The sequence below is a fragment of the Lontra canadensis genome, unplaced genomic scaffold (genome assembly GCF_010015895.1).
Source record: "Lontra canadensis isolate GAN:19392208 unplaced genomic scaffold, GSC_riverotter_1.0 scaffold9, whole genome shotgun sequence".
Classification (NCBI taxonomy): domain Eukaryota; kingdom Metazoa; phylum Chordata; class Mammalia; order Carnivora; family Mustelidae; genus Lontra; species Lontra canadensis.
This window is the reverse complement of record NW_022631003.1, coordinates 35,911,657-36,160,122: the sequence shown is the minus strand read 5'-3', so window position 1 is coordinate 36,160,122 and position 248,466 is coordinate 35,911,657. Positions and strand designations below refer to the sequence as shown.

General features: G+C 38.9%; 5 protein-coding genes and 2 pseudogenes across 5 annotated transcripts; 3 read left to right on the top strand and 4 right to left on the bottom strand.

Annotated features, from left to right (window-relative positions):
* Positions 1-6,050: 6,050 nt before the first annotated feature.
* On the top strand, positions 6,051-24,135 carry LOC116866048 (annotated as a pseudogene).
* A 645-nt stretch (positions 24,136-24,780) lies between these two features.
* RECQL (RecQ like helicase) lies at positions 24,781-79,401 on the bottom strand. Its single transcript, XM_032855311.1, has 15 exons — positions 79,318-79,401; positions 72,842-72,889; positions 57,816-58,013; positions 56,561-56,740; positions 54,382-54,488; positions 46,719-46,917; positions 38,970-39,136; positions 38,050-38,131; positions 36,951-37,099; positions 36,744-36,861; positions 36,056-36,194; positions 34,393-34,484; positions 26,118-26,337; positions 25,676-25,805; positions 24,781-25,185 (listed from the first exon to the last, which is right to left on the bottom strand). The coding sequence occupies exons 2-15, from the start codon at positions 72,855-72,857 to the stop codon at positions 25,039-25,041; spliced, it is 1,944 nt and encodes a 647-aa protein (XP_032711202.1). The 5' UTR covers positions 72,858-72,889; positions 79,318-79,401; the 3' UTR covers positions 24,781-25,038.
* Positions 79,192-91,477, top strand: GOLT1B (golgi transport 1B). Its single transcript, XM_032854655.1, has 6 exons — positions 79,192-79,396; positions 79,517-79,702; positions 85,408-85,499; positions 87,427-87,605; positions 88,529-88,610; positions 90,745-91,477. The coding sequence occupies exons 1-6, from the start codon at positions 79,192-79,194 to the stop codon at positions 90,781-90,783; spliced, it is 783 nt and encodes a 260-aa protein (XP_032710546.1). The 3' UTR covers positions 90,784-91,477.
* Positions 91,478-98,642: 7,165 nt separating this feature from the next.
* On the top strand, positions 98,643-106,812 carry SPX (spexin hormone). The gene is made up of 6 exons (XM_032855310.1): positions 98,643-98,871; positions 99,263-99,343; positions 99,530-99,587; positions 100,184-100,246; positions 101,425-101,508; positions 106,375-106,812. Exons 1-6 carry the CDS (start codon positions 98,866-98,868, stop codon positions 106,431-106,433), a joined length of 351 nt encoding a protein of 116 aa, XP_032711201.1. The 5' UTR covers positions 98,643-98,865; the 3' UTR covers positions 106,434-106,812.
* A 3,538-nt stretch (positions 106,813-110,350) lies between these two features.
* Positions 110,351-160,219, bottom strand: GYS2 (glycogen synthase 2). Its single transcript, XM_032855309.1, has 16 exons — positions 160,014-160,219; positions 150,069-150,250; positions 146,110-146,301; positions 143,680-143,862; positions 137,406-137,550; positions 133,976-134,093; positions 133,690-133,810; positions 131,255-131,361; positions 130,093-130,152; positions 128,912-128,990; positions 127,989-128,102; positions 119,091-119,217; positions 116,240-116,335; positions 115,281-115,444; positions 113,810-113,890; positions 110,351-111,679 (listed from the first exon to the last, which is right to left on the bottom strand). Exons 1-16 carry the CDS (start codon positions 160,132-160,134, stop codon positions 111,458-111,460), a joined length of 2,112 nt encoding a protein of 703 aa, XP_032711200.1. The 5' UTR covers positions 160,135-160,219; the 3' UTR covers positions 110,351-111,457.
* Positions 160,220-192,689: 32,470 nt separating this feature from the next.
* Positions 192,690-214,656, bottom strand: LDHB (lactate dehydrogenase B). The gene is made up of 8 exons (XM_032855308.1): positions 214,577-214,656; positions 211,636-211,770; positions 203,908-204,025; positions 202,511-202,684; positions 200,734-200,907; positions 197,096-197,213; positions 194,612-194,735; positions 192,690-192,857 (listed from the first exon to the last, which is right to left on the bottom strand). Exons 2-8 carry the CDS (start codon positions 211,762-211,764, stop codon positions 192,690-192,692), a joined length of 1,005 nt encoding a protein of 334 aa, XP_032711199.1. The 5' UTR covers positions 211,765-211,770; positions 214,577-214,656.
* Positions 214,657-247,545: 32,889 nt separating this feature from the next.
* Positions 247,546-247,925, bottom strand: LOC116866046 (annotated as a pseudogene).
* Between the last annotated feature and the right edge of the window lie 541 nt (positions 247,926-248,466).

Sequence of the window (248,466 nt, the reverse complement as noted above, 5' to 3'; positions counted from 1 at the left end):
GGATTGGGATCATTCCCTGCATATTTTCAGACCACAGTGCTCTGAAGCTAGAACTCAATCACAAGAGGAAATTTGGAAAGAACCCAAATACATGGAGACTAAACGAAGATTAGTCTTCGTTCTAAAGAATGAATGGGTCAACCAGGAAACTAAAGAAGAATTGAAAAAATTCATGGAAACAAATGATAATGAAAACACAAAGGTTCAAAATCTGTGGGACACAACAAAGGCAGTCCTGAGAGGAAAATATATAGCGGTACAAGCCTTTCTCAAGAAACAAGAAAGGTCTCAGGTACACAACCTAACCCTACACCTAAAGGAGCTGGAGAAAGAACAAGAAGGAAACCCTAAACCCAGCAGGAGAAGAGAACTCATAAAGATCAGAGCAGAAATCAATGAAATAGAAACCAAAAAAAGCAGTAGAACAAATCAATGAAACTAGGAGCTTGTTCTTTGAAAGAATTAATAAGATTGATAAACCCCTGGCCAGATTTATCAAAAAGAAAAGAGAAAGGACCCAAATAAATAAAATCATGAATGAAAGAGGACAGATCACAACCAACATCAAAGAAACACAATTATAAGAACATATTATGCGTAACTATATGCCAGCAAATTTGACAATCTGGAAGAAATGGATGCATTCCTAGAGAGAAGCAAACTACAACAACTGAACCAGGAAGAAATAGAAAACGTGAACAGATGCATAACCAGTAAGGAGATTGAAGCAGTTATCAAAAATCTCCCAACAAACAAGAGCCCAGGGCCAAACGGCTTCCCAGGGAAATTTTACCAAATAATTAAAGAAGAATTAATTCCTATTCTCCTGAAACTGTTCCAAAAAATAGAAATGGAAGGAAAACTTCCAAACGCATTATAAGGCCAGCATTACCTTGATCCCAAAACCAGACAAGGATCCCATCAAAAAAGAGAATTACAGACCAATATCCTTGATGAACACAGATGCAAAAATTCTCTCCAAAATATTAGCTAATAGGATCCAACAGTACATTAAAAGGATTATTCACCACGATCAAGTGGGATTTATTCCAGGGCTGCAAGGTTGGTTCAACATCTGCAAATGAATCAATGTGATACAATACATTAATAAAAGAAAGAATAAGAACCACGTGATACTCTCAATAGATGCTGAAAAAGCATTAGACAAAGTAAAGCATTCCTTCCTGATCAAAACTCTTCAAAGTGTAAGAATAGAGAGTACATACCTCAATATTATCAAAGCCATCTATGAAAAACCCACCGTGAATATCATTCTCAATGGAGAAAAACTGACAGCTTTTCCACTAAGGTCAGGAACATGGCAGGGATGTCCATTATCACCACTGCTATTCAACATAGTACTAGAAGTCCTAACCTCAGCAATCAGACAACAAAAAGAAATCAAAGGCATCTAAATTGGCAAAGAAGAAGTCAAACTATCACTCTTTGCAGAGGATATGATACTATATGTGGAAAACCCAAACAACTCCACTCCAAATCTGCTAGAATGCATACAGGGATTCAGTAAAATGTCAGGATATAAAATCAATGCAGAGAAATCAGATGCATTTCTTTACACCAAAAACAAGACAGAAGAAAGAGAAATTAAGGAGTCAATCCCACTTACAATTGCACGCAAAACCATCAGATACCTAGCAATAAACCTAACCAAAGAGGCAAAGAATCTATACTCAGAAAACTATAAAGTACCCATGAAAGAAATTGAGAAAGACACAAAGAAATGGAAAAATGTTCCATGCTCATGGATTGGAAGAATAAATATTGTGAAAATGTCTATGCTACCTAAAGCAGTCTACACATTTAATGCAATCTCTATTAAAATCCCATCCATTTTTTTCAAAGAAATGGAACAAAGAATTCTAAAATTTATATGGAACCAGAAAAGACCCCAAATAGCCAGAAGAATATTGAAAAAGAAAGCCAAAGTTGGTGGCATCACAATTCCAGGCTTCAAGCTCTATTACAAAGCTGTCATCAATCAAGACAGTATGGTACTGGCACAAAAACAGACACATAGACAATGGAACAGAATACAGAGCCCAGAAATAGATCCTCAACACTATGGTCAACTAATCTTTGACAAAGAAGGAAAGAATGTCCAATGGAAAAAAGACAGTCTCTTCAACAAATGGTGTGGGGAAAATTGGACAGCCACATGCAGAAGAATAAAACTTGTTCATTTCCTTATACCACACACATAAATGACTCAAAATGGATGAAGGACCTCAATGTGAGAGAGGAATCCATCAAAATCCTTGAGGAGAACACAGGCAACAACCTCTTCTACCTCAGCCACAGCAACTTCTTCCTAGGAACATCGCCAAAGGCAAGGGAAGCAAGCGCAAAAATGAACTATCAGGAGTTCATCTAGATCAAAAGCTTTTGCACAGCAAAGGAAACAGTTAACAAAACCAAAAGACAACTGACAGAAGGGGAGAGGATATTTGAAAATGACATATCAGATAAAGGGCTTATATCCAAAATCTATAAAGGATTTGTCAAACTCAACACCCAAAGAATAAATAATCCAGTCAAGACATGGGCAGAGGACATGAACAGACATTTCTGCAAAGAAGACATCCAGATGGCCAAAAGACACATGAAAAAATGCTCCACATCACTCAGCATCAGGGAAATACAAATCAAAACCACAATGAGATACCACTTCATACCAGTCAGAGTGGCTAAAATTTACAAGTCAGGAAATGACAGATGCTGGCGAGGATGTGGAGAAAGGGGAACCCTTCTACACTGTTGGTGGGAATGCAAGCTGGTGCAACCACTCTGGAGAACAGCACGGAGGTTCCTCAAAAAGTTGAAAATAGAGCTACCCTACGACCCAGCAATTGCACTACTGGGTATTTACCCTAAAGATACAAATGTAGTGACGGGGGTTGCCGGGGCGGGGGGGTGTAGGGAGAGGGTGGTGGGGTTATGGACACTGGTTAAGTTATGTGTTATGCTGAGTGCTGTGAGGTGAGTATACCTGGGGCTAATAATACATTATAAGTTAATAAAAAAAATAAGTCCTTGGAAGAAATCAGTAGACGGAAGTTGATTTGTCTGTCCACCTCATTTTCCAAACTACAACTACAATGTATGTCAGCAGTGCTCCATAGTCATTTTTTCCAAGGAGACTTACTACACACCTTTGGTCCACTCCTTCCCCACCCACCCACCCTGCTGCACCACACCAAATCCTTCCTTTCCTTGTAACCACAGAACTTAGAAATCCATCCAGTGGTCCCATTTATCACCATACTCTGTTTCCACTTTTAGACTAACAGTTGTGAGTGGTCAGAGCCCACGGCTCCTCCTTCCATGTGCTTCCTCCCAATACACACCCTTAGTAATACACTGCACACAATGTGCCTTAGGAAAGGCCAACTATCTCTCTGGTTATCTTCCTTCATATCCTTAAATGTATCTTTCTATTCTCCTTTGTATGTACTTGACTGTCTCTCTCCAACCTATCTCACCAGGCTTGGCTTGGTTCCTCAAATAGCCCTAGGTGGCTGCTCCACATTGCCACCATCTTCCTTGAAGTTAATTGATTTGCTTTGGATTTTTGTTTTCAAAAAGACACCAGATCCTTTGAGTCATATGAAAGTTGTATCATGCCTCAAAGTCCTGAGCTCTTCTCCAGCTATACATACATACAACTTCTCCACCAAGACCCACCTGCCTCACCCAAGCTCAGACAACATAATCTACAACAACCAGTCTCTGACACCACTTTTTTAACCCACTGAGCCACCCAGGCACCCCTGACACCACTTTTTAAGGGACACTGTGTATCCCTCTTCCTAGTTCTTTCTCATCACCACTCTGCTTTGTGATTTCTGTGATAATCAAAGAAAAAAGGGACAAGGATGAGCCAAATGAATATTATCAAAAATCATATTTATCAGTCTGGAATATAGTTGGTGAAGAAATTAGCCTTTCTACATTATTTTGCTTTAACTAAGGTTAAGATGAATCTGCCTTCTGGAAGCACATATCACGAATTAATGATGATGGAGAGAAGTAGCCCAAGAACTGTTAGAGGGCAAGAGAAAGAAATCAGTATTTGCCACATACAATCCAAAAACTGGGTGTCATGCATGAAAAAATGTTGTCTGGACTTCTGGTGTTGGGGTGTCATCCATGACATACTTGGCTGTAGGGAGGCTGGAAAGGTGAACAGTTTAAGGTTCAAAGGGCCTTCATAATTAAAGAGTCGCAAATATGTTTTATGATAACAGCAAACTGCCCCTCAGTGACTCACTCTTTTAATGAGCCACACACCATGAGACCTTCGTAATCTTTCCTCCTACAGCCTGAGCTGGCCTATAATCCATCCCCACCATAGCTTTTTTAAATTAGGTAAGAAAGGCAGGGAGATACATTTAGTAGCTATAAAATAGATATCTATTTCTAGCTTCCTGAGCTTGGAGGAAGAAGAACCCAAATCCTCTCTGGTGATGGGGAACCCTTTATCACACTGGACCTGCTATTCTGCAAAGTGTACACCAATATTGTCCCACAGTGACTTTCAGACTCTCCACTGAGAAATGAGGCAAAACATGAAGAAAGCAGGAGAGCTAAATGGAAAATTCTTCATTCATTCAAAGAACATGTGTAAGCATATTGTGTGCTGTGCCCTATGGAAGGGAGAAAGGTGAATAAGGCAAGCTCTGTAGTAGGCCAGAAAGGAAAGGCATCTAAAGAGGGCAGGGGAAATAAGTGGGAAGGACGCTGGAGGAGAAGCACCAAAAATAACCTCCCTGATTCATATTTTGCTCATGAGAGCTGAGAACATTTTTGATGCAGAGAAGAGTGTAGGCTTCCAAATCCTTCTAACCCCAACAACACTACCTGCCCTTCTAAAACTCACAAGGTACTGGTCTACACCTCCCAAACCAAACTCTAGCTCTGGGGCCATGAAATATCCTCTGCTCCAACCCCACACGGCTTCTATAGCCAGTGGTATTCCAAGCCCAGCCATCTCCTGCCCTGGCTCTGCCTCAGTTTTTCTGACAACTCTATAAACAGGAGAAATAACTTACCACGGACTTTTTTCTGCCTCAGAGGAGAAACACTTAGGAAGAAAGTGCAAGACAAACCCAGGGACGTGGAAGGAGCTCAGCCAAGCAGGGTCAGGACTTGGAGGAGAGCTCAAAGTGTGCCCTCAGAGAATTGAGGCCCTGGGGAGGCAAGGTCCTCATGGAGGAGGGGCCTCAGGAGTGTGAGCACTAACAAGGCTGGGCTTCAGGGAGTTGGGGCCAAAGTGCAGAAGGGGCCTGGGAAGGATGTGAAAGTAGGAAGGAGGTGGTTTAGCTGGAATCCTGGAGCAAGGATAAAGGTTGGCAATAGAAGACCAGTGGGGCCCTGCATGGGTGAGGTGGTGGACTGAGGGCTTAAATGGGACTTTGCTGGAGACTTTGTTGGCATCGAGATGTGAACTTAGAAGTAAACAAGTTCTACAGGGATCTGGGTATGGAGGAGTTGGCAAGAGAAAATTGTGGGTACCTGGTGGAGCCCAACCTGTGGTGATTTGGAGGCCAATCCCTGATCCAGCTAAAGAGCCCATTCAGCAGTCCTATAATCAAGCATAGAAGCACTTCCCCCCACCCAGCTGCCTCTCCCAGAATCTCCTACAGATTCCTCTACCACCACCATCCATCCTGGCTCCTCAGCCACATTTCCAAACACTCCAGGAGTAAAACTAAAAGAGAACTATCTTAAGCTTTCCCCCAAGGGATTTCCTGAGACAGTCACTCAGTGTTCACAGCATATTCTGACTGAATGTGCATTGAGCCTTGTGCTGGAGGAAGTATAGAAAAAGACACAGTCCTTGCCTACAGAGCTTCCTGCCCTAGACAATCCTAACATAGCACTTCCAAGACCCTGAAACAACGACCAAAGGAAAGTGTGTCCTCCTTCCAAGGACATTAATATTCAAACAGAAGCAGGACTTCTCAGAGCTGGAAAAGGTAGGCCTACTTAAAGACCCAGGGCTGAGTGCACAAGTGATGGGTCCACAAACCATGGGTCTCGAGGAGAAGGGAGCACCACTGCCTCTCTTTGATAATGCTGACATGCCTCTAAACCCTAAATTATGTACCTCAAAGACTGAGGTAGAGGTGGAGGGATGGGAAAGATGGATAGCAGCAGGTCCCTAAAGGACCAGAGTCTATACTAACTATACTAAACCAGAGCATTGAACTTGGAGCAGAATGTTCCTGATCTCAGCAACAACCTCCAGCTGAGGAGAACCTACAAATCACACTGACCCTGCCCTAACACATCACCTGGAGGCATGGACCAAGGGCACTAACTGAGCACCTTCTGTGTTCCAGGTGTTATGCGAGGTAGGGGATGAGTGGCGCAGCCAAGACCACAGAACCAGAATTCTAAGAGGCAAAGGAGACAGGCAGGACTGGAAGGATGGCTGTCATGACAGAACAGTAGGGGAGGGGCATCTGGGTGTTTGATCTGTGTCTGTTCCAACAGTCCTGGGCTGTGTCCCCTGCCTCAGCTGGGATTTCCCCAGATGTGCACCTGCTTGAGGGCAAGAAGGGCACCTACAGGAGGAGGGTCTGTCTATCCGTACATCTGGTCCCCAGAGCAATCCCTTCTCCTTTCTCCCTGTGCCTTTTGCTGCCAGCTAGGCAGAGGGCAGGAGGCTGGGGGGAAGGCCAGGGCCCCCAGTCACCAGGTAATGAAAAGAACTGGCCCAGGCCCTTCTTTCTATATCTCCCACTGGCCACCTGCTGTGGGCTGGCAGCCTGGAGGCCCTAGTGCCTTGCATTAGGCATGGCCCAGCCCAGCGGTTCAGCAGTGGTGCCTTGAGCCTTGGCAGTACAGGTCACATGCCTCCTGCCCCCGCTGAGCCTCAGATGTCCCCCTGTAATGCAGGCCCTGTTCCCAGTGTTCCCTTGCATGCTACTGCCCACTCTACCTGCCCCAAGGAATGGGCAGCCTCCTAAACTCCTTCTAGCAATTTCAGTGTCAGGCCTAGAACCCCGGTAAGTCTGGGCTGAGCTCCAGACCCCCTTCTTTGCCTCCCAGGGCTGTTCCCAGAGTCCATTCCAGGCAGCGCCAGTGCCTGAAGCCACGTCCCGAGGCCCTTCCCCTCCAGATCCACTTGCTCCTCATTCTCTCTGCTGCCCAGGAGTCCACCGCCACCTCTGCTGCCCTTCCTACTGCACCCCCAGCCCAGCCACCTCCACAGTGGACACAGCAGCTCTGAAATGCCTCCTGCTGTCTCTACCAGTGTCCTCCACTTCTGTATAAGCTGAGTCCTGTCTCTGCAACCACCATCGCTGCAACCACCGCTGGTGACTTCGTAGCCACAACTTCAGTGGTGGCTATGGCCCAGGTCACAACTGCCTGAGAGAAGAAGACAAAGAATAAGAGGCTCTCCACGTGTGCATACCTGTGAGAGATGCAGCAAGGCCTTCTATGATGTCTCCCATCGGAAACCACAGGAGCTGTGGCACTGGGACTAGGAGCCCTGCCGTTCCGTGCCATACCGTGTCCAGTGTGCCTGCGACACCATAAACAGGAGGACACCGTGAGCTACTGTGTGTGCGCACAGTCCAGGAGGTGCAGGGCACAAGCCCTAAAGCACAGCAGACAGACAGGAGGAGATACGGGGGAGACACTGATAGGCTCACAGGGTGAGACTCAGACACTTGTGATGGGAAGAGAGACCCTCAGGCACTGAGGGAGGGTCACAAGGAGAGGGACAGCCAGAAGGGAGAACTGAGGGCAGACCCAGTCCTGGGACATCTCAGACCACAGAATATGTGTCAGAGAGACAGAAGGCCCACAGACGGACAGACGTGTTGACAGAGATGAAGGTGAAGGAGGCCAAGGTGGAAGGAAGCAGACAGGGCTGCAGGGAGGAAGGGCAGGAGCAGAGAGAGAAGGAGGCAGAGGTGCTGCAGAAGGGGGGAGCTAGGCAGGGAGGAAGCTGCATATTTGCTCCAAGGGCCTCTTCCCTCTCACCTGGTTCCTGCTGAGTCCAGGCTCCTCTCAGGAGCTGCTACAGGTGCTGCTGGATGGACCCAGAAAGCTGAGAGGGCGGGGCTGCCTCCCAGTACCCACCTGAGGGTCCCAGAGGCCCTGCATGGATATGAACACTGCCTCCCCTCCCCCCACAATGCTGCCATGCAAAGAGGCCTGAGCTCAGCCCTCACTTCTGAGGGTTTGTTCAGCCTGACATGCCCAGTGCAGGGAAGTGGGGGCCAAGGAGAAAGAGAAACTGAGGCAGGCAGACAAGGGAGGCCAACAAGCTTGGGAGAAGGTGCTGGGACAGACTGGTTAGGGATCGCATGGAGGAGAGGGAGGAGATGTGGAGGCCTGGGACTGGGTCTGCATGGAGAGTTGAAGAAGCACCACACACAGTATGAACAAATAACCTATTAGTGATTATCCGTTAATTTGGGGTCAACAGTGTCTTCTGAGCAGTCATCATCCATGACTACAAGGAGCTCCTCACTAAAGGGCCCCCACAAATACACATATGAACCCACAAAAGGAGAAACTGAGGCAGAGAATTGTAACCTTGAGATCAGTGTATATGCTGAAACCTAGGTTTTAAGGAACCAGTGATGAAGCAATCAGCCAAGTGTGAAGACATAAGACTTAGCATGTCAAGCTGGACCCTGCCTCTTTCCCCAGGCTTTCTTGGTGCTCTGCGAAGACTAGCTCCCCCAGCTTCTCTCAAGGCTACAGAGACCCTAAGAACATTAACTCAAGGGGCGTTTGGGTGACTCAGTTGGTTAAGCATCTGCATTTGGCTCAGGTCATGATCCTGGAGTCCCTTTGGCTCAGGTCACGATCCTGAGGTCCTGGGATTGAGCCCCATGTCAGGCTCCCTGCTTCCTTTCCCCACCTGCTCATGTTCTCTCGCTATCATTCTCTCTCTCAAATAAATAAATAAAATCTTGGAAAAAAAAAAAAAAAGAACATTAACTCAGGCAGTCTAAAGGGAAGTTGTTCTCCCAGCCCACTGCTCTGGCAACTACTTTTGAAGGTCCCAGATGCCAGATTTGTGGTTACAACTAGAATCCAGGGAGTCTCTTTAGCAGCAGGAGGGAGGGAGGATATAGAGAGAACCTTCTGGAGAAGTCCGGCAGAGAAGACCAGGGAGCAAAATCTACCATGTCCATTCCACTCCCATGGACACTTAGAAGTTTAATAAAATTCAAAATATCTAGGGCTTCCATGTTATTAAAAGCAGGAGCCGGATTTTCTTATCCAAGTTCTTTTCTTCTCCAAGTTTTACCATTTAGCCTCCTCCTCCCCATGAACACATTTCCTTTATGAAATACACTGCACCAGAATCTGGACTTTAGAAACTACCTCCACTAAGGATTTCTGCAAAAGATATTTTGAATACTTTAGAATGAATTTCCTTAGAGCTGGGGTTGGTAAATGTTAGAACCAGAGAAACACACACACACACACACACACACACGTTATAAAGATCGTAAATGTTGCTTGTGTCAGTAGGGTACAGATGGCTGACAAGAGAAAATAGGGGAAAAAGCAAGACAATGGAATCCATTTGTTTCTCTGAAGCTTCCTCTGGCTTCCTCAGACACTATCGGATCCTTGGGAACATTTTTGTCCAGAGTCCACCACCTACAGAACTAGCCCTGGAAAGAGGCTCTGAAACAGAACCAAAATATTTGAGTATTTTCACATTCAAAGTCAGCTTCTGGAGCTTTCTTTGAGTTTGAGTTTATAATTAGTATCTATCTATACCCAGGAGATAGTGTCAATGTGTTCAACATCCATAATAGAAAAGTAAAATCAAACATTTCAAGGATGTCCTGCTGTCATGGTGAAGAGAAACAAACCAATAGGACATTGGAACCACAGGAAGGCTGCTGGAGTAGTGGGAAGCATGAGGTTTTGAATCAGGCTGATTTTTGTTAGGATCCAGGCTTTTTTCAAAACTTTATATACATTTCTTAATTTCTTTTAGCTGCAATTCCTTCATTTACATACAAAAAATGTTATCAAAAGATAGATATAATGCTACAAAAGCACTTAGTATATAATTATACCTGACTATGTTACTTTGAGCAATCTTTAGCTATGATTATCATTTTATAATTGTGCTATGTTAGTCACCATAAAATACATCATTAGTTTTTGATGCAGTGTTCCAAGTTTCATTGTTTAAGTACAACACCCAGTGCTCCATGCAATACGTGCCCTCCTTAATACTCACCCATTCCCCCACCCCCCCTCCCTTCTAAAACCCCTCAGTTTGTTTCTGAGTCTGCAGTCTTTCATGGTTCATCTCCTCTTCTGTTTTCCCCAATTCGCTTTCCCTTTCCTTCTCCTAATATCCTCCATGTTATTCCTTAAGTTCCACAAGTAAATGAAACCATATGATAATTGACTCTCTCTGCTTGACTTATTTCACTAACTGTAATCTTCTCCTGTCCCATCTGTGTTGATGTTAAAGTTGGGTATTCATCTTTTCTGATAGAGGCAAAATATTCCATTGTATATATGGACCATATCTTCTTTATCCATTCGTCTGTTGAAGGGCATCTTGGCTCTTTCCACAGTTTGGTTATTGTGGACATTGCTGCTATGAACATTGGGGTATCGAGGACCCTTCTTTTCACTGCATCTGTATCTTTGGGGTAAATACCCAATAGTGCAATTGCAGGGTCATAGGGTAGCTCTATTTTTAATTTCTTAAGGAATCTCCACACTGTTTTCCAAAGTGGCTGTACCAATTTGCATTCCCACCAACAGTGTAAGAAGGTTCCCCCTTTCTCCACATCCCCTCCAACACATGTTGTTACTATCTTGTTGATTTGGGCCCTTTGAACTCGCATAAGGTGGTATCTCAATGTGGGTTTGATTTGAATCTCCCTGATGGCTAATGATGATGAACATTTTTTCATGTGTCTGTTAGCCATTTGTATGTCTTCTTTGGAGAAGTGTCTGTTCATGTCTTCTGCCCAGTTTTTCACATGATTATCTGTTCTGTGTGTGTTGAGTTTGAGGAGTTCTTTATAGATCTTGGATATCAGCCCTTTGTCTGTACTATCATTTGCAAATATTTTCTCCCATTCCATGGGTTGCCTCTTAGTTTTGTTGACTGTTTCCTTTGCTGTGCAAAAGCTTTTGATCTTGATGAAGTCCCAAAAGTTCATTTTTGCTTTTGTTTCCTTTTCTTCTTGAGGCATGTCTTGAAAGAAGTTGCTGTGGCTGATATCGAAGAGGTTACTGCCTATGTTCTCTTCTAGGATTTTGTTGGATTCCTGCCTCACATTGAGGTCTTTTATCCATTTTGAGTTTATCTTTGTATATGGTATAAGAGAATGGTCGAGTTTCATTCTTCTGTATATAGCTGTCCAATTCTCCCAGCACCATTTATTGAAGAGACTATCGTTTTTCCACTGGATATTTTTTTCTGCTTTATCAAAGATGATTTGACCATAGAGTTGAGGGTCCATACCTGGCCTCTGTACTCTGTTCCATTGGTCTATGTGTTTGTTTTTGTGCCAGTACCATGCTGACTTGGTGATCACAGCTTTGTAATGAAGCTTGAAATCAGGCAACGTGATGCCCCCCCATTTTGTTTTTTTCTTTTTCAACATTTCCTTAGCAATTCAGGGTCTTTTCTGGTTCTGTACAAATTTTAGGATTGTTTGTTCCAGCACTTTGAAAAATGCTTCTGATATTTTGATCAGGATCGTATTGAAAGTATAGATTGCTCTGGGAAGCATATACATTTTAACAATGTTTATTCTTCTGATCCATTGGCATGCGATGTCTTTCCATCTTTTTGTGTCTTCTTCAATTCTTTCATGAGTATTCTGTAGTTCCTCAAGTACAGATCCTTTACCTCTTTGGTTAGGTTTATTCCTATGGTTTTTTAGTGCTATTGTAAATGGAATCAATTCTCTAATTGACCTTTCTACAGTTTCATTTTTAGTCTATAAGAAAGCAACTGATTTCTTTGCATTGATTTTGTATCCTGCCACATTATTGAATTGTTGTATGAGTTCTAGTAGTTTGGGGGTGAAGTCTTTTGGGTTTCCATATAAAGTATCATGTCATATGCAAAGAAAGAGAGTTTGACTTCTTTGCTAACTTGAATAACTTGTATTTCTTTTTGTTGTCTGGTTGCTGTTGCTAGGACTTCTAGTATTATGTTGAACAACAGTGGTGAGAGTGAGCATCCTTGTCCTGATCTCAATGGGAAGGCTGTCACTTTTTCCTATTGAGAATGATATTCACTGTGAGTTTTTCATAGATAAATTTTATGAGTTTGAGGAATGTTCCCTCTATCCATATACTTTGAAGAGTTTAAATCAGGAATGGATTCCGTATTTTGTTAAATGCTTTTTCTGCATCAATTGAGAGGACCATGTGGTTCTTCTCTCTTCTGTTATTGATTTGTTCTATCACATTGATTGACTTCTGAATGTTGAACGACCCTTGAATCCCAGGGTTAAATCCCACCTGGTCATGGTGGATAATCTTTTTAATGTACTGTTGGATCCTATTAACTAGGATCTTGTTGAGAATCTTGGCATCCATATTCATCAGAAATATTCGTCTGAAATTCTCCCTTTTGATGGGGTCTTTGCCTGATTTGCCTGCTCGCTTCATAGAAAGAGTCTGGAAGTTTTCCTTCTGTTTCTATTTTTTGAAACAGCTTCAGGAGAATAGGTATTATTTCTTTGAATGTTTGGCAGAATTCCTCAGGGAATCCATCAGGTCCTGGGCTCTTGGGAGGTTTTTGATCACTACTTCAGTCTCGTTACTAGATATTGGTGTATTTAGGTCGTCAATTTCTTCTTGTTTCAGTATTGGAAGCTTATAGTTTTCCAGGAATGCATCCATTTCTTCTAGGTTGCTTAACTTATTGGTATATAGCTGTTGGTAATAATTTCTGATGATTGTTTCTATTTCCTTTATGTTAGTCATGATCTCTCCCCTTTCATTCAAAATTTTATTAATTCAGGTCCTTTCTCTTTCTTTTGGATTAGTTTGGATAATGATTTATTGATCTTATTAATTCTTTCAAAGAACCAGCTCCTAGTTTTGTTGATGCACTCTACTATATCTCTAGTTTCTAACTCATTGGTGTCTGCTCTAATCTTATTTCCGTTCCTGTGCAGGGAGTTGACTTAATTTGTTGTTGATTCTCCCGTTCTTTAAGGTGTAAAGAGAGTTGGTGTATTCTGGATTTTTCAATTTTTTTGAGTGAAGCTTTTATTTCCCCCTTAGCACCACCTTTGCCATATCCCGTAAGTTTTGGACCAATGTGTCTTCATTCTCATTGGTTTTCATGAATTGTTTAAGTTCTTCTTTAATTTCTGGTTGATCCAAACATTCTTGAGCAAGATAGTCTTTAGCTTCCAAGTGTTTGTATTCCTTCCAAAATTTTTCTTGCGGTTGAGTTCCAGTTTCAAAGCATTGTGGTCTGAGAATATGCAGGGAATAATCTCACTGTTTTGGTATAAGTTGAGCCCTGATTTGTGACCCAATATGTGGTCTATTCTGAAGAAAGTTCCATATGCGCTCAAGAAGAATGAGTATTCTGTTGTTTTAGGGTGGAATGTTCTTTATATATCTATGAGGTCCATCTGGTCCAATGTGTCTTTCAAAGCTCTTGTTTCTTTATTGATTTTCTGCTTAGATGATCTGTCTGTTGCTGAGAGTGGTGCATTAAGATCCCCTACAATTAATGTATTCATATCAGTATGACTCTTTATTTTGATTGACAGTTGGCTAATGTAGTTGGCTGTTTCCATATTGGGGGCATAAATATTTACAGTTGTTAGATCTTCTTGATGGATAGACCCTTTAAGAATGATGTAGTGTCCTTCTGTATCTCTGACTACAGTCTTTAGCTTGAAATCTAATTTATCTGATATGAGAATCACTACCCCAGCTTTCTTTTGAGGCCTGATGGCATGAAAGATGGTTCTCCATCCCTTCACTTACAGTCTGAATGTATCTTTAGGTTCCAAATGTGTCCCTTGTAAACAGCATATGGATGGGTCCTGTCATTTTATCCAGTCTGCAACCCTTGCTCTTTTTTGGGAGCATTTTGGCCATTCACATTGAGAGTGATTATTGAAAGATAAGTTTTTATTGACATCATGTTACCTGTGAAGTCCTTGTTTCTATATATTGTCTCTGTAAATTTCTGTTCTGTATCACTCTTGGGTTCTTTTTCTTTTATAGAACCCCCCTTAATATTTCTTATAGTGTCAGCTTGGTGGTCACAAACTCTTTTAAACCTTGCCGGTCTTGGACGGTTTTTATCTCTCCATCTATTTTTAATGTCAGCCTTGTTGGATAAAGTATTCTTGGCTGCATGTTCTTCTCATTTAGTGCTCTGAATGACTTGCCAGGTTTCTGTGGACAGGTCTGACATTATTCTCATGGTCCTTCCTCTGCACCTAAGGAATCTCTTCCCCATAGCTGCTCTTGGGACCTCTTATCTAAAGTTATGATTCATGAATTTCAGAATTAAGTGTCTGGAGGTCTTTCTAGATTAGTTGACATTAGAGGATATACTTTCTGCCTCTAGGACACAAACACTATTCCCCAGACTAGGAAAATTTTCATCCAGAATTCATTCAGCTATATTTTCTAGTATTCTCTCTTTCTCCACTCCCTTGGGGATCCCAATATCTCTGATGTTTGACTGTTTCATGGTGTCATTTATTTCCCTAATTCTGTTTTCATGACTTCTAAGCTGTTTGTTTCAGGCCTCCTGCCAATCCTCCTTTTCTGTCAGTTTATCTTCTAGACCACTAATTCAATCTTCTGCCTTGGTTACCCTAGCTGTTAGAGTATTTAGATTAGATTGGACCTCACTGATACCATTTTTATCCTTCTGACAGATCAGCCCTCACTTTCACCCTTCAAATTTCTATGTTGCCACTAATTGTCTTCTCCAACCTAGCCATTGCCTGGATAATTGTTACCCTGAATTCCCTTTCTGACACACTATTTATATTTATATCCAATAGTTCTGTGGAAGAGGGCACAGTCTCTGAATTTTTCCTCTATTGGGTGTTCCTCCTCCTCATCATTTTGGTGAGAGGTGGCTGGAGACTGTCCTGGGTCTGTGGGCTTGGGCCCATGCCCATGACTACCCAGTTCCTTGACTTGCCCCTAAACATCTTTTGCTCTGTTTGAGTGCTTTTAACTAGTCTCCAAGTTAATGCTGGTCCCTAATCACGGGGCACTTTCATATTGGGGTATTACTTTCCAATGGGTCGCTTCTGGTGGCTCTTTCCCCTTCTGTTAATCCTCAGATTATCAATCTGAGCATTCCTACTCCACGTTACCTCTCCACTGATGTTCTTCACCCCTGTAGAAATCCAGATGTGTATAATCTTACATCTCAGGCTGATTTCATGAGTGTTCAGAGTGTTCTGGTAGATATTTAGCTCACTTTAGAGGACCAGTTGAAACAGGGTCTCCTGCTTCTCCAACATCTTGCCCCTCCTCCTATGGGTTTGTTTGTTTGTTTGTTTTTTTCCCCCTTTGGGTAAAATACTCCTTAGTGGAGTCATTCATTGGTAATATGGTAATTCTAATAATTTTTTGAAGAATCTCCATATTGTTTTTCACAGTGGCTGTACCAATTTATATTTTTACCAACAGTGCACAAGGGATCTTATTTCTCCACACTCTTACCAACACTGTTATTTCTTGCTTTTTTTATTCTAGACATTCTCACTGGTGTTAAGGTAATACCTCATTGTGGATTTGATTTGCACTTCTCTGATGATTATTGATGTTAAGCATCTTTTCATATGTCTGTTACCAGCTATATGTCTTTGGGAAAATGTCAGTCAGGACCTCTGCCCATTTTTATTTTGGTTGGTGTTTTTGTGGGTTTTTTTTGTTTGGTTGGTTTTTTGGTTACTGAGTTGTATGAGTATATATTTTGGATATCAACCCTTTATTGGATACATTGTGCCTTTCAGATTAACCATGTATATAGCATTCAAAAACATATTGTATATACATTTAACACTTGATTGAAAGATCCATTTTATAACTCTATATCACAAAATGTTAAAGTAATGAATAAGATGATCAAAACACATAACTTAGTGTAGTCCTGCTGTATAAACATATGAGAATCATAACATTGCCTAAAACCTTGGGAACACAAGTACTCTCTGCCTGGCAGTTTTTAGATCATTTGAATTTAGAATTGAATTTATCTCTTCAGGAAGGAAAAAGGAAACACAAACCAAAGCTGGTGTTGACAATATGGGCAGTGCCTTGAGACATGACTGACATGAAGGCTTGAATCCTAAAGGTACAAAAGAGCTATGTGCTCATATACTAGTTAAATCTAAGAAGCAATTTTAAATTCTTAAACCATTCATTAAAGACTGGTCACAAATAAGTCAAACAACTGTGAGGTCACTTTACTTAAAATTCAAAGTGCTAAGACAGAGAGGACCAATGGCACTTGGCCCAATTCCTTACCAAAGTTAAGTGAGTGAATATTTCATTCATCTAAAACTGATTTGTGCCCTTCTTTTTAGTGCCCCAGGCAGAGATATTTCCAGACCTGGACCAGAGTGAATAAAACTGTCCTGTTTTAAATTAATCTTTTCTCAAAGGTCACTTCACATGCATTGTAATATGTCAAAGGTTATTAGATGAATTCTAAATAAAATACATATTTAACACCATAATTAGAAAACAGATGACTTGCTTTTATTTATTAGATATTTGTTTTTAAATAGTTAAAAGGCTGTGATATTTAAATACTATAAGAAGCATATATGGAGTCCTCATCACTGTGTATGATTTCTTTACAGCCTTGGGTAGTTTGGAGGGGAGCTGGCTTCATGGCATATCTAATTTTTGTGATAGAAATTATACAAAATCATTTCTTCCTGCATCTTCAGATCCAAAGATTAATAGTATTTTTAACCTGAGTACTTTAGTTTGGTTCAGTAAACATTATCTCTATGTACTTGGCACTTTACTGAGGTTCCGGATATAACAGTAATTCAACATGGACCTACCCTCAGGAGGCTTCTATTTTATTTTATTTATTTATTTATTTATTTTTAAGATACCTTTTTTTTAAAGATTGTATTTATTTATTTGACAGACAGAGATCACAAGTAGGCAGAGAGGCAGGCAGAGAGGGAGACAAGGGGAAGCAGGCTCCCTGCTGAGCAGAGAGCCCTATGCAGGGCTCCATCCCCAGGACCCTGGGATCATGAACTGAGCTGAAGGCAGAGGCTTTAACCCACTGAGCCACCCAGGCATCCCACAGGAGGCTTTTATAGTCTCTAGCAGTTGCAATTTTTAAAAACTGTATTTGAAATTATAAATGAGTATGCCCTTGGTGTTACCCGCCAATGCAACCATTTGTCCTCTTAAGTTCTGAGTGGATCTCTGCTCATTCCTTTCATGCACATAAATTGAGAGGCTTATTTTGGGCTCATTTAGTGTGTTTCTATTTTGTAAGAAATTGTAAGAAATATTTTTATTGTATATTTGCATATTGTATGTTTGTATATTGAATTGTATATATAATGTATTGTAATTTGGGGGACATGTGTTGTGGTGACCAATATTTTCTTTTAGTTTTTTCATAAGGTACACATTAAAACTGTGTGTGAAAGTAAAGAAAATCTACCTTCAGGAAGAATTTAGAATTTCTAATAAAAAGTCCTTGCCTTTTCCCAGAGACAATTCTAATCAGTCAGTCACAACTGATAAAGGTAAGTAATGTAATAAGAAAAAAATACAATAACCACTAATTTAAAAGGAAGAAAACTTATTCTTCTCATATTAAAGAACAACTTTAGATTTCCATATGAAATTTAAACATAAAAATTAAAGATGAAACCATTACTTAATAATGTAAGTAATTTCATTTTCATTACTTAGTCCCCAAGTTTCCTAATAATTTTACATGGGGTTTATAGTGCTGTAACCACAACTCTGAGCAGTCAAAGTATCTTACAGATCAAAACGTAAACTAAAAAGCCTTTACGCTCTCAGAGGTGAAGTGACTTCCCCCAAATCAAACAGAGGAAATCTATAAATTTGGGATTAAGAAACAGATCTAATCCCTACTCCACACTTCCTATGAGAACTACTACCATTTGAAGAAATACACTCAGCCAAACTGGTGTATGAGATACTCCACTGTTTTTGAATTCTTTGAATTTTTCCATGGGAAAAGGTAGTGTTAATTTAAGGGGAAAGCATTGAAAAGTGAGTAATCTTGTCAGACTAAACTCTCAGTGGAGTATGATGTATTAGTACCTTTAAAAAAATAATTTACAAAGTGATTATCAATTCAAATTTACTTTGTTAGAAGTTGTATGCCTAAATTTAAAGGAAAAATGTTTAGAATGCCATAATTTAGGGGGTAACAGGGTGATGGGAGTTGAGGAAGGCACGTGCTGTGATGACACTGGGTGCTATACTTATCTAATGAATCATTGAACATTACATCAAAAACTATGTACTATATAGTGGCTAACAGAACATAAAAAAATGCTATAATTTTGTAATCCTACTAAAAACAAGGAGATTATAATGGTGATTGTATCATAATTATTTTAGCAAAGGTGCCTTATAAAAATTAAGGATTTTTTTAACGTTCAATTAGCAAACATATAGTACATCATTAGTTTTTGAGGTAGTGTTCAATGATTCATTAGTTGCATATTAATACCCAGTGCACATCACAGCACGTGCCCTCAATACCCATCACCCAGCTACCCCATCCCTCCCCACCCCGCTTTCTGTAACCTTCAGTTTGTTTCCCAGAGTCCAGTTTGTCTGGGTTTTTTGTTTTGTTTTGTTTTTGTTTTTTTAAGTAAACTCGACATCCAACCCGGGGCTAGAACTCACAAGGAGATCAAGAGTCACACGCTGTTAACTGAGCCCCTTAAGGAGTGTTGTTTTAAAGTCCTGTCCTGCCTTCTTTCTTTGTTCTAGGCATTTATCACATAATTCTACCAACAACTGGTGATTACATTTGAGAATAAAGGTTTTTTGTTGTTTTTGTTCTGTGTTGGTTTTTTTTTTAAGTGGTATATATATATGGAATTGACTAATGAAAAACGGCTGTGATTTCATTGTCAGCGCTGCAGCAATTAACACCAAATATAGACCCTTTTCTCTACGGCAACAACGTAAGGTGAAATTTTTTTGTCTTGCTATGATTATTTTTAACAGTTTATTGTCTTAGTGTAAAACTATAACTTCTAAGAAAGCTGAAAATGGGCCCCTGGGTGGCTCAGTCATTAAGTATCTGCCTTCAGCTCAGGTCATGACCCCAGGGACCTGGGATCAAGCCCCGCATCAGGTCCCCTGCTCAGCAGGGAGCCTGCTTCTCCCTCTCCCATTTCCTCTGCTTGTGTTCCCTCTCTTGCTGTGTCTCTCTTTGTCAAATAAATAAATAAAATCTTATAAAATTAAAAAAAAAAACCTGAAAAGTTTAGTTTACCGTCATGTTTTATTTGCAGTATTTCATATTGTCTAAACTCCTTAAGCAGTAAACATCGCAGCATCAGTGTCCTCATAAATGGGACATAATGCAAAGTTCATTTGTCTAAAGGTTGACGAGATGGACACCTATGAAATCTTAGAAATGATTCTTTTAGAGAAACTATCTTGTATTTTCTGTCTTTTAGCATTTGAAGCTCAGAAAACTGAGAAATATTGTAATTACAAGTTACTGGTCTAAAGTGTAATCATATGGTTATTGAGTGTTCTCAATGTTGAAAGTCTTAAGAATTTTTCAGTCGGACGGTCCTAGTAGGATTTTGATTCCCTGGAAATTCAGCTGAGTTGTCTAAACTTTGCAGCTGGTGTTTTTTTTTTTTGGCTCTCACTGAAGATCAGCATACCAAGGTGTAAAAATTTGACATGTTCTTTTACTTTAGACCAAAAAAGGCATCTTTTGTTTTTCTTCCCACAAATGCTTATCAGGAACATTGTTTAGTTTGCTCTGGGAGAAGACGGTGGCCTGAAAGTGGATGCTTCCATGCACACACATCTCTCTGATGTCTGCGCCGCGGATGACTTCTGCACTGCATCCTGGAGGCCCAGCTCGGTGTGACAGCAAGAAAGCCGGCATCCAGCATCACACCTTTGTATCTGATTTTTCAGATTCCATCTGATGGTAAAGGAGTGGCTACCAGCAAATTCAAGTCTCTGGTCTTCCCACTTAAGTAGGAAGCTGCCCTAGAGTTTTTTTGTGACATTTAAAAAAAAAAATAATGTTTCCCTTTTGGTAAGTTATTATATAGTGATGGAACACTCTGGGATGTCATATTCTCAAACACTTAGCACCGTCCAGTGGAACTCTGTGACGACAGAAATGTTCTGTATGTTTGCAGTGTCCAGTCAGGTAGTTGTTTGTCTCTGTTGAGCCCTTAAAATGTGCTGAATGTGACGGAGGAACTGAATATAATTTTATTTACATTTAACTTTAAATAGCTGCATGTGTCTAGTGGTTACCAAACTGGATGGCACACTTTTAGATGAATAAGCAACATACTGAAGTATAAACCGTGTAGATGATGACCCTGTGGGAACTGACGACCTCAGTTCCATGCTTGTGGGAATTATGACTGAAAAACTTCCCCGTAGTGAACAGCCTTCCTCAGCTGAACAACTCCGTCCAATTGGATGTCCACGTCCTGCTGCCCTCACAGTGCTGCCTGCCTCCTCAGAATGGAGCAGAAATCCTCAAGGAAGATACTCAGACTGCAGCCTTAGGGGAGGTGGTCTTAGGAGGAGTAGAGACACACGTAGATGTTACAGTTAAAAGAACCAGGCAACACTCAGTGAAAGACCAGATCCGCAGGTAGATTTTACTCCTTCAGATTAACTGTGGAGTGTGAAGTAGCAGAAAGGCTAGGTGTAGTCTGACAGGGACCTTCAACACTGTGTGTTTTGACAAACAGCAGAGATAACAGTAATAGGAAGGGTGTTTTCGGCCTGTTTCTAAAGTGCTGGCTTGTTTTCAATTTTCTCCCTTAGTCATTCTCTGTCAATTCTGTGGTCTGTCATCAACCCTCAATTAGAAATTGGGTATTTGTGGATTTGTTTTTTGTTTTTTTTTAACATTTTTAAACCTTGTAGGATAAATTATATCTTTAATAGGGGCAGACTCTTCTGTAAGCAATATTCAAAGTAAACAGGTATTTCTTGTTTTGAATGAATCTAATAGACCTGTGTCTTAATTTGTAGAAGCAATTAATAAGTACACTAATTAGTTTTATGTGATCCAAGACCCAAACTGGAGGGACTCTGAGGCTGTAGACCAGTAACGGAGCAGCAGTGTAACACTGCTGGCCACCCCGGTGAGCTGTTCTCTAGTGTTGTGCTGTTGGCTCTACTCCCTTCCCACAGACTCCCTTTCACTTCATCAAACTGATCTTGTTTATACACAAGAGACTGACTTAAAAATAAAAAAATTATCAGGGCACCTGACTGACTAAGTCAGTTAAGCATCTGACGCTTGTTTCACAGCACAGGTCATGATTTCAGGGTTGGGGGATCTGGCTCCAAGTCCGCCTCTGCGCTGGGCGTTGAACCTGCTTAGGATTCTCTCCCTCAGCCCCTCCCTGCTTGCACTCTGTCTCTCAAAAAAATATATCACTTCTAACCATAAATACTTGAAAATCACATCCTTGATTGTGGTGGTATTTTTGCACACAAAGGACATAGTTACACAAAGAGGTGTAGGTTAGCTTATTTAATTCTCTCAATAGCCATGGAATAGTGTACATTCATGTTTCAGGTGAAGAAATCAAGTCTCAGTTAGTTAACTGAAAATAAAAATTTAAATATGTACAAGAGTTGGTATTTGAATCTCTTGGCTCCCAAGGCAAGTGTTCTATCAGGGATCCCCAAAGCTTTGTAGAAATACAATAAAAGTAGAGGAGAAATTAGTAATGTTGTAAGGCAAAAATTTAAAATGAATTCCTAGGGACGCCTGGGTGGCTCAGTTGGTTAAGCGTCTGCCTTCAGCTCGTGATTCCAGGGTTCTGGGATCAAGCCCCACTTTGGGCTCCCTGGTCAGTGGGGAGCCTGCTTCGCCTTCTCCCTCTGCCTGCCACTCCCCCTGCTTGTGCGCCTTCTCTCTCAAATAAAATTTTTAAAAAATAGTTTAAAAAAAGAATTTCCAGCATCAGTTGCTGAAATCAGATAAGATTTCCCAAGGCTGGACATCACGTATTACATTGATCAGCCTGACCATTGAGGTTTAACTGCATGGGAGGCCTTAGCTATGTAGCATAAAAAACTAAGGATTAGGAAAAGGAATGAATTTTTCAATGATACTTTGTCATCTCTACTTATGCTGATGATGAACTTACTCTGAAGAAAAGACTGGTTAATAAGCAGTATTCTTGGGGCGCCTGGGTGGCTTAGTGGGTTAAGCCTCTGCCTTCGGCTCAGGTCATGATCCCACGGTCCTGGGATCAAGCCCCGCATCAGGCTCTCTGCTCAGCGAGGAGCCTGCTTCCTCCTCTCTCTCTCTGCCTACTTGTGATCTGTCAAATAAATAAATAAAATCTTTTGAAAAAAAATCTGACTTATAAAAAAAAAAGTATTCTTACCTTAGTGTAGCCTGAAATATTTTAATTATTTTTAATGGCGAGTTTATTGAAACATACAGAGTTGGTATCCTCCTTTAATTTTAAAGGCAGTAATTTGGAAAGAATTATCAGATACCAAAATCGGTTTGGTTAGTGTGGATTGGTGACTGCTTCTATGGCAGAGACAATCAACTAGTCCTCTATCTCACTAGATGTAGCCAATCCCAAGGGCTGTCAGCATTGAAGCCCTTTAAGGAATTTTGTAAGGCATCTTTAAAGTAAGAACAATGAAAAATTTTCTCACGTTTTTTTCTTTCAGATGAGGCTGTGGACCCAGGCTAGACAGATGGGATGGTATGCAGTGAAGTGCATGGCTGCAGCTAGTTTACAAGAATCTATTGACAATGGACTTCAGCTTTGAACTGTTTGCTCATGTAGCAAAATTTTTTACCTATAAGGTAAGATTCTAAAAAAGCAAATCAGTGCCTTTTTCTGCTTGTTAGTCTTGTAACTAATTGTCTGATTTTCTCATGGATAAGACTTTACATGGCTTTCATTTTAGAAAATATCACCCATTTCCTAGTTCTTGTAAATCAAGCCTGCTATTATTGCTGGCCTTAATTCCTAATCATTACCTACCTTCCTGGTTTACTATTTTATAATTAAAGGGGAAAAAAATCTCTTTCAGATTTGTTCCCTGTTGTGCATTTCTGCACTTACTTGAGATTCATTCTTGCTTTCTGAGGGGAACTCACAGCTGTTGTACTCAAGAATGAACCAGGTGCTTTGCCATGCATATTATTTACTCCTCTTTACATTACTGAGGCAAGTCTTTTCTTCATAATTTACTGATGAGTAACACACGTACATAAGGTTTAAGGAGATTAATTTGCTTGTGAAAGGTCTAACTCAGTTCCTTATTATATCTTTAAGTCAGGACTCTAGGCCAATATAGTCCAAATCCTACATCTTTAATTCACTAGGTACTTCTAATGATCATAGAGATTGTGTGGTAGTGTCATCTGTACAATAAATGCAATGTCATTCAGATGTTTTCATTGTGATTCTCTCCACTGACACTTTTAGCTGTAAAATTTTGTGAAGAGATTTTTTTGTACTGGCCATTCTAGAATAACACAAAGTAACTGCACATCATTCCTTTTTTGGCACTCACTAGAATAACTTTATCATCTCTGTATACAGGTCATATTGCTGGAAAAATAAAACCCAGAGAGGTTAGGTTCAGATCATAAATTAATGCTGGATGTACCAAAGGACAAGAATTCAGCAAAGTCGTCAAGCAATTGGACAAATTATGGGAGCTGTCTTAGTTGGTGAAACTGATTTAGGAGAAACATGAAAACTTAATTTTAAATCAGATGGATCTTTCATCATATGGAGAAGATCTGCTACATCCAAATATTGATTTAGAAGATTATATAATTCTTAAAATGCATCTTTTTAATGAAAATGAAGTTCCATCCAACACACGGAAGTCTCAATAAGGTAAATGCACTGATTTAATGAAGAATACAAAAGTGATAATGATTTCAGTGGGAAAGTATTAAAATATAAATAAAATTGCAAAGATCACATAATTTACAGTTACTTTTTCCAACACAAAATTGACTACTTTATATGTAAGGATATAAGTTACTTCTGATTTAGCCTTGGAGCAGATTTAGCTAGGTTATTATGTACTTAGCCAACATCTTGGTCTGATATGCCCGCCTCATTCTTTAGTTATGACAGAAAGGGTTATATGGTTTCAAGAGGCTTGTTGTTTTGTTTTACTTAAGAGATATAGCAATAGCTTCCTTGCTAATATCACTTGTATTGATAACTTATTCCTTTTACATTTGGATTCTACAGCTGTTAGGAGCTGAAATCACTCCCTTTCTGTGATAGGCCTATGTAAAATATTCCATATAACACTGCTATCAGAAGGTATGTCAAGGGATAAAGGATTTAAGATATGTGAACTCATTCTTTTTTTGAGAGGGAGAATCTAATTTTATTTTTTTAATTTAATTTTTTTTCAGTGTTCCAAAATTCATTGTTTATGCACCACATCCAATGCTCCATGCAATACGTGCCCTCCTTAATACCCACCACCAGGCCCTCCCAACTCCCCACTCTCCTCCCCTCCAAAACCCAGTTTGTTTCTTAGAGTCCACAGTCTCTCATGGTTTGTGCCCCCTCCAATTTCCCCCAACTCACTTCTTAAATATTTTGCATTAAAATTATTTTTCTCCATACTGTAAATTTACATAATTCATGATCTTGAATTTCCAGGTCTTTAATACTTTGGATATAAGTTCCATATGTATAAAATATTAATAAAATTGTCTTAAACTTTTAACTACAAAATACTGTTGTATGCATGCATAAACCGTTTTCTTGGAAAATTTAGAAACATTCATGCATCATCAATTTTTCTCTTTTTAGTCCCTGTATGCTTAGACTGCTGAAGCATGTTTGCAGACTTCTGGAAGTTACTTGAATTTTTTTCTTCCCTTTTTTTATCAGCTCCTTCAAAAGAATGACAAGTTTGAGGTGATTCCATCTACAAATAAAAACGAAGAAAACACTCTGGTCAAAACTCAGCTGTTCCATTTTCTTTCCAGATTAATAAACCCATTCACTGGTCCTTCATACGAGCCCTATCCTGAAGGGATATGCTGTCAGAGACACAGTGGTACGTGGCATGCTTTTGCAGGCTTGAGAGTTATTTAATATGTGAGTCATCGGTTCTCGACCTCTGCTGCATAGGCCAACTTCTCAACCAGCATTGATCAACCAGGGTAGAGTATATTGCAAATTAGACAACACTAAAATGGATTTTTCACATTCTAAAGGGTTGAAAAGTCTAGACTATATTAAAAGGTAGACTAGTTTAAATTATTAATAGCTCTACAGAAAGCAAAGGTATGTTTTCTCTCTTCCATGCTAAGAAGAAAACTGCCTCTCTCTTCTTGTGTTCCACTGGACCCAGAACTGTATCCCTTAAGCTCTGCTGTGTTTTTTTCAGTATGTAGAAATTAACAGGCAGTTACCCTGAAACAGCATTCTGTGGGCTTCTTTACTTGCATGGTTATGACATGTGCCTCATTGTTCAGAAGATTAGCTTTAGGTCCTATTTTCAAATATGAAATGGTAGCATATGCTGTAAAACTGTAGTCTTCTCTGTGGAAAATAAAGGCCAAAAATCAGAAAAAAGTTTTCAGAAATTATAAAAAAAACAAATTAAAAAAAACCATAAATGGAATGATTTTAATACACTGATAGGGAATGAAACTTGCACAAAACAAATACTTTCTATAAACTGCCTTTTTTTTTACTTGGCAGTGATCAGTTAAAGTTGGATTTTATTAAGTAAATTTTATATGGCATTTAACAGTTTTACATGAAACAACCGGAAAACTACTTATTCTGTTGCAGTTATGAGAAACAATCATAAAGACAACATCAAAGGACAAGAAATGGATTTGTATATACTTAAGATACTGCTGTAGAAGAAAGTGTGCAATAATTTTCTCCAGGTCTTCACGAGGAAGTTTGGGAGGAACAACACCTGCCACTCTCAATTTTGCTGCACCCTTTCCCATCCAAGAATCAATCAGTTTCAATGGTGTGAGCTTTTCATTCAGGTCCTCTGCCTGCTTCAGGATCTTGATTAGATCTCTGCAGTGTGCTGTGACATTCTTCCTTTCACATGCTATAATGAGACCAGCAACTGGGATTTAGAAATTAGAGCAAGCACAGGCTAGTCGAAGCGGTTTAAAATGAGTCATCAGCATCAGCCACCCTAACTGTTTCATTGTGCATTAGAACTAGGCTAATCCTTAAGTCTGTCACCAAACTAAGTTATAGTCTCTGTAAGACATTATTGAATTTGCAGTGATCTAAAGGAAATAAGCTGGTCACCAGAAGGCCTTGGGTATGCTCTATGAACCAGAGTGTGTGCCAGACATGACAGATTTGTAAGAAAATCAGTCTTTTTTTTGTATTTACTCAGTTTGTGCTCATTAAGCAATATTTTGAAAACTATGGCTTCCTCTGTACTCTGATTTAGAGACAGAATGTCCTGGTCAGATTCCTAATTATTGATTCTAGTACTTTGTTTTATTTTATATATATATATATAAAATAATCAACTCTCATACAAGTTTCTCTAAAAATTACATTGACCTTCACCCAAGACATCAAAACCATGAGGGAACTGGTTAGTCCAACTCTTCAGACACAACACAGGATGAAAAAAGTTAAAATACAGCACCAAAACACTGCTAAATTAGTGTCTGAATGGTTAGCCATTATCTAGATCAGAAATGATTGACCATAATCTCTCCTTTGTATTAAATTTCTCTTCCCAATCAGTGAGTAGCCTTTTCTTATAATAGCATTATACCACTCAGAATTTAAATCTTCCTTCACTTCTTAATAATTTAACATGCCTATAATATAACAATGTAAGATATGTATATCCACACAGCACTTTTCCTTTTATTTACCTTTGCTTTAAAACTTTTATTACTTTTAAATCTAGAAAATGCTATTCACAGCTTACTTAATCCATTTTGGGGCCTACTATTGCCCTCCTGTAGTCCTAGCTATATATATTAGCCTGTTAAGTTTAAAGAACAATGAACTAGGGAGTATTCTAGTCCAAGATGGTGACACAGGAAGATCCTGAACTCTCCTCAACCAGCACACCAAATCTATTTATAGGCAATTCCTCCTGAAAAACAACAGGGCTGACTGAACAGCTTCCATACAAGACAGACCACCCAGAGAACAGCAAGAGAGATTGAGACGTGGTAACAAAGTCTCACCTCTGATGCTGCAGGCTGCAGTGCAGAGAATAGTTTAATGAGGTACCAGGAGTAAGATATGTCTACTGTGGGCCACAGAAAATAAAAGCCATGGCTTAAAAGAGCAACCAGAATATAAAGGAACTAGCCATTGAACCCTGCTAACTGGCAAGGGAGCTGTTGCAATGGTCTCTGGGTGGGAGTGAATGCCACAGTTTACGTTCCCTCATCACCCTGACAGCATAGATGGGAGCAGGGTCCAGGTGTCCTAACCAGCCTACCACCTCAGTGAGTCCTGGGCCCCCAACCCACACCAACCCCAGCTGTCCCACAAGGACAGCTCCGGGCCTGTACCACTTTGGCTTCAGACAGCTTTCTAGGGAAATCCCTAGCTGCCCTGCCAGGACAACCTGGCTTGAACTCACTTCAGCTGTCCTTCCAGGGCACCATCTGTGCAGAGAGCCTTATGAATGCCCCAGCCCACACCCTTACAGCTACAGCTGACCTGCCAGGTCATCCACTGGACAAAGCACCCAGGGACCTCCCCAGCCAACAACACAACACAGCTCTACCTGCCCTCACCAGGGCACCTTCTGTGCATGCAAGAATAACCTAATTTACACCCACTTTAGTTTCAGCCACGCCGCCAGGGCACCCTATGCATAGAGACTCAGGAATGCTCCAGCCCACACCCACTTAAATTCCAACCATCCCACCAAGGCGACCCCACTACAGAGTCCCCTGCAACCTCCAGCCCATGCCAGCCACAGCTGTAGTCCATCAACAAAACTCACCAGGCCTATACTATCTACATACACAGGACAACTACAAACCAAGACCATTCCTTCAAATTTGGGATAAGTAGCAATTACTGGCTAATTTATGGAAACAAATACAAAGTCATGCAAAAATGGGGAAACAAGGGAATATGCTCCAAATTGAAAAAGACAAAATCTCAAAAAAAGAACTTAATGAAATGGAAATAATATGCCTGACAAAGACTTAATGATCTTAAAAATGCTTCCTGGACTGAAGAATAAAAAAACTCTAAAAACTTCAACAAAGAGCTGGAAAATACAAAGAACCAGAGCTGAATAGTACAACAACTGAAATAAAAAATACATTAGAGGGACTCAACAGTTGATTAATGGATGCAGAAGAACAGATCAATGATCTGGAAGATGGATTAATGGATAGCATCCAGGCTGACCAGGAATAATAATTTTTCAAAATGAGGATGTTAAGGGATTTGTCAGATAATATCAAGTGAACATTCATATTATAAGGGTCCCAGAAAGAGAATAAAGGGGCAGAAATTTGAAGAAATAACTGAAAACTTCCCTAAGGAAGAAAACAGACATCCAGATTCAGGAAGCACATAGAGCCCCTTAACAAAATGAACTCAAGAAGGTCCACACCACAAAATTAAAATGTCAGAGGTTAAAGAGAAAATTGTAAAAGTAAAAAACAAAAAATTACCTACAAGAACAACCACATAAGACTACTGGCTGATTTTTTGGCAGAAACTTTGCAGGACAAAAAAGTGTGGCATGATACATTCATAGTGCTGACAGGGAAAAAACCTACAATCAAGAATACCTAGCGGGGCACCTGTATGGCTCAGTGCTTAAGCCTCTGCCTTCAGCTCAGGTCATGATCTCAGGGTCCTGGGATCGAGTCCCGCATCGGGCTCTCTGCTCTGCAGGGAGCCTGCTTCCTCCAATCTCTCTCTCTCTCTGCCTGCCTCTCTGCCCACTTGTGATCGCTCTCTGTCAAATAAATAAAGTCTTTAAAAAAAGAAAAAAAAAAGAATAAAAAAGAATACCTAGCAAGACTATCATTCAGAATTGAAGAAGAGAGAGAGTTCACAAACAAAACATCAAGGAGTTCACCATCACTAAACTGGCCTTATGAGAAATGCTAAAGGGACTACTTTAAGTGGAAAAGAAAAAGCCACAATTAGATTTAAGGAAATTACCATTAAAAAGATAGGGGCGCCTGGGTGGCTCAGTGGGTTAAAACCTCTGCCTTTGGCTCAGGTCATGGTCCCAGGATCCTGTGATTGAGCCCCACATGGGGCTCTCTGCTTGGTGGGAAGCTTGCCTCTCCGCCCCCCACCCCCCATCTGCCTCTCTGCCTACTTGTGATCTCTGTCAAATAAATAAATAAAATCTTTAAAAAAATAAATAAATAAAACATGGCAGCATATACATAAACCATGGAGGGGGTGTGAAAAAGAATTTCTTTCAAAATGCGTTCAAGTTTAAATGACCATCATCTAATATACACTGCTTTGTACTTAGAATGTTATATATGAAGCTCATAGTAACCATAAACCCAACACATGTAATAGGTAAAATAAAGGGGAAAAAATACAGTATACAGAATATAATCAGTGGTACTGTAACAGTGTTGCATGGTGACAGATGGTAGCTACACTTGCGATGGGCAGAGCATAACTTACAGAGTTGCTGAATCACTATGTTGTACATCTGAAACCAATATAACGTTGCATTAACTCAAATAAATGAAAAGAAATAAGACATTTTAAAAAACAGGGGCTACGGTTGGCTTGTCAGTGGAGGATGCAACTTTCGATCTCAGGATTGTGAGTCTGAGCCCCAAACTGGGCATAAAGATTACTTTTTAAAAATTTTTTAAAAATAAAAAGGCAAACTTAAATGTGGGGAAAAAAAGTAACGACAGAAAGCCAAACATAACACCACAGAAAGTCATCAATCACAAAGAAAGCAAGAAAACTACAAAAACAACCAGAAAACAATCAACAAAGTGGCAATAAACGCACAGCTATCAATAATTACTTTAAATGTAAATGGTTTAAATGTTCCACTCAAAAAATATAGGATGCTGGAATTAATTAAAAAAATAAGACTCAGGGTGCCTGGGTGGCTCAGTTGATTAAGAATCTGCCTTCCACCTAGGTCTTGATCCCAGGGTCCCGAGACTGAGCCCCACATCCAGCTCCCTGCTCAGTGGGGAGTCTGCTTCTCCCTCTCCATCTGCTGCTGCTCTCTCTCACTCTCTTTCAAATATATAAATAAAATCTTAAAAAAAAAAGACTCATCTATGTGCTGCCTATAAGAGACTTACTTCAGACCTAGACACATACAGATTAAAAGTGAAGGGATGGAAAAACATAGGCAAAATGGAAGCAAAAAGAAAAGCCAAGTAGCAGTACATCAATCAGACAAAACAGACCTTAAAAAAACAAGGACTGTAACAGAAAGGAATCAATCCAACAAGAAGATATAAGAAATGCAAATATTTATGCACCCAACATAGGAGCATGTAAATACATAAATATAACCAAAGAGAGAAACTGACAATAATACAATAACAAAAAGGAACATTAACACACCACTTATATCAATGGATAGATCATCCAGGCAGGTCAACAAGGAAACTGTCTTTGAATGACACATTAGATTAGCTGGACATAATACATATAGAACATTCTATCCAAAAAGAGCAGATTACACATTATTTTCAAGTGTACATGGAGCATTCTCTGGGACCTAACACATTAAAGAACAAAGTAAGTCCCAATAAATTTAAGACCATGGAAATCCTCATTCAACTTTTCCAACTATAACACTATGAAACTAGAAATCAATCACAGGAAAAATCTAGGAAACACACAAATAAGTGGAGGCTAAATGCTGCTATGCAATGAATGTGTCAACAGATAAGGACTTTAAAAAAATACATGGGGACAATAAAAATGCAAACACAACTGTCTAAAATCTCTGGGGATGTCTGTAAACTAGAAGTCAAAATAAATTTGAAATAAAAAAATCATCTTTGGGACACAGCAAAAGCCGCTGTTTGTTTTGTTTTGTTTTAAGAGGGAAATTTATTATTGATACCAGACTAACTCAAGAAAAATCTTCAATAAACAATCTAACCTTATACCTAAAGGAGCTAGAAAAAGAACAAAACCCAAGGTAAGTAGAGGAAGGAAATAATGAAAATCAAAGCAGAAAGAAATGAAATAGACACTAAAAAAAAGAAAAGACTGAGGAAACTAAAAGCTGGATCTCTGAAATGGTAAATGAAATTGATAAACCTTTACCCACACATTTTCAAGAAAAAGCAAGAGGACCCATATAAAATCAGAAATGAAAGCAAAGTAAAAACTGACACCACAGAAATACAAAGGACTGTCAGAGAATATTATGAAAAATCAGATGCTAACAAACTGGACAACCTAGAAGAAATGGGTAAATTGCTAGAGACATGATTTTCTGAAACTGAATCAGGAAAAAACAAAGTATGAATAGACAAAGTACCAGTAACAATATGCAAAAGTGATAATCAAAAAACTACCAACGAACAAAGATCCAAGACCAGATGGGTTCACAGATGAATTCTACCAAACATGTATCTCCACAAACTGTACCAAAAAACAGAAAAAGGAAAGCTTCCAAATACATTTCATGAGACCGTAATTACACTGATACCAAACCAAAGACAACACACAAAAAGAAAGTTACAGGCCAATATAACCTATGCATATAGATGCAAAATTTCTCAAAAAAGTATTAGCAAATCACATTCAACAACACATTAAAAGGATCATTCACCAGAATGAAGTGGTATTTATTCCCAGGATACACCAATGTTTCAATATTTGCAAATCAATCAATGTGATACTCATTTCCAAGAGGTAGAATAAAAGCCATGTATCATCTGAATAGATGCAGGAAAAGCATCTGACAAAATTCAACATCTGTTCATGATAAAAACTCCATAGGTGTAGAAAGAATGTACTTCAACATAATAAAGGCCATACATGAAGAATCTAGAGCTCACATTACACTCAGTGGTGAAAAACAGCTTTTTCTCCAGAGTCAGGAGCAAGACAAGGATGTCCACTTTTACTCAACATAATACTGGAAGTCCTAGCCACAGCAAGAAAAAGAAATAAACACATATTGGTAAGGAAGAAGTTAAAATATCACTATTTGTAGGTGACATGATACTATATATGGAAAAACTTAAAAGACTCCACTAAACTATTAGAATAAATGAATTCAGTAAGATGCAGGATACAAAATTAATACATAGAAATCAGTTACATTTTTATACACTAATAACGAAGTAGCAGAAAGATAGAGACCATTCCATTTATAATTGCAACAAACATAATAAAATACCCAGGAATAAACTTAACCAAGGAAGCAAGAGAACCTATACTCTGAAAACTGTAAAACCCTGATGAAAGAAACTGAAGATTACACAGATGAAAAGATATTCAATGCTCATGGACTAGAAGAATACTGGTAAAATGCCTACTACGCAATCTACAAATTCAATATAATCTCTATCAAAATACCAACACCACTTTTCACAGTAGTAGAACAAATAATCTCAAAATTTGTATGGGACCACAAAAGACCTCAAAGAAATCATGAGGAAAAAACAAAGCTAGTTTAAATCCCAGATTTCAAGATATACTACAAACCAGTAATAAAACAATATGGTACTGGCACAAAAATAAACACAGATCAATGGAAAAAAGAATAGCCCAGAAATAAACCCACACTTAGTATCTGGTCAATCTATGACAAAGGATGGAAGAATATACAGAAAAAGATACTCTCTTCATTAAATGGTGTCGGGAAACCTGGACCACTTTCTTCCCATATACAAAAACAAATTCAAAATGGATTAGATACCTAAATGTAAGACCTGTAACCATAAAATGTAAGGTCTATAATCATAAAAGAGAACATAGGCAGTAATTTCTCTGACATCGGCCATAGCAACATTTTTCTGACTCTATCTCCCCATGCAAGGGAAACAAAAGCAGAAATAAATTACTGGGATCAGAGGAAACCATAAAGCTTTTGCACAGTGAAGAAAACCAACAACAAAACTAAAAGACAATCTACTGAATGAGAGAAGACATTTGCAAATGACATATCTGATAAAGGGTTAGTATCCAAGATATATAAAGAACTTATACAACTCAAAACCAAATAATAATAATAATAATAATATTACAATTAAAAATAGGCAGAAGACCTGAAGAGATATTTTCCCAAATAAAACCTACCAACAGCCAAGAAACACATGAAAAGATGCTCACCATCACTAATCATTAGGGAAATGCAAATCAAAACCACAGTGAGATTATTGCCTCACACCTGTAACAACGGCTAGAATCAAAAACACACAAGAAACAAGTGTCGGTGAGGATGTGGACAAAATGGAACCCTTGCACACTGTTGGCGGCAATACAAACTGATGCAGCCACTGTGGAAGACAGTAAGGAGGTTCCTCAAAAAATTAAAAACAACTACCACATGATCCAGCAATTCCCCTACCAAGTACTTACCCCCCAAAAAACAGAAACACTAATTTGAAAAGATACATGTATCACTATGTTTATAGCCAAGATATGGTAGCATCCCAAGTGTCCGCTAACAGGTCTTTGTGGTGTATATATATACACAATGCAGTATTACTCAGTCACAAAAAAGAATGAGATCTTGTCAACAATATGAATGGACAGAAGGTATTATGCTAAGGGGAATAAGTCAGACAAAGACAATACCTTAGGATTTCACTTATATGTAGAATTTAAGAAACTAAACAAAGGAATAAACAGAAAGGAGAACTGACCCACAAATACAGAAAACAAACCAATGTCTGCTAGGAGGAAAGGGAGGTGAAGGAGATGGGTAAAATGGATGAAGGGGAGTGGGAGCACAGGCACAGGCTTACAGTTATGGAAAGAATAAGTCATGGAGTGAAGGTACAGCACAAGGAATATATAGTCAATGGTACTGTAACAGCATTGCACGGTGACAGTAGCTACACTTCTAGTGGGCAGCACAGTACAAAAACTTACGGAATCACTGTGTACTTGTACACTTGAAACTAATGTAACACTGTAAGTCAAATCTACTTCATTAGAAAAACTGTGAACTCACAAATGTTTTTACAACAATTATCACACATTTTGTTGCATGCTTCTGAATTCCACACTTCATCAAAATGTTGAGCTATCAAAACACGGCGACACCTGCAAACACATTTGGAGATACAAATTAATTAAATGCCTAGTAAGTAAATGCCTAGTAAATCCCTATTTCAAAACACAAGAGTTATTAACTTATATTAGTTTCCTAATGCTGTCATAACATCACCACAAGCTTAGTGGCTTAAAAGAACACAAATTATCTTATATTTCTAGAGAAGTCTGACATGGGTCTCTCTGGCTTAAAATGAAGGTGTCAGCAGGGATGGACTTCTTCTGGAGGCTCTAAGGGAGAACCTGTTCCCTTGTGCTTTCCAGTTTCTAGAGAATGCATGAATTCCTTGGCTCATGCCTCTCTTTCCTCCATCTTCAAGGCCAACAAGTATCATTCTGACCTTCCTTGGTTCCTTCCACATTTAAAGACACTTGTGATTATACCAGACCCATCCAAACAACCCAGGGTTATACCCTATTCTCTGGGGGACTATTCTTCTGCCTACCATATATAGTTTTTTCCATATGTATTTGATAAATACTTCTTTTAAAAGTTGTCTAAGATTCCCTTTAAGATTCAATACTGTGCAAAAATTAAGAGAATTTTCCTGATAGCAAAGCAGTTTCTTGTATTTTAATAGTTTCTTGTATGTGACACTAAAACCCAAAAGATGCTTCTTGGGAGTCTACTGGATATCTAAGGAAATTTTCACATTCATATTTCTTTAACTAGATTGTTGCACCACCTATAGGAAAGAAACGACATTTTCTGTCACAGTCCAATAACTGCTTATCGGTTCAAAACTTTTGAGTCCTTATTAGGTTGAGCAATAATAGTATAAAAATGACTAAAACTGAAAAAAAGCCATGAGGGAACTATATGGTCTAACTAAAACCGCCCTATATAGATTTAAATGTATTTCTTAAGGAGAAACTTAACCCTGCTCTCAGCTATCTCATCAGCCCATCAGCTGGTGAGATGGTACCTGTTTCCAAGCTCAGCTCTCAAAATGCCTACTGTGTATACCTTTTCAAAATTAGTAAAGCATGTAACTATATTCCAGAGCCAGACAGAAAAGGCTTGGGCTTGTTTATATCAAAACTTTCAGTAAAAGGGGGATAGATGAAATAAGGTAAAGGGGATTAATAGGTACAGTCTTCCAGTTATAAAATAAAGATGACCAGGGGATGTAATATACAGCAGAGGGAATATAGTCCTTAATATTGTAACATCTCTGTAGGTTGACAGAGGGTCACTAGACTCACTGTGGTGACCATTTAATAATGTATATGAATACTGATTCAATATGTTATACACCTGATACTAATATAATATTGTATGTTAATTATTCTTTAATTAAAATCAGCATCTCAATATGCTTGTTCTACTTTAAAATTAAAAAAACTCCAATAAAATATAGTTTTGGAGGATTTTCAGGGAGAGAGAATCTCTCGTCTTGAATTAAGGCAGATCCTGTGGGTTCATGTACTGACATTTGCTTTTATAGGTTTGTACTTGATATTCTTTCTAGCAGTGTATTTACTTACTGAGCAAGTAACTCAAGTAATTTCATATAGTGCTTATGTTGAAATGACAAGTTATAAAAAGGTATGTGGCTTACTTGCTTATGTTTTGACAGTATGACACCATTTCATAAAGCTTCTGTTGTCCCACATTTTCCATCACCACCATTGAACTTATTCTAAATATATCTCCAAAGCCATAATACAAAATACAGTCTGCTTTCAAGTCATCTCGACCTGTAGTGTAAGAAATCCTGAGATTGCATAATTACTTGAAAATATCAAAATATGCAAAAATAATAAGTATAAAATCACCTGCAATGCTTCACGATCTACATATATCACGTCTAGAAGTTTCAGAAAAATGAAAGTTAATTTTTAACAGTGGCCCTCAAATTATAAAAAGATAAAAATGACTAAAGAGACCTACCAACAATCAGCTTTATAACAAAAAAAAACACGCATAATCTAGTTACTGAAGTTATAAACTTAGTGAAACCACTAATTAAAACTTCAGAAGGCAAAGATGGGCCTCAAATTATCTTAGCAAACATAGCAAACAATTCATAATGCTCCCATACAAGCAAGATAAGCATTTAGGTACATAAGTACAAATAAGTATAAAACTGCAAAAAATTTTTAATTTTAAAAAAGCAAAAATGACTTCATTTTTGTAAAATACTAGCTAATAAAGAAGATTAAAAACAGAATCATTAAACCTCATCTATAGTGTGTTTTTTAGAAATGCTTTATTAAAATTTATTTCTGGATAGGAGTTGTACATACCTGCACGTCCACTCTCTTGGTAATAATTTTCAATAGATTTACTCATTGAATGATGGATAACAAACCTCACATCTGGTTTATCAATTCCCATACCAAATGCAACTGTGGCCACTACTACCTAAAAAGTTTTAACATTTTATGTTAACTAAATCAAGTTAAAATATTTTTAAATGTTAACGAGGCTTCTATTGAAGATATATACTTAACCTGAATTTCATTGGCTGACCATCTCCGATGAACGTCGGTCTTATCTTCTGGTTCCATATTGGCATGGTACGCACCTGCCTGAATTCCCAGTTTCTGTAAACTAACCGTAACTTGCTCAGAATCCTTCTGAGAAAAGCAATATATGATTCCTGTAGTAAAATATGTTCAAATGTTAGATATAATTTTTAACACACATTTAAGATACTGATTAACATAATGCATGGAAGAAAAAGATTTAGGAAAAATTCCAAGGTTCCGAACACATAATGGTTTTCTCATATAATTCAAGATTTGATCAGCAGCTTGCTCTAAAGCACAGATAAGCCCTGGGCCACCAGTGTTGTTGCTCCCATTACCTCTTTTTTCTCTCAAGTATGATGTAAAAAGTTTCAAGTACAAGTGACTGGGGCTCTGCACTGAACACAGGTAACAGATTTCTCTATTTGCAGGGCTGACCAGAAAGTCTTATGTGCTGACTGATACACTCTGGGAAGCTCTAGGAGGGATACAGAGTTACAGCCTTTCTCAAATTTGACCCTGGAGCTCCTTTCACCCAGGGCACCATTAATATCTCCTAAAAATCTGTAGAACAGCTTTGAAATGCTACTTTTCACAAACTCTGTGCTGCAGTAACACCTGTCTATGCATTAATCCTGGAACAGGTAGACAAATACTCTCAACTCCATCTACCATTAACTCATTCAATACGTACTATTTATTCCTTAATGTGCCCTTTACTATAAAGGACTGTATATTACATCCCTTCAGAAAATCACTTTTTAACCTTCTCTCTTCTACACAGTGGATAGTTACTAAGTATGTACTATTGATAATTAGCATTATATCATTAGGTCCACTATTTAAAGCAATTAGGTGCAAATAAACAAAAATAAACAGTTTTATGACCCTTATAATCTGTCCCATGAGCAAATGACACACCCAATTTCTAAGATCATCAAGCAAATTAATTTATCCTATCAAGTATCCTTTTGCCATGCACTAATATTTTTGGTTGCAAATAATTTATCAATAGATCAATGTAATATTAATTACTTTTCAAAAGTTCTCAATCTTCAAAGATGGTTTGTTTTTATATTACCTGATTGCCCTTTGTATCTCCCATTAATAAGCTTTACAATATCCTCAATAAAATCTTCCGTGTTGGAGGGCTTCTGCCGAATCTAAGAAAAAACTAACTTATTACAAAGTAAATGAATGAGCACCATCCATGTAGCTATTTACTTAACAATTTTCAGGGTGCCATACTTTTATGGGCACAGTGCTTTTTCTCTTATTCTTATATTAACCTGCCTGACTCTTCTTGATTCTTGGTTTTGAATTTACCAGGGAAGAAGAGGCACTCGTAAAAGATGAAGACCTTTATATTTTCTGGGGTTTTTTTGTTTGTTTGTTTTTTTGTTTTAAATAAGCTCCATGCCCAGTGTGGAGTCCAATGCGGTTTGAACTCACAACCGAGATCAAGGCCTAAGGTCAGATCAAGAGTTGGATATTTAACTGACTGACCCACCCAGGGACCCCTATTTCTGATGCTACTTTTATAAAAACATAAACCATGACATAAATAACTTTGGTGAAAACTCAGAAAAATATTATCTATTCTTTTAAAAGGATTAGAAGGAAAGGAAAAAAAATAGCTGTTAAGCTATATAATCTAAATTGAGTATTGACAAATCTTTAATGGCATATTAATGTTGTATTATTTTCTAAGTAACTTTAAGATGTCATTAGGGTCCTTGGTATCAGTCTATGCCTTCCCTCCACCCCTGCACAAGAATGTGCATCAATTTCACAAGGTGATGTCTTTTATTTAACCCAGCAAAGGATTATGCAGCAACAGAGATACACAAAGGAAGCATTAATTACTGATCTGCTCATAATGACTTCCTGATTTTAAAAACTTTTAAGAGTTACTATTACTCATGTAAGTAAACACAATGAAAAGGTCACTTCTGCGGCAATCCTTCATGAAAGTAATAAATTGACATAGGAGTTACACACCTCATAATAAAGATTCGGTCGATTAAAAGAAGCTGTGAAAGTAAAACACTTTTCTACACAGAGTATTTTCTGGGCATCCTTCAGAACATGACTTGTCGCGGTTGCAGTCAACCCCATTAGTGCTGTGTTAGGGAATTGCCGCTTCAAGATACCAAGTGCCTTGTAATCTGGAAGAGAGAAAACACCGAGTAGCCCACTTTCTACCCTTAAGGAGTAAATGACACCTTACCAGTATGCAGTTAAGCAATGGTTGCTGGATTTTCTTTCCCTGGTTCCCAAAATCTAATCTGCAGTTGCTACCTGGCCTTTTTAAGTAAGCAGGCTATTTCTAACTGGTCCTTCAGAAACACTGTTCTGGCATGCAGAACTCGCTGCTAAAGAGAGGGAATACTAAAATATTTCTAGTCAGTTGTGTGTTGGTCCACAACCTCTGACCAGTGGCTTCAAGAGGCAGCGGGACAGGCCATAGTGTGTGAATCTCTTACAACTAACAAAAGAGGCCATCAGCCAAGCCCTTTCTCCCACCACGATCCTCCAAGTGTGGCAAATTCAGATCAGAAAACTTTTGGTGAAGGCACTAGTTTTTATAGGATTTATTTTTGGGAAACCATTCTGGGCTCATATTTGTCATGAACGTTTCCATCACTAGAAGAGTTGTCCTCAAGTACTTGAACTACTTGGAGAAAGTGGAAAGAACTATGGTCGAAACTACTAAATGTAAAGCTAGAGGACTACTATGAAAACAGAGAAGGTTGCTGTTGGGAAAGTCATGAAGGTTTCAAGGAAGTAACATTTGAGTTGGGTCCTAAAGGACAAGCAGAAGCTCACTAGGAAGGGCAGAAGAAACCACCAGGCAGAGACACAACACATACACTGCAAAGACACCAGCATGAAATGACATGGCACAGTCAGACAACAGCTAGCAGGTCTTTTGGGATAACCCACAGTGTCAAGCTGGGTGCATCTACTGTCAACTCCAGGAAGCTGGGAACCACATTCCCTGTTTGGCTCCAAGTGAGAGCTGGCCCAAAAGAGGACCTTGTGCAAGGTGGGGCAGGTAGAAGTGAACCAGCTGCCATGACTCTCTGAAGATCTCTCCAGGCAGATAGGATAAGGGATAGATGCAGAGGTGCTCAGCCAGTTCTAGCCTGTCCTACTTTTTTTTCCAGTCTTCTTTCAGTTCTTCTTCCCAAATGTAAGCTTTGCCCATCAACGGGCCCCACAAGATGCTTGGCAGCAGACCCACAGTGCTGACAGATACCCAGAGCTTTACCAGAGACCTCTCATGAGCTTTCCCTTTGTGGCTCCCTCTGGCACAAGCCAGGCCAGTTGAACTCCCCTATAAGCTCCACTGTTCTCCCACACCAGTGCTTCAGGAAACCAGGGATTTTTCTCTGCTTCTCCATCCTTTACAACCCCTACTCCTCACACCATTGTACAGGGTCTACTTCCCAAAATAAATCCCTGGTCACCTGCCATTCACAGTAGCTCTGCCTCCCTGCCTACCCCTCGACTGATACCATTACACTAAAGAGCACAGAAAGTCAGGCTTAAGTACTACTGGGAACAACATGGTTCACTGATTCTGAGGAGCTAGGAAATGAGTTACTATGTAATTTTTAAAGCACATAAGGGATATAAATAGACTCATCTTTTGGTGGCAGTGCAAGGTAGGGGCTGGAAGAGACAAACGACTAAAGAAAGGGAAATCAGTTCAAAGATGGCAGCAGCAGACCAGAAACCCAGTAAGAATAGGAAACAAGGCATGACAATGAGAAGAGAGCAGAAAGAAAAGGCTGAAGAGAAACCCAAGAACTAGAACCCCTCAAGTTCTGGTGACTACCGGGATATGGGCCCCAGGGAAGGTAGAGCAAGGAGCATAAGGGAAAGGGAGGAAAGAGTCCAAGATTCATTAATTCGTGCCAAGCACGCCTCCAGGCACTGAAGATTAAGTGGTGAACAAAACAAGGATGCTATGCAAATGGAAGAACAATTCAAGCAAAGAAACCAGACAAAACACAGTAAACCAATAAGTATGTTATTATCAGAGAGTGAGAAGGGCTCCTAGTGGTAAGCCCAGGGCAGCAGGAATATAAGGAGGGAGTAAGGAAGAATAGGAAATTGGACAGAGACAAAGGGCACAGACACATACTGCCTTATGGACCCCAGTTAAGAATATGGAATTTATTCTAAGTATAAAGACAATCTGCCAGGTAGTTTAGGAGGGGAAGTACAGGGTTTGATTTATATGTAGAAAAGACCACTTTGGTTGCTATGTGGGGAATGAACTACAAAAGGGTTAAGACTAGAATCACAGACTAGTGAAGGAGCCATTATAGTAGACCAGTGGAAAGGAGCCCAAGTGGATCTAAGAGACAGCAGTAGACAAAGAGAAGTGGACAAACTTGACATTTGGTTCAGAGGAAGAGTGGACAGGACTTGGTGATGGTCTGGTTCTTGCAGAAGCAGGACAAACCAAGCAGGATGTGCCACTATTAGGTTATTTGTCCTCAGCTCCAACTCCACCCTTCTATACCCTGCTCTGCAGCACTGGAGCAGGGAATCTGCACACTCCATTTCTGCTTTGCCAGCTGGCAGTGGAAGGACAGAGTATGAGGCTGGGGGGAGGAAGAAAGGTTTTGCTTCTTCCTTTTTGCTTCCTGTGGGCTTGCTTGTATTCTCAAGAACCTCGCCCCAGAAGGCTTCTTCATCCCTACAGCAGCACTGTGTCTTCAAAGGAGCAGCTGAATACAGTCGGCTGTTTTTCCAAGCTTTGGGGAGCCTGCTTCATCACAGGTTCCCCCCAACCTCTGCCTCCACTAATAGACACCAGCACCAGGGAGCTGTGTCTCCTCTGAGGTCGGAGTGTCAGCTCCACAAAGACCCTTCTCTCAAGCTTATTACTTCCAACCTTATCTTCCCATTCAGGAACAAGACAAGAATGTCCACTTTTACTCCTTTTATTGAACATTTCTCCTAGCCAGAGAAATTAGGCAAGAAAAATAAAAGGCATCCAAATTGAAACAGAGTAAGTAAAACTGTCACTATTTGCAGATGACATGCAATTACACATAGAAATTTGCAGAACAAAAAATGAATACAAAAAAAATCAGTTTTTTTAAAATTATATTTTATTTGACAGAGAGAGAGAAAAAGAGTATTAAGCAGAGGGAGCAACAGAGGGGGAGGGAGAAGCAGGCTCCCAGCTGAGCAGAGAGGAAAATGTGGGGCTCAATCCCAGGACCCTAGAATCATGACCTGACCTGAAGGCAGGTGCTTAATTGACTGAGCCACCCAGGCACCTTTGTTGTATTTCTATATACTAATAACAGACTATTAGAAAATTTAGGAAAACAATTCCATTTACAATTGCATCAAGAAGAATAAAATGCTAAGGAATAAATTCAACCAAGGAAGTAAAAGACCTATACACTTGCAAACTGTAGGACACTGATAAAAGAAACTGAAAATAACACAAATAATGGAAAGATATTCTGTGTCTATGAACTGGAAGACTTAACACTGTTAAAATATCCACATACCCAGAGCAATCAACAGATTCAATGCTATTCCTATCAAGAGTCCAATGGCATTTTTCACAGAACTAGAAACACAAACCTAAAATTTATACAGAACCACAAAAGGACCCCAATAGCCAAAGCAATCTTAAGAAAGAACAAAGCTAAAAGCATCTAACTTCCTAATTTCAAAACCATATTACAAAGCTATAGTAATCAAAACGGTATGGTATTAGTGTTAAAATACAAACATGGATCAACAAAACAGAATTAAAAACCCAGAAATAAACCCACCCATATACGTCAATTAATTTATGACAAAGGCATCAAGAATATAAAATGGAGATAAGCAACAGACTCCTCAATAAATGGTATTGGGAAAATTAGACAGCCACATGGCAAAAGAATGAAACTAGAAGCTTATATCATACACAAATCAACTCAAAATGGGTTAGTCTTGAACATAACACCTGGAACCATAACACTACCAGAGAAAACATAGGGAATAAGCTCCAGACACTGATCTTGGCAATGATTTACTGGATTTGACATCAAAAGCAAAGGCAACAAAAGCAAAAATGTGTTAAGTGGGACTACATGAAACTATAAAACACTTGTACGGCAAAGGAAACCATCAACATAATGAAAAAGAAACCTATGGACTAGGAGCAAATATTTACAACTATCTGATTAAAGGTTAACATAAAAACTACACAAAGAACTTGCTTGACTCAATAGCAAAAAACCCAAAAAATCCGATTGAAAAACAGGCAAAGGATCTGGATAGACATTTTTCTAGAGAAGACATACAAATAGCCAACAGGTACCTGAAAAGGTTTTCAGCATCACTAATCATCAGTGAAATGCAAATCAAAACCACAACAAAATATCACTTCACACTTGTAAGAATGGCTGTTATCAAAAATATAAGAAATAAGTGTGGAGAAAAGAGAACCCCGGTACACTGTTGGTAGCAAAGTAAATTGGTATGGCCACTACGGAAGACAGTACCGTTGGACACGTGGGTGGCTCAGTCAGTGAAGCATCCAACTCATGATTTCAGCCCAGGTCATAATCTTAAGAGTCATGAGATCAAGCCCTGAGACAGGCTCCGTGTGGGGAGCCTGCTTCTTCTCTCTGTCCCTCCCTCCAATAGTCCAAGTGTGTGCACTCTTTCTCTAAAATTAGTAAATAAATCTTTTAAAAAAGAGAAAAAACAAAATGAAACAGTACGGAGGTTCCTCAAAATTTTAAAATGAAACTACCAGATGACCCAACAATTCTGCTTCTGGGTATTTATCCAAAGGAAAGCAAACCCATTATCTACACCTCTATGTTCACTGGAGCATTATTTATAATAGCCAACACATGGAAACAATCTAAATGTGCACTGATACACGGATAAGGAAAATATGGTGTGTGTGTATATATATATATATATATATATATATATATACACACACATACACATAGATGCACAATACAATACTATTTGGCCTTAAAAATAAGGAAATTCTGCTACTCGCAACAACATAGATGAACCCTGAGAGCATTACGCTAAGTGATGTAAGTCAGAGAAAGACAAACACTAATATATCACTTATATGTGGAATCTCTAAAAACAAAAACAAAAACAAAAAACCTCAAAGATACAGAGAACACCCTGGTGATTGCCAGAGGTGAGGGATGGGGGAGGGCAAAATGGGTGAAGGGAGTGTCAAAAAGTACAAACTTTTAGTTATACAACTAAGACTCATACAAGGTTGTATGTCAATTATGTCTCAACTAAACATTTTTTTTTAAATGGTACACATTTCCAATAAACAATTAGGAATATAAATTGCAGCTAAAGAGGAAGAAGACTAGATATAGGAACAACTGATGAAAGCTGGCAACTAGTCTACGGCCATACCACCCTGAACGCGCCCGATCTCGTCTGATGTCGGAAGCTAAGCAGGGTCGGGCCTGGTTAGTACTTGGATGGGAAAGCTGGCAACTAATCTGAAGAGGCAAGGCAAGTGATGGTAACACACAAGCAACGGATCTCATCCTAAGTGATCAGACCACTGAGGTTGGAAATAGAGGGCAAAGGTGAGAAACCTGGTATTTTCAGAAGCTACAGATAACAACTCTTTGGAGTAGTCTGATTAATATGGTGGGGTCTCTAGTAGAAAGGGCAGTATATATACTGCTTAAAGTATTTAAATCAAAATTAAAAAAATAACTGTGCCCCAAATAATTCTGAAGGTAGAGAACTGTGTCTTCAGTCCACGAGTCCACGATGTTTGGGGAAGTATAAGAAAAGGTGAAAACAGATCAGAACCATCGGGAACACTAACATTTAGGGTGGCAGTAAAGGAAGGAGAACAATGGCAGTAAGAATGGAAAGGAACCACATCAAAGCCTCCCTCACAGTAACCACAGGAAGGACAAGTGTTGAGGAGAGAGGTGAACACAGGAAATGGAAGAGGAATGCAGATAAGCCTCACAGATTAAGCCAGTGAAGAGTGAGGGGGCCACAGTCACCTGTGAGCAGAATGGTGGAGGCAGAAGTGATTCAGTGAATTCAGAAGGGAAGGAAGGTAAGAAACAGATGGTGAGTTTAGAGGATGAAGTGAAAGGAAGAGCAGAAATAGGACAACATCTAAAGGGTGGGAAAGGTCGAAGGCTATTTCAGTTTCTATCTTTGTTTTTAGGGAGTCTCACGATTCAGGAGTGGCACCTGGGGGCTTTGTTGAGTGTTCGACTCTTGATTTCAGCTCAGGTCATGATCTCAGGATTGTGCTATCCAGCCCAGTGATCCACTCTGGGCTCAGGGCAAAGTCTGCTTATCCCTCTCCCTCTGCTCCTCCCCTTCCTACTTACTTGCTCACTCACTCTCTCCCTCTTTCAATTTAAATAAATACATAAAAATCTTAAGGAAAAAAAAAAAAAAAGCTCAGGTCATGATCCCAGGGTCCTGGGACTGAGTCCCCCCATCAGGATCCCTGTTCAGCGAAGAGCCTGCTTCTCCCTCTGCCCCCACCCCTTGCTCATACTCTCTCTCTCTCACTCACTCACTCTCTTAAATAAATCTTTTTTAAAAATTTAAAAAATTTTTTAAAAGATGCAGGATCGAAGACTTTGGCAGAGCGCGATCTTAAGAAGTCAGGAAAGGATGAAGTGGGAGGAGTCATGGTAACCATTACAAGAAATGATCTCTTTTACCCTAAGAAGAAAAAACAAGATTACTAATGTTTGGAAGGAGAAAGAGGAGACCTCCAGACAAGTCGGCATCTATTTCCTGGGGACCAGTAGGAGGTTGGACCTAAAGGGAAGTTTAAGGCAGGGAAAGCTTGCTGGGAGAAATGCTTACAGGAGGCACATCAGGAATAAGTAAAAGCACAGTGGAATCTGATGACAGCTGACCTGAGGTGGAAATGAATGTAGCCATGCAATTTTTTTCCGGCCAGCGTTTAGTACTGTAACAGCAGGAATGGGGGAAGCAGAAGCCAGGAGGGGTCCAGTAGCTCAGTCTGGCAGAGAGTCTGAGGCAGGTAAAATGCCAAGCAATCCACAAGAAACCGAAGTGGCAACAGCAGAGTCTGGAAGGAGGAGAGAGGGACCATCAGGTGGCATCTGGAGTCGTGGACAAATATGAGGAGGAATTAAAGGGGATATCAGGGGGCTATATGCATGTGAAAGCAAGTTCAGAAAGAAATGACATTGATATCATGAGCTGGATTTCTTAAAATTTAAGGTTATTTTGCACAAGAACAAGTCTGGGTGATCTGCTTCCGGCTAGGACTGTAGGAATAGGTAGGAGGAATAAAGACAGGGTTACTAAAATATCCCACAGCACTGTAATTCCATAGTGGTAGTTGGGTACAGACCTGGAAGTGGATGCTGGAGACTCTGATGGTTAAAGAACACTGCTCTGAAGCAGATATGGATTCCTCAATGGATGCAAGAGAGAACTTGGGTGTAACTAAACATTTATGGCTAACCATGGGAGAGAATCATGTTGCTAAGAAACATGCATTTCACGGGATAAAGGCAATCAGACTAAGCGCTACCATGGGGGTAGTAAAGACTGAAGACTGCCTCTCGACTCCCCTTATATTAAGGCGAGAGAAAATGAGTAATAACTGGCTGAGGAAATAAGTTTAATGAAACCAGGGATTTCTTTCATGTGAGTGAGTAAGAGAATAATCCCTAATTTCAAGGAGTGTTCTAGATACATCATACATACCAGGTCTGAAATCATGTCCCCAGTGGCTACAGCAGTGAACTTCATCCACAGCAATCCGGGTAAATCTCCTCGCTTCATAGGCTTTCTCTAGTCTCGACATGAACATTTTGCTTTTTGCGATTTTCTCTGGAGTCACATAAATTAGCTTCAGCTTGGAGTTTTTATTTACCATTTCAGCATGAACCCATTTCACATGCTCCTGTTGAAAGCAAAAACAGACACAATGATGGAACTAAACTTGTAGACTGGCATACTAACCAGTAAATGAAGATGCTTGTTACTCAAAGCAAGAGCTTTGGACTGTTTTAGCAGATGCGGAGTTCATTAAAACTGAGACTATGTCCCAGTACTAAACTTCAAGTCAACTGTAAAAAGCATTTTAGATGTTTACTTGTATCCAAATGTCGACAAAAGACTAATTTCATTTTGGGGGGTGTGTGTCTTTTTTTAAAAGATTTATTTATCTGAGAGAGAGAGAGAGAGAGAATGAGAAAGAGAGCATGAGAGGAGAGAGGTCAGCGGGAGAAAAAGACTCGCTGCTGAGCAGGGAGACTGATGTGGGACTCGATCCCAGGACTCCAGGATCATGACCTGAGCTGAAGGAGCCACCCAGGTGCTCAGAATAATTTCATCTGACAAAAAAAAGAACAAAAAATAAAAATGAAAACACTCTGGGGCACTTGGGTAGCTCAGTCGGTTGGGTGCCTGACTCTTGGGTCATGATCTCAGGGTCATGTGATCAAACCCCCATCAGCTATGCGCTCAGTGCTGAGTCTGCTTGTCCCTCTCTGTCTGCTCCTCCCCCACCACTCCCGCTCTTTCGCTATCAAATAAATAAATCAATCAATAAAATCTTTAACCAAAAAAAAAAAAAAAAAAGGCCCTGACTCTCCAGAACTTCTGGCAGAGTAAATGGAGAAGCAAGGTTGAGAAAAGAAGCTATATTCACAGCTTATAAACTGCTAGTGGAAGCAAACAGAAATCTGGACTTAACCTATCCTTCCCCTTTTTTCCTCCCCAGTTTTTCAAACAGAAGTGATGTGGCATGAACCTCTACTTATCTGCAATTTACAGCTATTTTCTATTATTATTACTCTATTTTTCAGGGTTAAGGAAGTACAGTGGTAGAAAGCAATGTTCTCCACATTCACGCTATTGAATGAGACAGCAGCTTGGACATGAGAGTTTAAATACAGAAACAGATGAGAAAACTAAAGGAACCATGGCTACCTGGATATATGGCTGACACCAGGTCTGGAAGGAAATATGCAAAATGAGCATGGAGTAACTTCTCATAAAAGCAAGCAAGGAGTCAGAAACTATGGGGTGAAGAAAAAAGATTCAGGGGCCAACATGAAGAGGTGCTCACTGCCTAAGGACAGGGCTACTTCAGCATAATAAAGAATAATATGGAGGGGTGCCTGGGTGGCTCAGTGGGTTAAGCCGCTGCCTTCGGCTCAGGTCATGATCTCGGAGTCCTGGGATCGAGCCCCGCATCGGGCTCTCTGCTCAGCAGGGAGCCTGCTTCCTCCTGTCTCTCTGCCTGCCTCTCTGCCTGCTTGTGATCTCTCTGTCAAATAAATAAATAAAATCTTTAAAAAAAAAAAGAATAATATGGATTAAGATCTATTAAATATGTTAAATGTCCATAAGTTTATGATACTGAAAAAAAAAAATCTTACAGACCACCTTTGGAGAATGCTAGGAAAGCAACTTTTTCTGAGAAATGTTAAAGGGAAAGAATTTATAATCTGCAAGCGTTAATAAAGAAAAAGTTCTTTACAGAAAAAGTCTAGCTGATATAAGAGTGACAGAATGAGAAATCATCACTCTGTAACCCCCTAATTAGAGGTATTTAAGGCAGGCAATAATCATTCACAGCTCTAAAGCCATTAGATGAAAAGGGAACAGAGAACTTCTGTAACAGGCAGATATCACCGAACCCACTGACCGAGCTTAACATCATACAAAATAACCAGGTTATGATGTACCTCCTGAGTCATGCCATGGGAAATATACTGTTGAAAAAGAAAAGAAAAAGGCCAACTACAGTCAAGCTTTTAAAACTAAAAAGAACAAACTGAACAATATTACAAGGAGGTTATCAGAAAATCAAAACCAAAACAAAGACCCTAATTTCTTCAACAAATAACTTAAATTTGCATGGGAAACAAATAAGAAAAAGGGGAACCTACAGAAAAATCAACAAAACACAACATAATCCACCAATCTATTCTGGAACACAATTCAAAAAAAGAGTAAGCTTTGATGAGAATATTTTTATTTGATGATGTTAATGAATCAACGCTAAATTTTTTAGGTGTGATGATGTCATTGTAATTATATCTTTCTCATTCATACTGAAGGAGTTACAACTAAAATAACCTCTGGGAACTGTTTCAAATAAATAAAGCAAGAGGGAAGAGGGTGGGTATACAAATGAAAAAAGATTGGTCCTATGTTGGTAACTGTTAAAGGTGGCTAATGGGTAACTGGCAGTTGCATTATGATTCTATTTCTCTATCTTTTCAAAAGTTCAGTAACATCCTTTTTAAAAAAGAATAGGTGAAAAAGGCTATTCAACAGATGAAGGTAAGAGTCCATTCCCAAACAGATGAAATTCCACAGGGAAAGCATACCTTGCTAGTAATGCACCATTTGTATTTAATTATATTCCATAATTAGTAATTCTTGCTTACCATTTTCTAATAGAAAATATAAAACAGGTCAGCTAATGTTTACTGTAAAGTGCCAGATAGTAAATATTGGGTTTTGTGGGCCATATAATATCCATCATAACTACTCTGCCATTATTCTGTGAAACAGTGTTAGACAACATGTAAATGAACAAGCAAGGTTGTATTCCAATAAAACTTTATGGACACTGAAATCTAAATTTGATATAATTTTCACACTTCACAAAGTACTTTCATTCTTTTAATTATTTTTAAACATTCAAAAATATAATAATCAAGGGGTGCCTAGGTGGCTCAGCTGTTTGAGTGTCTGACTATTAGTTTCAGCTCAGATTGTGATCTCAGGGTTGTGTGAGTGAGCCCATGTCAGGTTCCACACTGGGGAGTGTGCTCCCCATCTCCCTCTCCCTCTGCTTCTCTGCCCGTGCACGCATACTCTTTCTTTCTCTCTCAAATAAATAGATAAATCTTTAAATTGTGTGTATTTATTTATTTATTTATATACATACACACCAAGCAGGAAAGACTAGAAAGGAACAAAGAATACCACCAGAACCACCAAGTTTACAGGTAACACAATGGCACTAAATTCTTATCTTTCAATGATCACTCTGAATGTAAATAGACTACATGCTCCAATCAAAAGACACAGGGTATCAGAATGGATAAAACAACAAGACCCATCTACAAAAGACTCATTTTAGACCTAAAGACACCTGCTTCTTTAAAGAGAGGGGATAGAGAACCACCTAACACACTAATGGACGTCAAAAGAAAGCCAGAGTAGCCATTCTTATACCAGACAAACTAGATTTTAGACCAAAGACTGTACCAAGAGATGAAGAAGGGCGCTGATTATCATAAATTAAGGGGTCTATCCATCAAGAAGATCTAACAGTTATAAATATTTATGCCTCCAACTTGGGAGCACCCAAATATATGAATCAATTAACAAACATAAAGAAATTCATTGACAATAATACAGTAACAGTAGAGGGCATTAACAGCAATGGACAGATCATTTAAGCAGAAAATCAACAAGGAAACAATGGCTTTGAATGACACACTGGACCAGATGGACTTATCAGATATATTCAGAACACTTCATCCTAAAGCAGCAGAATACACATTCTTTTAGAGTGCACATGGAGCATTCTCCAGAACAGACCACATACAGAGTCAAAATCAGCCCTCAACAAGTACAAAAAGACTGAGATTTTCAGCTCACAACACTATGAAACTTGGAGTCAACAAGAAAATATTTGGAAAGATCACAAATACATGAAGTTAAAGAACATCCTACTAGAGAATGAATCGCTCAACCAGGAAATTTAAGATGAAATTAAAAAGTACACAAAAGCAAATGAAAATGAAAACATGACAAAGAGATCAACAAAAAACCAGGAGTTAGTTCTTTGAAAGAATTAATAAAATTGATAAACCCCTAGACAGACTTATCAAAAAGAGAAAGGACCCAAAAACAAAATCACAAATGAAAGAGGTCACAGGCAACACTACAGAAATACAATTAAATGAGCATTTATGAAAATTTATAAGCCAACAAACTAGGCAATCTGGAAGAAATGGACAAATTCCTAGAAACATACAAACTACAAAAGCTGAAACAGGAAGAAACAGAAAATTTAAACAGACCCATAACCAGCAAAGACATTTAATCAGTAATCCACTATTTCCCAAGAAACAAAAGTCCAAGGCCAGATGGTTTCCCAAGAGAATTCTACCAGACCTTTTTTCTTTTTTTTTTTTTAGAGAGAGAGATCACAAGTAGGCAGAGAGAGAGGAGGAAGCAGGTTCCCCACCGAGCAAAGAGCCCGATGTGGGGCCCAATCCCAGGACCCCAAGATCATGACCTGAGCTGAAGGCAGAGGCCCAACCCACTGAGCCACCCAGGCACCCGCTACTAGACATTTAGAAGAAAAGTTAATACCTATTCTTCTCATATTATTCCTAAAACAGAAATGGAAGGAAAACTTCCAAACTCATTCTACAAGGCCAGTATGACCTTGATTCCAAAACCAAAGACCCCACTAAAAAGAAAATTACAGACCAATATCCCTGAACAAGGATCCAAAAATTCTCAATAAGATACTAGCAAATTGAATCCAATAGTGCATTAAAAGAGTTATTCACCATGATCAAGTGGGATTTATTCCCAGGTTGCAGGGCTGGTTCAATATTCATAAATCAATCAATGTGATATGCCACATTAACATAAGAAAGCATAAGAACCATATGATCCTCTCAACAGATGTAAAAAAGGCATTTGACAAAATATAGCATCCATTCTTGATAAAAACCCTCAATGAAGTAGGGGTAGATGGAACATAACTCACTATCATAAAGACCATGTAAGAAAGACCCACAGCTAATACCATCCTTAATGGGGAAAAGCTGAGAGTTTTCCCCTATGGTCAGAATCAAGATAGAGATATTCACTTTTAAGCATTACTATTTAGCATAGTAAGGGAAGTCCTAGCCTCAGCAATCAGACAAGAAAAAGAAATAAAAGACATCCAAATCGGTAAGAAAGAGGTCAATCTTTCAGTATGTGCAAACGACATGATACTCTATGTAGAAAACCCAAAAGACTCCACAAAAAATTGCTAGAACTAATACATCAATTCAGCAAAGTCACAGGATATAAAAGCAATGTAGGGAAATTCATTCCATTTCCATACACCAATCATGAAACAACAGAAAAAGAAATCAAGGAATCAATCCCATTTACAATTGTACCAAAAACCATAAGATACCTAGGAATAAACATAACCAAAGAAGTAAAGGATCTGTACTCTGAAAACTATAAAGACTTAAAAAGAAATTGAAGAGGACACAAAGAAATGGAAAAACATTCCATGCTCATGGACTGGAAGAAAATTGTTAAAAAATGTTTATACAATCCAATGCAATCTACATATTTAATGTAATCCTTACCAAAATACCACTAGCATTTTTCCCAGAGCTAGAACAAACAATCTTAAAGTTTGTATGGAACCACAAAAAAAAACCCCAAATAGCTAACCAACCCTGAAAAAGAAAACCAAAACTGGAGGTATCGTGATTCCAGATTTCAAGTTATATTACAAAGCTGTAGTCATCAAGACAGTATGGTACTAGCACAAAAAAAGACACATAGATCAATGAAATGGAACAGAAAACCCAGAAATGGACCCACAAATCTATGTTCAACTAATCTCTGACAAAGCAGGAAAAAGTATCCAATGGAGAAAAGACATGGGAAAACTGGATGGCAACATGCAGAAGAATGAAACTGGACCACTTCATTACACCATACACAAAAATAAATTAAAAAGGGATGAAGGACCTAAATGTAAGTAAGAAACCATTCAAATCCTAAAGGAAAACACAGTCAGCAAAGTTTTTGACATCAGCCATAGCCACTTCTTCCTAGACACAACACCAGAGGCAAGGGAAACAAAGGAAAAATGAACCACTGGGACTTCATCACGATAAAAAGCTTCTGCACACCAAAGGCAACAATCAACAAAACTAAAAGGCAGCTTATGGAATGGGAGATGATATCTGCAAATGATATATCTGATAAAGGGTAAGTATTCAAAATTTATAAAGAACTTATCAAGCTCAACACCCAAAAATCTGATTAAGAAATGAGTAGTAGGCATGAACAGACTTTTTCAAAGAAGACATCCAGATGGCTAACAGACACATGGAAAGACGCTCAATGTCACTCATCATCGGGGAAATACAAATCAAAACCATGATGAAATACCGCCTCACACCTGTCAGAATGGTTACAATTAACAACATAAGAAACAACAGGTATTGGTGAGGATGGGAGAAAGGGGAGTCCTCTTGCACTGTTGGTAGGGCTGCAAACTGGTATAGCCACTGTAAAAAACAGTATGGAGGTTTCTCAAAAAGTTAAAAATAGAATGACCCTATGATCCAGCAACAGTGCTGCTAGGTATTTACCCAAAGGATAATACAGATTCAAAGGGGTACATGAACCCTGATATGTACACCAGCATTATCAACAATAGCCAAACTATGGAAAGAGACCAAACATCCATCAACTGATGAACGGATAAAGATGATGTGTGTGGGTGTGTGTCTCTGTATGTACATATATGTACAATGGGATTTACTCAGCCATCAAAAAGAATGAAATCTTGCCATTTTCAAGGATGTGGATGGAGCTAGAGTGTCCTATGCTAAATAAGTCAGTCAGAGAAAGACAAATACCATATGGTTTTACTCATATGTGGAATTTAAGAAACAAAACAGGGGTGAGTGACTGGGTGGCTCAGTTGGTTGAGCATCTGACTCTTGGTTTCCACTCAGGTCATGATCTCTGGGTCGTGGAATCGAGTCCAGTCCGTGGCATCAAGCTCTGTGCTAAGCAGGGTGTCTGTTGAAGCATGCTCTCTCTCTCTCTCTCTCTCTCTCTGTCCCTGTGCCCCTCCCCGTGCTTGCACTCATTCTCTAAAACAAACAAATCTTATAAAAAAAAAAAAAAAAAAAAGAAACAACAGATGAACATGTGGGGGGAGGGGGAAGAGAGGGAAACAAACCATAAGAGACTCTTAACCACAGAGACAAAATGAGGGCTGACAGAGGGAGGTGGGTAGGGGATGGGCTAGATGGGTGATAGCCATTAAGAAGAGCATTTCTTATGATGAGGACTGGGTGTTGTATATAAGTGATAAACCACTGAATTCTACTCCTGAAACCAATATTGCACTATATGTTAACTAGAACATAAATAAAAACCTGAATACACACACACCATTCTTAGCTCACAGACCATATAAAAATAGGCAGTGGGCTAACACTGGCCCATCAATAGTAGTTTGCAACTTCCAGATATAGTTATTTTATAATTTTATAACTAACTCAGTAGAAACCAAGGCTCCTACATCAGTGAAGAGTTAAAAAAAAAAAAAAAAAGAGCCACAGAAGCATACCTTAGAACTAGAAGCATTTAACATGGTAGCTGAAATTCCTAATTGTTTTAAAACCATTAACTGGTCTTCCATAAGAGAGATCAATGGGCAAATCACAAGGGTAAAACCTAAAAGAGAAAGTATGTACTTTAAATTTTACACTACCTCGAGAATAAGTTTCAACCACTCACCTGAGAGCATCACAACATCAATATACTACCTACTTCTCATCCTCATTAACAGAAGAGATAGATATAAATAAATGACCATTAGCCAAATAAGCAAATATAAGATTAGACAGAAATCTCTTCCCTATTCAATATTATAAAAATAAAAACATATCATTCTGAATTTTTACTTATCATTATTGGATGTATTAGCAAAATATTGTAAATCTAGTCAAATACTGTCCAGTTATATGAGGAAAAAGTTATTCTAAGGCTTTCCAAAGAAAACACAGCAACCTGTATAATTACAATTGATAGTGACTTGAGTATTCTTCTACTTACTGTACCAGATTAATACATGCTGAGTAGAAATCAGTGATCAGTTTACTGACTGAATGAAATGCTGATAGTATATCCCCTTTCTCTTATTACTGAAATTGTGCACAGCTGTTAAGAGTTATTCTACATTAACTTATGTCTCCATAGATTGTTCTTAAAATAACCTGAGACAGAGAGCAGACCAATTAAAAAACAGACTCAGATTCAGATTTTAACAGGGATTTGCCATCTCAAATACTCTCTCTGCTGTATTTTCACATTCTCCTTCAACAGTGGTACCTTCTCATTATATTTAAACACGGGCAAGCCCTCTCATCTTTAAAACACCCTGGATATCTAATTTAGGGCTAACAATTCTTTGCAAAGACTGTCCCATTCACTAGTTCTACTTCCTCAACTCATCTTCCCTCTCTCTCCATTCCCACAGAAGTTCTTTCTCCAAATGTATCCTATTTCAATGAGCAACTTTGCCATTTATCCTAGCCTAGAATTTGGACATCATTCTAGACTATCCCTTCTCCTACCACCCCCACTACCATACATACAATGAAAACAAGTCCTACTGAATCTACCTCCTAATTATTTCTAGAATTCCTCTATCTTCTAAAGCACAATCCTAACTAGTCTCTTACCTACATAAAACCTTTCAATGGTTTCCCACTAATCTAAGTTTTTATAATACCTTTCAAGATTCTTTCCACAAGTCTTGTCCCTCACTGCCTGCCACAATGAAATTCTTCCAGGTTACTAAATACCCTCTACCATTAATGTTCTTAGTTCTGGGCTCAGAAATACTGCTCCCCTGCACGAACACTCTTCCTTACTCCCCTGTTCTAGCTTTGCCTACTGATCCTTCAACTTTTAACTTAAATGCCACACTGGCAGGACAGCTTTCTCTAACAGCCCCTAGGCCAGATCTTTGTACTAACTTAATTCCCTACTAAAATCTCTATCACAAAACCTTTATTGCAATTGCTTACAATAACCTATTCTCTAAACTGGGGTCAATACACTAAGGACTAGCTGCTTGTCTGGGTAATTCAAGTTTTAATGGAACACAGGCACTTCCATTAGTTTACATGCCGTCCAAGGCTACTTTCATGCTATAATGGCAGAGTTCGGTAGCTGCCACAGAGATCATATGGACCACATCTATCCCATTTACTGACTGGCTCTCTAAAGGAAAGTCTTCTGACCCCTGCTCTATACCCTTGCTAGTCCCCAAACAGCAGCATCAGTATCACCTGGAAGCCTGTTAGACATGCAAGATTGTGGGTCCCACACAAACTCAGAATTTGCATGTTAATCACATCACCAGTGATTCTTACACGTTACAGTTTGAGAAAGCACTACTTTATACCACGAACTCTATGAAAACTAGAACTTTGCCTGTTTTGCTCACTAGTCTTACCTCCCGTGCTTAACACCAGAGCCGACACTCAATAAAGATCTGGTACTAGAATCCATGCCCATGGATTTTTAATTATGTTTTAAGAACAAGATAAAAGAACTAATTCCACTCAAAGTCTTTAACAGTCTCTCTTTAAATGAACCCTTCAAAATGTCTATTAACATAAAGATAAAATAACAATGCACTTAGTTTTTACACAGGTATGATTAGAAATTCTTTTTTTTAAAGAATTAAAAGAGAAATGGCATTTCTTCAACTTAAATGAATCTTTATTAATACATACCGTCCGAACATAATGCTGGTAATTGGTAGCATAAGCTCTTTCCACCTCCCGTAGGCATAACAAGAAATACCTCCTTTCCAGACATTGTTACATTAATAGTTTCAAGCTGAAGCAGTCTGAACTTCTGCAGTTTAAAGACATTCTGCAGAACATCTTTAACTTTACCAGACCAGGGAAAATCTAGACAGAGAAAAGTAAGTTACATATATTAGAACTATTTAGGATTATAAATGAGATAAAAACATGAATGGCCGCTTTTATAATAGAGAAAAACAGGTTAGAATTTATGTAAGACTTTAAATACTATTAACAATTTAATTTTTATACTGACAATTTTGAGATTAGTTTAGCTCACAAAGCTAAGCAAAAACACATTTAATGATATATAAGAAACAGTACATCAGAAAAAAATGAAAACATTTGCCAGCTGAGAATTAACCTACAAATAAGAGGAAAGTACTTGACAGGTATTCAAAAAACAATCTGAATGTTGGGGGACCTGGGTTGCTCAGTACCCTCGGCTCAGGTCATGATCCCAGGGTCCTGGGATCGAGCCTCACATCAGGCTCTCTGCTTATTTGGGAGCCTGCGTCCTCCTCTCTCTCTCTCTCTCTGCCTGCCTCTCTGCCTACCTATGATCTCTGTCTGTCAAATAAATAAATAAAATCTTTAAAAAAAAAAAAATCTGAATGTTGATCAGGGAATTCATAGTATCATAAAAATCTCAAATATCAAGTTAACAATTATATGGAATTTATGTAAATATCTTGTTTAGAAGTGAATCCCTGGAAATCAAGGCCCATAAAAGCATTGCAATTCTAGAGTCAGTATTCCATTTGAATGTGATAGCTAATGATAAACATGATGGTTGGCAAGATCTTGAATCAAGAAAGGTGTGTTCACTAGGGCAGGAAAATAAACTAGACTTTGGCAAGAAGTCTGAATCCATTTTTTTTTTCTTAATGGTTTAATTTTCTTCTAGTTAAAATTTTACAAATTTAGTTAAAAATATTTTCCAAGCATTGACTGATGCTGTTAGAACTATATTTGGAAAAAAATAATGAAGTCTGAAAAATAAAGTTTCATTCAAAAAGAACATGAGTAAGAATGGTTTGCCTACTGGCTTCCCATGCCCCTTAAAGAGTGGCCAGTTTCCCTCTGAGCCAATGGAAAGCACTGATCCAGGAACGATGATTTAACTCCTACATAAAGAAAGAAATTAGAAACAAAACTAGCAAAGAAAAACAGAGTAGACCTTCTTTATTCCAAGCAGCAGGTGAAGAATCCCATTCACTGCTTTCCCCAGCATCAGGAGCCTCTAAATGCTGCTTTATTCGGTTTGTTAGGATGTTCTTTTTCTGAATAAGCTCTTGTTGCCTTTCCAAAAGCTCCTGAATTTGAATGTCTACTGCATGTAGCTCGTTGGTTATAGAATCCAATTCTTCAGTTAGACCTGTAAGGAAGGGAAAAAAAAAGATACAATGACTAAATAATTAGTTTGAGGTTTCCCTACTGATTTTTGGATATTCCTCACCATTGAAATTACAGACACTTATAGTAGTAGAGCAGGGTAGTTAAGGGCATGTGTGTTGGGAGTCACACAGACCTGAGTTAAATCTTAGATCCCCTTTTTAGCTCAAGCTAAGTACTTAAGTGAGCCTCAATTTCCCCATCTGGAAAATGGGGATAATATCTAGCTTTCATAGTATTGTTTTAAAGAATTAAGTGAGGTAACATATGGAAAGTTCTTAACATAGTATCTGGCACACAGCTGTGCATTTAATTAAAGATCACTGTTACTTTTACTGTGTTGTGGGACAGTGGTCCAACAATCTTCGAAGTCATTTAAGTAAAGTGATCAGACTTTGAAACAAAAAGAAGGCATTTTAAAGTAATCCCCTAGGGGCGCCTGGGTGGCTCAGTGGGTTAAGCCTCTGCCTTCAGCTCAGGTCATGATCGCAGGGTCCTGGGATCGAGCCCCAAGTCGGGCTCTCTGCTGGGCAGGGAGCCTGTTTCCTCCTCTCTCTCTGCCTGCCTCTCTGCCTACTTGCGATCTCTGTCAAATAAATAAATAAAAATCTTTTTTTCAAAAATAAATAAATAAAAAATAAAGTTATCCCCTAACTACTTAGATAATATCTCACAAAAACACTCATATCTGGGTTTGTATGTTAGCATGATAAAGAGTCGGGATTAGAAACAAGCTGATGTAACAATTAAAGGAGATATCAAGTGTGCTACTGTAAATGACATTATAATTCTATCGTAACTAATTTGTAAAGCAACCTTCTAAGCAATCCGAGTATTAAAGCCAAAGTGAGATTATGTTTGACACAATAGAAACTAAAAATTTTTTAAAGATGTCCTTGGTGCTTTCTAAAACATCAATCTGCATTGATCCAGTTTGAAGGCTGGAAATTTTCATAAGATGAAACCTCATGGTTATGATTTAAAATAGGATGCTATGGTGGCTTTGTATTATACCAACTACCTGAACTGCCTTCCCTGAAATATTCTGGGTTAGGAGTGGCCACAAGTGAACTCTTGGAGCTGGAAGGTAGAAATGAAAGAGAAGCCACCTTTTACATTACATTCAGATGGTTGGCATAATGTCAGGTGCTGCTGGGGCTCATTCATTCTTGGCAGGTGGCAGAAGTCAGTTCCTCCATCTCCTGCTGAATCTCTTTGGGGCAGCAGGATGGCCCACAGCTTCTTCAGCTTCCCTGAATCATTGGCCACGTTCCTGTACAATTTTCTATGGCAAATGCGCCAGCTCTTCTGCAGGGCACCAGCATCTTGGCAATCAGAGCCTTGGAGGCAACGACACACCAACACGAGTGCAAGCAAGAGCCAGACAGGCTCCATTTTCTGCTCACTGGCTTCAGCTCTTTTTTACCCTGCCACACTTGCGCTCCATCTTCGTCTCTACTGCTAGCACTGCTAACTTCAGGACCAGTAATGGACTGCTTAACCACATGCCATGATCATGTAGGAACTGATTCCTATAAATCCTTTATATCACTCACAATGATTCAGCTTCTCTAAATGAACCCTAACCAACACCAAATGTTGTTCCTGAGGAAAAGAAAGTTAAAAGTAGGTTCTTCAAATTGCTTCTATGCCACCTATTAAAGGCATTAATGACCCCTTCAGTGGTAAAAGGGAGAGTGGTATTCCATGACACACAGTAGACGAAGTTATGTGAATTACAATCTAGACACCAGTAATTAAGTTATTTAGAGAGCGAAAGGCTCTGGGTGACCAAGTGTTTGCTGTCACAGAACATTTTTTGAGAATAATGGGGTTGACTGCCCCCTCCTAAATATACTGAAGAACCTGAGAGAAATGCAGGATCTGCATAAAGGGACCTCAAAGACTCTATGACTGTCCTAAAAGAACCCCTTATCTCCTTTGGCTACCGCGCCAAGATTACCAAATACCAACATTTTGCAGGGGCTGAATTACAATGCAAACTGAACTCCCAACCTTGCACAGGCTCTTAAGTTAAAGTTAGGGCACTGATTAGGAAGAAGTGAGACTCTGCAATTGGGAAGGGAACATCTGGGCAGATTCCAATGGGGCAGGCAGGGGACCTTAAAACACTAAATTCTCCCAAGTCTCTCTTGCCCTTCCTCTTCTTTCTCAGTCTCCTCCTGTCCGAATGCCTATGATAGTTTTTTGTTTTGGTTTGGTTTGGTCTTTTTAACAGTGGCCTTGTAAGGAAGGGACTGCTAAGGCCTACTAAGAATCTGCCCTGCCACCTCTCAGTGCTTCAAAACCTAGGAAGCCCCAGACAATAATGTACAAATGACTGACACATGAAAAGACATGAAACACACCAAGAGTTGCACTTGCCAATATATATAAGCAGTCCTCATTTTACTGTGCTTCACTCTACTGCATTTTGCAGATACCGAGCTTTTTAAGAAATTGAAAGTTTGTGACAACTTACGTTAAGCTAGTCTACGGGCGCCATTTTTCTAACACTCTTTGCTCACTTCATGTCACATTTTGGTAACTTCTGCAATTTTTGAAACTTTTTCACTATTAGTACAATTGTCATGGTAATCTGTGATCAGTACTCTTTGATACTACTACTGTAATTGCTTCGGGGAACCACAAACTACACCCATATAGGACAGCAAACTTAATAATAGGGGTAATTTTTTACTTTCAAGACTTATTTTTTATAATATAGGTTTCGTAAGGCTATAACTGCCTCAGATAGTGCTTGCTCTGATGGATCTGGGCAAAATCAATTGAAAACCTCTGGAAAGGATTGTCACTCTAGATGCCATTCAGAAAATTCATGATTCATGGAAAAAGGTTAAAATATCAACATTAACAGAAGTTTGGAAGAAGTTGATTCCACCCTCATGGATGACTTAGAGGTTTCAAGATTTCACTGGTGGAAACAGCAAGAGAACTGGAATTAGAAGTGCGGCCTGAAGATGTGACTGAATTGCTGCATTCTCATGACAAAACTTTAAATGAGCAAAGAAAATAGTTCCTTTTTTTTTTTAATGTGTATTCCAATTAACTTTTTCTGTCATTGATTTTTTTAAAAATCAACATATAATGTATTATTTGCCCCAGGGGTACAGGTCAGTGAATCATAAGGCTTACACATTTCAAAGCACTCACCATAGCACATACCCTCCCCAATGTCCATAACCCAGCCACCCCATCCCTACCTCCCCAACCCCTCCAAGCAACCCTCAGTTTGTTTTGTGAGATTAAGCATCTCTCATGGTTTGTCTCCCTCCCAAGAAAGTAGTTTCTTGAGATGAAATCTAGTCCTAGTGAAAATTCTGTGAAGACTGTTGAAATGACAACAAAGGATTTAGAATATTACATAAACTTAAATGATAAAGTAGCAATAGCAGGTTTTGAGAGGATGGACTCCAATTTTGATAGTTCTACTGTGGCAAAAATGCTATCACATGTACAGAGAAATCATTCATGGAAGGAAAAAAAATCTATCAATGTGGTAAACTTCACTGTTGTATTATTTTAAGAAATTGCAACCGCCACCTTGATCAGTCAGCAGCCATCAACATCAAGGAAAGACTCTCCACTAGCAAAAACATAAGACTCACCGGAAACTCTGATGATAGCTAGCATTTTTCAGCAATAAAACATTTTTTAAAGTTTTTTTTTTTAATCATTTGAGAGAGAGAGAACACAAGCAAGGGGGAGAAGCGGAGGGAGAGGGAGAAGCAGACTCTCCACTGAGCAGGGAGCCCAATGTGGGGCTTGATCCTAGGACCCAGGGATCATGACCTGAGCCAAAGGCAGATGCTTAACCAACTGAGCCATCAAGGCGCCCCAGCAATAAAGTATTTTTAATTAAGTTATGAACATTGTTGCTTGAGATACTCTACTGCACACTTAACAGACCACAGGATAGTGTAAACATAATTTTTACATGTACCGGGAGATCAAAAAATTATTTGACTTGTTTTACTGTGAAACTGACTTTACTGCAATGGTTGGAAACAAACCCATAATATCACTGAGGTATCCCTGTATCAACAGAAAAGCAGGGAATATGTGTGAGAATAGATTCCTAAGGTACAAAATAAGATATTAAATGAAGCTAAATTTACAGATATGTACTCAATATGAAATTGTGGTTTAGGGGTGCTGGATGGCTCGGTCAGTTAAGCATCTGCCTTTGGCTCAGGTCATGATCCCAGAGTCCTGAGATCGAGCCCCACATTGGGCTCTCTGCCCAGCAGAGAGCCTGCTTCTCCCTTTCCCTCTGCCTGCTGCTCCCCTGTCTTGTGCACTCGCTCGCACGCTCTCTCTCTCTCTCTCTCTCTCTCTGTGCCAAATAAATAAAATCTTTAAAAAAAAAAAAAAATCCACTGTGGTTTAGTGCATTAAATACAGTGGCCAGGAGTGGCTCTAATAATTTACTTAGTTGGTTGGCAGAAACCTGGCTGAAAGATGAATATCAGAAAGTTGGGATGGAATACCACAGGTGTAGATTCCAATGATACTGAAGGGCTAGAACTTCCTGGGTGTACACTAAAGGACGGGATCCAGAGGCTTCAGGAGATGGGAATGCTAGAGGAGATTATCAGGCAGACTGACCATCCACTCTCCTGCTGTCCCCCAGGATGATCCAGAGGACATTCCTTTCACCAAGGCTGAGAAATATATTCATATATTCATATATTCATGAGGGCCTCCCCACCCTGGCATCCCTCAAGAGCTCTTCAAGGCTGTTCTCTGTAAGTTAGGAATGACAGCAGGGGAAGTACTGCCTTTGAACTAGACTAAATGAGTCAATGAGAATGATGGATTCCAAGGTATGGTAGTTAATGGTAGCAATTCAGTTCGCAACCAGAGAAAAGGTACATGTGGTTGCTATAATAGGCAACATAGCAGAAGCAGTAAACAGAATAGTCTGAACCACAGACAACTCAGAATTGCTTAGCTGACCACGATGTCCTTGAAACAGATTGATATAAAAATGCAGAATACAAAGCCCTGATTCCAGTACACATAAGTTTGACTCGAATCACTACAAGAGTCACGGTCTTCAACCAGTTCCCAGAAATGAGTCAAGATATAGACCCAGAGTCCCTTTAATAAAGTGGAGGTTGGACCCCTTTGAGAAAGGCCTCTATTATACAACTAAAAATTTATGTGGTAAATCTTCACACCACTGTTCTCCAGAGCAACTTATCAGGGTAACTGTGTAGTGGGGAAGGAAAATAACTTCTCAGAAATTACTGGACTTAACTCTTAACTGATAGTTCCTGGACAACTAAAATGTCATGGTGATCGACCAGTGAGAACAGGGACTGGACTTATCCAAGTCACATGATCAGTGCTGTTTTCCTCAGGTCCATCACACAGCAGGCTCAGGAGATTCTTTAACCCACTCTGTGGTTATTTCCACAGTTCCAGATTGTATAGCTCTCAGCTTCCGATTCAAGATGGCAACATAGGAAGAGCCTGAACTCATCTCCTCCAGAGACACAACAAATTAAGAGAGCAATTCCTCCTAAAGAAGAACGGGGTATGGACTGCACACCCTAACAAAGGAAACCCCCCCCCACCCTCCTCGAATGTTGTGGAACTGCAGTGGGAGGGATAGCACTGAGGGGCTGTAAGCAGATTCATCTGCCCTGGGACACAGAAAAAAAGCCACAGTTTGAGAGGGAAACTAGAAAATAAAGGAACCAGCCTTAGGACCCTACTAAATGGCGGGGCAGCTCTTAGAACTCTCTCCAGATCTGAGGGGCTGGCAAGTGCCATGGTTTAGGTTCCCAGTTCACCTTGACAGCACAGACAGGAGCAGGTTTCAGATGCCATTGCTGGTCTGCTGCCTCAATGAGCCCCGGGCCACACCAGCCCTGGATCTCCTGGGACACAGGAAAAAGGGCCACAGTTTAAAAGAACAACTAGAATATAAAGGATCCAAGCCCTAGAATTCCACCAAATGGCAGAAAAGCTGCTGCTGGAAATCTCTCTGGATTGGAGGAGTTGGTGAGTGCCAGAGTTTACATTCCCCTCGACCTTGATTATGTGAATGGCAGCACAGTCCAGGCACCCTAGCTGACCTACTGCCTCAGTGAGCCCTGGGCCCCTAGCCCACATCATTCCGTGACATCCTACCAAGGCAGCCATAGTTCAATGTATGCTAGGATACTTCTGGTCAGCACTCACTACAGCTAAAGCCATCTTGCCAAAGTGACACAGGCACAAAGCACCCTGAACAATCCAGACCTGCACCATATTGGCTCCATACGACTTGCTGGAATAACATGGTGTACACCACCCCATGACTTCCTGGCTCATGCTCTCTTCCACTCCAGCCACCCTACAAGAGCACCACTTACACCGAGTGCCACAGGAACACTAGCTTGCTCTCACCCTCGCTACTGCTGCCCTGCCAGGGCACACCCTAATGGAATGTCCTGGGACCCCACCAACACACACACTCTGCCTCTGTTCCAGGAGCCCTGCCAAGATGCCACATGTGCATGTGCCTCAGTATAACCAGCTCATGTCCACTTCAGGTCCAGCCACACCATCCAGGCACCACCTATACTAAATACCCCAATATAAATATAAATACCCTGGCTTGTACCCACTTCAGTTTCAGCTCTCCTGCCAGGGCACCATCTGTACAGAGAGGCCTGGGGATGTCCAGCCAATGTCCAGTTCAGCTCTGGCTATCCAAAGGCAGCACCAGCACAGGCTGCCCCAGAACCCCTGGCCCACACCAAAGCTCAGCCAGCCGATGAAAGTCACCAGACACACAGTCTGCACAGCAGACAACCATACATACACAAGACCATTCCCTCAAGTTCAGGAGAAGTAGCTATTCTACCTCATTCATAGAAACAAACAAAAAGTCAAAAACATGAGACAGAGGCATATGGTCCAAATAGAATAAGACAAAACCTCAGAAAAAGGACTAAATGAAATGGAAATACCAAATCTACCTAATAAAGAGTTCAAAGTAATGTCATAAAGACGCTCACTGGACTGGAAAGAAGAGTGGATGAATTCAATGAGAACCTCAAGAAATACAAAATACAAAAAGAAACCAATTAGAGGTGAAGAACAGAATAACTGAAATAAAAAGATATAGTAGAAGAAATCAAGAGATCACAGGATAGGTTAAGGGACCTCTAAAATAACCTCAAGCATAATAACATTTGCATGTATAGGGGGTCTCAAAAGCAGAGGAGAAAGAAAAGGGGCAGAAAATTTATTTAAAGGAGTAATAGCTGAAAACTTCCCTAACCTAGGGAAGGAAACAGACATCCAAGTTCAAGAAGCAAAGAGAGCCCTTAACAAGATGAACACAAGGAGGACCACATCAAGACATATAATAATTAAAATGGCAAACACTAAAGATAAAGAGAGAGTTTTTAAAGGAGCAAGAGAGAAGCAAAAAGTTATATAGAAGGGAAACCCCATAAGACTATCAGCTGATTTTTCAGCAGAAATTTTGCAAGCCAAAAGAGAGTGGCATGATACATTCAAAGTGTTGAAAGGAAAAAAAAACCCTAAAACCAAGAATAGTCTACCCAGCAAAGCCATCATTCAGAAGTGAAGAAGAAATAGAGTTTGCAGACAAACAAAGGTAAAAAAAAGTTCATCACTACTAAGCTGGCCTTATTAGAAATGTTAAACAGAATTCTTCAAGTGGGAAAGAGCAAGCCATAATTACAAGTAAAAAATTATGAAAGGAAAAAATGTTATGAGTGAAACTGAACATACAGTAAGATAATAGAGAAATCACTTATAAAGTTGGTATAGTTAAAAGACAAAAGTAGTGGGGTGCCTGGGTGGCTCAGTGGGTTAAAGCCTCTGCCTTCGGCTCAGGTCATGATCCCAGGGTCCTGGAATCGAACCCCACATCAGGCTCTCTGCTCCAAGGGGAGCCTGCTTTCTTCCTTGAGGTGAAAGACACTGCAAGAGTTGGGTGCCTGCCATTTTAAGCACAAGGCAGTCAAGTAAAGCTAGATGAGTTGTTTGCGTGCTCACAGCAAAAGTCAGGGAACTCAGTACTGGAGCAATGCAGTGGTGGGAGTAGTATGGGAAGTCTACAAGCCACCATGACCCAGGGCAGTCCCAGGAACCACTGACATCCAGATGGCCAAAAGACACGCGAAAAAGTGCTCCACATCACTCGGCATCAGGGAAATACAAATCAAAACCACAATGAGATACCACCTCACACCAGTCAGAATGGCTAAAATTAACAAGTCAGGAAATGACACATGCTGGTGAGGATGCGGAGAAAGGGGAACCCTCCTACACTGTTGGTGGGAATGCAAACTGGTGCAACCACTCTGGAAAACAGCATGGAGGTTCCTCAAAAAGTTGAAAATAGAGCTACCCTAAGACCCAGCAACTGCACTACTGGGTATCTACTCTAAAGATACAAATGTAGTGGTCTGAAGGGGCACGTGCACTCAAATGTTTATAGCAGCAATGTCTACAATAGCCAAACTACAGAAAGAACCTAGATGTCCATCAACAGATAAATGGATAAAGAAGATGTGGTATATATATACAATGGAATACTATGGAGCCATCAAAAGAAATGAAATCTTGTCATTTGCGATGACATGGACGGAACTCGAGGGTATTATGCTTAGCAAAATAAGTTAATCAGAGAAAGACAACTGTCATATGATCTCCTTGATATGAGGAACTGGAGATGTAACGTGGGGGGTTTGGGGGTTGGAAAAGAATAAATGAAACAAGATGTTATCGGGAGGGAGACAAACCATAAGAGACTCTTAAACTCACAAAACAAACTGAGGGTTGCCGGGCAGTGGCGGGGGGGGGTGGGTAGGAAGAGGGTGGTGGAGTTAGGGACACTGGGGAGGGTATGTGCTATGGTGAGTGCTGTGAAGTGTGTAAACCTGGCAATTCACAGACCTGTACCCCTGGGGCTAATAATATATGTTTATTAAAAAATAAAAAAGTTATTAAAAGAATTTTTAAAAAAGAATCCCAATTATTACCCGAGAAAAATTAAAAAATAAAAAAAAAATTAAGGGAAACTCACAAAATAAAGAGATGTAAAATATAACAACACACACATAAAATGTGAGGAAGGATAGTAAAATTGAAGTTCTTTTAGAATGTGTTCAAACCTAAGTGACCATCAACTTAATAAAAATTGCTATACACATAAGATGTTATATATGAATCTCTGGGTAACCACAAAACAAAAACTTCTAGTAGATACATTAATAATAATAATAATAAAAAGAGAGAGCTAAGTATAACACTAAAGAAAATCATCAATCACAGGAAAGAGAGCAAAAGAACAGAGAACAAAGAACCACAACAACCAGAAAACAAATAATGAAAAGGCAGTAAATATATCTCTATTAATAATTACTTTAATTGTGACTGGTCTAATTGTTCTCATATCAAAATGTATACCAAAAAAAAAAAAAAAAGACCCATCTATATGCCTATATGCTGCCTACAAGAGACTTACTTGAACCTAAAAAGACTAAATGACTGTGAGTAAAGAGATGGAACAAGATATTCCATGCAAACAGAATCAAACAAACTGGAATAATTTTATCATACATAATTTTATCAAACAAAATAGACTTTAAAACAAAGAGTATATTATAAAATGAAGAACGGGGACACCTGGGTGGCTCAGTTGGTTAAGCAGCAGCTCTTGATTTCAGCTCAGGTGATGATCTCGTGGTCCTGTGATTGAGCCCTGAGTCAGCTCTGTGCTCAGCCAGAATCTGCTTGAGTCCTCTCTCCCCCTCTGTCCTTTCCCCTGATCACACATGCATATGTGTGTGTGTGTGGGTGTGTGTGTGTGTACACTGTCTCTCGTTCTCAAATAAATAAATCTTAAAAACAAACAAAAAGAACAGAATTACATGACGATAAAGGGATCAATCCGACAAAGGGTATATAGCAATTGTAAATAACTAGGTACCCAAAACTGGAGCACCGAAACACATAAAGCAAATACTGAGACATAAAGAAAGAAACTGATGGCAATGCAATCATAGTAGCAGAATATAACACCCCACTGACATCAACAGACAAAGCATCGAGACAAAAAATCAGTAAGGGTACAGTATCTTTGAATTACACATTAGAGCAATGGAGCTAGCATACATACAGAACATTCCATCCCAAAACATAATACACATTCTTTTCAAGTGCACATGGAACGTTTTTCAGGATAATTCAACATGTAAGGTCACAAAAAAGCCTCAATAAATTTAAGATTAAAATCTTATTATGCATCTTTTTGACTACAACAGTATGAACCCATAGATCAATTATAAGAAAAAAGGAGGGTGGGAGAATAGGGGAAAAAACCCACAAACACATGGAGCCTGAAAAACATGCTACTAAACAACTAACAGTTCAACAAGGAAACAAAAGAGAAAAACAAAAGCTACATGGAGACCATCAAAAATAAAAACACAAAGGTCCAAAATCTTTGGGACATAGCAAAAGAAGTTCTAAGAGCAAAATTTATAGTGCTAGAAGCCTGCCTCAAAAACCACGATAAATCTCAATCTACCCTTAATCTAAAGGAACTAGAAAAAGAAAAATGAAGTCCAAAGTTAGTAAAAAGAAATAATTAAAGCCATAAGAGCAATAAAAGAAATAGAGACTGCCTTCCCCCCAAAAAGGAAAGAAAGGTTAAAAAAAAAAATCCATAAAACTAGTGGTTTCAAAGAGCTGGTTCTTTGAAAAGACAAAGAGTTAATAAACCTTTAGCCAGACTCATCAAAAAAAAAAAAGGCAAGAGAGAGGGGGGCAGGGGAGAGAACCAAATAAAATAGAACAAACTAGGAGAAATGGATAAATTCCTAGACTTAAAACCTTCTGAACTGATCAGAAAGAAATAGAAACTGACCAATTACAGGTAACACATTTAAATCAGTAATCAAAACACTACCAAAAAAGGAAAATCTAAGACCAGAATTCACAAGTGATTTCTACAAAGTATTTTTTTTTTTTTATTAAGCATTTAAAGTAGAGTCAATACCTGGTCTCCTCAAATATTCCAAAAAATAGACGAGAAAGTAAAGCTTCCAAATACATTCTACAGGGCTGGCATTATCCTCATACCAAAGCTACACAGACACTACAAAAAAAAAAAAAAAAAAAAAAAAAGAGAAAGAAAACAAACTATAGACCAAATCCCCAATAAATACAGATGTAGAAGTCTTGAATAAAGTATCAGTAAAGCACATTTAACAATACCTTACAAGTTTTTCACCATAATCAAGTGGGACTTATTCCAGGGATGCAAGAAGGGTTCAATATTCACAAATCAACCAACGTGATATATCACATTAAAAAAATGAAGAATAAAAATCATACGATTATCTCAACAGATGCAGAAAAAGCATTTGACAAAATTCAACATCCATTCAACGATAAAAATTCTCAACAAAGTGGATTTATAGGGAATATACCTCAATATAATAAAGGTCATATAATATAAAGCCACACTAACATTATACTCAAATGGTGAAAAACTGAGAGATTTTCCTCTATTTCCAGAAAAGGAAGGGTGCCTGGGTGGCTCAGTGGGTTAAGCGCCTGCCTTTGGCTCAGGTCATGATCTTGGGGTCCTGGGATGATCAGGATCCCTGCTCAGTGAGGAGTCTGCTTGTCCCTCTCCTTTTGCCCCTCCCCTTGCTCTCGCACTCTTCTGTCTCAAATAAATAACATCTTTAAAAAAAGAAAAGGCAAGGAAGGATGTCCACTCTCACCACTTTCATTCAACGTAGTACTAAAAGTCCTAGACACAGCAATCAGACAATTTAAAAAGAAAAAAAAAAAGGATAAAAAGGCACTCAAATTGGTAAAGAATATGTATAACTGTCACTATTTGCAGGTGACAAGATACCACTAGAAAACCCTAAGACTCAACCAAAACACTATTAGAAGTGACAAGTGAACTCAGGAAAGCTGCATAATACAAAATCAATATATAGAAATCTGTTGCATTTCTGTATGCTAATAATAATGTAGCAGAAAGAGAAATTAAGAAAACAGTCCCATTTACAGCTACACCAACAATAAAATACTCAGGAATAAATTTAACCATAAAGGGAAAGACTTATATACTGAATATTAGAGAACACTTAAAAGAAATCAAAGAAAACACAAATAAATGGAAAGATATGTTCTGCTCAAAAACTGGAAGAGTATTATCCAAATGTTCATAATATCCAAAGCAACCTACAGATGCAATGCAATTTCTACTAAAATCCCATCAGTATTTTTCACAGAACCAAAACAAATAATTCCAAAATTATGGAACCACAAAAGACCCTGAATAGCCAAACCAATCTTCAGAAAGAAGGACAAAGCTGGACAATCCCAGATTTCAAGATATACAACTGAAGTAATCAAAACAGTATGCTACTGTCACACAAACAGACACAAATTAATAGAACAGACAAGAGACCCCAGAAATAAAACCACACTTACTCATTCGATTAATCTATGACAACGGAGGCAAGCATATACAATGGGGAAAAGACAGTATCTTCAATAAATGGTGTTCAAAACACTGGGTAGCTACATGCAAACGAATGAAACTGGACCACTTTCTTACACAATACACAAACTCAAAATGGACTAACGACCTAAATGTGAGACATGATACCACACAACTCCCAAAAGAAAACAGAGACATCAATCTCTTAGACACTACCCTTGGCAACGTATCTAAGGATAGGTCTTCTCAGGCAAGGAAAACAAATGCTAAAATAAACTACTGGGACTACCTCAAAATAAAATGTTTTTGCACAGCAAAGGAAACCATCAATAAAACAAAATGGCAACCAAGTAAATGATAGAATATATGTGCCAATTATATATTTCATAAGGGATGAATATCCAAAATTCATAAAGAACTTACACAAGTTAACACCCAAAAAATCCAATAAAAAATAGAATGCCTGAAAACACATTTTTCCAAAGATGGAGATGGCAAAAAGACACATGAAAAGATGTTCAATATTACTAATCATCAGGGAAATGCAAATCAAAACCACAAAAAAACAAAATCACCTCACACCAGTTCAAACGGCTAGTATCAAAAACAAAGAAGTAACAAGTGTTGACAAGAATGTGAAGAAAAAAGAGCCTTCACACTCCGCAGTGGAAATGTAAACTGGTATAGTTACTATGAAAAATAGTATGGAGATTCCTCAAAAAATTAAAAATAGAAATATCATATAATCTAGCAATTACACTTCTGGGTATTTACCCAAAGAAAATGAGAATACTAATTCAAAAAGATGTAATATACATTCATTGCAGTGTTATTTAAAATAGCTAAAATATGGAACGAATCCAGTGTCCTCAACTGACAAATGGATAAATTAAGAGTCGTGTGTGTGTGTGTGTGTGTGTGTGTGTGTGTGTGATGGAATATTACTCAGCCATGAAAAAGAATGAGATCTTGCTCTTTGAAACAAGATGGATGGACCTAAGAAGTACAAGGGTAAATAAAATTAGCTGAGAGAAAGACAAACGGGCACCTGGGTGACTCAGTTGGTAAAGCATCTGCTTTCAGCTCAGGTCATGATCTCATGATCTTGGGACCAAGCCCCACATTTGGCTCCCTGCTCAACAGGGAGTCTGCTTCTTCATTTCCTTCTGCCCCTCCCCCCAGCTTATATGCCCACACATGCACATTCTCTCTCTCTCTCTCTCTCTCAAATAAATAAATAAAATCGTCAAACAAACGAACAAAAAACTCTTAAATACAGAGAATAAACTGGTAGTTGCTAGATGGGAGGCAGGTAGAGAGAATGGTAAAATAAGTAAAGGGGATTAGGAGGTACAAACTTCCAGTTATAAAATAAGTAAGTCACACAGATGAAATGTACAGTTTTGGAATGAAGTCATTAATATTATAACCATGTTGTATGGTGACAGATAGTGACTACACTTACCATGCTAAGCCCTGATTAATGGACAGAATTGGGTAATATGTTGTACTCTAAAACTAATATAACATATTAATTGTACTTCATTAAAAAAATAAAAAATCTTTGCAAACTAAAATATTTGTTGAAAATAATGCATCTATGTTCATTTGAATAGAGGGATTTGGAGTGATTTATATTTTCTACTTTGTGATTTCTTAGGCTCCTTTAATTCTGTCAAAAAACATCATGCCTTGGACCCCTTTTGCATTGCAGGTGGGAATGTAAAATGGAACAGTGAGTATAGAAAATAATACGGCAGTTCCTGAAAAATTAAAAACAAAAATACCATGGGATTCAGCAATTCTACTTCTAGGTATATACCCAAAAGAACGGAAAACAGAATCAAACACATTTGTACTCCAATGCTCATAGCAGCATTATTCACAATTGCCAAAGATGAAACAACCCACATGTCCACTGACAGACAAACTGTAAACAAAAGGTGATACATACATACACTGTAATATTATTCAGCCTTAAAAAGAAAAATGTTACAAATGGATGAAGCTAAAAGATATTATGCTGAGGGAAATAAGCCAGACACAAAAGGACAAATACTGTGTGAGGCAACTTACATGAGGTAGTCAAATCAGTGGAGTAGTCAAATTCATACAAACAAACGTTTTTATGATTTATGTTTCTTTATTTTTGTTAAGACTTTCCTGTTAGAGTACAGGTTCACAGCAAAACTGAGAGGAAAGTACAGAGAAAAACAATTTTTTTCAAAGAATATGCACTTAAAAACAAAACCAAATGTACTATATAAAATGTAATCATGTCCACTAACCTGAAATGGATGCCATTCTAAAACTCAATTGGAGATCCAAATGTCTTTCTAAAAATGAAAGAAAAATCATAGAAAAAATTTTAAACCATACTATATTGATAATGCCTAACCAACAATAATTTTTCACTACTAAGCATGAAAAATACTACAAAGTAAATTATATATTGTAGTGACTTTTATGCTTTTCTTTTTTTAATGCAGGCTCCACATCCAGTGGGAGCCCAAGTTCAAGGGGGCTTGAACTTCAGACCCTCAGACCCTCAGATCAAGACTTGAGCTGAGATCAAGTCACATGCTCAACCAACTGGGCTACCCAGGCACCCCTACTGTAGTGACTTTTAAAAGAAGGTTTACATGATTATTCCCACACTGATTTTTATGACGAATTCTCTAGATTTCAGAGAAGTGTCCAAAAATCACATTAACAAGTGATAACATCAGTAACACTTAAATACCACATAGAAAGTGATTAGCAAAAAAAAAGCAAAGAGGCTAAACAGTGTTAGCACTAAATTACCATATGATCTTAGAAAAGTTATACAATCTGTTCCTCTTAGCCTCTTTCCTTACCTGTAAAATTGGGATGATAAAACCTATCTTACAAATAAGAGATTCAAATCTCCCACATTAGGCAAAATCCATCCACATAATTACTCCAATTAATCATTCAACATTTTATTGAATACTTGCTTAAAGAGTTACAATTTCGGTTAATCTTAAAAGAGGAACTGGTATTTTATAGAGGGATTAGATTTCAGGAGAGAACATGAAAAGGTCAGACATAGGGAAAACACAGGATATGCAATTAAGAAACTCTAAATACCTCTAAATGGCTAAAATTTAAGAGCACACATGAGCAAATGGGAGGAGAGGAGGCTTGAGGGTAGGAACTTCTTACTATATAAGTTGCTTTATAACAATATACCTCTGAGTTTCCATGTTTTGGTTTGAATGCTCCTAGTTTGCAAACTGTCTTTTTGGTGAGTGCACAATAAACTTTTACTGATTACTACTTCAATGATTCATTGGTTTTACTTCTGTTATTTCCAAACATTTGACAATTTATGGTGTAAAAATGGGATTCAAACAAGACACCCCCTTCCATCGTCCCCCTCAATTCTGAGGCTATGGTGATGGAACCCATAGAGTCCACTGAGTTCACTGCTTTCTCAGTGACCCTAGAGTCTGGAGGTCTCTCCTATATCTGAGCTCTGTTCTTTCCATTTTGAGCTGACTTTAACTTGCATACCTACATTTTGTTTGTTGAAATTTCTTGGTAAATCATCCTATTCTGTTCCAAAGGGAGGAGGGAAGGGAAGCACATAGTTGGTTCCCTGTGTTTTGGAACAGCTTTTAGAAAACAGGGTCCCTCATAGTTAAGAACTCTTAGGGAATCTATAAAGACAAAGATGGGTTCCACCTAGTCTATGGACCAGGATTTTGTGCCTTTTTGGAAAATGGGTGAACTTGTGGAATTGTAGTGGCCACCATAAGGCAACTTTAACTTAGAGAAGTGGATCTTGTGCTGTGTCTTTGACAAGAAAGGATTTCAAATCTCTCAGTGACAACAGAATGCATTCTTTGATTGATAAGCAGACAAAATGACTGCAAAAATAGCTTTAAAAGATCCTTATAGGAGTGCATGGGTGGCCCAGTCAGCTAAGCATCAGCCTTCAGCTCAGGTTCTAGCCCCACATTAGGCTCTCTGATCAGCAGGGAGCCCACTTCTCCCTCTCCCTCTGCTGCTCCCCCGTTTGTGCCAGCAAATAAATAAAATACTTTAAAAAATTAAAAATTTAAAAAAAAAAATCCTTACATCATTTAAACAAAAGAAACTTCACTGGAAAAAAATCCACTCTGCTATACAAGCAATAACCTCAACTTAGTCCCTCTGCCAGAAATACAATTGGGATCCAACTGTTCTTTTATGAACTAGAGAGTTTTGCATTATGATGGCTATCAGCTCATGACTAAATTTCTCTAAACAAAAGCTATAAGATCCATTTGCATCTATCTGTATGTTTCTGTATGTCTATGTATACACATTATAGATGTGTGATATTTTTCTAAGTCCAGATGGTATCGCCAAAACTAATGTGTAAGGAGCTCTATATAACTGTCTTAAAGGAAAATAAGCACTCATAAAGTATTCTTGAAACCCTCAGAAACAAAAACTAACCCAAACGTTTTTCAAGTTCACAGGACTTGACATAACCTGTGGAAAGTAAAATTTAGTTTAAGTTTGTTGGCTTAATAAAAGCAAGCATGTCTTCAAAATCTGTCAATATAAAAAATAATTTAGGATGATGGTTATCTGCTTAATATCTAATCCAAGCATAATTGTTAAAAAAAATAATTTAAATAAATGTAAATAAGAAAAGTTTGTACCAAGTTAAATAATGAATATTCCTTGACTATCTAAATCACTTCCAAATGAGATAATATACTAAATCGTAAAATACCAAACATAAGTTTACCTACTTCGGGCTTTTTTTTTTTCTATGCAGTATTGTAGTACTACTAATATTTAAAGAACTAACTTTAAACTTATACTGAAATAAACTATACATTACTACCAAAAATGGAAAAAAAAAACAACCTATCACTTGCTAGGAGTAAAACATAACCACACCTATAACTATAATAAATATAAACCAATGATATTTTTGCCTGCTGGAGTTTGGAGATTACGGTAATGCTCTTTTTGTTAAAATGAATCATTAGCAGGTATAAGAGAATTACTAAAGACAACTAATAATTTTTCCCTAAAACTAGTAAGGATTAAAAAAAAGTTAAAAAGGAAGTAATTATTGCTATGTGATCCAATATACTTTTTATCATGTCTGGGTGCCAACTAAAATTGACCTCAGTAAATCAGTGTTTTGGAAATGCCATTTAAACCCATTTAAGTTTGCTCTCTGAATTGGTTCCTGTCATGATTATCTATCAGCACTACCACCCTGACGCAAATCTACCTTAGAATGAATGGTTTTTATTAAGCACCTCCCTTGTGCTAGTATGCAAGGTTCTTATTTATGTTTAATTTCTACTTTCATTTGCATCATCTGCTACAAGGTAACCTAAATCTAGTTCTTCATCTTCTAGCAAAATAAATTCTGAATAAATTCAAGCTATGGCAACTACCCCTTCATTTATAAGAAATCACTATATTCTACTGGCACCTGCCAACACTTTTACCCTACCCTGGCTTGCTCATACAGTCTTGAAAGAGTCACTCGTGCTTTAGTAGCCTACGATTCATCAGAACACGCCAACTTTTGATTTTTTAATATTTGCAGAGAGAAAAAAGATACTTGGGTCTATTAATAACCATGTCCTTTGCCACATTAAAAACTATACTATTAAAAAAATGTATGTCTCTAAAAAGTTTTTATAACTGTGTATTTATAAATTTGCCAGTCCACAATTGCCTACTTCTTGGTTTTTACTAGCAACTAAAGATTTTAAGAGTTAAGAATTCTAAATAATATATGTAATTAAAGCTCCTAGAAATAATAAGGATGAAAGAAAACAATAGTATATGGAAAGCAGTTGAAGAAAATATAACGTGTTTTTTGGACAAAGAAATACATGAAAAACATGGGTTTTGCTGTTGTTTTGGTAAGGGAAAAAGGAAAGTAATTTTGTCTGAAAGTAAAATGGTAATTCCAGAATGAGAAAGGGAAAAAAATGAAATAAAAACTGGATGGATATAAAAAATTGTAGAGGGTGCCTAGGTGGCTCAGTCAGTTAAGTATCTGCCTTTGACTCAGGTCCTGATCCCAGAGTCCTGGCATCTAGTCACATGTCTTTAGGCTCCCTGCTCAGTGGGGAGTATTTTTCTCCTCCCTCTGCCCCTCCCTCCTGCTCTGCATGCTCTTGCTCTCTCTCTCTCTCTCTCTCAAATAAATAAAATCTTTTTTTTTTAAGATTTTATTTACTTATTTGAGAGAGAGTGAGAGAATGAGAGAAAGCATGAGAGGGGAGAAGGTCAGAGGGAGAAGCAGACTCTCTGTGGGGCTAGGAGCCCGATGGGGGACTTAATCCAGGGACTCCAGGATCATGACCTGACCCGAAGGCAGTTGCCTAACCAAGTGAGCCACCCAGGCGCCCCAAACAAAATCTTTTTTAAAAAAAAGTTGTAGAAGTTTTATGGAAAAGGAATTGAAAAAGGAATTTTATGTGTGGTCTAGCTAAGATTCAAATGGACTTAAGTTTTTGCAAAACTGTTCCCACAAAAGTGCTTTATCTCCAGAGACTCATGGAAAAGACTCTGACAAGTAGAGGTTTCTGTTAATTTTACTATCATGACACTGAACTGAGTAAGAATTTCTAAAAGTCTAGTGGAAAACTGATTCATAAAATTATTAATCCAAGATGAAGCAAAACAAGAATTACAGGAGACTCAGTGAACTAATGAAGATGATTATAATTTTTTATGACTTCATTTAAAACAATGATGGTTCTTCAGTGTTTTGTTTTCCAGATTTCAGTCTTTCTTTTCTCTTTTAGGCTATCGATAGCTCATAATGATGATTCAGTAAAACCTACTTCTGTCATCAACAGTTGAAACATTTATCTTTTTCTCCCTACCTGATACCGCCAGAATTTAGAAACTCTTATTAAATATTCTTATTTTTCATGACAACACATATATTTACATAAACTCAATCTGATTTCCTTGTAATAGGACAATATTAGACAAGTTCTTAGCTTGGCTGCTTTAGCCCAAAAAGCCTTGAAAAATTCAATCTAATTTTTTTTTTCTTTTGAAGATTCTTTATGGAAAGTTCCAGCAAAGTAGATTTAAAAGAGCTTATATCATCACCATTTCTGCTACACTTAATATAAATAATCAGGCCAAATTTATTGAAACTAGACTCAGTTTAAAAACAAATTAGTCTAACTGTAGTTATCTTGATAGAAATGGGATGATTATAGAGAAAAACTGTGTTTCAATAATACACTTCTGTGGCTATCAGATTCTACTGCTGGTAACTGCCCTTCAGGTTTTATTTTCTACTTATAAACTGGGCTGGATCCTAAATTCTAGTTTCCTCCAAAATCTGGCTAGAACTCTACAAACTAACATTTCCAATTTCCTCCCACTCTTCTGACTTGGAATCACTATAAAAATAAAATGGCCCTTTTCCCAAAGCCATGCAAACTAAAGCTGGACAACTGGATATAAACTTCAGAGAAAGGACCCAAAAAAGTGCATGTGAGGAGGACAATGTGCCTATGCTATCTGGTCACTCAGTGTAATCACCTCTGGGGAATCTCCTCTGGGAATTTCTCCTTAAATCATATTTACCTCTCTAATGTGCTGCATACTCTCAAGGGTTTTAAAGACGGGTCAGCAGCCATTCCCATGCCAAACGGTATCCATCAGATCAGACAACTGGATGAAATCAACAATAACCCCATAAATGATGAAGATGGTGACATGATGCCTGAGCCTAATGACTCAACTAATGGCAACAGCAAAAATGTGACTCTTCAGCCTGAATACATCAACAGAGGAACCTGAAAATTACACTATACTGGTTGATCAGAATAACCAAAAAGGGGGAGTTGTTAAAATAAAAAGCAAACCAGTCTTGAAAATTCCCTGAGCAGACAAAACCAGTTTGGTCATACAAAGCTCAGTTGAGCTTATTTTCTAAGACTAACTTCAGCTAGACAATTACTTGTTTATACCGGTGGAAAATACAAGCAAAAACCGTTTCCCAAGGTTGATATGAGTAACCACTAACCAATTCCCTGTCACCTCGGGAAATGTTCTTATTCTAATCACCGCGGAGACTGCTTACTCTCTAAGCTGCTTTGCAACAACATACCCCTGATCCTCATTCCCGTTTTGGCTTGAGCGCTCCCGGTTCCCCAGCTGTTCTGTGGTGGGTGCACAACAGACGTTTACTAATGACTACTTCAGGGACCCACTGGTGTTCCGTTTGCTACTTCCGAACTCCCGACAGCACCAGAGTAAATACTTCACGGAGTCAGAGCCCGTCATTGGGCCTGGAGCAAACACCGCTGAGGAACCACGGGCTAGAGCAGACCCCTCGCCCCCCTCTCCCCAGCACCAGCCTTTAAATAAAAAACAACACCTCCCCTACGCTCGTGCGTCCCCCGGTGGTGCTGCCCATATACAGACTCCGGTAACCTAGCTTCCTGCGTGGACAAGGCTAGAGATGGGGGCGGCGGGGGAGGCAGTCCGACGAGCCCCTCAAGGACCAAGTTCCATCGGAGACCGGCCAAGTCCTCGCCCGTCTCTCTCCTACCGACCTATCAGAGAACGGAAGTGACCCGCGACACACCGGCCTCACCCTCAGGGAGAGAAAGGCAAAATGAGCCCTCTCCGAGCAGATTTACCCCGAACTTTTCCCCAGGGTTTAAAGGACCCCTTCACCCCACCCAGCCCAGCCGCCTCGCTCTCCGACTTCAAAGTGCCGGCCCTCCGCACCACTACTTACCGATTTCAGCCGCTCTCGCATGAAAACTTCCCGCCACCAGCCTTTCCTTTTCCTCCAGCTGAGAGCACCCGCCCTTCCGGTTAGGTTTCCTCAACCAATAACAAGTGACACCCTTCTCTAATTGGTGAAGAAGGGCAACCACTATGTGCGTCATCGAACAAGACTACAGATGATTGGTTCATATTGGGGGCGGGATTAGCCAATGGGAAGCGGTCTTGGAGCTGGGGTGGGGGAGGCTGCGTGTTTCCGGAAGACGTGGCGGCTCTCCCCTGGGCTGTTTCCCGGCTTCTCTTCTCCCGACTTTGCTTCACGCCTTGGGCATCCGGAGGTCCGGTAGTCGCTGCCCTCATTGCCGCAGCCATGATCTCCTTAACCGACACCCAGAGTAAGGACTTGCCCCGGATCCTCTTACACCCGTTCCTTGAGCTCGTCTCCACCCGCCCCTCTCTCCGGGTCAATGAATGAAGCTCGGCGTTGGGGGCGGCGGCCTGCGGGACTGAGCAAGGGATGCGGGACCAGGAGGACTGCCTTGAGGGGACGGGAGCTAGATTTGCAGTGGCCGACGTGGGAGGAGGGTCAGTGGGATCTGGGGAGGGGGAAGTCTTTGCTGAGCCTAAGGGCACAAGGGTCCCGCTGTTCTCACTCACAGTGAGATGGGGGCTTTGTTCCTGCAGGTGGTCACAAGAGAAAGTTTGATGCGCGGTGCCCGTGGTTCACACTTGGGAATATTTGTGTACATGACAGGCTGGGGGTCCTCTACTGGCCGGTTGTTCGGGAGGCGGTATTTTAAGGGTCACCTAGTATGGGTTTGGGTCTTTTAAATACATACAAATATATGTATATATTTAAATATTTCGAGTATTTCGCCTTTTGCCACCTCTGGAAACGGCCTTCCAAAGATTCCTTGAAACGACTTCACTCTTCTACCACCCAATATTTCCACAGTAGTGAAAAAGCCACCTTGTGTTCAGTGAAACGATTTATTTCCTTAATATTGTGTATTGTGCTTTGTAGCTTGTTTTATTATTTTAGCATCTCTTTCTGCCTACACAGAGTTCTCAAGGCCTAGCTTATGTCTAAGGTTAGCGTTGTTTCTGTTTCCGTTTCTTTCGTTATAACACTCTTATTTCTACCCTTTTGTCAACCTTGATCATTTTCGTATTTACATATCTGCCCAACCGTGTGGGTCCTATCTTTCAATGATCGTGATAGTCTTTTTGTCTCACATTGCTTTATCTGCTATGATCATCATTTCTTATTCTGCTTAACTTAGTTTGATTTTCAAGATTTTAAGAACTAAATAGTCTGTTAAAAATAGAATTTCAGGGGCGCCTGGGTGGCTCAGTGGGTTAAAGCCTCTGCCTTTGGCTCAGGTCATGATCCCAGGGTCCTGGGATCAAGCCCCGTATTGGGCTCTCTGCTCCCCGGGAGCCTGCTTCCTTCTGTTTCTCTGCCTGCCTCTCTGCCTACTTGTGATCTCTGTCTGTCAAGTAAATAAGTAAAATCTTTTATAACATAGATAGATAGATAGATAGATAGATAGATAGATAGAATTTCATTGTAAATGCCCTACTTTAAAGTGGAGTCTTAAGGTTTGGATGGAAGTCATGGCTGACTTGAACTTGACAGAACTTCTCAGGTCTCATATACACTACCAACCCAGTCAGGCTCTTCTCATTCCTGTGGTCGGATGGGTCTGCACTTTGGAGTGGCCAAATGCACTGGCCCAGGAACGGTACCCGTTTTGGTCTGTTGGCCTGTTCTGATCAGAAAACACATAAAGTCTCTTTCTTTCTTTCTCTTACTGTTATAATAGGAACTAGCAATTGTATGAAGGCATCTTTTTTCATTTTACCAAGTGCTTTCAATATAAACCATTACTTTTTTATAAGAGCCCTATAAGGCAGGGAGAAGTATAGCTCTTTTATAAATTAAAAGAGGCTCAAAAGAAATTCATTGTATGATCATAAGGAAAATGACAGAAAGAAAACTTGATCCCAGGTCTGCTGGCTCAGAAACCTCTGTGTCTACTGTACCCTACTAGCGTCTAAGAAAACTGGGTATAAACTTTATTTGAGATCTGTCTTAGAATACTGTGGGTCTTTCACAGCAAAAATAGATACAACATTAGGTATTTATCTATAAAATTATGCATTGATTTTTTTGATAGATTGTGTAGGATTATTCAGAGTCTGTTGTCTTTGTGATAGCATCCTATTTCTCTTGATTAAAACCCAAATTTAAAATTAGGTTGTCCAAGAAAATTAAAATTGTATACATAAATTGCTAAAACTTATTTCTAATTCTATTAACTAGAGAAAGTACTTAATCTTTACACAGCTTATCTATCTGTGAAGTATTATTACTTCTCCTGTCTGAGTCTGATTATTACATAGATTAAAAATATGAACTATGTATCCTTTGCATAGAGATTTTCTTCTATTGAAGACTTCTTATAGGGACAAGTGCCTGATTTACATTCTTCCAAAATCCAGAACAAAGGGATTGGATTGGAATGTGGGCAGAATAGTGAGCATCCTCCTTCATTAACTTGATGAAGAAGATGAAATTATATTTTTTGTTGCTCATTTGCCAAATGTTTTGGTAGGACCGTGGATTAGAACACAAAATGGTTAGTGAACCAAAAGCTCTTTGGATTTCAAATGGTGTTCATGTGTGTGTGTGTGTCTGTTTAACTGCAGAAATTGACCATCATTCAAGTGATTTACCAAGATTATTCTGGGATTCTGATTCTGAAAGAGCATGACCAAGCACTGAACAGAAAAAAAAAGCAATTCATAATTGTTTTAAGGGTTTCTGTAATAACACTCTCCCACCCCCCTCCATAAAAACACAAGATTTATTGAGGGGGACAGAGTAGGCTAGTTCCCATGCTTCCTCTAGATCTTTACTTCATTATGTCACGTTGCTTGAAATTCTACCATGATGTTCAGTTGAGTTGTTCAGCTTGGTTGATATTCAGTCCAGTTGTTTATTATGAAATTTTCTATTTTTTAAAACACATGGTAGGAAAGAAAAAGCTAATATTAAAATTTTCAACTAAGATATCAAAATGCTAACAGTCATTGCTATTGGATTAAGCATCTTTCCTTGTAAAATTTCCACAAAAACGTTTTTTTTTTTCATTTTAGATAAATTGTATTAAACTGCTTTTAGCAAATTGTTCTTTTAAGAAAAATGTTCTCATAAATAGACAAAAGGAATGCAGGTTTGATAATTGCACCAGAGAAAAATAAATTTATTTTACTGGGTATGATTCTGGTGGTGAGCAGGCAACTCTGTGTAGAGCTTTGCTTATGAATGCATAGACAGGGAAAATGGGAATTCGGGAGATGAGAAAGGGCACAGTGAGTCCAGTTAGAGACTTTTGGCCCCCTTAGGCCAGGAAATACTTGGCAACATCATGCCAGTGCGAGTTCTGGCAAATATGTTACAGGCAACTGTCTCCTCCTGGGCTTACACTGGATGAAATAAAACAAATGTTTTGGTGCCCATGTTACAGTTGTAAGCTGTGCAGTCCAAAAACTGAGCTTGAATTCTAGCCTGACTCCCCACAACCACCACTCTTCCTGCCCAGCAGCTGTGCAGTCCCCCACCATGCATACACCTACATATATTTGCTGATTTTATGAGCAAGGATAAGTTACAAATCTCTGAGTCTGTGAAATATGGGGCTGGTGCTACTTTTCACCTCACAGCTTTGTTAAAGGAATTGCAACATATTTGTATAAACATTTCAGTGAATGTGAAACCATATCCAGATACTGTTTTTTTCACTCCAGTCAATTTTTTTTTCCAGTCAATTTTTAATACTTCTACTAATACCTACTTAGTTGTTAGGTAACAACTAATCCTATTAAACTTGAATCACCTAAGGGTGCTTCCCCCAGATGTCCAGTATGCTCCAGTGCCCTTGAGTGCCCTGAAAAAAAAAAAAAAAATCCTGTAGGAATATGATGTAATAGTTCAGCATAGGGACTGAGTTCAAATCCTCAACCAGAAGTGTGACTCTGGGCAAAAAAAGTTGTTTCTCCAAATCTCAATTTTCTCCATTTCTAAAAGGATGTAATTTCACCCACCTTGCAGTAGTATGGGAAGGATTAAGTAATATAAGGTATGTAAAGTGCCCCATCATGGATAATTCATGGCAAATCCTCAGTACATAGCAGGTGTACTTCCATATAATTTCCTGTCTGATAACAAATATCTCAAAAATTTGGGGGTGCCTACGTGGTCCAGTCCCTTAAGCATCCAACTCTTGATTTCAGCTCACGTCATGATCTCAGGGTCATGAGATTGAGCCCTTCGTCAGGCTCCCCACTCAGCACAGAGCCTGTGTGAGATTCTTTGCCTCTCCCTCTGCCCCTCCTCCCATCCAAGCTATCTCCCTCCCTCTCTCTCTAAAATAAACTCTTAAAAAAAAAAAAAAAACCTCAAAATTTTTATGTAATCATTAGGATAATTTATGAAAAGTTAGAAATTAGTCCTATTTAAATCACTCAACTGCCAGTGACTAAATCCTAATACTAAATAGTTATACAATGGAATTTTACTTGTTCTTTTGTCCATATTTTCTTCCAGGAAATTATGACACCTCAACAGCTCAACAGTCATTTTGGTCAATTCTCTTAAGGGATTTAAGCATGAAAGCATTAGCCTCACATTTTCATAGGATTTTGTCTGTTGAATACATTTATAATATTTATATTTATTTATAAATATATATTTATATACCAGTACCTGAATTCTTTTAGGCTAACTTTGGGAGAAAATGTTGTTAGAATGGAAGGCAGTAGTTAACTGTAAATTGAGGAGTTCGGGGATGTAGAAAAATAAATGACAGAAGTGTTCAACTCTGTTATTTTACAAGGACATTTTACATGGCTTAAAAATTTTTTTGAGTAGCTGTGACCTAGATTTTGGCTTTCTGGAGCCAAGGCCAAAAAGTTAAGTAACAGATCAGAAATCGTAAATAGTGTATTTAAAATTGGGTTTCTAAAAATATGGTGGTTTCTGCTCTGTTTCATTACTTCATGTAGATAGTATGTATCTGGGTAAAATAAGATTTGGTAAGTATTTCCTGAAAGCAAAACTAAAATGATCAAAGAGGTGACTTAGTGGCTTAGGCTTTTAGCATTAACAGAAAAGGACAACTATAATCTTAGAAAGTTAAGAATCCTCAGAATAAAAAGATAAGACCAAGAGAATGTAAAGGTAATAAAATCATTGGTTTTATATAAGGATGAACATAAACTTCAATGCTTATACTTCGATCACCGCTATATGCTCCATACCTAGAAGAGATGCTGGCATCTAGGAGTTGATTCTTTGTTTTTGAATGAAAAGATTAAAACCCCAGCACATTAATATTAAGTAAAACTGTTCTTTGAAACGTTTGGAGAGCTGATATTAGTACTTAGACACTAATTGTGTGAACGGATTCATGGGTTAGATAATTTATAGATGATAAAAACATATCATCAAGAAGTTAAAATTGATGCCTAACCTCCTGAAAATTAACTTTTGAGGAGACAACGATGTGCTTCTCAAAATACTGCCCTTGTGAGAAGCAGTGTGTCATGAAGTATATTGTGCTGACTTATGATAGCATTTCTACTAGGTTAAAGAAGGTATTCATTTAAGAGGGGAAGGAGGTAACTGTAGATATTGTGCATATAAATAATAGTCCTAGAATATGAAAGGAGATAAATAGTAAAAGAAAACCCATATTGTTATGTTTGATGCCAGAGGGGTCCTTGGGAGGGAGAAAGTATATAATCAGAGGTTTAGAATCCTGATGATCTTTCTCTGTCATGCATATGTTTATGAGAAGTGCTATCTGTCATGTAAGGATTAGAGATTTCCATTTATATCTTAAATTTTGAGGTTATTTGCTGCTATTAGTTTAATCTATTATAGATCTTAATGGATGTCATAAAGTTAACCTGCAATGCTGAGACCTACTTTCTTATATCAGCCAAAAGAAAAACTGAAAAATTTTCTTAGTTTACAGGATCTTAACGTAACTTATATTTTTCTCTGCCCTTAACTATATAACTTATATTGCAGAAATTGGAATGGGATTAACAGGATTTGGAGTGTTTTTCCTGTTCTTTGGAATGATTCTCTTTTTTGACAAAGCTCTACTGGCTATTGGAAATGTGAGTTTTTCAACATATATTTTAACTGAAGTCATAAGGAAACTTGAATTACAAATGAATTATTGCCTGCTATTAAATTTTGGGGGAAGTAATTTACTGTTACTCATAAAGATTCCTATTGTCTTCTCTGTTTACATTAGTAATAAAAACCTGTTTCGGCCTGGGTGGCTAAGTTGATTAAGCACCTGCCTTTGGCTCAGGTCATTATCTCAGGTTCCTGGAATGGAGCCCACATCAGGGGCTCCCTGCTCAGTGGGAAGCGTGCTTCTCCCTCTCACTCTGCCTGTTCCTCCCCCTGCTTGTGTTCTCTCTCTCTCTGTCACAGAAATAAAATCTGTAAAAACAAAACAAACAAACAAACAAAACCTGTTTAAATAAAAGGTAAACACTTAAAAGAGATTTTTTTTTCTCATTTATTTTTTTATAAACATATAATGTATTATTAGCCCCAGGGGTACAGGAACCCTCCCCAATGTCCATAACCCCACCACCCTCTCCCTACCTCCCTCCCCTGGCAACCCTCATTTTGTTTTGTGAGATTAAGAGTCTCTCATGGTTTGTCTCCCTCCCTTCCTACCCCCCAAACCCCCCACATTGCATCTCCACTTTCTCATATCAGGGAGATCATATGATAGTTATCTTTCTCCGATTGACTTATTTCGCTAAGCATAATACCCTCTAGTTCCATCCACGTTGTTGCAAATGGCAAGATTTCATTTTTAAAGAGGTTTTTGAATGACTACCCTGTTGAGTGTTTGATATGTAATATACAATAGATTAAATCAAGGCTGCCTTTAGATAAGAGTTCAAAGTAGATGACTTGGGAGCCCCCATGTCTTGGTAAATTTATTAATATGTCTAACTTAGAACATCCGACTTGAAACATTTGGTTCAGTAACATAAAATAAATAGATTTTTAAAAACCATTTAAACCTCTTATATATCTGTATATTAAGAGTCGATTTGCTGAGAAAAGTATGTTTATTGTTTATTTGGAATATGTACTTTGTTGTCCATTGTGAAGGTTGTGCAGGAGTTCTAGAAATAAATCATAACCCTTTTAAGAAGACAACAAAGTTACTGAATAGTGTTAAATATCTTCGAAGTATACATTATCATAGAGCTTTTAATTGGAAATTAGGAAATATAAGGTTAACAAAACTATTCCAAATTGATGTTTTAGTTAATAATATAAATGCCATTGCTCTCTGAGAATATGAAGCTTAACTGTTTAGAATATGAAGCTTAACTGTTTAGGCTCAAACATTAAAGATAGTTACAAAGGCAAGTATTAGGATTAAAACCTGGGGAAAAAGCAAGCTTTTAATAGATGACCATTTTTGCTCGCTATCTGAAAACATACAAAATATGTGTATATTTGAGAACATAACAGCTTTATTTTTATTTCTGCTGCCACCATAGATTCTGAGATAAGTAAGACTAAAATCTTCTTCCTGGCTTTGCATGGTTTCCTCTATCAGCTTGGCCATGTCAGTATTTCTCCCATCCATAGGAACTCCTGTAGCCATGGTGAAGTGTATTTCCGGGTGACATGTTTATGGGCTGCCTTCCTCTTTCGCTCTGCCACTCCTCAGCTTAACTAAAACCCTCTCCATCTCGCTTACCTGGGAAAACACTGCATATGCACCTGCCTTTTGGTAACATCTGATCTTTCTTTGATACTCTTTTTCTCCATTTAATCAAGATAGAAGAGGACTGTGAAGAGTGGAATCCAACTTCAGCTTTCCTGTGCTTAGCCCACTCCTTGATTCTGCCTCTTGGCGTGCATCATAGTTTCCTCCAGCCAGTTGCCCCCACTGAGAGCCAGATGTGCTGCTTTTAATTATATTTAGCTTTGAACTTGCTTTTCAAATTTATGCAGTGTGTTTGACTACTTTTTCTATCTTGCATCTTCTTTCTCTTCTAGGTTTTATTTGTAGCTGGCTTGGCTTTTGTCATTGGTTTAGAAAGAACATTCAGATTCTTCTTCCAAAAACATAAAATGAAAGCTACAGGATTTTTCCTGGGTGGAGTATTTGTAGTCCTTATTGGTTGGCCTTTGATAGGCATGATCTTTGAAATCTATGGATTCTTTCTCTTGTTCAGGTAAGGCAATTATTTTACTCTTTCTCTTTCAATAAACTAGTATGCCAAATAATTATTACAAAAACCTAGACATTTGCATCAGCATGAGTACAAAGACCATAATTTCCTCAAATGGATTTTTTTTACATTGAATCTTTTATTGAATCTCTTATTAGATAATTCAGTCAACTATAAAAATGTTTATTAAATGTAGATGATTGCCAGTAGGGTCACTGTCTTGTATTTTCAACATGATAAAATTGGTTTTTATTGAGAATTTAAAGCATTATCTTTCTATTGAAAGCACTTTGCATTTAAGGCACTTTGTTATTTTTAGCAACGAAACACTGATACATACATACATACAGTATTTTAATTCATAGAACCTGATACTGCATAGTTACTGCCACTGGATGACAATTCTTTTAGTACAAACACACATTAGAAAATTTTGTACCAGACACAGTATGGTAGATTTTGATCAGTGTTTTACAAATGCTAGTTACTAAGTGAATAAATAAGTATTCTATGTGAGAAAATACCTTTTAAATAAGGTTGGTTTAATTATTTATTCAAGATACGTATATCCTTTGTCTTCTATCTGCCAAATACTGTGTCATTCATGGGAGACATAAAACCAAAGTAAGTATCATATCTGCTTTAGAGAATGTCTCATTTCTGATAATGGGAAATAGACTATAAAGAGACCAGCAGGGTATAGTAGTAATGTGTTATAGATGTATAAGCACAATACTCTAGAAGTATAATAAAGAGATGAAATCAGGGGAGAGGTAAGAAACATTACCACTAAAGGTAACATTTGAAATTTGAAATCTCCAGAACGTTCAAAAGTTTAACTAGATCTTTTCTTTTTATTTGGTTAGCAGTTGATTTTGGTAATAAGAATCTGTAAGTTCTGAGAACCATTTTTTCCTTCTTCCTAGGGGCTTTTTTCCTGTGGTCATTGGCTTTATTAGAAGAGTGCCAGTCCTTGGATCCCTCTTGAATTTACCTGGAATTAGATCAGTAAGTTATCATGTATTAGAAATAAAATTTTTAAACCATCAAAATAATACTCTTTGATGCTCCTCAAGGAATACAATAATCAATACCTGATTGATAAGTTTTTTATTATGATATAAATTGTTACATCACCGTAGATCATGGTTACCATGAATACCAGAGAAAATAATCATTGCTAACTGTAAAAAACCTGAAATTTTGTTTCACTATATCCATTTTTAATATTCTTGATTTTTTAAAATGTAACTCAGACTGATATGCTATGTCACCTTTCTCTTTGAGAGTTCAAGGTACTTTACAATTAACTTTTATATGATTTCTAATCTTAGAAGTCATTATGTAAAAAGGACATCATTATTTCTTTTTTCTTTTTTCTTTTTTTTTAAGATTTTATTTATTTGACAGACAGAGATCACAAGTAGGCAGAGAGGCAGGCAGAGAGAGAGAGAGGGAAACAGGCTCCCTGCTCAGCAGAGAGCCAGATGCAGGGCTCGATCCTAGGACCCTGAAATCATGACCTGAGCTGATGGCAGAGGCTTAACCCACTGAACCACCCAGGCACCCCAGGATGTCATTATTTCAAATAAGATTTTCTTTCTTAGACTGTATCACCAAATAGCGTGCACTAAGACAATTAAATCAATCACAATTATACTGGAAGTCAGATGATAAAATTCTGTTTCCAGCTCTCTCCACAGTTTGAATGATCTCACAAATCTGTTCCTTCAAGATGGGCCATCAACTTCCTAAAGTTGTTTATAGACGTTTGTAGATGTTTGTAGAGACATAATCTGTAGCATTAACTGGTTTCTCAGAGAGCTAAAGGATGTCTTACCCACTGAAGAATGGGTTTTGCTGTAAGACAAAGTCTCATTTCCAACCTCAAGTCAATTTTACAGTCAGAATCTTATAGCCTAGACAACCTAGATATTTGAAGTTACCTTTGGGGAGAGAATGTTGTGCTTTCTCTCCTCCTAAATTTGCTTTAAAATCCTAATGAATCCATGGTACTTTCAAAGCAGCTTTTAGTTTTGACGTGCCAATCACCTATTTATAATGATATAAAATGTTGGAATTTAGGCTGTTAGGGGGTTATGTCCAGATCTCATTTACATTAATCTCCAAACTCATACTGTAGTCAGTGTTGTTTTTACTTATGAATTTTACTTATGAATTTCTACAATGGCTTTTGAATTTACCAAAACTTCTAGTTATACAGTTGTAAACATTATTCACATCCTTAATTTAAGGATTCTTCGCTATCTGTGTAAATGGATAGCCAGTACTATAAATTATGTTTCCTATTATTATTACTTCATGATAATAAATGGTTCAGTAAAAGTGTGAATCGTGAAATGAAGGGCAAAATGATTGCTAAATTTTGATAGTATTTTGACCACTTGGGTTACATAACTTTTAATATGTCTCCACTAATTATTTTGTTTTAATATTTGCATCACCATCTGGAATGCTGAAGAAGGCCCAGTTGCTTTACATTTGGGGTGGAGTAGCCAAAGTAAATAACCACTTACATTAACGTGTGTTAAAATTTATATTCAGTAACTATAAATTTATGCTTGCCTCATTACATCTATTTTTAATGTCATTGCCACTTTCAGTCTGAAGTCCAGAACACAAATTTAAAGTATTTTTAGTCAATAGATGTTGTTAATTACTGAACTTAATGGAGTTAAATCTGTTTGTTCAAAGACTACATAGGCCCAGAAGAGATCCTCAGTAATGGTCAGTTGAAATATCTTATTGGGTTCATTAATGCATGAATGGCTGACATTTCAGCTTTTTATTTATTTTTTTTTATTTTTTGTTAAGCTAGCAATGTTAACTTCATTTTATCCAATTTTTTTATTCATTGTGTTGCATTTCTCGTGTTGTACCCTTAAAGTCATATGCATAACATGTCATGCAAAAACAATCTTAGCAAAGAAAATTTTTTTATACACATTTGCGTGTCAGGAGATTGTGGTGAGTAGTACTGGATTAACCATTGTCAGTCACACCTTAAATTTCCACGAATCTTATATAGCTGGGTATTTTAATCAACATTTAAAATGTTGATACAGTGTTTTTATAATGCTGTGGGCTTTCTTTTAATTACCTGTTTTTCTTCTCCTTGCAGTTTGTAGATAAAGTTGGAGAAAGCAACAATATGGTATAACAACAAGTGAATTGAAGACTCATTTAAAATATTGTATTATTTATAAAATCCTTTGAAGAATATTCAGCACAAAATTAAATTACATGAAATAGCTTGTAATGTTCTTTACAGAAGTTTAAAACGTGTAGTCTACAGAGTACCAATAGCAGTTAACAAAGAGGCCATGAGAACAGGCTTCTAATCAAGTGAGCTAAGAAGTCAGCAAGCAAACTAAAGGAGATGAATCTATGTTACAATACTTATTGAAACTCTTGAAGGCGATTTTTATTGTTTATCCACAATATGCGAAACACAGCCATCCTTGGAGAACTCTGGGGCCTGTTTCTTTTCTTCTTCTTTTGAAGGCGCAGAAGAACCCATAGGCATTTGCTTTTTAGAAATATCCACTGGAGTGGCAAAAGTATTTCCAGTTGCACTGTGTGTCTGAAAGTGATGCATGAGTAAGATTGGATTATGTCATTTAATGTATTAAAACTAAGGAAAATCCAGTTTTGATGTATTAATCACTTTTTTTTGTAAACATATGGTTAAAATAAAACATTTGTGGTACTTCTGATTCTTAATATTTTAAAGCCAGATGAAAATCTGGACTAGATATTCACTGACAGAATATGCAAAGGTCATTCTTTATAACTAAACACTCCAGAACTACTCATACTTCTTGAGAGTCTGACCTAATTATCTGTATCCTTCATTACATGTAAGCATCTAACAAAAACCATTGAGTAGTCTGTTACATACCTTTTTTCATTGAATAGTCTTTTATTTAAGATACCAAATGATGCAAGCCAAATGGATTTTTCTGTCATGGTGTAGTTTTTCTTTTTTGTGTTTTGTTGTTGTTGTTGTTGTTGTTTTTTTAACTTTTGTAGTGATTTTATCATTTTCTTTTTCATAAGTTAAATAACTATTGATAATGTTTAATATGTAACATGTTAAAAGGTTAAATTTACATTTGTTAAGAGCTTTTCATGTAAAGCTGAGTTTTCCTTTATTTTTAGCTTTTTCCTAACATCAAAATCAATATGCATGATGAATCCTTCATAAGATCACTCTTTGTCTTGAGTTCATGGAGAAAATATCTGAATTCACATGCTAAAGTTAGTTTACTATAATTAAACAGACTATAGTTTCTTAAAAACATGACACTAAAAAAATGTGTTGTTTTTTTCTACCATTGATGCTTGTCTGGCAGAAAGAAACAGTGGCCATTTCTTCATTAGTTTTCTGAGGTGGCTGCTTTTCTGGTAGATGTAAGAACACGTTTCAACAGTTATAGTACTACTTGTTTTACCACTAATGATTGCACTATTTACTTTTTTTTAACAGTTGCATAGCTTTTTAACACACAAAATCATAACTGAAATTTGTGATTTTTATTTACAAACATGTCTACAAATTATATCACAGCTTATGTTATTTTTAGTTAAATCTTGATGCACAGAGAACACCCATCCTTGCTTTTCTAAAGAAGGAAAGATTTGGTATATAGTTCAATGGTCAGTCTTGTGGATTACTGCCTTTTGGTACTGGCATTTGACTTATGACATAATCTGTGAAATTAGATGATATTGATGAAATGAGACTCCTACCTCAATAGTTCATGGAATAATAAGAGATCTAGTGTTGTGTCTAATGTTCTTCAAAAAAGTAATATCCTCATTTGGAGAGTGTCAAATATATACATATTTTGGGGATCGACTTATACAAGTTGCCCTGTAGGACTCTTATACATATTTTTGACTGATCCATATTATTTTCAGTGGCTAGATAATTCTATCTTTTTAGAACAAGAACTGTATCTGTTAATGTAAGGAACATCTGTATTATTTAACTCCTTTGTAGACATGAATTTCTATCAAAATGTTCTTTGCACTGTAGCAGATCTCTTTTTCAAAATCTTATTTCAGAATCGTTATTAGAAGTTGTGTAAAGGATTTGATAATCTCCCAGTCCTTAGTAAGATTGAGAGGCTAGAGCAGTTTTCAGTTTTCAAAGAGTCCACAGTTAATTTCAAATGTGAGTTTGGGGCTGCTTGGCAGCATTCATTGTATATTTCTTCTCAGAACCACTGATGAGGCTGTTTTTAAACATACTAGTCTTCTGACAGAAAGCACTGTACATTATATTGTTTCTTTCTTTCCAAAGTTAGCCTTCTGTCTTTGTGACAAAAATATACTTTGATTATTGCTATGAAGATGGAGGAAAAGGTCTAATACTACTTAGCCTTAAGTGTACCTGGCATTGTTCAAATGTATTTTCTGTAACAGAAACATACTTGCAATGTTTTTCTTTTCCCATTATAAATTGTAATTTCTGGAATATTGCTGCTTTAAAAAGTCTCACAGTCAGATTATATGATCTAACAATTGAATATTGTAAATACACTTGTCTTACCTCTCAATAAAAGGGTACTTTTCTATAAATTGGTGGTTGTCTTAGCTCGGGCTACTCTAACAAAATTCTGTAGACTGGGCGGCTTAAACAGACACTTGTTTCTCCCAGTTGTGGATGCTGGGAAGTCCAAAAAAAAGGCGAGGGTAGACTCGTTTATTGGTGAGGACCCTCTTTGTAGCTTTCAGACAACTGCCTTCTTGCTACATCTTCATATGGCAAAGAAAGCTTTAGTGTCTTTGTCTTAAAAGGACATCAATCCTGTCATGGGGGCAAGGGGATTCATCTTCATAATCCTAATTGCTCCCCAAAACCCCTCCTCCAAATACCCTCACATTGCTGATTAGGGCTTCAATATATGAATTTGGGGAAGATACATATTCAGTCCTTAACCATGGTCAAATGTATCTTTATAATGAAATTCAAAAAATTAATTTAGCATTGCACAGTAACTCACCTCATTTTTTTTAAATTAGCCTTATATGCAGTTTTCCTTTTTTTTTTAATAAAATGGTCATATTTTCCATTTCTAAATTGTTTAAATGTAATCATAAATAGAAATGGATTTCAGGTTAAAAAAAAAAGTGGGCAGTGAACTTAGAAATAGTGGGAAAATGTTTAAATATATTTTCTCAAAATGAAAAGAATTGGCTAACAACATTAATAATAATAATAACATAAGTATTTGTGACAGACAAAACCACTTCACTGGCTTGATTATAAATTTTGGTATGGCTAAAAATCACTAGCCATGTGTAACACTTAAAGTACCCTTATAAGTATTTGTTGAATCCAGTACTTGAACTGCAGGTCTTAACTATTGTCTGGTGAGCCAGAAGTCTTAAATCTTTTTAATAGATTTCTAACTTTGTCCTCTGTGCTGAAAGTTTCCAACCTCTACACCTCTGCTACCTGTACCCAATGGAGGAACTAGGACACAGAAGTAGGATGCCCCAAATCCAACGACTGGCACACTTCTCCACAACCTTACCTCTACTAGCTCTCTAATCAAAAGGTCACCTCTGTCATATCGCTCTTGACTCACTATAGCAAAACAGCTGGTCCATCCTTGTCCTCTCATAGAACTTTCCACTTGTTTAAAGTATTTGATTACAAGAAGAGAGATTTTCGAGATTCAAAGCCTCGAGGAGGAAGACTGTAGATGCTGACCAATGAGTGGGAAGTTTTATTTTAGAGGGCAGGCCTTCTCTGTGGCCCTGAATGACAGGTGGCCCTTTGAAGAAGTGACTTCTACTTGTGAGACAGCTGGCTGGCCTATGGGGCAGACCCAAGCGCCCTAGCATAGAACAAAGCAAAGTTAGGAGAATGAACCAATCACCTCATTCATATTCTACCCAAATCCTCTGTCATCAAAGGAGTAATTTGGATCTTTTATTATCATAACAGCCATTATCCAGGTAATGACCTGAGATAGGAGTGTTTTCTGTGTAAACACAATAATCACTAACTTTGTAAAATACAATTTAAACAATGACCATTATTGTGTAAATGGACCTGGGCACAATTCAGTCAACTGGAAGAACTGATCCAGGCAAAATGGTCTCCATTGAATATGCCTTTTAAAAAAGGTGTATCTTAATTTGTCCATTGCCCACTGCCTGGTCGTAATATCAGCAGAACAAAATTCAGTGGTTTTATCCGTCAAGAGCTTCTCTTCGCCCATCTCTAAGTTTGGACCTGTTTAAAGTCCTAAAGGATTGTGATTTAACAAAATTGTATTAGGAGGCAATGCCATTTTAGACAAATGCATTCTAGCATGTTGCTTTTGATAAGACTACAATATTGATAATATGTCAAAGCCATTCTCCTCACTTGTGCATATTATGCTGAAAATGGCAGCTTTGACGTAAAGCATCTTGTGAATTCATTAGCTAAACTTTTATAAACAAACCACATGATGCCTTTTCCTTAAAATTGTAAATTCAAAACATGGTTCTTTCGGTGATTCATTTTCCTGTCCCCCTTTCTAAAATGTTTATGTGTTTTTGGTATGGGGAGGGAGAAATAGGCATTTTGCTTGTTAGGTGACCTAGCGGTTGGGTTTCACTTAAGAGTTCGTTTGAAACAAACCCATGTATAATTTTATTTCTGTTATTGCCCTTTTTTGGAAGTTGCTATAATCCCTTGAAATTAAATCCTAAAATTCTGAAGTCTGATATTTAAAGAAATGTTAAGATTTTATCCAGTTTTGGTGTTAACCTATTAGTCCATGGTTTTTATTCTTTCCTGTCTTCTAAGATTGTGGGAAACACTACAGTAACGGCTTTGGCTCCTTCTTGCTTGACTTATGCTTTAAAGGGAGTAAATAGGGGCGCCTGGGTGGCTCAGTGGGTTAAGCCTCTGCCTTCGGCTTGGGTCATGATCTCAGGGTGCTGGGATCGAGCCCCACATCTGGCTTTCTGCCCAGCGAGGCGCCTGCTTCCCCCTCTCTCTCTGCCTCTCTGCCTGCTTATGATCTCTCTCTCTCTCTCTGTCAAATAAATAAATAAAATCTTAAAAAAAAAATAAAGGGAGTAAATATTCCACAAGTTTCTACGTACAGACAACTTTCTGTATTTCACTCTCATTTACTAACCAAACCTCATGTCTTCACAGGCTGGCAAGTCTAAATTTCAAGCACCCAAATCACAATCTCTCTTACACGAGTATTTGCAGATAGATATCATCAGCCCCTCAAACTTCAATCCCAAATCAAATTTTTCTGTTCTCTCCCCATACTCCCTAATATTTCTATGGTAACCATTCTCTCAGCCACAGAGACTCTGAAGTTCCATTTTTATCATCTACATCCTCTAAAGCCTTACTATTCAAAATGTCCTATGATCAGTGGCTTAATATCCATCAGTGTCACCCAGGAGTTTATTAGAAATGCAGAATTTCAGTGGTTTAGACGGTTAAGTTCCTACCTTAGGCTCAGGTCATGATCCCCCAGCTCTGGAAAGGAGGCTCCGAGGCAGGCTCCCTGCTTGGCTGAGAGCCTGCTCCTCCCTCTCTTTCTGCCCCTCCCACCCACTCATGCTTTCTCTCTTTCAAACAAATGAAATCTTGGGAAAAAAAGAAAAAAAAAAAGGAAAGAAATGTCGAAGTTCAGATGTCACCCTACCTGTACTAAATCAGAATCTGCATCTTTACAAGGTTCCCAGGTGATTGATATGCATCTTAATTCCTGAGGAGCGCTACTCTAACTTTTAGAGGAAAGGGATTATCTTTCTTACCTAGAATGCCTTAGCCTATGGTGGGTACTCAGGTCCTTCAGTATCTGCCTAACTGTTTCACCTGGGTATTGATATACTTTGCATCCTCTCCCTCTTGCTTTCTACACATTCCTTTTTGCAGTAACTTTCTCTTCAGCATCATCAATGTTTCCTTCTCCTGATCATCACCATCAGCATACATTTTCTGCAAATGGTTTGTTAGTTGTCATCAGGAGAAACCAACTAACCTGATTTTAGTAGGGCACTGCAGATGGTTTCCCCATCCTGCAGTCTGATATAAGCACCATAGGCAGTATTGCCCCTACAAACTCAAGCCTACCACAACCGCTGCTGCGTCAGAAAATGTCTCTCCTGAGTCCCACTTTCCTCCATCCTTGCTCCAGATTTCCCATCCAAGTGGGTCTGTCTGATTGGTGAAGACTGTGTCACATGCCAACACCCTACCTGAAAGGGAGGCTGGGAAAATGCGTGTCTGACATTTCCGCCTTGTAGAACAGAAGTCAGGCTCTGTCTCCCACCAAGATTCATAATGCCATACTTCATAATTTAAGGAATTTTAGGAATTCCCTAAAAATGAAAGGGTTCAATTGTTACTGAAAGGTCAAAAAAATAATAACATACTTGCACCACACTCAAACATTTATCTTTAAAAAAAAATTCATTTTTCCTTTCCCCCTTTCAGTGAAATGTAGTGAAGCTAACTTTAAAATGCTATCTGCACTTGTCTTTACTTCCTCATATCCTATTCACTTTCAACCCACTCCAGTGTAGCTTATGTTCTCAAAAACCATTATATTTCCAAAACCAGTGCTCACTTCTTGGTGCTCATCTACCATGACCTCTCAGGGTCGCTGAATATTCTGCTGGTTTCCACGGCCTCATGGTCTCCAGGAATTTCTCTTCTCTTTCTGATAGCTTCACTTCAACTTGCTTAGCTGGCTCTCCCTCTGCTCATCTCTGCATGTTTGTTTTCATAGCTCTGTTCCTGATTCGCTTCTTTAATTCCATTCACTCTCAAACTGTTCTCATTCAATCCCAATCCCTTTCCTGCCTTAAAATTCTTACAATTCTTAAATTTGACCATTTCTGCCTTTAGGAAAAAAGCTGTAGGCTGGTGTCCTCTTTGCTGAGCTCTGTAGAGTTTTGAATTTCCAACTGCCTACTTCACACTTCAATTTAGATCCTTAATGTATATTTTAATTTTAATATTCAATTTAATTCCTCTCTCTAAACTGGCTCATTATGAAGTCTCCCAATTTCAGTAAATGGCTTTATCATACCCAGTGTTTAAGCCAGAAACCCAAGACTCGTCCTTGATTTATTTTTCTTATACACTCATATCCCATTTAACCACAAGTTCTAAATTTTATACCTCCAACAAGAATCCCAAATTCATCTACAGATCTCAATTCCCTGCAAGTCCTTCCTAAGTCTAAGCCATCATCATCCTTTGCTTATAATCATGTTTCCATATGAACCATTTCTTCCTCTATGACCTCATTTCGAATTACTCTCCCTTATTACCCCATGACCACTCAGTTTGGCCTCATTGGTCTCCCTATTTCTCAAACAAGCCAAGCTCTTTGCCATCCCAAGATTTTGTTTTTCTTTTTTTCTCCTATTATCCTAATTCTCACTCTGATTCATCTCATGTCTGACTCTACCTGATTTTTCCAGAAACCTCTCAACTGCTACCTTCCCTAAAGTATTCCACTACTTATCACATCACCTCACTTATTTTTGCTTTATAAAGCATTTAAAACATCTTAAAATTACCTTGTCTACCTGTTGACTAGTTTACAGAAGTTCTCCCCTGACTAGAAGATAAGCTTGATCATGGCAGAGACAGTGTCTTTTTAATGCATGGCTGTGTCCCTTCAACTAGAAGGAGAAATGTCTGATACATAGTAGGGATTCAATAAATGTTTGTTAAATAATTGAATGGGTACAGAATTGAAGGAATGATGTAGAATTCCACTGAGATTCCCTAACCTTTTTATTTCTACCCAAAGATTCATGTTTAGTCAGTCATCAGCTTGACAACAAGCTACCCCAAGGCAAGTTTGCTTACTTTATTTGTTTACTTTTGATTCAACTCAGGCTTGTTAATCATTTTCTCTACTAATAATAATAAATTGGGAAGCTAGCGGGAAAGGCGAAAACAATGACACTAATATATTCCTAATATCTCCTGGCTGATGTGGTCAGTATCTAAATAAATGATGTCCACTCATCAATCATTTCTTTACTTCCTGCAAATGAATCTCCCTGGGAAAATTGTCAGATCCTCTCAATCTTGAATACTGACAAGAAGTCCCTATGGACTCCCTAACTCTAGTGAAGATCAGGAGGGGTCGTTGACACTAAGATTTAAAAGCCCCACTCTCAGAACAAGATTAGAAAACTGGTAGGTAAAGTTACAGTTATTGCAGTTTCTGGAAAGGAGCTGAACATGAAGGTAAGTGAAAGTTTTATTTACTTGAGACTTTTAAGCTGTTTATGAAAAGTTTTATAGCTTTTTAACCTATTTTACCTTTAATAAGCATTTTATAGGCCAAATGATATTTAAACAATACACCTTAAAATATCAGAATCATTTGATTTTGCTAAAAAAAGATTACTCATTTTGGGCAAAGTAATGAAAGTAACATATTTCTAAAAATTTTTTTAAAAGAATTCTTTTGTGGTTTAACTAGAAGGCAGCCTCGGTAATCCCCCTCTCCTCTAGATACTGAGTATTATTAAAACAGAGCACATGGAAAATTTAAGAAGTTTGTAATTTTCCAGGTGTCACAGAAGTAGAAGATCCCATAGGCACAGCAATTACTTTCTTTGCTCTTTTCTTATAGAGACTCGGAAGTCTGGTGGCAACAACCTTGGCTCTTTTCTTAGTGTTTTCTTTCTTGGGAAATTCCAGGAGTGCGCCACAGGTAATCAAACGCAAAAACTGGGACTCCTGGATGTTGTTTCTTTTTTGTTCCTTTCCTTCCTTACTTTCCCTTCCTTCCTTCTGTTTCTTCTCCCATTCCTTCCTCCCTCTCTTCCTTTCTTTTTTCTAACAGAGGACTGGGCTACAATGTCTTACTAACTGCTTTTCTCTTCTCCCTGGGTTGTAGGGACTCTTTGAGAGACGGAACTGGACTCCTCAATCTATGCTCTATCTGAAGGGTGCACGTATGTTCCAAATACTTTGCTTTTCCTACAGCAATAAAGGAGGAAACTTCGGGGTGCATGAATCCATGGGATAGATGTGTGGGGAGAGAATAATATCGAGTGTGTTCCCTTAAATAACCGAGGTCAGCCTGGTCTCCGTCAAAGAAAAGGGATGGGGGGTCTGGCAGGGAAGAGAAAGACTCCCTGATTATTAGAACCTTTCCATTCTGACCTGGAGGGTTGCTGGCTCTTGCCTGGGAAACGCCGCAAGGACCCTTGAACCCGACCACTGCTCAGAACCCATTCGCCGGGGCTGGCAGAGCGTGGGCAGGCGCGGGGACAGGGCGCGGCAGGGCGCGGGCAGCGCAGGGGCAGGGTGCGGGCAGGGCACGGGCAGCGCAGGGCAAGGGCAGGGTGCGGGCAGGGCACCGGCAGGGCGCCTGGTCCAGCGAGGAGCTGCAGGCGGAACGCGGGAAAGCAGGCAGTCCCTCCGGGACCCCTGCCGTGGCGCCGCCGCCCCACCCCTCCGGGCCTGCGGACTCCCGGCGCGGAGCCCAAGTTAACCCCGCTTGTTGAGCACCTGGCAGGCGCTGAGCCCCCGCGTCTCGCCTTTGCAGAGGGGCGTCGCTTCATCTCGGACCAAAGCCGGAAGAAGGACCTCTCCGACCGCCCGCCGCCGGGTGAGTGAGCGAGGGAGGAGGAGACTGGGGCGGCGACCCGTAGCAGGATCCAGCAGGCGGACACGCTCCGCCTCGCGCCCGGCTCACAGCGGCTTGGCTCGGGCAGGGACGCGACTCCGGGGCCACCCTGGGGGAGAGCCGGCCGGGCCGAGCTTAATTAAGCTGGCAGGTGCGGCGCCCCTCACTAAAGCTGAACTCGGTCTGGGCTGTTCGGACCGCCCTCTGGCCGCCGGGGGTGCAGAGGTCCCGGGGAGTTATCCGAGGACAGGACAGGCCTGGGGGTTCACCTAACAGGAGTAAAGGAGGGGGAGCGAGAACCGTGCAACTGCTCCCAAAATGTACCTCCCTGTTTATACCAAGGTGTTTAAACGGTTTCCTCTTAAATGTTTTTGTTGTTATTAAAATACTGATTTACCTGGAAACTTAAAATGTACTCCCCTATTACATTACTAGAAGGGGCTATAAAGCCGTTCAAAAGCAAAAATAGTTATGGGGCACCTGGGTGGTTCAGTGGGTTAAAGCCTCTGTCTTCCACTCAGTTCATGATCCCAGGGTCCTGGGATCAAGCTCCGCATTGGGCTCTCTCCTCAGCGGGGAGCCTGCTCCCCGCAAACCCCCCCTCCCCCGCCGCCTGCTGTTCTGCCTGCTTGTGATCTCTGTCAAATAAATAAATACAGTCTTTTAAAAAAAAGAAAAAGAAAAAAGAAATAGTAGGGACCATTAAGAATAGGGCCAGGGACTGATATGAGCCTTATGCGTGGCCAAGAATGCAGATTATTATTTCAAACAGCTTTTACGGAAGGAGAGAGGAAGTAGCCCAGGCTCCCAGGAGGACCCATTACGTCTAAATGTTTTTGCCCAGACATTCCATTTTAATCTCTGAAGGGTGAAATCATTCAGAGTTCTTTACCTTAATCCACCCTCCATTCGTGTTGTTCTCTGTAGTCTGTAGTTTAAATTCTCTTGCATACCTGTAATACACACCATAACCAATTGTAAGTAACATCTACAGGAAGTGTAAAATGTTTCAATTCCTAAAAATCAGTCTTCTGTATAAAGAGGGGGGGGCTTTGTTAAGGGATCTAAAATCTATTTCATAAAGGTTTTTCTATTTATAGCATATCAGAATAGGGGTACTTAAATGGTTATAGAATCTGTACATGCTTTTGTTTTTCCAGAAAGACGCAGCCCAAATCCCCAGCTACTAACTCTCCGAGAGGCAGCAGCTCTGCTCTTGGCTTCCTTGCAAAAACCACAAGAAGGTACAAGTCTAGGGGCTCCTTTCAGCTGCAGGACAGGGAAGCTTTGATTACTTTTGGTATTCTGTGTTGAATACAACAAAGTTGCCTTTATTCAGATTTTTAAATATAATTAACAGTTGTCCCCTGACTCCAGAAACTCAGACATGTTTATTATATAAACACTAGTACATTTCTCATTAAGGAGAGTCCCCAGGAACATAAAAACATTTCTTTGATGATGCTGGGGAATTTCATACTAATTTCATAATCCAGAGCCTACTGTAACCTTATTTCACTTAGAACCAAATGACAGAACCAAAAGAAATTGCTGAAAATGAAATATTTTTATTTGCATATATAGCAACGTTATGCGGTACATCCTAATAGATATGGGCCAGTTCTGATTCTAAGCCTGTGCAATTTCCATTATACAGCTCCGTCTGTATGAAGATTAGGTGTACTTTTCAAATAGAGACATTTTGTCCATGTCTTATTGAAATCACAAGTTGAATTAAGGCATCTTGGTAATATATAAGCCAGTGCTTTGGAGGACATAACATGGTTCAAATCCTGGTTCTGCTGCTTTACAAGCTGGATGACACTGAGTCTTAGTTTCATATTGGTAAAATGGAATAATGATACCCATGTGCAGGATTGTTATGAGACCCGACTGAAACAAGGTACATAATTTTAATTACTATTAACAATGGAGGTCATCAAAGCATAATAAACAGACCCAGAATTTTCCCTCTCAAAAATTATAATGATGCCATATTGTGACATAATTTAAATGTTTAAGTATTTTAAAAATATATAGCAAGTGGTCTGGTGGTCAAAGCACAGGTTGCTACTGGCCGAGTGCTCTGACACTTATGCTGAGGGGGAAGACATATAATCCTCAGTGCCTCGTATGGGGAGGGCCATGCAAGGAGAAGAGAGCAAAGGGTACTTTCTGGCTTCAAGCTTATAGTTTTCTTGTGAAAAAGATACCAATGAGAAGCAAATCCAAGAGACTGGCATTGGGTGTCCTCTGAATTCAGAGCAAGGCTGGGGCCCCTGTGGGGTTAGATGGGATTATGTGCACTTAGGCCTTCTAGGTACCAGCTACCGGAGCAGGCAGAGAAGAAACCAGATTAAAGGGAAGCAGGAATGAGAACGACCTTTGTAGCAAAAAGATAGGGTGAGGAGCGCTTGGGTGGCTCAGTCAGTTAAGCATCTGCCTTCAGCTTAGGTCATGATCCCGGGGTCCTGGGATTCAGCGGGGAGCCTGCTTCTTTCTCTGTCCTTCACCCCCACTTGTGCTCCCATATGTGCTCTCTCAAATAAATAAATTAATTAAATCTTAAAAAAAAATAGCGTGAGCAGTCAGTGGAATAGCAGAATGCAGGAGGAGTGGTTATGTTAGAGCTAGGACAATGATTACCTGCTATTACTACCACTACCTGGAGCTAATAGTTGTTGAGGGCTTACTGTAATGCAGGGAGCCGAGCACTGTTCTCAGCACGTCATATGCATTAATACATTTAACCCTAATGGTGACCCTGGGAGGTAAGCACATTATTATCCACTCTCCAGGTGAGGAAAGAGAGGCATAGAAAGATTAAGTAGCTTGCCCACTATTACATAACAGATATCTATTGGAACTGGGGTGAAGAACGAATGTAATTTACTCTTTGTCTGAGAATCAGGAAGATGCCTTCTGGATTGGCAGCAGAGGGATGACGTGGTGAAGGAGGATGGATCTGATCATGGCACAGGGAGTAACAATAAGAACTGTAACAGTAGCCACAATATAGAAAGGTCCGCTGTGTGTCAGATATGGATGTGAAACTTTCTAGCTCAGAAAACTGAACCTTCATGAAGTGTGTTTACTTTCCCAAGGTCACACCATTAGTGATGTTATGATGTTGGGATTTTAACTCAGGTCCATGTGACTCTGCAGCTCTCTCCAATATGCCATGCGAGCTTTCAAATGCATTGTGTCCAAGAGGAAAGACCCGTAGAAGGGAATCAGGGAGAAGCCAAAGAATATGACAGGAAACCACAGGAGTGAGGAGAGGAGGTGCTGTCAGTCATGGGAATCGATGGGGGAGCTCAAGTCCGAGGGATCCTGGAAGGAAGAATGGGTAACATAGATAGCTGTTTACTGAATGTATAAAAGGGAATCCAGAGTCCAACACATTTTGAAATGGTGATGCTGGTGATGAATGAACATTTATGCAGATATAATTAAGGTTCAGTTTGAGGTAACAGAAATGGTCTAGTGAGTAAAAGTGTGTAGGTCAGCGGTTCTCAACTATCCGCCTATCGATTGGCTCCATTGGAGTTAACTGGAGGGCTTACTCAAAATACAGTTTTCTCGGGGCACCTGGGTGGCTCAGTGGGTGAAAGCCTCTGCCTTCGGCTCAGGTCATGATCTCAGGGTCCTGGGATCGAGCCCCGCATCAGGCTCTCTGTTCAGCGGGGAGCCTGCTTCCCTTCCTCTCTCTCTGCCTGCCTCTCTGCCTACTTGTGATCTCTGTCAAATAAATAAAATCTTAAAAAAAAAAAATACAGTTTTCTCAGCCTTAGACCCAGAGATTATGATTCTGTAAAAGTTGAATGACCTCAGAATCTGTATCCTTGAGAAGTTCCCCCAAATGATTCTGATGATCAGTCCGATATGGGAACAACTGAAAATTCAGAGCCAGTTACTAAACACTGAAATCATGAAAATGGACATCTTTTCTAGGCCTCAAATAGAGCAGGAGAAAGGCACGTAATAAAGAATTTGCCTTAGAGAATACCTAAAGATGAAGGGAAAAGGAGGACCATCCTATCAGTGAAGGGACGTTCCAAGGAGAAGGCAGCAATGCAAGAGGAGAACCAGGATAACAGCATTTCCAGAAAGCAAGGGTGGAGAGTTTCAAGGAAAGAGTGATTAAAGCAGCACATGTAGCAGAATGGTTAATGAGAGAACAAAAGTCAACAGGAAAGGAAAATCGTGCTGGCTATGAGAGGTCATTGAACAGCAGTTCACAAGATTTCTGCTCAGTTCCTGCCCAGTGATATTACTTGCTACTGCCATGCCCCTCCTGAAACCTTGTTTAGAAGGAATTTGTGAAAAGAAGAAAGCAGGTACTAGCCAGCATGGCTCTCAGAGCTCTTGCAATGAAAAGGTAAGAAATGGTTGCTAATGGGTAGAAGATGCTACAGCCAAGGTGATCTTTTCTAAATTCCACATTCGGTACATTTACTATTTGTAAATGTACTATTTACTATTTACTATTGTTGAAATAGCAACTATTACTATAGTAATACTATAGTAGTATAGTATAGTAATAGTACTATTACTTTAGTACTATTTACTATTTGTTGAAATCAGTAGGAGGAGAGTGCTGGCGAAGATGGGTCGAAAGAGAAGTTTTAGATTTGGTTGCTGGGAAGAGGTATGGATCTAGAAAAAAAAAAGTGAACTAAAATGGAATGGGGAGAAGTTAATTTTAAGAGGGGAAGAAGGATTTTCATTAGCAACTTTAAGGAGGGCTCCAGAAAACCAATATTGTACTATATGTTAACTAACTCAAATTTAAATTTAAAAAAAAGAAACTTTAGGGATGCTTGGGTGGCTCAGTTGGTTAAGCGGCTGTCTTCAGCTCAGGTCATGATCCCAGAATCCTTGCTCTACAGGGAGCCCGCTTCTCCCTCTGCCTCTGCCTGCCACTCTACCTTCCTGTACTCTCTCTATCTCTCTGACAAATAAATAAATAGAATCTTAAAAAAAAAAAAAAAAAAAACTTTAGGGAAGAGTGTGTGTGATTACAGGTCCCAATTTCAAGTGTTTTTTTGGAAAATAAATGTAATTTTTTGATCATTAAAGCTTCCAGAGTAGCTTGGTTCTGATGATGAAATAAGAAAATAAAATCTACTAGTTTAAATTGAAGGAAAAGTTTTTAATTTCCATATGATATATTCATTACTGTTTTAAATACCTTTACTATTTTCATTCTAGAGTCCCTAAGCATTAGTAGGCTCTTATTTTATATAGTGAGTTTTTATTTTAGTGACCAATGTAAAAAGATACCCTTCTTATTGAGTTTTTTTTTTTTTTTTCTTTAAAGAACAGCCCATCATCTGTTGTATTCTAAAATGTGCCAGCAATTCAGGTTAAAATGTAACTCAGCCATGCAAATTATATTGTAACTAACTAAAGGAATGTGGTTTTATGTAGAGATAACCTTAGAGAAAGTTAGGAGAGGCATTCTCCTCTGGCAACTTCCTCTCCCTACCTCTGGTAGGTTTTAGCTCTTCTACTCATTTAGCTCTTCTACTGGAACCTGCTATAGCCTGACTGCTTACTCACTCTGCCCCTTAGTGATACCTCATGTATTAAAGTTTTTCAATCCCGTCCAGCTAACAAGTGTCCTTTCCTTTTGTCTCATTTCTTCCCCAGGTCTAGTCTAGCTCACCTAATAAGAGAATATAAGCAAAAGTGTTCCTGTGTCATGTTTCCCAAGTAAGATGCATTATTAACAAGAAACACAGAGGCAGTACCTTGATGCAATTGAATGGTTCTTGTGCTGGGTTTTAAAGACCTGAAGGGGCACACTTAGAGCAGGACATAAGGCCTTTTCAGATTTCTACCATGCATACCACATTATAGTTTCATTCATTCTGGAGAGTCAGATGTGAAATGTGAGTTCCCCTATGTGTCTTGAGCTGAGGAGGAAGATTTTTAAACCAAAACAATCAAAGCACACTTTGGATTCTCAGTAGCAAAGTGTAGGAGTTAACATAATTTAGGAAACTAAATGTTTATTTCTTAGGGTTCTCTACATCTTATCCTTTTCCCTTTTAAAACACAGAGAAGTGTGTTTATTTTATGTACTTTTTCTTTTTTTCTTACAGCTGGAGAAGAAAACTTTGATCAAACCAGAGTCCTAGAAGACAGTTTACTAAACTGGTGAAAGTAGACCAAGTTATATTTAAATACAGTTCCATTCTAGTTGAAAACATGAACCATGTAAATAAAGCCCTTGCACCCTTTTTACTTCAGTTGTAACGTTAGGAACATGCATAACCAATTTTATCCTTTCCAGAAGCAAAGCAATGTAGAGTTCTTAGCTGGAAACATCATGGCCTTCTTTCAGGGCTTCAGGTCCTGTGCAGGTCACCATATATCTTACTCCCATTTGTAATTATAAGACTGGAGACTCTGTAGAGTGTGTTTTCTATTTGTTACAAGTATCTGCCTTGATCTAGTGAGTCTTAATTGTTGGATTTTTCATTCCTTTACCCTTGCATTGTCCTGCACTCAGCTGCAAATCTCCCTCTCTTTTTCTACCTCCCCCCCCCCGCCCCCCAGTCTCCATGGGGGTTGAGGGGAAAAGCAAGGCTGGAGGGGAAAGAGCAGAGTGTATTCTCTTAGTTCATTTTAGAGTAAGTTGTTAAGAAGGGAAGGGGAAGGGAGGTGGGACTGGGAAGAAGCCCGTGATAAGAACACTTCACTGTAGTTGCTGAAAGGGGGGGAGGGGGGACCTGTTAGGCCAGTAGAAGGTTCCGTAGTGGGGATCTCCCCTTTGTGCTCTTTGGGGATCTCCGTGAATTCAAGGAGTTACTGAGAAATAAGCAGATGGAGACGCACTCTGCTCCTGGGTACATTGTAAAAAAGGAACAAACCAGTTTTTCAGAGGTAACTCTTGTTCCACAGCTAAACGACTCAAAGACTCTGCTTCTTGTAATTGACGAGAACTCTAGGCTTTATTTTACATTAAAACATTATATAAAGGCACCCTGATAACATCAGTACACGGTGATATGCCTCATCTGCTCCTTCTGAAAACTTTTAAATCTATCTGTAAACATACACACACACACACACACACACACATCCACAGTGAGCATAATAACCTGTTTATTTGGAGTTACAATATGATCAACATGTTAATTTTTTTGACCTAATTAGTTGAGAGTTGTTATTGATAAATGTCATAAGTGGAAAGTATTGTTAATTCTTATTGTTATCAGTATATAGCTATTATTCAGTAGCTAAAGGATATCTTTATGTGAATGGATCTGTACCGGGGAATTACAATTTCAGGGTTATGAAGTCAAGACCCTGCTTATAAGATTTGTCTGTATCTTGTATCATAATTGAATAATGAAACTATATTCAAGTAATTGTAACACTGATCTCTTCCAAAAATAAAATGCTAACATTAAAAAAAAGTGGTATCATAATAGGCACTTGTCATTTATTATGATTTAAGTGGATTTTCTAGATAGTGCATATGTCCAGTTTATTGAGATTTTACTCATCTGACATAGAGGTGTACATACTGGCTATTTAAACATTATGCTTATTCCAAGACTATTTTAAAACAACATATGAAATAATTCTACCCACAACTAAATAGAACAATATCAAGTGTTTCACACTAAAACAAAGTTTTTAAAAACTTTCTAAAAGACCAAGAACTATTAAAATAATACAGTATCATAGTAGAAGACTATTAGCATTGTATATAATATCAAGTATTATTGATAGGTGCTTGAATTCCTTGGATGTTGTTCTGCCATACAGATGTGCTGATTAGCATAGTAGTTGCAGGCCACCTGGGGGGCTCAGAGTCAGGCTCCCTGCTCAGCGGGGAGTCTGCTTCTCCACTCCCTCTGCCCCTCCTCCCACTCAATCCCCCTTCCCATGCAAATGAAAAAAAAATTGTAAAAACAACAACAACAACAAAAAAAGCATAGTAGTTGTATACAGGCCTCTATGCCCACCTGCTACAACATTCTGTCCCTCTTGGAATATCTTTGCAATTCTCTTTATTTCTATCTTTTTCAAAATTGAAATGAACAAATTGTATGCCTTATATTTTAAAAATGGGAAATACCTGCCCACAAGGCACACCAGGTACTAGAATACCTCCAGGTGGGACTGGTGGCTCCTCTGATCGCAGCTCCTGCTGCTCTTAGGCTCTTTGTGTCCAAATCCTTCCTCCCCTGTGGCTATCGCCTTCTAGCGGGGGCTCTCAATTATTTTGTTTCCCCGGGTCTCCCCAGTGGATGCCTCCTCTCCCTCCTTCCACTCCAACAGCACCATTATGATCCCAAGAGAGGAGAGAAGGCAGAGGCCCTAGACTGTTAAAATCAGCCTCCAACTGGCATTTCCCCTTTATCTGGTTATGAGAAATAAAAGTCTATATCCTATCCACCTTGAGTTACACTGTTTGCTTCAGCCACAGGAAACAGGGAAGTTGGGTATGTAACCCATTGGTCCCTTCCTACTGGACTATGAATTCCTTTAGTAGGAGTTTATTTCTACTGTGATCTGATCCTTAATACCAGCATGTGAAGCCAGCACTTGTAATGTGAATTCACAGAAGTGTATCCTCACCCTTTGGACCTCCCCACGTGCCCTCAACCAGTCCCTCTCCTGAGTCCTCTTTGTGCCCTGGGAAACTATTAGCAGACCACTTGTAACACTTTATATTCTCATCAGTACATGTAAAACCTGCTCTGTTCACCCTAACTCTTGAACATGGAAGGCAGGTGGGATAATGCATTAAAAAAAGGTCTTCTGGGGGCTGGTCAGGCACACATTAACTATTTTCTATAGTTCTTTTACTCCAACTTATGCATACATACATTCTTTAAAAACACCAATTTTTTGTACCTCTATTTCTCCCAACGAGACCATCCATTTGTGCAGCTACTGTGTATAAGGCACTGTGCTAGACACAGTCATCTATGAACCATCCTTACCTGTTGCTCCTCACATGGCTTTGTCAGTCTTGGGGAAGGAGGAAGGATTGGAGCAAGGGGATGGAGTCCAGTGGCAGCAGCTGTCTGAATGGAGGGGCGAGTGCAGGGGAGAAACGTGCCCTTCAACACCCAGTGTTTGCAAGTCCGTGAGTTTCCATCTGCTCTATCATTTGTACTCATTTCTAATCAGAGAACTGTTCTTCCGTTCAAAAAAAGCACCTGGATTTTCAAGTTTTATATTAAAAAGCTATTTTTCTGGGGCTCCTGGCTGGCTCAAAGGAGCGTGCCACTCTTGATCTCGGGGTCACGAATATGAGCCCCACGTTTGCTGTAGAGAATACTTAAATAAGTGTATATATATATATATATATATATATATATATATATATATATATTACTAAGCCATTTTACTAGGGAAACCTTGTGCTTCAATAACAGTGGACCAACCAGGTACAAACCAAGGGTATCACTTGAATACACACATTGTGTCACTTTACTAGGAATATATTTTCATGGTTATTGTAACTTTGAAACCCCTTTTTATCATGAGATCTTCCTGACACTTCTGCAAATGTGTATTTATAACATAAGACAAATACATGTCATATTTTCTGATTTCCTTGGCAGACTTTCCCAAACTGCTCTGCAGATGTTGAGTTAATTGGCATTAACAGGCATTTTTTCAAGGATTAGGTTTTAGGTAATTTATTTCTCTCCTTTCTGAACCTCTAAATGAGGTGAGTCCACAACCATCTTCCACTCTGGCCTGATTTGAGGCTTATATCCACCAATCATCTACTTTTTCTGAACAATGGGACAGGCAATAGGAGAGCTTGATTAACATCTACTACTCCTGAACCACCTCACACATGGCCACTGTTACTCTTCCCTTATTGCCATCAATAATCCAGCACTGGGCAGACTAAAAATTTTTCTTTTTTTTCAAAGATTTTATTTTTAAGTAATCTCCACATCCAATGCAGGGCTCAAACTCACAACCCTGAGATCAAGGGTCGTGTGTTCTACCAACTGAGCCAGCCAGGCATCCCAGACTAAAACTTTTTCAAAAACCTCTGCAGACTCAGGTGAACTGGTATGCCAATCAAGGTATTCATTATTATCTAAGTGTAACAATACTCAAGTTGTGGAAAGAACAATCCAAGAGGGAAGGAGGGTTTTTTGTTTTGTTTTTTTGCCTATTTAGATTTCATTATATTTAAAACATAAATATGTTAAACTACAATCATGCAACAATGTCTCTAAGCATATCATGGATGTGTTAGAGACACTGTCCTTATTATAATTAGGAAGACTCTATATTTTCTCTTTGCTAATTTTTTGAAGGACAGCTTTAAATATAATCCTTTATAAGGCACTATTTCATAGCAGGTGTTTTATACAGGTTATCTCACTTAAATGTCTAAAGAATTGTAAATAAGACATCAACAAAAGCTTAATACATTGATATGGATATTAAGTTATATATCCATATATTAGTTCATTTGGGTTTAACAATTAACAGTTATAGAAGATTGACCAAGTTTTCCAGAAAGCTTTCCTTTTAAAGAACAGAAAAATTGTTACAGTCAGATGGTATAGCGCAGATGGTAACATCTTCCCACCATTAAATTGAGAAATGATCTTGTAAATATGTGTTAATATGTATCAGGATCTCAATTTAAGATAGCTTTTTTTCTTGTGGATTTTGATTGTGTGCAAAGATAGAAACTCATCGTTCTGAATCATGTGAAACATGAACATAATCACTAAACACAGAATTATTTAAAATATGTATGTAGGGCATGTCCAGGGCTCAGATCAGAATCTTTTGCAGGAAAAATGGGAGGTTTATTTGGTAGATATGGCAGCTGTATAAATACTAAGCACAGGATTGTGGTGATGATAATTTAAAAATAAATACTAGCAAATGAAAATTCTTATTGATTAAATTAACATTTTAAAAACACTTCCAGTCTTCTTCCTTTAATGAACATTCTTCTTCGTGCCTAAATTTACTGGGGGAAGGGAGTAAGGGAAAATAACTTGGATTTTAATAAAAATTACCAAATTGCCATTCACTTAATCTTTTCCCCTTGGGAAGTGGAGAATAAATCCCTTAGTCACACTTAGAAGAAGAAAATGAAATTTGTAGCATTTTCATTTCTTTAAATAGTGACTCTTATTCTGTTCTTACTACATCAGCTCTGTTCGACAAGCATGAAATTCAGTTCTTGTATTCACCGTGTAGCTTTTTCTTCCCATGAGGAACACGGCCCAGAGAAAATGGCGACTTGATATTTAACCGATCCCTTTCAGCCTCCTCTTCCTCATTGTATCGCTCATCCTCTGCTTCGTCTTCCACATCACTGCTTTGAGGACTAGAGACCTGAGACCCTGAAGGAGAAGGTGGAACTGAGGAAGGCCTGGGGTACTTAAATCCTTCTGTCTGCCAAAGACAAAAATAAGTCACAAACATTATAATGATGTAAACACTTTGCATGTGCATTTGATACAAAACATAGTTGGATTTTTTTTTTTGTGGTCTGTTCATGGGCTCTTATTATCTTTGATTCCTTTTGATTGTGGTACCACCAAGCTTAAGAGAAATTCGTTAAATAAATAGCTTTCTTTTCTTGTGCACTGAAATGTGCCAGGTACCACATGTGTGTATGTATGTATATACATAATCTTATTTAATCTTTGTAACAACACCAATAAATGTGTTTTTCACATTTATAGAAGAAAATTGAGGGTTAGAGAGGTCAGATGACTTGCCAAAGGTCATGCAGCATATAAGTGATAGAGCACATATAAGTGATGTGTACCAGGGTTGTGATCACTCCCTAGCTTTTAATATCAACTGTCATGTTACACCACTGATACTGTCAGTCCCCATGCCACTTTGCAGGCCTGCTCAACAAAATTACAGGACAGGGGCAACTGGACATACCATGGACAGCTACCACTAGAACGAATCCTGAAGCCAGGCCACTTAGCTGATCCTGAAATTCTACCTGTTACTTTTATGTCAGTATATGAGCAAAAGTCACTAGGTTTTAATCAAATTGCCCTTCCACTTAAGATTCATGGAGATAAATCATCTGATCAATGAGTGTGAAGCACAACTATGGGTCAGGCACCATAATGCCACTGAGGAAGCAAAGAAGAAAAATGTGATTCTTGCCCTTGGAGAGAGCACATGTTTGACTGGGGAGAATAACTGTAGAAAATAGTTGCAGCACTTATCAGTCTGTATTTCAACTACTTGTGTTCATTATTATCATGTCATAGCTATACGATCATTTCAAGGTTCAGATATTGGCCCCAAAAGCAATTAAAAAAAGGTGGGGGAGCTGATTTGTTCACTTAGGACCTGGCTCAGAGTAGGAGCTCAATACTTATTAATTGAATCAGTTGAACAAGTGAATGAATATAGCTGAATTATCAAGTCCAACAAACTGCCTCTAATCAAGCTAAGCAATTAATCCTGAACAGGAAATCTGGAATTAGTATTTTGAAGGGTTTTCAAAACCTGTCACCTTCTGCATGAGGGAATTTTCCCTTGGGTTAACTTTTGAGATCTGTTTCCCTTGACATTTGGTATAGATGGAATGTAAGTTGTGTTACTAAGAAAACTGATTATGGTAAAAGGGACTCCTGATAGGCAAGTTGCATCTAAACTCAGCGATTTTGGGGAATCCCTGAATTGGATGACTCTTCTACTTGTACATATTCCTTGTGGAGGCCATGGACGCTGATCTGTGGAGATTTACATGACATCTTGGCTCCTGTGGGGCACGAAACTACTAAGCTAAGATAGATCTCATACCTAATGGTAAGGGTCTTATGTTTTTGCACCTAATCTTTTGCCTGGTTGCGGTGGGGGCGGGGGCGGGACAAAGAAGTATGGCTTTTGGACTGCTGCACAGACTGCTCTAAGGACTGATTCCACTGAAGAGAAATGTCTGATGCTGTCCTACTTCAAGCTGTGTTTCCTATCTTATATCCTTCTAGGTGAGTGTGATGACAAGTAGCCTATGCTCGTCTCATGAATATAAATGTCTAAGAGAGCTTCAGAAGACTCCTGCCGGACACTGCTGACTGGAACATAAACACTCATCTAGTCCACTGCCTCCTGGGGTTCCTGAATTCACTTGCCAAGGAGTCACCTGATATTCAAACATTTCCTTGGTTAGCGAATTCACCTGCTGTTAAAGCAGGCCAGTTCATTTTTCAGTAATTCTCAAAAGAATGTGTGTCTAACACAGCGGTTTCAAGTACTAAGGCAAGGAGAGTTTTAATATGGAAATGCTTCTCCAGTGACATGAATTAACTGACCATTGTCTCAGCCTCTAAATTAGGCTAACTCAGAATCAAGGGCTTTGACTTGATCTGATTTGTTAGTTCCTCTATTCCTTGCCTTTTTTTTTTTTAATTCCTTGCTTTAAGGCAACATTATGAAAAAATATAAAAGTTTCTGTCCTTAACTAATTCTAAATAAAAAGGTATTGGGAGGACTTACCATGCATAAGAAATTTAGCTTCCAAAATAAATACACAACACATAAAATAGTTACCGTGGGTGGTGAAGTAGGCTCCATATGGAATTTATCTGGAAAAGCTCTGCTTAATGTCAGGTACCTGGCGTGCTGATAATACTGTGATAGAAAAACCAGCTCATGGTTAAAAAAAAATTATTTATCTCAAGAACCAACTTATATAAAATCTTATTCTCCTAGTTATAAAACACATTCTTAAAGTGACAGAACCTATTCACCCTAATTTTAGGAATCAAAAAAAAAAACCTGATAGTTTATAGTTTTATTATTTTCCAAAGAATAAGTAAAAGAAATATTACAAAATTTTGAAGAGAACAGCTATACTGGTCTTACTGAAAGCTCTGAATTGAGTGTTAAGGGGACTGAAAACATTGGCTTCATTCTACAGAGAACCAGTATGACACAGGGAAAAGCTGGGCCCTGAATAAGGGGCCCTATGTTTCTTAGATAAGAAACATAGCTTCTGAGGCCTTTGGGTTGCTCAGTCAGTTGGGCCTCTGTCTTCGGCTCAGGTCATGATCCCAGAGTGCCCAGATGGAGCCCCACATTGGGCTCCCTGCTCAGCGAGTAGCCTGCTTCTCCCTCTGCCCCTCTCCTTGCTTGTGTTCTTTCTCTCTTTCTCACTCAAATAAACAAATAAAATCTTAAAAAAAAGAAACATAACTTTTAAGAGGCTTATCATTCTGTTTTCATTGTAAAATGTAGACGGTGCAGTGAATCACCCAGGGTTGTGATGAGCACTGGCATTAGTGTGTATGGGGACTCGGCAAATGGCAGCATCTATCATTTGTCAAGGAGAGCTTAGTGGCATCTAAGCAGATACATGATCTGAAGGCAAAGTCAATTTATTTTTCATTAAATCATCCAGTCCTAAGATACATGACATCTGGGTATTTACAAACCTGTTGTATAATTGAAAGGAGGTATTTCCTGTATTTGTCATTTGAAAACAATATTATTCCCACTTCCACTATGCTTAAGGAATATGGTCACATTATTGCTTAGGGTCAAACAAAATAAAAATGTTTCTTTAGATGTTTTCCTCATATTCATGAGATAATACCTGAAATGCATCAAGTTAACCACTGACAAAAGACTAACTAGTAATACCCCAGATGGATCTGATAGACTTGCTGCTATAAGCTCAAACTAAATATGAAGATTTGGGTTTAGGATGTTGCCAGCTTGTTTTAAGTAAAATAATACATGAAAACATCACTTGAGAGTTTAACAATTATGCTACAGAGTTGACTTTGCAGTTGATGATTAGAATTTTTATTTTTATAGTCCAGTGAGATAGTTTTTTTTTTTTTTTTTTTAAGTAAGCTCCACACCCAGCACAGATTCCAATGCAGGGCTTGAACTCACAATCCCAAGATCAAGACCTGAGATGAGATCAACAGTCAGGTGCCCAACCATCTGAGCCACCCAAGGGCCCCAGTCTAGTGGGATTTTTTAAGCGGTTCTCTTGATCCCAAACTTAACTTACTCTGCCCAAGTATCTCCAATCCAGAAGATCAGAGAGCCTCTCAGTTCGGTTTCTCTGAATAATTCTTTGGCGGCGTGACTGTTTGCAAAATCCATAGAGAAACTGAGTCAGCTGATTGCAGGAATCATCCGGAGAGCGGAACCTCCTGTCAACAATGTAAATACCTGAGGAGCACAAAAACCAAAGCCCAGGTAAACACAGGGCTAACCTTTGAACGATCTTTCTTCCATTCATTAGGTTCTATCACAGACCACCACACTCATTATCTACTCCCCGACTCCCCTACTGCCTCTGCTTTATCTTTTCCCTTCCAATGCTGTATTTCTTCTGTGATCTTCTACGGGTTTGCAACCGTCACCAACAGACAGGCAATACAATGGATCTTGCAAAGAAATTTGGCAGTAGAGGGAATACCCTGGATCAATGATTCTCCCTAGTACTGCTCATTAACCATAATCTCTAGGGATCAGTGATTTTTAGGCTCCCCAGTTTTCCCACCAATCAGCCCTGGTTGAGAACCACAGCTCTAGCCTGAGGAAAGAGAACCGTGACAAGGAGACTGCAGAAGACCAGGAAATTGGCAATGTGTAGGCAGAGGATCCATCCCATCTCGCTTTTCTTGCTGCTAGGCAACACGGACACAGAGATGGTGGTATGCAAATTCTGCCATCTTAAACAATTTCTAGTGAATTTTGCTAACTTGGCACAGACCTTTAAAATAATGACACTGACCAGTCTATGTACGCTAAGGCCATAGTTACTATAACATCAATATACTTAATATTAATAGCATTTTTATCTTTTCTATGAATCACATAATTAAATCTATTTTCCATTAAACAAGAAGTATAAACATTACTTTAATCATCAGGATAGCTCTAGAGTTAGGCTCCCTAAAGACCCTGTGCTTTGTCAGAGGTTACTTCTCCCTGCGCCGGGTGAATGATGAAAAACCTCACCATACGCAGTAGGATCAGCCACGTGCTCCTGCATGAAACAGCCAAAGCCGGAAAGGTTGGTTGTCACACTGGGGATACCCATCACGGTGCATTCAGCTGCCAGGGGAAACAGATAAAGACTTGGCTTCAGATCAACTCCTATATCCACTTACGCACATAGATGGGGGAGAAGCCCACGTCTGCCTAGTAATAGTGATGTTTATTCAGTATCAGGCACAGTACTAAGGTCTTTACGGGTATTAACTCATTTAATCTCAAAAACTACTTGAAATGAGACTGCCATTATCACCATCTTACAGATGAAGAAACTGAGGCACAGACAGGTTAAATAATTTGCCCAATGTCACCCAGCCAGGGAATGGGGTAGAGGGATTCAAAGCCAGGTGCCTGGCTCCAGGGCTCCTGTTTGGAACGGCTGTTTTATCCTGCCTCTCTCATTCCAGCTGGCTTTGTTTTCTTTTTGCTCCATTCTAAGCTGTGTCTAAGCATGTGGTGAGTTTGTGGGTTTTGGACATGAGCAACTCTTCTCATCATATTAATCTCCCTTGCCACAAATCTCTCCACTTCCCCAAGTGTCCAATGTACCCATACCCTCCCTAGTTTTCTCTCCCCTTCTAGTCAAAACCTGTTTTTCATAAAATAGTGGATATGTTTATTTTAAGAAGTATTACCTTTCACAAGGATGTCTGCATTTTTAACAAGGAATTTATATATGATTATGGAATTAAACTTGGTTGGCTGGTGGAGATGGGTTAAAAAAAGATTTCCCCACTAATCAAGAAATAATGCAGTTTAGACAGTGGCCTTTTCTTCTGCTCTGCAAGTATTGCCTCATGGCTTATCTCTAGAGAGAAGTGGTTTCCTAATTTCTGGAGGGAGTGGTAGAGGAGAAAATGGGACAGGGATTCTTGACCCACATGAGAATCTGATGAAAATCTAGAACTCATCCCCAGAAAAATCTTTATGCATATATGTAGAAAGAATTTTGCCTACGATTCCATGGAATTTAATGGAATAAGTATTTATATTCATTGGATTTTCTCAAAACACAGACTTAAATGAATACTTTCTGGAGTGTGTTAAACTTAGCATCAAATAAAAAGTTATTCTAAAAAAAATTAGAATTATCTAATATGCCAACACCAAACTTAGTCCACCAGAGGTCTTGTTATTTCTGTAACTACAGGTTAGGTGAGGAATAGCCAACTTCCTTTGGTTAATTCAAAACAGAGAATGACTCATTCTCAAACTTCTTTTTCTACCTGCTTATCTTTTATAACACTTTTGCTGGTCTTTATCTTAAAATATTAGATGTATCTCCTCTATCATTTTGGGTTAAGCATTTGGTGGAAAGTCTGCTGTAAGTTAGAGAACATTCTCTTTACCCAACATAATGATTTCCCACATCCTTCAGTCACTCAGGCTTTGGTTTTGTGCTTCTCTATTTTTGAAACTTCCTTGATAATAAATTATGTTACTTACTAGAAATAATAGGAACACAAGTCAATAACAAAATGCTAAGTTCATCCATGAAATATGCATTTTATGTATCTTAAAAGATAGATGCTCAATTATAAACAATTTAAGATAATATGAGGTTATTTCATAAGTAAGAAGACACCATCTTTATAAAAGTGACAACTGATACCCATAACAATTTTTAGAACTACGAAAGAGACAGCTAGAAGAATTAGATCAATAGCTTTTCTTTTCTTTTTTTTTAGATCAATAGCTTTTCTGTGTCATGTTTCAAGAGGAGATAATATTTTACCTATTTTCCCTAGAAGTTTTAATATTTTTACAGTTGCTGGCAAACTATTCTTGGCGGAAACTAGAACAACAGAACAGGACCTTATGTCAAAAGATGCAGCGATTTCATGTTGCTTCTTATGTAAAGATCCTACTTACATAAAATTTTAAATACTATATTAAAATTCTGGGATCAGAATACAAAGATTAGAAAAATTCTTCCTCTTCATATTTCAACAATGATCTCCCTAACCTTGACTACAGCTACCCCTTGGTTGGGCAATGATGACGCTGAGATCAGAAAACAAAATTTATTAATTATGCATAAAAATGTTTTCTGAACATTTTCTTTTAAAATTATAAATGGAATTATATTTAAATAAAAAGGAAAATCTCAAATTACTAATACGAGATGGAAAGATCAATATTATATTCTTTTCACTGGCATTTATTTAAAGTATTTGTTTTTAAATTTTGAAGTATTTGTTTCCTTTTTAGTTAGGCATTTCAGTCCAAATACAAATTGATCACTCTTGATACCAGTGACAGACATACAGAGGGGACAAAAAGAAAATAGGTAGTGCATCTGGGAATCTACCATTGGGGAGAAAAAAAAAAGGCAGATGAAGAGGGGGAGGGTCTGAATGGAATGATGTCAGGGTCACAATACCTGTCACTGAATTGACATTTTATCTTAAAAGTACCTCCTTTTTGAGTGACTATGGTGTGAAGACTTCTCATTGTTTACTTTCTTATACTATTTGTTTCTTTAACTATGTGACTGTGGTACCTATTAAAAATTAAATACATCCATTAATTTTTAAAAATTATCATAAGTTTTAGAGAACACTGTTGCTGGACCACTGTTTCTCATCTTAAACGTACCTGCACTCAATTTCTCCTTTATATGAATAGTTGGGACTCAGAGAGATAACTCAATAATATGTACCTTTTATAACACATTTTTTTCTTATAATACAATATATTATTATAATTTAACTTTAGTAGAGATTACATATCAACTCTGAATATTATATCCATGTGCATAAAATAATAGATTACTAAGATTTAAAACATTCCATAATCTATACATGCCACATACCTGGGGTATAGCCCCATGGTTCATAGTAAGATGGAAATACTCCAAGATGGCAACCTCGGACAAACTCTTCATAATCCATGGGTAGTAAGGGACTGGTGGAGGATAGAAACTCTGGGTGCAAAATCACCTAAAAAAGGAGAATTCTAATGAGCAAAAAAAGAAGAGAAGAAAATAAAGCAAAAAATCTCCTACGGTTCGGTATTTTGACATGTAAAATCCTTGTGTTCTACATTCAGGGAAAAAGAGAGAGGAGAAAAAAAGAAAAAGAGATAAGCTTGGGTGTTTTTTTCCTCTCTCTCCATTCAGTGTATTATCTACTCTGTGGACTAAGTTTCTCTCAGGTTCCAAGGCCTAGATTGGAGGAAAGGGAGCTAATATGACCATTTTTGTTCCCGTGCTAAGCTACATCCGTCAACCCAAACTGTATTGACAATAAGGTATTTTTTTTAAAGATTTTATTTTTAAAGTAACTGCTACACCCAACATGGGGCTCAAACTCACCACCCTGAGATCAAGAGTCACATGCTCTCGGGGCACCTGAGTGGCTCAGTTGGTTAAGTGCCTGCCTTCGGCTCAGGTCATGGTCCCAGGATCCTGGGATGGAGCTCTGCATCAAGCTGCCTGACCAGTAGGGAGTCAGCTTCTCCCTCTGCCTGCTGCTCTCCCTGCTTATGTGCAAGGTCTCTCTCTGTGTCAAATAAATAAATAAATCTTAAAAAAAAAAAAAAAGTCACACACCGTACCAAGGGAGTCAACCAGTCACTGCAACACAAAAAAGGTTTATTTTGTTTCCTAATGGCTGACTGCTGTCTTTTTTTATCAATTTGCTCCTATCTGGAGCAGAAAAGAGGGCAGCTTTGTAATATAATAGACTGCCCTCTATTGCGCCAGACACAAGGTAGCCCAGGGAAATGGAACTAAGGGACAGAGATGTACTAGGAATCTCATCTAGATTAGATCAGACTAGAAGCCTTCACCAAAGTCAGCATCCTCTCTCACCCGGAGGTAATCACCTCCTAACCTGTCTCCCTGCTTCTATTCTGCCAAGGTCTCTACTCAGTACAATTAGAGTGACCATTCAACAGTGCCAGGCACTCCCTGCTCAAAATCCTTCAGCGGCTTCCCATTGCACTCAGAGTGAAAGCCAAAGTATTTATCATGACTTTTAAGCAATGGTGTTCTGGTACATGCTTAAGAAGAAAAACCCAAAATATAAGTGTATATTTGTACATAAGTTTACTATACATTTTATTGATATAGAGAAAGTATAGCAGACAATATCCAAATAGTAAAAAATGTATGCACAAAAACTTGTACACAGATGTTTGTATCAGCTCTATTAATAATTGATAAAACTTGGGAGCAATCAAGATATCCTTTAATAGATGAGTAGATCAATAAACTGTCCAGACAATGGAATATTATTCAGTGCTAAGAAGAAATGGGCTATCAAGCCATGAAAAGACATGGAAAAAATAAAACGTACATGACTAAGTGAAAAGAGCCCATCTGAAAGTCCACACACTGTATGATGCCAGCTATATGGCATTCTGGAAAAGGCAGAACTGTGGGGACAGAAAGAAGATCAGTCTTTGGATGGAGGCAGGATGAATAGGCAGAGCTCAGAGGATTTTTAGGGCAATAAAACTGTTCTGTGTGATTTTGTAATGGTGGATACATGTCATTGTACATGTATAATGTCACAGAAGGTCAAGCACCAAGAGCATAACTTACCGTACACTATGAATCTTGGTGGATAATAATGTGTCAATGTAGGTTCCTCAGTTGTAACAAATATAAGATCCCGGTATGATACATGGACAGTGCAGGATGCTGTATATGTGGGGGGCAGGGGTACCTGGGAACTGTCTATATTTGCTGCTCAGCTTCACTGTGAACCGAAAACTTTTCTAAAGAATGAATTCTATTGAAATATATAAAAACCTCCTTATTAAAAATTGTAGATAGTTAAATGCTCCCAAATGCTTTTGTTGACTTTTGAAAAATCTTGTATTCAGAACCAATTTCTGGTTGCAACTGAGGACTGAATGTAGTTGTGACGTGAATGTCGATCCTTTCAGAAATACATGTCCGAACTTCATAGGTTCATCAGTGACATAGTGACTTCTTTCCCGAGTTAGATATTAGCTTCTGAATATGGGAAAAATATGTCCTTGTATTTTTGTGCCACTCACAATTTTGTGTAATGACTCGAGGCACAACACTTTTAAGTTTAATCTGTATTGTTCATATTCATCTGCCACCTTCTTAAGTCTAGACAATTTACACACAATTAATCAAGGCATGATGTGGAGTGTTCACCTATTTTCACTCTCTAGATACTCCTACTATGGTCGGTTTCAAGTTACCAATGTGATGTCTGAACTAGAGATGGGGAAAGCAGGAGCTCACCGTTATAGAATATTCCCACCATGTGGGTATAATAGCCATACATAACTTTAAATGTAGAGATCGTCGTAAAATATAGAATTAACAATTAGGACGTGATGAGTTTTGAGCATTACCTTTCATTTTAATATAGTTGATTTATATTTTTAAGTTGCTACAATTTAATTTTAAAAAATGGCTATTTTAAAAACTGGCTCATAAAATTTCTGAGCTCTCATGTGCTGGTATGAGCCAGTACTGAGACTACATTGCCTGTAATGTTATTCAAAGACAGAGACAAGAGAGAGAGTGACTATCATTGGAAGGCTGTAGAACAGCTACTTAACTGGTCACGTGGATGAAAGAATTCTCCAATTTCTCCTATTTATTGAAGTTTTTCTTGAACCATTATTAGGTAATTTGTCAGCCTCTCCTCATAGTTAAGTAGTTATTAAAAATCAATAAAATCTGATTTAAAAGCATTGTATATACTATGTATATATGTAGTATATACAATATACAATGTAGTATTTATATTGTACACATATAAATAATATATGCCATATACAAAATACATAATATATGATATATATTATACATGTATACTGTATATATATGTTATAATATATGACACAATATTATATAGTATTTGCCATATAATATACACATAAATATATATTATTAAATTATATATATACATAATATAACATATATAATATAATAAAAGAATAACTATATTTTTCCTAAGAGATTACCGTGAAGAAAAACCCTAATTTGGATATATAACAACAATGATAACAGTTATATGATACTTTATATATTATAAATAATGTTCTCATATATTATTTCATTTAATCCTAGCAACATCATGATATTCTCATTACTCTAATTTTAGAAATATATTATAAAGAAATTATATACATTAGTTACATGTCAGGAGACCCACAAATGGGACCTAGGTTAAACTTAAGCAGTAAAATGGTAAAATATCCAAAACTAGTATCTAAAAATGATAGTTCACTCAATCACAAGAATCACAAATCCCAAAGTAAAAATAGATAAAATATTTTCCTCCATAAAACACGATTTGAGTTCTTATTATCACGTGCAAAGTACTGAACGAGGAAAAGAGACAAAGGCACAGACAATCATCAAATCAGCAGCCCACTATATCCCTGGCAGATATCAGCAAACAGGGATTCAAAATTCTTTGTGCCTATGTTGGCTTTTCCAAGCCTGAGAAAATTTGTACTCTCCAAAGCCCATTTTTGAACATGAGAATATCATGGCTCATTCATTTTGTTTCAGTCAAAGAGAACAGCAAAACTAAAATATGAAAGCAGCTGCTCTGGGCCCTGACCAGCCAATGACAGAGGCCCAGGGCGGAGGAAAGGATGTTAGAGGTCAGACCAAGGTTACCGAGAGGATTAGGTGAGATCCTATACACAAAAGTCCCCAGCAAAGCACCTGGCTCACAGCAGACCCTGGATCAGTAAGGGAAAAAAAAAAAAAACAAAAAAAAAACCAAAATGCTGTCTAACCACATTTATCCTGTGAGGGAATTAAGATCCCTGAAAGTTAATTTGCCTTCACAGAGTGCTGGCACCAGGTCAGGACCTGGAGTCTGTGCTGTAGGATTTTCTCACTATGTCCACTGCCAAGGCAGAATTGATGATATATTCAACTTCGAAACAATCTGTAACATTTCCTGGATCAAGTGGTCGCATTCATATAAAGCGCTTGTTAATCTAAGAGTTAAAAACCACTCGATAGAGTTCTGTAAATATGCAGGTGATCAAATGAGTCAGTGTGAAGCTTTTTAAAGGATACTAGTCGTAAATAAAATACATAATTCTGAATTGACCAAGACTTATCTCAGTGCTTGGAGCATATACTGTCGTGAAGGGGCTATTCTTTTATTTCTTGTGCATGCGTTTGCCTTATGATAATAACCAGTGAAAGTCTCAAACGCTTCGTGAGCTTATCTATATAAACATGATTTGTGTGAGACAAACTCTCTTCTCCTTTCACTCTACAGAAGCCATGTGCTTCTGTCTCTGTGCCTTCTTATCTACTGCTGCCGGCTCTCTGCAGGATGAACTGTTATGTGTGTGATAAACGCCTGCTCACCAGACAAGATCTAGCTAACACGTCTCCAATTCTCCAGGCAGAGAGAAATCCTCCATTTTCTACTCTCATCAAACTGTTTACACCTGTCTTCTAAAAGTTATTGAGTACCCAGAACATGCTAGGTACTGGGCTAAGTACAGATAAAAGCTGACACACCACGTGCTGACACTCACCACGTGCCATGGTCTGCACTAATTGCAGCATCTTACTTATTTAAGCCTCACAACAGTTCTTTGAGTGTAGCCTATCTTACCACCATCTTACAGATGAGAAGACTGAGGTAGATTAAGTAAATTTGCAAATTGATTAAGGGTAGGGAGATTTAAAGGCAGACAATGGATCTTGATTGACAGCCCCAACTGCTTCCCCTCTAGAGCAGCTACAGCAGCTGCTCCAGCCTATAGACCTGGCAGGGAGGGGTTCTAGTGCCAGCTAATTTCTGCACAACCAGTGACTCTTTTGAACAACTTTTGTTTGGAAAACCCCTACTCTAATAGGAATCCCTATTAAAGTTGTTGCATGTGATTGCTCATAGAATAAGGCACCCATCTGCCCACCAACTTGAAACTGTTTGGTTGGTGAACGAAACACATGAAAGTAAAACATAAAAGAAAGGTTTAGATACAGGGAAATGATGTATGTAGTAATGCTAATATACTTGAAATAAGTCACAGTAAACCACAACACACACACACACACACACACCCCACACACAGAGGCATCTTTTGTATTAAGAAAGCAAGCATTGGAAAATAATTTGGAATCTATCTTAGCTATAGATTGATTGTACTGTTGAAAATTTTTTTTTTTTTTTGTGCACACAGAAGTGCACATGCTTCTGTGTGTGTGTTTCCTTCCCCTAGCTGACCAGCCATTTAGTGGTCAGCTTTTTCCCTTTGTAAGTCACTACATAGTGCTGCTAGGTATGTATATTTTTCATGCATTTGTTAATTTTTATTGATTCTAGTTTTTGTTAATGACATTTGACTCTCTGTAAAAAAAAAGATTGAGAGGTGTTTAGCACTGGGCTGTAGTCTGTGGGTCTTCCCTCCTCAACCTTCCTTCCTCCTCTTTCCACTGTGTGAACTATCCCTCCCTGCCTGCTTTTGCTTTCAATCTCTATCTTGCACAGGCATTTTTACCAATAAGTGTTTTCACATCTAATCCTGTCTCGGTGTTTGCTTTTCAGAGAATGAATACTGAGAAAATGTATATGAGATATGATCATTGCCTCAAAGAACTTACAGTCTCACTGGAGGAAAGAACATACATATTTAAAAAATACAAATAACTTGATGCGATGATTCCTATATTTGTAGTAGAAATAAAGCATCTTGAGAATCCAGATAAGAAAGCGATTGCTCTGTCTGGAGTAGATGAATGCAAATTAAGGACAAACACAAGGAGGGGATGACTTCTAGTTTGGATCCCAAAGGAGCTATTAGGATGGCTGAGATAAGGGCAGTTCAGAAAGAGAGAATAACATCAGCAAAGACACAGAGGAATGAAGTCTTTAAAGTACTTGGGAAATAATGTACTTGTCCATTCCTGAGAAATGGCTTCACTATTGCTGTACTTTAAAACACACAGACACATACACACACAGATCAGTAAAGCATACTTTGTTCAGAGCTGCCGATTTCAGGAGACCTTCTAAACTCAGTCCTCCCAAAAATAAAGGAAGCATGAACCACAGTCTGGCTCAATGTCCCCTGTTCTGTCTATACTTATTGTACAAATCACATACCAGGCACCTGACAGATCATTAGAGGAAGAGCCGCAGATTTAAATATAGGTGTGACAAAGTTCTGTAAAACAGAAAGCAACAGGAAAATAATAAGCTTTCTTTCCATTACTATTTCCTTTCCAAGAGAAAAAAAAAATTGAGAAGGACTGGTCTAAACTACATGAAAATGAGATCAAATTAGTGCTGATACACTCTGGAGGGAGGTAAGTTTCTGCAGATCCAGTCGTGTGGAAAAATGTGAAGGATGCTGCACCCTTGAGAGATATGTCCCTGCATTTCCAGGGAAAAATGTGTAGCTTGCATATTACAGGATGTGTACTGGGAGTAAAAATTTTGGAAATGCAGAAACACAAATGAGAAAATAAAAGTCACCCATAATTCTATGGCACATGGAAATATACACAAATATGTGTGTATCTATGTATGTACGCATGCGTGTGTGGAGAACATGTTTAAAATGGATGGGATAACACTACATGGGACATTTTATAAACAGACATTTTATAAACAGTATCGGGTGCCTGGGTGGCTCAGTGGGTTAAAACCTCTGCCTTTGGCTCAGGTCATGATCTCAGGGTCCTGGGAATGAGCCCCGCATTGGACTCTCTGCTCAGCAGGGAACTTGCTTCCCCCTCTCTCTCTCTCTGCCTGCCTCTCTCCTAGGTGTAATCTCTCTCTCTCTCTCTCTCTCTCTCTAACATATAAATAAAGTCTTAAAAAAACCCAGCTTGTATCATTTAGTTCTGTACTAGGAGCTATTGCTATCTACCATCACGAAAATTTCCCCTGCCCTGATTTCTGAGATATTTTTCTCTTCTAATTCTTGCTCCTTTCTTGCACTGACTTTTCCTCCTCTAATCTCCTCTTAAATCTTGAGGCTTTCTTGGGTCCACACTTTTCTCTGCTCATTCAGCCTGGTCTTTCAGCATGGCAGGGTCATCATTCCCTGGCATCCCTGCTGCCCCTCCACTGATAGCTCCCTTCATGACTGTCTTATGTTTTCTAAGTACGCATGAAACATCTTAACTTGAATAACTCACATATAACTCACATATAACAATCTACCAAGAACTGAACTCAAATCTGATAAAGCCTTTCCTTAGTTTTTAGATAGTACTGACTAAATACTGAAGCCAGAAGGTTATCATCCTTGCCTTCTCCCTCTTTTTCCCTCCCAATGACCTTTGGTTACAAAGTATGATCTTTTCTATATGCAGCTGCCTCTCCCATTATTCTGTCCTGTCTAGCACTTCTGGCATGACCTTTGTAATGGTCCCTTATCATCTCTTACCTGTTCTGTGGCAGAAGGTCCCTAACTTGTCTCCCTCCACCACATCTACTCATGCCTATACCGAATACTAAATGCAGCAGGAGGAATTAATTTACAAAAAGACTATTTTTTTCCAAGAGATTTTGCAGGGAAGAATAGAAAAGACCAAAACATTCAAAAACATCAAGAGAAGACCAGGTTGAAGCAAAGTTTGTTTGCTTTGTAATGTGAGAAAAAAAATTTAAAGATTTTATTTATTTATTTGAGAGAGAGAGCATGATGAAGTGGGGGAGAGTCAGAGGAAGAAGCAAACTCCCCGCTGAGCAGGGAGCCCAATGCAGGACTTGATTCAGGACTTGATCCTGGAACTCCAGGATCATGACCTGAGCCAAAGGCAGTCGCTTGACCAACTGAGCCACACAGGTGTCCCTGTAATGTGAGAAAATTTAAGGAACATTGGTAGACAGCAAGGGAAGGAGCTAGTAAACCTGCAGTATAAGGGAAGGTTAACAGGGTAAGTTTCCCAAGAATGTCAGAGGGAATGAGATCCTAGAGCAATCTTCAGAACCCAAAGGAAAAGAAGTGAGAATAGGTAAAAGATCTATAATTGAGGGACATTTAAGGAGTTTGTACGCTGAATTCTCAGGTTATCTGCTAAAGGTGAAAGAAAGAAGAAAAAGTGGGACCTTTGAAAAGATTGGTAAAAGCTTGTGACAACCTGATCTTAAATACTGCTGAATGAGATTGAGTAGAGATAAGCAACTGTCTGTTTATATGTTCACCATTATGCCCACACCTAGCACTGTGCCTGAGCATAGTACCCCCTCAGTACACACCTGAGAGACTAAGCTCAACAGGAGCAGAAATCAGGTCTCATTCATACAACTCACACTGTGCTTAATCATTTAGAAACTCAAGTGTCAACAGAGTGAGTTGGTCTATAGAAAATTCCATAAAAATATCATGAGCCACACTCTCTGAAACTGGAAGCTTCTCATATTATCACCTTAAAGTTGAACTTTATTAAGAAGAAACAAAGAAAATTCATTTTCATTTCAAGGATTCACTAAATTCTTAGTGAATCTAAAAAACAATTCTTAGAATATGTTTGTATCATTAAAAATTAAACAAATTTCCTATTCTTACTGTTGATATTGTATAATCTTACAAATGATACTAAAATAGTCATTATCTTTTATATTTTAATTACCCAAAACAGGAAACAGAATTAATTTTTTTTTTAGAAATATCATTTGAAATCTTTCTGAAAGGTATCAAAACAAATACAGGAGTCTTCTGATAAATTCTGAAAAAGTATATTCTAAGTCATTTTGAAGTGCCTTACGTAAACAATTAGTTCTACCTTGACTCTGTCTGTGCGGCTGTTGAAAAGTCCGATCCGTCTAATGGTGCTGAGGATGGGATCAGTGGAGTCATCAATCATGTTGTGAGTGGTCACTGGAGGCAAAGACTGTCGCTGAAGTCATAGAGGAAAGAAAATGTCAATTGTGGGACGAATTAATAAGTGTGACTAATTTCAACGATAGGTCATTGGCAACGTATCATCCAACCTTCATGCCCTCTATCTTTTGGAGACATTAATGATGATGACTAAGTTTTGTGCAGGTTTCAGAGGAAGGCAAAGGCTTGAAGAACTTCCTTCAGGAATTATGAACACATGATACTTGTTTCTCACCTGCAGCCACTACAGGAAAGGCCTAGACTTCTTGACCACTCTTAAGACCTGTTTGGAATGAAGGCGTCCTGAAGTTGTGACTCAAGATGAACTCCTTTCCTGGATCCTTCTAGCAGGCCTGTCCTCTGATGGTACCTGATGCCTTACTGTTAGGACAAGATGTTGGTGCATTCCTATCTTCCATTTTTACAAAAAGTCCTCTCAGCTGAGAAACATTCACCTTTTCTTGATCATGATATAAAATGCCATGCTTTTCAAAGATTTTAGGGACTATTTTGTTGTCGTTGCAATATACAATTGCAATTGTATATCCAATTGCAATTGCAAATCCAATTTCAAATGGACATATTGGTTCCAAAGGAATTTTTAAGTGGATACAAGATAAATTCCATGAAATTTTTTAAAAGAGCACTGAAAAGCACCCAAAAAAGAAAATAAGTAAAGTTGCCATTTAGGTAAATGCATAAGAAAGACTTTTCTAGTTCTCAGGTTTATATATTTCCTAAACTAGTCCATTCCAATAAGTTAAAATATTGATCTAAATTGATTTTAACAATCTTGGGAGTGTTGGTCACTCTTTTCTTCATTACCTGAGTTGAGAAGATGGCTCTTTTCATAATTGTTACATCATCTCGATCCAAAATATTGTTCATGTCAGGAATTTCTCCTCTGTGGGCCAAAATAATATTAATAAGAAAAATAAAAATAACTGGCACAAATTCAATGTCTCCATGAGTCAGATAGTATTCTAAGCACTTTAAAAATAAATATAAAGCAAACATGGTTTCCTGATGACACTCAAAGGCATGAAGAAGTTTGATAAAAGAATAATTTTGATAGCATAGAAGAAAGTTAAAATTCCTTTTTAAAATTTTTTTAATTGTAACTTCTTTTTTAAAAAGATTTTATTTATTTATTTGACAGAGATTGATAGTGAGAACAGGATCACAAGCAGGGGGTGGAGTGGGAGAGGAAAAGCAGGCAGGACTCTGGGATCATGACCTGAGCCAAAGGCCACTGCTTAAGGACTGAGCCACCCAGATGTCCCTTAAAACTCATTTTTAAAGCATTAATGTTGACCATCAGGAGGACACTTTCATCATATTTGGCTACTCTTGAGTATGTTCACAAGTGGCCATACCTGTCCATCTATAATTTGATATTTTTACTGGTAAAAGGAAATGATGCATGCCTTGCCACAATCAGTCAGGAGACAACCAGCTTTCTCTTCATATTCTAATAAAATTCATATATTTTATATATATTATTATTTTATAATATATTTTGATTTGATTTAATTATTTAGAATTTTTAATACTTTTATATATTTCGTTTATTTTATTATGTATTTGAATGTTAATTATTCATTAAGTAAATATAGGTTACTTAACATTACTTAATATAAACTTAACATAAACTTAGTATATAAATAAATATAGGTATTTAATATATAAAGTCAATATATATTTTGACTTATAAGTTTCATGAAATCTCCATCAGTTTCACATTGACATATTAACCCCTAATGAGAGTCCCATTGAATTAGAACCTAATTTGTCTATGTGAATATGTTCACATTTGTACAACCTGTTTATAAGTATTTGTCAGATGATGGGTAAAATAAAACCCATTCCCATAATATAATACATATTCAAAGGCTAATAATTCCTTTATATTTGGAACAAAAGAAATACATGATAGTGTATAAGTTGTTAAATTTGAATAATGAAGCCCTAACATATTTGAAGTATTAAGTAGTCTCAGTACCTACCTTAACAATGCATCATAGAGTTTTTTTCCAAAATTTTCCTTCACAGAATGTGCAATGTCCCTGTATAAATTGGAAGATTTATAATTTAAACATTGTTGCAATTTAAAATCTGTTTGTGTGACCATGCTGATGTTTTGTCAGTGTGTCCTTCAAAATTAACAGGTTTCTTTTGTGGAACCTCTTCTACTGTTTTTCCCAGTTGCCAATTTAGCTTGAGTTCAGACCTCCAGAGCTGAGGCAGCAGAATGTCCTGAGCAGCCCACAGAGCTTAACATTTTTTTGCCTGATGATACTCAGGCCAGGGTAAAGGGCAGGGTGGGGTAGTGGATGGAAGTATAGATGTAACAAGATGGCAAATTCATTGGTGATTATTGAATGTGGGCTATGGGCATGGAGGGGGTCATTACACTAAATGTCTTTACTTTAGCTTTCATTTTTAAATTTTCACAATAAAATTAAAAATAAATTCAACTTATCTTTAAAGATCTCTACAGAGTTTTTAATCCTTCCATGGTGGCTCATTCCAATGTTTTTATAATAACACAGTTTGATAGGCACTACATAATCTGACATAGTAGCCTATGAGAAGAGAACCAAGCAGCACTTGTGCTATAATAATCTTTTTTTTAAGATTTTTTATTTATTCATTTGTGAGAGAGGAAGAGAGCAGAAACAGAGGGGGAGGGTCAGAGGGAGAGGCAGAAGTAGACTCCCTTCTGAGCAGTGACCACCTCTGTGCCCCCACCCAACGTGGAGGGTTGATCCCAGAACCCCAGGATCATGACCTGAGCCAAAGGCAGAAGCTCAACTGACTGAGCCACCCAGGTATCCTTTGTGCTATAATAATGTTTTCTTTTTAATATTTTATTTATTTATTTGACAGAGAGAGAGCATGAGAGAGGGAACACAAGCACAGGGAGTAGGAGAGGGAGAACCAGGCTTCCTGCAGAGCAGGGAGCCCGATGCTGGGCTTGATCCCAGGACCTTGGGACCATGAGCTGAGCCAAAGGCAGACATTTAACAACTGAGCCACCCAGGTGCCCATGTGTTATAATAATTATATCTTAAAGAAAAAAGTTTAAGGCATATATCAGAAATTACACATGTTAAAAAAGTCTGTTGACACTTATTGCTTGAGAGCGTTTACAAGACATGAGATTACCATAGCTGTTTCCGTACTGCTTGACCTTTCAGCGTTTCCACATTAAAATTATTTGTCTTGGCAGGCATGATGAAAAACACCACCACTGTGACATCACTTTTATGCATCTAGTAGGGGATTAGGAAACACGACAAGTCAACTACCAAAGGTAAAAGAAAACATCAACAGATGGACCTTAAACTTAAAAAAAAAAAATACTGTTTTAAATTATCTTTAAATAAAAACAATACTTATTTATGATTCACAGAGAAATTAAACCCACCTTCCTGAAGCTTTACTCAGAAATAATTAATTTAAATCTGGTTTTTAGTCGTGATCTTTTGATGAACAATTTGAAAATTCATACATAAAATATTTTCCATAAGCAGGTAAAATACATAGCAATTGCTAGTGGTATCACAGTGCTTTTCTGGGGTTAAAAAAAAGGTCAGATGAATGTGAGTTAATGTTACAAAGCCAAAATTAGTTCCTTAAAATTTCAGATTGGAAAATTTATGGGGATTTAGTTTTGTTTCATTCTCTTTTTTCTAGTTTACTCACAATAATTTGCACAAATAGATTACTTACACTTTTCCTTTAAAAGTCTTGCCATAATGCTGCATTTTGTTTTTCTGGTCCTAAAGCACAGGAACAAGCATGTGCCCAGCCCCTCTGGTGGTAGGCAGTGCCAGAGGCTTTAAAAGCTTAACTTAACCCAAGCCTCATAATAACAACAGCTAGCATGCTCTTCATTTTACTAACTGAAAGAGTGGCAGGAGTGTTTCAATAGTTTGAGTTCCTATAACAGATTATTGGCAAAGCTAAGATTCAAACTGTTGTTTTTTGATTCTATACTGTTTTCTTTTCCTCTTCCCTAGCACATCTCAGAAGGAAATGACATACCCAAACAGCTGTGAGAGTGGAAGCATAAACTCACTTAAAATAGTGCACATATGAATGATCATGTGTTCTGGAAATGACTGTCTCCTAAGTGTGGGCACCCATACTTTGTGGCCCCCTCAGAGGTCTGACAGTCTATTAAGATAATCTGTGGAAGTCAGAAACTAGGAAACTCACTCCAGAGTAGCCAACGTGCTATGAAAGAATAAATATACTATATGAGAGAGAATGCTTTCTTTTAATTTCTTCAAGTATTGTAATGATCTTTGATATCTAGAATAGTGATTGGCCTTTTCTTTATACATAAAGATAAGGTGAATGTTTAATAAATGTATAGAAAAATTGATTAATAATATCACTAAACATGATACATGTTTGATATAACTTTGAGCCCATAAAGCTTGTTGAATAGATACATACCAGAAATATTATGGAATAAGATTATTCCGGCCTATTCTAGAATAATGTCTGTGGTCTTCAGTCTTATTTTACAGAGTTGGGTTTTTATTAATGTATTATTTCCTTATTAAGTGGCATCAGTAAATCTGTCAGGATACTTGGTAAGATGTCTGCTCTAAAGCAAAAATAAATCTATGTCCAAGGAAAAAAAATTAACCGGAGAAGAGTACAAGCTCGGGAAAGTTTAGGTTGTCTTGGTATCTCAGTAGGATTGAAATTCTACACTGGTCTCCTATAGCTTACTGTTATTTATTCTATATTTTTACATGACAAAATTAGAATATAAGCCAATAACTTTAATCACTAGCTATTACATGGTACCATTTTGTGTAGCTCCTTCTATTGGTACAGGTTTTATTGCTGGCTTAATTGGGAACCTATATTAAGTTCCACCTTCCTGAACAAAAATTGATGGATTCCACATGGAAGTGGGAACCTCCTTTCCCCTTCTTGTTTCCATGATGTGGGACATCTCCTGGTTTCATAGTTCAAACTCTTACTCTCAGGGAGGACGTGTGGCTGGTGAGTAGGGAGAGAAATAGCATTTGTGTGTGTTTTCCCTGTTGTACAGAAAACAACTGGTTGGTTGCCTGCAGTGTGGTGCAGTTTCCTTTGCAGGCCTTCTTTGGTTGGGGGAACACAGCAATGTGATGAGCTAGCCAGGTCTACCAGCAGGTTCAATATCAGGAAGCCTATGGGTGTCCTTTAAAAAGCCACATCTCCCATTACAGTCTTTATTGGTTTTTAAAATGGTGAATCTTGTTCTCCATTTGCTTGATTTCTTCATATTCATCTCTCAACTGGTTAACTCTTGGGACAGGAGAAGGAATGCTATAATGTCATCTTAAAACAGAACACAATAAGCTCATGGCTCTCTTTAAAAAATACCCGAAAACATAGATAGATACACGAGTGAACAAAGTGGTGATCCCAATATGTAACTTGAAAGGCTGGAGCTGTTCTTAGAATATTGTCATTTTAAGTATTCACAATCATATATCTGTTAGAAACTTCTTAAGAAGCCAGAAAGTTCTGTACTTCCCACAGAAGGAAGTCCTTCTGTAAAAGTATTACACAGAGTTCTATAGCATTCTTACCCTCAGCAGAAAATTTAGCCTGGATAAGGCTTCTAGGAAGATGTCAGCTCCTTTGTTTGAAAACTCATATCTCCCAGCAATGAAAAGGAACAAAGTCTTTTCAAGATCGAAGTCCAGATGACTAAAACAAAACAAAACAGTTTCAAATGAAATAAGGCAACGGCAACAAAATGTACAAACGAATTCTGTTAAAGTTCAAAGGGGGCTGGGAAAGATAAACATTTACTATAACAATTTTGTTTTCTCTATGCCATAGGTTTTTTTTTTTTAATAAAAAAGAGCATACCCGTAGAAATGACCTCGAACAAAATCTTGGATCCTAGCCTTGTACAGGGCATGTAGATTTTGAAACTCATGCACTGCTGAAAATTTCTTAACATTTAAGCCATTTGGAGTAACTACGTCTGGAAAAGCAAAAAAAAAAAAAAATCATCACAGAAATCTTTTGAGAGAGGGTACCATTGTAGCAAAATAGTGTGCTTTAATATGTTAAATTTAAAAATTAATTAATTAATTAATTAACTAGTTTAGATGTTCCTTAACATTTCTAGTTTCTATCATACAACTAAAAATTCATAAAACATCAGAATAAGCTGCTGAAATAGGAAATTAGGGGTGTGTGACCAAAATAACATTAACTAGGACAACAAAACATCTAATTAAAAGCACAAATAATGAGTACTATAGTTTTCATTTTTTGGTGGCTTACTATTGCTCTAAATGCTCAAAATGCTTTAAAATATAACTCATCTAATCCTTACAAGAAGCAATGGGGTAGGTGTTCTTATCTGCATTTTCAGATGCCCAAACAGGCCCAGAGCTGTTAAGGAATCTGTCAGAGAACACAAATACCAGTAGGAGTAGAATCCATGCAGTCTGCCTCAACATGTTGTGTCTCTGGCCATGGTGTGCATGAAACTACATCCTAGTATCTTGTTTGGCCAAGTGTGTGGGAAATGTTCTATCTGGAAAATTGGAAAGGCAGTCCTTTATTTCTAATTCCCAGAAGATTTTACTCAAGCAGGAAGACATTTTTGGTTTTCCAGAATAATCAGCCTGTGACAAGAAAGATAGAGACTCCTCAGGGTACAAGATGGGAACTACCTAGTGACTTGAATACACAGGTTGCTGCAAAAACAAATGAAATTCAAAAAAAGAAGCTATGTCAAAAAAAAATTTAAGACATGGCAATGGGCATTTTTGCAATGGAGATTTGAGCTAGAATTATAAGTGTGCCATCATTTAGAAGGATATTTTAGAGTTAACAAGCTATCTTTTGAAATGGTTCCAGAAAATCAACCCAGGCTTCCTGGTCATAGCAATAGTAAACTGCCAATTCTTCTGATTTTTTACTAAGTAACTGGGCAAATTCTATACTCCACAGCAGAGTCAATTTTAGGTTGCCAAAGTTTCTAGTGAAAACCCTCCTGTGAATAATTCCTATAGGACAGTAGACAATCCCCTCTTACAGTGTATTTCCCTTTCCATAACATTATATAGTGCTTTGTTCTAGACTCTAGTGTATTTGACAAATATTAGCTTCGTTTTTATAAAATCATATAAAGTAACTTATTTTGTTATCCACGTTTTATAGGAGAAGAATCTAACCTAGAGAGAGGTTAAGTTACTTGCCCAAGATCAAGTAATTACAAAGTCACAGAGGTAGGATTCAAAACCACGGCAGCCTGGAGGCACCTGGATGGCTCAGTTGGCTAAACTTTGGACTCTTAATTTCCCTCGGGTCTAGAACTCAAGGTCATGAGATCAAGCACTGTGTCAGATTCCATGCTCAGCTCAGAGTTGACTTGAGAGTCTCTCTCTCCTTCTACTGCTCCCCACACCCCATGTACTCTCTCTCTAAAATAAATAAATAAATCTTTAAAATAAATTAAAATAAAACTAAGGCAGTCTGGCTCTGAGGTCTACACTTTTATCCACTGTGAAAATCAGCTGTCTTGTCCAAAAAGGTATAGAAGCCAAGAATGTATATTAATATCACTTTATTATGACTTTAATTCCTCTGGAACTTTTCCAGTGTTTCACAAACGAAGTTGTATTTGGAAGCAGGAGGAAAGATAAGATTGTGTGGACATTCGATAAAAGATCAGCCTCAAGAGAAAGTTTTATTTTAGAATAGGAAAAAAAAACAAAGCATTTTGTAAGCACAGAAAAGATACTGTAGACAAGAAACAAGAAGGATGCAAGAAAGAAATAGCATATTGATGGAGTTAACTTCTGTAAGGGGCATGACAGTGAGAATCCAAGTGAACCCTAGGGAGTACTTGGAAAGACAAAAGGAGAACATAGAACCTGTATGCTGTCATTATTCAAATTTTTTGGATTCTTCTTTAAAAAAAAAAAAAATATCTAGCACCTTGAAATACCTCCTCCAGACATCCAACTAGTATCTGGAAGAAAGGCAAATAGAGACAAGATCACAAGGATTAAAGAAAGAGGATATACTCATTAGAACTGTTTGGTAACAAATAATAGACCCAGTGTTAACACTGGGTAACTAGATACTAACTCTGGCTTACCTACAATAATGAGGAATTTGTTCATGGGATGCTCGAGTGCCTCATGGCAAAGGTTTACCTAGGCTTCCGGAATTAGTTTAAACCATTAGTTTAAATCACTGTGGAGAAATCTAGAGCCCTCTCAGTCTGTTTTTGTTTTTCATTGTATTTCATTGGAGTTTAGCCTTCTTTTCGTTTTCAATTTTAAAAAGATTTTATTTATTTATTTGAGAAAGTGTGTGTGTGTGTGTGCGTGCGCGTGTGCGTGTGTGTGTGCGCACACGTGTGTGCGGGGGAGGGGCAGGGGAAGAGAGGGAGAAAGAATTTCAAGCAGACTTCCCGCTGAGCAGGGACCACCCCCCCCAACCACCCACTGGGAGATTTCACCACACTGAGATCATGACTTGAGATGAAATTAAGAGTAGGGAACTTAAAAAAAAAAAAAAAAGTAAGGAACTTAACTGACTGAGATACCCAGGTGACCCTAGTTTAGCCTTCTTTGCATCCCATGCAACATAAAAGAAAAATGAACACTGCCAACAGCTGCAAAGCTGACACACCTATCCTTCAAGAGTGCCTCCCTGCGGACTCATCTGCTTGGACTCCCTCCTGTGGGAACATTCTTATTGGCTGGTTTATGCTGCGTATCTACCTCTGGACCAATCAGCTTTGGCCAGGTGACAGGGTCATGTTTTATGAACAGGCCTCTTGGCATTGCAACCTCTAGATGGGTCTGGGGATAGTTCCCAGAAATGCTTTCAAGGTCTTGGGAGGAGTAAAACAATAGGTTGGTACTAAACAGGACCAATGAAGCAATGTCATAAGATGTAGGACTGGGAGAGTCTCATAGAAATTTCTAATATTTTCTGAACTTTCATTTCCTTCAAATAGAAAAGTTACCTTGCTTACACACACCAGGTCACTTGTGACAACCGTAGGGCATAGGCCCACTTCTAGGATAGCCCATTTATTCAACAAGCACAGATTGAATACTACTGTGTTCTGGATATAGCTTAGAATTGGTGTTACTACAGAACTACTGACATTGACAATTAAAACGTGTAAAGATTTGGGTAGTAAGAGTGAATGCAATTTTTCCTCTATTATTTTATGCTTTTTGTTTGTTTGTTTCAAACAAGACCTTGAGACTCTAATGTCATTTAGGACTGAAAGGCAGGTGACAAACTCAGAGATAATTACCAGGCTTCCTCTTCAGCATATGTTCAGCTTCTATTGCTGTTATTTCCGATACCGTGGTGAACACATGAGCACAATGGACAGAGGCCCGCTCCACGCAATACCGGTGGTAAATCTGCCTTTCCCCAGCCTCTTTGTCTATGTTAAACTGTGAAAGAAAGAAAGAAAAGAAAGAAAGAAGAAAAGAAAAAGCAAAAGCACATATACATTTGATATACATTTTCTCATACAATTGACCCTTGACCAACACAGGGTTAGGGGCACTAAACTTCAGAAATCTGCATTTAACTTTTGACTCCCCCAACACTTAACTACTAATAGTCTACTGTTGACAGAAGGCTTACCAATGACAAAAACAGTTGATTGACACATATTTTATATGTTACATATATTATATACTGTATTTTTATAATAAAGTAAACTAGAAAAAAGAAAATGCTAGTAAGAAAATCATAAGGAAGAGAAAACATTTACTGGACTGTACAATATTTTAAAAAAATCCAGGTACAAGTGGACCCACGCAGTTCAAACCCGTGTTGTTCAAGGATCAACTGTACTGATCCTTCTATATAAGCAAAACAAAATCATATATTGTTTTTTCTCAAGGCTATGTAAAGTCTTAGGACCACAATAAAGTAATGATAACTTTTTATTAAACCTATTACTAAAATGCACAGACACTCATGCTTTAAAAAGTATTGTTCAGGGACACCTGGGTGGTTCAGTCGGTCAAGCACCTGCTTTTAGCTTAGGTCATGATCCCAGGGTTTTGGGATCAAGTCCCACATCGTGCTCCCTGCTCAACAGGGAATCTGCTTCTCCCTTTGCCTGCTGCTCCCTTTCTTGTACTCCCACTCTCTCTCTCCCACTCTCTCTGGCAGATAAACAAGATCTTAAAAAAAAAACTACTGTTCACTTCATTTCTGCTTCTAAACTGCTATTTAATCCCCTAAGTAAAGATTTCTACTTTGCTATTATTACTAGAATTCATAATTGTTTGGTATTTTAATTATATTTACTTACCTTACATATTATAAATATTGAACTAATTCCTTTCACCGTGGTCTTTATCATATTTCCCCCATAAACAAAGAAAACTGACATTAGCCTCAACACTGAAAATAAGGACAATCATTATCACCCCTAATTCACTGAAAAGATATCCAACAAAGAGAAGATACAAATGCTTTTCTAGGGTTGTATAACTCTCACAACTGTATCATTTCAAGGGGATGTACAGTTACTTTAATTGGATGGTATGTTAGATTATGCAATCATCCTTTATTCTGGGCATCTTAACTTTAAAAAAAAACCTTTAAAAACCAACATACCAAGCACCAAACAATTAATTAAATAGTTGAAAGCAGTTGTGAGCTTTTGCCATTTTGCTCAGTTGCTGAACGTTATTATGTCTCACATAGCTGCAAATGAAACTAACAGTGTTTGAGAGAGAAAAACATATAAAGTTTTTGGCATTATATTAGCAGGTGCTTTTCATAATGAAAAACATTATGCATTGGGCTCTTTTCTAAGCAAGTATCGTATTTAACCCTCATTAACCACTGAGGTTTGTTTTTTGTCCTCTATTCATGGAGGGAAAATTGAAGCTTGCAGAGGTTAGGACACCTGCACAAGATCACATTCTCATTAACTGTCTTAGCAGAGCCCTGAAATGATCCCAAATCAGTCTGACTCCAAACCTGTGCACTCTGCTGCTTTTATACTGCTTAGACTCCAGCTCGACCAGCAAGTCAGGCCCAACAATTACTGAGCTATATAGAAGAAAGTACTGAAAAAGACTCACTAGGTGATTCTAAAGATTGCAACAAAGAAAGTCCTAGAGCATTCTTTCTTGACTGTAATATTTGTAATATTTCTCTGAAAATGTTTGAAGAATGGCTCTATACGGCATCCTTTAATCAGCCGATGTTTTCCGAAAAGCTCTATTTGGCTGGTGTCTTTTATTCAACCACATCTCTCATCCAACCAACACTTGTTGAGTAATTTATTGTTTCTGTGGCCTTCAAAGAGCTTATAAATTAGTGAGAATACAGGTTAAAGTTAGGCAGAAATGAGTAAGTGCCTGAGGAAGGTGTAGGATCAGAGTGGGACTGATTCTCTCTGGAGAGAATAGAGAAACTTCTCTCATGCTATGTAAGTGTTTGCATTGTCAGCATCACCTCTGGAGTGTAAGATTTTCAAGGGCAAGGACCAGGACTTATTAATCTTTGTACCTCCAAACTGACTGGATGAATAAAATGGCATTTGGACTGGGACATGAAAGTTTAATTTGGGGAAAGTTTATTTGGATTAAAAAATTAGCTGCCTTGGGGCGCCTGGGTAGCTCAGTGGTTAAAGCCTCTGCCTTCAGCTCAGGTCATGATCTCAGGGTCCTGGGATCGAGTCCCGCATCGGGCTCTCTGCTCAGCAGGGAGCCTGCCTCCTCCTCCTGTCTCTCTCTGTCTGCCTCTCTGCCTACTTGTGATCTGTCTGTCAAATAAAAAAAAAAAATAAAAAAAAAATAGCTGCCCTAAGGAACATGTATATTAAGTCACATAGCATGTGCAGAAAATTATACCTGATGAGACTACAGCATTGGGTATAGGATGTAGGAGACATGATAAGATGACAGACAAGCTAGAAAGTTAGCCTTTGTCTTGTATACAAGGGAAAGCACTGAAAGGGTTCGTTTAAACATATAATACAGACAGCCTATGCTTAGGAACACTAGCTCTGGAAAAAGTATGAAATTTTTCCTATGTTATGGAGCTTTTATGAAGATGAAAAGAGATAACACACGTCAAATGGTTAGAAAAGCACCTGGCCCCGTAACTTTAGCTATCATTACTACTATTGCTGTTGTTGTTATTGTGGAGAGGAATAAGATTTCATATGTGGGATGGCATTTAACATATGGACATCTAGGGATAAGAAGCTGGGGTTTCTAAATGAGAAAACCAAGTATGCAGATATATAAGGGGAGGACAGCAGAGGCCTGGAGAACCCGAGAAAAGTCCCCATAAAGACAGGCATATGCCTTTTCCTGGTCCTATGGGGCCCCTTACCTCCCAGGCCTGCCATATACATGGCCAAACCTGTGGTTTACAGCAACCCTGGTATTTATACATATTGTCCACTTTCCCACATTTTCATGATAGTCTGTTAAAATCTCTGTGTGGGGGATGCCTTTGGCTCATGTCAAGATCCCAGGGTCCTGGCTCAGTGGGGAGTCTGCTTCTCCCTCTCCCTCTGCCCCTCCCCACACCGTTCATGTGCTCTCTTTCTCTCCTCCAAATGAATAACTAAAATCTTAAAAAAAAAAAAAACCACTATAAAATCTCTGCCCAGTAATTCCAACATTTAGGACATATCTGGTCCTGGTTATTTTGACAAAAAATCTTACTTTCCTATATTTTCATGTATCTCATTACTTTTTGTTGAATTCAGGAAAATGTGTACAAAAGAACAAAAAATGAGGCAAAGTATATATTAGTCAATAAAGCACAATCCAGTGACACAGGAGGATTACTCTATGGCCAAAGGTGATGAGCTCAAAACTTGGTCAGATAAAAGAGTTAAACCCATCAAGCAACTGTCTGTGGGTTCTTTCACAGTTTTTTCATCCCTTACATTTCCACCCAGGAAAGCCTGATGCCATCAAGGAAAGAGAGGCCAAAGCATAAGAAAGTCAATGGCCCTTTTTTTTTTTTTTTTTTTTTTTAAGCTATAGTTATGTAGCCATGATAGCTGAGGGGGAAAATCAGTCAATGTCTGGACTCATAGAATGAATTTGCAAATATCTTCTTGGAGGGGTGCCTGGGTGACTCGATCAAGGGTCCAACTGTTGGTTATGGCCCAGGTCAGGATCTCGGTGTTGTGGAACCAAGCCCTGTGTGAAGCCCCACGTGGAGCCCTGCTATGAGCTCTTCATTAGGCTCCTCACTCAGCAGAGACCTGGCTTCCCCCTGCCCTTCCCCCTGCTCACATGTTCTCTCTCCCACCCAAATAAATAAATAAATAAATAAATAAAATTTTTTTAAAAGTATCTTCTTGGAGAGTCTCAGAAGATTCATATGCTGGTTGAAAATGCTTGAAATTCTATTTTAGTTAACAAATTTAACTAAGAACTTAAACCAACATCAAAGTCCTGTGAATTGGCTATTCAGAAAACACATTTTCACATTTTCAGTAGTATTTGGGTAAATACTACTCTTTCTACTCTTTCTGTGTTTATAAAGTTGGGTACCCAAGAACTCGTTCTTGTTCCTATTCTTCCCCCAGGTTTATTTGCCGGAGCCCAAGCATACTGCAGCTGATTCTGGGTCTTGCATCAAAGACTAAATTATGACTCATCTCTTCTGTTGAACTTTTAAAAGCATTTCATGCATATAACTCATTGTCATTATATAACATCCAGATTCTAAACCTGCTGTGATCATGGGGTGGGGGGGTATGCTGTAGAAAATGATCATGGGGGCTTTTTCTGTGAAAAATGATTATGAGTTTCACTCAAAATATAGTTCCTAACTACATTTGATCCACTAGTCTCCCTGCTGGGCAGGATATTTTACTAGCAAGGTGGACTAGGGCTGATTAAGCTCATATATTTCAACCAGAGAAGAGCTTTAAGTTGGGGAGATACATTGTGAAGATAGTAAGGTATAAATATTTGAAGATAGTACATTGTAAATACCGACCTTTGAGCCAAAGGATAAAACTGTTATATGTAACTAGACACTATAATCATTTGTTATTTATTTATTTGACAGAGAGAGAGATCACAAGCAGGCAGAGAGGCAGGCAGAGAGAGAGGGAGAAGCAGGCTCCCCACAGAGCAGAGAGCCCAATGCAGGGCTCGATCCCAGGACCCTGAGATCATGACCTGAGCCGAAGGCAGAGGCTTAACCCACTGAGCCACCCAGGCACCCCGATCATTTGTTATTTAAAAACAGCTAATAATATCTGATGAATTTTATTAGTTGTTTTTATTCATTGTTACCATATAATGGTCTTAGGTATTCTGAAGTGAAATATTTGATGTGCCTCTCCAATATTTTCTCTTTCACAAAAAATCAAAGTCTGCTCTTTTCTGGGAAACAAAGTTGATGAGCCTATCACAGATCACTGGTTTGGCCTTATTAGTTTACCATTATCATACACCGTTAGGAAATTTCCCTGATCTGATTTCTGAATTCCTTGGTGACTTTATTTTAAATGTACATCTTATGTTTACAATTTGACATTTAGGTTAGGCTGACCTTTTTACAGGAAAGCTCTCTTTAGGACCACACACTACTTTGCAAATGTTGAAGTTTGTTAGAAAGAACTTTCTTTCACTCAAAGGGTCTTCGGGATAGTAGGACCTCTTTCCACTATTATTATCTAAGTGTTCATGTTTTACAAACACACACACACAGTCATACATGCATATTTTCTGTTTCTAGAATCCTAGCACTTTTTTTAAACTGGGAAATTCTTTGGAAATCAACTTTCCAACTTCCTCATTTTTCTGATAGTAAATGGAACCCTCAAATGCTAAGTTGATTTGATTGTCAGTATAGATACCAAATCTGTAAAACCCTGACTTTCTGGTACTCAAATGCTTTGTTGGTGTTACTGATATTATATAAAAGATATATTTTTATTAATCTGATTTAACTGTCAGCAAAAACACGAAAAAGTCAAAACTGAATGACTTTGGTCATAGAGTTCAGCAGTCTTCTAAGATAAGGAAACCAGACTCTTTGGTCACCAAGGACCCACACCCCTGTTTTAAATAGCTGTCTTATTCGACCCCTACACTGACTCTACCTACACCTCAAAGTTACAGGAGAAATCTGACCATGTTTTCACTTGAAAGAGAGAGGGAGCCCCACAGGGCAAGTTGTATGTCCGGAAGTCTTGGTGTGTAGCTGCCACTCAGGGCGGCGTGTGAACCCAGCTCCACATGATGTTTCCTCAACTTTAGGATACACAGGAGTGCAACCCCCTTCCACCCACCATGCCTCTTTGGATCTTGGGATTTTGGATCGTTTGATGCAAAGTAGACACACATCCGGTCTGTCACCGCTATGCTCTACTGCACTCTGACAAAGTTAAACCACAACAACTCTCTGTCACTTCAGGGGAGGCTTTGTCATGAATATTGATTAGTTAAAAGGGCATTTCTGCCATCTGGCTGGCAGATGAAATGAAAGGATCAATACTTCTCATCCTTCAGCATCAAGGATCAGAAAAGAAAGGTGGTGGGGGTCTGGGGAGAGGGAGAACATTTTACCTTATCAAGATGGTTGTAGAAATCAATGTTTGCTGCACAGAGATACCTCCCAAGCAGCGTGGCGTGAGTGGTAAATATTGTAGCAATGGGAAGTTTCCGAGCTCGAGAAAGGACCAGTCCAGTTCCTGCCTGCCATTCATGGAACTGGGCAATGACATGCTTGCCATCTGCATGATCTGTCACCTACATCAGAAAAGAAGCATTTAGAAAAGTTGTTGGTAAAGCTTGATCTTGATCGTGGCCCACAGGTGAAGGAAAGTTATCATTTGTGCCTGTAAATTTTAGCAAAATCTAAAGAGAGGTAAGCATGAAGTATGTAGATTTAGAAAGCAGAATTATTTTATTGGATTTACAGCATGCTCATAAAGCCCATATACTTGTATGGCATAATCCTCTCTTTCAGGAAGGAATCAGACTTACTTTTGTAGCTACAGAGGGGCCTCATAGAACAAATGCACAGTAGGTACTCCATAAATATTCATCGAATGGACAAATGAATAATAGCAATAACACCCTTGAAGATATCACTGAGCAGCTGATCAAGGGGGACTACCCTCTTACAAGCTTCTTTTGAAATAAATAATACATACCTTCCTGTTTTAAGTCAGTCTTTTTTGGATCTTCTGTAATTGAAGTCAAAACCACTTGAACTAACATATTATTTTAAGAATATGGAACTGGGAAGAAAGAGGTGAATAACTTGCTTGGAAGCAAATCCTAATTTAGTCACACGCTGAGGACGCAGGTCTAATCTGGGTCTAGTTCTAAACCCAGGCAGGGGGTCAGTTTCCTTGCCTTTAAGTTACCTTGTTTCACCCTTCCAGAAATTTAGTATTTACGTTCCACTCCCCTTACGACAGCTTGTTCTCTCAGTGTGGGAATAGAATTGATCATGCAATAACACGTGCATTCAGGGAGTCTGAGCAGAGAACTGGGAAATCAAGAGTTCACCCAAGAAGGCAGTTCTCACACTTGGAGGACATCAGTGTCACCTGGAACGCTGGTCAAGTAGAGATATCCAGGTCTCATTACCAGGTAATCTAATTCTGGGCTGGGGGCAAGAGTTTGCATGTCTTACAAGTTTGCAGGCGATGCTGCTGCTGGTGGTCCATGGAAATACTCTTTGAGAACCACTGACTTAGTCTAGAACCTTTGTAACTTAAAGTACTTGTTCTTCAAAAAGTTTTTCATGGTAATTAACAAGTGCACAGACCAGTAGCAGCCAAGAGGTAACTACAGAAACAGGGCTTGCTCAGGAGCCTTGGGCTGTTAATGTCTTTATTTGCCCTTTGAATCAAAGAAAATGTTTGTTTCTGCAACAGTTTTAATTTAGAGAACACTGGGGCGTTCACTTTCTTGCTTCTCTCCTCTCTAGTTCCCTTTAACAGAAAGGAGAGAGAGTTTGGAGAGACACACACACACACACACACACACACACACACACACACACACACAGAGGCTGGCCTCAGCCCCGAGGTCCCTGGATCAAGGAGGCAGTTTGCATAGGAAGAGTTGGTTCCACCAACTGATGCTACAAGAAGACTACTTATTGTCATTAGGCCAGATCTCTTCAGCACCCTCACTCTGCTCTCCTAATTCTGTCGCCAACACAAAGCAATGGGACTGCCCCTCCACCTTCCCCTTCACTTCAAAGCAGCCTTTCATGACTGCTGGAATAAGACTGCACCCATAAGAAAGGCTGGTCAAGGGGGATGCGCTGCCAACAGTTCTGTGATTTGTCCTCAGACTACACCCCCACTTTGCTAGAAATGCTCTTCCTTCACCGTCTGATGTTTAAGTTAAGTACAATCATTTTGAGGTAATGCAAGGAATGCAAAGAAATCCTCCTTTGAGAACTGATGAGAGTGCGGGCTTGGTTCATTTCACAAGGATAGATATCTAATGCTCTTGGGGTCTTTTGGGGTTTGGGAAAGTTGGTTTTTTGGGGGGGATATTTCACTTCTACAGATCCTTAGCAACTGCTGAGATCACTTCAGCCCTTAGAAAATGATGAAAATACCTAAAAGCCACTATGATTGCCCAAGTATTCATGCATAAACAAAACCAAATATTTCAAGCTATTTTCTACTCCCATAAGTCTAGAATTCAGGTCTTTAGTACATGATATATACAGGTTTTTGCTTGTATATATATTACCATCTATGTATCAGGGAATATAATTGGTTGTTTTATATACATCATTCTATTTAAATCTGACATGAGGTATATATTAATAAGCATGATATTAACCTGTTCCAAGAGCTAGGATTTAGAGGAAGACTGAACATTTTCTCAGATTCTTTTGAAATGTATTAGGACAATCACAAAGGCATCATCTCCTTTAGCATAACCTAAAAACCATGGGTCATTGCTGAGCACAGAGCACAATTACGTTCCTCATCTGTTGTATGACTATACAATAAAGTATACCTCTTTTAAGAACCAGGCGGTTAAAGATCCGAATATTAGCATATCATTGGCTTCTCGGTCATGGTAAGGGATGCCGACACTGCAGGCTTCCCAGAGGTCACCCTTCCACCTGTCCAGGTTCCAGGCTGAATAGCCTATGTCAAAGAGTACCACGTAAGGACTCCCTTCTATCAGCCACCTTCCAAAGTGCACCTGCCGCGTAGAGAACACAGAGCTTTGCAGTAATACCAGGCAACGCAAGGGGGAAAACGGTATATGTGCTTAGAGCATATAAACTTTATTTAGAATTCAACAGCGAACTATGCAAGCTATATAGGAAACTGTAGTGGTAACACAAAACATCTGATATTTGAGCCTGAACTTGGAATGAGCCTGCATCTAGTCACCTAAACCTCCAAGTTCTTATCCTTCAGTAAATTCGGTCATTCAAAAATGAAGTATCTAGATTATGTAACCTCTGTCCTTTTTCAAAAGATTTTTATTTATTTATTTGAGAGACAGAGCGTGAGAGAGTGAGAGAGGCAGCACAAGGGGGTGGGGGGGGGTAAAGGGCACAGGAGAAGCAGGCTCCTAGCTGAGCAGGAAGCCCGACACAGAACTTGATCCCAGGACCCCGGGATCATGACCTGAGCTGAAGGCGAACCTTCAGTCTACTGAGCCACCCAGGTGCCCCAATCTTTGTCCTTCTTTTTCTTATTCCTCTCCTGTGATCTAGAACTCATGATTTTAGGATTTAATATCATGCATGTTTTTATGATAGGGCTGTAAGATGAACTGCTCTTTATCTTTGATTTGTATTGGATGTAATGTCTAAAGTGTCACTTATTTTACTTTATGTAACAGGACTATGTTTCATGCTAGAAAAATTCATTTCTATAAACAAATGTATATGATTTCTCTCATTTCTCCTACCAGGAAAAAAAAAAAGTGACACAAAGTATTTCCCAACATGGGTGCTGCCAGGTGTCTTAACTAAATATATTGCCCAAGTTACTTTATCTCTTTAATCTAACAGCTCAAAGTCTAATTCTGTTACATTCTTCAAATTGAATTCTTTTATTCCTGTTTTTTCTTGTACAAGTTCTAATGTATTAGCTATATCATTTTTCCCAATTGTAATTACATAATCACTTGTATATCCAAGTTTTAACTTTCCTTTTGGCTTCTATTTTTCTATAGTAATTTATTCATCCTTTTGTCTTGACTTTTATTTAGGTTGATTCTCCAATTACATGGTATGCAACTCTGTAAGTCACTTCAAACCCTTCTTGGAAGTTGCCAAAAGATAAGAGCTTCTCATTGGTATCTGCTACTCTCCTATAAACTGAATGTGTCCACATTGTTTAGATATTGACCCGGTGACTCTACCCAAGGCTGAATTTGGGGAATTTGGAAGCCCATTTTTGGTCATTATTCTCTTCCACAAGACTCAGAAATATATGGTGATATCTCTCCCATCTAGCCTTGGACAACTCTGAAAGACCCCATTATCTGTCGGTTGCTTCCATTGTAATTAATAAGCATCATGTACTCTTCCCTTTCCAGACTGAGTTTTCCTTTTCAGTTGTTTTCTCTTTAGGACATTCATTGATTTACGTATTCATTCAATGAATAGTTACTAACTGACTAATGTATGACATATGATACAGTGAGCTGAAATCATAGAGAAGTATTGACACTGGAGAATGTAAGCCAGCTTCTTTTGACTTCCAGTGAGTTCTTGGCTATGACACGAAAATATCCTTACATCAGAAATCCGTTTAGAACTTTGAGACCATTCAGACCATTATGCTTTTCATCTCTGTCTTCTTTCATGAGAGCTTCAAATACAAGCCCCCTCCAAAGTCTCACTCTTTCATCCCAGTAGTACAACATGCATCCCTCTCTTACTTTCTTAGGTTCTCTATGCTACACTCACTATGATAGGTTTCCCTGGTGCCTTCTGGGACCTCAAGTTCCCTTCAGTTAAATCTTCTGCATCTCAGGCTTTGCATAGACCTTGTAGACACTACTACTCACATGGACATCTCACTGAAGGCTTCTCGTGTTTTCACCCCCAGAAACTATATTCCTGGGGTGAGTATAAAGAAAGTTTGGATTTTTTAAAAAAGATTTTTATTTATTTATTTGACACAGAGAGAGACAGCAAGAGAAGGAATACAAGCACGGGGAGTGGGAGAAGGAGAAACAGGCCTCCCACAGAGCAAGGAGCCTGATGTGGGGCTCGATCCCAGGACCCTGAGATCATGACCTGAGCCAAAGGAAGACACTCAATGACTGAGCCACCCAGACACCCCGAAAGTTTAGAACTTTTAAAATCACACCTAAACTTATTTGTGTATAAAGACATCTTTGAAATTTATGTTATCCAAATACACTACTTTTCCTTGTCCCATTAATCATCTGGCTACTTTTCCACCGTTCTCTGGGCAACTTCAAAATCCAATTTTTTATCCTACACAGTTACCCTCATAGTTTTCTGACTTTATTGACTTCAAAGAACTTCATGTCCATGATATTCCAGCTACACAGCTCATGGCTACACTGTTAACCTTGTCAAAACCGAGACTATTCCTTCTCGGAAATATTCAGCCTGAGCATTCTGTTACTTGACTACAACATCTATACCTCCACTTCTCTCACTCTGTTTCTCCCAGCTTATATATTCCTTTTTCTGTCATCAAGACCTCTAGTTTTTGGAACCCTCCATTTTTTCCTACATCATTGCCTCCTTTCCTATCCATTTCAAATGCAACTGTTCATCAATTCAACCATTAATTCAGTCAGTCATATAATCATACTTAATGATCCTTTTACTTCCTAGAAAAATCTTCTTGCCACAACTTCTGTACCCTTTCCTCACCATTCACTCATTCCCCAATCCACTAAAATCTGATTTAACTTTCTTCCCCCTCAAGGCTGTATTTAGCAAGATTACCATGAATGACCTGAATATTGCTAACCCTAACTGAGATTGGTTAAACCTTTCATTGACTTAATCCCTCCTTCATACTTGAAACTCTCTCCTCCCTTGTTTTGACCTATTGCTATTGTGACAGCAACAGATTAAGACACAAACCTAGTGGTTTAAAACAACACAAATTTATGATCTTTTGGGTTTAGGAGTCTGTAATCTGAAATAGGTCTTTGGGGTTAAAATCAACATGTTGGCAGAGTTGCAGTCCATCTGTAGGCTCTAGGGGAATCTGTTTCCTGGTCTTTTCCAGCTTCTAGAGGTTACAGGCATTTCTTGGCTTGTGACCTCTTCGTCTCTCTTCAAAGCTCAGCAGGCCAACCTCTACTTCCATTGGCACCTCTTCTTTCTGATTCTAACTCTACTGCCTCTCTTTTATAAAGACCCCTGTGATTACATCGAGCCCACCTAGATAACCGAGGAGAATCTCCCCACCTCATGATACAAATCTACAAAATCCTTTTGTTATATAAGCTAACATATTCACAGGTTCTGAGGATTAGGATTTGCACACCACCCTTGATTCTATATCACTAGCTGTGTTTGTACTTGTGCAATCTCTGAGTTCTTTTTTTCATTTCTTTCTTTCTTTTTTTTTTTTTTAACGTAGATGTTCTAACATGTTGACATTCCCAAAGGTTTGGCTCAAAATATTTGCTCTTTGTCTGTAATCTTCCACTGAATACTGTTATCAATGCCAATAATGTCAACTACAATTTAAACACAAATGACTTTCCCCAAAACACGTATATCCTCTACCTTCTGCTGAGCTCCAAACCCATTATTCTATTAGACATTTCCTGATAATTTTTATAATGTGCCTCAAATGTAACCTATTTCCAGTCAAATTCATCCTCTTTCTCACAAACCTGCTCCTTTTCCCTAGGTAGGTAGTTTTCTCTTGTGAGTTCATGTGAATGGTGGTCTGTTCTCCTATAACAGTCTACTAGTCCTGCAGAGTGAAGTTTCAGTCAGTGTCCCTTACCTGGCAGCCATGTTTATTCATTGTGTCCACTGCTTTTCTAACAGCATCATTTATAGGTTCACACTGTTCTACCTGAGTCTTCATATTATGCTCGAAATATGGTCCAATCAGAAAATAATTGTCTCCCCATTCATCTGCTGTGGTTTTGGCCTTCGTCTGAATCACAGTATAGATGCCACCAACTGTGAAAAAGAAAAGATTCCATTTATCATTCAGGTTAGTATTTCATTGTAAGTGATGAAGGCATGGAAACGAGTTCTCATTTTTAATTAGCATTTAGGATTTATCAAGTATAAGGGTTTCCTTAACTTTCTAGAAGAAATTTTTTAAAGGACACTAACAGTTACTATTTGGTTCAGTTCATGCATTTCATAGAACAGCAGGTTGGCAGCAGCTGAGAAACACAAATATTTTCAGGAAATCTGAAGAGATGATCAGAAGAAAGCAGAACTTGACCTAAAGCTCTATTTGCACTGAAGTTTCAAAGTGGGTTCCAACAGCCATTGTCAGGACATACACCCTCAGCATCTGTAATTACCTTTTACTCCTCCTCCTACACTGCTCCAGAGGGGGCTAGTGTATGTCCAAGTAACAGCCACTACTGATATTATGAATAAAACTTTCAAGCTAAAGAGCCATTTACCTTGGAAGGTATCCAACAAGGTACCTTTTGACAAGAGAAAAGAAATGATAGATTTTGAGGAGGGAATGCTTGGCCCAACCCTCATGTCAAGCCCAATGATTCACATTCACATTTTCTTTAGATTTTATTTATTTATTTGAGAGGAAGAGATATCGAGAGAGAAAGCAGGGAAGAGAGGGAGAAGCAGGCTCCTGGCTGAGCAGGGAGCCCAATGTGGGACTTGATCCCAAGACCCTGGAATCATGACCTGAGCCAAAGGCAGATGTTTAACGACTGAGCAACTGAGGCACCCTCATATACATATTTTCATGTGGTGTCTCATTTCCCTTTTGGCATTGCTGCCATGACTATTAAAACACAGAGTCAAAAATTATGTGCACCCTCTACTGGGTATTTACCCCAAAGATACAGATGTAGTGAAAAAAAGGGCCATTTGTACCCCACTGTTTATAGCAGCAATGGCCACGATCGCCAAACTGTGGAAAGAACCAAGATGCCCTTCAACGGACGAATGGATAAGGAAGATGTGGTCCATATACATTATGGAGTATTATGCCTCCATCAGAAAGGATGAATACCCAACTTTCGTAGCAACATGGACGGGACTGGAAGAGATTATGCTGAGTGAAATAAGTCAAGCAGAGAGAGTCAATTATCATATGGTTTCACTTATTTGTGGAGCATAACAAATAGCATGGAGGACAAGGGGAGTTAGAAAGGAGAAGGGAGTTGAGGGAAATTGGATGGGGAGGTGAACCATGAGAGACTATGGACTCTGAAAAGTAATCTGAGAGTTTTGAAGGGGCGGTGGGGTGGGAGGTTGGGGGAACCAGGTGGTGGGTATTGGAGAGGGCACGGATTGCATGGAGCACTGGGAGTGGTGCAAAAACAATGAATACTGTTATGCTGAAAAAAAAAAATTATGTGCACCCTGGGATCCAGCATGTCTACATCTAGAATATTGTTTTTGGAAATAAGAAGAGTGTCAAAAGATGTGTGTATTGGGTTATTTATGGAAGCATTATAATGGTGAAAAATTGGGAACGACTAAATTGAACTCGTTAAATCAACCAGTCTAAGGATCAATTAGCTCATTTGTTCAGCAGAGATAAAATATTACTTAGCTTGGAGGCAAAAGGGAGGTTGTAGCAGCAGTGTCAAAGACTAAGGCTCAATGCAATGTAGTATTCGAGTAAGTACTTAAAAGGGTGAAGAAACAAGGCAAGCAGTTATGGAGAAGAACTTTTTAGGCAAAGACATGAGTTAGAGCCAAGGCCCGAAGTTGAGAGCACAGTGGACAAGGGGAGGATAATAGGCATTCAAAAGAGAAGGTTTGAGATGCAGCAACTAGGCAGGAGGAATAGGGAGGACCCAGCAGAAGACCTTCGGTAAACTCAGGCAGGGTATCTTGTGCTGGCTCTAAGCGATCAACTAGTATGAGAATATGAAGCAGTCTGAATCAATTTCTTGAGTAGTACTCTGTCCATGAGCTATAGGTGAGGAAACAACTCAAGAAAGCTGTGTGAGGGCGCCTGGGTGGCTCACTGGGTTAAGCCTCTGCCTTCAGCTTGGGTCGTGATCTCAGGGTCCTGTTATCGAGCCCTGCATCAGGCTCTCTGCTCAGCAGGGAGCCTGCTTCCTTCTGTCTCCATCTCTGCCTGCCTCTCTGCCTACTTGTGATCTCTGTGTGTCAAATAAATAAATAAAATCTTAAAAAAAAAAAAAAGCTCTGTGAAATCCCAGAGCCAACACAAATCCTGGCACCAATCTTCAGCTCTACTTCCTAAAGTGATTTTATTACTTGTATATTTTTTTAAAAAGGTTTCTATTTTTACTCCAGTTTTTGTAAGTTATTTCAATTCATCAGGATATAGGGTTCGATAGCAATTGTATCTCTTAAACTGTTTCTGTAATTTAGACTTTAAATGATAAATCTTTTTTTAATTAACATATAATGTATTATTTGCCCCAGAGGTACATAAATGATAAATCTTATCAATAGTCACAATCTATGGCCAAAAGGTAGAATTTGCCATCTGCAAATTTTTCTTTAAGCCTGAACCACTCAAAATATACTTTTTGGTGAACTGCCTTTTAAGACGAGACACAAAACGCAAATGTTGGTAGTTATATAAATACCAATAGGATTCATTAACTCATAAAAGGGTGGTGCTAATAGAATTCCCAACTTGTAATTATTTCATGCAAACAGTTTTCACATGAGCCTACATAAACTTCTTGTCTTTAAGAACTCCATGTCTAAGAAAAGACTTCATGCTACAGAAAATGTAAAGAAATTTAAAACTGTCACTTGAACAAAGAACAATAAGAACTTTCAATCACAACTCAGATGGCAGATGATGAAAATAGCATGGGACACATGAAGATGATCTGTAAACCCTGCATGTAGAGGCTTCCAGAAAAGACCAGAACAGAAATGATTCAATTACCCAATCAGCAATAAATCTGAGGCTACATAAATTGAAGCCAGAATCAAGTATGCCTAAATAGTTCTCCAAATTCCAGAAAATGTCATGAACTGTCAAAACCATTTGTTAAGAAAACAAATTTAGAGAAAAAATTTGCAAAAACAACTAAGAATTTTTTTCTTTAAAGTATTTGAGCCACATCTTAGCAATGTATTTATATATATACAAGCTTTATTCACACTCATGATCCATAAAAACACAAAATTTTCAAATAATTTCTTCTGTAGACTTATTTCCTTCACATTCTTCTTGTTATTGGGTTCTGATGGCACGCATTTATTTTTGCTTTATTCACATTTCTATTTTTTAAACTCTCTTTTATTTGCAACTATGTATCTTGCCCAGAGATCTTAGGGCATCCTTGTTTGTTAGACTATGTGTTTCAAATTCAAATACACTAGGGCAAATGCAAACACATTTTTATTTGTTAAAGGACCGAAAGGAGAAGAGAAATTATTTACTCAAAAAAAAAAATGATTAGGTGTGGGAATTGAGATGCAAAATTAAACACTGTTAGTTAATTTGCTGTTTCTTTTTCCCATTTGAGGCCTTCAACCTTGATAGAAATAGTCACCAAGTAACCTTAGAGGGTCCATAAATACTATGGCTATGCTCTTTCAGTGTAGCAGGATAAAAACATAAAATTAAAAAAAAAAAGTCAATCCTATATTGGTTGAGACCTAATGGTAAATGAATCATTCCCCCCTAGACTACTTCATGTATAGTCTTTCCATGGGGAGGTCATCTTACCACTATTTCATATGCTCAAGGTCCATTGTAACTTTTCCTGTCCCCATATTTGTATTTCCCTCAGCCTTTACTTTGTCTAGATACCACATTTACCCAAAACTCCTCTCCTGGCATGCTATTTATAGGTGAGTGTGATGGCAAAGAAATAGAGTCATTCCTATTTTCAAATTTGGACTATATTCCAGAGGTTCCCCAACACATATTTTTTAATGATTTATTGTTTTACCGGTGTAGGTCATTGAATTACATTGAATTGACTTACTCTTCACTTTCAAACATGTACTTTGTATTTTATTGATCTATATTTTCCTGAAACAACATGGGAGCTATCTTTTGTGTGAGGGCAAAGTATCAGGCCTTTCATAAGAAAGAAAAGATGAGGTCCTATGGCATATGCCATGGAGATAGCTAAAACCCCAAGTTTTCATATAGAAACACTGCTGATATTGCTAAAATTGGGACTCCAGAGTAGTATGGAATGTGGACACTAGCCAAAGGGTGTATATATGTGTGTGTGCATTATTATATTATTATACTCTCTCTATATTATTATTATTATAATATTATTATATATTATTATACTCTCTATATATTATATATAATAAGGATATACATTTGACCCTTGAACAAGGGATGGTTGGGGTGCCAATCTCCCATGCAATCAAAAATCGAAATATAACTTTTGAGTCCACAAAAACAACTAATAGCTTGTTGACCTGAAACCTTACTGATAACCTAAACAATTAACCTATATTTGTATGCTATATGTATTTTACACTCTCCTCTTACAATAAAATAAGCTAGGAAAAGAAAATATTGTTCAAAAACATCCTAGTGTAGAGAAAATACATTTACAGTACTGTATTTATTGAAAAAGTGTGCATGTAAGTGGACCCATGCACTCAAAATTGTGTTGTTCAAGGATCAACTGTATTTTATATATAAACTGGGACAATCTTCATTACTTTTAAAAATGTTTGAAAGTTACAGAATTGGGGGGCACCTGGGTGGCTCAGTGGGTTAAATCCTCTGCCTTTGGCTCAGGTCATGATCCCAGGGTCCTGGGATTGAGCCCTGCATCAGGCTCTCTGCTCAGCGGGGAGCCTGCTTCCCTTCCTCTCTCTCTGCCTGCTTGTGATTTCTGTCTGTCAAATAAATAAATAAAATCTTAAAAAAAATAAAAAATTAAAAAAATTAAAGTTACAGAATTGGGAAGTTATATGACTTCAGTATACAGAGCTATTAATCTGGCCTTCCCTTCTCAAGACAGCTGCAGAACAAGAGTAGTCATTCTACACTTAGACATCCTTCTCTGAGGCATCAAACCTGATAGGAAAGACGACCATGGTCAACAAATGTTGATGGTCTGGACACCCAGTGTCCAGAGCTTTGCTGGGTCTGTGGCTTCAAAATAAAGCATCAGCAGTCTTGGGCAGTGGGAGATGACAGCTTGTAGCAAGCCAATAGCTAACTCCACCCTGACTGTACCACAATGGTAAATGCAAATGTTCTCGACAGGAGGGGCTCAGACAGGGTCATCTGGGTGAAAAGGAAGTGAGGACACAGGGCTCCTCTTGAAGCTGTGGATGCGCAGAGCATAGTGTTTGCGTGGATTGTGTTTCTTGTGGTGAGGCTCTGGATGCCACTGACACGGCCACTGCGAATCCACGCCAGGCAAAGGGACATCACCCCTACTTACTGTAATCTTGATCTATAACTCCCCCCCCTTTCTGGTTTTGTATTTGAAAACAGAATCATGGAATTGCTCAAAGTGAAAGGCAGTATGAAAATGAATGACCCAACTTCCTCCTTTGATGAATACATTTTATGAAGAAATAATAATAAGTTAACACCGCCAGAGCATTTACTAAATGCGAGGCCCTGTTCTAAGAGATTTACAGTTGGTATTTGTTTTAGTTTTCACAACACCATTATAGATACGTGCTATTATTACCTTTATTTTAAATGGGCAAACTGAGGCAGAGAGTGGCTTTGAGACCAATCCAACATCACACAGGTAATGATGGAGTTGGGATTCCAGTCCAGGAAGTCTGACTCGAGAGTCCACAGGCTGTAGACAGCCAAACTGTAAAGAACTGTCTGGAGCAATATAGTGATGGATTTTTAAAAGCGGTGGGTGGGCGGGACAGAGGAAGAAAATGAGCCAGTGTCGCAGAAAAACCAGTTATCTTAGGTCTTGGGGAAGGTGGAATCCTTTCTATTCTGCCCTAGAGAAAAGCCATTTGGGGAACAATACTTATGGGAAATGGGTTTTCATTTTGGCTCTTGGTGCTTCCGGTTAACGAAAAGGAACCCAGGGCTTAGGTAGCTATCAAGCAGGTTCTCACATCCATCATGGAGGGTTTTGGAAATCTAATGAAGGCATTCAGTCCTTCTCCCCAAAAGAGGACTTACACATGCCATTTTCAGATACAATTTTAAAGGTTTACAAACTCCTTGAAGCCCACTTTTCTCAAAGTCCCACCTTCAGAACTTCTGCCTCAGAAGAGCAGATTCACAATTATAATCAGTTTCTACCACACCATTCTGACTGCAGTCTTCATGTTTTTCCATATGCTGTTCACACCATGTGACCCAGACCCATGGTGTCTGGTTTGAGGAGGGAGAAAGTAGAAGTATTGTATGTATTATATTACTTGCTGGCTTTGGGTGAAAATGAACTGTTTTTATTTTTATTTTTATTTTTATTTTTGAGAGAGAGAGAGCACACGAGAGCATACATGGTAAGGGGAGGGGCAAAGGGAGAAGGAGAGAGAGAACCCCAAGCTGATTCCAGGCCCAGTGCTCAGCCTGACTCAGGGCTAGATCTCACCACCCTGAGATCATGACCTAAGCTGAAATCAAGAGTTGGATGCTTAACTGACTGAGCCACCCAGGCACCCCTATTGTTAGTAAATTTTTAAAAAGAGCATTTATTCAGCAACTACATTTCAGAGTTGTTCACATGTATTAAATTAGAAATCATTATTTGTGTCAATATTCATTAAGGTCTTTTTAATAATCTCAGATATCCTCAACATAATAATTGGTCCTTAGTCTACTATGATTTAGGCAGGTCTATGGAGAAGAAATCATTGCAATGAGGCACAAACAAAGGAAAAAGTGAACTTTCTTCTCTGACATATGTGTAAAACTCTTCATTGTAGGCCAAGCAACAGTCTCTAACTTGTCTCTTTCTTTCCTGCTATTCTCTCATGCAACTAGTAATAGTGTTTATCAAAAACACATCAGACCACTTAGCACTTCCCACTACTTAGAACTTCCCATCATTAACCATAAACTTCACAAACTACCCCCTGCTGGTCCTTCCCATCCGCAGCCACCCCTCCACTCCTTTCCTCTTTCTGAGCTTCCCTCAGATCTTTGAAGAATACACTCTATCACCTCTGCATATTAACATATAGCCCTGTTCCCTCATCCTTACCCAGTGGATTTTCCTCCTCCAGGTGTCAGCTCAACTGTCTCTTCCCTACAGAGGTGTTTTTCCCTAACACCGATTTAGGTAGAAACCTCCCCTCCCCAGCCCCCAATGTGTAGTCTTTTTCTTTTTTTAATTCGATTAATCAACATACAGTGTATTACTAGTTTCAGAGGTAGAATTTAGTGATTCATCAGTTCCATACAACACCCAGTGCTCATGCCATCACATGCCCTCCTCAATGCCCATCACCCAGTTACCCCATCCCTGCACTCTCCTCCCCTCCAGCAGCCCTCAGTTTGTTTCCTATGGTTAAGAGTCTCTTGTGGGTTCTCAATATATATCTTAGAGCCCCTCTTTCTCTTATTCTTATTGTCATCACATATGACTATAATTGCATGTTCAATGTCTACCTGCAAGTTTGTAAATTCTGGAAGACTGGGAATCAATTCCGTGTTGTAAAGCTCTATCTTCTTCATTTCCCAGTGCCTGACACCTAATAAACACCTGATGAATTTTTATTGAATAATAAATAAATAGCAATAATAAATGGATAAAGGAATAAAAGCAATAAATGTCAAGGGTAATATGAACAAGTAGAAAGTGTTATTCTGACGTCTGAGAATTAATATCCAGTAATTTAACTGTGACTCTCATTTTTATATTATACACATGTCTATTTTATACTGACAGAATTCTAGCAGAATGGGATTTTTTTTCCCTGTCAGAAATCTTTTGTTTTCTTGGATATGAATAGATTTCCTTGTTTGCCACAAAACATCATAAGATGGCTGGATCATAGTACATTTATTTCATTCATGAAGAAACTTGATATTCAGACAGATTAAAGAATGTTTTTTCAAAGTCTTAGAAATTTATGGCCTTTGATCGCAAGTCCTATGTTCTTTCATCTATAGGGCATTTCCTTAGGCAATGATATTAATTTTTAATTCTTGTGGGTAGTAAAAAAGAGAAGTGACCTTGAAGAAGACCTAAATGCTAGTCCCAACCATTCCATTTGCTTGATCATTTAATGCCTTAGTCATCCATTCCAGTTTTGAAATAGAGGAGTTGGATTCTAAGATGCCTCCTATCACTGCCATGAACTGCAGGGAAGTAAAAGTTCAAAGTAAATTAAAAAAAAAAAAAGCTATGTATAGTGTCAATGTATTGTCAGGGATAAACACAATAATTGTTCATTTATATAAAACTTTCTAAAAGATATGACTGTAATAAGTATTAAAATAAAGACATGTTGGAGATGTTGTTAGCTGGGTAAAATTTTGTTGTTCCCTTCTCCACACACAAAAAATTTCCTTTCCCTTGTAGGGGAAATGAAAGAAAATAGGTTTCAAAGGCAGTGAGGGTTGAAAGCAAAATGTATTCATTCCTTCATTCCAAAGAAAAAAAATCCCTTGAGCATTTTCCGTGCACCAGTCACTGTTCTAGGCCCTGAGATCAGCCCACACAGGACCTGGATGTAAACTCCATGGGATAACAGTGCTCACCAGTGTATTCCTAGCACCGGCAAACAATGCTCCATTAATGTTTGCTAAATGGAGAGAAAAGGAAGAAAGAAGGAAGGAGAAGAACTCTGTTTAGGTGCTGGAACACACACAGAGATCCTCTGAACTGATTCTTGGTGCTAAAGAACCCCCCCAATTTTTCCACTGACAAGCTACATCCTTGAGTTCCTGCCTACTCTGTAGAGAAAAACCTTCTTTCAAGTCTTACTCTGGGATCTATGAATAACAAAGATGACTCTGTTCCCTGGAACTGTGGACATATTTAAACACCATAGGAAAAAGTACATTAGATACAGCTCTTCATAAAACACTTTTCCGTAATAAGGTTTCTGCTCTCTTTGTTTCCATCTCACTAAACTACAGAGTAGAAGACTGCTTTGTTCTCTCACATTCCTTCCTGCATTTGTACATAAGTAGGATTGATTTTCACTTTTGGGATTTCAAGATTTTGTGAATTTTATTAAAAAAGAGATTTTATGAATTTTATGACTATGTACATGTGAGAACTCTGAACACTTAGCATAAGGTAAAAATTAGAACAGATGCCAAATATAATTCCTCTAAGTTTGAAATACTCTCATTCTTCTTATAGGACCTTGACGTAATGCCTTCTGAGCAGCTGCTAAGTTAAAACTGTAATTCCAAGCTATTTGTGAATTATTAGCAATATTACTAAGTATGTCATATAACCTTTTACAGTATATGACATTAAAGTTTGTCATTGGTCCCGATCACATATGGTTCTCCTTAAAATAAAGTACATGGTTATGCTTCTTTGTTGAGAGAAATCATAAACTGAAAAATGAAATATTAGCTCTCTATTCCTGTTTTGTCATAACCTGTATTTCAAATTTCAGCTTAAATGCACATTCCCTGGCAACGAGTAGTATTTTCAACGTTCTCTCCCTCCAACACACAGCCACATCTAAGTTATAGCCACCTGTTGAAACAGACAAAGTTAAACCTAACCAAAATTGACATTCAGTAAGTTTACATTCCTCCTCCCTGTCAATTCATTCTCATTAAAGTCACCTGTGATATCTTAATCTACATTCTTCACCAATCTGGCAAATAGCCACCTTCCAGGGCAGTACAAACCTTTATTGGTTACTTCCCAAGCGACTTCAAAAAGTAGTAAATCTTCCACAGGAAGTTCTTCAACTTCCCACCGAGGAAGCCCACTCAGGGATGTCACAGATAGAGATCGGCCTCGGAGCATTCTTTTTCCAGTCCTCTGAAGCTTTTCTGAATCCTTTATTCAATATACTGGGATCCCAGGAGCAGTGTACTGAGAGCTGTGTAGGTTCAAGGTGAAAGATCTCAGACTTGGGGAACTTCTCATAGGTGTAAACCAGTCCAACAAAATCTAACGTGCCTCCCAGAGAACTCTCAGTTTAAGCAGGAATTCTCAGCTCCTCTTTACAGTCTTTCTGGGCAGGTCCAGGGAGGACAGTATCTCCAATCAGTACCAACCTAAGCAACTCAATCACGTAAAATCCTCGGGTTCGGGGCTTAAGCAAGCACCCCTTCGGATGGTGGAATCCTCATAGGCTGAGCATGACACAAATCCAGACCTTTAGCCCTTGTCCTTTTGACCAAACTCCTAGACTCATGCAGTCATCAGTATTTATTTCATCACTTCCAAAGTGATCCAAGATTAGCAATTCCCCTTTTTAAGTTTGCAGACCACTTTAGATTCCATGAAGAATTCACTGGGACCGTTTCTATGCTTTAAATCCCTTTAGATTTCCAAGTATGCTTTGGTTCCTGTTTCTAGAGCATTAAAAAAATTATTCCTAGTTACTATAGTCTACATTTATAATCTAAATTTTAATGGTAGGCATAGATCTTGGTTCCCGTCCTCTTAATTAATTTTCTTAAAAATTTCCCTATGAAAATGTATAAATTCCAGTGGGTGTTTTGGTATACAAAGAATTTAATCTTGACTGGTCAATGATAATTTAAAAAAAAAACCTGTTTTCAAAAGTTTAATCAGATCACCTGATGATTGTTTTACTCACTCCCACTCTATTACTCTGACTTTTTGAAATTCCTGGTCCTCAATTCTCATTCGGGGTTTTTACCTCAAGTACCAACATTCTCAGCAACACATCATCTCCTAATGATCCTCAAAGTAGACCTATGTAACTCTTTAGATCCTATAATTTCCAACAGGAAGACACCCTTTACCAATTCTTTTAAATAGTGAATGCCATTTTCAAAATTGCTCCTTTGAGTCAAGAAGAGGGAAATAAATGGAATCATCTGAGATCTGTTCACAGGATATATCCTCCTCTATCCATGTTATGTGGGTGAATCCTCTTCTTCTGTGTGTGTGTGTGTGTGTGTGTGTGTGTGTGTTTGTGTGTGTGTGTGAGAGAGAGAGAGAGAGAGAGAAAGACAGAGGAGATAGAGAGAAAGGGATATTTTCTGTAATAAGATTTGGAGAGGAATCAGAAAAAGAAAAATTATCTGCTTTCCATATTCCTGAATATTGTCCTCTAAAATTCCAGCAGAGGTCACTAGATACATTCAGAAAAGCACACATTTGCTTTGACAGTGTGTAATCTTTTTTTAAGTCTTTAGGATACTGAAGGCTTAATTAGCCTGCACCTGCATATTCAGAGTCAGTTAATGTATTTACGGAACACCTACTATGTGCTGTTACTCTGGAAATGGAAAGTATTTTAGTAAACAGTAAACAAGTGCTTGCCTTCATGTGGACAGGTAGACATTAATCATGTAAAGAAATAAAAAATATTTCAGGTGCTGTTCTTTCTGAAGAAGAAAAACTGTAAAGTGATAGTGCCATTCAGTGAAATGAGTGCCTTAGCTGGGAGTGTTGGGAAGATCATTCTGAGAAAATGATATTTGAATTGAGACACAAAGGGTGAATAAGAGGCAACCCTAAAAATCTGCAGGAAAAGGGAAACCTAGCACCTTGTTGGTGGGAATGCAAACCAGTGTAGCCACTATGGAAACAGTATGGAGGTTCTCCAAAAATTAAAAGTAATACTACAATGTGATCCAGCAATTCTGCTTCTGGGTATTTAATTATCTGAAGGAAATGAAAGCACTAACTCAAAAAGAGATCCACATTCCTGAGTCATTGGGACATTCTTTGCAACAGTCAAGACTAAAGATATGTTTGCAGGATTTGGATGTGCACCACATGAACATTTAACTTCTGGAAATGGAACTGTGTCAGCTAGACAAAGAGAAAATAGAAAGAACAAGAGAGAACAATTTAAATAGCTTTTGAGAGGAGAGAGGATGCCCCCATGGGGAGAAACTAGGAAACGACAGTTCCTACATTCGGTTTTCCATAGTCTGAGTATCTCACTGGCTGAACGTGTCTGAGGTTTTTATGTTGTTTTTCTGGGTTTTTGTTTTGTTTTAAGATTTTGTTTATTTGAGAGAAAGAGAACAAGCAGGAAGGAGGGGCAGAGGGATAGAGAGAGAGAGAGGCAGACTCCCTATTGAGCAGGGAGCACAATGCAGGACTTGATCCCAGGACCCAGGGATCATGACCTGTGCCAAAGGCAGTTGCTTAACAAACTGAGCCACCTAGACACCCTGTGCCTGAGGTTTGACATACATTTTCCCATTTGTATGACAGCTACAGACCCCAACTTAAGTAAAAATATCACCAATATACTCTATGCAAGGGGTGCCAGCGTGGCTCAGTGGGTTAAGCCTCTGCCTTCAGCTCAGGTCATGATCTCAGGGTCCTGGAATAGAGCCCCGCATCAGGCTCTCTGCTTATTTGGGAGCCTGATTCCCCCTCCCTCTCTCTCTGCCTGCCTCTTTGCCCACTTGTGATATCTCTCTGTCAAATAAATGAATAAAATCTTTTAAAAAAGTTTATACTCTATGCAAAAGATGGTAACAACTTGCACTAAGTACTAGCAGTGAATTTAGAGAGAAGTGAGTAATGGGATGTGTGTTAAAAATTGGCACTTCTTGGAATTAATGGGGTGTGGAAACGTAAGGGTAGTTTGGTACCTATCAAACAAGGCAGTTGGTCATGTAGTGCAATAAAATAAGAAATATGGGGGAAGAATGGATTTATTTGAGAGATTAGATAGTGACTTCCATTTTAGACATGGTGAGTTTGGGATACCAGCCAGATGCAGAAAGTTAGATATTTCTGCCTACTCAGAAGCTCAGATGAGAAGTCTGGGACTTGGCTAATAACTAAAGCCATGGAAGTAGTGAGGTCTCAGGAAGAGGGAGTACAGAGTGGGTAGGGTAAACTGACCTGGAAGGATAGGGTATATCGCTCCAGAAAGTTCGACTTTTATGGCAAAGGCAAGGATATAGTGCCATGAGTTTTATGTGGTATGGACAATACAACACAAAAGGTATATTATTTCTCAACAAGGGAGATTTCACATAAAACTTTAGATCTCTATTTTTTTCTTGAAAACAAAATCTAAACCCTATTTTCCTACCAGTATAGCAACAATCTGCTGGAACTGGGTAAATCTGTCCTTTTAACTGCCACTTTAGTCACCTTAGTTTCTTGGGGCTACATCACTCATTTACACTGTCACATCTCTAGAAATACAAGAATCTTGACTTTTAATTTTTTTTCTGTGTACATTTGCAGTTGGTGACCAGGAAGTGGCCAAAGAAGGAGGAAATAATTATCCTTAAATTAACATTGTATCCAAATGGACAATCCCTGTGGGAGGAGCAAGATGATAGAGGAGTAGGAGACCTCCTGGTCCCAGGAATTCAGCTAGATAGCTATCAAACCACTCTGAACACCTACAATCTCAATAGGAGATCGAAGAGAAGAATAGAAACAATTCTATGAGCCGAAAGGCAACCACTTTCTGGAAGGTAGGACATGCAGAGAAAAGAATCCAAGGTGATATTTGGAAGATAGACCATGGGGAGAGGGAGCCTCTGTCAGCCACTTAACGAGCAAGTGAGAGAGGAGCAGAGCAGAAAGTCAGAACTTTTGGAAGTCTGTTCCCCTGAGGGATGTCACTCTGGTGGCTAGGCAGGGGGTGGAATCCTCGCTGGGTCTGTGTGGTCTCAGGGCCCTCAGGGTCACAGAAAGACCAGGGGTCTCTGAGTGTGGCAGAGCTCCCAGGTATCAGAGCAGGGAAGCCAGCTACAGAGATGGAGCAGAGGAATGGCTCTCAACTTGGGGTTACCTTAAACCATGATACGAGGCACAGACAGGCCACTACTCTTAGAGGAGGGGTCCAACAAAGGATGGATCTGGGGAGACTCACCTTCCTCCCCCCAGGTGCAGCAGCATAGGAGCACTTGGCAAGAATCTGTTGGGTTTGGAGACTCCAAATGGGGCCGTGTGCCGGAGATAGAAATGCTTGGTCACAGGCTGGGTGAGCTTGGAGTACGACCAGAGACCAGGGAGATGGAAGGGATTGACTACTTTTCTCTGAGGGCTCACTGAAGAGTGGGGCCCTGAGTTCTCATCTCCTCTGGACTGGAGATTGGGAGGCTGCCATCTTCATTCCCATCCTCCAAAGCTGCATGGAAAGTGTTCAGGGAACAAAAGCTCCTGAGAGCAAACCTGAACAGATTACTTAGCCTGGCCTGTGGCAAGGGGGTGCAATTCCACCCCAAGCAAAGACATTTGAGAATCACTGCAACAGGTGCTTTCCCCAGAAGATCAGCAAGAATATCCAGCCAAGACCAAGTTTACCAGTCAATGAGAACTGCAGAACTCTAGAGCTAGGGGAAAGCAACACATAAAATTCATGGCCTTTCCCCCATGATCCTTTAGTCTTTCAAAGTTAAGTTTTTTTAAATTTTCATTATTTTTTTAAAATTTTTCTTCTTTCCTACTTTAACCTATTTTAACTATTTTATCTTATCAACCTTGTTAAAAATCTTTTTTAATTTTCATTGTTATAGTCATAACAAAACATATAACATAATATAGTCTATCCCTTCATTGTATTTAACCTTATTTTTTGTATACATGTAAGTTTTTCTTTAAAATTTTGGGATATAGTTTCTTCTAACAGACCAAAATATACCCTCGACCTAGCATATGGCTTTGTTCTAGACTCCAGCCTGATCACATTCTCTCCTTTTTTCTTTTTTCAACCAATTTATCTTATCAATTCCCTTTTTAAAACCTTTTACAAGTTTCATCTTTACTGTCATATTCCATCCCTTCTTTGTGTTTACCTTTATTTTTGTATATATCTAAGTTTTTCTTTCTTTAAAATTTTGGGAGGCAGTTTCTTCTAACAGACCAAAACACACCCCAAATCAAGTGTATGGCTCTCTTCTATTCACCAGTCTAATATATATAATTTTTTTCCCCTTTATTCTCCTCCCTCTGGTTTCAGGTCTCTTCTGACTTGGTTAGTGTATATTTTTCTTAAGATTTGTTACCCTTTTAGTATTTCATTCTCTCATTCATTGATTCTTCTCTAGACAAAACAACAAGGTAGAAAAACTCATCTCAAAGAAAAGAACAAGAGGCAGTAACAAAGGCTAGGGACCTAATCAACACAGACATTAGTAAAATGTCAGAGCTAGAGCTCAGAATGATGATTTTAAAGATGTTAGTTGAGCTTGAAAAGAGCATGGGAGATACTAGAGAATCCCTTACTGGAGAAATAAAATTCCTTTCTGGAGAATAAAAGAACTAAAATCTAAACAAGCTGAAATCAAGAAAGCTATTAATGAGGTGCAATAAAAGATGGAGGCTCTTACTGCTAGGATAAATGAGGCAGAAGAGAGAATTAGTGATATATAAGACCAAATGATGGAGAAAAAAGAAGCTGAAAAGAAGAGATAAACAACTACTGGACCATGAAGTAAGAATTCAAGAGATAAGTGATACCATAAGATGAAATAATATTAGAATAATTGGGATCCCAGATAGAAGAAGAAAGAGTGAGAGGGGCAGAAGGTATATTGGAGCAAATTTTAGTACAGTATTTCCCTAATATGGCAAGGGGGAAAAGCATGAAAATCCAGGAGGCATAGAGAACCCACCTCAAAAATCAATAAAAATAGGTCAACATCCCATCATCTAAAAGTAAAACTTACAAGTCTCAGTAACAAGGAGAAAATCCTGAAAGAAGCTAGGGTCAAAAGGTCTGTAACCTACAATAGTAGAAATATTAGATTGGCAGCAGACCTATCCACAGAGACCTGGCAGGCCAGAAAGAACTGGCATGATATATTCAGAACACTAAATGAGAAAAATATGCAGCCAAGAAGACTATATCCAGCTGGGTTATCAATGAAAATAGAAAGAGAGATAAAAAGCTTCCAGAACAAACAAAAACTAAAAGAAATTGTAAACACCAATACAGCCCTCCAGGAAATATTGAAAGGGGTTCTCTAAGCAAAGAGAGAGCCTAAAAGTAACGATCAGAAAGGAACAGAGAAAATATACATTAACAGTCACCTTATAAGGTGACACCTTACAAAAATTCATATCTTTCAAGAGTTACCCTGAATGGAAATAGGCTAAATGCCCCAATCAAAAGACATGGGGTATCAGATAAAAAGACAAGACCCATCAATATGCTGTCTATAAGAGACTCATTTCAGACCCAAAGACACCTCCAGATTGAAAGGAGTTGGAAAACAATTTAGCAGGTGGAATTTAAAAAATTAGGGGGTGGAAAACAATTTACCATGCTAATGGACATCCAAAGAAAGCTGGGGTGGCAATTCTTACATCAGATAAATTAGATTTTGAGTCAAAGACTATAGTAAGAGATGAATAAGGACACTATAATATACTTAAATGGTATGTACAACAAAAAGATCTAACAATTTTAAATATCTACACCCCTAACATGAGAGCAGCCAATTATATAAACCAATTAACAAAATAAAAGAAACACATCAACAATAATACAATAATTGTAGGGGACTTTAACACCCCCTTCACTGAAATGGACAGATCATCCAAGCAAAAGATCAACAAGGAAATAAAGGCTTTAAATGACACACTGGACCAGATAGACATACAGATATATTTAAAACATTCCATCCCAAAGCAACAGAATACACATTCTTCTCCAGTACACATGGAACATTCTCCAGAATAGATCACATCCTGGGTCACAAATCAGGTTTCAACCAGTACCAAAAGATTGGGATCATTCCCTGTGTATTTTCAGACCACAGTGTTTTGAAACTAGAACTCAACCACAAGAGGACAGTTGGAAAGAACTCCAATACATGGAGGCTAAAGAGCATCCTACTAAAGAATGAATGGGTCAACCGGGAAACTTAAGAAGAAGTGAAAAAATTCATAGAAACAAATGATAATGAAAACACAACTGTTTGAAATTTTTGGGACACAGCAAAGGCAATCCTGAGAAGAAAGTACATAGCAATACAAGCCTTTATCAAGAAACAAGAAAGTTCTCAACTACACAACCTCACTGTACACCTAAAGCAGCTGGAGAAAGAACAGCAAAGAAAGCCTAAACCCAGGAGGAAAAGAGAAGTAATAAAGATCAGACCAGAAATCAATGAAATAGAAACCAAAAGAACAGTAGGACAAATCAACGAAACTAGGAGCTGGTTCTTTGAAAGAATTAATAAGATTTATAAACCCTTGGCTAGACTTATCAAAAAGAAAAGAGAAAGGACCCAAATAAATAAAATCATGAATGAAAGAAGAGAGATCACAACCAACACCAAAGAAATACAAACAATTATAAGAATATGTTATGAGCAACTATACACCAGCAAATTTGACAATCTGGAAGAAATGGATGCATTCCTAGAAACATATAAACTTCTAAAACTGAACCAGGGAGAAATAGAAAACCTGAACAGACCCCAAACCAGTAAGGAGATTGAAGAAGTAATCAAAAATCTCCCAAAAATCAAGAGCCCAGGGCCAGATGGTTTCCCAGGGGAATTCTACCAAATATTTATTTTATTTTTTTAAAGATTTTATTTATTTATTTGACAGAGAGAGAGAAAGACAGCAAGAGAAGGAATACAAGGAGGGGGAGTGGGAGAGGGAGAAGCAGGATTCCTGCCAAACAGGGAGCCCCATGCAGAATGACCCAAGCCAAAGGCTGATGCTTAATGACTGAGCCACCCAGATGCCCCTCTACCAAACATTTAAAGAAGAATTAATACCTATTCTCCTGAAACTGATCCAAAATATAGAAATGGAAGGAAAACTTCCAAACTCATTTTATGAGGCCAGCATTACCTTGATCCCAAAACCAGACAAAGACCCAAATCAAAAAGGAAAATTACTGAGCAGAATCCCTAATAAACACAGATGTGAAAATTCTCACCAAAATACTAGCCAATAGGATCCAATACTACATTAAAAGGATCATTCACCATGACCAAGTGGGATTTATTCCTGGCCTGCTAGATTGGTTCAACATCTGCAAGTCAACCAATGTGACACAATATATTAATAAAAGAAAGAATATGATACTCTCAATAGATGCTGAAAAAGCATTAGACAAAGTACAGCATCCTTTCTCGATCAAAACTCTTCACAGTGTATGGATAGAAGGTACATACCTCAATATCATAAAAGCCATCTATGAAAAACCCACAGCGAATATCATTCTCAAAGGTGGAAAACTGAGAGCTTTTCCCCTAAAGTCAGGAACACAGCAGGCAGGGCTGTTCACTATCACCACTGCTCTTCAACATAGTACTAGAAGTCCTAGCCTCAGCAATCAGACAACAAAAGAAAATAAAAGGCATCTGAATCAGCAAAGAAGAAGTGCAACTCTCATTCTTTGCAGATGATACGATAATTTATGTGGAAAACCCAAAGACTCCACTCCAAAACTTCTGGAACTCATACAGGAATTCAGTAAAGTGTGAAGATATAAAATCAATGCACAGAAATAAGTTGCATTTCTATACACCACCAACAAGGCAGAAGAAAGAGAAATTAAGGAGTCAATCCCATTTACAATTGCCCCCCAAACCATAAGATACCTAGGAAAAAACTAACCAAAGAGGCAAAGAATCTGTACTCAGAAAACTATAGAGTACTGATGAAAGAAATTGAGGAAGACACAAAGAAATGGAAAAATGTCCCATGCTCATGGATTGGAAGAACAAATATTGTGAAAATGTCTATGTTACCTAGAGCAATCTACACATTTAATGCAATCTCTATTAAAATACCATCTTTTTTTTTTTTCAAAGAAATGGAACAAATAATTCTAAAATTTATGTGGAACCAGAAAAAAAAACCTGAATAATCAGAGGAATGTTGAAAAAGAAAACCAAGTTTGGTGGCATCACAATTCCAGACTTCAGGTTATATTACAAAGCTATAATCAAGACAGTATGGTACTGACACAAACACAGGCACATAGATCAAAAGATATACAGAGCCTAGAAATGGACCCTCAACTCTATGGTCAGCTAATCTTTGACAAAGCAGGAAAGAATGTCTAATGGAAAAAAGACAGCCTCTTCAACAAAAGGTGTTGGGAAAATTGGACAGCCACAGGCAGAAGAATGAGACTGGACCATTTCCTTACACCACACACAAAAATAGACTCAAAATGGAAGAAAGTCCTCAATGTGAGACAGGAATCCATCCAAATCCTTGAGAATAACACAGGCAGCAAACTCTTCGATCTCAGCCACAGCAACTTCTTTCTAGAAACATCACCAAAGGCAAGGAAAGCAAGGGCAAAAATGAACTATTGGGATTTCACCAAGATCAAAAGCTTTTGCACAGCAAAGGAAACAGTCAACAAAACTAAAAGACAGCCAACAGCATGGGAGAAGATATTTGAAAATGACATATCAGATAAAGGGCTAGTATCCAAAATCTATAAAGAACTTAATCAAACTCAACACCCAAAATACAAATAATCCAATCAAGAAATGGGCAGAAGACATGAACAAACATTTCTGCAAAGAAGACATCCAGATGGCCACAGACACATTAAAAAAAAAATGCTCAACATCACTTGACATTAGGGAAATACAAATCAAAACCACAATGAGATACCACCTCACACCAGTCAGAATGACTAAAATTAACAAGTCAGGAAAAGACAGGTGTCGGCGAGGATGAAGAGAAAGGGGAACCCTCCTACACTGTTGGTGGGAATGCAAGCTGGGGCAGCCACTGTGGAAAACAGTATGGAGGTTCCTCAAAAGTTGAAAATAGAACTACCCTATGACCCAGCAATTGCACCACTGGGTATTTACCCTAAAGATACAAATGTAATGATTGCAATGGGCATGTGCACCCAAATGTTATAGTAGCAATGTCTACAAAAACCAAACAATGGAAAGAGCCTAGATGTCCATCAACAGATAAAAGGATAAAGAAGAGGTGGTATGTATATATAGTGGAATACTATGCAGTCACAAAAACCCCTAAATCTTGCCATTTGCAACAATGTGGATGGAACTAGAGGGTATTATGCTAAGTGAAATAAGTCAATTAGAGAAAGACAATTATCATGGAATCTCATTGATATGAGGAATTTGAGAAACAAGACAAAGGATCATAGGGGAAGGCAGGGGAAAACGAAATAAGACAAAACCAGAGAGGGAGACAATCATAAGAAACTCTTAATCTTGGGAAACAAACTGAGGGTTGCTGGAGGGGAGGGTGGTGGGAGGGATAGAGTGGCTGAGTGATGGACACTGGGGAGGATATGTGTTATAGTGAGTTCTGTGAATTGTGTAAGACCGATGATTCACAGACTTGTACCCCTGAACCAAATAATACATTAGATGTTAATATAAATAAATAAATAAATAAATAAATAGTCCCCACCTATCATATTGAAGACAATGAGAGGGATTTTTGACCTTCACTGCTGAGATTATTTCAGAGGCAGCCTTAATGGAGTCTTACTCAAACACCCAGGACTTATTTTTGAAATAGACCTTTGCTTTACTGGGCCCTCTCCTCTGGTTTTATTTTAAACTCTTCTTTCACTAAATAGAGTATAAAAGATGAAGAGATTCAGAAGAGCAGCTTTAGCCCCTGTGAATAAGGAGGTGAAAGAATGCAATTCTGAGCAAAAGATAAGGCAGAGATTTCTCTCAGGAAAGAGTTAGTCACCCTGAGAAGTTCAATCACATTTTGTGATGTTTTTGTCAATGTACATCCATCCTCCATTTTCCCATTAAATTTTCAATAAAATCAATATGACTATTTTTTAAAATCAGTTAAAAATTTAGAATCTAGAACAAAAGTGTCTGAAGATGCGAGCAAAACTGCCAAGAACATAAGCCAAATGCTGTCTGTTTACCAGAAGACTGTTAGAGAGGTAGCGTAGTGAAATTGTTAAAAATAAGGGCTTCAGAGTTGGGGTCATCTCAGTGAGAACTGGATTACTTACTAGCCTGTAACACAGGGGTGATCATACTTACCTCATGAGGATGTTGTGAGGGTTCAAGAAGAGAATGTTTGCATGTCCCTTCTACACTGTCTCCCAAATCCTGCTTCTCAGAAGGCAGAGACTGCAGCGTAGACGCATGAGGCTGACTAAAGGCAGTGCAGCTCAAGCTAACCTGCCTCCTGCTGGGTCTCAACTCAGAAGACCATTAGCTGGCTGTCATTAGACTCCCTTTCCTCTAACCTCTGCTTAGATGCAGGGACACTGGTGTAGAAGTTAGAATATCAAGTACAGGCTTACTTTTCTTCTCCACCACATTCAGCATGTAAAGTATTGCCAAATATTTTTACATAGTGATTTCATATTAAACACAGGTATATATACTATGCAGGAGCTTATCAAACATATTTATATAATGTTAATGCTAAATATAACAAGGATAAAAAATCAAATAATGTATGTGGTGGTGTTAAATTATTTTCCTTCCAAAATGGTATCATGGAAACAGTTGATTTAGTAATATTTACTTGTTTTTTATTTTAAAAAAATGGGAGAAACTCTAAGGGTAGTAAGGCCATTGAACTAAATCAGTTTCTGTTGGGTTATCATGAATGTTCATCAGATGTCTCCTTGAGATCCTGTATTTTTCTATTTAGCTCTATCAACCTTATGAATTTCCATTTTTGTCTGTAGAAGGCATGAATGCTTATTCTTAGTAAACACAAATCCTGGATGTGATGGTGTCAGAACAAAAGGAAAAGTCATAATAGTCCTAGACATCTAATATAAACACCTAGACCTAACACAAGACACCTAGACCTAATATAAACACAATTCTGTGGGAAAACCAGGTTGTAAAATTTAAGATTAGATTATATTCACATTTAAAGTTTTTTAAAAAAACTTCTCTCTCATGAGACCAATTTAGTGTTATTTCTCAAGTGCTACACTAGCAAGAAAAATATTACTTTATGTAGTTGGCAATTTCACTTGCGCTTTGACTAGAAAACAAGTTGTTCTTGTAACCCTGAAGTAGTTCCCAAGGAATGCCATTAATAATATGAACAATTTTTTAAAGATTTATTTATTTATTTATTTATTTATTTATAGAACCTGCATGGAATGGGGGAGAGCAGAGGAAAAAGGACAGAGAATGCCAAACAGTTTCCACACTGAACGTGGAGCCTAACTCGGGGCTCGATCCCACGACCCTGAGATCATGACCTGAGCTGAAATCAGAGTCCAATGCCCAACCAACTGAGCCACCTGGGCACCCCATAATATGAACAAGTTTTAAGCATTTCACTGAAACATAATCTACACAGCAAAAGCAAATGATAATTCCATTATTAATTTCTAGTTTCTTCTTCATAAGGAATGCTGAAAGTCCTTAGCTAGTTGTGGTTGAGAGAAAAGTCTTCTCATTATTTCTGCATCTTCTTTTGAGATGCCCAAGTTTTACTGATGTTTTCTTTAATGCTCCTTGGCAATCTGTCTCATGATAACTCTCTACTGGGGGTCACTACATCTCAAGAACCCATTTCTCTCTGTTGCCTCTGTTGTCACCATGATCCATTTCTAACCTGTTAACTGCCTTAGCCTTCTCATTTCCTAACTAGGCTCCCCACATTAAGCTGGCTCTTCCTCCTGCCACAAACACATACAATCCATTTTCCATGTAGCAGCTGACATGATCATTTTAATAGGAAACTAAGACTATGTTCCTATTGTACTTTTAATGTTTCATCTAATTCTATTGCACTAGGATAAATCGACCACCACCAAAACAACCACCCTCCCTTCAAACCTTTCATTCCACCAAAGCAAAAACAAAAGCATCCATTCATTCAGATTCTGCTTGGAGTTCAAGTAATTTCTTATTGGGAAGGACAGATATTGTTAACATGTTGTTTTTTCACCCAGGAATATGAAGTATGTCTGTGTTCAGCCTTTTCACGAGCATATTATATAACATGAAGTTATTTTATTATGATTTATAATAGTATTTCATATTATTTATATTATGTATATATTTATATTATTTATATTTATAGTATTTATAATAGTATTTTTATAATTTTTTATGTGAGATTTTACTTTTGTTTTACTTTTCTTATTTAATTTATTCATACGTATTTTAAAGACTTTATCATTAGTGTGATATAAGTGAAATAAGATTTTTTCACTTCCATTTTGAATTTTTCTAGTATAAAAGAAAGCCATTGATATTTATATAGTTATCTTGTATCTGCCATCTTATTATATTGTCTCATAGAACTGATAGGGTTTTTTAATGGTGTTTCATTTTTTAGGTAGGCAAGCATCTAAAAATAGTTCTTTCCCGGTATTTTTAACCCATTTCCTTTTTGTTTGGTTGCAATAGCTAGAATATACCAAGCATTGCTAAATAGCAACGACAAGCAACTATAATGTTTTCCTGACTTTAATGACATTACTCTTGGTATTTTAATATAATATTTGCTATTGACATCTGAAATACAGCCTTTCTCATATTCAGTAAATTTTCTTAATTTTGTCTTTTTTTTTTTTAGTTTATCAATTCTACTTCTTTTCTTCCATTTGTTAATTTCAGATAGAGTTTTATTTTAAAGAATCTTCTGAGTTTTGCTTATCATCGGTCTCCCACATTAACCTGTAGGCAGATAGGAATCTGATCTGTGTGTCGTGGTCACTTCTCTATCTCTGCACCTGGTGAACCACTTGACATATTATAGGCATTTCAGAAATAGATCCTGAAATAATGGATGAATGAGAGTGTCTCCATAGCTTTCTATCGAGGTTACTGCTAATTCTTCATTGCCCCAGAAACACTTATATAATTTTATTTTATTATTTTTTTAATTTTATTTTTTCATTGTTCCAAAATTCTCTTATGTAATTTTCATATGTGTGCTCTGGGATATCTGGGCAGAATCTTGTGATTTTGACCTTCTGGTGTTCAACTTTCCTTGGAAAAATGATGGTTTTTTGTTTTTAATCACTTGTTGAGGGAAGATTAATTTTCTTTTTTGGTTCTGATATAGAAAAAAAAAGATTTTCCCATTAGGCAAATGCACAGTCATTTTTTGTAGATTGGTCCTAGTTTAGAGTTTAGCAATTTCAGGCCCCTGGATGACTCAGTCTAAACCAGTTTGAGCCAGGTTTGAAGGCAATAGATACATTTCTAAGACAACTCCTCTTCCCCATCTACACTCCCCTCCCCAAAGTTTGATAACATCAAACATTCCTAGAGAACTTGCATGTATCAACCAGCGTGCTGGAGGATTTATCTTTTAAGTATTTAGTTTTCACAGCAATCCTGGGTGGGAAGTACCAGTATGTTTGCCCATTTTACAGAAATGAAAAATCAAGGCTAAGGTTAATGAAATGGTTTAAAGTCACAGAGCCAACCAGTGTCAGAGCTAGGATTCATATCAGGCAGCCCGGCTCTAGAATCACCCCTGACGACTTCAGCCTTGTTGCTTTGAGTGCTCTCAGAGTAGCCTTGCAAATATCTCCAGACTTCTCCCATTTCTCTACTTCTCTATCACCACCTGGTGCTAAGTTATAATCATCTCCTTTAATGGTTTCCAGGATCCCACTCTTGCCACTTGAAAACTATAGTGCTTTTTGAAGATACAAATCTGATCAAGTCATATACTCAAAACACACAATTGCCTCCAAATTCTCTTAGGTTAAATATTCAGATCCCAAACCTAGTTTCCAGGATTTTGCAAAATATAGTAAATGTGTCCTTCTGCAGCAATTTCTTTCTTTCTTCTTCTTCTTTTTTTAAATCTCTCTCTTTTTCCCCTCTAAGCCCAAACCACACTGACTTTCTTTCAGTTGCTTGAATAGCCCATGACCGTTTGTACCTCATAGCCTTTGTACATGTTGTGCTCTCTTCCTGGAATGCTTTGCCTATCTTTCACCATCTGATCCAATGTAACTATCCCTGAGGGAAGTTTCTGTGGTTCCCAGAATAGGTCAGTTCCTCAGTTAAAAGTTTTTGTGAGTATCCTGTAATTCTCCTTCATAATACTTAATGCAGTTTGTAATTATATGTAACTAGTTGGGTGATTATTTGATTCATGTCTTTTCTCCCACTAGGCTTCATGTGTGTTGCCTTCCACTCTTTGTTGAGAGCCTGTCACAGTGCTTGGTACATAAATGCTCAATCAAAATTAATGACTAGATTTGTGAATGTATCTATATCTTGAGGCACAGGTAGAACTCTTCATGTTTAGGCACTTAAAAGCAGGATTAGGCAAGTTTTAGTCATCAAGCATGAGTAAAATGTTGAAATGTCGCAATTACAAAGAAGGTTTCTTCTAGGGAAAAAAATAGCATATTTGGAAATGATTAAGCGAAGGCTAAAAAGAGGAAGGGAAAGAACAATGTGGAGACACATCCAAGGCTTTCTTTTTTTTTTTTTTTAATAAGCATATAATATATTTTTATCCCCAGGGGTACAGGTCTGTGAATCGTCAGGTTTACACACTTCACAGCACTCACCATAGCACATACCCTCCCCAATGTCCATAACCCCATCCCCCTTCTCCCAAACCCCTTGCCCCCAGCAACCCTCAGTTTGTTTTGTGAGATTAAGAGTCACTTATGGTTTATCTCCCTCCCAATTCCATCTTGTTTCATTTATTCTTCTCCTAACCCCTTAGCCCCCCATGTTGCATCTCCACTTCCTCATATCAGGGAGATCATATGATAGTTGCCTTTCTCCGATTGACTTACTTCGCTAAGCATGATACCCTATAGTTCCATCCACGTCGTCGCAAATGGCAAGATTTCATTTCTTTTGATGGCTGCATAGTATTCCATTGTGTATATACACCGCATCTTCTTTATCCATTCATCTGTTGATGGACATCTAGGTTCTTTCCATAGTTTGGCTATTGTAGACATAGCTGCTATAAACATTCGGGTGCACGTGCCCCTTTGAATCACTACGTTTGTATCTTTAGGGTAAATACCCAGTAGTGCAATTGCTGGGTCATAGGGAAGTTCTATTTTCACCATTTTGAGGAACCTCCATGCTGTTTTCCAGAGTGGTTGCACCAGCTTGCATTCCCACCAACAGTGTAGGAGGGGTCCCCTCTCTCCACATCCTCCCCAGCATCTGTCATTTCCTGACTTGTTAATTTTAGCCATTCTGACTGGTGTGAGGTGATATCTCATTGTGGTTTTGATTTGTATTTCCCTGATGCCGAGTGATATGGAGTACTTTTTCATGTGTCTGTTGGTCATCTGGATGTCTTCTTTGCAGAAATGTGTGTTCATGTCTTCTGCCCATTTCTTGATTGGATTATTTGTATTTTGGTGTTGAGTTTGCTAAGTTCTTTATAGATTTTGGACACTAGCCCTTTATCTGATATGTCGTTTGCAAGTATCTTCTCCCATTCTGTCAGTTGTCTTTTGGTTTTGTTAACTGTTTCCTTTGCTGTGCAAAAGCTTTTGATCTTGATGAAATCCCAACAGTTCATTTTTGCCCTTGCTTCCCTTGCCTTTGGCGATGTTCCTAGGAAGACGGTGCTGCGGCTGAGGTCGAAGAGGTTGCTGCCTGTGTTCTCAAGGATTTTGATGGATTCCTTTCTCACATTGAGGTCCTTCATCCATTTTGAGTCTATTTTCGTGTGTGGTGTAAGGAAATGGTCCAATTTCATTTTTCTGCATGTGGCCGTCCAATTTTCCCAACACCATTTATTGAAGAAGCTGTCGTTTTTTCATTGGACATTCTTTCCTGCTTTGTCGAAGATTAGTCAACCATTGAGTTGAGGGTCTATTTCTGGGCTCTCTATTCTGTTCCATTGATCTATGTGTCTGTTTTTGTGCCAGTACCATGCTGTCTTGATGATGACAGCTTTGTAATAGAGCTTGAAGTCCAGAATTGTGATGCCACCAACTTTGGCTTTCTTTTTCAATATTCCTTTGGCTATTCGAGGTCTTTTCTGGTTCCATATAAATTTTAGGATTATTTGTTCCATTTCTTTGAAAAAAGTGGATATGGTATTTTGAGAGGAATTGCATTAAATGTGTAGATTGCTTTAGGTAGCATAGACATTTTCACAATATTTATTCTTCCAATCCAGGAGCATGGAACATTTTTCCATTTTTTTGTGTCTTCCTCAATTTCTTTCATGAGTACTTTATAGTTTTCTGAGTATAGATTCTTAGCCTCTTTGGTTAGGTTTATTCCTAGGTATCTTATAGTTTTGGGTACAATTGTAAATGGGATTGACTCCTTAATTTCTCTTTCTTCTGTCTTGTTGTTGGTGTAAGAGAAATGCAACTGATTTCTGTGCATTGATTTTATATCCTGATACTTTACTGAATTCCTGTACAAGTTCTAGCAGTTTTAGAGTGGAGTCTTTTGGGTTTTCCACATATAGTATTGTATCATCTGCGAAGAGTGATAGTTTGACTTCTTCTTTGCCGATTTGGATGCCTTTCATTTCCTTTTGTTGTCTGATTGCTGAGGCTAGGACTTCTAGTACTATGTTGAATAGCAGTGGTGATAATGGACATCCCTGCTGTGTTCCTGACTTTAGCGGAAAAACTCTCAGTTTTTCCCCATTGAGAATGATATTTGCAGTGGGTTTTTCATAGATGGCTTTGATAATATTGAGGTATGTGCCCTCTATCCCTACACTTTGAAGAGTTTTGATCAGGAAGGGATGCTGTACTTTGTCAAATGCTTTTTCAGCATCTATGGAGAGTATCATATGGTTCTTGTTCTTTCTTTTATTAATGTGTTGTATCACATTGATTGATTTGCGGATGTTGAACCAACCTTGAAGCCCTGGAATAAATCCCACTTGGTTGTGGTGAATAATCCTTTTAATGTACTGTTGAATCCTATTGGCTAGTATTTTGGTGAGAATTTTCACATCTGTGTTCATCAAGGATATTGGTGCGTAGTTCTCTTTTTTGATGGGATCCTTGTCTGGTATTGGGATCAAGGTGATGCTGGCCTCATAAAATGAGTTTGGAAGTTTTCCTTCCATTTCTATTTTTTGGAACAGTTTCAGGAGAATAGGAATTAGTTCTTCTTTAAATGTGTGGTAGAATTCCCCCGGGAAGCCATCTGGCCCTGGGCTTTTGTTTGTTTGGAAATTTTTGATGACTGTTTCAATCTCCTTACTGGTTATAGGTCTGTTCAGGTTTTCTATTTCTTCCTGGCTCAGTTGTGGTAGTTTATATGTCTCTAGGAATGCATCCATTTCTTCCAGATTGTCAAATTTGTTGGCGTAGAGTTGCTCATAGTATGTTCTTATAATTGTCTGTATTCCTTTGGTGTTAGTTGTGATCTCTCCTCTTTCATTCATGATTTTATTTATTTGGGTCCTTTCTCTTTTCTTTTTGATAAGTCTGGCCAGGGGTTTATCCATCTTATTAATTCTTTCAAAGAACCAGCTCCTAGTTTCGTTGATTTGTTCTATTGGTTTTTTGGTTTCTAGTTCATTGATTTCTGCTCTGATCTTTATGATTTCTCTTCTCCTGCTGGGTTTACGGTTTCTTTGTTGTTCTCTCTCCAGCTCCTTTAGGTGTAGGGTTAGGTTGTGTACCTGAGACCTTTCTTGTTTCTTGAGAAAGGCTTGTACCGCTATATATTTTCCTCTCAGGACTGCCTTTGTTGTGTCCCACAGATTTTGAACCGTTGTGTTTTCATTATCATTTGTTTCCATGACTTTTTTCAATTCTTTAATTTCCTGGTTGACCCATTCATTCTTTAGAAGGATGCTGTTTAGTCTCCATGTATTTGGGTTCTTTCCAAATTTCCTCTTGCGATTGAGTTCTAGCTTCAGAGCATTGTGGTCTGAAAATATGCAGGGAATGATCCCAATCTTTTGATACCAGTTGAGACCTGATTTAGGACCGAGGATGTGATCTATTCTGGAGAATGTTCCATGGGCACTAGAGAAGAATGTGTATTCTGTTGCTTTGGGATGAAATGTTCTGAATATATCTGTGATGTCCATCTGGTCCAGTGTATCATTTAAGGTCTTTATTTCCTTGTTGATCTTTTGCTTGGATGATCTGTCCATTTCAGTGAGGGGAGTGTTAAAGTCCCCTACTATTATTGTATTATTGTTGATGTGTTTCTTTGATTTTGTTATTAATTGGTTTATATAGTTGGCTGCTCCCACGTTAGGGGCATAGATATTTACAATTGTTAGATCTTCTTGTTGGACAGATCCTTTGAGTATGATATAGTGTCCTTCCTCATCTCTTATTATAGTCTTTGGCTTAAAATCTAATTGATCGGATATAAGGATTGCCACTCCTGCTTTCTTCTGATGTCCATTAGCATGGTAAATTGTTTTCCACTCCCTCACTTTAAATCTGGAGGTGTCTTCGGGTTTAAAATGAGTTTCTTGTAGGCAACATATAGATGGGTTTTGCTTTTTTATCCATTCTGATACCCTGTGTCTTTTGATTGGGGCATTTAGCCCATTAACATTCAGGGTAACTATTGAGAGATATGAATTTAGTGCCATTGTATTGCCTGTAAGGTGACTGTTACTGTATATTGTCTCTGTTCCTTTCTGATCTACTACTTCTAGGGTATCTCTTTGCTTAGAGGACCCCATTCAATATTTCCGTAGAGCTGGTTTGGTGTTTGCAAAATCTTTCAGTTTTTGTTTGTCCTGGAAGCTTTTAATCTCTCCTTCTATTTTCATTGATAGCCTAGCTGGATATAGTATTTCTGGCTGCATGTTTTTCTCGTTTAGTGCTCTGAATATATCATGCCAGCTCTTTCTGGCCTGCCAGGTCTCTGTGGATAAGTCTGCTACCAATCTAATATTTTTACCATTGTATGTTACAGACTTCTTTTCCCGGGCTTCTTCCAGGATTTTCTCTTTGTCACTAAGACTTGTAAATTTTACTATTAGGTGACGGAATGTGGACCTATTCTTATTGATTTTGAGGGGGGTTCTCTTCACCTCCTGGATTTTGATGCTTGTTCCCTTTGCCATAATAGGGAAATTGTCTCCAATAATTCTCTCCAATATACCTTCTGCTCCCCTCTCTCTTACTTCTTCCTCTGGAATCCCAATTATTCTAATGTTGTTTTGTCTTATGGTGTCACTTATCTCTCGAATTCTGCCCTCGTGGTCCAGTAGCTGTTTGTCCCTCTTTTGCTCAGCTTCTTTATTCTCTGTCATTTGGTCTTCTATATCGCTAATTCTTTCTTCTGCCTCATTTATCCTAGCAGTGAGAGCCTCCATTTTTTATTGCACCTCATTAATAGCTTTTTTGATTTCCACTTGGTTAGATTTTAGTTCTTTTATTTCTCCAGAAAGGGCTTTTATATCTCCCGAGAGGGTTTCTCTTATATCTTCCATGCCTTTCTCGAGCCCGGCTAGAACCTTGAGAATCATCATTCTGAACTCTAGATCTGACATATTACCAATGTCTGTATTGATTAGGTCCCTACCCTTCGGTACTGCCTCTTGTTCTTTTTTTTTTTTGTGGTGAATTTTTCCACCTTGTCATTTTGTCCAGATAAGAGTATATGAAGGAGCAAGTAAAATACTAAAAGGATGGCAAAGACCCCAGGAAAATATGCTTTAACCAAATCAATAGAGATCCCAAATCGTGAGGGGGGAGAAAGGGGATAAAAAGAGGTTCAGAAAGAAAAAAAAAAAACAATTAAAAAAAGAAAATGAATAAAGAAAAAATAAAAAAGAAATATATATATATATATATTAGATAAACTAGTTAAAAAACGTTAAAAAAGAAAAGGGTAAAGGTTAAAAAAATTTAGCAGAAGAGAAAAAAATGAAAAAGAAAAAAAAGAAAAAAAATTAAATTAACTGCAAGACTAAAGAATCATGGGGAGAAAGCCATGAGTTCTGTGCTTTGCTTTCTCCTCCTCTGGAATTCCACTGCTCTCCTTGGTATTGAAACTGCACTCCTTGGTAGGTGAACTTGGTCCTGGCTGGATTTCTTGTTGATCTTCTGGGGGAGGGGCCTGTTGTAGTGATTCTCAAGTGTCTTTGCCCCAGGCGGAGTTGCACCGCCCTTACCAGGGGCCGGGCTGAGTAATCCGCTCGGGTTCACTTTCGGGAGCTTTTGTTCCCTGAGCGCTTTCCGTAGAGTTCCGGAGGACGGGAATGAAAATGGCGGCCTCCCAGTCTCCGGCCCGGAGGAGTGGAGAACTTGGGGCCCCACTCCTCAGTGCGCCCTCAGAGAACAGCGCCCAATTACTCCCATCTCCCAGGCCTCTGGCCGCGCTCCGAGCCGACCAAGCCTGCGACCGGTTCAAGGTAACCCCGAGCTGAGAGTCACTCCTCGGCTCTGTCTCTGTAGCCGGCTTCCCCGTTCTAATACCTGTAAGCTCTGCGACACTCAGACACCCCGATCCTTCTGTGACCCTGCGGGACCTGAGGCCACACTGGCCCCGCGTGGGCTTCACCCCAGTTAAGCCTCTGGAGCGATGTCCCTCAGCGAACAGACTTTTAAAAGTCCTGATTTTGTGCTCCGTTGCTCCGCCGCTTGCCGGGAGCCGGCCGCTCCCCCCGCAGTCTATCTTCCCGTCGCTTTGGATTCACTTCTCCGCCAGTCCTACCTTTCAGAAAGTGGTTGATTTTCTCTTTCTAGAATTGCTGTTCTTCTTCTCCTCGATCCTCCGTTGGATTTGTAGGTGTTTGCAATCTTTAGATAAGCTATCTAGCTGATCTCCCGCTACCTGAGATAGTCTCAGCGGCTACTTCTCCACCATCTTGACTCCTCCCATCCAAGGCTTTCTAACCCAGCCCTACCATAGAAGAAAGTTGAAAGCACCTTTCAGGACCAGGAGCTCTGCCTTCCCAGGGAGAATCCTTCCTTCTGGAAATGGTGGCTTTCTTTCCTGTGTCAAATGTCTCCATACATACTAACATCACAGCGGTCAGTTCTCAGGTTAAGGAATTGAGGAAAGGAGAGGAGAGATTCTTTTATAGGATATATTTGTGTCAATGAATATCTTTTTTAGACAGTTTAATGACTGCATTATTCTTAAATTCAAAACCCTGAAAGATCGTAACTATTCAAATAGCCTATTGTTAGCATTCTCTGCAGATTTTGAGATGCTCAGTGGGCTGCACCACTGCAACTTCCTCTAGTTACTATCTCCATTGGTCCTGGCCCCTAGCTCCTGTCTCATCTAACACTCAGAACCAGGAATTGGATGCTCTGGCAACACCAGGCTGTGTCTCAAAGCCCCTATACACACTGTGACGTGCTTCCCTTCCTGTGCTGGTACTGTCACCTCTGGCAGGCAGAGTCAGTGGACCGCTCATTCTGCCCTTCACCACCTTCTCTTTCATCCTCCAGGTGTCACCACACCAATGGTTCCTTAGGCTCCACTGTCCTAGCTCCCAGTAGATAGTCCTCTTTAATGTTCTTTAATACCCTGTGCCTATTCCTGGCTACATTTGTCACATTGCATTTTATAACAGTTTTCTGTTTGCATCTGTTTCTTCTCAACAAGCCTGTCGAAGGTGGAATTGTCTTGTTTTCATCTGTGATTCCTAGTGTCTAGCATAATATCTGGAGCATAATATTAAGTCTGGCGGTTTCTTTTGCTGTGGGCTTTTAGGCAGTTTTATTTATGATATACATTTTTATATAATATTTCAAACAGTTTACAATAATGTATACAAGAACGAGAAGATAGCACAATTCTCAGGCAGGATTAAAAAAAGAATTACAAGGGGAGAGAGAGAAAGAGAGAGCATGAGCGGTGTGAGGGGCAGAGGAAGAAGCAGACTCCCCACTGTGCAGGGAGCCCCATTCAGGGCTCCACCCAGGGTCCCTGGGATTATGACCTGAGCCGAAGCAGATGCTTAACCTACTGAGTCACCCAGGTGCCCTTGTTTTTTCTTTAAAAGGTTTTATGTGTCAGCGGCATCTGAGTGGCTCAGTCAGTTAAGCATCTGACTCTTGGTTTTGACTCAGGCTTGATCTCCTGGTTGTGGGATTGACCAGAGTAAGGGTCTTTGCTGAGCTGAGTGCAGGGTTGGCTTCAGATTCCCTTTTCTTCTCCCTCTGTCCCTCCTCCCACGATAGCTCATGCATGCGTACTCTCTCTCAAATAAATAAATAAAATCTTAAAAAATAAAAACAAAGGGGTTTTGTGTGTCTATATTTTTATCATTAAAATTTGAATGATGTTATGATTTATTATACAAGTTGAGGCATGGAGGAAAGTTTTTAAGTGACATTTATCTTATTTTTTAAAAATTTATTTATTTATTTGACAGACAGAGATCACAAGTAGGCAGAGAGGCAGGCAGAGAGAGAGGAGGAAGCAGGCTCCCTGCTGAGCAGAGAGCCCGATGCAGGGCTCCATCCCAGGACTCTGGGATCATGACCTGTGCTGAAGGCAGAGGCTTAACCCACTGAGCCACCCAGGTGCCCCAAGTGACATTTAATTTTATTTTAATTTTTTTTTGACATTTGATTTTAAAATGAGACATTAATAGGGGCGCCTGGGTGGCTCAGTCAGTAAAGCATCCAACTCTTGATTTCGGCTTAGGTCATGATCTCAAGGTTTTGAGATTCAGCCCTGAGTCAGGTTCTGCGCTGGGTGCATAGCCTGCTTAAGATTCTCTATCTCCCTCTCTAAAATAAATAAAATAAAATAAAATAACAAAGTAAAATAAGATGTAAATATATTAATGAGCTTACAACGTGTTTAAAATTAACAGAGGGGTGCCTGTGTGGTTTAGTCATTAATCATCTGTCTTCGGCTCAGGTTATGATCCCAGGGTCCTAGGATCAGCCCCACATCAGGCTCCCTGCTCAGCCTGCTCTCCCTCTCCCATTCTCCCTGCTTGTGTTGCCTCTCTCACTGTCTCTCTCTGTCACAGAGTCTTTTTTTTTTTAATAAAGTCTTTTTTAAAAAAGAAAAAAATTAAATAAAATTAACATTGAGAAAAAATGTTTTCTTGTGGCTCTTTAAATATACATGATATTTAAATATAAAATAGGTCTTTGGGGGCACCTGGGTGGCCCAGTCATTAAGTGTCTGCCTTTGGCTCAGGTCATGATCCCAGGGTCCTGGGATAGATCCCTGTGTCGGGCTCCTTGCTCTGTGGGAAGCCTGCTTCTCCCTCTCCTGCTCCCCCTGCTTGTGTTCCCTATCTCACTGTGTCTCTCTCTGTCAAATAAATAAAATCTTTTTTTTTTTAAATTTTTTAATAAATAAATAATAAATAAAATGGGTCTTTTAACCTAAAAATATGTTCTGTTAATATGAAGTTGAACTAACTTTCAAGAAAAGCCTGCTTGTGTCAGCATACTTCTCTCTCCCATCCCCTCACACTATTATTAGGGAAAGAAACAAAGTGTAATAAATCTTCAAGTCTTAAGTAAGCTCATGATGTCTCCTTGCAAAGTCCTTGGTTAATATGTCTGTTATTTTTGTCGACTGTTAAAAATATCCTGTGCATTGTTCTTAGAATTATGTAGCTGATTAGAAAGGACCATTTAAGTCTGGGCATGAACTGAAAGCACCAGCTGCCTGCTGTCAGGTGGGAGTCACCGTTTCCAGGCGGCCTTCTAGTTCCTCCTTGCCAAGAGGACTTGCCTGGCAACCGTGAGTGTTTTGTAATGTGAGTGGCAAATAGCATGTCACTAGAGCAAACAAGAGATAATCTGAGAAGTGAGTTGTCATCACGGTCTAATTCCCCCCTCCCTTTAAACCCTTCAAAACCTCAGGGTTTTCTCTGTTTCTTAGAGCATTGTTTTTATCCCAAACCAGATTCCAGAATGTTCTCATCACCTATATATCTGTTCTTCTCTGAACCTTAGTAATGCAATTTTTTGGTTGCTTTAAAATAAGTTTAATTAAATCTGTCTTCTAGGGAGGTAAGAATTTGTTTTTCCTCTGTATCAGCCAGTTAAATCTATTGGTTTTATCAATGTAAAGTCTGTCCACTATTATCTGAGCAAGAAGTCACACAGGATATTTAAAAAGAATGGTGGTTCTTTCATCATTCACTCCTATGGGTTCTAGAAATAAGGAAACACACTTCTCAATGTTAGATTCAGATTACCGTGAAACACAGAATATATTCCAAAACAACCTGTTCTGTGGGCTTGAAAAGGGATACAGAATTTACTTCTTATAATAATGCTTATTATGTGTTATACAATGAAAATATATAGTGTAACACTTAATAGAATCTCAAACTTTCTCAAGAGAAAATAATGAGGTCTTGAGAAAGCTTCATGAAGTCTGACATCTGTAAACAATAATGAATAGCTCTTACAATCTAATGACCTGAAGGGCATGGTCATTTACTTTGTGATTTAGGTGAGAATATTAGAAAAAAATTGTTACTATAATATTTAGAATGTCTACAAAAGATGCTTCATAAAGTATTATATTCTTTTTGTTATTTTTTCCACATTTCAGAGGCTGAGAAAAACGTGAAACAATAAGACAAAACTAGGAGTGCCTGGGTAGGTTAAGCATCTGACTTGATTTCGTCTCAGGTCATGATTTTGGGGTCCTGAGATCGAGCCCCATGAGATCAAGCAAAGAGCCTGCGTAAGTCTCTCTCTGCTCCTCCATCTCCACTCCCACTCCTCCACACGGGCACATGCACGCATGAGGTCTCGCTCTCAAAAAAGAAAAAAGACAAAATTAATTCATCCGGATTTCTAAAGATTTTAATGTTCTTGCTATTTTTTTTTTACATTGAAAACAATTTTTTTCTTTTTTGATCATTACAGCTTTATTTTTTACTGAAGGCAATGTTTAACATTTTTTATTTTTAAAACTTTAATAAGCAGTACATTTGCCTGCTTCAAAACCATAAAGTATAAATATAATACCCTAAAATGTTCCCTTCTTCATGCCCAGCTTCTTACCACTCCCTCTTCCCCAGCTACCACCCATTAGTTCTAAAGATACATTGGATTTTTCATAGTGTCTCAGTGTACATGCAAAGATAAAATATGTTCTTTTTCTCCCTCCATTTTTCTTTTCTTTTTTATTTTATTTATTTATTTTTAATTTTATTTTATTTTTTCAGTGTTCCAAGATTCATTGTTTATACACCACAGCCAGTGCTCCATGCAATAGTGCCCTCCTTAATACCCATCACTAGACTCACCCAACCCTCCATCCTCCTCCCCGCCAAAACCCTCTCAGCATTCACAGTCTCTCGTGGTTTGTCTCCCCCTCCGATTTCCCCCAACTCACTTCTCCTCTCCATCTCCCAATGTCCTCCGTGTTATTCCTTATGCTCCACAAGTAAGTGAAACTGTATGATAATTGACTCTCTCTGCTTGACTTATTTCACTCAGCATAGTCTCCTCCAGTCCCGTCCATGTTGATACAAAAGTTGGGTATTCATCCTTCCTGATGATTGAGTAATACTCCATTGTGTATATGGACCATATCTTTTTTATTCATTCATCTGTTGAAGGGCATCTTGGCTCCTTCCACAGTCTAGTGACTGTGGCCATTGCTGCTATGAACTTTGAGGTACAGGTGGCCCTTCTTTTTCCCTCCATTTTTCTGTGGGCTATTCTTTTCACTTATCAGTCCATCTTTCTGTATGGCTGTTTGGAAAACATGGTCATCCTTTTACACTATGGAATAATATTCCACTGAGTGCGTAGATATACTTCCAACAGTCCTCTACTGATAGACCTTTCAATTGTTTACTGCCTTATGCTATTATAAACAATGCCACCAGGCTAAGCTAAAATATACATCATGTCATTCTTATGTGAATATGTAGAATTCATTCCCGAAAACACAACTTCTGAATGAAAGGTATTTGCTTTTAAATTTTGATAATTTGCTCAACTGCTCACCATAGCAATTATATCAATTCATGCTACTTGCAGCAATGTATGAGCTCCATTTCTCCCACAGGCACAGGATTAGAGTGCGTTACCAAACATTTGGATTTCTTCAATTAAGTGAAAAATTGTATGTCAGCATACCTTAAAAAAAAGATTTTATTTATTTGAGAGCGAGAGAGTGAGCATGAGTGGGAGGAGAGGAAGAGAGAAGAAAGAGGGAGAAGCAGGGAGCCTGATGAGCGGCTCCATCCCAGGACCGCAGGGTCATAACCTGAGCCAAAGGCAGATGCTTAACCAGCTGAGCCATCCAGGTGCCTCCATCAGCATACTTTCAACTTGTGCTTCTTACATAAGAAGTTGAGAATTTTTTCAAATATTTCAGAGTAAGGTGCTTCCTTCTAAGTGAGATGTCTATTCTTATCACTTTGATTATTTTTCAATGGCATTTAAAAATTCAATTTCTAAGAAGTCCTTATAGGGAGATTCACACTCTGCCTATATTCTGTGTTGATATTTTCCTTCCCATTTATTGTTGCCTTTTGATTTTGCTTATGTTGTTTTACCAGGCAGGCAGTTATTTTTTTCTGTGGTTGAAGTGAACCAGTCTTTTCTTTAATGACTCCAGATTTGGAGACTTAGAAAGGTCCTTCCAAGTTCAAGGTAATAAAGGAATGTACCTTATATATTTTTTTACAACTTACTATTTTTTCTTTTTGCATTTAAAGTTTTGATTCATTTAAAAATTGTCCTGGTTTAGGGTGTGAGGCATGTTCAACATCTTTTTTTTTTTTCAGTCACGCTATTGGGTTATTCATAATTCTTTCTACTCATTTCAATCTCCTTTTCTGAATCATCTCCATAAGGTGTCTTTTAGGCCATAAAGATTTACTGTTCAGAACTATCATGGCACTTGGGATTTTACCACTCTACTGTTGTATTATGATAATAATGTACCTCTGTAGGGTTTTATAATTTATTTTTAAGTTTATTTATTTAAGTAATCTCCACACCCAAGCTGGGACTCGAACTCACAATCCGAGATTAAGAGTCACATGCTTCTCCGAATAAGCCAACCAGGCATCCCAGTTTTATAATTTATAAAGTCATATTCTACAAGTACTCTCATTTATATCTTTATTCACTACATTTTAAAGTAAAGAATTGTTATTTCTGATCACAGGGATGAAGGGAGAAGGGCCGTGACTCCGCAAATGTAACATTTGGACACAGGCATACTTCCTGTACTCAACAGGAAGTACTCAACATACATCTGTTGCACTACTGCACTTCTAAGGGTCTGAATTTCCTGAAGACATGGACTATGTCTTCTGACTTTCCGCAACTAGAAGTTATTTATACTAAACAAACACTCAATAAACATCTGTTTATTGGCTAATTTATTGTATTATGACTTCCTCTGTGTTAATTCTCTGCTTAATTTTGTTCACATAGACCTGTTTGCTCTAGAACTACATAAAGGATTCCTACTTTCCTTTGACCTCACAGTCTTCTAAAGAAATGACTAATGTTTCTATGTGGGAGTTTCAATAACAGGAACCAAACTGAACCAGATTCTAGAATGGAAAATGTAGTGGCTTTCCCCTCAGAAGGTCTGCATTTGACCTAAAAACTTCCTCTAAGGCAGAATCCAGATAAAACTGAAAACATGTATTAGATAGTTACTGGGGGACAGTAATGCCAGGCAACAAAATGGGATCATGGAAAGGATTAGAAATTGTGTGTCAAGATTGGAAAACATTTTTGTTTTTTTCATCTAGCACATATTTCCCCCAGTAGTAATACGGTAATCATAACTTAAACTTCTGCTGGGACCCACCCCTTTCACCTCTCTCAGTTAATGGGCTTTGGCTCCAGAAAAGCCAAGTCATTAGTCAATGAGAGCACTGCACCTCCCAGGCCCAGGAGATAGGTTCGCGGATATGTATTTCATCAGTGAAATGCAGTAAAATGCAATAAGATGCAAAGAAATATTTTCCTGGAGTTTCTAGGAAAGCACTAGGTACAGTTCTCTACTAGAGCTGAATACAAGAGGATCTGAGATTGGAGTTGCTGTAGACAATTTGCCACAAAACCTGAGAATCTAAATATACAGAAAAGACAAGAATTAAGTGGAGAGTTGGAGAGAAACTTGACAATCCTGGTGACATTTCTTCTGTTGTTTCTCAACATAGTCTTGCTTAATGGCAGTTTTATTTATAGGCTTTTCAGTGAGGTAGACAAATAATTTTTTTTGCTTTTTGCTTTTTGTTTTGCTTTAGGCAGCTTGAAGGGGTACCAACTAACCAATAGATCCACAAAATAAGTTGGTTGCATTTAGGCAAATCAGATTAGTACTTGGGTCTCAGTTTCTCCTCTGTAAAAGAGCTTGGAATGAAGGTACTTCCCATGTTAAAATTATACGGGATAACATTCCATTTTTGAGTACACTATGTCAGTCCAGAAACCGTTATATTTGCATTTGGGCTATTGACCTATGGGATATCTGAATCTCTGTATTAACTACGTAGGTGTTACTCTATTCCCAGAGAATGCTAACAGTTTTATTTTCCGTGTTTCCTCAGAGAACAGTACCTAAGGTGCCCCAGTTGAATATGTGAGGACTCAGTTTTTTCCTTGATTTTACAGCACCTTGGTTTATTACTATTATTTGTGTGTATCTCAACTAGACAAAAGACTACTTTGCCTATGGTTGATTGTTCCCAGTCAAGTCTTACCCAGTATGTCACTAAGAATGAGCTTTGGCTAGCTGGGAGAGACAGCCAAAATAACAGTGCAAGGAGTGTGTGTCCTTGTAATGTAAAAGCAATGAATAGCTAGTGTAACAGCTCCACAAAAACCAAGGACCCCAGACTTCTTCCAGCTCTTGGCTCCCCATCCCAACAGTTTTGCTTTTCTGCTATTAGTCCATGATGGCTGATAAATTTAAGATTATGGTCTTCCCATTCTCTTGCCATTAAAATCTTATTTGTCCGTATGATAGTAAGAATATCTATTTTTTTCTCCACATCCTTATTTGGCAAAATAAAAAGTCAGCAAACTTGAGACCTCTACCTCACTCAACACAGATACTTATTACCCATCCCTGACGAAGTAAACTCTACCCCCAGTGTGGGGCTGAAACTCACAACCCTCAGATCAAGAGTCACACACTGCACCGACTGAGCCCGTCAGGCACCCCATGAAGTTTAAAAACTTTTAAACTGGTCCCTGAAGTTCAAGCTTGGAAACTACTGGCTTATTGCAAATCCAGCATTCACATAGAAGCTGGAACAATGAATACCCTTTGCAGGAGTGCAGACAATACTGACTCCATCTTTGGCCCTCCATCTTGTTCATGTTGTCTCAATGACCTCTCTTGGGGCTACACATGACAGGCCCCTTAGAGACTGATATATATACCTCAGAAATGCCCGCCAAGTCCAAAATGGGGGGCTTGTTTTGGTCTCCCAGGAAATCTGTTAGAGATAACGAAGTCTTTCCTCTTCCTGAAGCACAGGTGGTGCCTGGAGATCTAATTAAAGGTTAGCTGTCAGTTAAGGTGTATGAGAACCCTTTGATCTCACTACAGTGCTCTTCTGTATATCCCTTGTTCTATAACGTCAGAGGATTAAGGTCTGGATTTTGCAGAGAATAGCTACGCAGTGGCTATGGACCATTCTCCGCTTTATCCCCTGGCAGTGAGTAACCTGAATAAAACTGTAAACTCTATGGAGTCACCTACTGCACGTTCTGGCCTCAAAGTAACTTCTTTGGGAAGGTTTGGGGAATCCTTGGTCTCTCCCCCATCTTCTAAAACTTTCCTGCTTACATCTAGAAGTGGATCATTACACCAAGATTGAGTCAGTTTGGAAATGTGACTGAGAAAGGTACTTGACAGCTGTCTTTGTCTCCTTTTCTAAAATACAGAATAATACCTTCATAACATAACATGCTGGATTATTAAATGAAAGAATTATTTTGATATTTAGTAAATCCTAAAGATGTAAAAATATAACTAACTAATGTTTACTGCAATGTAGTACACTGTGTTCGAGATCAGGGATGGATTAACAAGCTACAGTATCTGGACTGAATCCCAACTCTGCTACTGACTAGCTGTATGACCTCTACCCTCTATGGACCTATGTTTCAGTTTCCTTATTATACAACGAGGATCCAAATAATTTAGACCAGTGGTTTTGCTCCCCGGGGGAACATGGGCAGGTCTGCAGACATTTGTGTTTGACCCAGCTAGGAGGAGGGGGTCAGTGGCATCTAATGGGCCCATGCTGGGGACACTGCTCATCATATGACATATGGCAGTCCAGAATCATTTTGGCCCCAAGAGCCAACAGCATCAAGGTTGACAAACACTACCTCTTATGATAGGGTGATTTAAATGAGTTAATAGTATGAAAGCCCTGAAACAGTAAGCACTATCTGAATGTTAGTTGCTATTATGACTAAGCACTGTTTTGAGTTTCGTATTTTCTCAATTTATACAACACTCATCGAAGAGGTTCCATTGTTATCACTGTTCCATAGGTAAGAAAATTGAGGCTTGGGCAGCTTGCCCCAACTCAGTTATCAACGATCGAACCCGCAGTGAAACCCAGGTTTATTGGACAATTCCCATACTTTCAACACTGACCCCTAAACATCATAGGTAAGTTGGAAACTCTTCGTTAAAGGAAGTCTGCCTTAAGTTTCCCTCTCAACTTCCACATTATGCTGTGTCCCAGTAACCTGGATTTGGATAATTCAGCCCCAACTTTTATTTTTCTTCATTATCAAGAAGAAGTAACTTTAACAGCGTTGAGTCCAACTGTAGAAAACCTGTTCTAGAGGTTCTTCCTTTTTGGGAATTAAAATGGACTTTCTTATAAATGCTATCTGTTGCCTCTAGTTCCACCTTCAGTTACAGCCTTAAAATGAAAACCGTGGAATTTTTAAGGGAGTGAAATGTGCTGCACATGAGAATGGTGGAAATATGTGACTATACGTTTGTTCAAAGCCATGGCATGTACATCTCCAAGAGTGAACCCTGACATAAACTATGGACTTTGGATAACAACGTTTCACGGACTGTAACAAGTGTACCATTTGGTGAATGACATTGCAACATCAGGTGTGGGGGCAAGGAGTGTATGGGGAATCACTGTACCTTCCTCTCAATTATGTTGTAAACCTAAAATTGCTCTAAGAAAATTATGTCTTTAAAAGGGTAATCATATTCTCAGGACAACAATAACAAGATCATGGCATATACTGTGACAAAGAATGGTTGTGCTATTTGGAGGGATGAATACAGAAAATGGAATAGATAGAATTTATTTAGGGCATTCTATTGGGCAGGGAGAATTATTTGAAATATTGACTGAAATCTTTCAGATCACTAATGAAGGAGTCCCAGAAATAGAAGCACACTACAATAGTTAATTTTATTTGTTCAAGGGCTTATATTGCAAGCATTAAACCAAGCATGGGCTTTGATTCTGTGGGCCCAGATTCACATATTTAGGAAGATAAAAGCAAACTGCGATCCATGTATATGGACGAAAAACTAAAGGCTCACAGTTAATCACATTGTAGTTTTAAATTTCTACAGCCTAGAAGCCAGGAGTCACAGATCTTTTAGGTCTTTCTGGATGTCCCACAAGGTATCTGCACTTTTCTTGAGCTGGGCAACCTCATCATCTTTCAGCTTCTGGTTGATCACACTGGTTAAGCCCCGAGCGTTCAGGATACAAGGAAGGCTCAGGAAGACTTCGTTCTCAATGCCATACATCCCCTGACAGAACAAGAGAAACAATTAGATTAAGAAATGAAATCACAGTGGTGCGTGGGTGGCTCACTTAAGCATCTGACTTTGGCTCAGGTCATGATCCCAGGGTCCTGGGAACGCATCAGGCTCCCCGATCAGGAGGGAGCCTGCTTCTCCCTCTGCTTGTGTGCACTCTCACTCATAAATAAATAAAAAATCTTTTTTAAAAAAAGGAAAGAAATAAAATCATAGGAAGAATGATTACTGATCCCATGTTTAAGCAAAAAGGTATGTAGAAAATACAGTTAAGCACAAACTCATTCTTTGATTTTCAACACATACAGGCCCTTATTTTCCAAATACTTACATTCTGAATTTGATTCTATACACAGAATATGCAAATATACATTGTGATAAACAAGAAATTTTAAAGAAAGTAAGTGTTTTATTGAACTTATTGACACATCTCTCTCTGCTTAGATATACTTTAATGAAATTTAATATCTAAGTCTTCAAGTTAAATTGCATTCAGTGTGTTTCTTAATGGGTTGCTTTTCATGAAATCCAAATTTTAAAAAATTATTTAGTTTAGGAGGGAGTTTCAGATGGTAGCTATCCAAAAGTCCAGAATAAGTAGTTGGAAGCTACTCAAAGGCAAAATTTCTGTAACATCCAGGAGTTGCTAAAAAAAAAAAAAAAAAAGTATAATTTCCCACTTTATCAGTTTCCATAAAGCAATTAATTTATTCACAGGGTCAATTTAACCATACAATTAGTTGGGTTATTTAATTATATTAAACAAGTTAATATATTTTTCAAACCTTTTTTTAGAAAATTTATTTCTTTTTAGTAATCTCTACACCCAATTTGGGGCTCGAGTTCATGACCCTGAGATCAAGAGTTGCATGTTCTTTCGTCTGAGGCAGCAACTAGGTGGTCCTATTTTCTGAACCTTTAATTCCAGAATTTTTGTACACACACCAAAGTAGAGATAAATAAGCAAATTCCAAATATGTACTCCAAGACTAAGCAATGATCTAATTTTTGCTATACTTACTTTATGAAATTTTGCTATAGTATTTAAAATAACAAAACCAAAAATACCTGACATCACATTTTACCACCAAATACTTCTATATCTTTCTCTTTTCCATGTTTCTTTTAATCTACTGTATTTTCTCCTTACATTTTCACCCTTGCCATTGACTTATGGAAATCAGTTATCTTATACAATATTTTAATACAATCTTAATTTTATTGAAAAAAATGAATTTCTACTTCAGTGTTTCATAACTTTTACTTTTAAAGATTTTATTTACTTGAAAGAGAGCATGTGTATGAGCAGGGAGACAGGGAGAAGGAGAAGCAGACTCCCTCCTGAGCAGAGAGCCCCATTGGGGCTTGATCCCAGGACCCCAAGATCATAACCTGAGTTGAAGGCAGACGCTTAACTGACTGAGCCACCCAAGGTGCCCCTGTTTCACAGCTTTTAAACTGAATTAAATTTACTAAGATATCAAGTACTGCATCAAAGACAATCTATAGATTAATGCCCCAACTTGAAATAAAGCTATTATACTTATTCAAATAATATGTATTTTGAAAATGTGTCAAAAAGGACTCAGTTAATATTTAATCTGCCACAATAAAAAAGGGAGAAAACAGAGAAGTTTCCACAAAATTTCGAGATTCAGGAAAAAGTAGACTGAGACCAGCTTGTCCTTCTTGAAATCTATTCACAGAATAGAATACTGGAAATTATATTTGTAAGTTTATCTTACCTTTACCATTGTTGACACTGGATGAATCCTGGATAGATTTTTCAACATGGACTCAATGAGATCAGCCACACTTAATCCAATAGCCCAGTTGGTATATCCTTTTAGCTTGATGACTTCATAGGCACTAAGGAAAGAAAGAAATCATAGAAGAAGTCACTGAAATCAGACTCAATAGTTATGGAAACTGGACTCTTTGGGCTTGACTTCTGCTCTGTCTCATTAAACTGTGTCATCTTCAGTAAGCCTTTCTTATCTCAGTGTCCTCTTCTATAAAATGAGAACAATGGTATCTATTTTACAAGTTTGTTAAATGAGTTAACATATATATAAAACTTGTGCAACTGGAAACACTACCCAGTAGACCCTACATGAATGCTGTGATAAATTTAAATAGGTTACTGAGGGGCCCGTTTGGTGCAGTAGGTTAAGCGTTCGACCTTGGTTTCAGCTCAGGTCATGATCTCAGGGTCTTGAGATCTAGCCCCGAATTGGGCTGTGAGCTCAAAAAGAAGTCTGCTGGAGTTTCTCTCTCTTCCTCTGACCCTCCCCATGCTCACTTCTTTCAAAAATAAATAAATCTTAAAATAACTTATTATATGCATGCATATTTATTAAGTCACAGCGGTAAAAACACACTTTTCCCCAACCAATCTTCATATTCATAAACATGAATACTTCCAAAGTTATTAATGAAATCAGGAAACAATGAAAATAAAAGGACCATCACATTCTTTTTTTTTTTTTTTTTTGGTGAGTAAAGTGATGGACGTTTATTAAGTGAAGGTAAAGAAAAAACCCTCAAGAGTAAGAGGGAGTCTTGACAAGGTTGCCAAAGAGGGCCTTCAGGGTTGGTCTTTTTTTATTTTTTTTTTAAAGATTTTATTTATTTATTTGACAGAGAGAGAGATCACAAGTAGAGAGGCAGGCAGAGAGAGAGGGAGAAGCAGGCTCCCTGCTGAGCAGAGAGCCCAATGTGGGGCTCAATCCCAGGACCCAGAGACCATGACCTGAGCCACCCACTGAGCCACCCAGCCCCCCCTAGGGTTGGTCTTTTATAGAAAGCAACCCAGGGAACTTAAATTCTTTTCACATCTCTGTTGATAACACCTTCAATGGCTTACTTCCTTTTTAGGGTCTGGTTATTCTTTGTTGGTTATCATAAAGATATCCACCCCACACACCTAGGCAGGGTGGACTTTCACATTCTAAGGACAAAAATATACCTTGATTTCGAGGTCCCACTTACCACTGTCACCTAAAATACGGTACCAACTAATGTAACAGCAGAGTGAAAACAATACCTGCTTGGCAATTTTCTGAAAGTAAATTTCACACCTTGAAACCCACAAAGGTCACAGGAGTAACCAAAATGAGAATTTAGGATATTGGAATTTAATGCAGTCACTAGCTATAAGACCTTGACCAAGTTATAATATTATCTGAGTGACCCCTAGTTTTCTCATTTGTAAAATAAAGGGATTAAGTTAATAAAATGCTAAGGACCCTCTCACATTTTTAGACAATCTTTTTCTCCATGCACAGGTCAAATTCCAGAAAAAAAAAATCATTACATTTAAACTAAGCAAAAACAATTCCATGTTTGAGGAAGTCTTGAAATAATTCTCTGCAAATAGTAATAGCCGACATTTACTGAATGCTCACCAGCATTATTCTGTTTTTACTCAATTTTTATAATAATTCTAATACCATTTGACTTCAGAGAGAAAACTGAGATGCAACTTAAAAGTTAAATGGCATTTATAAGTGCCAGTGTCATGATTTGAATTCAAGCCCTTAGTCTTTATTCCACAATGACACCTTGTAAGCACAAAGGTCACAGGAAAGGATGGATAGTAAGTAAGAGTGAAAAAAGGAAAAAGAGGGAGACATCTTTCGTTAGGTGTGGAAAATACAGCACTGCTTTAACACAGTAATCAATCAGCAAGTACTTATTTTAGTCAATTATGAGACTAAGAGTGTCTAGGTTCTAGACAAGTCAACCTCATTTATCGGTAAGAGGCAATTTGATAGCCCTTCCCACTTGTTAATTCCATGTTTTACTCCTGTTCCCTACATAGTAGGATTTCTCTAGAAAAACGTTTGCTTTCCCCATGGGGACCTCCATGGTAGGTTTGACCAGTAAGTTAGTCTTATCTGCTTCAGAAGAGAATAGCTGTATGTTTACTATATACATATATTAAAATGTTTAATTATCTTTATTTGAGAGAGAGAATGAGACAGCACATGAGCTAGGGGAGAGGCAAAGGAAGCAGCGGGCTCCCCACTGAGCAGGGAGCCTGATGTGGTACTCCATCCCAGGACCCTGGGATCATGACCTGAGCCAAGGGCAGATGCTTAACCCACTGGGCCACCCAGGTGCCCTGCATGTTTACTATATTAAGAGCTCACCTGAGCAGACAGTCATGGAAATTTTGATAAATTTATCGAGATAAAATTAATCATCTTAAGCCCCCTTCCCCTTACCTTTCCACCACCATTTTATGCACTTCCTTCCAATTTTCACTGTCGTTGTCTGTTCCCATATCTGGATTCAGTTCCTGAAGAGAAACACCTGCCACATTCACTCCACTCCACACAGCCACTGGAGAAAAAGGATAAACATGTCATACATTTTTTTTTTTTAAGATTTTATTTATTTATCTGACAGAGAGAGACACAACGAGAGAGAGAACACAGGCAGGGGGAGTGGGAGGGGGAGAAGCAGGGCTCCTGCTGAGCAAAAGCCCGATGCGGGGCTCGATTCCAGAACCCTGGGATCATGACCTGAGCCAAAGGCAGATGCCTAACAACTGAGCCACCCAGGTGTCCAAAACATGTCATATGTTTCTGACACTATTTTAAAAAATCCTTTATTCTCTTAGTTCAGATTTCACCTCCGAGGCAAGTTACTGAATACCAGCTAGCGCAGCTCCAGAGATAGCTGCTCCAGTCCGCTTTCCCCCAGCGGCTGGCATGTGCCTTCAACCACACAGCGGACATTTTAATTTTCATTTTGGTGCAAAACAGAATCGTTGCGTCGTACTTACAGAGAATGTGAAATTCTTTGTCTTCCCCTAGTTTGTGAAATCACAAGGGCTTCCAGTTCAGGACTATCTTAAACTTTCAATTTGAGAAATTTTTAACTTCACTCCTACTCACTCTTCTTATATAAAGCCCTTTCTTCTGGAGCGAAGTAAAAAAAAAAATTCTGGGGTAAGGTCCAAATACACTCCAGTTATCTCTTTTTGTACCCTAAGTCCAGTCTCTCCAAACAAACTGCATGTAATAACCACAGTGAATTTTTCTGGTCTTAAATAGATCAAATATTTCCTTCCAAGAATGCCTGCAGAGGCACAGCAAAGGTGTTCTCGGTCATCAGCTTTATCTTTTGGAGGGCATGATGCATCAGAACACTTTTACTTATTCTTAACACCTTCTAGGCCAGCCCAAGTATATATTGAAGATGCAGGGATATAAAAAATGAATAAGGGCATGGTCCATGCTGTGGGCAAGTTCAGAATTTACAGGGAAACAGGCAAAGGAAACTAAAGCAATGGGATGAGCTACCACAGATGCATGGAGAAAGCATTATAAAACATAAATTAAAAAAAAAAAACATAAATTCAGAATCTATTTTAATTAGGGGTGAAGGGGTGTCAGGGCTGCAAAAATAGGTATTTTAATTGGACCTTGAAAACTAAGTATGGTCCACAGGGGCCTTTGGAGGAGAGCACTGTAAACTCAGGAAATAAGAGCAAAAGCGTGGGGTAAAGTCTAGTATGGCTGAAACCAGCTATGACAGGCAAAGCTGCCCATAGCCAAATAAGACTCCTCTGTAAGTCCACAAGTCTTGGGAATTCAGGCTAATTGTTGAGAAAACTAAAGTACTTCCATGGCTTTTGATGAAACTATGAATTCTACATAATTATGTCAGGGTTGAGCACAATTTAATTCTCTTTCACTCCATACAGGTCAATGTAGAAATAGGAAAAAAGGACACAGTGATGAGGGAACAGAAGATTGGACAGGAGTCCGAAGACATGATTCTAGTTGTAGTTGGACCATTAATTAGCTAAAGGATCTCTAACAAGCCATTGGCCACTATGTCTGCTTTGCCTCATTCTTTCTTCACTATAATGCAAGTCTTAAACTAGAGGACATGTAAAATCATCTCCACATCTGTGGTTCTCGTAATTGTACAATTGTAGTAACTAGCATTGACTGACCGCTGCACACTAGATATTGTGATAATTTTTTACATAGGACATAAATTCAAACAAATCCTTGGATATTAGGAACTCTTGTATAAAATAGCACAAATGCAACAGTTTGTAAGACCAAATTCTTATACCGTAACAAACTTTCCTAAAATCACATTACACATGCTCGCAAAAGAATATTTATACCTAAACCTTTTAGGGAGAAAATATTTCCTTGCATATAGGGCAGATACGAGTTCAGTAAAATAAAGATTATTGTTATTATTAAAGTGTTCTGAATAATTACAGTTTTATATCATTAGCTTATTCAATGTATTTTAGTTTAATAAACAGGCTCAAGAGTTAAAAGATACAATCAGAATTGTTCATGTGTTTTTATATAAAATTGTTTGGAACAGAAATATTAATTTTTTAAAAAATTTCTTTAAAGTTTATTTTTTAGTAATCTCTACACCCAGCATGGGGCTTGAACTCACAACCACAAGATCAAGAGGTGTCATGTTCTGACTGAGCCAGCCAGGTATGCCACAGAACAGAGATATTAACTTAAAAGAAAACAGAGACTTAATTAACTTAAATAAATAGTGCTGTTTTTTTTTTTCTTTCTAAGATTTTATTTATTTATTAGTGAGAGAGAGTAGAGAGCAGGTGGAGCAGAGGGAGAGGGAAAAGTAGGCTCCCTCCCGAGCACAGAGCCCCGGGTAGGGCTCCATCCCATAACCCAGACATCATCACCTGAGTTGAAATCAAGAATCGGGTGATTAATCAATGGAGCCACCCAAGGGCCCCTTAATTGTTTCAAAACAAAGCATTATAAAAGAAACAGAAGTGCAATGTAACTTTACTGTTGGCCTTTCTACAATAATTAATGACTAACAATTCTATTTAAATTCCTAAAGAAAATATCTGAGGTATTTACCAAATGGTTATCTTACTACTTAAATGATTGACAGTTATTAATGACGTATTAAAAATCAGATTTCATTTACTTTCTTTTTTTTTTTCCATTGGCTCCATGGTCCAATATGGGACTTGAACTCAAAATCCAGAGATCAAGATTCAGAGACAGATGCCCTACCAACTGAGCCAGCCAGGTGCCCCAAAATCAGATTTACTTTAAAGCAAGATTTTACACTAAAGAATAGCAGATACTGGTTATGGAAAAGCTTTTGTTACCCAATTTACTCCCTTCATTATACATGATGGATATAATACCTGTGTCCCCTGGAAAGACCTATACAAGAAGCATGAGTACACCTATGCCCAGATCTTGGTTTCTAAACACCATTCCCCTCAGGAGGAAACAGGGCTCATTGGAGAAAGAGATGTTCTAGTACAGGGAAATGGGAAGTAAAACACCAATGTGGCACACTTCCTTGTTCCAGAGACAAGGACTCAAAAAACGCTGGGACATGTCAAAAAGACATAGAAGCCAGCTTGAAAAGCCTATTACTTTCCAAATCTGGGACAACTTCTGCATTACAAAGATGGTAAAAGAACATTTGTGGAATGAAATAAAAATCTGAGTGCACACTGATACAAATGAATACATAAATGAGGAAGAGAAAGCTTTCTTTTACAGTAGAATATAATAAATATAAAAGAAATGACTGAATATTGTGTCTGACAACTATCATAGTAATAATTTACTTAATCAAGAAGTATCAATGGATTCTAAACAAAAATGGATTCTAAATGGATACTTAATCAAGAAGTATCAATGGATTCTAAACAAAAAATTGATAAGGGCTTTATACATAGTTACCCAGTCACTAACAGAGTATTCTCCCCCAAATTGCTTATTTGTAATGTGAAGTACTTGAAATTAAAATTTAAAAAACTCAGAATAACAAGAATAATACCATAAATACACATTAGAATATTATGTTTTTTTTCCCTTACCACTTGAATCACCATGTTCTCCCAAAATCCATCCATGGCAGCTGCTGGGATGAATGCCAAGTTTTTCAGCCATAAGATAGCGAAATCTTGCAGAATCCAGATTACACCCACTTCCGATCACACGGTGCTTGGGTAGTCCACTTAGTTTCCAGGTAACATACGTGAGAATATCCACTAAAGTGGTTAGAAGTAATGTATGTGAGTAAATCAAAACTGTTTTCAACGGCTGTGTCAATTAGCAAGTGCCCTATCTTCCTTCTCCCCAACTTCTCCAGTCTGAGATGTAGCTGGGAAGACCGAATACTTTGACTTTAGAGTTCAGAGATAATGGAGATAAGAGAACCAATGGTCACATATGCTCCTCTGATGGTAATGTTCCATGATCATAATGACTATCATAATAACCCAAAAGCCATGGGTTACTAAATTAATAAGGCATACTACTATAAATTTCCCTGGGCACAAGGCACTATTCAGTAAGCAATTGTGATAATATAAGGGATTGACATTTTGTAGTATTTAATGAAAGGACCTCTATGATAGAACCTTTATTCTGGTGTGCCACAGCCCTGAGACTTCAAAGAGTAAAACTTGCTGGCCGTGACAGAATCGCAGAACTTCTAGGCTAAACCTATAAGAGGAGAAAAGGTGCACACAAGGCAGGCAAGAGGTTAATCTTGCCGTCTCCACCTCCACACACAGATGTGTGGAGATATTTTAAGGTCATTTTGGACTGGGTATTATAAACCTCTTCCTTAGCAACTCTGATTCAGTGGGCGTGACTCTCTGGAATTGAGACTTTGAAGCTATACCTGGAAAGTTGTATAATGAGCTAAGGATGTCTGCCTTAGGCCCGGGATGCAGGAACTTCCTATATACCAGCTATTTGTAATTCTTGTTCCTTCCAAGTCTACTTACCACTACATATTTATACACAAGATTGAGCTATTTAGTAACCCCCAATCCAGGACTGCACTAAAATAATCTGTCTTCGCTGGACCCCAACTCTCAATATTTCATAAACTGTAAGGATCTCCCTGCTTCTGATTCACAATCTTTCTCTGTGTCAAGTGTCAGAAACAATCAGTTTTACCACTTTTCAATGTATCTACTATGCTCACTAATAAATAGTCTGTTTGGTGGCAAATTACAGACAAAAGAAGTGCGAAATAGAGTGAATTCTGACTATTTTGGTTAAATAATGCAATTCCTTCTAACCAGAAGTTTTAATGCTTATTCTGCAAATGTTGATTTAGAAAAAAAAAAAAAAAAGGCAACATTTAAGTTATAACATTTGGCATTAGCATGTTATTTGCCAATCGGTAGTCTACTTCTATCTTTAAAACTGGACTGATTAACAGCTTTTAAACTATTCTCAAATTCAACACTCCTAGAATACACTTCTTGGCCAACAGAAGATCAGAAATGCTACAGTGTTTCCTACAAATTGAAGCCACATTTAAATGTTTCATTACACATCTCAGGATAATCTTCCTAGAAAATTTAAAAAGCTTCTAGGCTCTACAACAAACTGATGAAACAAACAGTTGCAACTGTTTTATATATAACTTCTCACATTTTTAAACATTTGGCCCAGAACTCTGCCATTTGTTTTGCAAACACCACTCTTTCAAGGCTAGTAACAGAAGACACAAGAATTGCTTCCGCTAGCAAATCCTAGAACAGAATCTTTAAAAACCAAACTAAATAAAACAGATACCCAAAGCATTTAACTTCACAGCAGCGAACCTTAGGACAATTCTTATCAATAAAATACCTGGGTTGGAAACCACAATTATGATACAATCAGGACTGTACTTGACTATCTGCGGAATAATGAATTTGAAGACATTAACATTCCTCTGCACCAGATTGAGCCGGCTCTCTCCCTCCTGCTGGCGGACTCCGGCAGTCACCACCACAATCTTAGAATTGGCAGTCACAGAGTAATCTTGAAAGAGAAGGTGGGGGGGAAAGGTACTTTAAATACAACTCTTATCAAAATACATCATCTATGATACGCTCCAGAAACCTAAACAACCATAAGCTTCTAGGACTTACACAGGCATTACATACTGCAAGAATTACATATGCAAGAATTCCCATTTTATAAGGTTTTGAAGTATAACGCTCAAGAGAAACAGCTTTCTCCTTCTTGAGTTACAAAGAAATAATCCAACCATAAAACTCACTCAGAGAATGGACCAAGGTAATAAAAAAGGCCCCAAATTATGTTTCTGGCTAAGAAATTAAAAATGCCATTGACTTTAGAATATTAGATTGCTAGTAATTTGATAAAACATGAACAGTGAGTCCAAAGTCCAGCAGGAACTCCCCCAACAAAAAAATAAAGGGCCTTAAAGGACACTTCTGGGCTTTGTTAATCCAATCTACGGAGGAGAAGGCAGGCACAGCAGTGTTTGTCCTCAGCCAGAAACTATTTTCTAATACTCAACATTTTAAGGAAGCCTATTCATTTTAGCAATTGAGTTTCTCTGGAGAGTATTTTTTTCCTCAAGAAAGTGTCACTTCCCAAATACAGACATTCTAACCTGATGTGACCATCAGAGATGATAGCTATGGAATGAGTCACATAATAAACTATTGCCAAGTGACTTCTGATAGTTATTCAGATCTTTCATCAATGTTATGTGGAGGACCTACCTTTTACAGGTTTGTTGTGAATATGCGGTAAAATGTGACATTGAAAAATTTCACAGTACCCAGAATGCTAATAACTCAATGAACAGCAGCCACTACTAGTAGTAGCGGAACTTATTTTGAGGTCCACATTTCAGCCATTCTGTAGTGGAATTTATTTTGAGGTCACATTTGAGGTCCATTTTCCACACAGCCCTGCTCTGATGGTGGTACCACCATGTAAATGTGCTCATCCAGAACAGAGACAGCTAGAATATGAATTTTATTTAGTTTCTTCCAAGTTTCTAAAGCATTCCTGTTCTCAAACATAGGTGAACAAGCAGTATGATACAACTTCCTAAAATATTATGTGTCAAATGTGTGAAAGTCACATGGGAAGTTTATAGAGGTAACACCTGCGCTGGTCCTCAAGGATGAATGGGAGGGAGAAGGAAAGAAAAACTGCCAACACTAGATTCACCAAGATGGAAAACTACTTTTCCGTGAGAGCGAGGGCATCTATTATTAGATCACCTTTATCTGCCACTATTTTAGGTGTCTGAAGAAATAAGCTCCCATGCTGCAGATCCATCATTTCTCCTTTGAGTTTATCTTCCAAAACATCCACAAGGGCAAGTTCATCAGCCAGAGACTAGAAATACAAGAACAGGTGTTAGTACCCGAAGCCACTCCAGTGCACCTCAACTCATAACCCAACAGATACCCTCTATTTATTTATTTAAGCACAGGGCTTGAAGTCACAACTCTGAGATCAGGATCTGAGATGAGACCGAATTGGGACTAAGCCACCCAGATGCCCCCTAAACAGAGACTCTTTTTAAATGGCTAAGCACCAAGTGTTAAAAACCTTGAGAGTTTTACCAGGGAATTGGCTGTGCCCTTTAAACAACTGCATGAGAAAGTTTTGAATGAACTATTAATATTTAACACACTGATTCTCTAAATTTCACCTTCTAGTACTCAAACTAGGATTCAATATCACGATACAAATCACTTTAAGAATATATAGACAAAGACCCCTCATGAAACCAACAGTTCAGTAGTGGTCTCAGGATATGCAAGTCTTCCAATGAGTGAGGGGTGGTGAAAACACCCAGACCCAGAATCCGCCTTGGGGAGTATCCATCCCTGAAATCACCTCCAGTTTGGAGGTTTTTCAGATTTGGTTTAAGCTATCAATAGCAGGATTTGAACCCCTGTCTACAGCCTAACTCCTCAGGTTGGGTTGAACCAATGTGCATGTCCTGACGGGGGAAAGGAAGGGGTATCCCATGGAGGGTGGGATCCGGGACTAGTCATTCTCCTGTGATCAGCCTAATTCTCTGGGCTCTTGTTTTCTACTGCAGTTGTCATCCTCTGTCCCTCATTCAAAATAAAAATCTAAATCAACAAATACACTATTTAATCTTGATCTAGAGTCTTAATTTTACATATTCTATAAAATGTTTTATATGTAACATGTTTTATGTTTATATGTTCTCTATATCCCAACATGAAGACTGGCAGAAAACAAAGCCTTGGGTTCTCCCTTTATCAGTCATGTACAGCACTCTCTCTTTTTTTTTTATAAAGATTTTATTTATGTATTTGACAGAGAGAGATCACAAGTAGGCAGAGAGGCAGGCAGAGAGAGAGGAAGAAGCAGGCTCCCCGCTGAGCAGAGAGCCCGATGTGGGGCTCGATCCCAGGACCCTGGGATCATGACCTGAGCCAAAGGCAGAGGCTTTAACCCACTGAGCCACCCAGGCGCCCCTACAGCACTCTCTTTACCAAGTACTTCGACTCTTCTTGTAAAAAACAGGGGAGGGCGCAGGTTGTCAGTCTAGATGCATCCAAACAACCTTTCAGCTCTGAAATTCCGTTATCTTATGGAAACCCATAACTTGCAAAATTTATAAGTAGTTATCCCTCTCACTGAAGTATCACTAGAGTCCTTGCCTTTACTGTATTTAGGGCTATTAGCAAAATAATTAGCTTAACAGGATATATCAATACCGACACCCACTTAAAAATGAGGATACCTCCTCGAAGGACAGTGTGATCAGCTATAGAGGAGAGGACGTTGATGGGAAAGGGTAGGTAATTGGGCTCAGAAGTCACTTTGGCTCAGTCAGTTAAGTGGCTGCCTTCCACTCAGGTCCTGATCTCAGGGTCCTGGGATCGAGTCCTACATTGGGCTCCTTGCTCAGTGGGGAGCCTGTTTCTCCCTCTCCCTCTGCCATGCCCCCGCTTGTGTGCTCCCACGCGCGCGTGCTCTTTCTCTCTAAAAATATAGTCTTTAAAAAAAAAAAAAAAAAAAGACAGTGTGAAGGAAAAGGGTAGAGTAGCCTAGGGTGTAACAGGAGTTATCTGGAAGGCACTGACCAGCAGAGGCAGAAGTCAATACGAAAACCTGACCTTCTCTAGTTTGCCAGCCAAAGCAGACCCACTCCCTGTGGGAGCCAAGGAATGAGCACTGCCCAGACCTCGAATCCCAGTGGCCCGCTAGTCTCAAGAAGTGAGATGTAACAGTCTTGCTGGTGAGTTTCTGAGACTAGAGCTTCCCAATGTGCTCTTAACTTCCAAGCAACAAGATTTACCTGCAAACTTCTGCAATGACTATTTTGTGAGTTGGAAATTACTTAGCAACCATTTCCTCATTTCTACATCTATCCAATACTGGCATTAACTTTCACAAGTTTTATTTAAAAACTTGGTACTTTTTAATGGTTTGGTTCCTCTACTGCCTCTGACAAGATCACGTAAACCTTATTTGTGTTTTCTAAACCTTCAGTGAGTACATTATAACTTAATAATAGCCATCATGTTCCGTCAAGGTACTGAGCAGTAGGAGTATCCCTTTTATTTTAGTCACATAACATGTGTGCTGCTAAAGTCAGCATGGCAAAACAATTCTGGGGTTAAGTGGAAAAGGATGTCACAGGATCTGAGATCCTGTCTTTTGTTTCAGCCGGTGGGTGTGGAGGATTGGCTGACAAGTGCACCCTCAGCTGGCAAGGAAGGAAGAGATCCAATACTTGAAAAAAAGAACCGTAGCACTGAATTTAGCTGCATCTGCACGGCGGACTATCCTCCAAGTGTGGAGGCAGGCAACCCAGAACATGTGTGACTAAGCGTCAGCACTGGTGTTTGACTGAAATAAATCGTTTTCTGTATTCCTACGCAGGTTTCCCCCGCTATCCTAAAGTAGAATGTTCCTACCGAACCTTTTGTAAGCAGAAATGGCATAAAGCAGAAATGGCAATTACCATTAATTTATATGGGAAATTTTTGAGAATTCTCAGGTCCCAATAACCTCTATCAGGTTTTCCTTCTTTTAAAGTATTATGTTTTTAATTTCAAATTCCCCATGTTTGTGCTCGCTTTGGCAGCACATACACTAAAATCAAATTCTACATGTTCATTGCTGATACCACAGGAAAGCAAATTAACTTTTCTTCTTTTTAAGATTTTATTTATGTATTTGTTAGAGAGAGAGGACAAGTAGGCAGAGCGGCAGGCAGAGGGAGGGGAAGCAGGCTCTCCACTGAGCAGGGAGCCAGATGTGAGACTCAATCCCAGGAGCCTGGGATCATGACCTGAGCCAAAGGCAGATGCTCCACTGAGCCACCCAGGTGCCCCTCTCTTAGGCTTTTCTGATACCTTAGGACACATCTTGCTAACAGATGCACAAAATAAACTAAGGTAAAGCCCAGATGCTCACACAGCTCAAAGCTCCTGCAGCCTCATGCCCAGAGGCTGAGCAGGTGTGGTTCCTTCCTAGGGAATGAAATCTGGTGGGACCACTCTCACTGCTTGGGATGTGTGCTGCCTCCATAACAAAATAAACTCTGGCTGCTTTTTACTTTTTACCTTTTTGAGGTAAAAGGGAAAATCTTGGGATTTCTTGTGGTTAGCAAAAACAGCAACTAATGGTGGGGTGGGGGGTCTTCAGTAAAAGCAAAGTGGCAGAACAGGAACTTTGAAAAAGCAGGAGTACCTGGATTCTAAAGCCTGTGAAGCCACTTACACTGTAAACATATTTAAAATTGTTTGAACAGCAAGGCTGAATTGCTGTTCTTACTGCTTCTTAACCAGTAAGAACAAGGTCAGGTAGAAGGCAAGAACAGCACTGTTAAGCCTGACCACTTGTCTAATGTACAACAGAAACATCTAATCTCAAGTCCTCTGTGGACCAGAGGTGGCCCTATCTGCCTCCCGCCCCTCATGGCCGATTAGTGACTGCCACCAATGCCTTAGCATTTGATCACTGCATTTCTTTTTTCTTTTTTTTTTTTTAAAGATTTTGTTTATTTATTTTCAGAGAGAGAGAGAGAGATCACAAGTAGGCAGAAGTAGGCAGAGAGGGGGAAGCAGGCTCCCTGCTGAGCAGAGAGCCTGCCGCGGGGCTTGATCCCAGGACTCTGGGATCATGACCTGAGCCGAAGGCAGAGGCTTTAACCCACTGAGCCACCCAGGTGCCCCGATGGCTGCATTTCTATATTCAAGCGTCTCATCAGCATGAACTTTTGTGGAGGGAAAAGGTGTTAACCTTTTCCAAGTAACAAACTAAACAGACAAGAACCTTTTATTCAGTGATGTGCGGAATGCCACTTCTATCATAATTAAACACTGTTTGGGCCTTTTCCTGGGCTTTCGGTCAAGTTTATTACACAGTCAATTCTTGTACAGAGACCAAGCATCAATGACATCTTATTTTTAAGCCAAGGCTAAAACTACTTCCCCACCCGTCTGTAGTTACACTGCTCCAAAGAGACTCCCTAGGCTGTGCAAGCACAAGAACATGGCTAGCCGACCTGAGTGAGGACACAGACTCAAAGACAGCTGAACACAGAGGCCGAGGGGACGGCAGCTCTGCAAACCCTGACGACACGATGAGGTGGCTACTCAGAGCCCCCTCTCAACAGCTCAAGTGCGGAGCCTGTGATGGGTGGTAGGGCAGGAGTGACACGTGGCACAGAAGCCATAAGAAGGGAAAAGCTATGATCAAAACTTGACAAAACGTGATTATTAAGAATAGCAGAAGCATTTATTTATGTAACACATGCTTATTATTAAGTGCGCCAGACATTATTCTACTAATTAGGAACATACATAGCAATGAACAAATTCAGGGAAGTCCCTTCTCTCACGGGACTAGGGAATGGGAATTAAGTGAACCACTTAAGAAGACCTCTGACAGCGGCAGTGCTACAGAGACCATACGGCAGGGTGACGTTAAAGTTCCTGGGAAGAAGTTTATTTGGGACAGTCAGCAGCGACTACCAGCCTACAAAGCCGTGATATGGAGGAGGAAGAAGTCAACTCCGGTGGTCCAGGGTAACATTCCAGGTGAAAGAAAGTGTAAGGAAATGGGTTTTAAGCAGAAATGAGCTAGGTACTTTGGAGAAGGAGGGCAGAAGGTAAACAAAGTCAGAGATGGTAAAGGCGCTGCAGGCACTATGTGAATGGTGCCCCGTTGCACCACCTTGTTCTGACACAAGCAGGAGACGTCTGTGACATCTCAGATTTTGATGTACTCATGTCTATGCGTCCCGTGAAACTAGTGGAAAGTTTACATCCAAGAGCTACAGTTTTTACTGAAGCTTACTACAGTTCCTCGGAAGGCCATGACATTGGGGAGAGTGGGAAAGAGAAGCAAAAGATAATTGAGTTTTTGTAGTGATGGGACATTGTACTGGGGGCCTCAGTAGCCTTCTGAGGCCTGAGTGTGGGCCTCCCCAACCTTCACCTCTGATGCCCCAGGTTGGCTCACTTCCTGGGGAGAAAGCAATGTGCATTCTCTGTAAAGCGTACCAGCCCAGTGACGTACTCAAAGACCGGATCAGGAACTTACCAGCTCTATCTTCCAACTGTTTCTTTCCAACAGTAATACATAGATGACAAGACCCTACCAGCTTTGGGGAAGGAGTAAACGGAGTAATATACAAACACCTCACAGAGCAGGGCACTGTATTTTCCTTCCTCTGTTAAACGAATAGGGTTTAGAATCCCCAAATATTAGTAACAATTTTGAAGCACTTTAATCTTCACCCATTAAAATAAGTTTAAACATTTTTAATTCGTAAAATGGTCTTTGAACAAGGCAGTCATTCCCTCACGGCATCTAAATTGGAGGATTCCTACTGTGTTAGCAAGAGTCTGTTCTCAAGCACTATAACTGGGCCAAAGTATTACATAACACAAGTACAGCCCCAAGTTTATTTACCGAAGATGATTTTAAGTTAAAATGAAAACCACAGAAGTACTCCTTACAGAATCATGGTAACTTAGATGTACTTTCCTGCAATGTCTGAATTTTGAGATGAGCAGGAGAAAAGAAGTATCTTTAGCTAGCATTTCACCAACACCTTGATGTTTTTAACTGCCTAAATACTAGCTTAGACTAAAAGGAAACTGGAGTCCCCACAGTTAAAAGAGTTCAGAGCCTGGTTCAGAATATAGCTCTACTGGGGCGCCCTGCTGGCTCAGGGGAACACTGATCTTGAGGTCAAGAGTTCGAGCCCCTCGCTGGGGGTAGAATTTATGTAAAACAAAAAAAAAATTAAAAAACAAAATACAGCTCTACCATTTCAGCTGTGTGATTATGGGCAGGCTGCTTAATCTCTTCACAGCTCAGTCACCTCATCCGAAAACAGGATACGAACACCACCTATTCTGAGGTTGTTGTTTAATATAAAGGGTTTTATTAAACACTTCTACCTGGTGTACAGTCAATAAATGTTTTGAAAGAAACGTAAGCTGAAGATTTTTCATTTTTGTTGGCATGAACAGTGAGCACTAAATTGTAATTACTTAAATTCCCTGTGACTTGAGAAGCAGCTATTACAAATAAGCACCTAGTCAAAACTAGCTAGAAAAAAAAGCGAAAGAATAAAACCTTCATTGGTGCATACTACGTATTTTAGTTGATTTCTCTGATAGCTTTTAATCTGTTCCTTGAGAATTTAAGCTCTGCAAACAGAAACATGCCTGGCAAGGCGTTATTCAGGCAGCCTTCAGATACGGCACAAAGGGACAGTGTCCTCTACTGAAGGCAAAGCAGCAAATTTTTTAGGGGGGCAGGGTTCCTACATTTGATCTTCAAAAAGATCAAGAATCAATTCAGTGAGGTAAACAATAAAGGGCCTCTTTCCTCAGAAGTCCTTGGAAACTAAAAAAAGCGATGGCCTGACCTACATGGGGTGTATATAAAAGGGAAGCCGGGAGTCCACAGAGGTGTACAGGGAAGAAAGTCTGCAGGAGGGGAAGGTGGTAACAGTATGACATCAGTGTTAGTATTATTATCTCCTGATGCTGATTACGCCAGAATTTATGTCTGTTTAGAAATGTACTCTGAAGGACTTAGAAGGTCATTTCCGCAAGCCCGCAGAGCCCTTGTGCAAATTATTTAATTATAGAGGGTAAAGTGACCTTTGCAGTGGATAAGTCCTGCACTCACCACTTCAACCCAGGGTATCTTGGGCACTACCAGGAATAAAAAGTCGAACATTACATGCCTCTGATGTGATGCCATCGCCTGGTCTTAACCCCACCCCAGCATTTAACCTGAACCTAGTGACAAGGAAACATCAGACCAACATTGAGTGACGTTCTATATAACTGACTTGCGCTCTACAAAAATGTCAATGATGTGGAGGCAAAATAAGCTGAGTAACAGCTCCAAATTAAAGAAGAAAGAGAGAGGGCAAGTATATAAAAGATATGATTTTGGATTGGGGTGGAAACAGTTATAAGAAACTATAAAACAGGTGGGAGAATTTTAACTCCAGGTACTGTATATTAGATAATAGTATTATATCAATGTCAACTTCCCCGAGCGTAGTAATTCTGTAGTCATATAGGGACAGTGTTCTCAGTAAATACACACTCATGTACTTAAAGGTCAAGTGTCATGATGTCTATAATTTACTTAAAATTGTTCAGGAAAAGGGGTGCCTGGGGGGTTCAGTTAATTGTCTGCCTTCTGCTCAGGTAAGAATCTCAGGGTCCTGGGATCAAGCCCTACCCTGGGTTCCCTGCTCAGCAGGGAGTCTGCTTCTCCTCCACTCCCAACCCTACTCTTGCTCTCTCTCACTCTTATGTATGTGTACTCACTCTCTCTAATAAATAAACAAAATCTTTAATAAAATAAAACAGTTCAGGAAAAAAATCTTTTAAAGATACAATAAAATCCTGAAGTGCCTAAAGAGATTGTATACATAAAATGAAATTATCGTGTCTGGCGTTCTTGAAATGTACCTTTCCCAGAATGCTGATGGCACAGGCCATACCAACTTGTCCAACACCCACTACAGTAATCTTATTGTTTGGGACAGCTGTCTCTTCTTCTGCAACTGGTGCAATCAGTTTTTCCTTAAGAGTTGCCATTGTGCCCTGCAAGAAAAGAACCAAAACATTATACATACACCTACATACAAAACCCAAACAGGAATAATCCATAAAATGTTACTGTTGCAATTCTGAACCACAGCACAGCTGAAAATGAGCCTAATGATATTCTCCAAGATAAAATACATTTTAATGAGCCACGCAACCAGCTTAACAGAGAATTTAACTAACACAGAAACTTCCATGAAGTCACTCGAATTTGGGTTCTTCTCTTCAGCCTAAGATTGTGTGCTAGTACTTAACATGTTATAACAATTCTGTCTTGTGGCTCTTCATTTACTGGCCGAAAGAAATGAATATTACACTTAGATTAGCCTACTTGTTTCCCTTCCCCTCATAAAGAACTTCTATGTAACTATGCAAACTAAATTAGGGCCCTGTACCAACCCGTATTTCAGCTCAGTGTAAAAGAATTAATAACCACTTATGGATATAGTTTCTACTACTAATGGTTATTAACACTCTTTGAAGACTGGTTCTTCTACTTTAAGTCTCACTTAAAACTGGTCACAGTGTATTGGACATAAAGGTTACTTTATAAATACAGTGACATGAAAATGGTGTGAATGTTGATGCAAAATCTTCAGAAATATTACTCTAAATTCCATTCAGTGTACCTTGGAAGCTAACTGGAAGGTGGGCACACACGTAATACATTTTCCTTCCAGGGAGTCACACTAGGAGAATATCAGCCTTTGAATCTGTTTCTTTCCAGCCATTAAAAAAAAAAAAAGGCAGGGGAGAAAGAAAACCTGTTGGAAAACATTCCATATACCAACACCAAATTTATCTGTGCCATCAGATCATCAGGTCCATTTTTTAGATAACTAAAATGGCAAAAAGTTACTTTAATTGTTAAAGAACCTCCCCAATTCCATGGCAAATTAGTACACAAAACCTACTACCCTGCCTTCTTAGAGAGGGTGCAGGTCATAATTAAGCCCTTTCTGCATATTTAAGTATCACTTATAATTGTCACCCATTATTATTTTAGTTTTCCTTTTACTTCTTACGCTAGACTGTGTCATCCACAGCCCTTGTACCCATTTCAAACTGTACCCTGCTTTCTAGTCTCTTTTTTGTTTCTCATCTGCAGTGGACTCAGTAACTTAAGTTTACTAGTTCAGTGACTGCGTATGTTAAGAGTTCAGAAGGCTCTGAATTGGAATAAAGTACATGAATTTGGACACAACTATGTAACGACTATTGTTCTGTAGCTATTTTCCCACCAAAAAATATTGCCCCTCAACTGTAGGAACTAAATGTAGAGATTACTTTGCAGAGTTCATCTGCAGTTTTCTCACGAATGCTAAAGAAAAAAATCAGCAGCCCGGGACAACTGCCTCCTCAAACGGCTTGACAAAGTCCCACACGTCCTGCTTTCTGAGCAGAATCCAGAATCAGAAGACTGCACCTTCTCTTGCTGCATTTTTCTCCTTGAAATCTATTTTCGTTAGCTGGTTTGAGATCCCTAGAGACAGAAGCCAGCAAGCAGTGGAAAACAAAAATCCAGAAATGGTTGCTATATACGGATTAGTCGTTTGTACAGACCTAAAGTAATTTCTGGCAACTTCAGAAACCAGTTAGAGGCTCAAGCCAGCACATACTTTCTTTCAGATCTTGCTGGAGAAAAGCGCTTTAAATTTTTTTTCTCCTTTATAGGAGTTATAAAAAACTATTAGAAAATGTTTCCTATTATATATGTAGGACAGTGCCACCATCCAAGTGGTGGCTGCAGGGGAAAAACCTGGAAAATAGGGTCAAAATCGGCCGTTCTTGGTCCTTTCCATCCCCCTTAGGCCCAGCGCCCCCGCCTGGGGGGAGCGAGGGCGATCACCCGCCTTCCTGCGGATGTAAAAACATCAGAAACCAACCAAGCAACCAGGGCCTTAAGTTCAGGAACAAAGACCCTGTCTGCAGGCTATCCCTCCATTTTCACCTTTTTTAAAAATCTAGGTGTTGCCATCTAATTCCTCCACTAACCACGTGCCCTAATCGCTCGCCGCCCACAGGCCACCTCTTTCTGCCGGCGGCTGAGCGGAGAGCAGCAGGTCACAAGGGAGGGCAGCCACCCCTGATCTCCCAGGAAAAAGTCTCTAGGGAAAATTCCAACCTCTCTACACCCAAGGCTGGCCAAGTAAACAAAACACCCGAAGCATCAAGAAAAGAGGCCGGAGAACAGGCCTGCATCTCCAAGCAGGCCTGCATCAATAGCGGGGCAAAAACTGGAGCGCAGGGCTAAACCCGCAGACCATCCTCCACCTGCCTCCCCGCAGAAGCGGGGGCGATTGTCCATTACCCTGGTGGTAGATCCCCACACCCAGGCTCGATATCCGCCAGCCCTCACGTGGTACTCGGTTCCCTCTCCCGCCCCCAGTTCCTCAAGCACGTGCCCGGGGTCAGCTAGCAGGGCCGGTGGGGGGAGGGCGGGTAAGGAGGATGCGGCCGCCGTAAACCCATCAAGGGCATGCAGAACCCCGGTTTTAGCTACAAACGCAACAAGTCTCTCCCCTAATCCAGCCCAGGCTGGAGGCGAGCTCTGTGGCGGAGAGGACAAAGCCGGGGCTCAGGAGCAGCCTCCTCGCTGCACTTCGGGTCCCCAGCGGAGGGCACGGCCTGCCGCCCCAAACCCCAGGGGCGACTCAGGGCCCACGTCCTGATGCTCGGGGCTAAAGGCCCCGGAAAGCAGTCCTTCCTGGTCCTTTCCCCAGTGCTGCTACGCAAGAACTCCCCTGCACGTCCCACCCGGGGGCCCGTGAGCCCGGACTCGGGGGCCGGGACTGAAACCTACCGGAGAGAACCCGCTTGGAGGGCCACGCGCAGAAGACAATGTTCGCTGCGCGCGTCTCCTCCCGCGCAGGATCTGCAAGGAGAGGAGGAGGCGGGGCCCACGCGCGCCGCAGCCTCTTAGCTTCCTCTATTGTGATTGGAAACCCGATCACCGCCTACCCCTCCCCTCGGCTCGCTCAATCCCCTTCAAGGACAAGGGCTCAAGTGTGCACACGCTCTCTCCCTCCCCACTGGGGGAGGTCACCTTCGGACGGCAAGGGCGGTCTCCGCTCTGCAGCTTCTCCCGGCTTACAGACTTCAACACAGGGGCCCCGTTATTTCTAAAACTCGCCCATCTTTGACTGTTCTCATGCTCTCATTTGGATACGTTTAGTCCAAATAGAAATAAATTTTATTTTGCATTCCAGGTCAACTTTAGAGAACCGCGGGTCTTAGCCAAGACGTGGGTCGCATGTTACCTTGGAATGATACTGATGCTTCTGAATGTTGTTAAAAATAAAACTGAACTTTCAGTATTCAACATCTTGGTTATAAAGTTCATTTGGTACAAGAGTGACTCCCCCCACCCCCGCCTTAATTCAGCAAACTCCCACTGCTAGTTGTCCGATCAGATCAATGAGGCCTAGTGCCTGCCTTTTGAAGTTCCTCTACAAATCTGGGTGCTTTCAGAAGCAGGCTTTGCCCTCAAGGGAAGATAACTGGGTAAGATGCGTTCGTTTTCTCCGTCGGTCTCTGAGCCACCCCAAGGCTGAAAGATATTTTCGTTTGTGTGTTTTTAATACGCAGCCCAGTGCCTTGTACAATAAGGTATTGGTGAATCAGTGATTAAGCATTCGGGGGCATCCTAAAGATTCAGCCGCCCCTGTGTTGTCTGTTTCTTTTCATTAAAAAGCTTTCAGAAAGAGCAAACACTCTGGATGTGAAAGGAAGTTTTTTTGTGTTTGTTTTTATGTAAATGGCCCTTAATTCTATCATTGCTGCTTTCATTTCATTTTTGTGCCAGGCGTTGAAGGTACAAAGCTGAACATAACACTATGCCCCCTGAGATGCTCCCATTTCAAAAGAAACAAGTAGGCAAATTCTTTTCATTGGAATACAGTGTGATAGGTAGATCATCTCAAAAGGCTTGCATTCACCTTGAACCCAAGTTGGAAGCACACTCAGGAATCACCCTGGCAAGACCTCTTTCTCACCTACTTTCCAAAACAACTGATGTGTCCTATAGACTTCTGAGCATCTCCCTATTGATTTTCTCTCCTTCTTACCATCCCTGTTACTGTGCATCTTTGGGTGGAGAGGAAGGGAGACAGAAAAAAAAAAAAAATAGGAAGAGGTCTCTATTTTTTTCCTCTACTTTCATCTTCATTCCCTCCACATTAAGTTACTAATCTGACTGATCCATGTGAGTTCTCCAGTATGCAGCTCTGACTACCAAGGCAGTACACAGTGCCAGTCTTGAATATTTTTGAGAATTGTATGCCCAGGCAACTTATTTTTGAAATGTGAAGTGTGAAAGTCAATTTTATACCTGCAGTGATTCAGACAATATACATGGGGTTCAGGACATGCTACCCCAGAGAATGGCAACTTGACATACTGAATATCTTAAACTGAAGGAGTTTGACACAACAGCAAAAGTAGGAAGGTCACTCTGACCTCCCTCCATCTCCATTCTTACCCTTCTTCCCAAAAGAAATAAATCTCCTACATGAAAGGCACCTTCCCTGTGCCAAACCATTCTTATCCCCAGAGACATGGAATTTGGGCAAAGAAATCTGGTTCAACAACTCTATTAAACTCACCTTTACCTTCCTAGGTACTTCCTCCCCATTTACTACCTTTAGCTCAAACCTCTTTGTCTTGTCAATCTTCACAAGTTTATTATTTCTTTGTCCTTAAGGTATAAAAGCTTCCTGCTCTGGTTACTTCTTTTGGTCTTCTTTTTTTTTTTTTTTTTTTGTGAAGGCTCTCATGGATGTATAAAATATTTAGTAAAATTTGCATGCTTTTCTCCTGTTAATCTGTCTCTAACTTTTCAGACCTAGCCAGAGTTCCTAAGAGGGTTGAAGAAAACTTTTTCCTTCCCTGTGCCCCATACAATTCCATCCTTTAAGAAATTGGAAGCTATGTCGAAGCACTGAAAAATAAGCAAAATTAGGAATCCAAGAATGGAGGAAGTTACGTCATGAAGCATAGGCAGCTTGGGATAATAAGAAAGAGATTGGGTCTTCATCTGGTTCCCAGCACAGAACTCCTAAAATCCTTGTAATTTCCTAAATGGTAGGAGTAACTTCTATTCATAACAAGCCCTTTCCAGCATTCCTGAGTTTATGCTAATAAGGTGATTCAGTGAGAGTTCCATAGGTAGCATTAGGATGGAGCTTGTCTCCAAAAAGACCAGGTGATTGGAGAGATAGAACTTTGAGCTCACCCACCAACCTCTGGGATGGAGATTGGAGACTAAAGCTCTAAAAAAATTCTTGAACAAGATTTGATCAGGTTCTGGGTTGTTAAACATGCTGAGAGGGCAGTGCACCGCAGTTCCTTTGGGACAGAAACTCCTGTGCTTTGGTCCTTACAGATCTCGCCCTATGGACCTCTTCATCGGGCTGTTCATCTGTATCCTTTACAATATCCTTTTTAATAAACTGATGATCTTGTAAGTGTTTCTCTGAGTTCTGTGAGCCACTCTATCAAAATTAATCCACTCCCAGAATGGGGTCGTGGAAACCTCTGATTTATAACCAGTTTATAGCTTGGACTTGTGATTGGCATCTGAAGTAGGCTGGGGAGGGCAGTCTTGTGAGACTGAGCTCTTAACCTGTGGGATCTGATGCTATTTCTAGGTAGATAGCGTCAGGAATGAGTTACGTTTGTGGGCCACGTGGTCTGCGTCTGTTGAGAACTGGAGAATTGCCTGGTGGTTAGGAAAACAGAGTCAGCAAGTGCTAAACCAGTTTATTTAGAGATAAAACTAAATAGTTCCGGGGTGCCTGGGTGGCTCAGTGGGTTAAGCCTCTGCCTTCAGCTCAGGTCATGATCCCAGGATCCTGGGATTGAGCCCCCGCATTGGGCTCCCTGCTCAGCCCCCTGCTCAGCTTCCTCCCATCCCCCACCTCTCTGCCTGCCTCTCTGCCTACTTGTGATCTCTGTCAAATAAATAAATAAATAAATAAATCTTAAAACAAAAACAAAAACAAAAAACCTAAATAGTTCCCCAAATTTTGGTTATAATATTGAATGCAAAAGTCAAAGAACCATCAAAACAGAAGATTATTTCTTTTAAAATATATTTACTGAGACATATGTGGCAGACAGTGTTTTAGGGATCGAGATGGACAGGATGCTCTCCAATGGAGAACAAGTTAATAAAAATGATAGGATAAGGACTGCAAACATATGAATATACAGTTGTTCTGTCTGCACTTTTCCTACCTTCGGGCCTTTGTGAATAGTACTTACGTGCGGTAATAAATCCTCCTGCAAAGGGTAGAGTGCTTTGCTTCTATAAAAAGTTACCCCAAAATGAGAATTAGGTCTTGTCTTGCCTTTCCTTTCCTTTCCTTTCCTTTCCTTTCCTTTTCTTTTCTTTCTTTCTTCCTTTCCTTTCCTTTTTCTTTTTTCCTTTTTTTTACATCTTGTGCCTTTAAAAAAATTATCTCTTGTTGTCAGATCATCAGCTCTTTTAAAACCATATTCATGGAATTTTGGAATGGAATAGGAGCTCTGACATAATCTAATCCAAATGAATACCCAGAGTTTGAGTGCCTGACCTCTTATTACTCTGTGAGTTAACACTAGAACCAGAACTAGATTTGATCTTGCCACTGTGCCTGTGGGAATTCTTTTAATTAGTTTTCTGTTTTTGTTGTTATGTGGTTACAAAACCAGACGAGCTAATCTTATTAAAACTGTAAATTCCTTCCTTATTCATCTTTATATCTCCAGGTAATATAGTATCTGACAAGATACTCTTGTCTCTCCCAGAAACATATTAAATGCGGGGCACAATATGAGCAAATAAACTCTATGAGTTAGGATCTCTGAGGCATCTTTGGTTCATAGATTCATACAACTCCCTCCCCTTTTTTTTCTTGCCATTATCCTTTATTTCCTAATTCTTTTTTTTTTTTTAAAGATTTTATTTATTTATTTATTTGACAGAGAGATCACAAGCAGGCAGAGAGAGAGGGGGAAGGAGGCTCCCCACTGAGCAGAGAGCCTGATGGATGTGGGGCTTGAGCCCAGGACCCTGAGACCATGACCTGAGCTGAAGGCAGAGGCTTTAACCCAGTGAGCCACCCAGGTGCCCCTATTTCCCAATTCTTACGTATGTTTCAGGCAGCTGAGTTTCCTTGAAGCTGAGTTCTTGTGGAGGAATTGTTGCTCAAGTTGAAACTACAATAACAATACTTGCTTATAAATGAAGAACTGATATTGGTAGTTATCTTTAATTGTTAAAAAAAAAAAAAAACAACAACAAAAATACAAGGCCTAGGAGAGAAACCAGTTATTGGTGGAGAAAGAAGAAAAGTGAAGATTAAATGTCTTGGAAAGCAAAATAATTAGATTTCATTGCCTAGGTGTTCACTGGATAGTTGTAACTTAGAGTACCCTTTTTGTGTACATATTAGCTATTCCTTTTCTTTCTCTCTCTCTCTTTTTTTTTAAGATTTTATTTATTTTTTTGACAGAGAAAGACACAGCAAGACAGGGAATACAAGCAGAGTGGAAGATTCCTGCTGAGCAGGGAGCCTGATGGGGGGCTGATCCCAGGACCCTGGGATCATGACCCCAGCTAAAGGCAGATGCTTGATGACAGAGCCACCCAGGCACCCCTAGCTGTTCCTTTCCAAAGGAGGTAATGCTATCCTGAATTACATTAGGAGTTTTGAAATAACACACGGAGGAGTGAGGAGGATATGGACTAGTTGTGCTAAGCTATTTGGGGACCCTAGTGTACCTGAAAGTTGGGTGTTTAGAAGTAACATTCTCGGCAGCAAATTCCTGAAGTCAAATCAAAGAATGTGCATGGATTTTTTTTTTTAAGATTTATTTTTAAGATTTATTTATTTGAGAGAGAGAGAGCATGTGGGGGTTGGGGGATGGGGCACAGAGGGAAAGGAAGAGAATCTCAAATAGACTCTTGCTGAGCTGGGAGCTCCCAGCATGGCTCCATCCCATGACCCTGAGATCTTGACCTGAGCCGAAACCAAGGGTCCTTCATTCAAGTGACTGAGCCCAGGTACCCCAGGGCATGGATTTTTATTTCTCTTCTCCTCGGAGGCTGTTTTCTCTGGGTGTCTGAAAAACAGCCGTGGATCACTCTTGAACTAACATGTCCCACTCCAGAAAAAAATGCCGTTTTGCTCTCTCTTTCTGGGAGGGGATGAGCCTTACCTTGGGTAAGGGATCTGTCTTCTTAGAGTGATATTGGGGAGAAAATGCTCACACACAGTGAATTTTACAGCAGATTAGAGTTCACAATTTTTGTCTGAAGGTGAACTTCAGCCAGGCCAGCTCCCCCAGAGCCAATCAGAAAGCAGAACTTTCCTATCCCTTTGGGTGAGGTGTCCTTAACGTTGTCTGAGCACCACTTCTGGGAGCAAAAGTGCCCATCCCCCCTGCCCTCAGGACATTGCAAAGATCTTCCTTGTGTGAAGTCCTCGGAGCACCATCAGAATCTCCCATTCCTCAAACTTGTTTTCTTTAGTAGCTTCAGATACATCTCTTATTTTAGAGACCCTCAAGAAGATGAGTAGTTTCCCTGTGCTCTGGCCCTGCACATTTCAAAATACTTAAAAAAAAAAAAAAAAAGATTTCATTTTTAAGAGGTTTCTACACTAATATGGAGCTCAAACTTAACAATCCTGAGATCAAGAGTTGCATGCTCTACTAACTGAGCCAGCCAGGCGTCTCTCAAAATTCTCAATTTTTATCTTTAGCAAATACAAGTTAAGAATCAAATAGAATGAACATGCTTACAATAAAATACTTTCTCCTTTTCTTTCAAGCCCAGTCTGGATCCTCAGAGCAACCATTTATGCCCCCTGACTTCTTGAGTTATAGCCTAAAGCCCAGGAAAGTATTATCACTGAGATTTTTTTTTTTTTTAACTTGTAAGTTCTGTCCCCAACATGGGGGTTGAACTCACAACCTTGAGATCAAGAGTCACATGCTATACGACTGAGCCAGCCAGGCACCCCAGGAACCTGTTTTATATCATAGAAAACCTTTCAGGGTGCCTGGATGGTTCAGTGAATTAAGTGCCTGCCTTCAGCTCAGGTCACGAGCTCAGGGTCCTGAGATTGAGCTCTACATTGTCAAGGTTCCTGCTTGCTGGGGAGCCTGCTTCTCCTTCTCTCTCTGCCCCTCCCCCCTTGCTCGTTCCCCCCACTCACTCGCTGTCTTAAATAAATAAATAAAATCTTTAAAAAATAGAAACTGTTTCAATTATTGCACTATGTGCTAGGCATGTCATACATCAACAGCCTGTACAGGTGCCTTTACAAGAAGTAATAACATGTAGTACTTATTTTACTGTATTATTTTTGTGTTTTGTAGTTGTATTATTCGTTGCAATACTTGTATTAACTGAACCATCATTTCAAGCCTATAAGGCACCCTTATTATCCTCATTTTCCAGATGAGGAAACTGAAGGACAGAGGGTTAATTCTCTACCCAAGTTCACACAACTAATAAACTGTTTCAGAATTCGAGGATCATTCTTTAAAAAGCTATATATATCTATAAAAAGGTATATACATACAATATACAATATCTATAAAAAGGTTTATACACATTTGTTTCCTTTTTAAAAAATATTACAAGAAGTCAGGAAGTTTGCTAAATATCCAGTCATTTGGAAATATGATTTATTTAACTATTCCCATATTTTGAGACATTATGCTTTTTACTTGGATAAATAACATTGCATAAATACCCTTGTACAAAGTCATCATCTGTATTTTTTATTCCTTTCTTAGGATCTCTGAAGGCGAAATGACTGGGTGTATGAGCAAATTTCCAGAACTGTACCCTTTTATGCTCCCCATCCTGTCCCCCAATGTTTTATTTTTGCCAGCTTATTGGATGAAAATGGTATTTTGTTCTAAATTTACATGACTTTGATTATTGGTAGAGATATATACCTCATACCTTCTAAATATTCACAGAACACTTTTCTTTTTTACTTTCCATTATCTGCTCATCTATATCTACTAAAGTAGATATTTGTTTTGTTTTTTTACTTAGCAACTATTCACCTTACTTGTGCAAATAGGAGTTTTCTGTTCTTCTCTCACCTCTTTCTCCCCTTGGGTATATTGTAGCTTCTGGAGAGAAGAACCTGTCTGAAATTAGAGCCAGCCAGGAGAAATAAGAACTGGGTGGAAGGTAGGCAAGAGAGAAACAAAATGATGGTATCTGAGCTGCTTCTGGACTTTTTCAGGTAAGGAAATCACTGACCACAGAAATAAAGGGTCCTTACTGACATGGTTCTTTTGTCCATTTTTAAATCACAATGTCATTTTTTGTTTCAAAACCAAAATATTAAAGTATAGGGATTTTTAAAAAGTTTTTATTCTGAAATAATTTTGGACACAGAAAAAGGCAAAGATTGTTTGGGAAGTTGTCATTTACCCATCACTCAGCTTCCTCCAATAATAACACCTTGACCACTGCACACTATTAAAACCAGGAAATTGACATTGGTACACTAGTACATATAAATTAAATTATGAGCCTTACTCAGATTTCAGTAGTTTTTATATGCATCAGAATTTTTTTTTAAATATATATACTTCTTGAACACTTCGGTGGCTCAGTCCGTTAAGTGTCTCCCTTTGGCTCAGGTCATGATCCTGGGGTCCTTGGATGGAGTCCCGCATCCAGCTCCATGCTACATGGGGAGCCTGCTTTCCCTCTACCTCTGCATCTCTCTCTCTCATGAACAAACAACATCTTAAAAAAAAATATATTATATATATATATATATATATACACACACACACTTCTTTACACATACACTTCTTTTAAATATATTTACATTGAAAAATTTGTGCAACATACAAAAATCATTTTTCTAACTATAAACTAAATATTGTAACTATTTTAAAATATATAGAGCACTATGTAGGTTTTTAGGCAGTGCCAATGGACTCAGGAATTTTCTTTCACTTTTAGAATAGAAAATGTTGCAGAGAACATATGCCTCAGGCATTTTGGCTGCCCACTATGTATTTAAGTTAGTTATTATGTCCTGCTCATTATTTAAGCAGGTTAAAACGTTATTTCCTGCAGTGTTCTTGTATGCCACAAAAGAATTTGTTTCTGTCCATCATCCATCACCAGTGCTGGAAATCAGTTAATGGGTTTCTGAAAGCCTTTCCCCTGCAGTTGTGTTTATCCTTACTCCAAATGCTCTTTGGTATTTCCTAAGCAAAAATATGACAAGGAATACTTTTCTTGTCTGCATGTGAAAACAGAAAAAGCCATTTTTTTAGTATCTCATTTTGTTTTCTCTTATCTTTGCCTGTAGGAAAAAAGAAAACAAAAGGAACAACAATGAGGGATGCCTGGCTGGCTCAGTTGGGTGAGTGTACCACTCTTAATCTTGGGGTTGTGAGTTCAAGCCCCATACTGGGGGTGGAGATTACTTTAAAAATAAAATAATAAAATAAATTTGAATGAAAGGAACAACAATGAAAGACACTAATTAAGAAAAACTACAGAAAAATAGAGAGGTGGACCAGAAGCAACTGCTAAATTCCAAAATCTTGATGTTCATTAAATGAAAATGGGTACTAACTAGAGAGAGGGACATCAGGGATATAGTAATTTCTTGAAACCTGCTATGTGCTAGATGCTATACTGGTGTTTTAAATGACCCATTGTAACCTTGACAGTATATGCAATAGTGTATTGATGCTATCGACCTTAAGACAACTGTCTAATAGTATTTAGTGAGGAAAGGTGACAATCTAATGAAGCAATGAGTCATTTGTAAAGCTGGAGGCAGAAGAAAGCATCAGTCAATTTCTGTCTAATTAAGTGATATTGTTGCAAGTGGGAACAGAATGGTCAAGAAAGAACTCTTTAGACATTGTATGGTGCGACTTACTAAGTTTATTTGAGTAGCACAGGGACGGGATCCCTGGGCAGAAAGAGCGATGCGTTTTGTTGTATGAAGCTAGTGGTTACCTGCTTAGTGCTCAAGGGAGAGGCGGCGTACAGGATTAGGTAATAAATTAATTAGGCGGTGTACAGGATTAGATAATAAACGTCTTCTTCCTATTTCTATTTCTATTCATAAAACTACTTTTACAAGATTTCTCTGGTGCTTATCATTCAGCTTGATATTAACTATTGGTGATATGTGAAGGCTAGTCATGAAACCCTTTAAGAATGCATTAACCAGGGGTGTCTGGATGGCTAAGTGGGTTAATCGTCTTCGTTCTGCTCAGGTCATGATTCCAGGGACCTGGGATGGAGCTCTGCATTGGGCTCCCTGCTGAGCAGGAAGCCTGCTTCTCCCTCTCCCACTCCCCCTGCTTGTGTTTCCTCTCTCTCTGTCTCTCTCTCTGTGTCAAATAAATAAATATTTTTAAAATAAACATATAATGTATTATTTGCTTCAGGGGTACAGGTCTGTGAATCTTCAGTTTTACACAATTCACAGCGCTCACCATAGCACATACCCTCCCCAATGTCCATAACCCAACCACCCTCTCCATACCCTCCTCCCCCTGGCAAACTTCAGTTTGTTTTGTGAGCTTAAGCATCTCTTATGGTTTGTCTCCCTCCCTGGTACTATCTTATTTTATTTTTCACTTCTCTTCACCACACGACCCCCACCTTGCCTCTCAAATTCCTCATATCAGAGACATTATATGGCAATTTTCTTTCTCTGACTGACTTATTTCACTTAGCATGATACCCTCTAGTTCCATCCAGGTCATTGCAAATGGCAAGATTTCATGTTTTCTTATGGCTGCATAGTATTTCACCACATATATATATAAAAATACATATGTGTGTGTGTGTGTGTGTGTGTGTGTGTGTGTGTGTATTCTCACATCTTTATCCATTCATCTGTTGATGGACATCTAGGTTCTTTCCATAGTTTGGCTATTTTGGGCGTTGCTGCTATAAACATTCGGGTGGACGTGCTCATTCTGATCACTACATTTGTACTTTCAGGGTAAATGCCCAGTAGTGCAATCACTGGGTCATAGGGTAGCTCTATTTTCAACTTAAAAAAATTTTTTTTTATTTTTTTAATTTCTTTTTAGTGTACCAGAATTCATTGTTTATGCACCACACTCAGTGCTCCATGCAATACAAGCCCTCCACAGTATCTACCACCAGGCTCACCCATATTTTCAACTTTTTGAGGAACCTCCATGCTGTTTTCCAGAGTGGCTGCCCTAGCTTGCATTCCCACCAACAGTGTAGGAGAGTTCCCCTTTCTCCACATCCTTGCCAACACCCATTGTTTCCTGACTGGTTAATTTTAGCCATTGTGACTGGTATGAGGTGGTATCTCACTGTGGTTTTCATTTGTATTTCCCTGATGCCCAGTGATATTAAGCACTTTTTCATGTGTCTGTTGGCTATTTGGATGTCTTCTTTGCAGAAATGTGTGTTCTTGTCTTCTGCCCATTTCTTGATTAGATTATTTGTTCTTTGGGTGTTGAGTTTGATAAGTTCTTTATAGATTTTGGATACTAGCCCTTTATCTGATCATTTGCGAATATCATCTCCCATTCTGTCAGTTGTCTTTTGGTTTTGTTGACTGTTTGCTTTTCTGTGCAAAAGCTTTTGATCTTGAAGTTCGAATAGCTCATTTTTGCCCTTGCTTTCCTTGCCTTTGGTGATGTTTCTCGAAAGAAGTTGCTGTGGCTGAGGTCGAAGAGGTTGCTGTCTGTGCTCTTCTCCTCAAGGATTTGGATGGATTCTTGTCTCACATTGAGGTCTTTCATTCATTTTGAGTCTATTTTTGTGTGTGGTGTAAGGAAATGGTCCAGTTTCATTTTTCTGCATGTGGCTGTCCAATTTTCCCAACACCTTTTGTTGAAGAGGCTGTCTTTTTTCCATTGGACATTCTTTTCTGCTTTGACAAAGATTAGTTGACCATAGAGTGAGGGTCCATTTCTGGGCTCTCGATTCTCTTCCATTGATCTATATGCCTGTTTTTGTGCCAGTACCATACTGTCTTGATGATTACAGCTTTGTAATAGAGTTTGAAGTCTGGAATTGTGATGCCACCAACTTTGGTTTTCTTTTTCAACATTCCTCTGGCTATTCGAGGTCTTTTCTGGTTCCATATAAATTTTAGGATTATTTATTTTATTTCTTTGAAAATAGTTGATGGTATTTTAATAGGGATTGCATTAAATGTGTAAGTTGCTCTAGGTAGCATAGACGTTTTCACAATATTTGTTCTTCCAATCCATGAGCATGGGACATTTTTCCATTTCTTTGTGTCTTCCTCAATTTCTTTCATCAGTACTCTATAGCTTTCTGAGTACAGAAACTATACTCTTTGGTTAGTTTTATGCCTAGGTATCTTATGGTTTTGAATGCAATTGTAAATGGGATTCACTCCTTAATTTTTCTTCTGTCTTGTTGTTGGTGTATAGAAATGCAACTGATTTCTGTGCATTGATTTTACATCCTGACACTTCATTGAATTCCTGTGTGAGTTCTAGCAGTTTTAGAGTGGAATCTTTTGGGTTTTCCACATAAAGTATCATATCATCTGCAAAGAATGAGAGTTGCACTTCTTCTTTGCTGATTCACATGCCTTTTATTTCCTTTTGTTGTCTGATTGCTGAGGCTAGGACTTCCAGTACTATGTTGAATAGCAGTGGTGATAGTGAACAGCCCTGCCATGTTCCTGACCTTAGAGGGAAAGCTCTCAGTTTTTCTCCATTGAGAATGATATTTGCTGTGGGTTTTTCATAGATGGCTTTATGGTATTAAGGTATGTACCTTCTATCCATACACTGTGAAGAATTTTGATCAAGAAAGGATGCTGTACTTTGTCAAATGCTTTTCCAGCATCTACTGAGAGTATACATTCTTTTATTAATATATTGCATCACATTGATTGACTTGTAGGTGTTGAACCAACCTTGTGGCCCAGGAATAAATCCCACTTGGTTGTGGTGAATAATCTTTTTAATGTACTGTTGGATCCTATTGGCTAGTATTTTGGTGAGAATTTTCACATCTGTGTTCATCAGATTTCAATTCATCTGTGTAATTCTCCTTTTTGATGGGGTCTTTGTCTGGTTTTGGGATCAAGGTAATGCTGGCCTCATAAAATGAGTTTGGAAGTTTTCCTTCCATTTCTACTTTTTGGAACAGTTTCAGGAAAATAAGTATTAATTCATCTTTAATTTTTTGGTTGAATTCCCTTGGGAAGCTGTCTGGATGTGGTCTCTATTGGGAGATTTTTGATGACTGCTTCAATCTCTTTACTAGTTATGGGTCTGTTCAGGTTTTCGATTTCTTTCTGGTACAGTTTTGGTAGTACCTGTTTCTAGGAATGCATCCATTTCTTCCAAATTGTCAAATTTGCTGGTGTATAGTTGCTCATAATACGTTCTTGCAATTGTTTGTATTCCTTTCATGTTGATTGGGATTTCTCCTCTTTCATTCATGATTTTATTTATTTGGGTCCTTTCTCTTTTCTTTTTGAGAAGTCCAACCAGGGGTTTATCAATCTTATTAATTCTTTCAAGGAACCAGCTCCTTGTTTCATTGATTTGTTCTACTGTTCTGGTTTCCATTTCATTGATTTCTGGTCTGATCTTTATTACTTCTCTTCTCCTGCTGGGTTTGGGCTTTCTTTGCTGTTCTTTCTCCAGCATCTTTAGGTGATACCCTGTGTATTTTGATTGGGGCACTTAGCCTATTCCCATTCAGGGTTAACTCTTGAAAGATATAAACTTAGTGCCATTGTACTTCTTGTAAGGTGACTGTCAATGTATATTTGCTCTGTTCCTTTCTGATCTGTTACTTTTAGGCTCTCTCTTTGCTTAGAGGACCCCTTTCAATATTTCCTGGAGGGCTGGTTTTGTGTTTACAAATTCTTTTAGTTTTTGTTTGTCCTGGAAATTTTATTTCTCCTTCTATTTTCAATGACAGCCCAGCTGGATATAGTATTCTTGGCTGCATATTTTTCTTGTTTAATGCTCAGAATATATCATGCCAGTCCATTCTGGCCTGCCAGGTCTCTGTGGATAGGTCTGCTGCCGATCTAATATTTCTACCATTGTAGGTTACAGACCTCTTGACACTAGCTGCTTTCAGGATTTTCTCCTTGTCACTGACTATGTCTTGGATCATGGTTTAAGGTAACCCGGAGCTGAGAGCCAACTCCTTGTCTCTGTCTCTTTAGCTGGCTTCCCCAATCTGATACCTGGCAGTTCTGCCACACTCAGACACCTCTGGTCTTTTTGTGACCCCACAGGTCCTGAGACCACACTGTTCTTGTGAGGACTCAAACCCCCGCTTAGCCTCTGGAGCATGTCCCTCAGTGGAGAGGACTTCTAAAAGTTCCAATTTTGTGCTTTGCTGCTCTACCACTTGCCGGGAGCCAGCCCCTCTCCCCACAGTCTATCTTCCCATATATCACCTCGGATTCACTTCTCCATCTGTCCTACCTTCCAGAAAGTGGTTGCTTTTCTGTTCCTAGAATTGCTCTCTCTTCTTCTCTTTGATCTCCTGTTGAGTTTTTAGGTGTTCAGATTGGTTTGATAACTATCTAGCTGAACTCCTGGGTCTCAATGATATTGAAGTCCCCTACTCCTCTGCCATCTTGCTCCTGGATTTCCTAAATAAAATCTTTAAAAAAAAAAAAAGCATTAGCCAGCACATAGTTGATCATTATTGGAACTATGCAGGCTCTGGGTCAGCCATCTAGGTTAAAGGTAAACTTTTTTTCTGATTCTATCCCTCATCAATGCCATAGTGTCTAGTCATGTCATTTTAATACCCTTAATTTTATTCTATAAACAGTCTATGATTTTAGAAAGAATTGAAAAAATATAGAAATATACAAAGTAGGAAGCAAAAGTCCTCGGTTTCCCCATCTCCCATTCTCCACCTTACAGGTAATCATCCTTAACAATTTATTATGTGTCCTTTTTATCTCCATGTCTTAAAAGGTATACTGACTGAGCATATTTTGCCTTATAATTTTCAACCTTATAATTATGAAAATGTGATACACTGTTAGTAGAAATCATACTTTAATTTTTGAATTTTGAGCTTTTCCCAGGTTAGCAGTGTGTGGCACAATCTCTCTTATGAGGCTGGGCATTGGTTCACCATCTCAAGGGTAAACAACCAATATATTCAATAACCATTCTGCACCTGTACAAGTATTCTGGTTTTTTTCAGGACAGTATTCAATAAATTCATGTGATATTCAACACTTTATTATAAAATGGGTTTGTAGTTGATGATTTTATGCAACCATAGGGTAACATGAGTGTTCTGACACATTTAGGGTAAGTGAGGCTAAGCTATGATGTTCAGTAGACTAGGCGTATTAAATGCATTTTTGACTTTTGATATTTTAAATTTCCCATGAGTTTATCAGGATATAGCCCCATCACAAGTGAAGGAAAAATCCGTACTTGAAACTTTTTTATTATACAATATGTTTCTAATAAATTCCATTCCTTTTCAGAAGTAAGTTATTTATTATTTTTAATAATTGTTTTGTTTTTAGCAAATTATATTTTCCAGTTTCAAATATTGAAAATCTTAGATCATCAGTTAAGAATAATTTACTGTGATCAGTTTTTTTTCTCTTACTTGTTTGGTATTTAATAAAAATTGTTAAAATTCATTGAGTGACTACCATGGGTATCCGGTACCTTACTTACACCAACATATATTAACATGTTTAATTCCATGTGAATGCTTTAATCCACATGTTATGATTTTCCATATTTGTAAATGGGTGGTGAATTTGAGGCACAGAGAAGTCAAATCAGATGGCTAAGGCCACAAAGCTGCTGAGTGGTGTGCTAACCCAAGAGGGCCTGAAATCATCAGTGCTGGTCTACCTAACATAGCTCCACAAGTCTGCTTTTTTATACTCTCTGTGCTTCAGTTTGCAGTTTTATATATCTCCGAAATTTTCTTCTGTAGTTTCCAATCTGCTTTTCAAGTCCAACCAGTATATTCATATTTTCCTTTACATCTTCTTGAGTGTTTCTGAACATTGTAAGTGTGTGTATGTTTGTGTGTGTAAAGTTCAGCCATCTCTCATTTCTGTCTTCTGTTTGTATTGACTGATTTCCACCCCCTACTTAGAGGTGACAGTCCCCTGGAGATTGCAATTGTGAATGTTGTCATGTTAAAGGGTCTAGAGTTTGTTGCATTCTCTAAGGAGTGTTGAAATTTGTTTGGAAAACAATGAAGTCACCGATCAGCTTGATCCTGCTGAGGCTTGTTCTTAAGCTCTGTTAGAGCAATTCTAGAGTAATTTCCTTCTGTGTTTGGTTTACAGGCATTAATAAGACATTATACTTCTGGGAGCTTCACTGAAATGCTGGGTCTTCGACCTGATCTCTATACTATGGCTGATTAGAATTCAAATATCACCAAATTTCATTTGGGTTCTGGGAATCATTCAGTTTGTGTTTCCTTAGCAGTTTTTCTTTACTGACCTTATATCTTTTTTTTTTAAAGATTTTATTTACTTATTATTTGAGATAGAGAGAGCACGAGAGAAAGAGCATGAAGGGTAGGGGGGCAGAGGGAGAGGGAGAAGCAAGATTCCTGCTGAGCAGGAAGCCCCGGTGCAGGAGCTCCATCCCAGGACCCTGGGATCATGACCTGAGTGGAAGGCAGACCCTTAACCGACTGAGCCACCCGGGTGCCCCCACTGACCTTGTATCTTATATGTGTCCCATATGTTCCACAGCTGTCTCAACTTCCCTGAATGCCCGTCTCCGTCTCTTCTACTCACCAAGGCTTCAGGGCTCTGCTTGAACTCTTTTCACTTATGTTATAGCCCTAAAAATGCTTCTAGGAAGAAACTTAGGGCAACTCCATGGCTCATTTCCTTTCCTGATTTTCAGAGATTACATTTTTGACAAGTCTGTTTTCCAAAGTCTGAAAACAGTTGTTTCTCCTGGTTTTTTTGGTTTTCTAGTTGCTTACATTTGCAAGTCCAGTATCATTTTACTCTATCGTGGTCCTGTATCCACTTCACAGGCAAGCTCTGAGAATAATTCTCAATTTCTTACAGTATTTCTTGCCATCTCTGGCTAAACTAGGTGCCTCAAATGGCTAAGGTATGGGCTGATATTCATGGCATTGTATATTTAGAAACATTTTGGAAGGGAATGCCTGGATAGCTCCATCAGTTAAACATCTGACTCTTGATTTTGGCACAGGTCATGATCTCAAGATTGTTCGATGGAGCCCCATCTCACATCTGAGCGAGATGCACTCAACTTGGAGTCTGCTTGGGATTCTTTCTCCCTCTCCTGCTGCCCCTCCCCCCAGCTCATGCACAGTTTCTCTTTCTCTCTCGAAAATAAATAAATCCTTATAAAAAAGGTTTTTAAAAAGAAGCATTTTGGAGGATTTTGAATTTTCAGGGGGTACAAGAGATGGTGTCAAGTCTGTGTATTTAATGAATATCCAAGTGACTCTGATATAGGTTTCTACAGCACACATTTTGTGGAAAATTGTTCCAAACCTCTGAAAAGTCTCAGAGCTTACCTTTGACTCCCTAACTGCACCTCTTTTACTACCACTTTGATCAAGGTGATCAAATGAGGAGGAAATGACGGTGGTGATCGCAAGCATCCATTCTCAGATCGTCTGGGCTTGAATCCAGGCTTTCCATTATTGACTGTGTCAAAAAGAATAGGCAGAGTAATCTTTCTGAAGCCTTCTCCTCTGTAAGATGGACATAAAAATGGCACGGGATTGTGGTGAAGGGGATGCCTTGTAACAGCAACCAGCAGAGAACTAATAGTCAACTAATAAACTGGGTCTCTAATTTTTAAAGTCTTTTCTTATCCAAAATATAGGCCAGTGTCCCCTTATTGCTTCCTTTTTCCCTTGTGCATAGAGCATGTGGGCAGCAGAGCTGGTGCACTTATGCGCGTGAAAGGGGAGGTCTCAAATAATGCCACACTCTATCTGCTTACATCGGCAGGTAGAGTCTGCTAACTTATCTGTGACCTGCCAGCTTGTAGAGACCCATCTGTCATCTCTGTATTCTCAGTGCCTAAAACAATTTAAGGCGTATTATAGAAAATAACTCAATGATTTATTTTTACTTTTTTAAAAAGTGATTTTATTTATTTATTTATTTGAGAGAGAGAGAGAGACAGAGAGAGAGCACGAGCGCACAAGCAGGGGGAGGGGCAGGGAAAGAGGGAGAAGCAGACTCCCCTCTCAGCAGGGTGCCCAATGTGGGACTCGATCCCAGGGCCCCAGGATCATGATCTGAGTCAGAGGCAGATGTTTAAGTGACTGAGTTACCGTGGCAACCCAATTTTACTTTTAAATAGAGGAATGAATGAAAATTATATGAAAACATGAAGGCCTCAGACCCTCTTGCTTCTCCTGCTTTTTTTTCCTCTTCTTTCTCATTCTCCACTTCCTCCTTCATCTTCTTCGTCTTCGGCTGTGGCCTCGTCTTCATCTTTGAAATGTTTTAGAGAGCTTCGCCTATTGCACTCCTGACCTCGCTTTCTAGGCACTGGTTGTGAGCGGGTCTGGCAGGAGCTGTTCACAGGACTTTCAAAAGTGTCCAAGCTCCAGAGGGTGATTACATATCAGAGCAACCTGAGATGAGTGTCTCCACTTCAAATGTTCCACCAGCGGGAGGGGGAAGGGTCATCTTAGGGCATTCTCTTAGAGTTACAGTTGCACCAAGATGTGGGCCTATAAAAGGACAGAACAAGAACCTGTATTGTTCATTGTTATATTCCCACATTCCTGGCACACAGTGACCATTCAACAAATATTTGACAGATACAATTTTTTTTGTATCTCTCACTGTGCTGGTAACACTTTCTTGAACCCCTGTCTTTACCGTATCTTTCAGGGCTGGCTTTTCTAGTGCATATCAGTGTAATTTAAAGTGTCCACAGTGCACAATTTGTCCTTACTTTGATGTTTTGAGATCAACCGTTATTATTATTTTTTAAATCAACCATTATTAATTCATCACTGCTATGGACTGAATGTTTGCGTCCCTCCAAAATTCATATATTGAAACCTAATCCCCAGTGTGATGGCATTTGGATGTAGGGCCCTTGGGAGGGCATGAGGAGCTTGGAGACTCTCATGAATAGGATTTGTGTTCCTTTTTTTTTTTTTTTCCTTTAATTTGACAGAGATCACAAGTAGGCAGAGAGGCAGGCAGGGGGAAGGGGGGAAGAAGGCTCCCTGCTGAGCAGAGATCCCGATGTGGGGCTCCATCCTAGGACCCTGGTATCACGACCCGAGCCGAGCTGAATACAGAGGCTTAACCCACTGAGCCCACCAGGCACCCCAAGCTTTGTATTCTTAATAAAGACATCCCAGAGAGCTTCTTGCCCCTTCTGCCAGAGAGGACACAGAGACAAGATGGCAACCATCTGTGAACTAGGATGTGGGCTCTCACTGGAACTGGATCTGCTGGAATCTCGATCTTATGCTTCAAAATGCTGAGAAGTAATATTCTGTTGTTTATCAGCTACCCAGTCTATGGTATTCTCTTACAGCAACCCAAACTGACTACGATAATCCTTAATTGGTCCTTCTTAAGTCTGGTTACCAGCTCTTCTTGCATCTGTCCTTAATATTGGTGCTTCCCAGGATTCCGTTTGACGTCAGAATCTCACTGCTGTCTACCCACGCTGCTTAGGCTATCAGCATCATTCTGGTGACCTCAACAATTCCTCATCTGTGATCTTTATCTCCTGCCCAGACCTTTCTCTGGGACCCAGACCTCTATTTCCAGCTCTCTCCTGGAGAAACTTGTCTGGAAACTCTCCTGTCACCTCAGAATCAGCCCGTCTGTGTAAGGCCTCCAAAGCATGCTGTTCTTTCCTTTCAGCAGTTGTCAGAGACTGAGAATATTTCAGCCATGAGCAAATTCTTTCTCTCGAATGTACATCTTAAGATGTGATGGAAAATATTTTTATAAGCCTTGACTATGAATCCTGCTTATGGTGGTTGCTTTGGGGAGGGAATTGAGTGACTGGGGTGGGGTGGGAAGAAAAGTTACTTTTCACTGTATATCTTTTGGTAGCTTTTAAAATTTTATACCATACATGTGTACCTCTATTTAAGGAATAATAATGAAAAGTATAATGACAGGAATAAGAAATATTTAGTATAAAAATTTCACTTATCAAAAACTCATGCTCACCCAGAAGGAGCTGCCCCATTCCTTTTCAAAGTATGTTTTGCTGAAAGCCAGACAGAGAGAGAGAAAAGGCGGGATAATTTTTTCATGGGTGCATGCTCTTTTAAAACAAGCCTGTTTAAAGGCAGTGATATTGTTTCAAGTTCCTCTGAAAACAAATTCAAGGGTGTCTAAACTTTAAGCGCTTTCTCATTTATTCAAAAACATTTCTGAGTTCCAGCCACCTTGTTGAGACCTGAGGACACAAAGTTAAATCACTCATATAGTTCCTGGCCTCAAATTGCTGCAAGTCTGGAGATCAGAAAATGATGTGCTAATGAGCAGGGGTCCTGGGGGCTTCTGGCCTTCCTGAGGGTTCAGGGAAGGCTTCCTGAAAAGGTTGGTCCTCACCCTTAAGACTGAGCTGAATAAAAACTTCAGTTCCACCTTAGGAGAGGAAAAGGGTGAGGAATGATTCAGGGCAAAGACACTGAGACATGAAATGGTTTTGTGTAAGTTAGGGAGCAGTAAGTGAGTCATGGGAGCACAAAGTACGAGGTAGCTAAATTATGATTTTAGACACAGCATCTTCCTTAACCTAATTCAGGAACTTAGGCTGTGTGTCTGCATCTGAATCAAGGAGTATCCTCTTTCCTAATATTCCCTATTTCCGGAAAAGTTTCTGATTTCCTTTTTCCTTTTTACACTGCCTAAAATTGTATCCATTGATATAAGTCCTTTTCATAGCCCCAGATAATCTCTGAATTTTTTATATAAAATTGTGTACCTATGTACCTGGCATTTTTCTGAGGAAGGAAGGCCAGCTGTCTCTCCAGCAGGTTACAAATAGGTCATTCTTTTGACAATTTTCCTCTCTCACACATACACCCTACTCAAAATGTAAATACTGATTTAGTATTAAGCTTTTAAAATGCAGAGAACTCTGGGTGAGTTGAAAGAACTCTCAGACACTTGGGAAACAGTAGTTTCCCAACGGTGGGCAACCACTGGCAGCGGCTGAATATGACTTAGCCCATCTGAGGTAAATTTCTGGGGGCTCCATCTTGGGTGATTAGGGTCTCCCAGGGGCAGAGATGGTACTATTTTTTACCTTGTAGCTTCTGGACAGACACACATAAATCCTTGACTCTAAAGACGCTTAGGGTGTCCAGCTCCCTGGTCCCACAGAACCCCAGCATATTTACCCCACCACAGATCCTCCCAGCTGCCTGGGACTTTCCCAGGCAACTACTTCATGTCTGGCTATGTTTGCGGCACAAACAGCCTGTTAGCAAATACTTAATAGTAAATAGGTATTCCTGGTGGGTAGGGAGGAAGAGTGGAGTGGCTGGGTGATGGACATTGGGGAGGGTGTGTGCTATGGTGAGTGCTGTGAATTGTGTAAGGCTGATGATTCACAGACCTGTACCCCCAGGGCGTGTAATACATTATATGTTAATAATAATAATATTAAAAAAAGGGGGCGCCTGGGTGGCTCAGTGGGTTAAGCCTCTGCCTCAGGCTCAGGTCATGATCTCAGAGCCCTGGGAATCTCTGCTCAGCGGGGAGCCTGCTCCCCCCACCCCCTGCTTACTTGTGATTTCTCTCTCTGTGTCGTATAAATAAAATCTTTAAATAATAATAATAATAATAAAGTAAATAGGTAATCTTAGGGGAAAATTGTACTACATAACTTGGGTCAAAAGTTTCTTTTTTTCCTGCCTGACCACATTTAGTTTTTTTCAATGTTATTTTTAAAAAAGTACTTTCTGTTTGTTTGCTTTTTGTTAGTTTGAAAAAAAAAAGTCACAGAATTAATTTTAATGGGAGATTAGATTTTTCTCCCTAACATGGTGCATGTACAGGGAAAGTGAAATGAGAATGTGTATGAGACAGACAAATGTGTTATCTGAAAGACGCCAAGAGCACAGACATTTCCTAAATTAATTGACTCCTATGTTCTGCCTTTACTAAGCCAGTTAATCATGTCCGAGCACTTCAAGTTTATTATATAAAACTGACAGAAAGAAAATAGTACAATGGATAGTTCGATTGTAAAAAATACCTTATTGAAGAAGGCTGTAATGAACTTCCATCATAATGAACCAACATTTATTCTTCTTTGGCAAAATCTTCCCTTCCTCTTTGCATGCCTGTACTTTTGACACAACCTTTATTATCAGTTTAATTTTCTTCTCCTTTCTAAAACACCCAAGAATGAATGATTGCTTCCTTGATTATATTGATTTCTTTTTTTCTTTCTTTCTTTTTTTTTTTCAGATTTTATCTATTTATTTGAGAGAGAGAGAGACTGAAAGAGAGAGCATGAGAGGGGAGAAGGTCAGAGTCCCTGCAGAACTGGGAGCCCAATTCGGGACTCGATCCCAGGGCTCCAAGATCATGACCTGAGCCGAAGGCAGCCTCTTAACAACTGAGCCACCCAGGTGTCCCTTTCTTTTGCTTTTTAACTCGAAGTATAATTAACATCCAATATTATATTAGTTTCAGGTATACTGTATAATGACTCAGCAGTTCTGTACATTACTCAGTGCTCATCAAGAGATGTGTGCTCTTAATCCCCTTTACTATTTCATCCATGCCCCACCCTCACTACCTCCCCTCTGACAACCACCAGTTTGTTCTCTGTATTTAAGAGTCTGCTTTTGTTTATCTCTTTTTTCTATGCTTGTTTGTTCATTTTGTTTTTTAAATTCCACTTATGACTGAAATTATATGATAGATGTCGTTCTGTGTCTGACATTTTTTACTTAGCATTATACCCTCTAGGTCCACCCATGTTGTCACAAATGGAAACATCGCATTCTTAGTTATGGCTGAGGACTATGCTAGTGTGTGTGTGTGTGTGTGTGTATGCGTGTGTAACACATCTTTTTTAAAAATTAACATTTAAGGTATTATTTGTCCCAGGGGTACAGGTCTGTGATTCATCTGTCTTACACAATTCACAGCACTCACCATAGCACATACTCTCTCCAGTGTCCATCACCCAGCCACCCTATCCCTACCCCCCAATCCCAGCAACCCTCAGTTTGTTTCCTGAGATTAAGAGTCTCTTATGGTTTGTCTCCCTCCCGATCCCATCGTGTTTCATTTTTCCCCTCCCTACCCCCCACGACCTCTGCTCTGCCTCTCAAATTCCTCATATAAGTGAGATCATATGATAATTTTCTTTCTCTGATTGACTTATTTTGCTTAGGATAGTACCCTCTAGTTCCATCCACATCATTGCAAATGGCAAGATTTTGGTTTTTTGATGGCTGCATAGTATTCCATCATATGTATATACCACATCTTCTTTATCCATTCATCTGCTGATGGACATCTAGGTTCTTTCCATAGTTTGGCTATGGTGGACATTGCTGCTATAAACATTCGGGTGCACATGCCCCTTCAGATCACTACATTTGTATTTTTAGGGTAAATATCCAGTAGTGCTATCCGTAGGTCATAGGGTAGCTCTATTTTCAACTTTTTGAGGAACCTTCATACTGTTTTCCAGAGTGGCTGCCCCAGCTTGCATTCCCACCAACAGTGTAGGAAGGTTCCCCTTTCTCTGCATCCTCACCAACACCTGTCTTTTCCTGACTGGTTAATTTTAGCCATTCTGACTGGTGTGAGGTGGTATCTCACTGTGGTTTTGATTTGTATTTCCCTGATGCCCAGTGATATTGAGCACTTTTCCATGTGTCTGTTGGTCATTTGGATGTCTCTTTTGCAGAAATGTGTGTTCTTATCTTCTGCCCATTTCTTGATTGGATTATTTGTTCTTTGGGTGTTGAATTTGATAAGTTCTTTATAGATTTTGGACACTAGCCCTTTATCTGATATGTCGTTTGCAAATATCTTCTCCTATTCTGTCAGTTGTCTTTTGGTTTTGTTGACTCTTTCCTTTGCTGTGCAAAAGCTTTAGATCTTGATGAAGTCCCAATAGGTCATTTTTGCCCTTGCTTCCCTTGCCTTTGATGATGTTTCTAGGAAGGAGTTGCTGTGGCTGAGGTCGAAGAAGTTGCTGCCTGTAGCATATCTTCTTTATCCATAAATCTATGGATGGACCGTTGGATTGTTTCCATATCTTGGCTACTGTAAATAATGCTGCAATAAATATATAGGTGCTTTCAAATTAATGTTCTTGTTTACTTTGGGTAAATTCTCATGGTTATTGGAATACTTTTTTTGTTTTTATTTATTGGAGTACAATTGGTGGTCACTCAGGTGTAAAAAAGAATGAAATCTTGCCATTTGCAACAACATGGATGGACCTAGAGGGTATAATGCTAAGTGAAATAAGTGAGTCAGAGAAAGACAAATACCATAATATTTCACTCACCTGCGGAATTTAAGAAACAGAGCAAATGAGCCAACAAAGGAAAAGAAAGACCAAAAAAAAAGACTCTTAAACAAAGTGATGGTTGCCAGGAGCACCTGGGGAGCTCAGTTAGATGTTTGGCTTTGGTTCAGGTCATGACCCTAAAGTCATGCTATGGAGGCCCACTTTTGGGGGGGGAGGCTGCTGCTCAGCAGGGAGTCTGCTTCTCCCTCTGCCCCTCCCCCTGGCCCATGCGCTCTCTCTCTCTCTCTCTCTCTCTCTCTCTCATATAAATAAATCTTTAAAAAACAATGGTAGTTGCCAGAAAGAAGGTGGGGGGAGGATGGGTGAAATGAATAAAGGGGGTTAAGTGTACACTTATGGTGATGAGCACTGAGTAATGTATAGAATTATTGGATCATTATATTGTACACCTGAAACTAATAAAAAATATGTATGTAAATTATACTTTAATTAAAAAATGCATAAATACATAAGTAAATAAATGCATAAATAAATACCACTGTTAGCATAGTCCATAAAATTCCAGAGATGGAATTGATATTTGGAACAATTTCATGCACCTCACACAGAATTACCAAGTAAGATTAACTGGATTTACTGTAGTTTTTTTTTTTTAAAGACTTTTATTTATTTTATTTGAGAGAGAGACAGTGAGAGATAGCATGAGCGAGGAGAAGGTCAGAGTGAGAAGCAGACTCCCCATGGAGCTGGGAGCCCGATGCGGGACTCAATCCTGGGACTCCGGGATCATGACCTGAGCAGAAGGCAGTCGTCCAACCAACTGAGCCACCCAGGCGTCCCTGGATTTACTGTAGTTTTTAAAGGCAGTGTTCCCTATCTGCAAGTTGAAAGGTGAATCCAAAATTAAACAATTATCTGGAGAGAGGTAATGCTTTAGCTTCTGAACCTTTCGAAGGACAACAAATACTTGCAAATGAAAGTATGGGCCAAAGTTTGAAGATTTCTGTTTGACACCCAAGCAAGAGCAGCAGTCAAGGTGTGGCTGTCAGCGATGCTTTTAAACACTGCCACCTACAGTAAGTTTGCTTGAAATGCTGAACACAACAGTAAATGAGAGCTCCCAACGTGTTCTGTATTTCATTCTGCCGGCATTTGTCTCTTTCTATCCTTCCCATCAAACCAGTCATGACTGGAAGCTAAGGAATACATAGCAGCTGTGCTGACAATTTGCATTTTTCTGTTAATGTCATTTTTATTTATGACCACCCTTAATACGTTTAAAATTGTTGATGTTTTTCCTATCTTCTCATTAGATGACAGAGTGCTAAGATGAGTTTCAGACTCAGACAGATCTGGTTCAACCATAACTCTGCCACTTGCTACTTCTGTGGTTTTACATATGTCACTCAATCCTTCTAAACCTCAGTTTACTCATCTATGTATTGGAACATTCTCAACACTACCGCTAATATAAAGCACTAGTAAATGGTAAGCTTTTAATAAATTGTGGTTATTTATAGAAGTTCCAGTAATAATAAATATAAGGACAGTGGTTTAGAGGTTTAAGTCAGCTTTCATTGAGAAATTCATTTGGGATCTTAGTTCAGGTTCCTTGGATTTTTTTTTTTTTTTAATAGCTTCTGCAAGGCCAATGTGCCTTGGAGCATTAACTGGGGAGCACCAGGAAGAAGGTTCTGAAAAAGCAGCTACAAAGCAGTTATGGTGTGGAAGAAGCCTATTGTTAATGGTTTTTGAAGATCTTAAGGTTGACATCTTTTCCAGGAACCAGATACAGGCAGCTGACACAGGCAACATTTTGCTTAGGGCAAAAAGAAGACTTTTTTCACTCTATGCCCAGAGAATACTTAACTTCCAACATGAGAGTTGTTTTTTCTGTTCCCTGTTTATGCAAAGGAATGATTAGGTGATGTCTTTAAACACCAACTCCTACCTTCTTCCCCAATCTCAATGACAAAAAAAAGAAAAAAAAAACCCAGCCAACCTGGAAGTACAATATGCATTAACAATATTTATTCATGTCCTTGTGTATGAGGATTGGATTCTCCACTTGATTTCTGTGGGGGAGTGGAGGGAGGCAGAGAGAGAATCTCAAATAGGCTCCAGGCTCGATCTCACAACCCTGAGATCATGACCTGAGCCAAAATCAAGGGTTGGATGCTTAACCAACTGAGCCACCCAGGCGCCCCTGAAGTCTCAGCTTCTAGGGGTGACTACTCTATCAGTAGAGCAAATGTCTTTTAGGCCCATCAGCTTCACTTTTGTAGCTGCCCTCAGGTTCTTAGTTTGTACCATCTAGATCTCATACCACCTTCTGTCAGTTAAAGGCTCGGCTGATCAGAAGCACTAATGGTAAAGGTTTGTCTGAAGCAGGTACAGGCACAAAGAGAGGCCAAAAGCTGAGAGTGGACAAAGGCATAAAGCAATACTAAAATGTTAGGGCATTTAGGCTTTCAGGAGTTAAGGTCTCTGTTAGTATGTTTGCTATCATAGTTAGCGAATGGATCCTCCTCTCAGATGTTTTCTGGGAAGCTCGGGACTCCATGGCCACCCTGACCATGTTTGGTCCTTAGCTCTGGATGCAAAGGACTTTTAAATCTCTGTTGGGGTAGTCTTACTATTTTTATATAAGAATCTTCATCTTCAACATTATCTCCCTCACCCCTTTAAAGTTCCTGAGTCCAAACATTAGAAAGACACAAATATCAGAGTTGTTCTAAAAAGATAACTCTTATGGTCATCTATGTAAGATGATATACAATTGGAATGATGGAAAGATAGTTTGTTGCAGCATCTGGTTCATGGTGATGGATGATGGCTGGTGAGAGCCATCTGTGAACAGGGTGGGATAGGTGGAGTCTGAAAATTACCATCGTCAACTCGAAGATATTGGAAAAGAAAATTAGCTAATAAGTCCATGCATATTAACCACTTAGAGGAAAATAATGAACATGGTTATCTCATCTTCAGAAGAAATGGTATGAGTACTAAAGACAAGATTCAGAAAATTTTGCAGTGTTTAGCAAACAGATTAGTCATGAAGAACGTCTGGCTTAAATTCATGGAAAAAATGGAAATGTATGTAGGAAGAGATGGTGAAGAGTCAAAAACCTTAAGTTTGGAGAAAATTAAATGCAGTGTGAAATGACGATTTGTTCTTTGTAATGTCTTTTTCAGAAAGAAAATGTATTTTAGCTTGTATTGCTTTTTTGACTGTCCAATTTCTGTAAAATTATTTTTTTGTTGGCATTTCATGGACGTTTTGGAGTATATGGTTTTCTCAATTATAAAATGGGATGATAACATCTAGGACCTCGCAGAGATGTTGTGAGACTAAATTAAATCGGGTAAGAAAAAGCCCTTTGTAAATTGTAAAATCTTCTACTTGGTTTTAAAATCGTCTGGTAAACATAGCCCATAATGGGAAACTAAAAAAGTAATCATGGTACAGATGACCTAGTGACATTGCTTTACTGCAGATTCTCCATTCTATTCCTATTCTTGAGAGAGATGACTGAGTCAACAGTCTGAATATTTTAAATTATTTTTTCACTTTGATTTCATATAGCGGCAAATCTGACTTTCTCTCATGAGGTGAAATGGAATACCAGAAACGATTAACCTTTGGTTCTTAGTGTTGCTTGTTCCACAATGTAGCAAAACCTAGAACACAGTGAATTCTGATAGAGATGTAGAGCTGTGGTGAGTTTTGGAATGGGAAAACAGGATTTAAAGTTCCCTTTCAAAAAAGAAAGCAGTCCTCTTTTGCCTGAAGGAAATATCTTTAATAAATACATCTTTTCCTTCATTATAACTCAGCTTTTTCTAATTAAAATAACCAGAAAGTCAGAACATTCTGGAAAGCAAATATTAGATAAATTAAAGTTAAGGTTAGAATTCAAATAAAACATTTTACATATCAGCATTTAGTCTTCAGGCCTTAGTAGTGATGCTATAAAATGAAACTCGAGTGTAAGAGTAAAGAAGACCCTTAGGTCATGAGTGAGGACAAGACCTCAAGTTACAGGGCAAGACCTCAAGTCACTGCCTGATTCTGCTCCAGCCTAGCCCACTTCACCTGGCCATCCCTTGTTTACTTTACCTGCTAAGCAAGGAGGGGTCACGAAGTCATCTCTCAGGCAAAGACCCAGACTAAAATTCAGCAACTCTCTGACGGACAGTTTCAATGAAATAGACAGTGGTAAATTTTTAGGATTTTAAATTCTTATTGGTATTCCTTAAAAAATGCTAGCTATTCCCACAGAAAGAGAAGTAAAATTAAAGCCATGATGACATGGCACTTCTCACATCCTAGCATGTGAAACATAAAGAACTTTGATATTACAGTGTGTTAGTGATGGCAAAGGGAACTGGGTGAACTTATATATTACTGGTAAGAGGGAGATTGGTTCATCTTTTGGAGGACAAGTTGGCAACCCTCATGGAAGTGCAAAATATGAGTGTCATTTCAAACATTTTTATTTCTAGTAAGTACAAAGTTTGTGCAAAAATTTAGACACAACCAAGATGTGCATCAATAGAAGACTGTTTTTTTTTTATTTTACTTTTTAACAGAAAACTATTTAAATAAAGTAGCACAGTTCTGTATAATGGAATACCATTCAACGTCTGAAAGAGTAAGTAGTTTTATATGAATGCACATGGAAAATCTCACTCATACATGAAGTAAAGCAATTGACACAACAGTGTGTTGTGTTTGTGAAACACGGTTATACACATGTGACTGTGTATAACACAGTGACTGTGTCCAGAGGGGGCCAATCAGAACAGGTGTCAGCCATAAGAACAGTGATATGAGGGACACCTAGGTGACTTAGTTGAGCCTTCAGCTCAGGTCATGATCCTAGGGTCCTGGGATCAAGTCCTGCATCAAGCTCCCTGCTCCAAGGGGAGACTGCTTCTGCCTCTGTCTGCCACTCCCCCTGCTTGTTCTCACTCGTTTTTTTTTTTTTATTAAAAAAAAAATAGTAGTATGAATCCACATGCCCACATCAGCCCTACTTACCCATGCACTGTATATATCCCAAAGACATTCAGGCAAAGGGTTTCAGTGGTTACCACTGGGAACCTAGTGGTTCCCTAGGTGACAAAGAGTGAGGAGGAGACCCACTTTTCTACTATTCACTTTTTTTTTTAAGCTAAGGACATTTATTACCTATTCAAAAAAATAAAATATTTCATGGAAGAAAAAATAAATAATTATGTGTTTTTAACACATAAATTTTTATTTTTATAGTTTTATACTTTAAGCTTTATGATTTTATATTTAAGTCTCTCTTCTGTTTTAGCGTCTTGATTATTCATTAATTTTAAAAAGATGAGTTTTTAAAAAGATATGTTCTGGTATAACATTCATAATCCGATCATTTCATGGTAACTGGCATTGTGCCTTTTTTGTTAAGTGGGGCTATGTTTAATAAGTTCCCTTAATTTTGATGACAGTTTTGCACAGATAAAGCTTCTCAGCTTCTATAAGCCAACTGGCTTTATATGCCTTAATTTATATGTATGGAATAAAGCAGACTTAATGGAATTCATTCTTTGATACTTCCATCTTCTCATAAGATAAATTATCTTTTATCCCAGATGAAACAGAAACAGACAACACAAACCTTGACTTGTCCATCTGTGAATTAAAGTGACTACCATAGTGATGGTAAAGTGGGAAGCGGCAGTTTTTTTCAGCTACTTTGTCCTGTTTTTGAGGATTTAACTCTTTTCATTGCCACAGTATCACAAATTCTATGGAAGAAACTCACACATTTTAGCCTCTGGAGAACAATGTCTTTATCCTTAGTTCTTGTACACTAGTCTGTGGACCCTGTCAACTTTGAAATGTGGTTCCCAGAGGTTTGGGGGGAAAGTTCTTGGTGAAAGAAGCTAAGAAAACCCTTTGCCTGGCCTCTCAGTGAATATCTCTGGATAACCAACTTCCCAGTAAAGAGAGAGAGACAGACAGTCACCCTGTCTGTGCTCAGAAGCCACGCCTGTTTGCTCAGCATCGTGTCCCCTGTGACAAACACAGGGCTTGGCAAACAGGAATGTAGTTTTTTGGATAAATGGGATCAAAAGTATATGGCGTTCACAGCCCCCTGCCTTTTTATAACCTTTTAACGTTTATTTATTTATATTTGTAGTAATCTCTACACCCAGTATGGGGCTCAACTACACTCATCGTGGGGCTCAACTACACTCATCATGGGGCTCAAACTCACGACCCTGAGATCAAGAGTCTCGTGCTCCTCTGACTCAGCCAGCCAGGCCCCTGCCCCCTGCCTCTGTGAAGCAGCACAATGGTGGCCATCACTGATCTCCAAACCCTCTTCACTCGAAAGTTCTCTGACCTAATTCTAGCAGGGGAAATGATTTCCTTGCTCAACACTTTTCTGACAGTGCACTTCCCTCTCATGCCTGGTACATTCTCCTTCCCAGGCACAGATCACATGTGGAGCTATTCCTGGGTTTTGGAACGATGAGCTCTTGCCAAGGTGTGTGGAGCTGCTGCAGATTATGTAACTACCCACATTCATCCACCTTCCTGTTGCAATGTGCCCTTTGTCTTATCCTGTTTATTTTATGGCCAGATTTCTACAACTGGCCCTGAAACAAAAGTAGAATTTGTGCTGTGTCCTTACGAAGGAGCCTTTGGAGACAAGCAATATCCCAAATTTGCAGTTGTTCCCATTCCCACTTGTTTGTCCTCTTCTGTTTGACTGAAGCGCTCTTGCTTCCTCACCCTTAAGTAGGTCAGCTATCGCCAGCTTTGCAGTCCTTGGTTCTGAAGCTGGCCTCCCCTGTGAGTCTACCTCAGCTCAGTTGCCTCATCACAAAAACCACTCGGGAAGACAGTGTCTATAGAAGACCTCTAAAATTTTGTTAGCATTATATTCCTTTCTCATTTCCACATTGAATTAAATGAAAAAGAGCTATTATTCATCCATCATCCCAGTGTACCCTAGTTTTAAGGCATCACCTACACAGGCTGTCACCTTCACCCCTGGACTTGTTAATGCTGATGTCTGGCGCCACTCAAAGGGTGCAAGCATTCGCAGGGTGGTACTGAGATTTTCTTGTTTGAAACTCAATTCTGTGGCCAACTATTGATTTAAGCTGGCCTTGGGGTGCAAGATGTCCACAGAATAGAGGGACTGCAGCACACTGAGAATACCAGAACTGGTAGAAAAAAGACAAATGGAAAATCATTGCTTCCTTTAGCTTCTTGTATCTATGTTGAAGTCTTTCCTAATTTTGGGGAAATTCGCTTTCATTATCTCTTCAAACAGTTCTTCTGCTCCCTTCTCTCCAGACAAAGTGCTTGATGTATACACAGAAAAGAAATAAGGTCAGAGCCGCTGGCCTAAAATGAGCAAGGTGCGAGTAGTGAGATGAGAGTGAAAGAGTGGGCATGGACCAGGTTAGAAGTCCTTGGTGGCTAATGGTGAGAATTCAGATTTTATTTTTACTTTTTATTATAGAAAATTTCAAACATATACAAAATTAGAGAGAATTGTGTAACTGTTTCCCATATACTCATTGCCAGTTTCAAACAATGGTCAATTCATGCTCAACCTTTGCCCTTTATGCCCCTACTCATTCTCCTGCAATGCACCAGATCATTTCATAGCAATTTCCAGACACAGTTTTAATTTGTAAATATTTTAGTATTATTGAAAGAGGAACTCTTCTTGATATAACCACAATACCATTATCACACCTGAAATATTAACAAGTATTCCTTGATGCTATTAATAGCATCAAGTGTTCTGTCAGTGTTCACATTTTCTCCATTGTGTCAAATTATTTCAAAACAAAATTTTATTTAAAGTAAGCTCTACGTCCAATATGGGGCTTGAACGCACAACCCTGAGATCAAGAGTCACATGCTCTACCAACTGAGCCTGCCAGGTGGCCCTCAAAATTTTCTTGTTTTGAACCAGGTTCTAAGTGAGACTTTTACACTGCAATTGGCTATTATGTCTCTGAAATCTGTTTTTAATCTGCAGAGCTTGGTTACTGTTTTTCCCTTCTTGTAATTTATTTGCTGAAGAGACTAGATTTTGCTGAATGCATCTCTGTAGTATTTCATGTATTTCTATATTTCAGTAAATTGGAAGTTAGATTTAGACTCTTGATGAGATTTGAGTTTAATTTTTCAGGCAAGAATACTTAGTAGGTTTCGTGCACTTACTTAAGAGGAGTTTATTACCAGCTGATTCTCCTTTTGGGGTTTTAGAAGTTGTTAATGATCATGATCTAACTCCATTAATTCATTAGAGATTGTAAAAGAGTGATCTTAGAATATCACTAGTTCACCATTCCCCTTTTTTAATTAACTAGCATATTTCTATATAGAGAAACTTAGCCTCATTAACCACTTGGTTACCCTGAAGGATAATTTATGTAGAAAGAGCAAGATAAAGTTCCATTCTTTCCCTTTCTTTATTAACTAGTTTTCAAAATGACTTTCTTCCCTATCAGTCTCCAAAGATGGCCAATCAGTTTGCTTGTTTGCTTACTCGAATATCATTTATAATCCATGAACTATAGCTATTTTAAAAGATTGCACTTATTATTCTTCTTGATGTTCTAACTGTCCAACTTTGAGGCTATGGGAACCCTTTCAAGTTGCCTTATAAGGCCTTTGGAAATGATGTTGGCAATGTTTCTTGGTTACTGATCCAACAAGATAGTTCAGGTTTATTTTGTAAATTTCTTACTCCAGATCTAGAACCCATTTCTCCAAGAAGGTCAGTTTCCAATCTAGTGGAAAATAATGTTTAGAGACCACAGTCTGGACACTAAGGATACACTTACCATTGTGCTGGTCATTATTTCTAGGTCTCTTCAGAGGACAGAGTTTGAGCATCCTTTAGCCCTCCCCTTTTTTTATGAGTTCAGCTTTTTAAAAAAAATTGTTATTTAAATTCAACTTTGTTAATATATAATGTATTGTTAGTTTCAGAGGTAGAATTTAGTGATTCATCAGTTGCATAGAATACCCAGTGATCATTCCATCGCATGACCTCCTTAATGTCCATCACCCTGTTACCCCATCCCCCATCCCCCTCTCCTATAGCAACCCTGTTTATTCCCTATAGTTAAGAGTCTTTTATTGTTTGCTTCCCTCTCCATTTTTATCTCATTGTAGTTTTCCTTCCCTTTCCCTATGTTTATCCGTTTTGTTTCTTGAATTCCAAGAGTTCAGCTTTTTACTGACAGGTTACAAAAGAGGTTTAGTCAAAGACCAAAGTGCGCATCCTCATCAGACTCCTCTGATTCTCCTTTCTTTGCTTCCAATTCCTTCTCCTCAGCCTGAGAAGCCCTGGTGGAGGGAGCAGGACCTGCTGCTGGGCAGCACCAGCTGCTGGGGTGGCTTTACCAGCATCTCCCTTGCAGATGAGGCTGCCAATGTTGACATTGGCCAGACCCTTTGCAGGCAAGCCTGGCCAGAAAGGTTCAACATTTACATCTGCTGCTTTAATGAGGGCATTGATCTTATCCTCAGTGACCATAACCTCATCATCCTGGAAGATGAGGGCTGAGCAGATGCAGGCAAGCCCCCAGACAGAGGCTGTGGTGCAGGTGAGTGCTGTGTCCCATGGGGTGCTAGTCCCCATGGAGGTGGGGAGCTAGTCACCAGAGGAAGTGAGAGCCTCACCAAAAACCGTCCCAGCTTCCACAGAAGGGCTGAACACCTTAGGGATAGCTGAGGAAAGGTTAAATCCTTTTTTTTTTTTAAAGATTTTATTTATTTATTTGACAGACAGAGATCACAAGTAGGCAGAGAAGCAGGCAGAGAGAGGGGGAAGCAGGCTCCCCGCTGAGCAGAGAGCCCAATGCAGGGCTCGATCCAGGACCCCGGGATTACGACCCGAGCAGAGGGCAGAGGCCTTAACCCACTGAGCCACCCAGGCACCCTCTAAATCCTTTTTTTAAAGATAAAATTCATCTTGGGTTCACACTGGTATTTTCTATTAATATTCAAGGAGATGGACTTTAATTTTGTTTCATCAACCTTAAACTTAATGTTTCATCTTTTTCATACTGAAATTCCTGTTTGTCAATGGCACAAATGTACTTAGTTATTACTTAATTTTCTATTAATATTCAGGGAGATGGACTTTAATTTTGTTTCATCAACCTTAAACTTACGTTTCA

Excerpts from the sequence above, each read along its gene's own strand:
- RECQL (XM_032855311.1), bottom strand. Across the intron at positions 36,195-36,743 it reads CCAAGAGAGTGGACGTGCAG|GTCGAGATGACTTGAAAGCA; the intron begins GTATGTACAACT and ends CTTACACTACAG. Across the intron at positions 26,338-34,392 it reads TAATTGTTGTAAAAACATTT|CATGTGAAAGGAAGAATGTC; the intron begins GTGAGTTCACAG and ends GTCTCATTATAG.
- GOLT1B (XM_032854655.1), top strand. The coding sequence starts at position 79,192 with ATGAGCCCTCTCCGAGCAGATTTACCCCGAACTTTTCCCCAGGGTTTA. Across the intron at positions 79,703-85,407 it reads CTCCTTAACCGACACCCAGA|AAATTGGAATGGGATTAACA; the intron begins GTAAGGACTTGC and ends CTTATATTGCAG. Across the intron at positions 87,606-88,528 it reads GGATTCTTTCTCTTGTTCAG|GGGCTTTTTTCCTGTGGTCA; the intron begins GTAAGGCAATTA and ends CCTTCTTCCTAG.
- SPX (XM_032855310.1), top strand. Across the intron at positions 100,247-101,424 it reads CTCCGACCGCCCGCCGCCGG|AAAGACGCAGCCCAAATCCC; the intron begins GTGAGTGAGCGA and ends TTGTTTTTCCAG. Across the intron at positions 101,509-106,374 it reads CTTGCAAAAACCACAAGAAG|CTGGAGAAGAAAACTTTGAT; the intron begins GTACAAGTCTAG and ends TTTTTCTTACAG.
- GYS2 (XM_032855309.1), bottom strand. The coding sequence starts at position 160,134 with ATGCTCCGAGGCCGATCTCTATCTGTGACATCCCTGAGTGGGCTTCCT. Across the intron at positions 146,302-150,068 it reads TGAATAAACATGGCTGCCAG|GTGCACTTTGGAAGGTGGCT; the intron begins GTAAGGGACACT and ends TCTACGCGGCAG. Across the intron at positions 128,991-130,092 it reads CTCTATGATGCATTGTTAAG|AGGAGAAATTCCTGACATGA; the intron begins GTAGGTACTGAG and ends TTTGGCCCACAG.
- LDHB (XM_032855308.1), bottom strand. The coding sequence starts at position 211,764 with ATGGCAACTCTTAAGGAAAAACTGATTGCACCAGTTGCAGAAGAAGAG. Across the intron at positions 194,736-197,095 it reads CATAAAATGGTGGTGGAAAG|TGCCTATGAAGTCATCAAGC; the intron begins GTAAGGGGAAGG and ends TTCTTTCCTTAG. Across the intron at positions 192,858-194,611 it reads CAGTGTCAACAATGGTAAAG|GGGATGTATGGCATTGAGAA; the intron begins GTAAGATAAACT and ends TTGTTCTGTCAG.